The 288,358-nt window shown below is 40.3% G+C and overlaps 1 protein-coding gene and 1 long non-coding RNA gene across 10 annotated transcripts; one reads left to right on the forward strand and one right to left on the reverse strand.

The window, feature by feature from the left end:
• Positions 1–9,793: 9,793 nt before the first annotated feature.
• QKI (QKI, KH domain containing RNA binding) lies at positions 9,794–153,736 on the forward strand (the record flags this gene model as incomplete). 6 transcript variants are annotated; one of them, XR_013830744.1, is made up of 8 exons in its annotated part: positions 9,794–10,083; positions 45,873–46,015; positions 62,039–62,155; positions 112,449–112,592; positions 139,157–139,244; positions 140,685–140,984; positions 142,960–143,819; positions 147,772–150,852. XR_013830744.1 is itself a non-coding variant. In XM_079939178.1 (8 exons), the coding sequence occupies exons 1-8, from the start codon at positions 9,942–9,944 to the stop codon at positions 147,786–147,788; spliced, it is 1,026 nt and encodes a 341-aa protein (XP_079795304.1). In that variant the 5' UTR covers positions 9,794–9,941. The 6 variants fall into 6 exon arrangements, 5 of the variants coding, with proteins under 5 accessions (XP_079795304.1, XP_079795305.1, XP_079795306.1 ...); XM_079939178.1 differs by having other exon boundaries at positions 143,745–143,819; positions 147,772–153,736; XM_079939179.1 differs by having other exon boundaries at positions 140,688–140,984; positions 143,745–143,819; positions 147,772–153,736.
• Positions 151,466–186,019, reverse strand: LOC307195197. Of its 4 annotated transcripts, none has more exons than XR_013830745.1 (5): positions 185,833–186,019; positions 157,771–157,871; positions 154,702–154,829; positions 153,298–153,366; positions 151,466–151,591 (listed from the first exon to the last, which is right to left on the reverse strand). It is a non-coding gene; the product is annotated as an uncharacterized lncRNA (long non-coding RNA). The 4 variants fall into 4 exon arrangements; XR_013830746.1 differs by having other exon boundaries at positions 185,828–186,019; XR_013830747.1 differs by having other exon boundaries at positions 154,702–154,874; positions 185,828–186,019.
• Between the last annotated feature and the right edge of the window lie 102,339 nt (positions 186,020–288,358).

Consider the following 288,358-nt stretch of genomic DNA (forward strand, 5'->3'; position numbering starts at 1 on the left):
GGAAAGCCGCGGTGGGGTGGGGATGGTGGTGTGCTGAATTGGGCAATTGGTATTGACATGTGTACACTGATGTGTATAAAACTGATGACTAATAAGAACTGCTGTATAAAAAAATAAATAAAATAAAATTCAAAAATTTTTTAAAAAATTAATAAACTGGCAAAAAAAACCAAGCATGGTTTTGCTGAGCAGGCAGGTGGGGCAGACGCCCCCTGTCCCTTCACTCAGCTGTGCCTGCTGGTTGAGCCTCCCATGCTGGGGGCTGGAGAAAGCCCCTTACCTGGCATACCGCAGCCCAACAGCTGCCCAGACCTCACGTTTTAAACCCTGGGTCAGCCCTTAACTGTCAGTGTGAGAACGACGCAGGGAATCGTGGGCGCTCCTGCAGGTCTGGGAAGGCGGTGCCTGTCTGCCCCAGGCCTGGCCCCTCCAGAAGGCAGGATCTTCCCAGCTCCCTCCACTAACTGCTAGCTCAGGTGTTTATGAGGCAGGGATGGGAGGGAGGCCGCCTCTCCTTTTCCACATTTGCCCCACTACTACAGAGCTGTTTCTACCGTCCGGCCGCTGAAAACTGGGTCTTGAAGAGCATGGAGGCCCCGCGCCAGCTTTGGATCAGCCGTTGCAGCTGACACCCCAGCCAGCCTGGGATCAAGGCTCCTTTTCATCAAGTTATTTGTCCTTTTACTTCCTAGTGTCAGCAGTCCTGGGAACAGGAAATGGTTTTGTGCAATAGGAAGTGGCAGGAAACTGATGACTAACTACTTTTGAGCATTGTGGATACAATTTCAACGTAAAGAGAGATATTTACACACATTCCAAGACACACGTGCATTGAAATGAGAGCTATATCCAGGCCTTACTCTTTTCAGTTTTTAAAATGATACTGTTTACTGACAGCTTACTGTGCTCCAGGGATTTTGCTAGGCACTTCATATTCATTCAGTCACATAATTGTGACCACATCCTTAGGTTGCATTGTCCCATTTTATAGCGGAGAAGAGAGAGTCAGAGGTAGTTGAAGTAGTTTCTGGTAACTGCCAGGTCTAGACTCTTGTGCTCAGCTGCCTCCTCTAAGGACCAGCAAACTCTTCAGGGTGAATATTTTAGGGCTTGTTTCATTGCTTGGGGTTTAAAGATAATTCATCTATGTCACCCGTGAGAAAAGCATTCCTATGGCCTGGCAGGTCGTAACGTAGCTGGGCAAGGTATTATGATTTCATATCTTCACTGTGCAGAGGGAAATACTTCTCAGACCCCCGTTGTCTGAGCCTAGAGATGAAAGGCCTCCTTCCCCCACTAGGCTCAGCGCTAGCATCCCTGACAGCGACATGGCCAGCCCCTCCCATCCCACTTGGTATCCGCTCTGTGCTCTAGACTGGTTGATTAAGTGAAAGTGTGCCTTCATGAAATCAGGCACCGGACCAGCTGAAATGCTGAAACCTGAGGGAGAGGAGAAAGTCAGGTCTGGCTATTAGTCCCTAGCGGTAAAGGAACCTGGAGCAGAGAAGGGCCTGTTGCTTCTGCCCACCAGCAGCCAGGCCGCTGGAGAGGAAGCTGGTACTGGAGGGGGAGGTGGATTATTGCTGGCATGTCAGCTGATGGGACGGCTTACAAGACCACCTCTGAACTCCGTGAGCCCAAGTCTTTCTTCTCTTTCCTCATTTCACAATTTAACAGTTTAGTGTTCTTGATTCCCTCCTTATATTCTTTCTTCTCTTTTAATAGCTTTACCTGGACAGAGAGATGACACTAGCAGGAGAAAAGCCCCATCCCACTGTCTGCCACAGTGCCAGCATGCAACTTCCCACTACTACTTAATTCCAGGCTCACACTATAAATACAGGGCACCCGTTTTAGAACCACTGAACAAAAAGTGTTACTCATTTCACTATGCTACATTTTACTTCCACCTAAAAATGATGCTTACTGCCAACGGATATGGAGAAAATGTCAGTGTAATTAATGCTAGTTAATCAAGTTGGTGGCCCTTGAAGATCTATAAAAGGCAACTGTAACACATTTTTACAGATGGGCTTGGACAGAGTATTTAGGAAATAGTAAATGCTGGCATCATCAGTATGACCTGGACAGTTCAGCCAGGGAACGTGAATGGCTATATAGGACTGGGGAGAAAGCTGAGCAGGGGTACTTCTTCGATGTGAAATGTAAAGAGTTTACCATAGAGAGGATGATTAATTATTTTTCAGTTCTGGCAACAACCTGTTTATTAAAACATTATTTGGTGGAAAATAGAAAGTAAAACTGAAGACTTTAGTATTTCATTGTAATCTGGTAAACATGATTTTCATAAAGCTTCCTTCTAAATTTGGATATGTGCTCAAAGAACTTATACATATTTTAGACAAAAAATTATCCACTTTAGCTGCAGTTAGTAAAAACTAGTAAACTCAAGTTTAAAATATGAAATAAACAACCTCCTAATACATAACTAAGCTGACACAAATAGAGGTAATATTGAAAATGTTAACAACTGGTATGTCAGATGCACAAATGACCCGAGAGCGTGCTGGCCGGGTGGGAACAGGATGCCAGGTGCCATGCGTTTGGTTGCTGGGTCAGGGGATTCTTGGGGGCTCTGGAGAAAGGGCTGGGAGGTGTGGCTAAGAGCTAACAGCGGTAACTATGCCCTAAGGGGTGTTGAGTATCAGTGCTGTGAATAAATTGCTTCTTTTTTAGTGTACTTAGAAAATTTTTTTTACTAATAATTGCTTTTACTCTTATGTCTAAATAAATAATAAAGTTAAAGTGATTCTGATCAAATATCATTGCTATACAAGCCCCTTCAATAGTAAATTAAGAGGTACTCATTTTCTGACCTGTTATAGATGCAGGGGACTACGGACGCTCTGGACCCATTGCCCTAAATAGTATGTTTCCTGCAGAGTAAGACCTATCTCACACTCCAGGAACCACTGCGTCACACTGCAAAAGCTCTTCACACAGGGATAGACACTGAGGCCCCTCCCTCCACTCCTGTTTTCCTGGTCACTGAGGGCAAGGATTTTCAGATGCTACTATTTACTCAGGTTAGTATTCCAGGCTGTGAGGCGCTTACACAGCTGCCTGCCATGTCTAGAACCCAAATATGTCTGTGTTTCTTTTTTCTTTCATTCATTCAAACAAGTAATTATTGAAAGTAGATCACTTGTAAAGCATTTAAAGAGCAGAAAGAACAACAGGCCTGGATTCTACCCTCCAGGAATTTTTATGTTCTCCTAGTATAAGTTTTTCCACTGGGAACTCTAGATGCAATTTTTTAGTGCTCCACTTTTATTAAATTGTAATATGTTTTAAAAAAGGGACAAGATTTGGTTTTAACACTTTAGAAATTATGAAAATAAGATTTTCAGTCAAATGTATTATATTGTCTACGGGAAACAAAAATTCATATACAATTTTTTTTATTTTAATAAGGAGTGCAAAATTGGACACCTACGATTTTAGAATACATTTCTTATTGCCATTGCATGACCACCCATCTGTACACAGGGTTATCCTAAGCACAGAAATTAGATTCCAACAAAGTATTTGCAGATGTGGATGAAAACATTTTATTCAGAGTCACGGAATTTTAGAACTTCTAAAGACTTCCAAGATCACTCGGTTCAAATCTCAGAGACTGAGCTCCTTACTCAGTGTCACACAGCTCCTTAGGCTACAACTAATAAAGCTTTTCTATACCCAGCACAGCATTCTTTTCTCTACATGACACCAGCAGTGTTTCAATTAGATATGAGAGCTTAATGTTTGAAAAGATTCAACAACATCACTGGTTAGAAAAAGACAGACTTACAGATGACAGTATTTTAGCCATGAAAGGACACAGATCTCAGAGCACCCAAATTTAACTTACAGAGGGGCCAGCAGGGCTCCGTAAGTCACCCAGGACTTGGAAGGACTGGTCTGAACGTTGTCCCCAGCATTTACTAGCTGTGTGATGAGTCATGTCATTCTGTTAACTCTCTGAGCCTTCGGTTCTTCGCTGTGAAACGGGAATAAAAATGAACTCAGAGCTGCAGTGTACTCAGTGAGATAGTAACTGAAGTGCTTGACAGTTCCTAGGGGCTCGGTAAGTGTCAGTCCTCTGTCCCCCTGGTCCCACTGGGAACTTGGTTTAGAAAGCGTGAATAGAGAGAAAATGCTGGAAAAACAGAACATTTAGGCTATCAGTTGAATTTCAATAAAGGATAATGGCATTTGACTAAATGGCTGGGACATGGGTAGGCACTTCTCTTGCTCATAAATTGTTTACTCACATTAGTTATTTAAAAATAACGCATAGATTATGAATCAAACAGTATCTGTTTCATATGTCAAAAAAATCTAATCACAGACTCATCCTGAAGGAACCAGATCCTAAAGGAAAACAAACAAACAACAAATGAACCCAATCCAGGGAAACACTATAGGAACTGTTTTGCAATCCTAAAACCATGAATGTCTGCAAGGTGATCAAAACAAAATGCATATTTACTTGTCTCATATTCCTATAATTAACAGACAATTTTTTTAAGTTAAAGTTTCTGTTTAAATAAGGAATGAAGATTGGATTACATGGCACAGGGGCCTGCATCCTGGCTGAGAATGTTTTTGCCTCTAAAGGTTCATTTAGGGTCAAATGAGTAGAAACCTGATACCCTCGGTTAACATTTCACCCCAAGCAGTGGTTTAAACTCAATGTTAGTATTACATCTGCAACCATCATGTTAGTGGTTTAAAAAGGCAGCACAGTATTAGATGCGAGCAGTGCCTTTCATTTTACAAATGCTGTATTTACACTAAGAGACATAGATATAGCCTCACGGAGGGGAATCCATGGTACTATTTTATTGATGCATTTCTTTGTATTAAAAACAATTCCCAAGGCTCTTCTCTATGAACACGTTAGCTTGACATTCAAGGCCAACCACAATCTGGCACCTCCTACTCTTTATGGAAACTCCTACCCTAAAGCCTATACTTTCCCACTTTCCAAGCTTTCCTTGGTGTCCTCCCTCAGCTCTGTTGCTCTTCCTCAAGCAGGAGAGCCGACCCAGCTCTCCGTGCGGTCTTGCTTTGCTTTCCAGGCCTGGAAGCTAGTGCTCATTTCCATTCTTAAGGTCTTTTGTCTTAAGCATCTACTTTTATTAGTTAACTTTTCATATGTATGTGATATTAACTCCCAGCTTAGTCTGTATGTGCGTTAGGGTTAATGACAGGTATTTAGATATAACAGGGACTCAAGTATTTGTTGATTAAGATAGTCACACTTAAAATGTGTCATTTTCAACCTTTTAAACAGTACCTGATAAGCCATCTCACCAATTCAAAAGGGTATTCAAGAAATCTTTTCAGACAATAAACAAACATTTACTTCACAAGGATAACGGGAAAGGCCCATTCCCTTTCAGGAAAATCTAAGGATTAAGACTTTTAAAAAGAACATTTGGGACAAAAAGCCAACAAAGACTGATGCTTAAGTCCAAGAAATATTTTAGTTCCCGTAAGAACTCCATGGTGCTGAAGAAAAACATGTTTGGAATACTATAATTTTCTATTTTTAAATGTCAAGAATGGCAATAAACAAATGAAGCCAATCAAATTTAAGAGAACAGAAAGTGTATTTCCACTCGTGGTTAATTACTGATATTCGACAGTGTAATATATTAGATGACAATTTCTCACAGTGAAAAAAGTTCTAAGGATCTTCAAATGGGAGCTAACCCATACATATATTGTAAGTCACTATGTAACTTATGAATACATTGTAACTTATGAATATCATAAAAATGACTTTTTTGTAATAATGTAAAGTCTTTCCACATTAATTTTTAGGTCTTTAAGCTCCTGGAAGGCAAGTGATGTATCCCAAGAATTTCTGTGTTCCTCACTGCACTTGTCATTTGTTGGGTAATTAATGGTGTGATATATGCCTAAAATGACCGAGGTAGGAGTTTGAGAGAGAAAAGGGAGAGATATTGTGGATACCTGCAGACAGGTGAGAAGCCTCGCCCTGTGCGGATCCAGTTCTGCCCTGTATAGGACCAGCTACTTACTATTCTCAAGCATCAGCCATCTCTCTTCTGAAATCTGGCTATTCATGCCCACCTCAAATGTTTGCTGTACAGATTAGAAGAAATAATGTAGGTAAGGGTTTTGCACAGTTCAAGTACTTAATACTTTTTTTGGAACATTTTTTTTAACGTGCCTATATGTACCACACACTCTTCTAGGTGTTGGGAATTCTAGATAGAACAAATTAAAGTATTTCCTCTCATGGAGCTTACAGTGTAGGGGGAGGGGACAGACAAATTTACCCATAGGTAGAACATGTCAGGTGGAAATACAAGCTATGAAAAAAAATTAAAAGAGGGGGTGGGTAAGCAGATAGAATATGGAAGGTGTGTGTTTCTACATACATGCATATGCTATTTTATACAGAGGGTGGTTAGGGAAGCCTTCTCTGATTAAGACCTGAGAAAGAGTGGGAGGGGGCTTGCAGATGTGTGGGAAAAACTCAGCAAGGAGAGGCATCACCAAGGCAAAGTCCTGGAATAGAAGGCCTGCTTGGCCTGTCTAAGGGAAGGGAAGGGGGCGGGACGGGGGGGGGGCAGGGTGGGAAGAGCCCAGGCTAAGGTCATCCAGGCAGCACGGGCCAGAGCACCTGGGACCCACAGGCCTCTGTAGGGGTAAACCACTGAAGAACTGTGAGCAGAGAAGTTATCTATGTATATTTGAAAAGGCAAAAGATAGTAGCTATCATCAAATGCTATAACTGTAAGTGATTTAATACATGGGAAATGAATACTGTCTATCACTGTTCTTTATCTTTTACTTGGTTCACCTAGATTTTAAGAACCGGTGAGCCATATGAAACTGCAGTTTCTATGGGTCAAAAATGGTGGAACATCATCATAAGTTCCAACCTTACAGGATACGGTTAGTAAAGGGGCACAGAACATGGATTTTAGAATAAAATATAAGTGGATTTGAATCCCAGATCCAGGTCATGAGCTACAGTCTTGGGCAAGTTACTTAACCTCCTTCTCCTTGGGTTTCCCCTTATGTAAAATGGGAATAAAAGCATAAGGTTAAAGCCACAAGGTTGAACTAACAATTAAATGAGATATACATGTAAAGCACTTAGCACAGGGCTTAGGAGCTTAATAAACAAGTGAACAGATTAAGAAGGGAAACTGAATATTTTAAACTAGAGTCAAAAGAATCACTTAGTACCAAACCCCTTTACAACTACCTATCATTTAGCCAGGTAGGGAGGTAGCATACCTTACACTAGTTTTCGAAATGACAACAGCTTTTTGGTCAAATTACTATTCCCTGCATTTACAAAATTCACGCTTTAACAGATAATTAGGTGAATACTCTATACCTCTGCTAACAGTGATGGATTTTGGTGAACTTAAAATATTTGAGTTAAATGTTTTTAACTTTGTCTAACAAAGCAATTCCATTTCCTCTATCAAAGCAGCTTAATTTTAAAAGCAAACTCACTTTCTGCTTTTTAAACAGACAGGCCAGTAGTTACTTGCCAGAGTTTTTGTTTGAAATTCATTTCGTAGTTTCAATACAACTCAAACTTAGAAGTGTTCTTCAGAATTTGTTTGAAGCAAAATTTCCGCCCCCCGCAAAAAACCCACTAAGTTCTCACTTAAGTTAAAACACAGTTGACATGATTATAGACATGAAATAGATATTTCAGCCACGTGTCACGCTTACAAGGGTCAGTTTGATGTTAAATAATTTTGTCTACATTAATTGAACATGTCATAAAGGGCTTGCAATAAAATACAGATACAGACTTGGTGGTTGACATTACATAACCCAAATTTTCTGAACTGCAACTGCATTGTTGCAGTTCAGAAAATTTCCCCAAGCAAACCTAAATGTTTGAAATCGATTGTATTGCATGAAAAACCTCGTGCCCAACGTATGATTACTTCTGCAAGTTTGCAAATATGAGTGTTGACTTTCGCTTTTCCAACTAGGTGCATGCTCGGTGTTTCGTCTCTTTATCGCGGCTTCATTTTGTTACTGGATACTGATGCCGTCACGAAGCGCTACATCACAAACAGCGTGCACGTTCCTCTCCCGACTTGGTACCGCCGGTGCTCACTCCTCACCGCAGCCTGGAAGAGCTGGATGCCGCAACAGAGCGGACCCGGGCCCGGAGCGCGCCCCCCAGCCCGGACCCACGACGCACGGCCACCGCCACAGCCACGCAGTCGGGGCGGCAAGGGGCGCCCACGCGAACCCGCTGCTCCTCCAGTTCCTTCCCGCCGCGTGGCTCTCGAAGCAGGACGAGACCGCTGGGACAGCGGGGGTCGTCGTGCGGGCCCACCAACGACACAGCGGCAGTCGGAGCCCATCGTGAACACGTCCTGCGCAGGAGGACCCAGGGCCGCAGACACGTTACAGCGCAGGGCCGAGAGCCAAGACCCCGCTACTTCCCGCCCCCCGGGGTTCGATGGCCCGGCCACCTCGCGCGGGGGTCCCCGCACCAGGACCCCTGCGCTCGGAACGCCCCTCCCCGTCCCCCGCCCGGGGCCGCGCCCCCTCCCCGGCCCCGCCCCACGCAGGCGCGCGCAGGCCCCGCACCTCCCCCTCTGCTCCCGGGGCCCCGGCGGGGGCGGAGCGACCCTCGGAAGGGGCGTGGCCTCCGGCCCCCACGCACGCACGCGCTCTCAGGCCTTACGGCTACGTGTCGGGCCACGTGACGCCCAGCCCGAAAGTCCCCCGTGAAGCAACAGGACGATAAAAAAATTTGTTTGGGTGGGGGCGGCGGGGAGGGTGGTGGAGAGGCTTTTAAAGAACTATAGTAACGGGGGTGAGGATAGGGCTGTGCGGCGGCGAGCGCAGCCCTGGCGCGCAGTAGCTCGTCCCGCTGGGAATCCCTCTCCCGTAACACTACAGCCAGACCGCGCCCGCCACATGAGCCGGCCCGGCGGCGGGGAGCGAGAGGCGGCGCCCCCCGCGCCCCCGCCCCAGTGGAAAGCACAGCCACCCAGCCCCCTCCCTCGTCTTTCGGCCCAGCAGCGGCCCCTCCCTCCGCTCTCGCTCGCCCGGGGCGGCGACCCCGGCCCGGCGCCCAGGCCGGGCTCCTCGTGCGCCGCCTCCGTCACGCCGTGCGCCGCCGACCCTTCAGGCCGCCCACCCCGCCGGAGGGAGACGGCGCGGCGGCGACGGCGGCGGCGCCTGGGCCGGGGGGCTGCGGGGGGCGGCGGCGGCGGCGGCGGCGGGAGGGGGAGGAGCGCGCCGGCCGGGCCCAGCTAACGGCCGCCCTGCTTGGCCCCGCCTGCCGCCCGCCCCCCGCCCCCGGCCCTCCCCGCGTCGCCGCCCCTCCCCCCGCGCCGCCGCCGCCGCCGCCGCCGTTGGCAGCGCCGCCTGAACTGAGGCGAACTCCGCCGCCAAGTGAGTGAGGAGGAGGAGGAGGCGGCGAGGAGGAGGAGGAAGAGGAGGAGCGGAGTCAGAGCGCGGCGGCAGCGGCAGAGGCGGCCGCGGCGGAGACCAGCCCAGAGAGACCCCAAGCCCGCGGCAGAGGCGGCGGCTGAACGGGCGCGACCAGCCGAGCGAGAGGCGGCGGCCCGGCTCCTCTTCGTCCGGCGCCGAGCGGCCCGCGCCCGCACTCGGCCCGCGGAGACCCGCCTCCCGCCCGCCGGCCTCGTGAGCGACGCGCCGAGCCGGCGGCCGAGGAGCGGCGGCGGGTCGGGAGCGCGTCGGGCCGCGGGCGGAAAGTGCCTGCGGGGGCGGGGAGAGCGCGGGGAGAGCGCGGTGAGCGCGCGGTCCGGCCGCCCCGGCGCCCGGCGCGGGAGCGGAGCGGAGCGGGACGCCGAGTCCGGAGCGGCCGGCTGCCGGGGCTCCCCGCCCCTCCCTCCTCTCCGGCGGCGGCGGCGGCGGGCGGAGTGAGCTGAGGAGCCTGGAATATGGTCGGGGAAATGGAAACGAAGGAGAAGCCGAAGCCCACCCCAGATTACCTGATGCAGCTGATGAACGACAAGAAGCTCATGAGCAGCCTGCCCAACTTCTGCGGGATCTTCAACCACCTCGAGCGGCTGCTGGACGAAGGTGAGTCGCCTCGCCGGCCCCTCGCGGCCCGCGCCGGGGCGGCGGCCCCTCTTCCCGGGACCCGACGCCCGCCGGAGTATGGGGAGGGCGGGAAGGTGGCCGGTGGGGACCGTGCGCCTGGGGACGGCGAGGCCCGGGCGGGGCGCGAGGAGGCGGCGCCGAGCTGGGCTCGCGGGGTGCGGCGGGCGGGCCCCGCCGGCGGGACGCCCCCCCGGACGCGGGGCCCCGGCTCCGGGACCCCTCACCGCCGGCGCCCAAGCGGGTGCGCTGGGGGAGGCTGCAGGGCCCCCGGCTCCCGGCCCGGCCTCTAGCACCGCGACGGCCCCGAGCTGCGCGGGCCTCCCGGGGAGCAGCCCGGCCTCGCCCGCCCCGCGCCCCGGGGGCGCCTGAAGGACACCGGCCTCGGGGTCGCTCCCTGAGGGGGCCCTCCCAGAGGTCGCCGGCGGCTCCCGGAGTGGGAAGTCCAGTGTGGCTTGTGGTTTTTTTTGAAGTTTGTGTAGCTTGGAGTACTCGAGGGGAGTAGTGTGGGGCTGGTTAATTTAAAGGAATTTCAGAGCATACCGAAAGTACTGCTGATGCAGCCGAAGGCGAGGACAAAATGACAGCGGAAAGCACTTTTTTATCCTTTTGTTTGGGGAAGCGAGAAGTGTTCGGGAGTTGAACTTCACTTTTGGGGGTGGGGGTGTGAACGCGAAATACCGCGAGGACACATGTAAACGTAATCCCGCGTCCGAAAGAACTTCGGCGGAGAGCCTTCTCCCGAGGGCGCCGCCGCCTCGGCTGCTAGGACGGGAAGCCAAGACGTTTGAAAGGGCCAAGATAAAAACGAGTAGAAGTTCGCAGCAAAGCTTTGTTGGCGGAGAGCTGTGGCGAGCGAAGAATGACGAGAAGATTAATTTTGGCCAACTCTGGGATTACTTTAACAAGGTCTTAAGCAGTGACCGGGACGATTCGCGTCTGGTGGCTGTGCATTTCTGGGGACGCCTAGGAAAAAACATGACCAACAAAAATGTTTATTTTGAAAATCAAGTAGCGAGGAGTTTCTTCTGCTTAGAAGCATCACCGGAGGACTGCTTAAAGAAAACGGAAAACTGTCCTTTATAGCGATGAGCAGGGGATTTTAGATTTTTTCGTAAGAATTTTGAGAGAGTTTTTACAATAGAGCTGGGGGAAAGGAATCTGCAGGTTAGAGTTGGAATGTCAGGAAAGAACAAAAGACCGGAAATGTCTCCGTGTTAAAAGGTGGTTCAAGAAGAATCCCAGAAGCTTTTGTTGTCAAGAAAGTCATAGAAACAACTTTAAAAGTACAAAACTGTTAGCTATCACTGCGTACTTGTTTTTTTGCCTACATATGTTAGAACATACAGCAGTAGCCCATATTGAAATGGACTTTTTCCGTAGTTGAAACAGCAAATCTGCTAACACGAAATTGTTCCGGAGAAAATCTGAGCTGTCCCTTTAAGGGGTTCTGCTTTTCCTATTTGTGTTGGCATTTGAAAGATTGTGGAGGCAGAAAACTTTCTGGAATGTCAAAAAAAAAAAAAAAATTGCTGGAACTCTTAAATTGAGTATTTCCAAATGTGGGCGCTAAGGGGCGCCAGTTATTTTTTTAAACATGAGAAATGTTTGGAGCAAAATATGTAACATACTCAATTACCTGACCTATATTAAATTTAGTTGAAACTTAAATCATAGGTCATTTCATTTGTCGTTTTGTGTCCATATACGTATTTGAAAACTTTGAAAACACTTCCTTTCAAATTATTGGAACAATTTTATTACATTGCAGAAGTAATACGCTATATTTTCTTCTTGGCATATTTTGGTGCAGTTAAAGTTTTGGTAGTATGAGCAAAAATTTTTGTTTTTTCTTTAAGCACAGTTGTACAGAAGGAATCCTTTATAACCATTAAAATGAAAACAGGTTTTGACAATATTAGGGTTAAAGTTAAATTGCATTCTTTGAATTAAAATGTTGAATTCAAACAGCGTAGGAGATTATTAAAAAGTTTGGAAATATTTTCTCATTTGCACTATTTGAAGTAAATAATTTGAGTTTCTCTGATTAGTTCTGAAAGGGTTCTCATTTGTACTTTTATGTTGGTCTGAAATCTCTCAATGATAATTTGGAGTTGGTTCTGTTAAAAAGTTTCTAACCTTTGATTTGGTAATTTTTAATCTTCTGAATTTAGAATTCCAGTTATGTCATTATTTCTAACAAAGGTTTGTTCGTTTCTCTTCGCCTGGAAATAGCAACCATTTGAGTTTTAAATGTTGGAGACCACTGGTTGAGGATGATATATTCTAAATAACATCTATTTTTTTCCCTTTCATTATGGTTTACTCCATCTCTTGTCTCAGTTCTGTCTTGCGTTTTAGCCTTTTCAACTCCCCAGCGTAAAGATTGCTTCTGTATAATAGCTAGGATGTTTAAAAAGGGGCAGCATAATGACTAGGAAGTTTGATTGTTTTTTATCAGACCAGTACAAACACACAGGAAAAGGGATTATTCCTTAGTGTGGAATAAGCTGCTTCCTGTAATTGTTAGCCTTATTATAAACGTATTTTGACTTAAGAAAAATATTGGTTTCTGAAGTGCATCACGTTTTATCCATGCTGGGTGACTTAATTCTGAAATTTGGCAAGTTGTGCTTTACCTCTTTGTGGCCTGTCATTGTCCCAAATAAATTAATCATGACTTCTGTTTGTGGTTAGGAATTCTAATTTCCTTTGTCCATATGATTGGCTGAAAAATTGTTTTTAAATTTAGTTAAAACTGTAAATTTTACTTTAGTGATTAGTTTAATCGAGTTAAGATACTGTACTTGGATACAGTAGATGCGTCTTCTGATAATTAGAAGTTTTGAATGAGTAGCGATTTTGAAATATTTTTCAAAAGTAAGCTTTTGAAAAATTTCCTTGTCAGTTTGAGAGTTTTTATTTGGCTGGTTACCCATTTGGGATTTCTGTGCTCTGGATTTTTTTGGTTGATTAAAACTTGAATGCTTTAGACTGAACATTTTAATTTTATGCCAAGTTAACCTTTAGCCTATATTTTAACTATGGACTGTGAACAATCTTTCTTTGTTTTCTGTTTTTTTGCGGGGTGGGGGAGGGGTTGTCAGCTTTTCTCCCAAGTAGCGTCAACCTGGTTGATTTTTTAGGTTGTGAATGCATTCTAGGTTGGGCCAGTCATATGAATGACATAAATTCAGTTTATAATTCCGATACTTAATCCTTCGTTGACAATAGAGACGATTACAGATAAAACCAAGGTTTAAAAGTGTTAAACTGCTCTGCCTTTAAAGAGGAGTTTTCCACTGAACCCTGGGACCATCCATCCATGGGAAAGAATAGCTATTATTAGGGTTTTTTTTTTTTGGAAACCTTTCTTTGTCGTGAAAATGAAACTTAAGCAGGAACACAGGAACAGTATTTGAATGCAAATTGTTTAAATAAAGTATTGCAGTTTAGAATTGAGATGGTGTAAAAGTAAAAATAAAATCAGTTTGACTTAAAAATCCCAAATAGGGGGAAATGGAGATCTAGGGATATTAAAATTAGATTCTGATTTTTCAGTCTTAGATACGAAAATTAACGAATATATAGTGTGGTTTATGAGGAAGGCTAGCCTAAATCTTTTTATTGTGAATAACTGAAAAATCAGTGTGTGGCTCAGAAAAAGTGAGCAAACGTGTTAGATTAGAGTCTGCATTACTGATTTGAAAAATTCACCTTTTCATGGTCTTTTTTGGAGTGAGGGAGGATGTAAGTTTTCTTTTTGACCTCAATTTATTTTCTCTCCCTGTTCCCTCTCCCTTGAAAATGAGGGCAAAAAGTATTTTAAATTAAAATTTGCTTTGCTAGTGAACATTTTTCCATGTTAATTTCCATTTGTTATGCATTCATTATTGAATGTATCATTCTCAGTTTTCCTGCACTTCAATTTTCTTTCTTTTCTTTTTTTTCTTTAGAAATGTTGATCAGTCTAAAAATTATATGGTTATTTCTTGGTATTGAGAGGAATTTTGCTGTATAAGTTTACTATAGGTTTGGGTCCCCCCCCCCCCCCCCCCCCCCCAAGAAGCCTTGTTGACAGTAACCAATATCTGTGACAAACAGATTTTATTTAAGTTGAAGTAATTAATCTGTTGTTTAGGAGCAAAAGGTTGTGTTTTTGTATACACAGTCCTTTGACTTATTAGTGATAAGAAGGAAGCCAGTATTTGTAATCAGTTCTTTACATTTTCCTTTTTGCTCCTCACCCAGGAGGTGTCAGCAGCTATAGTAAGGTAATAATGGAAATGAGAATTTGTATCACGGGTCATTTATTCAACATTTATTCTGAATTTTCGAAACTCTACTCCTGTGGGCCGGCTGTGTATTCAAAACGCATGTACATACTATGATGTAGGTGACTTCTCTTTCTTAACATTATCTAGTTTACATGCTTTGTAGTAAATCTGTACTACCAAGGATATAACGTAATTGATTTAATGGAAATAGGTCTCTGCTAATCACATTTGCTACTGTGCTTGGTATGAGCACCTTTTCTTAAATGGCTTTGAGAAAATCAAGTGAAAACAAGTTAATTTTGCCTTTTCAGTGCTTTGTACGTATCTTATTTCTGTGATTATCCCCCTAGTAGTCACAGTCCTGAAGCTGATTGAAGTGCATCAGTTTTCCATAAGAACAAATGGCTTTTGGTTTACTTCTTAAGAGAAATAGATTCCTGCAACAAAATACATGAAGTGGATCCCTCCTTGCCTTTCCTGAGCATGATTCAGATGCTCGTTTTTTGAGGCCAGTGTAAGGTTTTTAATTTGTTTTTTGACTCTTTTGGTATTAAGAGAATTACACCAGTGTGATTATAAGGGCAGCTTTTTATAATCTGACTGGAACTACGTTTAAATTTACTTGAGAATTCAGTGCTGTTAATACACTGTTTGATTTATAGTGGTGCAGTTATAAGTAAGACTTGCTTTATTCAGTTGGAGATGTTGGAAGTGCTATGCCATTGTTAGGATTTATTTTTTGATTAAGGAGCCTACTGAGCGATTTTCTGTTACTTATATGTCAGCTGTTGTGAAGATATGCAAGGATCTATTTTAGGGTCAAGGGAAGGGGATAGTGCATGGGCCCATGCCAAGAAGTCATAATTAGAATTAGGTACCAATTTTTTATTTACATGATTGACAGGACTTAGTCATTTTCTCCAGCCCCTCCTTTTTTGACATTAAGACAGTTCAGTGTGAATTTTAAGTGCAATAATGTATTTTTTTCTTAATGAGAACTTTTAGGAAATGCTTATATCCCTTTTATTTGAATTAGCATTTCAGTTTTAGGACTCAAAATAGCTAGATTGTTTGATGTCCAAGTAAGATTTTTACAGCTTTATTTTCATTTAACAGAAAGCAAAAATAGCATTAAACTTTTCATAGTGAGTACAGTTTGTTTTGTTAGTGTGGTTGTGTTACGAAATTTGACTATAAATATAGCCCCGGCCTGTGTTAGGTACTACTCTTTATGTAGTTACCATCATACTTAACATTGTAATATTATTATCTCTTTTTGTGTCTGTCTTCCCTGTTAGAATTAGTTCATTGAAGGTGGCCACCTTATAGCCTGGCACATGTATGATCTCAGATGTTTGTTGAATTAATAAATAGGTTCACACTTTAAATCCTTTTCTCATTTCTAATTTCTCTAAAACGTGGGATTAAGCAGATAGTTTTGGCAATTAGAAAAAAGGTACGTGTATTTTTTTCTTAAAGGTGGTATTTTTTAGAAATCTTACAATATTTTTTGCAGTACTTGCCCTCAAGGAGCCTAATCTTAATTTTACTTGACTACCATCGATATGACTGAGAATTAGAAAGATAAAATTGCTTTACTTACGCAGTAGTTTCTAGCCAGTCCTTATACAAAGTATATCAGTCCATAAGTATATCAGTGCTCGTCTCAGCTCTTGAAAGTTTTGGCATTTATGGAATTATATAGGTGAACCTTCCCCTAGTCAATTACCTATAAAAGTCAACATTCAATGGATACGTAGTTCTTGTACTCTGCAAAAAGCACAATAAATATGAAAGATTCCTTGTCCCTTAAGTGCTGCTTTGATGTGCTCAGGATAAATAAGGACTGTTTGAATTGTTTTCATTTAGAGGAAAGCTGAGTATAAACATAGGTGGCTGTTACAGTAATTTAACACAAATAGCAATTTTTAAACACAGGTGTTTCTTAAAGCTAATTTGAAACTGTGCGGTTACTTAGAAGACTGAGAAATTGACATTTTCAGTTAACTGAAATTTAACCCTCTTAAAAGTTTACTTTTCTGTTTTAGCCTTAACAGCCTTAACAGTGTTTTAAAATAAATCTGTCAAGAGTTTTTAACAAATAATATAGCTTGTCGAAGTTAAGTGATTTATCCAGAATTCTTGTAATTAACGAGGCAGTGACTGTATTTAATGTATTCAACATTTCCTCAGTTTTCTAAAGCAGAAACTCTTAGTTTGAAAACCCAGCAATCCTATCAAGTCTAATAAAATAAACAAAATTGTGTTTATGTTCATAATGTTGCTTTATGTATTGATTCTAACCTACATATTTTATTAAACTAAATATTGAGACTGGTGAATCAGTTTACTGTAACATTTCTATCACATTACCTGTAAAACAGAATTTGTCAATTTGGATGCTTTTCAAGGGTGTTGAAGTCTCAGAAAAACATCAAAATGCCATTAAACCCATGAAGTGGTCCTATGCTGTATGGCCATGGTAATAAGGAAAGAGTGTGTGTGATCACATGTGTGCAAGCATGCATGTGTATAAAGGGAGCCATGCAGTGAATGTGAGCTGGCCTTGAAATCCTTGGGGGTTGGGTGCTAGGGATGGTGAAGTTCAGAGCAAGGAAGGTTTTCAAAGTAACATCTGCCTGGCCTCAGGATTGAAATGATTATATATCAACAGTGGAAAATGGAGTGGGTCTTAAATAAACCCCTGGCTTTTGGCTTTTGTGAAGGATGAGTTGTAAAGATTGGGCATGATCACCTGGTCAGTTGCAGATTATTGGAGGAACCCGTGGCTTTTAAGCTCATTTAATAGTTTAAAATATATAGGAGAAATTAAAAATGTATAACATACATATATTTATTACATTAAAGAGAAAGGAAAGCACTGGTAAAAAGCAAACTTTTAGGCAGATTTTATTTGGAACCTTGTTTTCGTTACTTCAGTGTCATACTATTTTACAGGGTCTCAAAATTCTTTTACAGAGAGTGTTTGAAGAGGTGTGTATGTGAAAAGAACTAGAAGAAATACAAAACATTTCTTCTTAGATGCAGTTGAGTATAAGGCATATTAAAGTAATACCAGAAGTTCATGGACTTTCAGAGCTACCCAGGGACCTGAGAGTTTGGGGGATGAGGTCTTCATTTCATAGGTGCAGAGACCGAGGTATGGAGAGGTTGTGACTTGTCCAGATCACAAAGCAAGGTGATCTGTTTGGTAAATGTGCCACTCCCTGAGCGGTACTAGAGAAGAAAAACGCAGCCAAGTACTAGAAAACTGCTGCTGTTGCCTCAGGTTGTGAACATGAAGGGGAAAAAAAAGCAAATGGGGGTTTTGCTAATTCTGTGATATGTTGGAGTTGAACAAAATGCTGGTCAAATTTTTGGAGCTAATATAAATATATATATACACACACATTTTTTACTGGTAAATCTTTATGATAGTTAAAGGGCTAAAAATAAGAAAGTAAAGGCGTTTTAAGAGACTTTCAACTCATTCACTTAAACTTCTTAGTAACCAAAAGATAGAGCTTTAGCTCTTAAAATAACATGGTACAAATAAATCTAGTGAATATTTAGTATTGTTGGTGTTCTTTTTATTACTATTTTTAATAACTACTCAAGAGGAAAAATCATTTCTGACTGGAAGGTTTTATTTAGAGGTTTAATATTGCTAGGTGATTGGAGTCAGGAATGTATACACTTGTATCAGTTTTAGATTAGCATAGGGTGGTTAAAAGCATAGGTAGGCAACTAAATAAAGCCAGCCAAGAGGTGGATGATGATGAATTGAATGGAAATAGTGCTGCACTGGGTAACTCCTACATCCCATTCCCGATGCCCACATCTGGAGCATCCACTGTTTCTTTCAAGTATGTGCAAAAGAATTAAGTATAAACCACAGTTAACTTGTTTGCTGGGTTACAGTAATTGTATCATTCTGATAGAATTGATTAGAAGAAATAAAAAATTTCAAACCAAGGCCAAATATAAATTACTCTGAAATTAACTGCCCCTAATTCTTTATTAGTGTTGCTGCTGTCACCACTGTTGCAGTGATGCTTCCATTGTTATGACGTATTCAAGTGTTGACTCTGTGTGTGTGCATGTGTACACAAGTGAGCCAGCATAAAGATGAAAATTAATTCCAGTTTCTGTCCATATGCTAATGAGACTGTGTTGCAAAGTAGTAACAGTTCATTGACAAATAGGCATGGGATTTAATCATGACTTGCAGTTAACTGATTAGTGGTCTTGGACATATAGGTAACCTTTCTGAACCTCAGCTTCTTCATCTGTAAATTGAGTTATCAACTGCCCTGCCAAACTTTAAATCAAAATACTCAGAGGCTGGAGAATATTATATGCAAAAGAGCTTCGTAGACTCTAAGGCTGCATCATCTAACTTCTGTCAACATTTTAAGGTTGTTTTTGATAGGATGGACAAGCAGATAAGCAAAGCAGTTTGTAGAGTATGAGAGAAGAAGAGAGAAACGGAGAAAGGTAATTTATCCACATGTGCATCACCTAATTTTTGTGTGCAGGAGAATCATTCACTAGTAACATTCTGAAAGTTCAGAAGAAGTCACGTTGAGCTGAAGTGTCTAGTAAGGTTGTTTTGAGAAGTGGAACCTGGGTTGGTATTCATAGGTGAATGGTATTATTAATCGGTATTTAATGAGGTGAATGAGGGGGTGAAGGATGTTCCAGCAGAAGAGAAAAGTGCAGTGGTGTCAGAACAGTAGTGATGGGAGATTGAAAGACTTTCACAAAGTGTGTTTAGATGAAGTTACTTGGAATGGCAAATGCATATAGAGAACTAGTGAGAATTAGAAGAGCAGAGCCAGAAGACTAATTCAGGGCTATATTGTGATGGACCTTGAATGCCAGGGTGAATAGTTCAGCTTGTTTGGTAAGGAATCATCGATGGCTTGGGTTATATCAGGTTGCCATAATGAAATCTTTGGGGGTAAACTAAAAAGAGTGTATAGAATATATGGATTTAAGGAAGTAGAATTTGGATATAATGTGGAGAGTTAAGAGATTAGGGAGTTTTAAGAAATTGTTATATTTTCTCGAAATATTTAACAAAAATATATTTTGATCTTTCTGCATTTTAGATTTAAACTCTAGAGTTTTAAAAAAAAATGGTGTTTATCTAAAAATAAACATGCATACAAATTATTTTTTCTTTACCCATAAGGCCCTAGGTATCTCTTTAAAAACTAGCAGTATTCTACATAGTGACTTCACACTGAACAAAATGGATTAATCCTACAACTAATATAATAACCAGTCCACATTCAGATCTCTGTAGTTGTCCCCCAGATATTCTTTGTGACCGAACTGGCTTGTGCAAATCAGAATCTGACTCAGGACCATTCATTGAATCTGGTTGTTAGGACTTGAAGTCTTTTAAATCTAGAACCATCCCTTTTTTTTTTTTTATGACATTAATGTAACTTTCTTGTCACTGGGCTTGTTCCTTTATGTCATCTGTATCTATTACTTTGGCAGTTAGATCTAAAGAATTGGACAGGTTCCAGTATAATGTCATAGGGGATACTGTGTATTTAATGTTGCATTGCTCTGGGGGCACAGTTCTGGTTCTACTGTTAGTGAACCTAAAATTGATAATCTGGGTTAGAGTGGAGATAGACTGATCCTTCCACTGTAAAGTTAGGTGTTCTTTAAAAGGTAAAGCTTTCTTTCATCAGCAGGGAATATGACTATTATAAAATAAGTTCCTAATGGAAAAGTCAGATCGGTGATTATTCTTATTAATTATTGGTTGGTTGTCAAAGTAAAGTGTTGGTTTCCTAGCTGGCTCAAATGGTGACTAATGAATTTTTTCTGTGTTTCATGGTAATCATTATGGGCTCATGGATCTTCATAGACTCACTGCAATTAATATTCTTTTTGATATTCAGGTTTTCACAATTTTGGCCTGTGATAATCTAACTGGCTCTTGTGTCTTTTGAAATCTTCCTTGCTTTTTGGGACAGTTTGATGCCCCAAGCTCACCTGCCCCACAGCTAGAATTAACCCTTTCTCCAAGGTCCTTTTTAATGGAAATGGTATTAGAGATGTGAATTTAGGCATTAAACATGTTGATTGCTGTCAGGGTGAGGTTACTTCCAGGCCATTGGCCATTTTCTGAGCTAGACAGTATCGTTTTTAAATTAATGAATTCATGTTTGTATTTTCAATTCTATTTTAACATTATATTTCCTTTTATAATGATATCTTTCTTTTTCTGCCAACACCAAAATATCATGGTTTCTGACAATGACAGAATTACTTATTCACTTTATCCTACAATGTAGAGAACATACTTTCAAAATAATATTACTAATAATAGTAAAACTACTGAACATGTTTAAATGTTTTTTATACATTTTAGACACGTTACAGATGATAGGTAGAACCAGTAACCTCTTGTTCTTCTGATTGTGATTTTCTTCCTTCTTTCTTTGGCTTTATTCTATCTATAGGGTTTTTCTTTCTCCTACCAAATCTTGTTTTTGACCTTTTGATGATGTCATTTATTAGCTAAGTTCTTTTGTTGTTATACTGACTGTTTCTATTAGCTTTTACCCCATGTCTAGCAGAAATTAGAGGAGAATATATTTTATAATCAGGGGTTAGTGAGTATGTATATTTATGGAGGTAAGATCCAGAGAGATAGTTAACTTAAAAGGAGAAGGTTGTGCTGTTCAGGCTAGTGATTTGTATCTTAAGCCTGAAGGGCAGGAAGAGAAGAGAACATAGCAGGCAAAGTGTTTTAATTTAGTAAATTCTTCTGAATAATATCAGTAAAAGAATAAGGATAGCTCTTTAGGCTTTAAAGTTCCTGTGAGTTAGAGAAAACCCCTAGGTAGAACTTAAGTATTAAAATTCTATTTCTAAGTAGTTGCAAAATCTCTACTGTAAAGTTTTTGTCCTTAAGAACTTTTGGTAGTAAGGAAGTTATGTTCCAGCAGATGGAGATACTAGTACACAAAAGACAGTGTTTAGTGATTAAAATGTGTTGAGAAATAACCCTCTTGCCAGAATAGGAAATTTTTCTCCTTTAAATTGTAAGAGAAGAGTTGCTGAGGAATGTAACAAATATTGGTTATTGACTTTAATATTTGGGGTGGTATGTAAATCAGTTGTGGTATTTCTTTAAAGAATTTGTCTTTTTAAGAGACCGTGTGTTAGCTATAGAAAATATATAAAATATGACTGGTGTAGGACATTGGATTGATTACAGCAATTTTCTGAAATACAGTTTTTACCTTTACAGCTTCGTTGTTTGAAGAGTTTTTGTTTGTTTTGGAAGGGGACTAAGTCTGTTTAAAGGTATTCTGTTTGTATACTATCTTTGCAATTCTAAAATCTTTAACCAGGTAATTGATTCCTGTTTATTAATCTAAGTAAGAAAAAAAAAGTGTGCCATAGTTTACCATTGCATGATAAAGTTCTTTTGGAGATTATAGTTTTACTATAGTAATAAAAAATTATCAGCAGTAAAAAGGTAATCTTATCTCAGTTTATTATAGTTTATAGCATTCCTTGTCAGGTTTTTTTTTTTTTTTTTTTTTTGGTTAGGTAAATATTATATAATTTTGCTTTAAAAATGCCTTGCAATTGTTAAATAAATATTGCTTATTCAAGTTCCTTCTTATGAACTTTCTGATTTGTGGAAGTATGTGTTTCATTAATAATTAATGCATTTAAATTATATTTTTCTAGTTGCTATACTGAGGTATTTTTAAATTGCCAAGTCAATCGTAAAATACCATTTTTCCTTCCATCACTTGAAGTTGAAGTCAGACATGAGAGAAGAATAGATAATTATCTTTGTTTATATGTAGAGGACCAGGGAAGAAGAGATCTACTGTGGTACCTTTGTAGAACTGTTAATAACTTGCATTTTCCCCAGTCTGTTCTTTCTCTCCATTTTGTTATTCTTGAAATGTAGAGAATTGAAGATGCAGACTTTTTTTTTTTTTGGCCACGCTACATGGCTTGCAGGATCTTAGTTCCCTGACCAGGGATCGAACCCGGCAGTGAAAGCGCCTGGTCCTAACCACTGGGCGGCCGGGGATTCCCTGAAGATGCAAACATTCTAAATTTACCTTTCACAACAGGGTGGTTTGTGGTCTCTGAATCCTGGGAAACGTGGTGGTGTGAGGGCAGAGAGTTATCATAGCATACTGTCTTTGAATCTTAATGTGAATTTTTATTTTTCAGGGGAAGATTTTGTGCATACATTTTTCAGACAGTTTCTTATAGTCATTTGAGAGTTTATGAGAATCTTAAATATCTTCCTCCTAGTAATCATTAAAAATGTATTGTTATAAGGAATTAGACACATGTATTCTTATCATAACAAATAATCTTCATCTCATGGGAAAAAACCTAAAATGTATCAATGAAAAAATGAAAATCACCCATAAATCAGTGATAGTGACTCTTAACATTTTTGGTGAATTTCCTTCCATTCTTTTATTCCCCCCCCCCCATTTATGGATGTGACAACATTGGGATCCTATTTTAGTAGTATCACTGAGTGTGTTTTTTTAAAAATAAATTACATCATGAGCATTTTCCCCTGCCATTTTATATCCTTTAACAATATAATTTTTATGGTAACATAGTCCGTCTTATAGAGGTCTGTTAAATTTATTAACTCTTCTCTATTGGACATATCATTTTGCTTTCAGGAAGTTGTGTGGTGATAATATCAGTGGTTTCAGAAGTTTATTACTTACTGTTTAAAAAGCCTTAAGTTACTGAGTGTTGTAACTGGGCCCTGTGAATACCTATTTCTGTAATGTGGTAATTGGAAATCAGCATTTGATGCTGCATTCCAGTAAAGTGATTGCTCTTATGTGACATGCAATTTTTGAGTAATGTCAGAGTTGCATATTTCACATATTAGCTTTTAATGACAACATATTTATTTGAAATTTTTTATTCTATTTGCAAATATTTGAATGCATACTATGTGTGGGATGTTAGGAGGAATACAACAGGGCTTCAGATTCATTCCATACCTTCAAGTTGTCTGAGTAGGGTAGATAGCATGAAATAAAAGTAATATAAACTAGAGGGGACTAAAGACTTGCTAAAGAGGTCACTTTAGGGTAGGGAGATTATGGAATGCTGCAGGAAAAGAGGTAAAAAACTTCACCTGGCTCTTGAAAGATAAGATTGAAGTGGTGAAAAGGTAAGGGAGTAGTGCTGTAGACAAAGGGAACGCTATCCTTGAATGTGAGAACATTTCGTAGGAGAAAGAAAGTAATTCTCTACTGTAGAAAAGCTTAAATGCCTGGATTTTAGATTCTGTCCTTTTGATAATGGGAGACCCATTTAAGGTTTTTCCTTTTATATCTTTCTCTTAGTTGATTTTTTCATTTATCTGCCTCCATATTTATGTTTAGTGTATATTAATGTGATGGATTGCTATGCTTGCTACAGATTTTCAGATTTTCGTGACTTATTTACCCCCCCCCCCCCAGTATTTTGCCACTTCAGTACTTCTTCTAATCTACACATACCTACTTTGGCTGGCTTTCTGTTCTGTTTTACTCGTACATTTGGATTTACTTAGCCCTTTATTACGATGCCTTTTGTTTTATTTTTTTTCTGTATTGTCTGTTGGTGATTGTGTTGGGTTTAGGTGCATGGGGGAAGAGGTACATCTGGATTAGTGAGTGTGATTTCTGGAATGGTGAGTCTAAGCTGTGTACTAAAGGTGAGTTGCTGGCATATCTTGGTCTGTATGTGTGGTATGGGTCTTTGTCTTATGCTTGCCTTTCATCATCCTCTCCATTTGCTTTTGCTCTAATGGCTTGAAAGACTGTGCTCTTAGGTTGGAGGGGAGAGATTGAAGATCTGCTAATTTAACTGTGGTTTGAGGGAGGCTTTAGGGAAGTGTTTTTGAAACTCATTCCATGTGATACTGGCTTCTTGAAGTGGTCTGAGAACAGAAGCGTTCTGTAGTCAAAGAAGTGCTGCGTATTCTTTTGTGTTGATACGTTAAATATCCAGGACCTGCAGTCAAGAATTTTCTGAAATTGCTTGGTAAAGGAATTCCTTTTTTTCTTTCCTTCTTGGAACTAGTGGTGTGAGGGTATATTATGGGACATATTAGAGAGATGATTATAAAGACCTGTGGATCTAGAGAGAGGAAGGTTTAAATAATAATTGGGAATCTTAATTTTGAATGAGAATGCTGGTTCAAGTCAGTTCAAAGTACCCTTTGAAAAGATAGTTAAATTTCTTTTAGTTTGGGACTATTTCAAATACCATCTTGAAGGAAGCAAGAAAAGTGTCCTTTCTGGCTTTATATTTAAGCAATTGACGCAAAGGGTTTCAATAGTGAACTTTATTTCAATTAGTGTATGTTATTTAAATAAAAATGTAGATGTGCTATTTTAAAAAGTATAATTCTCTAAGTAAAAACAGAATCTTCACAATTTAAACGTTAGAGTGAAACATGCTTTGAAATAGATAAGCACATAGAAATATGTTGATGTTCTAATATATGCCTGGTTTAAGTGTAAAATTTTTAAATTTGGGAACTGATGAATTGTAAGGCGAAGAGGAATTGTTAAATTTTGAAAAGAAAAATATTTGTCTTTGTTAGAGTGTTTAATAAACATTGAGATGCAGTGATGTAGTTTTGTGAGGTCTGTAAATCAGTAACCAGTTGAGTGTTTTCTGTGAACTTCTGTTTTAATCTATGCACATAAGATGTTAGCTCTCTTTGTTGTTACAGCAGTTATGCAGTCTTAATCATAAAATGAAATTTTGATGACGTTTATAATTTGCAGCAGCCTTTCAAAAGGGGGGGAGTACAAGGGTTGGATGGTAGAGTAGCATTTCACCTGGAAGGCCCAAAGGATTTTTATTAAAAATTTTGTCCTTGTTCAAAGAAAAACTCTGTAATTCAGATTTTAAAGCTGGAATGGATCTTAGAGATCACAGTTCCATCCTTTAATTGAATAGTATGTAAATGAAGTTCATTTACATGAAGTTTCATTTTCATGAAGTTTTACAGATTAGAAACTGCTGCTTTCAGAAATGGTAGCTCATTTGGCTCTTGTGACAGAAGTATATCTGTAAGTTATATTATTGGCCAGAGGGTACCTTTGGGCCTGATCCCCTCTTTGGAGAATTATGTCATGACTGATAATTTGCATAGTGTGACTACCTTCTGATATGAGTGGTCTTAATTATTTTAAATTTTATTTCATTGCTTGAAATATCTACCTAGGGTATTTTAACTTTTCCTCTAAATAAGAATAAAATTAAGCATTTAATTCACACAGTGATATTGTCATTAAACTGATGTTTCAGGTCAAAGACAGAGAAGGTTCTCCTAGGTTCTTGGTAGTCTCCATTAGCATTTTCCTGCAGGCTGAATCTAGGTCTAGGAACAATTTAGTGTATATTTGGATAAGAACTTTGACTGCCCATGTTCTATACAAATATTTTAAAGTCACTTGTTAGAGTAAACTATTCCTCTCCTCCTCCCCCCCACCAGCCTTTCCTTATATATCTAGGTCATGTGTCCTAGAACAATGTGATAAAAGTCCAAGATGAAGATAAGGGAAAGTGAGAAAGCCACTTGGTATCTTTTGAACACTCAGTTCAGATTCTCTGTTGTTGCTAGACTAATATTTAGACATGTTTATGTTTTGTACAGGTTTTAGTTTCATAGGCCAGATAGAGTAGACTTATCTAAAATTTGAAGGATGATTAATTTAGGAGAGGTGTCTTTAAAAAACACTATGTTCTTTTTTAAGTCTTGAATAAAAGAAAATATGAAAAGGGGAAGAGAGTAGAGGGATGGATAAATGGATCAGTTAGAGAAGGACGGTAATGAGGGAAGGTGAGAGTAAGATCTGAGTTAGAAAAATCCTAGGTTTGTTTTTAGGTTATAGGAAAATGTACAATTGACCCTTGAACAACACGGGTTTGAATTCCAGGGGTCCACTTATACGTGGACATTTTTCTTTTTTTTTAAAAATAAATTTAGGGCTTCCCTGGTGGCGCAGTGGTTGAGAGTCTGCCTGCCGATGCAGGGGACGTAGGTTCGTGCCCCGGCCCCGGTCCGGGAAGATCCCACATGCCGTGGAGCGGCTGGGCCCGTGAGCCATGGCCGCTGGGCCTGCGCGTCCGGATCCGCAACGGGAGAGGCCACAACAGTGAGAGGCCCACGTACCGCAAAAAAAAAAAATGTAAAAATAAATTTATTTTTTGGCTGCGTTGGGTCTTCGTTGCTGCGAGCGGGGGCTGCTCTTGGTTTCGGTGCGCGGGATTCTCATTGTGGTGGCTTCTTGTCTTGTTGCGGGGCATGGGCTCTAGGCACGAGGGCTTCTTCAGTAGTTGTGGCTCGCGGGCTTTAGAGCTCAGGCTCAGTAGTTGGTGGTGCATGGGCTTAGTTGTTCCTGCGGCATGTGGGATCTTCCCAGACCCAGTGCTTGAACCTGTGTCCCCTGCATTGGCAGGCGGATTCTTAACCACTGTGCCACCAGGGAAGTCCCATACGTGGACATTTTTCAACAGTAATAAAACATGGACTACAAGGTCCATGTTTGGCTGGATCCATGGTTGCAGAGGAACTGTGGATGCGGAGGGTCGACATAAGTTATACCCGGATTATCTACCTCTTTGTTCAAGGTCAATTTTGTTTATTTTACATGTGGTAAGGGATGTGAGAAGTGGAAGTCTTTCATTTTGTAAGTCAAGAGTCTCCTTGATTGTTAACATTATTTATTGAATAACAAATATTTATTGGGTTGGCCAAATGGCCAAAAAGTTTGAACTTTTTGGCCAACCCATATATGCTGACAGTATAAAAGTGAATGAGAAAAATGGTATAAACATGAACCAGAAAGGTATATATCTTAAATTTTTAAATGCTACCTAAAAAGAGAAATACTTTGTTATGTACACATACATATATACTTATATAACAGCTGAAATGAAAGTTTCATGAAATAATAATCTGTATTACCTCTGATGTAATATAGTATTTTTCTGTTCTATTCCATTTAAAAAATACTGGTTGTGACTAATACTATAGATTGAATGGATTGTGACCTGTGTGGTTTTAGGAAAACTGATGTTGACTCCTGCTATAATTTAGTTTTCAATAAAATTAAAAAAAAAAATCCAGCACTTTGCTGGGTGATGGAGTTACAAAGATGAATAAGGCATAGTCCAGTTTTTAAGGAGACATACAATGGAGTGGATAGAAATGAAATAAAAAACGCAGTACGGTGCTTATATTGCTGTGACAGAGGCATGCACAGGTTAAGATGGGAAGGGATCACATCATTTGCTAGCAGGAAAATGAAAATTTATTCCAGGTTCACATTGTATGATCTGATAATTCATCTTAATGTGAAATTTAAGTTCTCTTTTTTCCCCTGTAAATTCTAAAATGAATACAGTGAAGTTTACTTGAAAATAAGAGATATCTGAATTTTTGGTCTGCAGACCAAGTTTGTAAAAGTAAATGTTAACTTTATAGATAATCTTTAAAAAAATCTAAATCTCACAAGTGAGTAGTATTGTCCTAAATACGACATGGTGACTAGCTTTAATGCCATTATTTGGGAAATATTTTTATTTCTTTTCTGACTTTTTTTCCTTTGAAGTTTATATTGTGACTTACTAAGACAGTAAAGTTAGATAGAAGTGTTATATAAACACATATATCTTTTAAAATTATCTTTGACCATTGGCTGTTTGCCCAGATAGTAAAAGTTAAGGTACAGTACAAACTGTGAACTTTTGAATGATAGGACAAAGGTGGATACTTAATTATCCAACACTGAAACATTATGTCTCTGTATTGGAATTTGGAAATATTCTGTATATTGACTTTTGTGGTTAACTGATTTGCTTGCAGTAACACTGAATGTGAAAATTAGGAAATTGGTTGCATTTTATCCTAAAAAAACTTAAAGCATGGCATTTCTATAGAATCTAATTTCATTTCTGTGGGTTACACAATTGTTACAGGTTTTTCCTGTGAGTGATAGGCTACTGCATCAGGTTGAGGAAGCTAATATCTGAGTGGATGTGGTGGTTGCCTTAGAATGATTTTGCTGTTAGCAGTGAAGAATGTTTTCCTTATAGTTCTTGTTCAGCAGGCCATGGAGTAAAGCACATTTTTATAATAAAGGTGATGAATTTAATCGCAAACTGGCAGCCAAATGGAAATTGCAGACCTTGATACTGGGAGAAAATTGCCAGTAAAGCAACTCTTGAGAGAACAAGCTTTAAATTTACCCACCCATTTCGACATTGAGGAGAACTTGGGGATCACAGGGTATTTTGCTTGGTCTGTTTAGTTCAGATGAATAACACCTGAGTGTTCTATTTAAGAGTTAGAGATAGTTGGTTTAAAATTGCTTCTGCTTTGTACATAAAGCCTTTAACACATACATTTTTGTATTTTATTAAAATTCTAAAATACTGCTGCCTTTTTGTATTTCAGCACATTGGTATGCCTAATGAATTGAAATCCATTTACCACACTTAACGTTCATCTGCTGTGTAATTCATGTTTCTGCCACTTATATGATGGACTACAATCTTAAAGGATGCAGAATAATCTGGGTTTATAAGCAACATTGAATTGATAGAATATCTGTCATATAAACTATCAGTTTTTGCTGTTTTATATTTAAACAGTTTATATTATAAAATTTAAACAGAATAGTAGAATTTCTATTATGGGAAATCTGGACTTTGTCACTTTTTACTCTAAGTAACTAATGCTTGTTGTTGTTTATGAATAACTTAACCCTTGATCCAACATGCGGCATTTAGGGTGTTTAACCCTGAATCTTGGTTATATTGCTGCATGTATTTTGAGGTGTACTTTCCCCCCATGATATACGTATTTGTTAACAGATATGTGTCCAAGTTTAGAGAATTATTTGTGACTATTGGAAAGTGAGGCCTTTCGGAGGATGGTAAATGTTTAGAATGTAAAAAGACCAATGAAGGAGATAAAAATATTTCTTAGTATACTTACTGAAACTACTGGGTTCCAAAGGGAAATAAGGATTTCTTCTAGGAGGTTATCAGATTTTGTTTGGATATACAACCCTGATCTGATAGATTTTATTTTCTGGGCAGTATGGTACATTTTTAGAGTAGAGCTGTGACAAGTGTGTGTTCTCTTTAAGTATAGGATTATAGAAGTGTTTAGTTTTAAAATATGGGAATTTAAATTTGATGGTTGAGAAAGCAAGAATAGAAGGAAGAAAAAAGGCTTACAAATTAATTCTCTGTTTTTAGGAAACAGTTTATTGAGGTTGTGCACGTGAGAGTGAAGGTAAGAAATTAAGAAATAGGAGTATTAGTTTTTCTTATTAAAACAAGTACCAGCAATTGTATCTTTGCCATTGAAAGTGGTTTCATTTAAATTACTTTTAAGTGCCAGATTGTAATAACATCCATATGAGAAGTAAGCTTCTATGTAATGTTGGAGATAAATTAGAACGTTTAGCCATCTCTGAAATTTGCAGAGTTTAAAGTAAATCAACTTCTTTATTCTTTTGTCAGTGATACGTGCTTGGTCATTTGGTTTATTTGGCTTAAGTAAGCTGTGGCAAGTTTAGAATTCAGAGATAGACCCTAAAGATAATATTCTTTATGCTCGACCTTTGTGAGGGAAGTGAAGTATAATCATTTTAACTGAGGCTCCTGGTCCAGTAAATTAGTACGTTGAAAGCTTTATTTTCAGTTTCAGAAAAAACTAAAATTTCACGCACTTAACATACAAGATGAAGTTAGAATAAGGCATATGGAATCTATATAAATTGTATACATACATAATATGTATGTTAATAGATTTCAACAATATTTAATATATTTTATATGATATGCTTAGTATTTGTATATGCACACATACAATGTATATAACTTATATATAACTTTAATGATATGTAAGTATTGTGCGTGTATGTGTTTGCATGCATGTGTATATATGTGTACACATCTGTATACATATAGTACTTCATTAAAACTGTACTGCTTTTCTTTAGTAGGCTGAGTATAATTAGTTGTTTATAGGCTGATACTGAATTCAGTTTCCATAGATATTGGTGGTGGTTTACTTTTTAAAAAGGTTTTTTTTGTTTGTTTTAGTGATATGCTTCCATTCACATCCAAATTTATTATTGTGATAAAGGTGGCCACGATTTAGTTCAAGATTGTTTATGTCGGAGTCCGAAACACCTGATGCACCTAAGATTCTGAGTTCTGAAAGGGTTTTAGAATTACGTGTTTGAAAAGTCACATCACTGAATTAGCTCAAAATTACAGGATTGTCAGTGGAGTGAAGTAAGGGGAGTGTTCACAGTAATATTGCAGTTTCAAGGTGACAGTGTAAGATGTGATCCTTTTGTTTGTTTTTGTTTAGATAACTATTTTAAGGTATTAAGTTGTAGTTACGTAAAGATATATTACAAGCCAGAATGTCTTCTCAACTTTCCTTCCCCCAAATGACTCATTTGAGGTTAAAATAATCTTAAAACTCCTGAAAAGTGGTTAAACCAAAACAGGTCAGATCCTGGAGCAGACACTTTAAAGAAGGTGTTGTGGGAAAGGTGCCAGAGAACATTTGCTCCAAGTATTTAAGAGTCATTTTTAATAAGCTGAGTGTACTGAGGGGTTTCTATTTGAGTAGTTTGTAAGGTTTTCTGGATTATATGTTTGAATATTTGAGGAAGAGCTTAGTAAAAATGAGTTGGAAAAATTAAGCTGTATCTTTATTACTTTCTGCCTCCTTCTGTCATTTATAGTGGATTTGTAAGGAGTCAATTGCAAACAGTATTTGGTAGGTGCCTTTTCTGAGTATCTTTTATGTCTATAGATTCTGCAAAAAGACTGATTATAGATTTTATGTAAGAGATATTCATCCGATCAGCAAATATTATCTTTCAGACCCACCTGTCAGTATACATAATTTTACAGAGTATATAACTTTACATCACAGTCATCGTTAGTGATGATGATATGGACATAACTAATGTATCAGGCGCACACTCGCTCTCTCCATTATCTTGTTTAATCTTTCTATCAATCCCGTGAGCTGGAAATAACTCCATTTTATAGATGAAGAAATGGAGGCTGACTGAGACACTATAATGGGTTTTTTTCCAAAGGCTGCACTTTCAACAGTTTATTCTTTATCACAGATTATTATTTACAGGTTTTCAGTCACCTGTAAATTTCTTAAAAAGTAAAATTGTACCTAACTTGTGAACTGATAGTTTATGTTAGTTCTGGACAAAGACCTGGAGAGGCAAAGTTTTTCTTTAAAGTTGTCTTCCGTTATATGCACAGTACATTAAATTAGCTACTGTAACCACCACTCTAAGGAAGGTGGTGGTGTGTTGACTGTGTAAATAGCTTGCTTGACTTGGAAGGGTCATTCTTTTCATAAGAGAAAAGATAGCACAGCATGTTCAGAATGTAGGAAGTATATTAAGTTTAATTCAAAACTTGTTCCATTTAATATTGACCTTCTGAAAGTGGGTTCACTTTTTCTTAAGTCTTGATACTCTGATGTCTTTCTGAAGGTTCCTGCTAATGCCCCCAGCCACCTATGAATTGGCCTGGCGTTGAACACTTTTATGGCCTTTTCCACTTAGCTGCTTTAAAAAAAGTATACTGAGGGGTTCTAATGTACATCTTATCCTTTTCTTGCCTATGAAATTATCTGACTAAAGCTGGCAGATCTTGCTATACTTAGTCTTCCTAGGGGTTTGGTTTCAAACTACTATTAGGGAGGGCCTCTAATGACTGGATTTCACTCATTTTTCAGTGTGATAAGGTTAGTACAGTGTTGTTTGAAATAAGGTTGTTTTTTAGATTTTGGTGTTTAAATCAGTAATTTTCTACTTGTCTTTATCAAGGCAGGCTTTGGTGAAGACAGAACTTTGTTCTTAGAAATTCTGTTTGTTACGAACTTTCCACTGGGAAAAATACATAACCGTTTTCAAGGAACAAATACCCAGTTTGAATGGTAACCTGAATGTCTTCAAACCTTAGCATGGCTGCTCTAAAATATTTGAGAAGTTTTTGAGTAAATGAAGAAATACCTTGAGCAAGAAAAACAGAACCACTTGCCTGGATAATCACAGACATTACTAAAAATAGACAGGATTAGAAGTCAGAAAACTAAGGTCTGGAAAAAAAATCCTTGAGTGGGACAGAAGAATATATTTTAAGCTTTTTTTCCCCATGTATCGGATCTATCAACATAATTATGTATCATAAGAGTGATAAATATATGTCTATGTTTTTCCATTTTTATTCTCCTTTTCTTCATCATAATTAAAGTGAGGGTTTATGTATCTAGAATCCAATTTTTCCCTAGCTTGGTCTTTTCCCACTATAGAACCAAATGAAACCATAGAGCTCTGGTTTACTCTTTAAAAATTGCTTTGTCTAGGGCTTCCCTGGTGGTGCAGTGGTTAAGAGTCCGCCTGCCGATGCAGGGGACACGGGTTCGTGCCCCTGTCCGGGAAGATCCCACATGCCGCGCGGCTGGGCCCGTGAGCCATGGCCGCTGAGCCTGCGCGTCCGGAGCCTGTGCTCCGCAACGGGAGAGGCCACAACAGTGAGAGGCTCGCGTACTGCAAAAAATAAAATTGCTTTGTTTAGTGTTCAGGCCCAGGTATTTATATCCCAGGACGCTCAGTCTCATCTGTCAATCACTTCTAGCACTCTGATCTATTTACATAGAAACCACTTCTTACTGCTAGAAGAATTATGATGGCAAGAACCATGTAGCTTACCAGTGTGTCCCTAGCACAGTGCCCGATACTGTAGAAAGATGGGTTGTTTTCAGTCAATAATAAGAGCTTTTTGAGCATCTGTTATGTTCCAGACACTACAGATATTTGTTAAGTGAAGTAATTTTTTCTGTATAACTCAGAAGCTTATTAGGTCTTGAGTTATCTTAGATGTGCTTGTAAATGAGAGTAGTCATAGACCGGCAGTCCCCAACCTTTTTTGGCAACAGGGACCGGTTTCATGGAAGACAGTTTTTCCACGGATGGGGCAGTGGTTCAGGTGGTAATGTGAGTGATGGGGAGCGACGGGGAGTGACAGATGAAGCTTCGCTCGCTTCCTTGCCTGCTGCTCACCTCCTGCTGTGCAGCTCGGTTCCTAACAGGCTGCGGATTGGCACCGGGGGTTGGGGACCCCTGTCATACACCTTAAACGATTTGTTGAAGGATATGCAGCTAGTCCCTGGCAGAGCTTAAATGAGAATCTCTTCTTTGACTTTCATTCTACTTTTAATTTGGGTTGTACCATTCTTTCTTTCCTTCATTATTATTGTATATATATTATATATACAATAATATGTTTCCCTCTACGTTTCCCTCCTTTTTTCTTTATCCATATCTCCGATTTTTACCCTCTTCCCCGTCTTTATTTCCTTTTCTGTCTGACTCTTAACTGTCTGCCATCACTGCTTTTCCCATCATCAGGACCACTTGTTCTCGTAGCAACCAAATTTAATTTTGGGAGTCGGAACAATAAAGTATGGAGTCAGACCTAGATTGGGATTCTGACTTTTTCACTTTCAAGTTATGTGATCTTTGGTGAAAGTACTTAATCCCCAAATTCCAGTCTTCTAACTATAAAGTGGCGATGAGAGTAGTACTTATCTGTAAGGAAATCCATCTAAGCAGACTGTAATAATGAAGTGCTGTCCTCCAAGGCGGACTTTGAAGGGAGACTCATACCTTGGAAAGAAGTTTGACCTCGTTCGTCTAATCTGAGTTTAAGAGATACTTCTCCTCCTCACTGATTGTGTGGTACCCTCCCCACCATCAGTCAACTCTGTTTCATTCCCAGGACTTGCCATTTTGTGAGATCAGGAGGAAAAAGTTTGGGGTGGGGGCAGTTAAGGAGTGATTTTGAATGTGTCAGTGTTACATGTTTAAAAGGCAGTTGGATACAGGTGTTTGGAGTTCAAGGAGAGGGTTCATCTGGAATGTCCTTAACCAGGGTTCTTGTTGGATGGTATTGGTAAAATTTTTATGATAGCGCTTTAGTTTCCATTACAATGAGTTAAAGTTTTATGACCTCAAAAAGACTGCTGTATTCTGCGTTTTAAAAGCTCACATTAAAAATGCTTTCCAAGAATATTAAGTGATAATAGAATTGAGTCAGTAAAAATATAGTACGTGTAGTTCTGCCAGTAGCATATGTAACATTAGATTTTCTGAATCCAGTTCTTTGTAAAGTAAAACGGCTTTGGTTTAATTAAAGAGAATCGTATTGTTTACCATATTAAAATAATGTTTTCAATACCCATTATGTTGACATCTGAGGGTACTGTATATGCTGTTCTTGTTACAGAGATGGAAGTTTTATTCTTTCCTAATTTCAGTTTTGATACTTGCTATAAAAGGACCTTTTTGAACGTGTGTGTAGTAGATTTTTTTTTATTATGCCTTAAAAAACTCTCCTTAACTTTTTCATAGTGTGAAAGAGTTCTCTTGTATATGGGCTGCTGTAACACCTGTGAATGTCATTTGACGTTCATTTGCTTTAGTTCGTGGAATTAAGGTAATGTGCAGATGAACATGCTGCATGATTACAGATTTTAGGCTTTTCCTACGTTGAGCTTAGATGGAGTTTGGAATACAATTAAAAAGGATAATTAAAAATCAAAGAAATTAATTGTTACCTAGGAAAAGCAATTCACCTCTCCCCCTTACACAGACATAATTCCTTCAGAATTTGGGGGTGTTCTGTTTCATTTTCACTTTGGTTTACCAAGTTCCTTTTAAACCCCCCGGGGATTTGAAGTTTGAAGAGGATAAAATACATAGGGACAGACCCCTTCTCACCTCCCCAAATACAACTGTGTAGAGCCTGGTCACACAAGGATTTGGTGCTTTACAAGAGAGTCATTTAAACTGAGTCCTGGTGCCCAGCAGTTTAAGACATTTTGGAATGTGTAATTCTGACAAGAGTAGGGCGGTCTGTGCTTATCATTTGGTCATTGAGTTTATATTAGCCCTTTTTTTGTGGGGTATTGAAACAGAGTGGGCACAGACTGGGATTCTCTGAAGCAACAGGAGGGTGCACTCCTAATTGATAAAATTTTAGAGCTGCAAGAAACTATGCATATGATCTGGTCTAACCTCATTTCACAGAGGAGGAAACAGACCCATAGGGTTAAGTTCAGAGCCGCACAGCTAAATCTTGTAGAGAATCAAGTAAAATCCAGGTTGTATAAACTCAAGGCTGGTGCTTTTTTCCCTACTGCATGCAGTTCTTAGAAAGATTCCCTTTCTACACAGAAAGGTCATTGTTTATGGATTGTAGTGTTTTTCCTTGTTCTTAAGGAAGATATAAAAGTGCATGTGTTTTTTAAGCAGTACCTGTTAAAGAAAATTAAAGATTGTTGAAAATTTTTTTATTATTTTAAATTAAAGATTATTTTGAATGATTTTGACATCCTCAGTTTAATTGCTAAGCAGGCATTTTCTTTTTATTTTTTTTAAACACTAGAAAAGTAAGACATTTGCATGGCTTTCATTCTCTCCCACAACTATCCCCCTACTCCATTAGAATAAGTAACTCTGAAGGCTAAAGCAAACACTTCTGGTTTTTGTTTTTTTAAATGAATTTAGACTTATAGAGAAATTGAAAAAGTAGTGCCGAGGTTAATGTTAACAACTCATCTGATTAGGAAATTAACATTGATTCAGTATTATTTACTCACTTGCCTATATCTATTCAGATTTCACTAGTGTTTCTACAAACATAGTTTTCCTGGTTCAGGATCCAATCCAAAATCCCACATTGCGTTTAGTGGTGATGTCTCTTTAGTTTCCTCCAGTTTGTGGCAGTGTCGCATTCGTTCATCATACTTTTCTTGACACTTTTGAAGATAACTGGTAGTTGTTGCATAGTGTAGAACATTCTTCAGTTTGGGTTTGTCTGATGTTTTCTCAGTATTAGATTGAGGTTAGGCGTTTTGGCAAGAAAACCACAGAAGTGCTGTTGGACCCTTCTCAGTGCATCATACCAGAGTACATGTCTTATTATTCTTAATATTAACTATCACGTGGTTAAGGTGGTATCTGCCAGCTTTTCTACTGTACAGTATTTTTTTCCTTTGTAATTAATAAATATCTTATGGGAAGATACTCTGAAACTGTACAGATATTCTATTTCTCTTCATACTTTCGAATGGTTCTTAGCTTGCAGTAATTATTACTCTGGTGGTTTTCTAATGATGATTTTATTTATCCATTTTTCCTTCTATATTTATTTATTGGAATTCTACAAGGAAAGTCTGTCTTTTCTCTCATATGTATTTATTCAATTATATCATTATAGTCTCATGGATTATAATCCATTACTGTCATCGTATTGTAAGTAAAAGCTTCTTAAAAATGTATTTTTGAAAAGTTAATACATTGAGATGATTAAAAATTCAAAGGCCTGTTAGGAGCCTATATGGTGAAAAATCTCTTCCACTCCTATAACCTGGTTACCCATTTTTATTCTTCCAGAGATATTAAAAGGGTTGGGAAAAGAGTCGTTAGTAAAAGTTGCTAGATTCTCAAGTGTTACTTTTTAGCTGGATTCTGGTGATATCTACCGTTTTACCGTTACATATTCTTCAGATATACATTGACAGATATGTCTTAACCAGATTTCTTAACCTTCAGATTTAAATTTTAATACAGCAGGTATTATATAGAGATAAGGACTGGTTTCCCCTGAGTATTCTAAAAAATTAAATGACCAGAAGGCAACATTTTATTAAATAATACTTGATACATAATATGTAAAGCTAACCAGGTTTAAAAGTAACCTCCAAACAAAATCCAATTTGAATGAGAAAGGATGCCTATTTCAATTAAATAATTAATTTTTATTCACCTAAAAAAAATGCTTTCCTCCACTCTGTTCTGTTTTTTCTAATAGCCTATTTTGCCATCTTTAGGAACCAAGGCCTAGATTTCTTCCCCCAAACTGCTTTCTGTTAGCATGGAGTGAAAGAGGAGGGCTGCAAAGACTTTTTTGGTAGTCACTAGTAACAGTACTGGACTGTACTTGTTACAGCATGGCTAGCAATAAACCAAAAGTTGGATTGTTCCACTTTTTTTTAAATTTAATTTTTATTGGAGTATAGTTGCTTTACAATGTTGTGTTAGTTTCTGCTGTACAGCAAAATGAATTAGTTACATATATACATATATCTCCTCTTCTTTTGATTTCCTTCCCATTTAGGTCACCACAGTGTGTTAAGTAGAGTTCTCTGTGCTATACAGCATGTTCTCATTAGTTATCTATTTTATACATAGTATCAATAGTGTATATGTGTCAATCCTAATCCCCAATCCCCCCCACCCCCTGTTGGTATCCGTACATTTGTTCTCTGCCTCTGTGTCTCTGTTTCTGCTTTGCAAATGAGATCATCTATACCATTTTTCTAGATTCCACGTGTATGTGTTAACATACGATACTTGTTTTTCTCTTTCTGACTCTTCACTCTGTATGACACTCTCTAGGTCCATCCACATATCTACAAATGACCCAGTTTCGTTCCTCTCTATGGCTGAGTAATATTCCATTGTATATATGTACCACATCTTCTTTATCCATTCCTCTGTTGATGGACATTTAGGTTGCTTCCATGTCCTGGCTATTGTAAATAGTGCTGCGGTGAACATTGGGGTGCATGTGTCTTTTTGAATTATGGTTTTCTCTGGGTATATGCCCAGTAGTGGGGTTGCTGGGTCATATTGTTCCACTTTCTTATTTTCCATCTCTAATTACCATCTCTTAAAGTGAGTTTCAAGGACTTCTTATTCCAGAATTCCTTTATGAAACCCTAAATGAAAGCTGGTTGCACTAGCTATGACCTTGGACAAATTCTTTACTCTCTGAACATTTCCTTCCTTCCTGCCTTCCTTCTTTTTGTAAAATGGGTATTATATACTACCTCACATTCTGTGAGGATCACATGAAAATTCATATACAGTATTTTTAGCATGGTGGAGGTCCTCATTTAAAAAAAATAATTAGATAGGTCTTTGTAGTTTGTTTTTAGACCTGAGAGTGAGTGATTTAGCCTTCATTATAGTTTTATATGGGGAATCCAATATTATATTCTGCATTTTGACTTAGAATTCTTTCTACCATCCTAATGAGGATAACTTAATTAATTTTCTAAGTGTTATTATTGTAAAAAAAAAAATTTATTTCGTAATGTGAAAGCTAAACTGTCCTTGTAAATCCATCTCCCAGAGATGATTACTCTTAATAGTTGTTACATCCTTTTTTTTTTGACTTCTCTGTGTCTATCTAAAAATTCACATAGTATAAGTTAGATCACATAATAGACATTCTTTTCTGTAACCTTTGAAAGAGCCTTTCCAGGGAAGTGCAGCTACTATTAAATACCTTTCATGTTACAAAACTGCTGCTGAGAACAGTCTTGGAACTAGGATGGACTATATCATATTTTTTATGTGAAATTTACCAACAACTTTGAAAAAATGTTAATTTTGGCAGTTTAAAGGAGGGCTGTTGAATTTAATTTTGTAGTTTTTCTTTTTGTGCTTATAGTCCTAAAATACAAAACGCAGTTTAACTGGAAAAAAAAAAAAAAGATCCCGTGTAGAGAATTGGCAGTAGCTTGATTTTTTTTTTTTTTTTTCTTGCGAGTTTCAGTGTAGTTGCCTCAAAATTAAATCAGATTTCTTTGGTCAAGTAAGCAAAATATATTCCATTAAATAGTGCATATTCTCTAGTAACCTGCTTTTTAATTCATTGTTTTCTGTACCTTGTGGATGTGGCTTTTAAAAATGAGCACAATGAAGTTATATTATTCTGTGGGTTTTGCTCAGCTCAAAATATCTTTAAAACTTTCCCTGTATTTAGTAAACCCTGAGTTAGAGGTTCTTTTTTCAGAAGAGATCTTTGTTGCCCCTAAGTACATAAGGGCACATAACAGCCACCTCTTTGTATAGTAGCAGTTGTCCTTTGGTTATAAGTAGACTTAATAGTATTGCTATAAGATGTAATGAACTTCATGTAAATAGAGACTGGTGATTTGTTAATTAAGACCTAAAACAACTAAAATCTTACTTTGCTTTTTGTGTTAGTATACCAGGTTAGCGTTCAGTAAGAGATGGCCTGCAGATAGTGAGGAAATAATAGATCCCATTGAAATTCATTTAGAATGATGAAAGCTGTCATTTTAACTTTGTTTATAAAATGTATACTGTGTACATCAAAGCATATGTACATATTTATAAAGAGTTGGCTCTTTACTGAACAAATTAATGGAAAATGTTAAATTAAAAAAACGAGGCATTTATGGTCAAATGACACTGTAACCTTTTCACTTCTTCCTGTATTTTAGCTCCAGCTGTATTACAATGATAAGGTAATTTTTTTGATGAATTTAAATGTAAGGCTCGAAGAAAAGCCAGATAGATGCCCAAATAAAATGTATATGTCTATCATATCCGCATAGCTGGTTGAGCAGTTGGAATTAGCTACCACAACACTGAGTGTAAGGTGTGGTTTGCATGAAATTTTCTTCAGTGTTTTGAAAAGCCATCTTTTAATTTGCATTGTTACAAATTCTGAAAATAATTCTTTCATGCATTTTTTTTAATATTACTTGTGTATCATTAGGTTTTTTTTGTTTACTACTGAGCTGGTAAATATTTTTTATATTTTATTTCCTAATTTTTATTTTCTTGGTTTTAATTTGTTGAAAAATTCTAAACCAGAAAGTAAAATAGGGCTATATTTTATTCTTTATCTAGCCTTCCAACTTTGCAGCATTAAATTTATACACAGGCATTTATCTAGCTTCTGAAATGACTACTTAATTTTGTAAGTTAGATTTCTCAGCCTGTATTTTTCTGTTCTCCAGTATTTCCTCATGTTGTCCTAATTCTGACATTGTACTCTTCCACAGAGTGGTTGGTCTATTAGTTAATCTAATAGTTCAGATTTTAAACGAATGTGCAAAATTTTAAGGTGGCAGAGGATGGGATGCACATACAATATAGTTCAGATATAGTAAAAGTGGTGGTAATGAAAAAGCTCAAAACCAAAGTGAGTTAAAGCTTATGAAACATAAGAATGAATTTAAAACAAACTTTTAGTTACATCCATAGTTAGGTGAATTAAGGGAAAAGACTTAAGGCTGTTGATGTAATATTAATAGGTTTCATAAAACAGAACTGTGCAATGATTGTTTTCCCTCTTAGGAGCAGAATTTACTGACTGATAATTGAGCTTTAGTTTGGAAAAGGAAAAAAATCAAGATAATTAAAGCAGAGAAGTGTGAGGAGACAAAGTAGCATAACCAAAGCAAATTTTCAGACCTAGACAAAAATGGTTTTCAGGGTATTGAAATTTGAAAAAAATGTGATCACTGAATATCAATTCAAGAAAACGTGGAAAATGAGAGGAGCCTGAATGCTGGAAAGGTCAATACTCTCAGAAGCTGAAAAGCTTACATTCTCAACTTGATGGCACAACTTGTAGATTCCAGAAGTGATTATTTCTTGTTTAACTCTGGTGGATCCAGAGGAAGGTTCCAGTTCTAGTGTAGCTTGAGATGTCATCAAATAGTTGATACGGTATGCTTGAATTTTATTATCCAGGTTAGAGAAACGTGTGTGCTATGAAATTGCAGTTAGTTGGATCCTTGACTCACAGAATAGTCATCCCTAAAGAATGTCAACTGATAGATTCACATCAGTCTGAAGGTATTAGTCTAGTAGAAAACAACCATGAAAAGAATTTTAATTTTCCACTGGAAGTATGGAATGGTGGAAGGTTGGCCTACTACCTCTACCATGTCAGTAGTGCACTGTGCTCATAAGAGAAGTAAGGGGATATTCTTAAACGTGCAGTGGAAGTGGAGTGTTTGGGACCGGAGGTAGGCAGCCTCAGTCTGCATACTCATACGTGGTCAGGGAAGGATGTGTGTGCTACAGGGTTTTCCATTCTAAGAGAGACATAGACAAATGGATTATGTCTAAGTGAGTGGGAGGGTATAAAACTATGTCATATAGTTTAGAGAAGAGGACACTTAGATTACAGAACTTTTCAAGTATTTGTAGGACTGTCACATGAAGGAGGCATTTAACCTCTTTGATGAGCTTTGCAGTGTTGAGAGGGGGTGAGTGGGAGAAATTTCAGGGAAGGTAAAATTCAGTAAAATTTGTAACGTTTGAGAACAGTTCAGAGATGTCTAAAACAAATTGTGTTGATGTTGGGGATATTTTGGGGTTATTGTAATAGGAATTTGTCACTATGTGATTAAGCAAATGGTTCTGAACTTGTAGTTCTCTGAACCACTGCTGTAGTTTGATGAAGGTAGTGTGGAGATGGGGACATTAGAGCATTATCATGTAATGTTTGATGCAACAAAAGAATATGTAAAACATACTAGTTTTGAAGCGCTCCTATGTTTCATAAACACACACCTGTGAGCCCCCACTCATGAAGGAATTGAGAGCATTGCGCGTGCCCATGCCTGTGACAGGTTTCTGTAATATTTTGGCTAGGATAACGTTAACAAAAGCTCTGATTGCCAGGCCTTAAAGAATAAAAAGCTTTGGAGACAAAACTTTCAAAAAACATTGGAGTTATGGGGAAAACAATAAATGAGTCTTTGCCTCCTAAGGTTGGAAACCAGTGGATTCAGTGAAGTCATTCAGTAAGCAACCTTCAATCATATGAGGTTCAGGCACAGGGAGGGTAAATAGGAGACTTGTCTGAAATCACACAGTTACTGTTAGAACTGTAATCAGAACTTGTCCTGACTTTAGTGTCGTAAGTAACGTGCCAGGAAGTGCTAACGATTTGTTGGCTAGAAAGATGCTGTTGATAAAGGTAGTACTCAGCTGGTTAGAGTTTACAGTGAAAATTGTAAATTCCTTGAGAACTCAAACTGTCTTAGTCACCTTTTCATTCCCATCAGTACTGTCTTGTATGTAATTTGTTTTCTGTTATTAAATTGAGTGATATCTTAGAGACTGAAAGAAACACGGTAGAAGGATTTTTAAATTTTAAGTGGAATATATAATTACATTGTAATTTTACTTCACATACTCCTGTCATTAGAAAACAGGTCAGAGTTCCTGTCCTCTTGACTTTAATACCCTATCTGTTGCAGAGTTGATGATGCCTGCTTTCAATCTCTAATCCATACCTCTTACTGTTCTTCTGCCTTAGAGTAGCTAAGCTCATTCCTCTCTTCATTCACCCATCCATCTGTCCAATTTACTGAGTATTAGTTGAGGACCCACTGTATTCCCGGCACTATTGTAAGAGCTGGGGATACAGCAGGTAACAGAATTTCATGGAACTCTAAGCTACTAAGTAATCACAAAAATGTTTAGAGAAATACCACTTAAGTGGTAAATGTATCTTTTCTTCCATTATATCATCTAATTGGTTATTTGAAGTTGTTGGGTTTTGTATATTATTATTATTATTATTTTTTTGCGGTACACGGGCCTCTCACTGTTGTGGCCTCTCCTGCTGCGGAGCACAGGCTCCAGACGTGCAGGCCCAGCGGCCATGGCTCACGGGCCCAGTCGCTCCACGGCATGTGGGATCCTCCTGGACTGGGACACGAACCCGTGTCCCCTGCATCGGCAGGCGGACTCCCAACCACTGCGCCACCAGGGAAGCCCTGTATATTATTTTTAAATCTAGTCATCTTACCTGAATTTTCTTATTTATAATGGATTTTCTTGGTTTTTCTAAGTTTGATAACTTTGTTTACCTGAAAATCATTTTTTCCTCTTCAACCTACTGTATTACTATGTTTAAAGATTTTTTTAAAATATTGAATTATTCTTGCATTCATGCTGTAAATTCCACTTTGTCTTGGTGCATTATTCTTTTAATGTGCTTATGGTGGAGCTTGTTCACTTAGGATATTTGCATCTCTACAAGCAAATTTTATCTGTGGTTTTCTTTTATGCTATTGTCAGGTTTTTATATGAGTGTTATTAACTTCATAATAAGAATTGGGCAGTTTTTGAGGAGGAAATTTTAATGTAATAAACTAATGTTGAAAGTGCCTTTACATAGAGACCTTGACTAAAGGATATATGTGCAATTTTAATTAGATTAAATTTTTCTAATGCCCTCTGGTTAACTACTTGCTGTAATTACTTAATTATGTAAACAATCATTTATATTTAAATTGTAGGTCATTGGAAATTTGATTTGGGAATTGCTGTCATATGCTAATTTAAGATAAACACTAATTTGATACTGGACATCTTTGAGAAAGATTTTATTATGAGAGTAGAAGTATAAAAAAGAACTTAAAGAATCAACTCTTGTCCTTATAATGTAGTTAAATACAAGGTACCTTCTTTCGATTTTTTTAAAAAAGTTCACTTGCTATACAGAGATAAACATTTGGTAAACTTTGACAAGCAAATTGTTAGTTAGGAGATAAGATTCGTTATAACATGAGTATTGCCATCACTGAAGCAGAAAATGTAGTGCAGTATTTTCATTGACAGTCTTTATAACTGGGTGAGAACACCTTTGATCATGCCTTTTTACTGCAGTGGATTTTATTTAACTGAAAGTGATTTAGATAACTAGTTAAGAAAATTAAAGTGTGAAATTTGATAGTTCCTTAACAGCGATAAATTGAAATTCTGTGTTTGGAAGGCATACAAATACAACTTAAGTGGTAAATGTATCTTTTCTTCCATATGAAATTACTGGTTTTTGTATATTTATATATTCTTTAACCTAGTCATCTTACCTGAATTTTATTTATAATTAAATCTTTTGGAATTTTATTATTTATTTATTTTAAAATTTAATTAATTCATTCATTTTTGGGCTGCATTGGGTCTTCGTTGCTGCATGCAGGCTTTTCTGTAGTTGCGGCCAGCGGGGACTACTCTTCGTTGTGGTTCACAGACTTCTTGTTGCAGTGGCTTCTCTTGTTGCAGAGCACGGGCTCTAGGCGTACGGGCTTCAGTAGTTGTGGCACGCGGGCTCAGTACTTGTGGCTTGTGGACTCTAGAGCGCAGGCTCAGTAGTTGTGGCACATGGGCTTAGTTGCTCCACGGCATGTGGGATCTTCCTGGACCAGGGATCAAATCTGTGTCCCCTGCATTGGCAGGCGGATTCTTAGCCACTATGCCACCAGGGAAACCTGGAATTTTGTTTTTAAATACTAATGGACACAAGCTTTTTCCCCAAGGAGGACGTAATCCATAACATGGAGAGACGGTTACAGATACATTCAGCTAAATTAATAATGACAACCCTTATTAGACAGTGTATTCCTTTGGGCAAGGGCCTATCCTCTAGCACATCGTGGAAGCTTAATAAAGAACTCTTGAAGAATTAATTGATATCTTTGTATAGGACTTGATCAATTAAGATAGATTTCTCATAATTTTTTTTTTTAGAAGTGATATTCATACCTGGGAACTGTCAAAATTGTTTTAAAAGGTCATTGACTTTAGGTATCTCTGCTTTCATTAACTCATAGTTTGATCTCCATACCCTCTTTTCCTCAAAACTTCTGGATCACCAATGGCTTAGTGGTCACATCCTAGGTACCCTCTTTTGCTCTTTACCTTACGGTACTTTTGTGGTATTTGACACTGTTGATCACCCTGTCCTTGAATCTGTCGTTTTTAGCTTCTTTGATGCTTCTCTTCCCTGGTTCTCCTGTCTACCTCCATTTCTTCTTATTTTGAATCTTCTTTTCCTCATCCCTTAAATGGTGCTTTTCCTATAGGGTCATTCAGTTCTTCCTTCTCCGTATACCCCCTCTAAGACATCTCTTCTATTCCTATAGCTTTAACCTATACATTTGGGTATCAGACTCAGACTTCTGCTGAACTTAAATTTTGTGTATCTCTTGGACATCTCTGTTTGGATATTCCAAAGATACCTAAAATATCTAAGGAAGTGGTCTGGTTTAAATCTCATTCAGATAGGTTAGTTCTGAAGTATAAAGGAAGCCTTGGTATTAGTTTTGTCTTATAGGCATTCTTAGGATAGTTATTTGGCTGAAGCTATCATTTGGAATGACTGGGTTTTTTTAGGTATGGAGAAATTAGGTAAAATAACTGGTCTGTAACATAGTGAATAAAAGCTTGGGCTCTGAAGTTATTTTGGGGACTTCCCTGGCGGTCTAGTGGTTAAGACTCGGTGCTTCCAATGAAGTTATTTTTAATAAAATATATTATTTGGTATAAATTTGATTTCTGGTAGAAATTTATTAAGACTGTAGTTCTGTTAAATGTAGACTTAATCCAGAGAATGACAGACTAGGTCAACAGCTCTTCTTTGAGTTTTAACACTTTATCAATGAAATCCTCCCCTACCCTCTTATTTTTTTTTTTTTTCCCGGGCTAGTAAGAATATTTTTTTGTCTAACACATTTAAAATTTTTACTTTTAACAGAAATTAGCAGAGTACGGAAAGACATGTACAATGACACATTAAATGGCAGTACAGAGAAAAGGAGTGCAGAATTGCCTGATGCTGTGGGACCTATTGTTCAGTTACAAGAGAAACTTTATGTGCCTGTAAAAGAATACCCAGATGTAAGTATATTTTGTTTATATTCAATGTTTTTTTCCTGCTTCACATACTTTGGGAAGAGATATATCTGATGGTAAATACTTAAGCATTGTCAGCTGCTTTTAAAAAAAATTTCATGTGAGGGACTAGAGGCATGAATACTTGGTGTGGATAATTTAATAAAAATTTTTTTTAAAAAATATGTTTTTATTTGAATGCTGCTGTGTCACTTTGGAAGTCTAGAACCAAGTAAAGACTTGGTTCTAGATTTCAAATTGAGGCAGGAATTATGGAAAGAGCTTTGGCCTGAATGTCAGAGAGCATCAGGTACAACTTTGTGCTTGTCTTTGATCTGACCTCAGCGAAGCTGTGTCATCCTTTCAGTAAAATGAGAGGCTAGACTTTATGACAGCTAAGGTTCCTTGCAGTGCTAAAATTTTTATCATAACCACTATTTATAATATTTTTTTCATCTTAGTTCCTTGTTCAGCTATTCTCCGCGTATCTTGTTGCAGATAGCCTCCTTATACTATACAATTAATTTATAAAAGGCTCCAACTCTTTGCCTTTTGTTACAAAGCCCTACATGATATGGTCTTTTTTATTTCTGACCTCATCTTAAATGATTTTCCCTCTTCCTCTACATACTGCAGTTAAATTGGCTGTTAAGAATAAGTTAAGTCTGTTCCCAGCCCAGGTACCTTTATGTTTGCTGTGCATTGATCTTAACCGGATGGCTTCTTCTTGTCATTAAGTTTTTAGCTTAAGTGTCACTTCAGAGAGGACTCCTGACCATTTTATCTAAAAGCAATCTGGTTACTCATTATTTCACTTAAGTCTCTTTATTTCTCTGCAACAGCACTTATTATTTGGTATTTTTCTTTTTTCTTTTCTTATCTCTCCACAGCACAATATAAGGTACTTAAAACAAGAACCTGTTTTTGTTATTTACTGCTGTATTCCCAGTGCACATAATATTGGCACATAATAGGTATCCAGTACCTACTGAATGTATAAAGGCAAATTGATGGCTTTTTGCTGTGTTTCAGAGGACTTTTCTGAAAGGAAATACAAGAAGGGGTTGGTATTGTAAGGTCAAAAATGTGATGTGTACTCTAAGTTGCATTGATTGTATGGATAGTATTATAGTTTGGAGATGGGAAGTAAATGGGGAAAAAGATGGGAGTTAATGGGGAAAAAGTGTTGCTATTTCACAAGATGCGTTTCTAATATAGTTTTCTTACAAGCTAATACATTTACTCTTTTTTTTAGTAAGTATTTTTGATTGCAAATATGTAAACAGTTCTGGATAACATAGGCAGAGAAAGAGTTTGTTGGAAGATAATTGGGTGTGGTACAGAGTGTTAAAGGAATAGCTGGAGAGCAAAGCTTCATATAAGACAGGAACCAGGGCAGTTCTGAGAGTCTCAGCAGTGGGAGTTTAGACCTTCCCTGTTGAGAGCCTTGCTCTTAACATAATTTGGCATCAGTGCCTCTCAGATTTTATCTTCAAACTTCAGATTCTTAGGAGAGAGAATGTATTTTGGACCAGTGTGCCACGAGTAAGGCCTGGGGTTAACTGACATAACCTAGACGTGACCACCCTGGACCTATTCTGGGTATTGGATGATTCCTTGGTGTGGTAAATTGTGATTTGGGCAGCTGTCCCAATTGGAGTCTACTACTTTTTGGTGTTTCATATCTCCTAAAAGATACCAGCCTTCTCATCTGCTTGTTTGAACTCTAAAGGATAAGGATTCAGCACAAGCCATTAACATAGAATAGGTAAGAGCATGAGACTGTGTTAGAGAATATAACCTTAATCTGCCTGGTCCCCATTCTTTAAAAAAAAATGCTATTCAGGGAATGATGTTTATATTGCATTACTTAAAAGACACATGTTCTGTATAATCCTCTAAGTCAGAAGAGATGTCTTTTATATTGTGGGTCCAGGGGGAGGCACCTTTTTACTCTATTCCTGTCCTTTTTCCACCAGTTGAGATACTGTCATGGTCAACTACAGTTGTTGACACGTGTGTTGGAGCGAAACAGTGTCTACTTCAGTGGTTGTCAAAATGTGGTCCCAGGACTATAGTATCCACACCTCCTAGGAACTTGTAAAATGTTCAAGCCCCACCTCAGACTAGATGAGTCAGCAGCTCTGGGGCTAAAGCCCAGCAGTCTGCCTTCCAAGCCCTGTAGATGATATTGATGCATGCTAAAGTTTGAGAAGCACTGCTGTCGTTTGTTTACGTTGTCATCATAAGCTGGGCTAACAGGTAATCACGTAGGGTCCTTTTACCAGGCATTGTTTCAGAAGGCAGGTGGGGGTGGTGAACTGAATGTCTCTGCTCTTATGGAGCAGGCATTGCAATAGTAGAGACAGACAATAAACAAATGAATATTTTCTTTAGGATCAGTCAGTGCTGTGGGAAAAAAGGTGGAGTAAGCAGATAAACAGTAGCTATGTGTTTATAGTCAAGGAATCTCTTATAAGATGAAGGGAATGCAGAGACATGAATGGAGTGATGGGGAGGAAGAACATTCCAGGCAGAGTGGTCAGCAGTGCAGTGATTCTGAGGCATGAGCATGCTTGGGAAGTGTAGTAAGATGCGAGGTTAGAAAGTTAGCAGAGGGGCCCTATCCTCAAGGGGCTGTGGGTCCCGGTAGGGATTTCTGATATTGTTGAGTGAAATGGAAAGCCAGGGAGTGCTGTGGGCTCATTTGGGTTTTAATAGATTCATTCTGGCTTCTGTGTGGAGAAAGGCTGTGGGTGATGGTGACAGCAGAGAGACCAGCTAGGGGGCAGAGGAGAAACTTGAATAAGCGGACTTAGAAATGCTTGGATCCTTCATAATTGATGACTTGGAGCCAACAGAATTTGCTGGTAGTTTGGATAATGGGGTGTGAGGGAAAATTAGGAATAGCTCAGAGGTTTCGATTGATTGGAGTAACAGAATCACCAGTTCTTAAGCTATGAAAGACTGAGGGAAGAGCAGGTTTGGGGGTGGGGCTTAGGTTCTGATTTAGAGGTGTTGAGCTTGAAGTCAGACATCCAGACATCCAACCCACCTGTCAGATAGGCAGGTGGGTATATGAGTTGTGGATGATTCTTGGCACCCAAAAGTGTCTATTTTATCAAAGCTTTTTAAATGAGAAATTTAGTTATTCATAGGAGAGAAACAGGTATAAAGCCATTTTGGTCCTCCAGATCATTTTTTTAATACCTTGATTTTAAATTTCTGTTAAAAGAATTTGGCAAAATTGGGATCCGCATATAGTTTTTCTTTGAGGTTATCGATACATACCAAATGAATAGTAACTGTTTTGTAGTCTGTACTAGGAACTGTATCTCATCTTTAAAAAAAAAATTAAATAATGTTAAACAAAATAAAACAAGGGCGTGTGTTGTGTGTCTGATTTTGGCAGTATGGAAAAGATTTTATTTCAGAATTATGAATTAGATATTGGCCACGATGAAACAAATACGCATTTTTATTACTCCCGTTTTTCTCAGTATGTCTTAGAGATCATTACGCATGCTTCTCTCTCACCTCCCCCTTTTGTATGTAGGCTCGATTTTGTGAGTGAATTCATCCTATTTGACTCAAAAATGCTTTATTAAAGCTTCAAAGGGGCAGTGTAGCACAGTGGGCAAAAGTAGGGACTCAGACTCCTGGCTAGCTCTGCTGCTTGTATTGTGACTTTGGGCAAGTCTGATCCTTAGTTTCCTCATCTCTGTAATGGAGATAGTCTCTCACAGGCTTATGAGGGGTTATAAGTGAGTTAATACATGTAAAGCACTTGGAAAATGCCATTATGCTGTGTAAGTATTACCAGAATGTAAGCTCCATGACGGTGGGGATTCTTCCCTTTTTTATATTCTCACTGCCTAGGATAACGTCTAGTAAACAGTAGATGTATAATAAATATTTGTTGTGTGTATCTGTATGAAAGCCTCACTCTTTCAAATATTGCTGAAATTAAAAAAAAAATGTTGCCTTTTGAGTTTGCACGTAGCAACTTATTTATAAAAGTAAGTGTTAATTTGGAGGTATTGTTTTGGAGTTGGCTGTGTATAGCTCTGGGACTGATAAGAAAAGAAAGTCTTAGATCACGTGTTTGAGAAATTAGATAGTGCCGTATAGTGTCCTTCGCAATGTTTTTGAATCAGTGGCTTAATGGTATGGGAATGAGAAGGTAATATGAGTAGCTTGTTGAAGATGTATTAAAAATATTACACATTTATTAATATTTATACTTATTAATAAACCAGACTTTTATTGCATCTCTACTGTGTACTAAGCACGTCCTGGAGGTGGGGATATTAATTTAGTAGAGAAAACTCTTTGACATAGTTGAGGTAATAGTGGGTTTTTGAGCCATTCAGGCCTAGGTTTTGAATCCTGGCTTAGTGCCTTCCTGGCTGTATTTGTCAACAGTCGCCACAGCAGTGCTCCATGTAAGCTATCCTAAAACTCAGTGGCATAAAATAACAAGCATTGATTTCTGTGCTCTTTATTTAGTCTACACTGTATGTTGGCTGCAGTTCTGCTGATTGGGCTTAGCCGAGGTTGGTCTAGGCCGGCTCTGGGTGGGTTTAGATTACCTTTATGTTCCTGCTGGGCTCAGCCCAAAGGGGCAGCAGCTACTTGGAGCAAGCTCTTTTCATGGCAGGTCACTGGAGTGTCAGAGCCAAGCCAAGCCAAATTGCTTAAACACGTGTAAGACCTCTACCCTTCTTCCATCAGCTAACATTCCATTAGCTCAGTGGTTGTCAACTGGATGATTTTGCCCATCTGGGGCATTTGGCAATTTCTAGAGCTATTTTTGGTTGTCAAAACTTGGCGGGAGTACTAGTGGCCTCTAGTGGGTAGATGCCAGGGCTGCTTCTAAACATCCTACAATGCATAGGACAGCCCCGGCAACCAGGAATTATCCTGCTCCAAATGTCAGTAGTGCTGAGGTTGATAAACTGCATTATCAAGTCACTCCGTCCACATGAGAAGGGGACTAGAATAAATATTAGCAAAAAATAATTGAGACTATCACCTTGGCTTTGAGCACATGTAAACTTTAGAATCTGTTTCCTTGCCTATAAGATCATAAGGTCTACGTCATAGAATTATTTAGAGGAATGAAGATAACAAATATATGGTATCTGGATAGAGCACTCAGTACGGTTCTTATGATCATGACTAAGGAAAAAATTCCTATCCTTGAAGGAGCCCACAGTGTTATATGAAAGAGAAAAGCTATTGCATTATCATATAACACTATTTAAGTTTATCATACATTCATAAAATGACCGACATGGATGAAGACTAAAGTTAATGCATAGGCCATCGAAGTGTTGATTTGGCCAGTTATTAAGGACTTGTTTGAATCCATGAAGATCTTATAAACAGTATATGAATGGAGTTAACTCTGATTGATATAAGTAAAATATGTTATATTTTAATGAGTCAATAATAATTCTGTCATTAAATTTGCCTAGTTATTGTTTTTGGGTTCTGAGAAATTGTTTTATAGGATCTGCCAGAGTGGTAGAATAAGTTTCAAGTATTGGCAGGGTCTAGCTGTTAGGGATATTAGTTAGCCTGTATATACATGAACAGATTAGATTGCAAAGCTGTTAACTTGAGATATGTTAGGACTAAATTGTAGTGAGACTTTACCCAGAAATGTTATATGAAGATAACTTTGATTTTCTGATGTTTTTAAAATGGGTTTTAATTTTGAATGATTATAGCGTTAAAAGGTTTGTCTTGGGTCTAGGCTATTCGTGGTGACACATATTGTCAAAGGGTTGTACGATGGGTAAATGCCCTTTCAAATATTTTTTCCAGCTTGTAGAATTTCAACACGGCAACTATAAATAATAACGTAGATTTATAATGTTTTTCACAGTACACACTAGCTCATGATAATAGTCTATGTCAGTGGTGGAGCATGAGTTTTAAGTCACCTTTCAATTTATTTCTCTTGGGCTTGCAGATAAAATTTGGCTAGTCATAGCTTCAGAGTTAGTATGGAGTTATTCGTAAGTTTCACTTTCTCAAGATTGTTGTCTGCAGATTGCCTATTGAGCGGGCATTTGTTTTGGAGGAGTTATGAAAAGAGAAAAGGGGTCAATGCAGTTGGTTATCTTTACTTAAGCCTTTGTTCCTTTGACTCTTGTGGCTTTCTTATTGTGTTGAAAGACTGGATATAAACTACTTTCGTCTTTGATCTTCTGAGAAACAAATGGACGTTAAGTCAGAATTTAATGATCTACTAAGTCTCTCTTCTCAATACCAAGGTTAAGTCTTGATTTTTGGCAGGATATGATCTTAATTATAAGTGAAAATATTTTAAAACATCTGCACATCTCTCTTCTTTGGTAATTTATACAGGAAACTCTTAAGATAGACTGTTGATTTGAAGAAGGTTAGATACATATTTTTATTGAATGGAGTTGTGAAATGTTTCGGATTACATATTAACCTATTGGAGTTTTTAACTTAGCAGTACAATTTGATAATATGGAGCATGTCTAAGTTTTAGGTAGAGAAACTGTTATTGTTGACTTGTAACTTTAAACAGATCAATTTAGTGAAGGTCAATTTCATGACATTTGGTTTTGAAGTTTCATTTTTATTTCATTCTGCAAGGCCTACTGTGTACCAAATATTTAATAGGCTCTTTGTGGTCTGAGATATACTAAGTTTCTTAGGATGTTAATAGAAATTATTCCAAAAAGGATTTCAAGACAGTCTGAAAACGAATTTTGTTTAGTTCAGGTTTTTTCAAAATTTAATGGTTTTTAAAATAAGCCTTCTCAGAGTCTTAAAATGTGAATGCTTTCTTTTGTAAGTAATATATTTTGATATTAAAAAGGACTAGTGTCTAGAAGAACAAGTTAAAAGATGGAGTTTGTTTTTAGGGAAGAATTATTGCTTGTAAGCAAATGTTTTCCAGGCTCAGCTGAGATAGAAAGTTTTGTCTGTGATTTATCTTATCCAAAAAGAGTTTGTTAGGATCTGCTCTGTTAAAATTATTGTTACAAAGGACTTACGGAATTAGATGGAAACCTAATTACAGGCATCCACCTCCATATCTCTAAGATTCTCACTGAATCAAAGGAATAAAATACAAAGATTGGAGAGAAACCTGCCTCTCAGGGCTATTGGGTGTTTCTGTTAGATATTAAAGGAAAGCTCAAGGTGCTGATCTGCTCTTGGCCCATTTTGGGAAAGCAGTGTCTCCTGGAAGTGAGTGAAGCAGTCAGTAACAGAATCTTCCTAACCCTAACCCTCTCCCCTCCAAAGGTGGCAAATGAAAATGGAGTGTGGAGTAGTCCAAGGTTATACCACTTGAGCTTGGCCACCCGTTTTTGTGCCTGCTTATCATAGGTGACCTAAATTTATTTTGTGAGTAAATGAACTCATCATATGAGCAGAAAACTACTGTAGTTTTTGATAGAACCTGCCTTAACTTTACCCCATGGACATTGAAATAGAACTTTTCAACGACTAGCCTTGGAACTAAATTTAACTATTTCATTGGGAAAGCATATTATATGTCTTAATAAACCCAGCCCTTTAGAACAAAACAGTTCATAATAAATTAGGGACTTCCTGAAATCTAATTTTTGACTTCACTAGAACACTGCTTTTCCTAAATTCAAAAATAGTATCAGGGGCTTCCCTGGTGGCGCAGTGGTTGAGAGTCCGCCTGCCGATGCAGGGGACACGGGTTCGTGCCCTGGTCTGGGAAGATCCCACATGCTGTGGAGCGGCTGGGCCCGTGAGCCATGGCCGCTGAGCCGGCACGTCCGGAGCCTGTGCTCCACAACGGGAGAGGCCGCAACAGTGAGAGGCCCGTGTACCGCAAAAAAAAAAAAAAAAAAAAGTATCAGTAAGTAGCCTACCTAGCATGAACTTGGCCATCTCTGTTTCATATTGGTATGACAAGTTTTTCTTTATTGCTTGGTAAGGAATTGATTGAGTTTAAAAAATGTGTCTATGTTGTATTGTTTGGGGTTATAGAACAATGATTGATTACTTTCTTGCCTTTTTATTTGTAAGATTGTATAAAAGCAGTATAAATTTGCAGTTTTAAGGACAGACTAAAAAAAAAGAAAAACAAAATTTGAGAAGTAATTAGAAACATAAGGCCAAAGAGGAGATCTGAGTATAAACCAGTAAAATTTTGGTATCATTTCAGTAGCAAGAGCCTGAACGAAGGCAGTGGCAGTTGAAATGAACACAAGGGGACAGATTAAACAATGAAAATCTTAAGATTTCTTAGTCTGTTACATGTGGAGGATAATATTGTAGAGGAACCAAGAGTAAGAGATGATAAAAGTACTATATTAATAGAATATAATAATTAAAAGTCACTGTAAACTGAGTTGTGCTTAACAATTTAGAAACATTGAAGCAGGGTAATATAAAAGAAGTTACCAGTAAGTCAAATGGAACTAAAATCTGTGCCAAAAAAGAGCAGGTCTCTTTAAGAGCTAAATTAGTTCTTTTGGAACAGTGTATGAGGCTGCTATTTTTTTTTTAACATCTTTATTGGGGTATAATTGCTTTACAATGGTGTGTTAGTTTCTGCTTTATAACAAAGTGAATCAGTTATGCATATACATATGTTCCCATATCTCTTCCCTCTTGCATCTCCCTCCCTCCCACCCTCCCTATCCCACCCCTCCAGGTGGTCACAAAGCACCGAGCCGATATCCCTGTGCCATGCGGCTGCTTCCCACTAGCTATCTACCTTACGTTTGTTAGTGTATATATGTCCATGACTCTCTCTCGCCCCGTCACAGCTCACCCTTCCCCCTCCCCATATCCTCAAGTCCGTTCTCCAGTAGGTCTGTGTCTTTATTCCTGTCTTACCCCTAGGTTCTTCATGACATTTTTTTTCTTAAATTCCATATATATGTGTTAGCATACGGTATTTGTCTTTCTCTTTCTGACTGACTTCACTCTGTATGACAGACTCTAGGTCTATCCACCTCATTACAAATAGCTCAATTTCATTTCTTTTTATGGCTGAGTAATATTCCATTGTATATATGTGCCACATCTTCTTTATCCATTCATCCGATGATGGGCACTTAGGTTGTTTCCATCTCTGGGCTATTGTAAATAGAGCTGCAATGAACATTTTGGTACATGACTCTTTTTGAATTTTGGTTTTCTCAGGGTATATGCCCAGTAGTGGGATTCCTGGGTCATATGGTAGTTCTATTTGTAGTTCTTTAAGGAGGCTGCTATTTATGCAGCAAAACTTGAGAAAACAATTTCAAAGATCCTTAGACTGTATTCATAATCTGTGGTCAGAATTACTAAGTATTTGATCTCCTAGACTCATCTTCAGGGTATGAGGTAACACTTGTAAGCTCAGTCTTGACTCAAATAATCATACTCTTCTCTCTCGCTGTCTCTTTTTTGAAGTTATACGTATTTGTAGTTGAATTATGTGGATGAACTAATAATCACATAAGGGCTTTCATTCATGTAAAAGGTTTGATTAAGGTAAAAAGGATATGTATGTTGATTATTAAAGCAGTGATCCTAATCAGTAAAAGACAGATGACAATATTGAAAAGGCGAGGCCTGGTTATGTAAAAGTAGTATGGTAATTATATGCTTTGTGATGTAGGTGGAACTCATTCTGAAAGTAAATTTGAATCTGAAGAGGGTTTTTATAAACTTTGTACTAAACATTTTTTTGAATGATTAACAAGAATGAGAAAACTAAACATGAGTATCTGGTATGATCAGGGTGTATATGTTTAAGGTCTTTAGAAGAGAAGGCATTATGCCCTACTGTGTTCAAGCTCTGTAGTCAACCTAGGTGTTCTAGGATTTGGACTACTTTTGTAACCTCTCATGTATTAAATGTAGGTGATAGTGGTAACTGTCTTCTGGTGTTGTTGTGAGGATTAAGTGATTTATTGCATGTAAAGTGCCAAGCATCGAAGTTGGCTTTTACTGGAACACTCATAGTAGAACATATTTCAGCGTACTCAACACCTAAGAAATGTTGAGTGACATAATCCTAGCACTCATGATACTTCCGTATTGAAATGGAAAGTGGAAATAATAGTTGTTTTGTTTCTGTGACATCATTGACTCTGTCATTTGGAATTTATCCTTAGATCAGTCAGGCTTACCATTTAAAAAGTTTCTGAAATGTGTAAGAGTTCCTGTGCTGCCTATAACTTATTTAGTGATTTTACTGAGAGTGAAAAATCACTGTGTGATTTCTGTGAACCCTTTTAAATTGTATTATCCAACAATCTGAACAAATACTAGTTTCTTCTGAGTGCTGTATATTGTGTGAGGCACTGTGGATTAAAACACACAAACACACACACACACACACACACACACACACACACACACACACATACACACACACACACATACACACACACACACACACACACACGCCCACCCCATTGCTGGTTTCTGACTTCAAGGAATGCCCTGCGAAAGACATGCAGATCGTTGCATACTGTGTGACAGAAGGGCTGTAAGAGGTGGGTACTCAGTGTTCTGAGATCCTCACTTAGGAGGAGAAAACATCTGTCTCTGGGAGTCAAAGAACACATAAGGAAATCACAGAAGGAACACTTGAGCTCAATACTATGTGATGAGGATTTGACATGTTTGGTGGGAAGGAAGGAGGAAGAAAGGTGTTAACAGGGAACAAAAATTGAACGTACCTGCTGTTTTAGAGAACAACATGTGTCTGAACAGAGGATAATAGCAAAAATAAAGGTTCAAAAAGTAGTTAGGGATCTCTTAAAGGGCCTTGTTGTACGAGTTTTGACCTTACACCGTGAAAAATATTGTCATCTATTTGTGTCGTAAAACCCTTGCTGGCTTTCATTGCCTTTATATTTTTATTTTAATTGGTTAAATAATTTTTTGTTTTTCTAAGTACTTGTTGTTTAGCTTCCACAACGACAATCATCATCTTATTCACCTGAGTTTGTTTGTATGGTTTCAGCCTCTTTCCCAATTATATCTATACTCAAGGGATAAAGATTTGACATAATTAGGATATCCAAATTTATATGCTATAGATTTCATATTTTGGTTATTATTGGTTACCGGTTTTCACTTTTACATCTGTTGGTGTAAATGCTTCTTCTTAACATAGCCCTGTGCCACTAACAGAAGATGTGTAGAAAGGCCTAATATATGAAAGGTTTTGCAAAATGGTTCCTATAGTAATTATTATATAGCTTAAGAAGACATATTTGGCTGCTCATCTAGAATTACTATGAACATAGAGAAGGGATAAGACATCTGTCTCCCCAAAAAGTACGAGGCATTTAGATACATTCATTGTTTGTTTGTCTTTTTAAACAGAAGACTTTCCTTGATATTCTTCCCCCCTGCCCCGAACTCTTGTATCCATGACCAAACTGATTTCAGTTGATGAATGAATATAGTTCTGACATGAATATTGGTTGGTATTTTCATTTACATTAATGAGTAGCTGAAAGTGAAAATCATGAACACATATGCTGAAACTTTGTTCATAAATGACAAGAGCAGTTTATTTGCTGAAATGGATAATGGTTTCAGATATTGGAAGAACATTGTGCTATTCACAATGAGTGACTTTAGATGCAGCAAACTTTTAAATTTAATCTGCATTGTTAACAGTTTCTCCTTTGCTGTTATAAGTCGAGTTAATAAAACAGTAAATCAAGTCAAACAAAATATTCTGGTACTTTTAATTAAAAACAGTTGTATTGCTAAGTAGTCACGACTCTTGTCTCATCTTACACATTTGTATAAGATGGCTTACTAGTGTTGACTACCACTTGAGGTGGTCCATTTTTGGTCATCTGCTAAGCAGAAGACTTTATCAATACATATACATTTGTGTGTGTGTGTGTGTTTGATACCTACTAACTTGCTTATGTGATCTGATGTAAGGTTTGTAAGATATATAACTAAAATCACCTTACAGATACTAGACAAAATACTTAAAAACAGATTATCAATTTATTGTATGAAAAGCAATCCAAAGAAATACATCTTCTTTTTAAAATTGTTTTTCCAAAATTTTAAGCAGAAATTACTGTTTAACACTTCTTAGAAGTGTTTCACTGAAATGCTTTTAGAAATCCATTTTTTATTCTCTCTTTTGATAGTGTGCCACAGAAGGTTTTATCTTTAATTGTACATTTTTAAAAAGGTTAATGGAAAGATTTGCTATAATACTTTATATTTTGTCATTGGGAGAACTCTGTCATGTCTATTTAAAATTAAGTCAGCAGCAACAAATAGCATTAGACATGACTGTTGTTAACCTCTTCTTTAGAAATTAACATGGCACTGGCAGAGATATAATTGGTAAGCCACAGAGAAGGTCTGTACTTAAACAGTAGAGTTAATGAATGTCTCTTTTTTCTTCTTTCAGCCTTTAAAGTTGTAGTTAGCTTAGGCTGTTTGAAATGATTTTCTTTGAATGTGTTGTGACATTGGTTTAATTGAATGAAGCTGCAAAACTAGCATGATAAATCAACACAGAATGAAGTTTAATGCAAGGCAAATGATATTAACTTGGAAATTGGTTGCAGTAGACAAAGCAGCTGCTATGATTAATTTTTTTTCATTCTCTACTTACACCACTTTGAGAAGGATGACCTTGATGGTTTCAGTTGTATTAGAACCCCAGTGGTATGCACTTTAACACATTTGAGCTGTTTTTTGCTGGTTGTGGTGCAGTAGAGATTGGTTAATTTATAAGGTTAGGAAAATTTTGTTACAGATTTAATATGTTGGTTTTGACTGGCTTTAAAACATTTTTTATTTAGTAAATAATAATTGGGAGGATTACTTAGCTATGGTAGAAGTCTTTTTCTATGTAATCTTAATGCTGTGGTTTCAGCAAAAGAGATTTAATACGTGAAAATAATAGAATGTGCCAAAGAGGGTCTTCTTTTTTTTTCTTTTTTTAAAATAAATTTATTTATTTTTATTTTTGGCTGTGTTGGGTCTTCGTTGCTGTGCACAGGATTTCTCTAGTTGTGGTGAGCAGGGCCTACTCTTCGTTATGGTGCATGGGCTTCTCATTGCGGTGGCTTCTCTTATTGCGGAGCCTGGGCTCTAGGCGTGCGGGCTTCAGTAGTTGTGGCACATGGGCTCAGTAGTTGTGGCTCGTGGGCTCTAGAGCACAGGCTCAGTAGTTGTGTCACGTGGGCTTAGTTGTTCCACGGCATGTGGGATCTTCCCGGACCAGGGCTCGAAGCCATGTTGCCTGAATTGGCAGGTGGATTCTTAACCACTGTGCCACCAGGGAAGCCCCACAGAGGGTCTTCTAGGTGTTTGTATGTCATGAAGTGGAGGCTGACCACTTTGACAGAGGACACAAATATAAAACAATTACATATTAGTTATTTGAAGTGCTAAAGTACCTCCATTCGTAATGCATTTTTCCAGACATTCTTTGCCATGTTTGAGATATATAATGTATATCAACTATATGAGTTACTTTGGAAAAAGATCTGTATAGAGCACAACTATTATTGAGGAAGAGCTGGCAAAGACTACTTATTTTAAGAAGCAGTCAAGGTAGAAATAGAGTAAAGGCATTTTCACAGGTTTCTTGAGAGCAAGGAGAATTTCTCCTCTTCCTCTCCTCCCCTTCCTCCTCTTTAAAAAAAATTCCTAGCATCTATTTCACTCTTTGCCACATAGGAAGCCTTGAATACATGTTTCATTAAGTTGAATTTGAAAATGAAAGGTGGTTTCCTATTCTACTGAAAAATACTCAAACTAAACAAAATTACACATAATAAGCATAATGCTTATAAAGTCTGGGTCGATTAATTCTAATATCTAGAGGCCTGGTGGATTTGTTTCTTTTGTCTTGTCGTTTCTTCAGATTTTTGTTAATGTCATTTTACGTTCTTGTGTATTTGGTTGTTTTCTAGTGTGTGCCAGATAATGTATTTACTGAATAGCTTACAAAAATAATATAAGGCCTAAGATTATGTTGTCTTCCTCCAGAGAGAATATATGTCAGCTTCTGACAGGTACCTACTGTTAACTGGCAACCCAAGATCACCTCGGTACAATTTTGCTTATTGAGGTTGAGACAGTTTTGATGTTCATATGCAGAGTCTGTAAGGGCCTGGGAAATTAGGGTTCACTTTTACCCCCAGAATGCACACCCATCAGATCCCTCCCCAAAGCAAAGACCGGGGACGGGGAGGCGCTCACATTGGTAGTTACACACTCCAGACCACGTCCCTTGAAGTTCAGGCTCTCAGCTGTCCTCTCCGGATTCAGCAAACATACCTAGAGGACAAGGAGTTCCCCAAAGCCAGGCTAACATCCTCTTGATTCTGTGTCCTCCCTACGATCCTGAATTAGCAATTCTTCACAGTCTTGCTGGATCTCTCATGCATTCAAGCAGATGTTTTTTCCTTCTGTGTCCTATTTTACTGGAATTGCTCAGCTGGTCTGAATTACCCTTAGTACTTAACAGAAAATTCCATGAAATTTTTTAAGAGGTTGCCTTTAAATCCAAGTACATCTAGAATTGACCAACTTCACGCAGTACAGAGTAAAAATATATTAAAACGAGGGTCTGAGAAAGGGAAAAAACACACATATCACAGAAAATCTATCAACAGGCCTGGCTCTCTGTTCATTTAGAGCAGACTCTTCCTACTTTTCGGCAACTTGCCAACCCCACCTTTATATGTAGTCACAGATTCTATAAAACTTCATTCCCTCTCCTCAGCTTGGGATGGAAAAACTTATATCGTAATCCCCGGAGGGAAGAGGGCTTTCTTCCATCCTTATACGTGTACTACCCGTCTTTCATTTGGGAATCACTTTTGTAAGATGTGGCGGTGCTGGTGAGCAGCTAAGGCAAAGTAAGAAGCCATTGGAGTACAGAAGATTGAAGAACTTCCCTGGCTGCTTAAGCCTTGACAGCAGTAAATTCTGGCATATTAGTGTTACTAACGATACATTAACAGTAGGATTAAAATGCAAGAAAAAAATAGGAAGCATAAGAATCAGTAACTTAATTGATTGAATAAGTTAATAGAAACCATCCATCAGTCTTTGTGGAACTGATAGTAAACCACCCATCAGTCTTTGTGGAACGTTCATTTTTTTTGTGTCTTTTATGCAGATGACATGTGAATGAGGAAAATTTACTTTTCAATATTCAGAGTCAATCTGTTCTTCCCATTGGACTTTTTAAAAAAATTAACTTCTGTGAATGAATACTTGACATTTCTGTGGAGGGATGATAATTACTTATTTATATAATTATTTTTGTCACTGTCCTATTCGTGATAAGAGTTAAGGTTCTTTGTCAAAGTAGTAATATAAGCTAAAGGTAGAAATGGAAAATAGAAAGGAAAATAAGGATGCAGAGATAAAATTGTGCAAGGAGTGTGGTGAAAAATGTAAATAAGGATGCAGAGATAAAATTGTGCAAGGAGTGTGGTGAAAAATGTAGACTCTCATGACTTAAATATTTAGTATAGGGTGGAATCCAAATTTGGCCATCAGTGTTCTGGCAGCCAACCGCAGAATACAATTCTCTCTGAACAGTTGCTTTGGAGAAAGTATAACTTAGATAAATAAGACAGGAGTTCTCCCCCAAGGATTTCTGTAGAAAAGGCCACCACTATTTAACATAATGAACAGTTCCCTGAACCCTGTCATAAAGGATTTTGTAGAAGGGAATTGCATTCTTGGGTGGCACCTAAGATTTTGTCTAACTCTTTAATATACTCTGGTTTAGATTACATGTTGATGGGCAATTGAAGTATAGTACCTGTTTTAGTTAGATACTGTTGCTCCTAATCCATCATTTGTATTAATACATACGAAAATTTCAAGCTAAACATGAGCTGCTGTAATTTCACCCCCAGACTTGTCAAGAAATTCATAAGATTTTATTTCAACTTAATATTTTTTAAAAATCTAACTGAAGGAAGTAAATTTATACTTTAAAATAACTTTAAGTGAATAATGTATGGTGATTTTTTTTTCCCCCAGTTTAATTTCGTTGGGAGAATCCTTGGACCTAGAGGACTTACTGCTAAACAGCTTGAAGCAGAAACAGGATGTAAGATAATGGTCCGAGGCAAAGGCTCAATGAGGGATAAAAAGAAGGTAAGTCCTTGAAAATGGGGCAGGCCTTTATGTGAATAATTTACTTATACTTTCGAATTTTAGTAACAAAATATCTAGACCCTAAAACACTATACATTATTTGATGTCTGAAACTTTTGAACTTTTTAAAGGTGTTGTCATGATTTTCCCTTTTTGATTATCATTTTTCATTTAGCCAGCTAATATCAGTCTATGATATTACCTTTGGTTTTTACACTTGAGAAACGCCAGTTTGGCAATTAGTCAGACTATAATGTTGTATATATAAAAGATGTAACTAAAACTTTGAAAAATCTAAAATGTTTCTTTTGATGAGATTTAAATGAGGACCAAACGAATAACTTTGGATGTATGTCATCTCATCAGGAGAGTTAGTAAACATAGGGAAAAAAGGCTTATAACTAGCCATATGAGAGTCATTTTGGTTTTTACCAACATTTTATGTTGATTTTAAGTTTTCTAGACATTTTACTTTAAAGTGTATTGTTCCTGCTTTCTGCTTTTTTCTTTTGCCACTCTTGTTTTTCTAGTATAATAAACACCTAACTACCTACTTTAAACATTGTTTTTAGGAAGGTTTTTTTGCCTTGTTTCCTTTTATCCAGTAAGAGGCAGAATACTTTTGAAATTTCTGCCTGTGTGAAAAATGTTTGACTGATTTTAAAAAATAACCTAGATTTTGATTGCCAAAGATTAGATTTATTGTTAGGAAGGGTTTGTTGTTTGTTTGTTTTTTTAAAATACATTGCCTTGAAAGGGATATCAAATGATAGACCTGTTATGTTACGTTATGTTATTGTTATGTTAGAGCGTGTGCATTGAATCACTTTGTGGAGCTTACGGAATGACCACCAGACCGATAAGGTATACTGACTTCATTCTGATATGCATCTTTTTGAGCTTCTCACTTCATTTCATTTAAGCTCTCCCATAAGCTGACTGGATCTCAATCATTTTCTCTCCTTACAGACAAATAATGACTTAGTAGTTAAGTTGGAGGGAGAGGCCGTCAATGATATTGATTATCTTTAGATCTTATTATAAGCTGTTCTTGTCAGCTGAGTATAAAGATACTTTGAGGCAAGCATGTGAGTTCTCCCTAAGCATATTTAGCTGTTGTATTTAAAACAACTTTTTTTAATAAGAATATTAAAAAAATTTAAGCATATTGTGAATCAGCTGAGTGGCAATCTCATATCACCATGCAGTTTTGGTTCCCCTGTTTGCACTTATGGTTGCGTTGCATTAAATAATGCTAATTTAATAGCCTTGGGACAATGAGATGAACTCTCAACAACTGAAGGACAAATAAATCTTCACCAAAAGATTAGTGTATCCATCAGTTAAACAAGTTATTAATATCGGTCAGTTAACAAAACGTGTTTTGCCCTCTCCTCAGCCTCTCTTAGTTCTGTAGTAATGGCTCTCCACTTACTCCACTCACACACTCACAGGCACTGAGGATTAGAGCTTGGAACTGTATTGAGACATGGTGAGTTCTGTTTTCAGTCAAGTTGAACTTTGTAGCCTGAAGAACATTTTTCTGCTATCATTTTTGACAGAAGATTAGAGTGGTTAAGAGAGTACGCTCTATAATCATCTTGCTTTTGTTTGAATCTTGGTTCTATCACTTAGCAGCTTTGTGATTTTAGCAAATTACTCCATCTCTTTGTGCCATATAATGTAGTGAGGGAGTAGTGATGTCACTTCTCTCTTATGATGGTTGTGAGGATTAAATCAGTTGTAAAGCACTGAGAATAGTGTTTTGACACATAGTAATCAATCAATTAATGTTAATGATTGTTCTTAATAAATTTTATATTAACATTATTAGTACATTTTATGTTTAAACTCATATTGTATCATGGGGGAATACTACAGTATTTTACGCTTTGGAAATGACAGTACTTTTGTTGTTGCTTTGTGACCTTTGAATATCCCATATTCTGATGGCTTTTCTGTTTTGTTTCTCTGGTGGTTGGTGTGTCCATATTCTGTCTTGTCCACTTTGTTCTTAAGCACAAATAGAAGCAGTTCGCACATTTTATTTTTGTTTTAATATGTACTGTTGTCTAATGAAATAAAAAATGTTTACAGATTAATGCATGAAAACAGTAATAAATTAAGACACCAACAAAATTTTGACTGCAGATTATATTTTTAGTTTTATTAAAGTGCTACAGATGAACATACTTAGGGGATATCAAGTTAATTTGAATGGCTGTCATATGTTTGATATTATGGTGAAGAATTTATATGTAGATATATAATGCCAAGAGTGTTTTCTGTAATCTTAATTTAAATCTGCCCATAATTGTCAACCAACTCATTTTGGTTTATGCTGTAGTAACTCTGCCCGTTGAGTTCTTAAAAGTGCTAGTAAAAGTTAGATCAAAATGGAAGGTACTATCGTTCATTGCTTGGCTGTTATTTTTATGTATTTTTTTATTTTTTATTTTTTTGGCTGTTATTTTTAGAAAGAACATGACAAATAGATGGAGGCAAAAAGAAATATAGTAATAAGGCCGATTGAGGTATATTTCATGTGTTTAAAGGAAAACTTTAAACTTTTCTGCAGAGTTGTCAGTTTATGTAAAAGCTAGAAAATAAACCTTAATTTACTGACTGTCCAAGGTATTATGACGGAATACTGTTTGCTGATTTGTATCCTTCACTGCTAGTCTGATAAACCCAGTGAGGGCATACCATGTCTGTTTTATGGAGTACTTCCCTGTTGTTTGATCAGTACCTGGCACAGAGCAGGAACTGGAAAAAATTATCTGGGAAAGGAGTGAATGTTTAGGTAATAAATGAAAGGCATAGATGCTCCCCTATCTCCGCCCCATAAAAGATTTTATAAATAGAGATAATTATAAATCCTATGTGCTTTTAATTCTTTTGGGAAGATAGGCAGTGCCGTATCATTCTAAGCTGTTGGTTTTAAGTAAGGGAATGAATGTGCCACTTTAATTTTCATTCTCTTAGATTGGTATTACTTCAGCATTATTGAAGGGCACAACAGTATTGTCATTGTATAAAAATACCCCAGGGGAATGGTACTGGGTAAACTCATGGAGCCTAAGAGCAAGAACTGCACTCAGACTTCGTAGGAGACTAAGGAGCCATGCTTGTATTTCTGCTCCCCACTCCCACCCAGAAATGTTGACCGGTGAAATGTCTACAGTTGATCAAAGCAGGGTTAGTCAAATGTTGTGTCTTCTGGAAATTTCCAGTAAGACTCAGCAATTCTAGTTAGAGCTCTTTACTTGAAATGAAGGGATGTACACTCAGGGAATCAGATGACCTTCTAGGGCTGCAAATAGCAGTGGCCAGATGGTATTAACCACTTTCATGATCTGTGCAGTGTCTTATTCAGACCATTCAACAATCTCAAAAGATAGTTTTTACTCTTCTAACAGGAATGGAGGCTTAAAGAGGTCAGATAACTTATCCAGTCCCTCATTTCTAAGTAGTAACTACACTCAGTATAAACATATATCTTGCTGGACATTGAAATTCAGCTCTGCAATTCATTCTCTTCAGAACATGGGCTTTGAATTTAAAATTAGATCAATCTGTAATAAAGTTTTTTTTTTTTTTTTTTTAACATCTTTATTGGGGTATAATTACTTTACAATGGTGTGTTAGTTTCTGCTTTATAACAAAGTGAATCAGTTATACATATACATATGTTCCCATATCTCTTCCCTCTTGCGTCTCCCTCCCTCCCACCCTCCCTATCCCACCCCTCCAGGCTGTCACAGAGCACCGAGCCAATATCCCCGTGCCATGCGGCTGCTTCCCTCTAGCTATCTACCTTACTACGTTTGTTAGTGTGTATATGTCCATGACTCTCTCTCGCCCCGTCACAGCTCACCCTTCCCCCTCCCCATAACCTCAAGTCCGTTCTCTAGGAGGTCTGCGTCTTTATTCCTGCCTTACCCCTAGGTTCTTCATGATGTAATAAAGTTTTAATTCAGTTTTTAACTTTGTTTCCCAAATATATTTGACCACAGTCTCTCCTTTCCAAGAGCTATCCCTGTAACTTCTTGAGGAACTGCAGTGTTGTATGGACCATGATCTATGAAATGTTATTAGAGAGGCATATTGTGTAATTGCAAACATAGGTAGAATTTCATAACTGTTTTTACATGTCACTTTTCATATACGTTATAAATTTTTCTTAAATGTCTCTTATAGTCCTATTAATTTCTTATGGTGCATATATATTTTAACTAGTTAATATGTGATATTTTTAGAAAAGTTTAAAAGTGTATATGGTCTGGGAAAAAGTATAGGTACCTGATTCTATCACTCTAGAGACTTATTGACAATTTTGGTATGTTTTCTTGTAGATCGTTCTCTCTGCAGTTATGTACACTTTTACATGTGTTATAGAAAGTGAATCTTTTACTATTCATGATGCTTTATAATTGGCATTTTCTCCTGCAACCTTGTACCCTGTCCTATGTCAGTTTAATTGGCAAGTAACTGAGCTTTATAATGTCTAAGACTTTGTGCTGGCTGATACGAAAGCACACTTAAAAGATGTTTCAAGGCGATATTGATAGTATATGCAAAAATAAATTTGCTTGATATGTGGGGGCAGCTTAGACTTTTATTTTTATGAAAGATGTTGTTGCTCTCTCAACACTTGGAAAATAATCAGATTAATACAGTTTTTTGTTTGACATACTAAAGTGGCTGTGATAGCCAGTGATATAACATCACGTACAAACATGGTCCAAACAGCCTGCTTTATTGATCTTGTTGAGTACTAGGCTTTCTCACAACCTCGAGCGTGGGTATAGTTTATTTAAAAAAAGAAAAAAAAACACAACCAGAAAAACCACCTTTCATCGTGGCACATTTTGAACAACGTTTATTCATCACCCAGTGTCAGCATTGTCCGTCTTCTTCCATGTGTGCCCACATTCCCCCTTACCCTTCCTCCCCCTCCGCCTACCAGATGATTTGGGGAGCAAATTCCAGACATAATTTCAGCTGTAAACATTTTATTAGGTGTTTCTAAAATAGAAGGACTCTTTAATGCTATCATGTTTATGTTTTTTTTAAATCACCAAAACAATTTCTTTGTGTCGCTATGTATCTTGTCATTGTTCACAGTTCCCTTCTTGTCTCATAAATGTGCTTTGAAAAAACATTTTCATGGTATCCAAGTGAGGGCCGTATATCAATACCTTGCTTAAGAGATTGATAGATCTCTTAAGCCATTCTCACCCTCGCCCCCATTTCTCCTTGTAACTTATTTGTAAAAGGACTGAGTTATTTGTACCGAAGATTTCCCGTGGCTTGTGCTGATTGCACTTTCATGGTGGTGTTTAACACTTATCTCTGTCCCCTGTATTTTTGGTAAATTGGTGGTGAGAAAGGTTTAATCAGATTTAGATCTCCTGCCCTCCCTTCCTCATTTCCTTTCTTCCTTTTGAAAGAAACTTTCACAAGCAGTGTTGTGGTTGTGGTACCTAAAATCTAGTTTCCTCCTGATTTCAGCAGTTAACTGTTGATTGTTTTTTAGGCCCTTTATTTCAGTAGGAACTCCAAAATAGTTATTATCCTGTTTCTTTGCTGTTATTAGCTAGGTTTACTTTTTATAGGAGAGGCGGGATAAATGCTCAGTTCTTCACTTACTAGGTTTAAAATAGTGAGTTGTTTCCTAGCAATCCTCCAGAGGTGAAGAGTGAGTTTTTTTGTTTTAATTTGAGTATCATTATGAATGCATTTAAACAGTTTTAATGCATTTCAGTTCATGGCACTTAAGTGTTTTTAACTGATGATCACGTGGTTTGACCAGTGGGGGGCCTTTTCAAATTCACTTCCAAGTCCCTTTAACACAATCCTAGTAGTTTGGGGCTAGTAACTTTGTTTTCTGGTGTATATAATAGTCCATGCTCATTGTAAGATTTCCTCCCCAGACTTGAGATCAGCCACTTCTTTAAGGAACCCTGATTACTATTAGTGAAAAATAGTATTTGGAAACTGCATTATGGGCTCTAGTGTCACTCATTATTTGTAGACCTTTTCAGGACAGAGCTAGGAGATACATAGGTACACACACACACACACACACTCAGGAATATAAGTATCTTTACAAAGTTCATTCTCATTTAAAATGAAAACTACAGTGTTTATTTAATTGATCTTGTATCTATATTTTGTTTCCCACTGAAAATGCCGGTTCCTAATGACACAAAATGATTGATTTTCTTTATTCTAAAATATACAAAACCGTCTCAGAATAACAATACAAACACTACTACCAACAGTATAGTCAGTGAAAATTTTTCACCAGTTCTTACTGTTTTTAGGGTTTGTTTCACTAGAGAGAGAAGTTACTTTTAAAACACTCAATAGTTTTTCAGTATATATCAGTTATGCCATCATACGGATAAACAGTTAAGGTCATTTGTTACACTTGGTTTTCTAGTTTTACGAATTTCTTATTTTTCTGTTACTTGTAAAATATTTACATGGTTCCAAAATCAAATCTACAAAGTAGGAAATTTTCAGAGAAGTCCTGCTTTTATCCCTGTCTCTTTTATCTATCCCCCATCTTGCAGTTTGGGTAAATTTTTTATTTTGGTATTTGGCTTATCCTTCCATTTCTTTGTTTTACATGAAGAGTTACATGAGCGCGTGTGTGTGTGTGTGTGTGTGTGTGTGTGTGTGTGTGTATGTGTGTAATTTCTCACTCCCTTCATAGATAATTGTATACTCTACACTTTTCTATGCCTTGCCTTGTTTTTTTTGTTTGTTTGTTTTTTACTTAATAGTGTATCATTAAGTCACTTACTGGCAGTACATAGAGACAGTCTTTATTCCTTTTAATAACTTCATCATATTCCATTGTGTCTGTGTACCGTAAATTATTCCAGCATTCCCCTATTAATGGACATTTAGATTGCTTCTAGGCTTTTGCTGTAACACATAGGAAGAGTGCTGTATTGAATAGCTTTTATATACATCTTTACGTGTACTTGCTAGTTTATCTTTGGAATAGAATTCCAGAAGTGGTATCACAATATATAGTTTTGCTAGCTAGTGCTAAATTCTTCTCTTTAGGGATTATTGTTTTGCATTACTTCAGCAATGTATGTGAGAACCAGTTTCCCAACAGATTCACCAACAGAGTTAAACTTTCATGTAAGGCGCTGTTAAAGGAGCTGTTCCATAAGTATATATTTCTCTGTGTCTTTAAAAGGTCCTTGCTGTTATGAGCAATGCAGCCATCTCTGATTTCCCAGTTAGACAATTGTTTGAAATATATTTCTTATTTTGTCATTGAACCCATTTATGAATAATGGTTAGACATAGTTGAAATGGTATTACCATAACTGGTCTTAAGGTCCATTATATTGTAATAAACTTCTGGTTGGGCCCAAGAAACTAATTACTGTTTTAAATGTTTTCAAGAGGAAAAGTGCTGTAATTTTCTATTAGTTCACACAGCCCTTCTCAGCTAGGGCTCCTCATCTTAGAAGTTCTTCAGTTTCACTGAGAGTGGTTCATAACAAGCACCACTATAGATAGGAGAGGTTAATTATATGTAATTTATGCCTTGGGCCAGGCATTAAATACTTGATTCCCTGTGGAATCAGTTGAGAAAGGCTGTACCCTGTGAGGAATGGGTTTTTTCTCTGTACTTTATATCCCTGGCTTAATATCCCCCACCCTGACCCATGCCATTGGTACCTTTGACTCATTGCATCATAGAGTAGGAATTTTTATGGATTCTCTCTTAAAAATGTTAATTTTAGGGCTTCCCTGGCGCAGTGGTTGAGAGTCCACCTGCCGATGCAGGGGACACGGGTTCATGCCCCGGTCCGGGAGGATCCCACGTGCCACGGAGCGGCTAGGCCCGTGAGCCATGGCCGCTGAGCCTGCACGTCCGGAGCCTGTGCTCCGCAGCAGGAGAGGCCACAACAGTGAGAGGCCCGCGTACCACCAAAAAAAAAAAAAAAAATGTTAATTTTTAAATTACATGCTTAGAAAATTCCATGTATCTGATTTGAATAGTAGTATTTAGCTATAAAAACAGGTCAGTTGCTTTAGAAGAGTGATTACGAAAATTATAGTAAGGTATAATCTGGTTTGGAAGGAACCTTATTAAAGCCATGAAGTCTAACACTTGTTATATCTAATGCTATCATATTTTAGTTTCTGTACTGCACATGGTTGTTACTCTGTTTTCACCACCTCCTGTCATAGTTAATTTAATACCTTTTTAGGCAGCAAGTATTTTTTGAATGCCTATGAATTTTTGTCCTCAAGTGTCTTTTACCCCCAAGATACTGATAAATTTGACAGTGGGCTAATGCACAGTGTGGTAGATAACCACAACAGGTGTTATACATTGTGCTGTGGGACGCCAAGGAAGTGATGAGTTCTTTTACAGGTTGAGGGTTTCAGGGAAAGCTAGAGAAGATGGGACTGGAGTAGGAACTTACAGGGCAAATGAGTGGAATGGTATTCTAGAAATCAGAGGTAGGATCAACCAGTATGTGTCCTTATGCTAATGCTTGACATATTGCAGTGGAAGTTATAAGGTATAGTGGGAGAAGTGGTATTGGAGACAAGGTTGGGATCTGAGGATAATAGGACCTTGAATATGATTTTAAACTTTTTCTTTTTATTCTAAAAGCAGTGCATTGGCACTTATGTTTTTAAAGTAAGGAGTTATATGATATGGCAGTCGAAGGGTTGGATGGAAGGGAGAAGAGACCAAAGGCCACAAACAAATAACCAAGTCTTAGAACACTTTACTTAGAAAGTTCTTCCCTATGTTCAGAAAATCTGTCTTTGGAACTTAGATCCTCTGATCCTAATTCTACTTTGAATTTAAAACAAAATAATCTCTTAACCTTAGGGCCTTTGACATACTTAATGACAGTCCTGTGTCTCAGAGGTGTCGTTCTCTAGCTATAAACTAATTCCCTAGTAACTTAAGTCCTCCTCTGCTTTTTTTTCTCTTTTTTTTTTTTAATGTCATGGGACATAGCATTGAATTCAGCCTCAAAAGTGATCGATTGGGGCTTCCCTGGTGGCGCAGTGGTTGGGAGTCCGCCTGCCGATGCGGGGGACACGGGTTCGTGCCCCCGTCCGGGAGGATCCGCATGCTGCGGAGCGGCTGGGCCCGTGAGCCATGGCCGCTGAGCCTGCGCCCGGAGCCTGTGCTCCGCGACGGGAGGGGCCGCAGCGGTGAGCCTGCGCCCGGAGCCTGTGCTCCGCGACGGGAGGGGCCGCAGCGGTGAGGGGCCTGCGTAGCGCAAAAAAAAAAAAAAAAAAAAAAAGTGATCGATTGGTTTCTTTTTAAAGAGAAAGGAAGGCCTGCCTTTCTGGAAGAGTTTTAAATCTACTTTTCAAATTATCTGCCACAAAAGAACATTACAACAAAATTCTAATTCGTCGTAGACCAATTCTTTTGTAAAATATAATGAAATTATTAGAGAAACAGAATTTTTAAAAGGTAATTTTAATCCTATTTAAAACTTTTTGTATCAACAGACAAAACTCTCCAGTCAGAATGCTGTAAAAGTTCCTAAACGCTTGATTTCTGTACTGGCAGGCTACCTTTGGCAGCAGCTCTGGCTGAAACACCAGCTTGCTGTATGATCCGCTGGTTTTTTCAGGACTGGAAACTAGCCCTGTGGTGTCCTCTCCTCCCCACTTTTCTTCTTTCTTCTCATACCCTCATTTTTCCTCTTGAGTGTTTTCAAAATATTCAATTTTTTAGTTCTGTTTCTGGTTACACGTTCATTTTGGAGTCAAGTGACTTATCTTTGTTTTAAGATGGAAGAATATAAAGCAGTGCAATACAAATTAAATGTTTAATTCAGATTGGATAGTATTTCAGTACATTTTTATAGAAAAGAGTCATTGCTTTGCCTGTATTAAGTACTAAGAAAGACTGGGGAGATTTGAAGTAAAAATTCTGCTACTATTTATTTAAAGTATAGTTTTTTTTTAATTTGTAAGACACTGCAAGGGATAAAAAGATGGATCCAATGAGAATAACCTGTTTTCATTACTAAAGTAGCTCTTTGAGTAACCTGTAAAACTTAAGCTAATTACTCTGCCATAGATCTAATAATACCAAGATGAGTTAATTGTCCATGTCTAATGAAATGAGACACGAGTTTCAGTGAAAAGGGAGAGTCCATTTTATCACTAGATGCTGTTAATGAGCCTTTTAAAATTCAGTCTTGATTGGATAGCAGTCAGTTTAGTTAAGGAATCTTTGAGCACCTTATAATGTGTTGTATATATAACAGATTTTCTTTCAGAAGGTTCAGTTGTCTGTGGACAGGATTAGTAGCGGAATGTTGCTTATGTGTTTATCATTATGCTGCATCAGTTGATTTTCTTTTTCAAAATCCTTTAACAAGAACTTCGATGGAAATTTTTTTTCCGTTATATTAGTGACAAATTATTAGACAGTTTCATAAGCCTAGTGAGCCATCCTATTCTATCCTACTACTTTTATTTTTCTCCTTCAGTTATGAAAGATAACAATTTAAAGAAATTATATTGTTGCTCTTTGAATTTTAAAACATGCTATTCTTTTATTTTAAATCATGTATAATTGTTAACTCTTTGACTTTTAAAGACATGTATAGTTATTTTTTTAAATCAGGAATTGTCATAGGACCGGGATGATATCACAGTCTTTGGGTCCAAAAAAGTCAAAACTGTGATTCTTCATTTTGTAAATTATATGTTACTTAGAAAAGAGCAAATAGAAATTATAGCAGGTTAGGACTGCTCCTAACAACTTGGCCAGTTGATTAATTAAGACCTTAAAAGGTCTTAATAAGTTTTCAACTTAAGCTTTTGCTGAATTCAGATACCTATAAAGTATTCTAAATATAGATTACTAATCACTTCACATAGAAAATACTATTATTTTTCATATTCTGATGTGAAGGAAGTTCTGTATCATTTCACCTTTGTAACTAATAAGATTAATTTCTGACTAGTAACTTGTTTTCGTTCTTGCATTTTTGGCAAGGATTTTTTGTTTTGTTCGTTGGGGGGTTTTTTGTTTGTTTTTTTAAATGTTGTGTCCTCAGCACATAATATTAGTTTGCCCCATATTGATGATATTAAGTTTCATCCTTTGGTTAAAATGGCATCAATCATATTTTTTCATTGTAGAGATACTTTTCCCCCATTTAAATTAATAACTAATCTAAGGGGAATACTTTGCAACTTTGTAAATATCCTGTTGCCAACAAAATTTTGCCCCCCCCCCCCATACTCTTCCCCACTACTCCCCGTGTGGAGTTAGGCTAAACTCTCCACTGAATTCCCGACTGCCTACTTACCATTTGGACTGGGTTGAATGGGTCGGGGTGGCTGGTGACAGCAGTGCTGAGTTGGTGTTGGTGGTGAGGGTGCAGCACGCTGAGCACCTATGGTGACTTAGGTCTGCTCTTTCATCGCTCCTCGGGAATTCACTCATTAATTCCCAAACAGCCCTATGAGGTAGCTACTGTTGTTTTTCTAATTTTATCGGTGAGGAAGTGGAGACATAGAGGAGGTTCTCTTCACCTCCATAGTGAGTTGCTTACTCAGGATTTGAACCCAGGCTGAGTGCAAGAGTTTCATTATTACATTGTGATTTTCCTCAATAGTCTTTTGATCTCCTTATCTCCACTCTTCCTCTCTGGCTCCCTCTGGCAACCAGAGTGATTTTTAAAGAATAATCCTGCAATATATGTTTATGTGTTCAGTAAGAGTCAGCTCTTTACTGTGGTCTTGTGTCTAGCTGCCTTACAGGCTTCTTTTTGCCACCTCTGTGACTGAGGTCCCACCTTTCCATTCCTTCAGCATACTGATGCTCTCCTTGTAGGGCTTTGGTCTTGCTGGTCCCTCACCTGGAATCCTCTTCCCCTGGTATCTTTTTCTAACTCAGTCTCCACTTTTCAGATTTCTGTTCAATTTCACATTTTCAGAGAAACCTTCGGTAGTCACTCTGCCCCCAAACAGCAAACCCTGATGCCTTGCCACACTGCTCTCTTACCCTTTTGCTCCTTGTATCCATTATCACTCCGGACATGCTTTACCTGTTTATTATTATTTATCTTCCCCCATTAAGGGTGTGTGTGTTTGGTGATGAGAGCAGAGAGCTGTCTGTTTTGTTCACTGCCCTGTCCTCAGTTTGTTCACTGCCCTGTCCTCAGTGGTAGAGCTGTAAGTGTCTGCCACGTAGTTGGTACCAAGAAAATATGTGTTGAAGGAAGGAATGGTCTGCCTTTTAATTTTGCTTATAATTATTTTACATAAAGAAATTATGACCTGAACAGTCAAACTATATTTTATGGTTTTTTGGATTCTTCTTTAGTATCAGAGGCGTTTACATTCCTCAGTAGTTTGTATAGATATTTGCTATTTTCTGTTATCATTATGGTTTTATTTATTCAGTTAAATCTTACATTCTTTTATAAATTATTTCATTCTGCAGGGTAAGATTGCAAATTCCACATTTTCAGTTATTTTGCTTTTAAAATAATTTTAATGACTTACATTTTAATCGCTTTTGACAGTTGTCTGTTTTTTTTCAATATGTGAAAAACGTAAAATTAGAATTTTTGAAGTTCTTAATTGAGTAGCAAATATTCTTTTTAACTTTCTGAGGAATTTTTTTGTCCAGTGGTTTAGTTTTTGGAAGAATTTGCTCCGATTGTATAGGTAAGAATTTGCCTAGGCAATTAGTTCTGATTTGTCCAGGTGTGCTATATTTGTTACCAAATGATCTAGGAAAAGTAAGAGTAAATAATGTTTGTTTTGCTAAGAAAAGGTACAGTGTTTCTAAACCATAATTACCTTCATATTTTGAAGTTTTTCTTCTCAGTATAGCTCTTTGGAAGGGCGACACTAAGGTTTGGTTTGCCCAGTACAGTTTCAGCTGTACTTACTGTCTAGGCATAATTATTAGTATATCCTTTCACTTTCAAATTATCCTGATTTGGATGACAAATTACATAGTCCCCCTTAGTTTTGGGGCATTGTTTTGGTGTTTGTTCAGCTTTCTTCCACAAAGCATTAGCACTGTTCTTAAATCTCCTTGTATGCTGGCTGTCTGAGATTTGTTGTTATGGAATGATACTGTGGCCTTATGAAAATTTTGATAGAAAATTAAAATGTTGCTTTTAATATGTCTGTTTCAAAGTGCTGCCCTTAGAGTGAGAAGTGATTTATGTTTATTTGGAGAAAATAAATTGTGGAAGATGTGTACATCAGAGGATCATTCTGTCCTCTGGTACTTGATCCCTTGCTTGTTTATAGGATTTGATTCTTGTTCTTTATTAGTTTACTCTTACCAGCAGCTGTGGTTAAAAGAAACAAAACAAAACCACTTGGGAGATATCCTTGAGTCCTTTCTACCCTCAGTCAATCATTTAACAGATTTGCACAGTTGTGCAGCTCAGTATCTTCTGAGTTCCCACAGGGCCTCCCCACGACCATTGTCTAAATCTGTGCTCTCATTATTTTTTGCCTAGACCTCTGCAGTCATCTCTTAACTGTTCTTTTTCCCCTCAGGTAATATGCATAATATCTACTAAAGTCAATTTTTTTGTTGTTACTGATATCTTGTAAGTATGTTTATATATATGTGTGTCTTTCCGTCTAGGTATATGCAAGGTTGTAGTACTCTTTGTCACGAAATAAGATAAAGTTCTTCTCACCCATTGCCAAGCAGTTAAATGTCCTGTTTCCATTCCTGATTTACCTTTAGTTACTATAAACTTTATTTGATTATTTAAGCTGTGTAGATAATTTATACAAAAAAATAATTTTACCTATTAACTTTTAGAATTCCCATTGTGTACAGGGCACTTTTCTTTTTGCTTGTTGATATAAGAGAGCATAAGATTTTTGTGTCGAGGCTGTCTTAAGCATTTGTTCAGATTTTTCGTATATCTTAAAAACCTCAGGAGGTAATCGTAGTTGTTCAGAAGCATCTCACATCACAAATGTGATGGTTTAGGACTTAAGGTTTTTAAAAATGTAGTTTTTATAGCAAGTTATAATTATCACAAGAAAATAATGAAGTCACCATGGAAAACAGTACATGAATTTTTGTTTAGAACATTATACATGTGTAGAACTAACTGGTAGAAGAGTTCTAAATTAAAAAAAAAACAAAAGCATTTTATATGTTTGGCATGAGGGCAGAAATCATTTGGCAGGAAATAAATGTTATCCTGATCAGATCTCTCTGATAGAGGCTTTTTTCACAGTGGAGTGTTTTGTTGTAGTCAAGGTTGAGGTGCATGTAAATACCCCAAGATGATCTTTCACGTCCTCCGTCACCACCAGGTAGAGGATACCTTACGGGAGTTTCTGTGATTGAGTTTAGGATGCTTGCCATCCCTAATCTCCCTCGCTTGCCCCAGGCTTGTTTAATTAGAACTTGCTTTAAGGTATAACCAAAAGTATATCATCATTTCTCACTAAACTAGCCTTAGTCTGTACATTTCTTTTCAAGTGAAATGCCTAGACCTGTGCTCTGTCCAGTAGGGTAGCCATTGGCTGTATACGGAGATTGAAATGAAAACTGAACAAGAGAGCAGTTGAGCTGTTTAGTCACGCAGTCATGTTGAAGTGCTCAGGAGGGCCTGTGACAAGTGGCCCCCCTTTTGGACAGCGGATGCAAGCCACTGTTATTGTTACTCAGAGTTCTGTCGGGTAATGCTGCCTTAGGCAGAGCAAACTTATATAGAAAATGCGGAGAAATAAGCAGTTAGGAACAAATTATTCCTGTTTCTAGCTTTGTATTTTGCAGTAACTAAATTTACAGAAGAACTGCAAAAAGAATATAAAGAACCCTCCCCACACCCCATGTGCCTTTCACCTCATTTGCCAATTTTTGACATTTACCACTTTAGTGCTCTCGGTCTTCTTTGTTTCTGTCCAACACTTCCCTTCCCTCTTTTCCCCTTTTAATTTGGAATACTTCTTTTTTTGTTTTTTCCTGTCATTGATTATTTGGGGGAAATAAATTTCCATTATTAAAAGTACTTAAGAGATGATTGTGAATGTTTGGCAGGCTTTGTACATTTATCTCTTGGAACATAAACCAGATTCTAAGGGTGCTCATTTTGTTTTTTTAGGTCTTTCCTTCCATTGCCATTGATACAGCATGTATTTAGTTATACTCATTCACTCAGGAGTCACTGATTTCAGTGCTTTTCCCCTTTCTGAAAAACTCTTTAAACTCATTATAGGAAGAATTAAAAATAATCTAGAAATGTGCTAGTGACCAAGCTCTTAACTTTTTCCCATGGTACCTAGATACATGATTTATTTTGGACCAATTTGCAGTATATGAATAGGCCAATAATAAGTAAAACCTAATCTGGACATAGAAAGTGAGTTTTATTGGCAGTAAAGATATGAATACTGTCAGTGACCATTTTTGATGGAGTGATTATATGAAAAACAATTCAAGCTCTCAAGGAAGACCAGGACCCATTGTGACATAAGTGCCAGGCTTGATGAAAAGTCTGAGAAGCAGTGGTAGTGGCATCACCAAGCTCAAACATATGGTCTTGTTTCATTACCATCACCAACAGTGTACATTTAATTTAACCTTAAATGGCAGTGTAATACAACCAAGTCCATTAACTCCTTCACACAATGTTATTTTCCAGTCTCTTCTATGTTTTCAGTTCCATCCCTTAACCTTCTGAACAACCAGACCATTCCTAATTGCCCCTACATAACATTTATTCACATGTTTTTTTCTGTCTAGAATATTATTTCTTCTACCTTTCAAAATTTATAACATAATTTAATAAGTATTTTTTGATTCCCTACTCTGGGCCACACACAAAACTGGGAGGTTGTTCCCGTGGAGCACAACTAGAGAGGAAGACAGAAAATAAACAAGTAAGTAAATGAACACTACAGTATGAGATGGTGATAACTGCCATGAGGAGAATAGCATCAAATGGTGTAATAAGTATGATCAGTGTGGAATGCTTCTAACTTGGGCGTCCAAGTCAGGGCTGTGGGCAGAGGTGACATCTATCGTGTGACAAGAGGGTAAAATGAGAGGAAGTGTAAAGCACTCAGAGAGGAACGACGTTAGATTGTCTGAGGAATAGCAAGATCAGCATGGTGGAAAAGAGTGGGAGATATCCTTCCATGCAGGCAGGGGAAGGAGTCTGGATTTTATTGCAAGAGCAGCTGGAAGGCAATGGAGGGTTTTAAGCAGAGTGGCATGACCTGAAGCTGTTAGAGAGTGGGTTGTAAAGGGATGTGATAAGAGTTGAAGCAAGGGACTCGAAGGTGGGCTACTGCAGTTATATTTCTGATTTCCTCAGTGAAGTGTGGACATAATTAATGCCCATTAAAAAATTATGTTGTTCTGGGCTTCCCTGGTGGCGCAGTAGTTGAGAGTCCGCCTGCCGATGCAGGGGACGCTGGTTCGTGCCCCGGTCTGGGAAGATCCCACATGCCGCGGAGCGGCTGGGCCCGTAAGCCGTGGCTGCTGAGCCTGCGCGTCCGGAGCCTGTGCTCCGCAACGGGAGAGGCCACAGCACTGAGAGGCCCCCATACCGCAAAAAAAAAAAAAAAAGTTATTTTGTTCTTACCACAGAATTTTAGTCAGCCAGTTTCTTGAAATTTCCGAAGTACAGGAGCATCAAATAGAAAATGCAGAAGAAACACTTAAAAAATTTACTTAAATATAAACAACTGACACATGACTTAAATTACAAAATAGAGAAAAAAAGAGAAAGACAGCCAACAAGCACTTTATAAGTTAGTTAAATAGGACTTAAGGTTAAGAAGCAAAATAGTAGTTTAAAACCTGTAAGTAAAATTAATTGCCTGGGTAGAGAGAATATGTGAGTATATTTTGCAAGAACATCAGTGGCCATTTTACTTTGTCAAGTCACACCGAGACATAGGTAACAATTTCTGATCTTCTTGAGGTGTAAATGTTTCCCCTCTCCCCAATATACATGATTCTTCTCCATACTAACACTTGCGTATAGCTTATAATGTAAACCTACTAAGTAAGATGAAAATAGTTTCTCAATCAAGTGGTTGGAATATTTAGGAATAATAGGTGTCATTTAACAGAAAGTTTTAAATTGTATATTCGAAAATTTTTCTTGACAAGTCTTGAAGTAACTGTAAACAGACAATGTGAATTAGGGTATGTTCTTTCCTTTGGTCACTTACCGTGCTTTCCCACCCAGCTCTGGCATATATACACACGAATTACGTTGCCGAGAGAGATTTATTCCAAGGATATGTTTTGAATGATTTTAACATTAAAAAAAAAACAAACCCCAAGGCATTTGAGGCAGAGATGTTTTTTAGACAATAGTTGTTTAATGAGCTGCTTGTATATACAAGGGAAGAGAATAGGCCTGATTGCTCACAATCTGATGTTTGAAAAAGTATTTTCCTGGATCTTATGTATTTGCATATCTAATTGCTATGTAATCAAAACCAAGTGAACTGTAGCTACTTGAAACTCTAAAATGAAAGGCAATCATCTGTATGGGGAGTGGGGGGGGAACCCCTAACATGCAGGCTAGCCTGAATATTAGCATTATAGGCTTCTTGTGTTTAATTATAGGTGTCTCACTGAGCAGTAAATGTATGCTTGTGTAATAAAAAAGCGAATATGACCCCGAAACACCAGCTCTGCTTTTTGGTAACAGAGCATTGACTTTGAGAGAACTTAGCATCCTTTGTGTATTTTGGTGATAAGGGATTGTGCCAGAATGGCTGTTAATTACTTGCTTTGTTTGATATGGAAAGCACTGGTTCCACACTTTTCTTCCTACCAGTGACAGCACCCAATTAAAATGTGTATTAAAGCAGCTATAATGCCCTCGGTTATCTGTTGGGAAGACACGAGGTAAAGAAAATTAATTTGACTTTTTCTAGCTGCTTGTTGGCAGCTTTGTGTTTGGTAAATGGAAAATAAATAGAATAAAAAACTATTTACTCCAAGATGTACCGTATATCCTTTTATAGACTTTAACATCTTATTTTATGATTTCTTGCTGCCTCATAAATGGATTATTAAATTAAGAGAGATGTTCTTAATATTCTTAATTTGGAAGTTTAGTAGCCACTGATTATCAGTTAAAGCTCTCTGTATATTTTAACTTGTTTGAACTTCTAAATCTAACACAAGTTTAAAACTCTGTTTTTTTTTTAGTTTCCTTATCATCAGATCAGTAAATTACCTGTTAGTTTGGTATCAATTCACGTTCCTAACTTGAGTTAGGAACTCTTGAGTTAGGAACTCTTTGATCAGTGTAATTTGGATAATTAATAACTACTAAGGACCGCTGTAGGGAGATTACAGGTAATGCATGTAAAGGATGTGCAAGCCTGTGTACATCCTGTGTATGCTGTTTGATGCTGCTCTACTCTGTCATTTCTTTTAATGTTGTTTGTCTCTGAAATATTTTTCTTTTAAAAAATTATTTATAAATATATTACAGTAAACTTCCAGTTTGTTTTTCTGTGCTCTGCCTGCTGTCATGTACTCTCAGCCAATGAATGCTAGTATAGTGGAACACACGCTTACATATGCCTTTCTCAATTATCATAACACTGTATCGAAGTACTCTCAGCCAGTTGAGTGTTCTACATTATATGTGGTTCACTCTTCTGTGAGAAGGAATCCCAAATTCTAGCTGACCCCTGAAACACACATGTGCAAAACAGACTTAAAGGATCTCAGCTAAAGATCTGAACTGGGACCAGACTTGGCACCTAAGAAAGTTTGCAGTTCTGAATTATCAGCCACCTTGGCCTCATTGGTGTTTATAAAACACTACCCGTGACAACTGAAGAATTCACATTTTTTTTTCAAGTGCACATGTGCATTCACCAGCATAAAACATATGGTAAGCCATAAGGTGGAAAAGATTGAAATTATATAGGGGATGAGCTCTGACCAAAATGGAATTAAATCCCAAATATTTGGATATTGAAAGCATGTCTTTATATTCCATTGGTCAAGAGATGTCACAAGAGAAACTAGAAAAAATTTTTAACTAAATGATAATGAAAATACAACATAAAATTTGTGATATAAAACTAAAGCAGTGTTTACAGGGAATTTATATCTATAAAAGTTTGTATTTTAAAAACTTCAGTTATCTCATTTTCTACCTCATTAAAATTTAAAAAATACAGCAAACTAAACCCAAGGTAGGTAAAAGAAGACAATAAAAGTAAGAAGATAAATTACTGAAATAGAAAATTGGCAATAGAGAAAAACAAACTAAAACATGTGTTTTTTAAAAATAAAATGAAGATTGATAAAATAGAACTATAGCTAGACTGATCCAGAACAAAAGAGAAGACACTAACTACCAGTGTCTGTAATAAAACAGGGGATATCACTAAAGATCCTACAAATATTAGGAAACTCTTAAGGGAATATTATGAGCAACTTTCAGCCAATAAATTTGACAACTTAAACGAAAAGTCTTTGAAAAACACAAATTATTACCAAGAAGTGACAGAAATTTGGATAGCCCTATACTGATTAAAGAGGCTGAATTTATAATTTAAAATTTCCCCACAAAGAAAATGTAAAGCCTAGGTACTCACACAAATGAATTTTATCAAACTTTAAGAAAGAAATAGTATTAATCCTATATGAAGTCTTTTCATAAAAGATATGAGAAGGGAATACTTCATTTTAACTTTACCATAAATTGGTAATTACTAGCGTACTATGATACCACCACAAAAAGAAAATAAAGATCAATATTCCTCATAGACGCAGAAATTCTAAATAAAATTTTAGCATGTTGAATTCAGTGATATATGGGGTATATCTTGGCAATGCAAGATTAGTTTAACATCTGTGAATAACATCTGTGAATTGATCAGTGTAATTCATCGTATCAGTAAATATAGTAAAAAGCTATATGATTATTTCAAGAGATGCATTAAAAATATTGAACAAAAGTCAATACACTTTCATGATAAAACCACATAGCAAACTAAAAATAGAAGGGAACTTCCTCAATTTGATAAAGACCAAATGTGAAAATACTTATAGCAACATCATACTCAACATGAAGACTCAATGCATTTCTCCTAAGATCATAGACAAGGCAAAGATGTTTGCTCTCATTACTTCTATTCCAGGTTGTAAAGAAGGATGGTCTTAGCAAGTGCAGTAAGACAAGAAAAAGAAATTAAAAGGCGTACAGACTGGGAAGAGAGATGTGAAACTCTGTGTCCATTACTTTCTGATTGCTTATATAGAAAATTTTAAGTTATATGAAAGGTGAGTCTAACAAGAAGAGATCGTGATCTTAAATTTGCATATACCAAGTAGCATAGCTTGAAAATATATAAAGTAAAAATGACCAGAACTGAAAGAAAAACACAAACCCACAATTATAATTTTAGCATAACTCTAAATAACTGATAGAATAAGGAAACTCAATTAAGAATATAGAGGATCTGAACAACACAGCTAGCAGACTTGACCTAATTAACAAAAAAAGAACATTGCCCCCAACAGTGCCATAATTCATTCCTTTAAAGTGCATGTGGAACATTTTGCCGAATAACTGTGTGTTGGGCCAATAAAGAAAGCCTCAGCAAAGTTTGGAAGTCTGAAGTTATTCACAGTATGTTCTTTAATCACAGTGGAATTGTGCCCTGGGAATCAGCCAGAAATTAAAACTAAGGGTTGGCCGTAGATATGAGGTACATTTAGACTTAAGGATCTAGAAGTAACAGTGAAGTGGGTCAAAGCAAAATTTAATAAATAGAAAATGTACTGAATATTACTTTGATGATTAAAATAAAAGACGTTTCTTTGAAAATTCATGGGAGATTGGCTCAAGATGGCGGAGTAGAAGGACGTGTGCTCACTCCCTCTTGCAAGAGCACCAAATCACAACTAACTGCTGAATGATCATTGACAGGAAGACACTGGAACTCACCAGAAAACTCACTGGCACATCCAGAGACAAAGGAGAAGCCACAATGAGATGGTAGGAGGGGTGCAATCACAGTAAAAATCAAATCCCGTAACTGCTGGGTGGGTGACTCACAAACTGGAGAACACTTACACCACAGAAGTCCACCCACTAGAGTGAAGGTTCTGAGCCCGTCAGGCTTCCCAACCTGGGGGTCTGGCAATGGGAGGAGGAATTCCTAGAGAATCAGACTTTGAAGGCTAGTGGGATTTGATTGCAAGACTTCAACAGGACTTGGGGGAAACGGAGACTCCACTCTTGGAGGGCACACACAAAGTAGCGCGTGCATCGGAACCCAGGGGAAGGAGCAGTGACCCCATAGGAGACTGAAGCAGACCTACCTGCTAGTGTTGGAGGGTTTCCTGCAGAGGCAGGGGGTGGCTGTGGCTCACTGTGGGGACAGGGACACTGGCAGCAGAAGTTCTGGGAGGTACTCCTTGGTGTGAGCCCTCCCAGAGTCCACCATTAGCCCCACCAAAGAGCCCAGGTAGGCTTCAGTGTTGGGTCTTCTCAGGCCAAACAACCAACAGGGAGGGAACACAGCCCCACCCATCAGCAGACAAGAGGATTAAAGTTTTACTGAGCTCTGCCCACCAGGGAAACACCCAGCTCTGCCCACCTCCAGTCCCTCCCATCAGGAAGCTTGCACAAGCCTCTTAGATAGCCTCATCCACCAGAGGGCAGACAGCAGAAGCAAGAAAAACTACAGTCTTGTATCATGTGGAAGGAAAACCACATTCACAGAAAGATAGACAAAAAGAAAAGTCAGAGGACTATGTACCAGATGAAGGAACAAGATAAAACCCCAGAAAAACAACTAAATGAAGTGGAGCTAGGCAACCTTCCAGAAAAAGAACTCAGAATAATGATACTGAAGATGATCCAGGACCTCGGAAAAGGAATGGAGGCAAAGATCGAGAAGATGCAAGAAATGTTTAACAAAGACCTAGAAGAACTAAAGAACAAACACCTAGATGAATTAAAGAACAAAGAAACAGAGATGAACAATACAGTAACTGAAATGAAAAATATGTAGAAGGAATCAATAGCAGAATAACTGAGTCAGAAGAACAGATAAGTGACCTGGAAGAATGGTGGAATTCACTGCTGGGGAACAGAATAAAGAAAGAAGAATGAAAAGAAATGAAGACAGACTAAGAGACCTCTGGGACAACATTAAATGCAACAACTTTAGCATTACAGGGCTCCCAGAAGGAAAAGAGAGAGAAAGGACCCAAGAAAATATTTGAAGAGATTAGAGTCGAAACTTCCCTAACATGGGAAAGGAAATAGACACCCAAGTCCAGGAAGCGCAGAGAGTCGCAGGCAGGAGAAACCGAAGGAGAAACATGCTGGGACACATACCAATCAAAATGACAAAAATTAAAGACAAAGAAAAATTATTGAAAGGAATGAGGGAAAAATGACAAATAACATACAAGGGAACTCCCATAAGTTTCACAGCTGATTTCTCAGCAGAAACTCTATAAGCCAGAAGGGAGTGGCATGATATATTTAAAGCAATGAAAGGGAAGAATCTACAACCAAGATTATTCTACCTGGCAAGGATCTCATTTAGATTTGATGAAGAAATCAAAAGCTTTACAGACAAGCAAAAGCTAAGAGAATTCAGCACCACCAACCCAGCTCTACAGCAAATGCTAAAGGAACTTCTCTAAGTGGGAAACACAAGAGAAGAAAAGGACCTACCAAAAAAAAACCCCATAACAATTAAGAAAATGGTCATAGGAACATACATATTGATAATTACCTTAAACGTGAATGGATTAAATGCTCCAACCAAAAGACACAGGCTCACTGAATGGATACAAAAGCAAGACCCATATATATGCTGTCTGTAAGAGACCCATTTCAGACGTAGGAACACATACAGACTGAAAGTGAGGGGATGGAAAAAGATATTCCATGCAAATGGAAATCAAAAGAAAGCTGGAGTAGCAGTACTTATATCAGATAAAATAGACTTTAAATAAAGAATGTTACAAGAGACAAGGAAGGATACTACATAATGATCAAGGGATCAATCCAAGAAGAAGACATAACAATTATATATGCACCCAACATAGAAGCACTTCAATACATAAGGCAACTGCTAATAGCTCTAAGAGAGGAAATGGACAGTAACACAGTAATAGTGGGGGAGTTTAACACCTTACTTACAGCAATGGACAGATCATCCAAACAGAAAATTAATAAGGAAACACAAGCTTTAAATGACACAGTAGACCAGATAGATTTAATTGATATTTGTAGGACATTCCATCCGAAAACAGCAGATTACACTTTCTTCTCAAGTGCGCATGAAACATTCTCCAGGATAGATCACATCTTGGGTCACAAATCAAGCCTCAGTAAATTTAAGAAAATTGAAGTCATATCAAGCATCTTTTCTGACCACAACGCTATGAGATTAGAAATCAATTACAGGGAAAAAAACGTAAAAAACACAAACACATGGAGGCTAAACAACACATTACTAAATAACCAAGAGATCACTGAAGAAATCAAACAGGAAATCAAAAAATACCTAGAGACAAATGACAATGAAAACACGACAATCCAAAGCCTATGGGATGCAGCAAAAGCAGTTCTAAGAGGGAAGTTTATAGCTATACAAACCTACCTCAAGAAACAAGAAAAATCTCAAGTAAACAATCTAACTTACACCTAAAGGCACTAGAGAAAGAAGAACAAACAAAACCCAAAGTTAGCAGAAGGAAAGAAATCATAAAGGTCAGAGCAGAAATAAATGAAATAGAAACAAAGAAAACAATAGCAAAGATCAATAAAACTAAAAGCTGGTTCTCTGAAAAAATAAACAAAATTGATAAACCATTAGCCAGACTCATCAAGAAAAAGAGGGAGAGGACTCAAATCAATAAAATTAGAAATGAAACAGGAGAAGTTACAATGGACACTGCAGAAATACAAAGCATCCTAAGAGACTACTACAAGCAACTCTATGCCCATAAAATGGACAACCTGGAAGCAATGGACAGATTCTTAGAATGGTATAATCTTAGAATGGTATAACCTTCCAAGACTGAACCAGGAAAAACAGAAAATATGAACAGACCAATCACAAGTAATGAAATTGAAACTGTGATTATAAATCTTCCAACAAAAGTCCAGGACCAGATGGCTTCACAGGTGAATACTATGAAACATTTAGAGAAGAGCCAACACCAATCCTTCTCAAACTCTGTTCCAAAAAATTGCAGAGGAAGGAACACTCCCAAACTCATTGTATGAGGCCACCATCACCCTGGTACCAAAACCAGACAGATATACTACAAAAAATGAAAACTACAGACCAATGTCACTGATGAATATAGATGCAGAAATCCTCAACAGAATATTAGCAAACAGAATCCAGCAACACATTAAAAGGATGATACACCATGATCGAGTGGGATTTATCCCAGGGATGCAAGGATTCTTAAGTATACGCATATCAGTGTGATACAGCACATTAACAAAGTGAAGAATAAAAGCCATATGATCATCTCAATAGATGCAGAAAAAGCTTTCAACAAAATTCAACACCGATTTATGATAAAAACTCTCCAGAAAGTTGGCATAGAGGCAGCCTGCCTTAACATAACAAAGGCCATATACGACAAACCCACAGCAAACATTATTCTCCGTGTTGAAAAACTGAAGGCATTTCCGCTAAGGTCAGGAACAAGACAAGGATGTCCACTCTTGCCACCGTTATTTGACATAGTTTTGGAAGTCCTAGCCACGGCAATCAGAAGAAAAAGAAATAAAAGGAATACAAATTGGAAAAAGGAAAACTGTCACTGTTTGCCCATGACATGATACTATACATAGAGAATCCTAAAAATGCCACCAGAAAACTACTAGAGCTCATCAACGATTTGGGTAAAGTTGCAGGATACAAAATTAATGCACAGAAATCTCTTGTATTCCTATACACTAACAACGAAAGATCAGAAAGAGAAATTAAGGAAAAAATCCCATTCACTTGCAACAAAAAGAATAAAATACCTAGGAATAAACCTACCTAAGGAGGTAAAAGACTTGTACTCAGAAAACTATAAGACGCTGATGAAAGAAATCAAAGATGACACAAACAGATGGAGAGATATACCATGTTCTTGGATTGGAAGAATCAATATTGTGAAAATGACTGTACTACCCAATGCAGTGTACAGATTCAGTGCAATCCCTATCAAATTACCAGGGGCATTTTTTATAGAACTAGAATAAAAATTCTTAAAAAAATTTGTATGGAGACACAAAAGATCCCGAATAGCCAAAGCAATCTTGAGGGGAACAAACTGAGCTGGAGGAATCAGATTCCCTGACTTCAGACTGTACTGCAAAGCTACAGTATAATCGAGACAATATGGTACTGGCACAAAAACAGAAACATAGATCAATGGAACAAGATAGAAAGCCCAGAGATAAACCCACACACCTATGGTCAACTAATCTATGACAAAGGAGTGAAGGATATACAATGGAAAAAAGACAGTCTGCTGCTGGGAAAACTGGACAGCTACATTTAAAAGAATGAAACTAGAACACTCCCTAACACCATACACAAAAATAAACTCAAAATGGATTAGAGAGCTAGTAAGGCCAGCCACCATAAAACTCTTAGTGGAAAACATAGGCAGAACACTCTATGACTTAAATCACAGCAAGATCCTTTTTGACCCACCTCCTAGAGAAATGGAAATAAAATAAAAAATAAACAAGTGGGACCCAATGAAACTTAAAAGCTTTTGCACAGCAAAGGAAACCATAAATAAGACGAAGAGACAACCCTCAGAATGGGAGAAAATATTTGCAAACACAGCAACTGACAAAGAATTAATCTCCAAAATATACAGTTAGTTCATGCAGTTCAATATCAAAAAAAACCCAAACAACCCAATCCAGAAACGGGCAGAAGACCTAAATAGACGTTTCTCCAAAGAAGATACACAGATTGCCAACAAACACATGAAAGGATGCTCAACATCACTAATCATTAGAGAAATGCAAATCCAAACTACAATGAGGTTATCACCTCACACTGGTCAGAATGGCCATCATGAAAAAATCTACAAACAGTAAATGTTGGAGAGCGTGTGGAGAAAAGGGAACCCTCTTGCACTGTTGGTGGGAATGTAAATTGATACAGCTCTATGGAGAACAGCATGGAGGTTCCTGAAAAACCAAAAACAGAACTACCATATGACCCAGCAATCCCACTACTGGGCATATGCCCTGAGAAAACCATAATTCAAAGAGTCATATACCACAATGTTCACTGCAGCACTATTTACAATAGCCAGAACATGGTAGCAACCATGTTGATGTCTATCAACAGATGAATGGATAAAGAAGATGTGGCACATGTATACAATGGAGTATTACTCAACCATAAAAACTAATAAGAGCCTGCTGTATGAAAAATAAATAAAATTAAAAATTTAAAAAAATTCATGAAGTAGATAAACTTGTATAAAACTGATTAAGAAAAAAAAAAGCAGAACTACATTTGATGTCATTAACTGTAGCACTGTTATTTTCTGTACCAGCAAGGGAAAAAAGGCAACCAAATAACCTGAAAGAAAGCTTGTTGTTCATGTAGAAGTTGTTTTGTATAGACTTACTTAGTCCTGTCTTTTTAATTATATTCGTTGGTATATCTTAAAAGGAAAGTATAAGTGAAATTATTTAATACTTTTCTAAGACCATCTCAGAGAGTTCTATTTCACCTTTTTACTCAGTCATACTGTATAGCAGGCTAGTCCAGGAATGTTGATGATGCAGCCTTTTTAAAGGAGTGCTTCATTATTCTTCCTTATAGTTTTTCCCATACTATTGCAAGTTTTAATACACGTTCTTGTCAAGAGAAGTAAGGGGTCGGAGGTTTTTATCCTACTTGTAAGCTAATAAGTTAACTTGCTGCCATGTTTTTGAGGATTCTGGCAGAAGAACAAGACTCCTGAATCAGAGACCAGACTTTATTACTCACAGCAAAAGCAGTAACAGGCTATCGGCTTATCTGCACTGATTCCCTGAGCCTCAGTTCCCAGCCTGACATCTGTACACTTAGTGTGCTGCATTGCTGAAGAGGAACCAAGGCCAAGGTCCGAGCACTTGTGAACAAGCAGCAGACCATAGTCTCCTATGCCAGTATTCTCAAGATGGGGTTTCCTTGTCTTGCTTAGTTATCTATGTGACTGACTACAGAAACTGCTCAGTTTGAGGAGATAGTTAAGCTTGCACACCCTGTTAGAACATACAGGGATGCTCCAGGCTTGTGGGAAACTGCCTCTCCCACGAGTGATCAGGCAGGGACAGATGTGTCCTACTGCTTCCGGTATTAGTAAGACACTACAGGTTTCAAAGATGTTAAAATATTTTTAAAAGAAATTTCTTACTATGGGTGACTTGCTGTAAATAAATATTAATAATGGAAGTGAGGGTCAAATTGGAAATATTGGAGATATTTTTTAAATCATGGAAAATCCAGTGAACAACTTCAGAGTTATAAATTTGAAAACTCATTAACTGGAATTCTATATTTTATAGATCTGTTTCTGAATCAATTTTAATAGTAAAATCTAATAAATTCTTTTTGCTTATTAGAAAATATTGTAACATTTTGTATGTGTGTGGGACTGAATTGAGTGGTTTCAAAGTTCTGAAGATACAGTCAAACTGACTGTTGGTAATTGGGATAATTCTAAAAGTAAAACGAAATGGAGGAGTGCATTGAGTACGTTTCATTCTCACCATTTTATTAATTGTGTATATTACTGAGGGACAGTGGGTAGGCCAGTGGAATTAGAATAAAAACTATTTTAGTGTAATATATAATGTGTATATTGTGGAAAGGAGGAGTAGATGCAGAGGAATGGCAATTGAGAAGTGGAGACGTGGTTATTCAACAAATGATGTTAGGAGAGTTGGGTTTGCATAGGCAAAAAGAAGTTCCAGATGAATTAAACACAAAGTTTAAGAGCAAAATGGTTAACTCTTGCATGAAACTGTAGGAGAATGTATTTGTGACTTCAAAGTACGGAAGGGTTACTGAGAAGAAAACTCATAAAGGAAGATGGATAGATATGACTACATTGGCAAAAAAAAAAAAACCTTGTTATGCAAAAGACATAAGGAACCATTAAAGGACAGCTACAAAAGTATTTATATTCAGAGTATATGAAGAATTCATTCAAAAACAAAAATAAGACCACAAATCCAGTAGAAAACTGGGTACAGTATGTGAAAGGACAACACAAAGAACAGGAAACTAGAATAAACAATGAACACATGGAAATATGTTTTACTTTATTAATACTCAGAGGAATGCACATTTTAACGAGAGTGATAGACCATTTGATACCCACTGGGTTGTCAAAAATAAAAATACTACCTGGGTCTGGAAAGTGGAGAAACATAAACTCCCATGCAGTGAGGGAGTGTGGGGAGTGTATATTGATACTGCCACCTTGGATAGCAATTTGGCACTGTCTGTTAATAGTAGGTGTTTTTAAGACCTTGTCTGTGGAAATTCCACTATTTATCAGTTCCTTAAGAAAATCCTGCACATGTATTCTGGAAGGTGGATATGAGGGTGTTTACTGCAGCATTTTTTATAATAATAAAAAATTGGAAACAGCATAAATGGCCGTTAATGGGGAGATGGAAATACCGGTCTCTTCATGTAATAGAATATTACATGGTAATGAAAAGGATCAAATACACTTGATTTGACATACAATCAGTCTTGAAATTGTGATGTTTAAGAAAAGGGCAGAGTTTAAAATTTTTATTCTAGGTACTTTTCTGTTTAGTGTTAGAAGTATATATTGATGTGTTCTTTATGCATTGAACAATTCGGAAAGGGAACCATATCACATGGTGATATGATAACATGTTATTCCATATGTGAGATGGAATTGCGAGAGAGTTTATGTCTCATTTATTAAACTATTAAGAGATACTTTATTGAATACTTGACATGTTATTGTGGGTGGGGGCGGATAGGTAATTAGCTACTGTTTCTATTTAAGATATAAATAGCAATTGATGGTTAATAAGTGACCAAAGCTTGTCACTTTTCTTTTTAATCTCTCTCAAATCTGTTACCTCATTGCAACATAATCTGTGCATTTATGTAGGAAATTATTTTCAAAGACTATCTTCTCATGATTAAATACCAGCAAACTAAATTCAGCATATTCAGGGATGTTAAGGTAAAAATGAGATTAGTATCTCTCTGTGGGTTATTAATGTCTTGAGTACAGGCTCTTTGTAGAAAGTTAAAAATATGTATGCATATACACATACAGTCTACTCTTTCTGTTGCTTGAAGGTCTTTTTTGGGTAAAGGGGAGAATTTCTAAAAATTCATCTTAAATTGTTATATTTAGTTAAAAGGGGGAGGAGGTTGTGGCCTTTTCAATATGCCTTTAATGCCTTGATAACTTACTTCAAGAAGTCTTTTCATTTTCCCTGTCTTAACTCCTCTCTATCATGTTTATTGAGTAAAGATTAATCCAACATGTTTAGTAAAGAAATTACTTTTTCACACCAAAAATAATTCTTTTTTTCTTAGCAGTGTGGGTTACCAAACACAAGTTCGTGTGGCTGTTGCACACTGAGGCCAGATAAACTGAGACGTCAGAGTTTGGAGCAGAGAAAGGTTTATTGCAGGGCCAAGCAAGGAGAATGGGTGGGTCATGCTCAAAAACCCCGAACTCCCTGATGGTTTTGGGGGAGAAGTTTTATAGGCAAATTTTGGGGTTGTGTGATTTTCTTCTGGTTGGTTGGTGGTGAGGTAACAGGGCGGGGCTCCAGCAGTCTTCTGCTCAGCCTGGAGTTGGCATCCCCCACCTGGATGGGGGCCTTAGTTCCTGAAGAAGACCTCAAAGATATTGTTATGTATACTCCTTAAGGAGGAATCAGGATGCTGCCCCAAGGCTGCACTGTTGTTCCTTGACTGCTCCTGCCTTGTCTCTGCATCACCTCTGCTCCCTGATTAATTGTTTGAACCTGCCATTTGGAACGCTTGGAAAGTCAAGGAGGCTGATTGAAGCCTGTTTCCTACAGGCAAGAAACAGGGGACATGGAAAGGCTTTTGTGCCCAGGAGGGACCCCTCAGGGTCCTGCTAGGTTTCAGGTTTGGTCCAGATTCTAGGATAGACTTCAATTTTTTCAGCTTAAAAATACTTCTTAAACATATTTTGACTGCTGTGAAACACATGTTGACAAATGGTTAGCCTCTTTCCATTCATGCCATAATTATGGCCTTGGTCGCTTAATGGGGTACTTTAAATTTTATTGTATAATTTTTATGAAGGTGAAACTTTAATGATAAGAGTATAAGTTAAGGGTTAACCAGAGAAGCAGCAGGAGACACGCGCGCGCGCACACACACACACACACACACACACACACACACACACATTATGAGGAGTTGGCATATACACCTGTGTTGGTTCCTAGTCGAGGGTCCAGAGCAGGCACGATCCATGGGGAAGGGAGAACAATTGTAGACCCATTTGGTGTTTGGAGTAGCTTGAGCTTAGAAAAGGCCTAATCCCAAAACGTTTCCAACTGAAAAACGTAGGCCCACCCAGGATAATCTCCCTTTTGAATAAAGTCAACTGGCTAGTGACTTAAATTACATGTACAAAATTCTTTCACAGCAGCGCAGATTAATGCTTGGTTGAATAGCTGAGAGGAGGTGTATATATTCTACAAAATGGCCATTGCCTCACTTTTGTCCTCCATGCTCTTGGGAAGGAATACACTTTATTGCTCACCCTAACTGGAAACACACTAGAATGGAATTCTGGCAACTGTAGTTGACACATCCAGATAACTTAACTATTCTTAAATAGTAGCTTTCTTTATTTAGTTATTGATATTAAAGATTAGTTTCATAAATGAGCAAGGGATATAAATTTAGATGTTATTAGAAGATATGTAGAAGATACACAGCTATTTCTAGGTAGCTACTATCAATCAGGAGTCACCTGGTCCACTTTTGGCCTGTATTTAAGTTATACTTAATAGATGGGTTTACTGGCCCCTGCTAACTTTTTTCCTCCCTGGCATTGATTTTATATGTTCAATGTACAGGCTCCTTTTAATATTTAATGTGAAGGAAAGTGGTAATTCAGAAGGTTTTTATCTAAGCAAGATTTCAGTTTATTAGAATTCAAGTAATCTAGAAAGATGTCTGATTCTTACCTTAAATCGAAATAGAACTATAGAAGCTGACTAGGAAAATCCCATTTCCAGGAAAACAGGTCACATCAACTGAAAATTAATTAATTCATTTCTTGATTCCTTTATTTAACAGACTTAATAATTTTGTGTGTGTGTTTGTGGTAGGCTGTATGCTAAGTGCCGAAGATACACAAGATACAGTGCCTGTCCTTTTATAGGCAGGGTGGACAAGTATAGCTTTTAATTAGAAGGGGCTCAGAGAAGCATGGTTGGAAAATAATGTTTTACATAGAAATAATTTTCCATTGGTCGTAGTTTTTTAGTTTTAGTCCAGTAGTGGGCATAACTGAGGGGAGCTACAGACTTACGAAGTCTTGGGGTTTCCTGGGTATATTTTTCAAAATGGTTTCAAACTACTTGAATATGTTAAGGAAGAGAGTATTTTATACTTTATTGGGAGGAAGGCCTTTGTTATTGTTGTTGGCATTAAAGCATATGAGCAAGGGATATAAATTTAGGTTGTTAACTGTTAACATTAAGGTTAAATTTGTACATGTAGATAAATTGTTTGCAATTTATGAGCTGCAGACTCAGACTTTGAAGGTTAGGGTTCCATTTGTTGTGTAGTAGTTTCTGTTATCTGCTGAAAATAAAATCAGTTGTTCTTGTAACATGGAACAATTAGGAAAAAACACTCTGTTTTTCAAGGAAAATCGAGTTAAATCGATTTGTAAATCATTTTGTCTTCATAGAATGTTAATTTTGTACTTTGGCAAGAAGACCCAACGAGGTAAGCCTGGGGAGGCCACAACAATTCAGCCATTTCCAGCTCTCCAAAATACAATAGGTGTTTACAGAGGCTTGCATTTTTAATGGCTGTGTAAATTTATTTATTTATTTAGTATTTAGTATTTATTTTTAGAGTAGCATGAAAGTAGTCATCGGATTGTCTGTTCAGTGTGAAGATCTATTGATACGTGTTCTGCTCTGTAGATAAACTTAGCTGAACTAGCATTGTTATATAGAGTTGGCGTTTACTGAACTTCATATTTTCTGTCCCATTTCCCACCAGATTAATTTTTATTTCAGTAACTAAACATTTGAATGTGAAGAATATTCTTAAGACGTGTCAGGCAGGAATCCTAATCCTAAGTAGAATCCTCACCCATAGTAGAAATAAAAAGATGAGATACATAGAGATATGGAGTTGCCTTATCAAAATGTGTCAGTAATAAGAATCAGATGACTAGGACAGCTAGAGGACTGCTAGAGAAGTTCAGATGAAAGAGCTCTTGAGACAGCTTGACAAAAAGGGGGCCTTGGAGATAATGTCACATTTCATGTGGACCTAAGAAGAGAATGGGTTCAGTGATGATGCTTCCAGTATGGCACAGTGGAGAGGGGACATGAGAGAAAGAGTCAGATTTGTGTTCAGTTTTGGGTCTTTTACTTACTTCTGTGGTCATTTTCAAAAACATGTTTTCTCTGGTTGTAATGATTACTATTAGCATTATTTAAGTTGAACTTTGTTCTCAAACTTAACCATAGTAATTGTTAATGGTAAGCTTAATTCATAAGCTTTACAGTGATTCATATGGTTGTTACAAAGTTTGTCTTAGACCTGAGCAAGTGTTTTCCACTGCATTCATATTTCACTTAGATGGTGAATAACATTTGTTACATCTGTTCCTTAATTAAGAGGAACTGGAGCCAAGGATATTCTGAAAGAGAGTGGACTTGGGTGTCCTGTGCAAGCACATCTTACTGTCTTTAATCACTAGTGGACAAGTAATGTATTCTTCCTTGGTCACTGAAAAATATTTGCTTGGTCACTGATGAAACACACACACACACACACACATATATATTCTTTTTAATTGAAGTATAGTTGATTTACAATGTTGTGTTAGTTTCAGGTGTACAGCAAAGTGCTCAGTTATAATTATTCTTTTTCACATTCTTTTCCATTATAGGTTATTACAAGATATTGAATATAGTTCTCTGTGCTATACAGTCAGTCCTTGTTGTTTATTTTATATACAGTAACGTGTATCTGTTTGTCCCTCCCCCACCCCTTTCCCCTTTGGTAACCATAAGTTTGTTTTCTATGTCTGTGAGTCTGTTTCTGTTTTGTAAGTAAGTTCGTTTGTATCTTTTTTTAGATTTCACAAGTGATATCATACTATATTTATCTTTCTCCGACTTATTTCATTTAGTATGATAATCTCTACGTCCATCCATGTTGCTTCAAATGGCAATATATCATTCTTTTTTATGGCTGAGTAATATTCCATTGTGTGTGTGTGTCCCACATCATCTTTATCCATTCATCTGTCGATGGACACTTAGGTTGCTTCCACGTCTTGGGTATTGTAAATAGTGCTTCTGTGAACATTGGGGTGCATGTATCTTTTCAAATTAGAGTTTTCATCTTTTCCAGATATATGCCCAGGAGTGGGGTTGCTTGATAAATATTGATAGTAACTCTATTTTTAGTTTTTAAGGAACCTCCATACTGTCATCCATAGTGGCTGCTCCAATTTACATTCCCACTAGCAGTATAGGAGGGTTCCCTTTTCTCCACACCCTCTCTAGTATTTATTATACGTATTCTTTTTGATAATGGCCATTCTGACCGTTGTGAGGTGATACCTCCTTGTGGTTTTTGATTTGCGTTTCTCTAATAATTAGTAATGTTGAGCATCTTTTCATGTGCCTGTAGGCCATCTGGATGTCTTTTTTGGAGAAATGTCTATTTTGATCTTCTGCCCATCTTTTGATTGGGTTGTTCGGTTTTTTTGATTTTGAGCTATATGAGCTGTCTGTATATTTTGGAAATTAAGCTCTTGTTGGTTGCATCATTTGCAAATATTTTCTCCCATTCCGTAGGTTATCTTTTCATTTTGTTTATGGTTTCCTTTGTGGAGCAAAAGCTTATAGGTCTGGTTAGGTCCCATTTGTTTATTTTTGCTTTTATTCCACTGGAGCATTTTTAAGCTGTTATTAAGACTTTGAAGCAAATAGTTTCTGATTATACACTTATATGGATGTCAGTTGATAACAAGGAGAGGAATTTAAGAATTTCACTTTAGTTCCATATCTCTGAAACTTGAGCATGCTTGAAATGATTTCTAATAAAGAAAACAAAACTTGAGCATGCTTGAAATGATTTCTAATAAGAAAATAAAACATCTGAAGTTTTATTTTTTATTCTGCTGAGAGATTATTCCTTTCTTGGCTGATATAGTTGAATTTTCAGGTAATTAGCTCAAATTGTAAAAATAGCAATAAAATCGTTAACCTTTAACTTGAGCATTAACTGTTATAACATTGGATAATGTATAAAATATATAAAAAGTGACAGTTTGTAACAATAAAAAGTCTTAAGTGTAACAGGCCAGGTTTTAGTTGGCAAAAGTTCAGGATTTTTTTAAAAACAGGGTTTAGGGAAATTATAAATGTTGGATGCATAACTGTAATTCATGAAGGAAAGCATTCATTTAGTTATTTTTGCCTATTAAAATCCCTGTAGAGTGGGGAAAAAAGGTAAGAGACAATTCTAAAAGCTACCCTCTTTTAGCTTGACTACCAGCTATTAGATGCAAGTGTTTGAAATGGTACTCTTAGTTGTGTTCATACTTGCTTGTATTCAGACTCTGTTGAAACCCATTCAAGTCATGCTAACAACATCATTGAAGAGTAATCTTGATGTTTTCAATTTATTAACATCTTTGACATGTCAGAGTCTTACTCTGGATTGGTTATATTTCAGAAGTACCCACAGGAAGTGAAAGTATTTGGTATCTTTAAAAGGAAAATTGCATTACATAACATACTGTTCTGCATTAATTAACCATATGACTTTTATGCTTATGTCTTGCTAATAGAATTATACTGAAGGGTTATAAGAAAGTTATCATTTCTTATATCTTGGTAGCCAAATTTTAATAAAAGAAGAAAAGTCTTGGATTTTTATAGGTTTTGGATGATAGGCAGTATGATATAGGAAAAACATGAAACCCTGGATTCACCTAGTTCTTCCAGTTAAGTAAAGTTATCTTTGCTTTTTATCCACTGAGAAGTATGGATATGTGAAATATGTATTAACACTTCGGAATATTAGGAGAAGAAAGAACTTTGCTCATAATACATTAACCATTTGGATAATTCAGAATTGAATTTTTGCTCGCCGTCAGACATTGTATCATCCAAATTGCTATCCAAGAAGTGTAGAGGTATGCTATTCACAGTAATTATACCTACTACTATCTGGCGGTGTATTAGAACTCTTTGTAGAGCTTTTTAAAATGTGGATGTTTCCGACACATCCCTCCTATAATTTCTGGAGTGTGTGGTGGGTTCCCATCTACATCTATTTTAGTTGAAATAGGATAAACTTAAGATACTTAAATATGCCAGATAATTTTAAATGTTACAGATATTTTAGATAAACACACAAAGACTGTTAACCATGGGTTTTATTTACTTTTATCATTCTAATCTTAATTCTAAAACTTCTCAAGGTTGATGGTCACTACCAAGAAAAGAATTATGACATTCCAGGTATTTGGGGGTGGGTACCTGTATTTTTTAATCTAGAGGAATTGTTGATTAATTCCTAATTTATTTTATCTTATTATTATAATTTTTTCTGTTTTTTACTGTGGCTTTAATTTTGAGGCTTTGTATTTGAGGAACTGTGACTTTCCTGATGGTTATTTATGTTAACATAATATCAGGAAGGAAGTCCCGCAGTGGATTTAAGGGAAATCCCTGTTAGCTGGAAAGCCATCTTTTAAGAAGACTTAGGAAAGGAGTAGGGGTAGTAGGAGTTACACAGCTTACACAGCAGAAGTATTAGGTACTGTGAGATAGTCACTGTCTTAAACACCCTTTCATTCATTTAATCCTCGCAACCCTGTAACCTTTACAAATGAGGAAATAGAATTTCATGAGATATCATCAGTCAGGCTTAGTATGCTGTTTTATAGCACAGTGAACTTTGATGTCTGTCACTCATCTCAAGTGTAAGTAGTTACTCTGTTATTACTTATTTTATGTTTGTCTTCCTTCCTAGTCTCTAAGCTCTTCAAGAGCTTTCATGTTTGTCCGTTACCTGTCATAAACCTTGTTCACTAGGAAAGTATCTTCTGTATAGTAGAAAAAGTTGATAAATATTTATTGAAAAAATCAATATATGAATGAGTTAGTCAAGGTTATTACTGAGATAACTGAAATATGGTACTGAAATAAGGCTGGCATTCAAGTTTGTGTTCTTTCCTCACTATATTATGTACCTTGTTCACTTTTGGGGGGTAGGGAATATTTAATTCCAGATATTTCTGTGGTGCTTACTATATACAAAACATTTTGCCAGATAAGTTAGGGAAATGGTTTCTAACATATAAGGACAGTAGTTTACCATGTGTTGAGTAAAGAAAATGCATAATGATGTTAAAAAAGCCTACTGTGGGGACTTCCCTGCTAGCGCAGTGGTTAAGAATCCGCCTGCCAGTGCAGGGGACATGGGTTCGAGCGCTGGTCCGGGAAGATCCCACCGGAGCAACTAAGCCCATGAGCCACAACTACTGAGCTCGAGTGTCACAAATACTGGAGCCTGTGCTCTGCAACAGGAGAAGCCACTGCAGTGAGAAGCACGCACACTGCAACGAAGAGTAGCCCCCACTCGCTGCAACTAGAGAAAGCCTGCGCACAGCGATGGAGACCCAACACAGCCAAAATCAAATAACTTTATTAAAAATAAAAAGCCTACTGTGGGGGCTTCCCTGGTGGCGCAGTGGTTGAGAGTCCGCCTGCCGATGCAGGGGACGCGGGTTCGTGCCCCAGTCCAGGAAGATCCCACATGCCGCGGAGCGGCTGGGCCCGTGAGCCATGGCCGCTGAGCCTGCGCGACCGGAGCCTGTGTTCCACAACGCAACAGGAGAGGCCATGGCAATGAGGGCCTGCATACTGCAAAAAAAAAAAAAAAAAAAAAAAAAAAAAAAAAAAAAAAAAAAAGCCTACTGTGAATTTAATAATGCATTTTAAATGACTTTGTACTGTGTTTATTATGGTAGCATGCATATATGTTGAGAAACTAATAGTATGTTTGTATATGACACAGCATTTAGTTTATAGAATATATACATATAAAATAAGACAAATACACAGATAAATATTTGAAAGAAACTGATAAAAATATCATAAAAGAAGTGCAAGTCCGGATCTGTGTAGGGTGGAAGAACAGAAGAATATTAAGCTACTGGTTAGGTACCAAACTCTTACTTAGGCACTTTTAAATGCATTGTGAGTAATTCAGAAAAGAAAAAGAACTGTCTTGCTGTCTTGAGGCTTATTATTCTATATCGGATGCAGAAGACTATATTATAGTATTAAGTATATTATAAAGCCATAAAATTCTATGGAAGGAAGCAAAGTGGGGGAGAGATGAATTCTCATAGAGGGGGTGACTTGGGAAAATATTATGGAAGAAGTATTTGAACTTTTCAATTTCATTAAATTTTTATAAATTCTTTTTACTACCCTTAGTCTGTTTTCTGTAGAGCTCATGGAATAATCATGGCTTATTCCTCTTTCTGGGAAGCTGTGGTCATCCTTCTTTACATGTTGTTTCAATTCCAAACCCTATATAGAAGGCAGTCCAGTGCTTTGATCAGCTGAGTTCTTCAGTCTGAAACCTCAGAGATTACAGGTGGATCTTTATTAAGCTTCTGTATCCTAAAAATTATATTTTGAAATAATTTTGTTTTAATATGTTTAATATATTTTTATTGACTAAGTTAATTTAAAAAATAGATTTCTTAAGCTAGTACTCTTTATCCCCAAAGTACTTTTCCAATTTTTTTCTAAATTACAACTTCTAGTCATGTTACTTTATTTGCTATTGTTCAGTCTTCCTTTTCCCATATTCCTACTTATGTCATTTCCTGTAATCTTCTATTACTCTTTGATTTTAAATAGAAGCCTGTTCAAACCATGCTGACATCAATTATGAGATGGTAGCTGCTCTTCTGTGTGCTATACAAACCTAACACATTTAGAACTTCTGTTTTACAGATGAGGAGACCAAGGTTCAGATACTTTGCCTGAGATTAAACAGCTAGTAAGTGGCTAGTAAGTGTAATATCGTAAATTCCTTAGACTATCATCAAATGGATGTTAAAAATCATATTTAAAAATGGTATTCTAGGGCTTCCCGGGTGGCGCAGTTGTTAAGAATCCGCCTGCCAATGCAAGGGACACAGGTTTGAGCCCTGGTCCGGGAAGATCCCACATGCCGCGGAGCAACTAAGCCTGTGCGCCACAGCTACTGAGCCTGCGCTCTAGATCCCGCGAGCCACAACTACTGAGCCTGCGCTCTAGAGCCCGCGAGCCACAACTACTGAAGCCCGTGCACCTAGAGCCTGTGCTTTGCAACAAGAGAAGCCACCGTAATGAGAAGCCTGCGCATTGGAACCAAGAGCAGCCCCCACTTGCCGCAACTAGAGAAAGCCCGTGTGCAGCAACGAAGACCCAACACAGCCAAAAATAAATAGATAAGAAAATAGATTTTTAAAAAAAGGTATTCTAAAACAAATAATTGTTTTGTTTTGGATATCTATAGATTTTACTTTCTGAATAAATTCCCTCAGGAGAAAGTTTGTGACAGTGAACTACGCGCTGCCATTCACTTACACTCTCCTTAAAGTTACCATGCCTAGACCTGGTGATGATTTTTGCTCGAGGCAGCAAGTTACCCTGTAGGTAGATTTCTCAAAATGTTCATCTTGTTTCTTGTTACGGTTTTGAGTGAAATAATTGTAATCTTTTTGGGTTTTTTGTTTTTTAAATATTTAACCTTTCTTGTCTTCTTAACATACTGTTAGTTGTAAAGTCTTTAAGGCAGAAGTGTATAATCTGAAGTCAGTATAGCTGAGTGACATTGAGTAAGTCAGGTTTCTGCCCATTACTTTGTCATTTTTGAATGAGAAATAGGTATTATAATAATATCTACCTCTAAGGTTTAAAAAGGATTAACTTTATGGATATAAAATGCTGAGTACAAAGCCCTATATATGTTCTTTTTTGTTAATAATAATATTAGCTGTGGCTTCATTTTTGTATCTCATGCTGTGCTCTATCTAGTAAATATTGAATAGTTATGGGGAATTTATTGTGGTCAGTGCAAAGAGAGGGGAGGTGAGTGATTCCAGACTTCTTGGAGCTTTTTAGATAGTAATGTACGTAAGACTTAAGTCAAAAGAACAAATGATAGAATGGGAATCTAGGAAACATCCTGTCTGAGAGAACCTGGAGAAATTTTCATTGAGGTGATTTCTGAAATTGGATTTTTGATGACTTGGGAAAGAAAACGGGCACAAGTAGAAATGGTAGTCCTTTTTATTTTTAATCTTCTTTCCTAAGTGTGCTGTCAACAAGTAAATGTTTCAATTTAATACTTTAAAACATCACATTTTAAAACAAATGGTTGTTTTTCTATGCCTTTAATAATTTTTATGTCTGCTAGATGGGGGAATGAATAAGATCCAGTACAAGGTTTCATGTATGAATAGTGAAATGATTCTATTAATGCTATATGTGGAAGCATTTCATGCTTCCATGGACAGTAACTGCTTTTATATGAGTGATTGTTAGCGACAGAAACGCAGCCCAGAGTTGCCAGAGGATTTCATGCCAGTTCTTCTTACTCTCGCCCTTTTTCTTTTTTTTTTTTTAACATCTTTATTGGGGTATAATTGCTTTACAATGGTGTGTTAGTTTCTGCTTCATAACAAAGTGAATCAGTTGTACATATACATATGTTCCCATATCTCTTCCCTCTTGCATCTCCCTCCCTCCCACCCTCCCTATCCCACCCCTCCAGGTGGTCACAAAGCACCGAGCCGATATCCCTGTGCCATGCAGCTGCTTCCCACTAACTATCTACCTTACATTTGTTAGTGTATATATGTCCATGACTCTCTCTCGCCCCGTCACAGCTCACCCTTCCCCCTCCCCATATCCTCAAGTCCGTTCTCCAGTAGGTCTGTGTCTTTATTCCTGTCTTACCCCTAGGTTCTTCATGACATTTTTTTTCTTAAATTCCATATATATGTGTTAGCATACGGTATTTGTCTTTCTCTTTCTGACTGACTTCACTCTGTATGACAGACTCTAGGTCTATCCACCTCATTACAAATAGCTCAATTTCATTTCTTTTTATGGCTGAGTAATATTCCATTGTATATATGTGCCACATCTTCTTTATCCATTCATCCGATGATGGGCACTTAGGTTGTTTCCATCTCTGGGCTATTGTAAATAGAGCTGCAGTGAACATTTTGGTACATGACTCTTTTTGAATTTTGGTTTTCTCAGGGTATATGCCCAGTAGTGGGATTGCTGGGTCATATGGTAGTTCTATTTGTAGTTTTTTAAGGAACCTCCATACTGTTCTCCATAGTGGCTGAACCAATTCACATTCCCACCAGCAGTGCAAGAGTGTTCCCTTTTCTCCACACCCTCTCCAGCATTTACTGTTTCTAGATTTTTTGATGATGGCCATTCTGACTGGTGTGAGATGATATCTCATTGTAGTTTTGATTTGCATTTCTCTAATGATTAATGATGTTGAGCATTCTTTCATGTGTTTGTTGGCAGTCTGTATATCTTCTTTGGAGAAATGTCTATTCAGGTCTTCTGCCCATTTTTGGATTGGGTTGTTTGTTTTTTTGTTATTGAGCTGCATGAGCTGCTTGTAAATTTTGGAGATTAATCCTTTGTCAGTTGCTTCATTTGCAAATAGTTTCTCCCATTCTGAGGGTTGTCTTTTGGTCTTGTTTATGGTTTCCTTTGCTGTGCAAAAGCTTTGAAGTTTCATTAGGTCCCATTTGTTTATTTTTGTTTTTATTTCCATTTCTCTAGGAGGTGGGTCAGAAAGGATCTTGCTGTGATTTATGTCACAGAGTGTTCACTCTTTTTCTTTTTAAGCATTAGGCAGCCATTGGTATTTGAACTTGCTGGGAAATGCAATTAGAAATCACTTGATCATTTTTGTCCTTTTATGGGAAACTGTTTGCATATATTTAGTTCAGTCTTTTCAGCCTTAACTATGGCATTATTAAGATCATATTTAGCTTCCCAAATGGTCATGGGTACTGTAAGTGGCTCTGCTCTAGTGAAAGTTTATTAATTTTGGTCACGATTGGGACAGACCAATATTATTTGGCCATAGTTTGGCCATAACTTGTGATACATAAGTTGAGTTTCAAAATACAGTAATTACAATTAAATTAGTGGAATTAATATATGAAAATTGGAATGAGGACTTAACGTGACAGTTTTTCAATATTTGTAGGAGTTAGGTGTTTCTTATGAAGGAAGAATATTGAGAATAGTCCTTTTGTTATTAACTTGGAAAATATTTGACATAAAACTTTAAAAGTTCTTTGAATTTAGCAAATATTTCATTGTGCTAATAAACATTTGTTGAATGCTTGCTGCCTGTAAAGACATTCCTAGATGATGATTTCCACAAACTGAATGTAAAAGTGTTCTAATTTTTATATATTATTAGAAAATAACTTGCTCTGAAAACATGATGGTTGACGGACTCAAGTTCAAGTTGAAATTTTTTTTGAAGTCAACTTTATAACTAGAGTCAGTGAGCAATTTAATTATGTATAATCTCTTTTAAGAAATGTTCCTCAATGTACGTTTCTTAAACTAATTTAAGATTGTATGTACAACTGGGGATAGTTATATGTTAGGCTTTATCACTTGGCTTAAGATGTATATATTCATAAGTGTGTTATTGGAACCTTGGTTTGCTTAAATATGTAACACTTTAGAATTCCTTTCTAGGTGGTTTTGGATTATGAACTTTCACATTAAGAGCACAGTAGGGGAAGAAGTCTTGTGCTCATTTGCCTGACTACAAATGTATAATTAAAAGAGTCTGTCAGCAGGGGTTGGGGCAATCAGTGTGCTCTGATGCTTCATGTTATAATTACTTTGTTGTTCAAACAGATATTGTAATGAGAGCATAATTTTAAATTTCAGAGGTCAGTGACTCGAGGTTTTTGTTGTTGTTTTGGTTTTAATCAAAAACAAAGGTAGTTTCTCAAATTTTGAGAATTTTTTTTACTTAATATTTGTATATCTCTGTGTACAGCAAATGAAATGGATGTTTTTTTTTTAAGGTTTATTATTACTATTTTTTTGGCTGCATTGGGTTTTCGTTGCTGCACGCGGGCTTTCTCTAGTTGCGGCGAGCAGGGGCTACTCTTCGTTGCTGTGCACGGGCTTCTCATTGCGGTGGCTTCTCATTGCAGAGCACGGGCTCTAGGCACGTGGGCTTCAGTAGTTGTGGTGCATGAGCTTAGTTGCTCCGCGACATGTGGGATCTTCCCAGACCAAGGCTCGAACCTGTGTCCCCTGCACTGGCAGGCTGATTCTTAACCACTGTGCCACCAGCGAAGTCCCCTGAAATGGATGTATGTATTGTGTATCTTAAGACAAGATTTTCGTTTTCCCCTATCGAAAATTTTAGTGAGTGGAGGAATTGTGTATTAAGTGGCCACAGGTTTATCATTTTTGTGTCATTGACATTTGATAGGCATTTCTCTCATTTAGGGTAAAAAGTGTATTTGTAGGTGTGAGAAATCTGTTTTACCAGGTACTTCTCTGCCAGTTGTTGATACTGTTCTTCATGTGACTTTATCAGGAATTCATTGACAGAGAAAGAGAACATGACGTGGAATTAGGGGGAAAAAAACACTAAATAAATTTACCAGATAATTAATCTGTTTCTTTATCTGCATCCAAGTTCCCTACCAGCTCTAAAATTCTATGAGAACAAGATGTGCTTAAAATTCCACATAAAAAAATGTTTAAAGGTAAAATGGTGAAGTAGAAAAAATTCTAGAGAGTCAAGACTTCAGTGTTCTGTTTCTGGCCCTTTCACTAATTTATTATGCTATTTTAAGGCAATTTACTTAATTTTAGGGCTCTCATGTAGGTGATGTCATGTTTTAGGAATTGGTTGTTGAGAGTTGCAGGCTCTAATGTTCTGCCTGATGGAACACTTCCTGTCTGTATGACTTAGGCAAACCTTATGGGCCTTAACCTCCTCATTAACATGTTAGTGAGAATTATAGGACCTCAGTCTTATGGCTGTTAGGATGACTGAGTGAGGTGATGTGTTTATATTGCTTAGTGTGGTACTCGACAAACAGTAAGTGTTTAATGAAAGCTTGGGTAGTATCAGCATCATTTTCATTTCTGAATTTCTTTATCATCACGTGAGAGACTAAGAGCTACTTGACATTTATTTCTCTATAGTACATTTGTCAAGAATATAGACCATAATAAAGTATTATTGGTAAATGTGTCTATCTGTTTCATAATCAGTTATGAATGGTATTATAGAGCTGTTTTATATGCTACTAAACTTTAACTTATTATATAAATAAAGATACATTCCATTTCCTTGAATGCTGTCTTGTCATTTCAGACTCCCTTAAATAAAAAAAACACCAAGGTCATCAGTTTTGAGCTTTGAACTTTTTTTAAACACAGGAATTATTTATGAATAACTTGTCTTTGCTATCATTTTGCTATATTATATCATTTGTTATATTAAGATACAACTTTAGTCTTGCAGTTTTAAAAAGACTGACCCTTATTTACTCCGTTCTTCTGATATATTGAAACAAGGTAATATTGAGCTGATAGAATAAAGGAACAGCACTGTCTTGTGGGATATGAAAATCAGCGCTCATGAGCATTATGCTAGAGAGTCTGAGTGAGTTGACTAGAAGAGAAGTAAGAGAACAAGAATAAAAGATAAGGGGTAAGGATTTTCAAATGTAACTGGCAACTTAAATAGGAGGTCAAAAAGAAGCAGGCCCAGAAACAAGGATAAATGATCAAGGGAGACTGGAGGCTTATATAGGCAGACACAGTAATAATGAATACAGGAGAGCACTGTGGGGAAACAGTTTGGTGTTTGATTTCAGTGATGCTCCCCAATAATAAAAGCACAGTCGTTCAATTCAGTAAATCTGATAGCTAAAGACAATGCACAGATAGCTATCAGTTATAGTATGACACACTTAGAGCAAAGGATAAATAAAAGTAAATATTAAAGAAAGCATTCTGGACGTAAGTGATAAATTGCATGAAGTTGTGGGTATCAGGATCCATGTTTGTGAATAGGCCGATTTATTGACAGCGTGGAGTGAATGTAAGCGAGAAATGGCACCTGAAGTTAGTATGGATTGAAATGAATGGGTGAATGTACAGCAGCCTCTCTGTCAAGGCAAAAGAAAGCTGATAACTGCATTTCAGACTTTCTTCAAAACCAATTGGTCTTTGTCCTCAAGTATTAAAACTTCACACTGACTCAGAAAACTCATTCAGGGTCAATAATAGCTGAGACATAATTGGGGACTAGTTTGCAGAAGGGAGGTAATGAGCTGAGCATGGTGAGTTGAGAGTGCTTTGGAGACAGTGACACACACATGTCAAGTTGGCAGTTGAATTTGGAGGTCTAGAAATAAGGACTGTGCTGGAAATGTAAATTTGCGAATAAGTGGATACAAAAAAACCCGTATTATTATTTATTGCTGAAGATTTGGTGGCACATTATATAAAATGCTTTTGGTGACTGTAAAACAGAAATTAAAATAATTTGTAATGAGCTGTTTTTTCCACATCAGTTTCTCAGCTGTTTATTCCTGAAATACTATTTGAAATATGACAGTAAAAATAAATTAATGCCTCAACCACAGTTTCTAGGAGATAGACCATATTTGGTGTATCTCCATTTTGCCGTCAGTCCTCTCTGCTTCATTTCATCCTTTTCTTTGTCCCAAATTATTTATTAAAGTGAGAAATTTGGGGAGTAGATTCTTACTGCAGGTATTCTGGGATATAGAGGTAGACACCCTATAATCTTACTCTATCTCTTGTTTGTTTATAGCTGAAAGAGAACCTTTATGGATATGTTTTATTGACTTCTGTAGTGTTTGCCAATTCTAGGTTGCCTTTATTATCTGTTTAAGAAACAAAGAAAATACAGGGAGAACTTATGTTTGTAGTGAATAATTACTAGGCTCAAACTCACTGTTAAAGGCATTAACTCTTCCTGAGTTAGAATGGTCCACAGTTGTATAAAAGTGGCTTCTGAGTGGAATGATCTTAAAACCTTTTTTAAAATGAAGTTTAATATGCTCATAGATTAAAAATATGTAATTCTGTAGAGCCTGATGTAGAAAGCATCCTCTGCTAACAGCCAGCACCACCCACAGTCACTTCTTACTCTTGAAGAGATTCTTTAGGTATTTATTCTCTATTGCTGCATTTTGTGCTTACCTTGCTACTAGTTAACTTTTAGTTTTCATCTCACTCTTTCATTGTGTGAGAACTCATGGGGCCCTTTCCATTTGGAAGCTCTTATCATTCAGTTTTGTTTTAAAAGTATGTGATACGTTGATGATTTTTCTCCTATCTGCTTCCTTTTTCTTGGTGAGACATCAGTAATTCAGTTTTTGGACCTCTTGGACTAGTTCTTCAATTTTTATACTCTTTCTCCCTGTTTTCCATCTCTGTCTTTGCTGCTACGTGGAGGGAGAATTCAGTTTTTATCTTCAAACCCCTCATCAACGTTTTTTATTTTTACTATCATATTTAAGTTTCAAGAGTTCCTTTTTATGTTTTGAATTCTTTTCATAGCATTTTTTACTTGTTTCAGGGATGCGGTATCTTCTCTTAACTCTCTGAGTCTTTTTGAGTTTTTCTTCTCACTGCCCAGTGATTGTTTTCTTCAGGTGGTTTCCTGTTGTTGGGTTGGCCAGACTTTCCAGAGAAAGGTCTTCCAGTTTCTTGCCCCCAGTGTGTGGGCTGGCTGTCCTCATTCTGGGTGTGGAGTGGGAGAAAAGACTGGATACCTCAGCCTTCACTGTGTAAATGATCCTGTCAGCTGCCCATCAAAACCCAGTTCTAGAAAGTGGAACTCTTTAGGAATACATTTCTAGCCTTTTGCTAGAAATTAGGGAGTGCTAGATAGCCAGCTTTAGTTTAAGGATAGGGGATGCGGAGATTCAGCTGTTCCTTCAGTTTTCCAGTCTTAGCCCCACCCTCACCCCCCGACTTTTACTGCTGCCAATTTCCTAAGCCTTTATGGAGGCTCTAAGTATAAGTTGGTTTCTTCTTGCCTGGGTTAGCTAAGTCCCTGACTACTTAGCCATCTGCTTTCTAGTTTCCAAATTGTTTCCTTTCCCATTTTCTTCTTCCTTATGATTTTGTGCATTTTAAACTGTACAGTGTTTTAGAAGAATTTTAGGAAGGAGTGAAAATTACATTAGATACATTATTAGTTATACTAGATACTACATTAGTAGTATCTATACTAGATACTACATTAAATATTAGTGATACTAGATACTAGATACTATTAGATACTACATTAGTTTCACCTTTTTTGTCTATAAGTGTTTTCGAAACCATAAGCAAAACTGTTTGTTTTGAAGCAAACATTAGGGTAGGTATAATTTTCTTCTATTTTTGTATTTTTAACAGGCACCTAAGTTGATGAATTTATTAAGAGTATCATTTACTAAGGTGTTGTACAACTCAAAAATTTATTCCTCCGATAAAGCACAATTCAAATTATACTGCAGCTTTATTCTTTGTTCCTGTCATGCAAATAATATCCGTTCCTTTTTAAATCCTCTGACTTTTGTCTTCCCCATATATAAAAATTTCTGTGGCAAGTCACTTAAGATTTTAATTTTCATTCTTAGGCCTTTCTAAAATATTTTGGATTATAAATGTTCCTCAGTTGTCCTTGTATTAGTATCTGTATGCATTAATAATACCACAAACACATGCTTTTTAGTGTCTTTGTCTACTAATTATAACATCTGTGTCAGTTTTAGGTTGATTTCGATTGATTGATTTTTCTTATATGTGTTTCATTTTTCTCCTCCTTTGCCTGTTAATTTTTTTTTAAGTTTTTTTTTTTTTTTTTTGATGAGGACCATTTTTAAAGTCTTATTGAATTTGATACAATATTGCTTCTGTTTTATGTTTTGGTATTTTGGCCCCTAGGCATGTGGGATCTTAGCTACCCAACCAGGGATTGAACCTGCACCCTGGGCATTGGAAGGCAAAGTCTTAACCACTGGACCGCCAGGGAAGTCCCTGCCTGTTAATTTCTGATTAGATGCCAGATAGTGTGAATTTTACCTTGTTGGGGGGACATATTCCTGTAGTTATTCTTGGGCTTTGTTCTGGGACACAGTTAAATTGGAAACAGTTTGATCCTTTTAGATCTTGCTTTTAAGATTTATTTAGGCAGTATTTGGAACAGTGTTCGGACTACTGACTAATTATTTTCCACTACTGAGGCAAGACCTCTGTGCACTTTACCCAGTGTCTGTATATCATGAAGTCTTTCCCGTCTGGCTCTGTGTGAGAACCTGGCACTTTTACCTTGAATCCTTTGGCTAGTTGTTTCTCTGGCCTCTGGTATTTCTTCCCACATAGGCGCTGATCAGTGTTCAGTTGAATACTTGAGTCAACTTTGTGCAGATCTCCAGAGTTCTCTTTCTGTGCAGCTCTTTCCAGTATTCTTTTTGGTGAGCTCTAGCTGCTTTGGTCTCCCAAGACGCTAAGCTTAGTCGTCTCAACTCAGAGAGGCAGCCTGGCACTGTTCCCATGGCTGCAGCCTAGAGATTCCCAGGCCAGGGAGCTGGGACAGTAATGGGTCTTACTTCATTGATTTCCCATCTCTCAGCCTCACTGTCCTATTGCCTGAGGTCCAGAGACTTGAGGACTGATGTTTCTTTTGTTTTGCCTGGTTTATTTTTTTTGATTGTTTCAGGCAAGAGAGTCTTGTTCGTGTTACTTTATCTTGGCCTGAAGCAGACGTCCCTTATTTGTACAGATGTAGAGACACTTATAGGTTCATTAAAATATAAACATACACACACGCGCACACACACAAGGAACTTTATAAAATTTATCTATAAAAAATTGATAAAATACAAATTTTAGTGAGAAAATATCGTCAACAGTTTTCAACATAAAAATTAAACTCTGGATTTTAAAATTGGTTTTTATTGCCACAGTAGAGGTACATCTACACATTTTATATTTGGCACACAGATAACCCTGACTGACGTTCCCAGTTTCTTGACTCATTGACTCCTCAGGTCTGTCAGTTTTTTATGGTGTCCCCTAGGTGAAAAGAAATACTTCGTAGTTTTTCTTATTATTATTAAATAGTTACTTCCAAACAACTTAGTTTATCAAAACAACTTAAACTGAAAAAATTTATTTTATTTATAAATAGCCACATTATTTATTAATGGGATTTGTTTTCCCTTGGGCACTGTTCACATTCTCAAACCTGGGAATCAGATTGCACACTACCACCCTGTTTTCCTGTTCCACATTGAGTTTTGCATGGACTTGGCTTTTTATTACAGCAACCACTGAAAACCTAGCATCACAAAGATAAGACATCATCACAAGGAATATAGCGTGATCTAATATTGATAAAGTCCAGTATTTTGAGCTAGAAGTTTGCATGGTATCTGACAGACATCAACTATTGCTGTTTCCCTTGAAATTTCAAGTACCCCCGTGGTACCCCTGTGAGCATACTGTGGTATCTCTGAGTTTACTCCTTGGGAACACATAGATGGCCTACCATAGGTTGGTGTGCTTTGTTTTGTTTCTCGTTCCCCCTCACAACGTTTGGGTGCATTTTCATACTAATGATATTAACAGAAAATAGAGGCAGAAGCGTATACTTTAAGAACTTATTTCTATCCCTATTGGCTGAGTTCCATAGATTTTTTCCTAGTATGGCATCTGCAAATATATGAGTTGTAGTAGAAAGCTGTTTTTTTATACCAGTTTTATTTTCTTTGATTGGAATCTCACCGTTCAGTAAATAGTAATCTTTAAAGATGAAAGTTCAACAACAGGTATTGTTTATGTATGGTACCTGGCACTGAACCATATGCATTTATTTATACTATTCTTATATTTATTTATAAATTTATATTGTTTTTAATTTTTAAAGAATTCATATTTGTGAAATATTTATAAATATATTTGTATATTATCTCTAAAGCTTAAAGCAAGAAATGGTTCTGAAGTTATTATACCTTAGGTGAAAGGGAAGTATGGCCAACTCTACTTCTAAACCTCCCTATAGCTTGGCAGTGTTTTCAGCCTGGGGCTCACTAAGTCAGTTGAAGATACCAAGGAAATGAAACGTAGATATTCTCTACTAAAACTAGTATTTAAGATGGTATGGTTAAAGAGTAACTGTACAGTTCACTGTTTTCAAAGTAAGGTCTGTTAGAAATACAGTTAAGACTATTCTCGCATTTATTCCTTGTTGTGATTATTTTTACAATGAAATGGTTCTATGATTACTACTTGAAATGCTTAAAACAAATGGCATCTGTCTTATACAGTAGTGTCTGTTGGCAAAATACTTTTCCTAATCTTGAGTTCAGCCAGTGTTATTAAAAGTAGTTGTAACGATATGGAAAAATTGGTGAATTTTAGAATGAAAATATTGGTTCAGTTCCTGAATTGGCAAGGTGTTCGTCAGTTGACCTTGACAGGTGACTTGCTTAAATTAGCCTCGATGACCTTGTATTTACTCATAAGTAAAATATAGGAATGATAACACGCTTTTCATGATAACCTGAGGATGACACTATACATAAGTTTCTTGGTACATAAGAGCACTGCAGGGGTTGTGATTGCCTTGTTCACTCTTATACTCTTAGTATCTGGCTCCATGCTTTTGGTACATAGTAGGTGCTCAACAAATATTTGTTGAATTAGCTATCAATACCCAGTAGTCTCACACTCAGGCTTTTTGCCAAGAGAAGAATTTAAAAGGTTTATAATGTCATAGCAAAACAATGCGAGCATAGCTTAATAATTGCAACAGGTTATTATCATGAAAGATGTGCTCTCTCTTTGAAAAGAAAAATTTGTAATAGTATGCTTTGTAAATTTTTTAGGAGGAGCAAAATCGAGGCAAGCCTAATTGGGAGCATCTCAATGAAGATTTACATGTACTGATCACTGTGGAAGATGCTCAAAACAGAGCAGAGATCAAACTGAAGAGAGCCGTTGAGGAGGTGAAGAAATTACTGGTACCTGCAGTAAGTAATAATTTCCAAATCATTTACTATAGAATAATAGACAAACAGACATTGCTCCAGTCCTTAAATGGGAAAATCTGTTCCCTGTTTATTTTTTGTGAAGGGAATCTTGTGAGGGGAGCAAACTCCATTAGTGGCCTGTTTTTTCAAAAGTATTATTACCTTTGCATCACTCTATTATAGGGTAGGAATGTAGGTGCGTCATCAGTAAGTAGGGTGATGAAAGCTTTCTCTCTTTTTTTGGATCAGTTTCTCATTGCAAGCAAGTAATGGGTGTACAGAAGTCTGTACAAATTAATACTTACGTTGGGTGAGCTGTGTTAGTGGGAGCACATTATTTGAGTTGTCTGTGGGTTCCACGTACTCTCCTGGCATATATCATTGTTTACCACATAAAGGTTAATGTTTCATCGTGAAATTTTCCCATAATATGGTAAGATTTTCTTTTAGAAAAATAAGAGCTAACTTTTACTAATGTACCAAGCACCATTCTGAGCACTTTTCACACTTTTAACTCACTTAATATTTCTAAGATAATAAAAACTATTGAAGTTCATACTTAGGGATTGTAGATAAGACACCAAAAGGAATTTTGGAGGGTGACATAAGAAAAGACCCCAAGGAGAGGAGTCACTGAGGCTGGAGAAAAACCAGGAGTGTGGAGTCCTGGAAGCCAAGAGAAGTTTGTTGCTGAAGATTGTTCAATTAAGATAAGAATGGGGAGTTAACCATTGGATTTAGCAAGTAGTAGTCATTGGTGACCTTGCCAAACAGATTTTTGGATGGTGGATTTAAAAGCCTGATTAGCTCAAGTTCAAGAAAGAATGGGACGACAGAAAAAGGAGTTGAAATTTTTTCCCCTAAGATTTCATTATTTATGTAAATGATCCTTTCAGTACTCTTGGCCTCTCAGTTCTTTTATTGCTTCATCTTCAGTGATCTTATCCTCCACTCCATATAAAGTGCATTTTAAATTTTAGTACTTTACTCATATTAAAGTTTCTAAGTTGCCTTCCAGAAAATTTGTACCAATTTGTAGTCCTGCCAGTGTTATCTGAAAATACCTGTTTCTCAACACAGTCTCAAACCCTGGGTGTTACTAAATTTTTTAATCTTTAATCACAAAAATGTGAATATAATAATTCTCATGGTTCTTAAAAATATTTATATTAGATGAGTTTTTACATTAGCTTTTTATAACAAAAATTCTAAATCTTCATGATCACATTTTGAACAGGTACACAATCCCTGGTTTCATATTGTTTCTGTGGGGAATATTGATTCAGTTTACATATCATTTACAGAATGAATTTATAGCTGAAGTATGGGATTACCTTTGTATTATTTCAGTATAAATGTTTCTTACCTATCCATGTAGAATAAATTCTTTTCTGGAAAGAGGTAGAAAGAGAGTCGTGTGTAGTTTAATGTTTTTGTGCCTATTATGTTTAATGTTATATAGCAAAAGATCTAATCCTGGCTTAAGGGACCTGGGGGTGTGGAGGGGAGAGTTGGTAGACTTTGTGCTTGATTTAAAATTTTATAATTAAATGTAATAAATATTCCATTTTGTATTTTACATCTGGAGATAAGGCTAATAAATCTCGGTTAAGGTTGTAGCTGTGCTCCTTGTGACATAATTCTAATTTTTCTAATAATTTTGATGATTTGAATGTGTCTCCATCAGTTTACGTAACACCACACATAACTTAATGTTTAGAGTTCAAACTTTTAAAATTCAAATTAGGGTTTCAAAACAACCTTACAAAGTAAGTTCTTTTGCCCCCATTTTTCCAGCAAGCACAAGAACTCAGAGAAACCTTAGCATTTTCTAATTTCACTGCAAAAGTAATAGGGATTTTGAGATGATCACACTTCATTCATTTGTAGAGTCATAATGTTTTACCTAATGAACTTGTTTACTCTGGATAATACCATTTTTATTTCAGATGTTTCTTTGATTTCAGTAATCCGTTTATTTTAATCTCTTTTGTTTCTTAAATCACAGAATAAACCATGCATAGCTAGAGAAGAGTCATTTCTTTAGTTACATATAGTATAACTAGTCTGGCAAGTCTAAATCTGTTACCATCAAGTATCTACTAAAAATATCCTTTTCATTGTAGGTACAGTTAATCAGTTGTTTAATCTCATTTCCATAAATCTGAACCATACCTCCTTACATTCTTGAGATCTTCAATATACTCTCATAAGTACAGTGAAACATTTTGTGAAAATCAAATCATACTCACTGATAGAAAAGGACTATTGAGCAGTGCCCTGATTTTGCTCATCTTTGGGGACTTAGGTCATCCTTGGCAGAGACCAACTGCTGAGGTATTGATAAGTCTATCTCCAAAAGTATTTCTTGAAGACATATATTCTTGCCAACCCAGTTAAAATAACCTGTCTTTTCACTTTTAGTCTTAACCCATTCAGTTCATTCTCTCATAAGTTAGTACGAGTGATTTTTTTTTTCTTTAAATAAATCATATAAAGATTATCAGTGACTTGCCATTTCACTCCTCTGGAAGTGGGGTAACAAGTGAGTTATCTGCTCTGAAATTCCTTATTGTATATTGAAGAAATGGCTCTTAATTGTAAACAAAGTATGGGTAGTTGTAAAAATTTTAAAGTCAGAGAAGGAAAATGTTTATGAAATAATTAATTTTAGGACTTTTGATGGCTTCATATAAGTATAAAGTAAAATTTCACATGTTTTGTAAGTATTGGTTCTCTCCAAGTTAGCTTATAAATGGGAGAAAGACTTTTGAAGTACTAGGATGCAGTATAAGGAAATGAGTGAAAAAACATTATTCCTCCTAAAAAGATTATGGGGAAATCCTCAAACTGGTAGAATTTTACTGAGTATATAGGTAGAACATTAAGCAAAGGTTATATAGGAAGAAACAATCATGTCAAGATTTGATACGGTAATAGCCTTCTCATTTTAAGTGAACCCCATAAGGAAATTAGTGTTACTTGGAATTATTAGGGATTTGTGATTCTGCATTTGTGATTTCTGGTTTTATGTAACTGCTTTGTTCTAAAAGTTAATTGGGTGGAAAAACTAGCTTTTATGATATTTATGGAGTTTTACAATATCGACTATTTCCTAATTTTAGCTAAATATTTAAGACAGGATATGTTGATCATTTTTGTTTGTTATTAGGCCGAATTGCAATGTGCTGCTATATGCTTTCCTATAAATTTTTGTTTCTTTAATTAAACTTCTATGATGCAGTTACTAATTTTATATAACCCTATGATAAATTACTTCATAATTAGACAAATGGTATTTTTAGTAGATTAATTACTAATTTTATATATCTAAACCTTAGGCTTTTAGACATGTGTGTTGAACTGGTTTATTATAATTAGAAAACTTCCTTCAGATGACATTTTAATGCTTGTTCTTATTCACATCATAATTCTCACACTTTTCCTGTGAGCCTTTCAAAATAAACTGGGCTGTTAAATTTCTTGGCTGAACTTCTTACAGTCTTTGCTTAGCATTTACCTAATGTGCTTACAAATATACAGAATTTTGGGAAATTATGACTTCTTATCTTTGTATATTCAAATCACTTTAACATAGATTTGATCCGTACAGAGAGCTTGTATATTAAATTAATTTACTCATTTGCCAATTCTGTCATCAGATGTTTTTGTTTCCTTTATTCTTGCTATGTAATATGCTATAAATTCCCATTTCTTTTGCCTTTTGTAACAGAGTATCTAAATCTGCTTTTAATTAATTTGGTCTTAATATTCTCATGTACATATTAGGACAATTGATTAGTTATTGTGCAGGCCCTTGTTAACCATTTTAAGGACTTCAGCTTTTAGTCTAGAATGGGTGAAACCATTGGAGTGCTTAAGGAGAGGGGAATGAATGACATAATCTGATTAATATTCTATAAGGATTGCTGGCCTGCTCTGTTTAAAACAGAATAAAGAACACAAGGTGAAAGAAAGGAAGCTCTTGTAGGATCTGCAAATTATGGCCCATGGGCCAAATCCAGCCTCCCACCTGTGTTTGAATAGCCCATGAGCTAAGAATGGTTTTTACATTTTTTAATGGCTGGGGAAAAAAATCAGAAGAATAATATTTGGAGAAGAAGAATATATCATGAAATGTGAAAATTATATGAAATTCAAATTGCATTGTCTGACAAGTTTTATTGAAACACAGCCATGCTTATGCTTATTCATTTACGTGTTGTCTGTGGCTGCTTCTGCGCTCCAGTGGTGAGTTGAGTAACTGCCACAGAGACCATATGCCCAGAAAAGCCATTTACTGTCTGGCTTATTACAGAAGAAGTTTGCCAATTCCTGGACCATTGCATTAATTCAGACGAGAGGTGATGATGGGTTGGGCCAGTGTAGCCATAGCGGTGAGTCATGGTCTGGTTGTGAGCATATTTTTACAGTGAAACTGGCAGGTTTTGCTAATGGATTGTCTGTGGGATGTTAGAAAGCAAGGCATCAAGGATGACACCAAGATTTTTAGCCTGAACAACTGGAAGGATATAATTGCTGTTACCTTGATGAAGGATATGTTAGGAACAGATTTTGAAGAGATTACTTGGAACTCAGTTTTGGACCTAGTAAATTTGAGATGCCTGTTGGCTATCCAAGTGTAGCTATTCTAGTGTTCTGTTCAGATTAACAAATACTTATTCCAGGTTGGCTGTATTTTAGAACACTAGGGATACAGAAAATTATTTATGGCAAGATCTTTAATATTTAGGCAATGACATTTCCCTAACTGTATTTCATGAGATACTTTTCATAGGTATTTGGGGTAAAGGAAGCCTTTAATATGCTAGTAAGTATTGTGAACCTCTGGTAGAAACCATTTCCAAATTTAATTGACCATCAGAATTTTTGTTCTGAGAGTGTATTCACATCTAGCGTTATAGAGATACCTGTTTGAGAAATAATCTGGAAACTCATGATTTAAATACATAGGAGCTGTCTTTTTAATGCTGAAGAATAGTCATTTGAAGACAAGAAGGAAGAAGAGGTGCTTCTTGAGGAATTTTTTCCTTTTTTTTTACACATAAAATAAAAACTCATTCATTTGAAATGTACAGTTTGGCCCTTGACAACTGTATACACTAACAGCCACTTCCACAGTCAAGATTTCCATCATGCCAAAAAGTTTTCTCTTACCCCTTTGCTATCAATTAACTACCCCCCCCCCACGCCCCCAGGCAACAACTGGGGTTAGTTTTGCCTTTTTTTCTATTATGATCTAAAAACTTTGTTTTTTCCCCCCAGCCTTATTGGTATAAGATTGACAAATAAAAATTGTTTATATTTAGGATGTACAAGTGCTTTTTTTTTAAGGTGTGCAATGTGATGATTTGATATACATCTATACATTGTGAAATGATTATCACAATCAAGTTAATTAACACATTCATCATCCCACATAGTTAGTTTTTTTATTTGTATGATCTATTCTCTTAGTAAATTTCAAGTGTACAGTGTTATTAACTGTAACTACCACACTGTACCTTTGACCCCCAGAACTTACTCATCTCATAACTGAGAGTTTGTACCTTTTTATGGACATCACCCCATTTCCCCTACCGCCCCTCCCTTCCCCCAGCACCTGACAACCACCATTCTACTCTGGTTTTATGAATTTACCTATTTTAGATGAGTTTGCCTTTTCTAGATTTCATTTTTTGTGCCTGTCTTTCACGTGGCGTGGCTTTTTTGAGGTTCCTCCATGCTGTTATATGTGTCAGTGAGTTGTTCCTTTTTATTGATAATTAGTATTCCATTTGAATACATAAGCCACAGTTTGTTTATCCTTTCACCTGTTGAAGTTTTAATTTTTATTTCTCTGAATACAAGTGATGTCGAGCATCTTTTCATGTGCTGCTTGAGAAATCATATATCTTCTTTGATGAAGTATCTTTAAATCTTTCTATCATTCTTTATTGTCTTTTCTTTTTTTTTTTACTATTAAAACAGTTCTTTATATATATTGGGAATACATCCATTATTGGACAGATATTCTAATCTGTGGCTTGCCTTTGTCTTGTGGTTTTGTGGGAAGGCTTTTAATTACAAATCCCATTTCATTCATAAATATAGAACTTAAATTTTTTTTCTTTTTTTTGTATTTTTCAAGGAATTTGTCTTTGTCATCTAAGTTAAACTTTTTATCATGAAGTTGATCATAATATTCCCTTTTTATCTTTTTAAGGTATGTAGGATCTGTAGTAGTGTCCTTGCTTTCATTCATTATGTTAGTAATTTGTGACTTCCTTTTTTTTTTTGATCAGTCCAGCTCTAGAGCTTTATTAATTTTAATCATCTTTTACTGCTACATACCAGTTTTTGGTTTTGTTGATTTTTCTCTATTTATTCCTTTTCTGTTTCATTGATTTCTGCTTTTATATATTCTTTCTTTAGGGTTTAACCTTATTTTCGCAGCTTCTTAAAGGTGGAAGATTAGTGACTTAAGACCTTTTGTTTATACTAAAAATTTTCTCTCTGAATAATGCTTTACCTGCATCTCAAATATAATATTATGCTGTATTTTTATTACTATTCACTTCACAGTATTTTCTAATTTTTTTCATGATTTCTTCTTTGACCTATGGGTTATTTCCAGATGTTTCCAAATATTTGGGACTTTTAAATTTATCTTATTGTGACTGATTTCTAACTTAATTCTGTTCTTCTCAGAAAATGTTTTCTATAAGATTTCACTCTCTTTGCATCTAATTAGGACTTTTTATATTGCATCACATTGTCTGTTTTGGTGAATATCCCTTTTACACTTAAAAGCACATGTATTCTACAGTAGTTGGATATGTGTTTTATAAATGTCATTTAGATGAAGGTGGTTGAAAATGTTCAGTTCTTCTGTCCTTATCCATTTTCCCCCTATTTTTGTTAATTACTGAAAGAGATGTGTAAAGATCTCCATTCATTCGTTGTAATAATATTTATGCATACTAGCGTGTTCTCCTTGAAGGCACTGAAATGGCAGACTAATTTGATGTGTGCACATGTGTACATGTATGTATGTATAGCTTACATAACCTATATGAACAGTTTGGCATCATTAAAAGATTTCACTCTTCATTTTATGTAATGGCAACTTTCCCCTTGTTTTAATTTTGAAGTCTTTGTCTCCCCCTCCCCCCCAAATGCCAATTATTTAATGCAGCACATTTTCTAGAGCGATAGTAACAAGCAGTATATAGGTGGCAATCAGTGTTCAAGAAGATGTTATAGAGGTTTACAGGAAGATGTCACAGTGGACTGGGGTATTTAGGGGAGAAGATTTCACATAGGTGGGTGAGACTTGAGCTGGAACTTCAAGGTACAAAGTTCCTAGAGACAGAGGGGATTAGTGTATATGCATTTTAGAGGTGGAGAGTTGTGCATTTCAAGTCATTAGAGTGGTAACAAATGCAGTAGGATTGCGCAAATCATGCATGGTCAGGGACTGTCACTTAAACTTAGAACTTTTATTTCCTTATATATGTAAAATTGGGTTATTGTTGCTTACTTGCCTTAGAAGGACTTTGTAAAGGTAAAAATTATTATTTTAGTTATGTGAAAGTGCAAGACACATGTTCCCTCATTTCTTCTCTTTTTCTTTATGTTGTATGGATTGATTACCTTAGCTACATCATTGGCCATGCCAGTTACAAGCTCATTCCTGGTCACAGGAGGCACCATGCCAAAAGAAAGTGATTCTGTCCCTAACTGCAAAAGGCGCCCTAATTGCTAGTCCATGATCTCACCAATATACCTTTTTGCTTACAGCGGCATAATAAATAAGAAAATTGTAAACCACTTAATGTTACTTAAAAAAATAACGTGTATACAAGTATCTCCGTCCCCCCACCCCCCCTCACTCACTCACTGTGGGAGTACATCTACCGTCTCCGGTATCAGGTGCCATCCCTCTTTCAATTAATTCTCATTCTGTTTCGTTGGAAAAGAATACTGTTTCATCATTAACTAAGACATAGATGCATATCCTATGATCTTTTCTAATCTTCTCTGAAGGGACATAAAAAACACTAGAACAGGGGCTTCCCTGGTGGCTCAGTGGTTAAGAGTCCGCCTGCCGATGCAGGGGACCACGGGTTCGTGCCCCGGTCGGGGAAGATCCCACGTGCTGCGGAGTGGCTGCGCCCGTGAGCCATGGCCGCTGAGCCTGCGGGTCCGGAGCCTGTGCTGCGCAGCGGCAGAGGCCACAGCAGTGAGAGGCCCGCGTACCGCAAAAACAAAACAAAACACTAGAACAGTGGAAGTTGGGGAATATTACTGATATAAAGACTGGGAAAGTAGAAGTGAGAGATACCTGCTCAAATGTCTTCTTTCTCACTATAATTTTTCCTTTCTTTCAATAAGAATGGGGGTAAAAGATTTCTGTTGGGAAGATGGAATACTAAACTGAAAAGACGAAATGAGTCACCATAGCCTGTATTAGAGAAATTAAGTGATTTCAGGCAGTTGAAGTTTACACTGTCTGATAATTTAAGACCAGCTTTGGTACACAAGATGCCACTAGTCCCAGACAATTCATAAAGTGTTTGTTTCACTTTCTTACTTTATGGGGGGAATAAGCGTGTCTTTTTTTTTTTTTTTTTTTGCCTCTTTAAGTTTGTTTAATAGGTATTTGAGGAGTTGAACGTGAGTTGGTTTTGAGTATATAGCTGATCTCTTTATGAAAGCATTTATAAACATAGAGCTCAGTAATATTAACCTAAGTAATTGATCTAGTAGATTCTGAGGAATTTCCAGCTGAGGATTTTTAAAGTTGCCAGTTATTTCAAGAATATTATGAAATTTGAAAAAGATTATTAAAAAAAAGTAACTTAAATTCACTTCTTAAAAAAAACTATAGGTGTCAATGTCATCATTATTTGGGAGAGTAGTGAAAAGTGAAGGGTCCTTCACAAAATAATTTTTTATTAAGTTTGCTTTTCATGTTTCCCAGAGATTTGTTTCTTCTAGTACTATCACCATTTGACTCATAGGTAACTGTGTATTAATTATCACCAGAAAATAAATGAAAAGAATTAAAGAGTAAGATAGGAAGAGAGGTAATGACTCTGGAGATAGTGTAGTCTCATCTTGGAGTTCAAGTATTAAACTGGATTGTTAATGAACTGATGGCCCTGCATTTAGTTCTTGACCAAGGGATCAGTAATTGAAATCTGTGGTATGATTTCCCTCCTTTTCATGTTATTGGGAAAGAAGGTAAGGTATTAAAAGATACATTAAAAGACATCTAGCTGTAATGCACTTGCCCCTTGATAGAGCTGTAATGTGAGAGAGCATCTCTCTTATGTAAAGAGGGTGTTGCTACCATTTTCTGCCTTGCACAACTATTTTAATCTGGATGGGAGAACTGTCTAGGGACCCAGAGTACAGTAATTAGCAGTCTCTTCAGAGTGTCAGAGCAGAATTACCATTGTAATGGTTTAGCTGCAGGATAAAAGGATTGAATTTGGGTCTTCCTGTCTGCCAAACTAAATGAGTTGCCATGGGAATTTTTAAATGTGAGAGGCGTTTACGTAAAGCAATTTGGCGGGTTTGAATAAACTCATAAATTACAGGTTTGAAAGCAGCCAGTCCTTGCTTCCTCTCATACAGGCAGGACTGTATAGAAGGCTGATAGCTTCTTAAATTCTTCATGTGAATAAGCTGATCCATGCTTCCACGCAGATGATCCGATTACTATGGCTTGTCTTTTCACTAAATATAGTACAGTAAGCACATTTAAGAAAAGACATATTCTTCCAGATCTCTGGAGGAAAAAAAGTGACAACTCTAGACATAAATTTGCCTTCCTAAATTAAGTGTATCTTCAAATAATGCTATTAAAGTGATTGTTTTGTTTTAATAAACATTAACTTAAGATTAATTTTGCTTAGTGCACATAATATATATCTTACACTTGTCACATTTGTCTCACAGAGGTGAACATTTAAAGCTTTTTGGAAAACAAGTAAGGTACTTATACTCGTAAACTGGATTATTCAGGTTGCATGTAAATACTTGGCAGAGAGAGCTTCGGCTTTCCCTGTCTCTCAGAAGAACTGGGTTTTTAGTGGAATGACTTTTTAGTGAGAAAATGCTGCTGTAAATGCCTCCGGTGATGAACATCACTTATGCTTCCTCAAGTTATCAGTAATAATAATAGTTCTTGCATTGGCGGTTTATATCCACCCTCCAGAAAAAACTTAGTGAAATTTAGGTATTAAAATTTTTGAGACTGTAAAATATTCTCACGTAATGAATAAGTTCTTTGGGGGGAAGTCTGTTAACATTTTCAAGTCACTAGATTAAAGTTTTGTAAGGAAAGTGAAAAATTGGTTGTTGCTAACCTTAGTAGCCTGTAAATGTAGATGAATTTTTCAAAAATGTTTCACAAGGAGATGCAGGAATGCGGAATGATTGTTCAATTCCGATGAGAAAGTATAAAATAAATATTTTTAAAGTACAATAAATAAATTTTTATGTATTACTACTTAAGGTATAATTATCAAAGTAGTAGTCTGATTCAAATTCTGTATTTCTAAGATTATTGTTGAACCTTAATAAATCAATAAAACTAGACCCAGTGACAGGGAAGACTTTAGAAAAATCACATTTAAATTTAGAATACAAAGACCATCATAGAAGTCCAGAACTCCTGGAATCAAAATGGCGTTAGCATGTTACATGCTTAAGTGTAAGGTACTCTGATGGGAGTGGGTGTATACTGCTTGATAAACATGATGAGAAAGAAAAGTATTTGCAGAAATTGAAATGTGCTGATTAATTTTTTCTTCCAGAGTGGGACAATTTAATTCAATTTTATATCAGTTTCTTTGTATACCTCACCAGAATTGTAGCTGTGTCATTTATTCTGCATTAGGCCAGTCACAGGAACATTGTTCCAACTAGAATTTTCACAAATAACTAAAAGCGCTGTATCTTTGGATAGACAGCAATCCATACAGACAGGTTAAATTAAGAAAGTGTGACAAAGTGTAGATTTTAAGACTTCACTCACTATCAAACCAAAATTTTGTGAATCACTGAGCAGCTCTATGAGCTCTCTTTACTACCGTTCAGCCATAATGTTGTCTGGAGGTGGGTCAGGCTTTTTAAAACGATCAGAGAGGCTTTTCCCCAAACTTGAGGCTTCAGTTTAATGAAGTTTCTTGGTGATAATAATAAAATATGTCTTATCTACAAGTTCTCATAAATAAAGGCTTTGAGAAACATCTTCCTTTTTGTTCGTATAAGGATTCATTGAGGGGTAGCTTTTCTAAATACAGTATTTTGTGGGGATCGGCAGTGTAGATGGCTTACAACTCGGAATGTGAGGTGTTGCAAACATAAAACAGGGGATCTGGGCTTAGAATAATAGGGCAACGTATGTTTATTCCTGAAGAAATATTTTTGCAGTTTATATAGGAAGTTCTTCCATTTTAATCTTGTATTCCATGCATCCCTCAGAATTTGCATGTTGAATTTGTTATATAACATCTTATTCTTGCTTGTACCTGTTTGTTCTTAAATATTAATGTTTCTATTCCATGATTAAATATGCTGCTCACTGGCTGGGATAATGCAGTTTAGTTTTTTCTCTATTTCCCTATTAAGTGTATGGTATTCTACACAAATCTCTAAAATTAATTTAAAATATAAATATTTTTATTAAAGAATTCAAGTTGTTTAATAGAAAAAAATAGGTGGGTGATTGCTCAGTGTGTCTTCTTCAGTTCAATTATTTTCATGCATCCCTTTAATTTGTTTGCATGCCCTTCTGATGGTTGGTAAGTAGCATCATGTTCCTTCTATATAGGTGAAACATTTGTAATCCATTCACTTTGTATTAATGTACTTTGAAATTGGATTGACAAAAAAAGTTAAGAAAACCAAATGCCCCATATTTTATTTAACTTGCTCTTATTTTTTGACCCTTATACTCAATTTTTCTTGACATTTCAAATGTTTTAGTGTTACATTTATAAGTAGAATTCAGATTAACTACCACTATGAGATTTTAGTAGTATATTAATGATTCAGATGAGCATTTTAGTATTAAGACTGTCTCAGGTAAACTTATTTGGTAGCTCATCTCATGGCTTGAATTTTCTTCTGTATTTTCGATAGCTGAATTTTGAACATTTAATTTCAAAAGTGATACTTATTAATAATAAGACTTCTCCTTTATGGGAATTACTCTGAAGCCTATATTGCAGGATTATGTAAGTAGATGTCTTTTGTTTTTTATTCTCTTAACCTTTAATGCCTTTGTGGAGAAAAAATAATCTTTAATGTATAAATTAAATATAAATTGATTTGTTTTTAAAGTTATGCCATTAAACTGTCATAGCATCAGTATTTTTGCTAAACTTCTTTGTAGAATATAATATCTCCGAGCAAGTTATCAGATTCATGAATTCGCTTACTTTGTGGTATTATTTTATGAATTCTGTGAATGGTGGCAATATGCTCTGTTTAAATAAAATACCTTGATTACTGAGTGTAGCACCTGTGGAGTTATAACGTACGTGTAGAAATTAAAAGACGCACTTAGTGACTGTCAGAAGCAGTTCAGTTCACAAACTTCTACTGAGAAACTGCTGTTTACCAGGCTAGAAACCAAGACTTCAATACACAGAAAGATTTAGATTTAGTAACATAAATGAGAATAGGACAAAACTAATGAGTTTCCCAATTACTTATTTGATCACTTGATACTTGTTCTTCAGAAATGTCATGCTCTCACTAAAGGTGGATACTTCCCAGAGTGATCTCTCTAATTTGTTTTTCTTGGGCAGTCTCATCAGTAACCATACCTCCAAGGACCACTGCCATAGTGATCATTTTTTATTATGCTTTTAATCTTGAACTCCAGATCACCAGTCTTTTCAGCACCTCCCCATGGATGACATATAGGCATCTCAAACATAACATTTCCAAAAGTAAAATCACATCCTTCCCTGTCTTCCTCATACAGTGATTGCTACATTGTGTTCTCTGTGTGGATGACATTAGTTGCCTGGAAGTCATATGTCCTTCATTCCACCTCTGCTTTCCCCCAGGCCCCCACTCCTTTCCACATACTTCCTCATCAAGTTCGGCTTCTGCCTCTTAATAGCACGTGACTCTTAACCTTTTCTGTTTTCACTATTGGGCTAGATCCACTGGTACTCCCTCCTAGTTGCAGCTAGAGCTCACTCTCTTTTTTCCTGTCCTTTTCTTCTTCTTTCAGTTTTGTTGAGATATAATGGACATACAGCACTGTAAGGTGTACACATAATGATTTGACTTACATCATGAAATGATTATCACAATAAGTTTAGTGAACACCCATTGTCTCATACGGATACAGAATTAAATAAACAGGAAAATATATTTCCTTGTGATGAAGAACTCTTAGGATTTTCTCTTTTAACAATTTTCATATATAACATACAGCAGTATTTATATTTTTCATGTTGTACATTACATCCCTAGTACTTATTTATCTTATAGCAGGAGGTTTGTACCTTTTGACTGCCTTCATCCAGTTCCCCCTTCCCCTACACCCCGCCTCTGATCTCTTTTTCCATGAGTTTTTTTTTTTTTATGAGTTTGTTTTTTGAAGTATAAGTGACCTACCATCTTATATTAGTTCCTGTTACACAACATAATGATTTGATATTTCTATACATTTCGAAATGTTCACCACAATAAGTCTAGTTACCATCTGTCACCACACAAAGACATTACATAGTTATTGACTGTATTCCCCATACTGTACATTTCATACCTGGGACTCATTTATTTTGCAGCTCAAAGTTTGTACCTCTTAATCGCCCTCACCTATTTCTTTCTGCCACTGCATCGCCTGTTTGTTCTCAGTATCTGTAACTCTCTTTCTGTTTTGTTATGTTTGTTCATTTGTTTTGTTTTTTAGATTCCACAGAGCTCTCTTTTTAATACATAGAAGCACCGTCACACTCCCTGTTACACGTTTGCAGTGGCTTTCTGTCACGGCATGGTAAAAATGAAAACTGTTCAGCATGGCATCATAGCTCATCTCCAGCTGGCGTGTACCTAACTTTGTTTCATGTTGTTTCTCCTTTACCCACTTATAGTCCCCCCTATATTAAATAACTTAAAGGTCCCAGAACATTCTTTGTTTATTTGGTGTATTATAGTGATCTCTGGATTGGAAGTGGAGGAAGTGGATAGTAGGTTTCATAGTAGAAACTACGATGGGAAAAGGCTCAGGAAAAAACCACCAGAAAGTTTTCTCTTAAATACTCCACGATTTAAAACTTCCAGTGAAAGACCAGCAAATAGGAAACTTTTTCCCTGAAAACACTACACAGTACTTGTCAGGTTTTTTAAACAAGTACATATTAATATGCAATAGTAGTAGTGTTTCACTTTGTTATTCATAACCTCTTAAAGAAAAAGTTCTATTCTTCTTTAATCTCTAACACATTACTGTTTTGACAGGTGTGTTAAGCATCTGCTTATGTTCATTGAACAAATGTTTATTAGTATTATAGATACTAGGAACCTAATAATATAGTTGTTTTTTGAAATTAAGGTATGCAGTCTAGTCTGTTCTGCAACAAATGAAGAGGTGTGCTCCAAATAATAAACAATCAAAACTTTGGTTATAAAAAAAACCTTTGATTTATAAAAGGTTTTTCATGGGAAATTAGGAGAATTTCAAACTTGCAATAACAAAGTTATTTTTTCCTGTGAGAATTTCAGTAATCAAAAGATTTTTGAAAAAGCTATAAATCTGGTACTGTAGACCCAAATTATAACAGGACAGATCCAGAGTTGATTTACTTCTAACTCTGGAACCAGAGCCATTGCCTTTTTACAATTAGCAAATTATTCCTTAAGTATTTATACCAAATATCTAAAGCATCGAGCATCCCAACATAAAGTTCCTTTTGCCTATGGAACGTCGATCAAATTTTTACCAATAGCGGCTTTGTCTGTATGTATGTTATTCTCTAATTCATTGCTTTCTATTTTCATTTCTTATCATGAAAACTCATGTTAGAAAAAATACCATTTTCTGTCTGTATATTAATACCAGTGGTAAGAATTGTGCCATCCCTCAAAATAATCATACAAAACTGAAGCACTAGAGCTTGTTGAGGAGAAGAAATACTTCTGTAGTTTAAAAACCAAGTAAAGCAGTGATTCTTAGATTTGATCATGACTATAGTTACAAGCCAATTAAAGTGTATTTGAACCACTCAGTCCTTTGTGGGTATTCCTAAATTAAAGAAATGCATTACAGCAAATTCTTTATAAAGCATACATCTTTTACATGAACCCAATTTTAGGTACTGATTTTTGTAAATTAGAAGTATTTGAAATATAAAATCTGCTAATGGAATCTAACATATTTAAGAGTATACTAATTTTATATATGTCTGGTATTTTCCATACTAAAAGAAAGAAAACTTAAAGTACAAGTAACTTTTAAGAACTATATATTGTACATACATGTGATACATACATATATATTTTACATGCACATGCGCGCACACACACACACATATACACACACAAAAGCAATCAAAACAAGCAATATTCGTACTCCCTCATCTTTCTTTGTTGTTACTGGGCTAGCTTGTCAGGTGAATGCTGCCAGGCACAGAAAAAGTGATCATCAAGTTTACCTTATACATAACCTTTTTAGTGAACTGCAATATTTTTGTAACAATCTTAGCAGATGGTCAGTTTTCATGGGAAAAAAAGTGGGGAAATCACAGCTCTCTAATGCCTGAGAAAAAGCCCAATTTGAAGGAATTGTTCAAGGAACTCAGTGGCATTATTCCCATTTGGTTAGCAATTGTTTTGTTTAGATATTCTAAAAAATAAAACCAGGTTATTGAAGGTTCCATAAAATGAATACCCATACCTTTGTGTAACCATGTACATTAGAAAAGCCTTTTTAGGACATAGTTTAACGTTGTGTGCATCTTCTGGAATGAAGAGGGGATTAAATAAATGCAATTCATCTTCATGGTATTTATTCAAAAGAAGTAGTCCCCCATCAGGAGAGCAATTTATAACAGTTTTCTTTTTCTCTTCTTGAATTTTATTTTTTTATATACAGCAGGTTCTTATTAGTTATCTATTTTATTATAACAGAATTCTTTATAAAACAGAAGGTTAATGTTGAGCGCTAGGGAACCGTTAAACACCACCTGACCACACATACAGTTGGTTTTACCCTCTCACCATCTCTCACTTCTGTTCTTGTCTCTCCATCCCCACTGGAATTACCTCAGTTCAGATAGCGTTATGTGTTGCCTGGATTAGGAACCTGTAATTGCCTCTTAATCTTGATGATCTTGCTGTATTTTTCCAAATATTCTCCTTATTGAAGCTAGGGTGATGCTTCTAAAATAGAAATCTAATCATGATTCTCCTTAGGTTAAAACACTTGGATGACTTCTAATTACTCCCAAGAAGTACGTCCAGTTGCTTGAGCATGACTTATTACCTTACCAGCTTTACTATTTATTTCATACTCTTGATTCTAAATTTTTGAACATGTTCTTTTTTTCAGAACCAACTTCATTCTTTCTCCCCTCTAACTCTCACTCATCATTTAGGTCTCAAATTGTTATATTATTATGTAACGATACCCCAAAGCCTTCCCTCCCTGTTCATCACCAGCCCAAACTTCATTCAGCACCGTTGCAGTGTGTTTCTGGAAGGTCCTTATTGTCAGTCAGTTCTCACTGCTTAATATTCTGCTTCCAGTTCCTTTCCCCAGTCCCCCTGCCCCCGCGCCCACCACCAGTTTCCAAGAGGGCAAACTATTCGTTAGTTAATAAAACCTGTCCAAGAGATAGTGTTTCAGTAAACATTTATATAATGAATATAATGTTTTAGAATTTCAAGGACTATAATACAAAAAATGTTGGTAGAATATTTCATAAAAATAGTAAGATATAAAATTGAATAACAAATATTAAAGGAAAAATTCCATTCATAATAAGACATGTGGGAATAAAAATGCTGTTTTCCTAGAGCGGTAGATTATGGGTAATTTTAAAATACAATTTTAAAGCAACATAGAAGCACCTAGATTTGAAAAGACAATACCTAAGTCAATTTGTTTGTAAGTCCCAGTGACTTCAGTGTTTTCTGCTTTCAGTTCCTGGGTATATCCTACTAAACAGTTTAGACTAATGATTCTGTCCTTGGTAGCTTAAGATGGTACTGTTTTCTCCCTCCTTGGTGGTATATCATTGGTACCTTTTACAAAATAGATCAGTTTAGTGTGTTTGGAAAGAAATCTATTGAGGCAGGTGTCTCCCTTCCCTGTTTTTTTGTGTGTTTTTTTTTTTTTTTTTTTGGCTACACCGTGCCACATATAGGATCTTAGTTCCCTGACCAGGGATGGAACCCATGCCCCCTGCATTGGAAGCACAGAGTCTTAACCACTGAACCGACAGGGAAGTCAGTGCCTCCCTTCCTTGATGAACTCATCAGGTGTTACAGGGAATTCCTTGGCAGCCTGAACATACCTGTTCCATTCCCAGCACATCTGTTGACATTATGTACATTTAAACATTCAGCCAAGACTTGAGGTCGCAACACACAACTGTCATCTATGACTTACAGTAAGTTCCATCTGCTCTTTGAAGAAAGAACTCTTGGGTTTTTTACAATGCTTTCTGGCATTTATATTTTTTTCACCACTTTTCAGTTTTGTTTCTATTGATAATTTTATGTTACTAAACGTTTATGGGTTCATTATTGGATACGGTGTGATTTTTACTGTTCATAAAACGCCTCAAAATACAGGGTAAACATAGCAGCCACAAAGAATACAGGAAGAGCCCAAACCCAAAATGACCATGCATAATCAGCTTGCTTAAGGAGAGTGGTTTTATTGGTTTACTGTAAAAGTTAATAAGGTTCAAATCTCTTAAGTAGAGGAACTTCCTAGATTGCTTTCCTCTAAGGTATGGTGTACTCTAGCACAACAGCTGTTCCACTCACAATTGGTCTTGCTATAGAAGAAAAGTTTTCTAAGGCAAGTTCAGTCAACTGCTGTACTTAACTTTCCCTGATTTATTTTATGCCTGCTTTAAAATGAGGTTTTTAGATTGCTATGTAGATAGCTTCCCACTTAAGAAATAGGAGAGTATTTGCAACTTACTTCAGAGGTAAAATATTTTTCATCCCTAAAGGAATGTGTTGTTTACATTCCAAATTCTATTTATTGTTATTTGGTTCTTCAAGTGTGACTAAAGCGAACATGGCTTTCTCACTCTCACGGGATGGCTGAGCATAAGAAGTATTCAAGTGCTTTTTTCACATGGCAGCTGAATTCCTATCTTTTGTTTAATTTTACCCTAAAGTGCAGCCAGTGGAAGAGATAATACTTGTGTTATATACCTTACAGAGTTATCAAGAGGATTAAATGAGATAAGGAAGGTTAAATTCTTTATAAACAGATAAAATAGAAACTGTTACTCAAATCCCAGGGGGAAAAAAGTCTTTTAAAAAATGAAATACTTAATTAGCTTAATTATTTTTTTCCGACCAAGGAAAACTGATAAATGTCTCGACAATCTGCAACAAAAATTATAGTGCAAAAGACAGTCTGATCTGCCTTCACTGCCTTTGCTGCTCCTGTGCGTCAGAGAGGTCAGATGCTGCCAGCTGGCATTTGAAGAAATTACCAACCTTTCTGCCTTCCCTGCTTTGTTTTCCCTTGGCCTTAATTTAGTTCAAAGTTTTAGTCAACTATTTATAATGAAGGTATACCTTTAGATAGCTTATGAAGCAACAAAGAAAAAAAGTTAAGGTGGGAGTCGACCAAAATTAAAGGCCTCAGGTGTGTCACCATAATGATTATATCCAAAAATAGTTTGAATATAAGGAAAACTGGCAGCGGTGACTTCAGATTGCTCTAAGGACCAAGTAGCTTTCTGCCTCTGCTCTCCTTTGAGGTCATTAGACTGTGCTTGATGGCTCAGAAATATAATGAATATCTCCTAGTGAAAAATGGGTTACTTTAAAGAGTCCCTGTAGAAGATTGACATTATACTGGAAGTCTTTCAAGACCATTTGGGGTGAATTAGTAGTTCTAACACAGATACTCATAGGTGAGTTTAGTTCTCATGGTTAACCCCCTACAATTGTGCATCACATTTTGTCTGTATACCGTTGTATGTATTCTAGACAGTCCGTGGTTATCATCAGATCCTTAAAGTGATTTGTGATTCTTTCCCCATACTTTTTCATCTGGTCTTCCACTACACCCTGTGTCAGCTTCTGTCATAGTATATTTTTGCCTACTCCTCTTGTATACCTCTCACAGCAAATAGATTTTTAGACCCTGTCTTCAGGTTCTCACTCTTCATCTTCTGCTATAGGATAAGGCTCTCTTAAGCTCACAATTTGTAGTTATCCTTTCTTCTATTGCCCCAGCCATATAGTTTGATAAAGTCCACCTACAATACAGTCAACTTTAGAGGTCTTTTGTTTTTTCCTATAAAATAATGATGTGGCTCTATCATTATTTATGTTTATTTTTATATCTGCTATCATTATTTATATCTACTATCATTATTTATTTATTACTAATACTAGTATGTAGCCTGAGTTGTGGATCATAGAAATCTTTCAAAAGTTTGTCATTTCTATTAAGCTTACTATAGAAAATATTTCAAATTGTATCATACTATATTTCACATAGAAAGGAATAAATGCTTTCTAGTAGACGTGGCTTTTCTTTTCCGAGATCATCACTGCTTTGAGATGAATCTGTTTATAGCTTGTCAAAAAAAGACAGAATGTATTACCCTAAGGTAAAAGTGTTTGTTAGTTTTATAAAATGTAGTTTATGTAGTGTATGGAGCTTTGTATATGTGTTTGTCAGTGAGTGTGTGTGTTTGAGTGTTTTAAGCTTTTCTGATTAAATAAAATGCCTCATGCTTTTTCTCTGCGTTACCTTGCTTTATCTGTGTTAAGTTGTTGCTGCTGAACCAGGTATTGTGATTAAATCAGAGTATATTGCATAGTGTAATTAATGGGAAATAGAAAAATACATGACAAGATTTCTTTCCCCTTTACTGTGTCTCTAACATTTTGACCCACGGATTTTTCAGTGAAACGGCCTTTTTTGCATACTATTTGAACTAAGGGCTTGCTTTGTAAAAGATGAGCAGGCTCGATTGCCCAAGTGAAGTAATGACGTTAATTTGACTTTGCCTCTCCACCTAAGTATAGCAGTTCCGATACATCTTTTCGATATTGAATTTCTGTAACGATTCTGGGAATTTCTCTAATGTACTTCGATCTGTGAATATCATTTTTTTGGTGTGTTGGACTCATTAGCAGAGTATCTGCATCATAGTAGGTGCTCATTAGCCTCTGTTAACTGAACAGTGAAGACTGGGAATAGGAAGGAACATGAATCAAGGAACCTTTAAATAATCTAAAGAAATAACAGATCATCATAGAGTGTACTTAGATTTTTGACACAGAATGAAGTTGGTGATATAAAAGGAGAGGAAGCTGATGTGGCCATAAATGCCAGGCGGGGAAATTCAGATTCTGATGAAGCAGTGCTGGGGAGCCAATTCTTTATCAGGAAAACAGAAACCACACTAGGTATTTCAACAGAGAATTAATAAAGTTATTGGTTAAGTGGGTGTTGAGAACTAAAAACGGAGAAAGGAGATAAGAGTGTAATTCAGATTTAGAAACTCCGGGAAGCAGCTATTATACCAGGGCTGGGAGATAAGAGAGAAAATGGTACTGTTATTAGATCTTAAGACATTTTGAGAAAGTTCTGTGCAGAGGGAGAACCTCTGACAAAGTGGTGCCACTTGGCTGGTGATAGAATCTCAGTAGCTCAGAAGAGTGGCTACACTGGTTGTGGCTGAGGGCTGGGGATGCTCGGCGAAGCTGGTTCTAGAAGCACCGGGAGAGGAGTGTGGGGCCTGCAAACAGCTGCCCCTGGCAAGGTAGGTGCAGAGCTGAGAACAGCTGGTGCCGGAGGGAGCGGCGTTCCTTCTCCCCTCAGCCAGCTCTTCATTCTCACTTTAATGCCCCTCACTTGGATAGAGCCTAACAAACCAGCTGGCCTAGAAGATATAGAACTATATAGAGTTCTAGACCCAGCATTTGAAAGCATATAGCAGGTCAGCTTGAAATTTAATAATTGCTGTATCATCTTGGAGAAAAATGTTCTGAAAATGGTGTGGGAGATAATTTTTCTACTCGCTTTTTATAGGCTAAGTTGAAAAGTAGACCTCAGATTCTTATTCAGCTGTCTCCCTGACATCTCCACTGGGGTGTTTAAAATAAGCATTTCAAGCATAATATTTTCAACCAGAACTTTTGGAAGTTCACTCAGCCTTTGTCTTCTCATTAAATGGAGTCACTATCTCCTTTATTGCTTGATCCAAAAATCTCATCATTCTTTAATGTCTCCTTTTTCCTCGCCCCCTATATCTAGTCAGTCATCAGGTCCTGTAAAGTTAACTTACTTTTTCTGTCTGTGTTACTTCCACCCCAGTCCAGTTCTTCTTCTGTCACCTGGACTGGATTAAAGCTTGTGACTGGGTCTCTTTAATCATACTTGAGCCCCCAACAGTCCATTCACAAAATACCAGAATAAGCCTTTAAAGACATGCTGTTATGTCACTGTCCTGTATAAAACCCTGTATTTAAGTGTAAGTCCTTAAGTTCTTTGTCAGAGTTTTCTTTAGTTGACAGGGCAGATGCAGGCGATGATTGGTATTAAAACTGTTTATAAACTGTGGTCACTCTTTTGTTTTCTCTTTACTGTTTGCTCAGCCCTGTTCTCCAAGTGAATTAAGTCATGTACTTTAATGTTGGAAAACCTTTTCTACTCATTACTTCAAATTTATAGAAAAGTAAGAATCCATTTTTTTTAAATGTATTGAGTAAGTTCATGTTTGCAAGGTATTGGAGGCAAAAAGAAGACTGGTGTATTGGTTATTAGTTGATTCATGCCTACAGGTCACGTAAGAAATTTCCTAAAAACAACATGAAAAAATAGAAAAGAAGAGATAACACATGGCTCTATATGATTGATTTCCCCAAAAGGAGTAGCATAAATTTAGGAAAGTGATATCATTATCTGTGGGAATGATTAGCAAAGGCTACTCTGGAGAGGCCAGTGATCTATCTCTGGGCTCTCAAAAGAGGCATACGCAGCATGCTGCTAGAAAAGATCTTGTCTAACTTAGAGGCAGAAAAGCACAAAGTATATATTCTAGGGGACAGTGGACAGATGATTTTGACTAGTGCAAAACATTTGCAAATAGGGCTGCATAGAAGTTGTTCAGCACCTTGAATGCTAAGCTGGAAAGTTTGGGCTTTTATTACAGGCAGTGGTTCAGATTATTGTGTTAGTTGACATTTTAATTATTTGGAAATAAACATTTGTTTTAGCTCCGTTGTACTTAATTACACTGTTGTAGTGGGGGTTTTTTTAATGTGTACTTTATAGATTTTAAAATACCAAATAAACATAATTTTCTTCATTTCTTACGTGAATTCTTTGATGAATTCAAAAAGTGCTTCCACTTTAAGTCACCGTGCATGACATTGGAGAAGGTAATGAGGACTTTGGATCAGGTACTCTGGTTTGAAAGCTGGTTTTGCATTGTGACCTTGTATAACCTTGGGTGAGCTACCTAATCTTTTTGAGCCTCCGAGATAATAAAGTACCAATGCCATAGATCTGTTATGCAGTATAAATGCTTAAATGATGAAGATCTAATATCTAATTCTAATAAGGTAGTAGAACAGTATATAAATTGTTCTACTTTAAAACATTAAAACCATGTTACTCTGATCCAATATTAACCATGATCTATTTCTATCACTTTTAACATAGCTGTTAAATATAGCTGATAACATAGCTGTATATTAAGTAATACATGCATAAATTATATATATTTATACAGATCCATAATTTGTCATCCATAATTGCAAACCCCAAAAAGTCCAGAAAAGTGTGTTTATAGTCTTTTTAATCCCACTTAGTTTAAGTATTTTTATGTTTGTTATAGTTTGGATTACTGAAGTATTCCACCAGACCCATTGGGAATGTTATATAATCATTGGTATATTATTTTTCTACAAATCTGAAAAGTTCTCAAAACACTTCTGATGTCACAGGTTTTAGATGCAGGGCAGTGGACCTGTAGAGAAGTTATCAATGTTTGTTATATTTTTAAACTTATATTTCAAAGATAAATGTGTTACAGTGTTTTGATAATCTTCACGTAATGTTTTCCATGCAAAATACATTTACCTCATGACCCAGCAGTTCCACCGCTAGGTAATTATCCAAGAAAAATAAAAACTTATGTTCACAAAAAAAGCCTTGTAGGAGAATTTTCATAGCAGCATTATTCACAATATCCCAAAACTAGAGCCACCCAAATGTCCATAGTTGTCTCTTGAGACACATAACGTCATGCCCTGTGAGTGCAGAGTGGGTAGGAGTGGTGAGGATGGAAGAGAGAAGCTTGTTCTGGAGTGAGACCACCAGGTTCAAATTCCAGCTTTGCCGACTAAATTCTGTGTTCTGCTAGGAGATACTAGTATAGCCTGCCATAATGTGATATAATTCAGTGTACATACTGTAATTCGTAACTTGTAAGTCTTGGTGGCCTCCAGCAACTGTGTCATTATGACACACTTCACTGACACCACCTAGTGAAAGCTGTGCTGCTCTGGTTTTTATCCTCCTCTGTTGATGTCACTAGATCAGTTTTTCATTTCCTGTACCCTGCAAAAGGCACACACATGTATGCACAGGCCCTGCACATGCACACATGTATTTCTTCCATCATCTTCTTTGCCTTCCTCCCAAGTTTTACTGCATCACCAGCTAATGAGTGTGGTTATTTTGTTATCCGAAAGAAGCTGTTCAGTGAAAACGTGTTCTAGCTCCTCTTCTTTGTACAGCACTGTGTATGAGGCATTGTGTCACCTCACTTCTTCTTTCATCTTTATTTCTTCTTACATTTCTGACGTTTTCAAATGTGTACCACTTTCTTGTGGAAGGTGACTGAAGGTATACCTGTTGCTTTTCTTTCTGTTTATATAGAGTATAGTTTATATACTTACTTTGGTATTCTGTTACACATAGATTTGGGTTTGAAACGATGTGGCAAATTTTAATTTTTAGTATCACTAGTTTTCAGTGGACAAGTTTATGCAGTTTTATCCTAATAGATTTCTTTTTGTAAATTTATTTTATTTATTTTTGGCTGCATTGGGTCTTTGTTGCTGCACACAGGCTTTCTCTAGTTGCAGCGAGCGGGGGCTACTCTTCGTTGAGGTGCGCGGGCTTCTCATTGCGGTGGCTTCTCTTGTTGCAGAGCACGGGCTCTAGGCACATGGACTTCAGTAGTTGCAGCATGCAGGCTCAGTAGTTGTGGCTCACGGGCTTAGTTGTTCCGCAGCATGTGGGATCTTCCCGGACCAGGGCTCGAACCCGTGTCCCCTGCATTGGCAGGCGGATTCTTAACCACTGCACCACCAGGGAAGCCCCATAATAGATTTCTAATTCTTCTCTTCCAGTGACATTGCTTACTTATTTTTATCATTAGCAAGTAATGTGTCTTTCAAATAAATAATATTACTTCTTTTTTTTTCATTCATCTGTACATGTTCATAGGGATCAAGGAATAGCAATTCCACAGAGTGCGAGTATCTTGTCCATTTTCTGCTACTGCAGAGTAGGTTACCGAAAAGTCGGCAGTGGAACATGCCGACAGTGGCACATCAGTCTTCATGATGTTTTCACTTACCTTAAAAAAAATTCTTTGTAGTTTGTTAGAAGTCCACTTCGCAGTTCTCTTTGTTACAAACTGTAGTGCCCCATGTGCTGTTACAGTGCCAGGGATAGAGTTTTGTGTAATAGGAAAGGACTGAGAAGTTTGTCACCTGCTCCTTTCTTGAATCAAGAAGGACCAATGTTATATCAGAAAAATGTATTATTGGGTTACTTTCCTTTGAAATATTAAGTCCCGAGGCTTAGATAATGCATAAAATATGTGAACAGCACATAGTTCCATTTCTGCCACCGTCTTCAGGGATGAACCTCATCTTTCTGTTCCTGAAGTTTATCCTGCAGGATTTAGACATTTGAGATTTGTAAATACAGTTAAAGATTTCTCATACCAGTCATTTAAAAACTAAATCCTAGCAAATGACTTGGGGAGATGGGATGAGTGGGAAGATAGGCAGTGATAAATAGGAAATAGGCTCTGTTCTCTAGGAGCTTGTTCTTTGCTTGGTAGTTGTGATATACAACAAACTAATTCAGGGCAGAAAAATACGATCTAGGGATAGCCCTTTGAGAAGGTAGCACTTAGGTTGAAGTCTGCAGGGATGAAGTAGGATTTGCAAAGAAGGATGAAGGGTAGAATGGAGTGCAGAGAAGCATTCAAGATGGAGGAAATAGGAATATGCACAGAGATGAATAACGGAGTGATTTGGCTTGATTTATAATATAAGATATGTGTAAAGAACATAGATTGATTTAACTTGAGAAGATAGTTTGGGGCCAGGCCATAGGTAATTTAAATGTATTATTATTTTTTTAGATGGCAAGAGACCATGAAGGGTTTTAAGACATGAGAATGTTAAGAAACATTAAGATGAAAGTTTTGTTTTGGGCAGTTAATCTGGCCATTGTGCATAGATTGATTGGAGAACAGATACTATTAACACATTATTGTAGTAGTTTTGGTAATATACCAATAATGACAAGAGCAAGGGTGACAACAGTAAATGGAGAGGGTGTGGGGCAAATCCAAGGTAAATGAAATGGCCATTTTGATGATCAGAGGCATCCCTGGGTTTTGCCTGTTGCATAATTACTAATAGTGCCCCATTTCACTACTAAGTTTTTCTTGGCTTGGACAGTGTATCAGATGCCCCTAAAGATGGATTTGCTTTAGAATTGATAGCATTTGCTAATTGAGGGGAGAGCGGGATGTTGGCATAAGAAACGAGAATATATACACAAATTTTAGAAATTCTTATGATTATGATTTTATTAAATTTTCCTTTTTGGGAGAATTAAACAAATTTCCTTACCTGCATACCACAGTCAAATCTTACATGTTTAAAATCCCAGTTTGTTTTTTGTCTTTTAATGAATACATTTGAGTTTTAGACTCTTCAACAGAGTGATAGGTACTGTAGAGACTATACTGTATTTAATTTACCTAATATTTCCATTGATCCCATTTAAAAGTAAAGCTTTTTAGAAGAACATTAATAAATCAGTGTAGCTTACCTTAGGAATGTAGCTGGTAGCAGTTGAGAGTATCCTGTGTATCAACATCCCATTACTGAGAATGGGCTTCAGCATGTAGCACCTTTTGGTTCCCTGATCTTTCTTCCCTGATTGAAACAGATGGCTATAGTCACATGATACCTATTTTAAGGTTTGTGCATAGATATGGCTGTGATGTGTATGGACTATTTCAAGTGCTTAGTGCTCTTGTATTTTCCATGTATAGGCGGAGGGAGAAGACAGCCTGAAGAAGATGCAGCTGATGGAGCTTGCGATTCTCAATGGCACCTACAGAGATGCCAACATTAAATCACGTAAGAATGAGACTGAGGCTCAGAGCTACAGCTGTTACAGCTGTTTTGTCCCCAGACCTCTCCCCTTTTGGCAGCACAATACGTGAACAGTTAAACAAAGTGAAGAGTTGAAATAACTGTCACTTGATATGGGACTAACTGTCCCATTTTTACTGCTTTCAAGAATTGAGGGCACTCTCTTGATTTTATTTTATGCCAGCATGCCTAAGTTTTGAGTTTACAAACTTTTCTTTTATTCTTTTGATGAAATTTCAACTTCTAAATTCAAGAGTTTCGGGAAATTTTCTGTTAACTTACAGATTTAAGACTTCTAGTTTGTTACATTTATGCAAAGGACGAAATTTTTAAAAAAATAAAAGCTAATTTGGAATATATCTGAATGCAGTGTTGTTACATTTATGCAAAGGACAAAATTTAAAAAAAAATAAAAGCTAATTTGGAATATATCTGAATGCAGTGATTCTTCTGTTGATTTCTATTCTTTCCCCTTGCTTGCACATTTTTCCTCCAGTATTTTTTTCTCTGTTGATTTTATGTGTGAGTTCACAGAGAGCAGTAGATGATACTATTTTTTAATCCTATTTTCCCCTTTATATGTATTGTGCATGCTTTCATAAACTGTAAGAGGATTGCTTTTTTATATTTAAAAATGAAATAATGTGAAATTTATATTTTGAGACAATCTGAGTTTTACACATCATTCATATGAACATGATGTCATTTAAATTACTAATTTTTTTTAAAGAAATAGAATTTTAAAGACATAGCCAACTTTCCCAAATATAGGCACCCTAGTGTGTTTAGAGTGGTTACTTTTACAAATGGTTGGCTTTAATTTACTCATGAAACGGAGTATATCATTAATAGTCATGTGTTTAGGAATGTAACATTTTTTTGTATTGTTTTTTCTATAAAGAAGTTAATTCCTACAGATGCAGGAAATTAATAACTGTTGGTTATTTGACTAAGTTAATACAATGAAAATTATGCTTTCCTTCATTTGTAACTGAAGCTACTCTTTAGAAATATACCAAAACTGTATTTCTGTGGACTCCAATTACCAAGTATTTTTTAACATCTTTTAATGCAAGTGTTTTTCTTGTGCTTCTGCATGCACCATTAGTCTCATGAAATCTTAAAAACATAGATATATCCGATATATGAAGTAAATATAACCTGTTTTAATGGTCTCATTCTTTTTTCCCCCAGTGGCTTTTTAATGTTTGCACATTTATTCTCAATCACGTTGGGGAAGGGGAAGCTGTTTTGCATTTGGTTGGTGTGCTTTGGCATTTCTGTGTGACCAGCGCATGTACTAACGATTTCCTTTTATTTTTCTTCTTCTCTGCTCTCTCCTTCCCTTCCCTGCCCTCTCGTTTCCCACGTCTCGCCTTCGGCTGTCCCTGTGCCTCCTTCTCAATCTCTTCGCTTTCACTGTAGCAGCCCTTGCCTTTTCTCTTGCAGCCACAGCCCAGGCCGCTCCAAGGGTTATCACGGGGCCTGCGCCCGTTCTCCCGCCAGCTGCCCTGCGCACCCCTACGCCAGCTGGCCCTACCATAATGCCTTTGATCAGACAGATACAGACCGCTGTCATGCCAAACGGAACTCCTCACCCAGCTGCTGCGATAGTCCCTCCAGGGCCCGAAGCTGGTTTAATCTACACGCCCTATGAATACCCCTACACGTTGGCGCCAGCTACATCGATCCTTGAGTACCCTATTGAACCTAGCGGTGTATTAGGTAAGTTGTTCTCCCTGTATGGTTAATGACATTTTTCTTCATAACTTCTGCTGCCCCAGACTTTGAAATGATATATCCATTTTAGAGAGACAAGTTTACGTTAGAAAGACTGAAAACTAAATTTTGTTCTATTTCAGCCTCTTATAAGGGTTTCCTCCTGTAAATAATTGTACCTTAAATTTATTCAGATTCACTTTGGTGACTGAAATTCACTTTGGTTGGGTAAATTTGAGATGAACATTTTAAACAGAAAATACTTTTCACATTTTTGACATCATTGCGGTCAATTCTGAGTTTTAGATCCCACCTATTGGCGTATCCTCTTCATCAGCTCCACCACCCAGTTTTTAGATTCCTTTTGTGTCGGAGATTTATTTGTCAGCTAAATTTTAAACTTCTATGTGAAAGTTTTTTGAGATATTTTTAAAACTGATGTGTGTTTTCTAATATTTGTGATCACTTAAAATATGAAAGGGACCAATAGTTGCATTCTTCAGTTTTCTTCAGCTTTTCTCTTTTGAAGTCCTAGTTAATATTAAACATAAGAGACACTCTTAATTTCAGTAGTACAGTATGGAATGAAGTAAATACCAAGTCACTGAATTAGAATCACATTTGAGACGAAAATTAAGATCATGCTATAAATGCTCGGTTTTACATGAACAAAAAGTGGTGTGCTTGAAAAAGACATTACTGATGCCTTTTTTTTATAGAGTGGATTGAAATGCCAGTCATGCCTGATATTTCAGCCCATTGACTTGCTGGATGAAGGACTAGAGTACAGCAGCTGTTCTAACACGACCAGTCAATGTGGAACAAACTGTTTCCGGGCTGCCCCTTTGTTTTACCAGACAGAATTTGAATTCTTTTTTCTTGAATTGTATATGACCTTGGTGCTGCATGCATGTTGTTGACTTTTAGGACTTTGATCTTTTAAGTTCTTTTTTTCCCAGCATTAATATTGATTTCTAAAAATATGAAAGTCTTTAATGAACCCGGACACTAAGATTTAAACTTGAAAATTCATTGTTCAATTAAAAAAAGCCACGATGCTCTGTATGTTATCTGTGTGTGTGCATGCACTCAGGTGCCTTTTGTTTCATGAGCAGATACATTTTATTGTACATGTTTTCTGTTTATCTCTAAATCATTGTAAAAAGTATTATAGGTCAGAATTATACAATAGAACTGTTTATGAGAGGCCTGTTTCTGTTGCATATTTCTCAAAGCATTTTTAAAATAACATGTAACCTATAACCCCTTTACGTTTTCCTTTCTGTTAACGCTCTGTCCTGTGGCCCCATGCCTGCTCCTTTCCCCCAGAGCTCCTCTCTGCTGCACGCACAGCGTCTGTTCGAGGAGTTTGACTGTTGCTTCCTGCAGGGCTGGCACTCTTAGCCACCAGCTGCTGTTCCAGCACTCTGAATGCAAGATCTCGCTGATTTTGCCTCGTGGAATTATACTTACATAAGATTAGTTTTTCTAAAATGAAAAAAGGGGTGATGGACCAGTTTACTGCTTAGAAACAGCAAGAGGCACTGCAGTAAAATTTCTCATTTTAAAGCAATGTGCTTTTGTTGTGTTGGAAAATTTTTATTTATAATACTTAATTATTAGACTGACAAAATTGAAAGCAAAATATACAGATACCTATTGACATTCATAAGATGAATAATAATGAGTACTAAATGACAAGATTCCATTATCAATTTTATTTCTCGCTTTGCCACCTAAGCAGTAAAACATGATATTGACCACTTGGAGAACTGAGAAAATATTTCAAATTGCTGTGTTATAATAAATTTGCACACAGATAACATGCATGCTATATATCAAGTCTCATCATATTATTTTAAAATGAGCAGTGCCCTTCAAAACGGATGCAGACATGTGTGTTGGTGGTAGTGAGGAGATTGGTATTAGCATCAGATCTTCATTGATGACTAATTTTTAATTCCCTTCCTTTTATCTTTAGGTATGGCTTTCCCAACGAAAGGCTAAGAATTCAAGAACGGTCTTAACTGAACCCTCATCAGATCTGAATTTAACAAATGCTTAGTCTCAGCAGCCTCCAGGGGGTGGGAGGGACGCTTAGCCTAGCAGTCAGTGACTGACTTGCACTTTTGCACACTGATAGAAAGGAAAAGTATGTTATTAATTGGTTTAGGCTGTAATCTTACAAAGTAACGGTAATTTATAAAGGAGTGTATAGTAGTATACTGACTGCTAAGTGTACTATACTGTTTGCTTTACTAATCACCTAATTCATTGCAGTTCATACTTATTGACTCAAAGTTTAGAACCACAATCTGTAGGCTTTAAGAATTGCTTTTAAACCTTCTTAAGTGATAGACTCTGGAAGTGGTCTTAAGGTTAGCAAATAATTGTCAGTATTAAACATGGCATTATTTAAGTAGTCCTGCTGCAAGAAAGGCACTTCAGTGAATATGTGACTAGTAAAGCTTAACTATGTTTGGATCTAATAGAGTTCATGAAATCTGTAACTTGGGATTGTAAATGAATGGATAAAATAGGTTAAGGCCAAGATTATTGAAATGAATGCAATATTAATAGATGCATATATACGCAACATATTATGGTTAATTTTAAGACTACTGTGCCTTAACATGTTTCCTAAAAGAAAACTTTTGTAGTAAACAAACATTTGAAATCCATTTTGATAAACCTGCTGTTAATGTTTGTTATCTTTTCCCTTGTGAATGTTCTCTAACTTTGTCTTGGTAATTGCAATTTAACTAGGTGCGGTGGCTACTAAAGTTCGAAGGCACGATATGCGTGTCCATCCTTACCAAAGGATTGTGACCGCAGACCGAGGTTAGTTTAGTTCTGCAGTTCTTGTCTATGAGAAATGCGTTGGGTGTCCATAAGATTTGTTACACCACACCTGATGGAAGAGATATCACTGCTTGCCTGCACATCGTTTCTTTTCTTTTTCTAAATTAATTTGTAATAATTGACAGGTTTAAGGGTTGGGTTTTTTGGGGTGTTTTTTTTCCTCCCTTCATATTTTAACTTATTAAATTCTATATTAGTATGTACAATGATTTATTTCTACTAAAACGTAAATTAGTCCCTTTGGGGAGCTATTAAATTTTCATGTTGCCTTAGTTATTTTTCAGGAATAATTTTTGCTAAAATTTACCTTTTAATTGTTCTGAAATTTTGGGTTGGTTTTGCAAAATGAACTAAGCAGATGAGATGGTGCTTTAACGAGAGAAGTAAAGGAATATATGCCTCCTGTGTCCTTTTGGAGAAAACTGAAGATTTAGTTTCCATTTTCCTTTTTAATAAGATACTTGAACCACTGTATACACAAGGGTATACATGTCAAGTACTTAGCTGAAATCAACAAAGTAAGGACTGTGAAGATAACTTTGATGAAGTTGGATTTTTTTTTATAAATCAGAAAATCAGTTCCCTTTTATTCTTATATTCTCTTACCAAAATGGATCCTTTGATTTTTGTTATTTGCTGCTAAAATATATTATCTGAAGGTAAACTATCTCTTGAAGCTCTGTGGTGACATGAATCCAGCTGTTTGAAAATCCTTTTTGACTAACCTGTGACTGGGAAATAAGTCTTCATTTTTCTCCTTTTCAACATTTGTAATTTGTGTCCTATATATGCCCTTGGACCCTTTTATAAAATTATTTATGTTTATTGAGGAGTGACGGTTTCGGTTTATTGACATTGTTTTCTAAGTTTGTCATTACAAGGTAGGAATCCAAAGCAAGATAAAAAAGGATTTTTCACAAGCTTCTATTATGGCACATCTATTACCTACTAATTAATTTGATCAGAGTCTCTAATATTAGTGGTGGAAGGTGATGTATTTATACCCCAATCCTACATTTTCTATGAACTTAAGAAAGACCTACCTGTTCTACATGGTTATCTTGAATACTGATGATAAATATTGGATACAGGTGTTGTCCACATGAGAATAAAATCTTCCCAGAGACACTGATGATAGCATCTTACATAATTAGTTTGAAGACTTTTAACTAATACATATATTACTTGTAGAGATTATTCAATAAATAGACCCCCAAGCTCAATGATTATTTATGAAGATAATGTTAAGTGTCAGTGTGTCATGCACAAGTAAACCACCCTTTGTGTATCAGAAAAAGTCTCCTAGTGAAGGAGGAAATTTTTTAAAAAATGTTTTTTTTAAGTAACTTGCCATTTAAGGAAACCAAATAATTCCTTGAATAATCAGAGCTTTTTTCCCCCCACATTGTTCATGTCTAAAACAGTTCTAAAGAGTATTTAAAAGTAGTTTTTCTTCTGTTAACCTTTCCCTACATGCCCCTTTTAGGAGATTTCTCATAATTTTGTTTTAACACAATAATTACTGGTCTACTTAATACTCCAGTGCCTTGAGATAGTTGAAAATATTAGGAAGATTTTACTGTATTTGGAAATGACAGCACATTCCATGTGAGGCTCTTTTGTAGTTATATGTGTTTGGATTAGTCCTGTCACTGTTTTTATTAAAAATGCAATGTCAGCAAACCGAAATGCTACCTTTTTTTTTTTTTTAAATAACAAATACTCATATACTGCTGTTACTATCACTGTATGCACTCACTGGGTCTAAGGGAGAGGTCTGAAATCCTTAACTTAAATTATTTTATGATACTACTGTTTTCTCTATTTTTGAGGTTTTTTTTTTAATTATTATTTTTTAATCTTTTGAAGGGAAGATTAGTGTAAGTATTCATTTAATGCAAGGAAACTCAGCCCTTAGACATATAACCATGTAATTCTATATGCGCATTTAGAGTACTACATGGTTGAGAAATATCTAGTTCTTTACTAAAAGTAAACCCACCTCTACACATAATTTGAAAACTGAATTTGAAGCCTATAAAAGACCAACTGACTTTGTAGTTGTGATGAACCATAAGTGCTTTTGCACGGTTGATACACCTGTGTGTACTGTAGGAGGCCAGGACTTGGCAGAGGATATAGTCTAGGTTTACTGGTATATATGTAAATGGTAGTTTGTTTATGTATTCCACACGCAAAAAAACATAATCAGAATTTTTCTAAATAATTTTACAAAAACCATCATTTATATAATTTGTTATAAGAAACTTAATACAATTTTAATCAAAATTTTAAGTGATTTCAAAAATGCTTTAAGATTCTATATTTCTGGAGTACCTATGAAGTGGTATGACTACATCATGTTAAATATTTATTTTCTTCTTTGATTTTGGAATAGCAGTTTTTAAATAAAATTCCACTTATTTTTAAGAAATTCAGGGAAGATTTGGTCACACTGAAGATACAGTATTTTTGTAGTATTTATAAGGTATCCTAAATGATAGACTATAGAAAGCATTTTTGTTATATGAAGATAAACCAGTCCATTATATAGATCATTTACACTCTGTGAAATTACACCTACTGGGTTTTGATTTATGAAGTGGCACAGAATCTGCCTTTGCACTGAATATCTTTTCATTTACATCTCCTCTGCCTTAGTCACAGTGGCAACAGTACAGAAAATTCTCTCAAACCTCAGAATATAGTAGAAATAATTAAGCTATTGAATGAGTCTTAAAAATCATACTACTGTTAAGTGGACCAAGTTTGGTGAAGCAGAATGTGACAGAGGTTGATTAAGGAAGGAGCAACTCAAGGACATTGGGAATGATAACTTTTCCACTTGAGAACTACTTTATGTTTTACTGTAATTTTTTTAATTTTTTTTGTTCTGTTTGTTACTTTGCAAAAGAAAATAGTATTTACAGGTGGCTTCTTTTAAAATATAAAATATAAAGCAGGAATGTATATGAAATGTCAGATTTTATTGTTATTTGCAGAGTATTAGCTTTGAAATTGAATAAAGAAAGCTGTTTGTAGTTTTAAAATGCCTTATTGGTATCAATTAGAAATTTCTTCTATTTTTTGATGTACTTAGAGCTTTTTGAGTATAGAATTTTAAATGGCAGGATTTTACAGTGTTTACATGCAAGTGCATTTTATAAGTGTTCTATATGTGTAAAATAGTATTTTCAACTGGAAAGTGTTGGCTAGTGCAGAAGGCCTGGCCTTTTTCTGGTTCCCATGTTTCCTACACTGCTAGACTACAGTTTAGTATTGCATTGTGTCATGAGGCCAAGAAATTCCATGTTGTTTGTAAATAGAATAATTGAAAAAGCAATAAACATTTATTGAACAAAAGAAACCTTGTTTGGCCCAGAGTTTATGTTGAACCAAATTATTCATAAAAATTTAAATTTCTTTAGATTCATTTCTGTTGATCATCAGTTATTAATAATCACATCCATCATTAATAGTTGCTTTAATGCTTGCATCTGAGAGAATACTAATGCTTAATAGCAGTCAGATACTGATAACTGCACTGACTGTTTCAGAATTCTGTATACCAAACCTATTCATTGTTGTTGTTTTCCAGTTTTCTTCATTGACTGCTACTAACTATTAGTTGTTAGTTGTATTTTATTTCTATTTTTTCCTGTTAACAGTTTTTGGTTTTTTTTTTTTTGTTTTTTTGTGGGAGTGGGCTCTCCTTCATTTGTTCAAATCATGATATGAAATTGTCATGATTTTTATTGTATTCTGTAGATGGTGTCAATCAGTTTGTCAGAATTAAACATGCTTTTTTTTATTAGTTGTGATTAGTTTTTCATGTTGTCATTAAGCCGTCACTAGCTGAAACTAATCTCTTCTCTATCTTTTCTTTTCTTTTTTTTTTTTTGTTTTTTGTTTTTTGTTTCTAACCACCCAGCCGCCACCGGCAACTAACCTATGACCTTCTGACCTCTGAACTCTTCACCCAATGATGACCTGACCATGCCTGCCTGCTGATCAGTTAACTGGTAATCGCCTTTGCTTGCCTGTCGTCAGTGCAGCGAGCTGAGGCACTTGTCCGTTCGTCTTACCATCTAACCAAACAAAAGACAAAGAAATTGTCCTCCAACTCAGCTTTTGTTTTTTTTCGGTTTTTTTTTTTTTTTTTCTTTTTTCTGTTTGGGTGAAAGTGGTTCTAGAACCTGCACTGAATAGTAGTAAAGCAATAAGGCCCAATTCATCCCACAGCACTGATCATCTTTTAATGTCCCACCCTAAGCGAACGGTAAGAAGGCCTCACTTCAGAAGGGGAGACAGATGGCCCTTAACTACTCAGTGACAGAGGCAGTTACTGTGAGAGACTTCTAGGAATCTTTTCTTCTCATAGCGAGTCAAAGCTCTCTGAATGTACTGTGTGATGATGCATCATGCATGAACCTTTGGTCAGGGATGTCATTGGTGAAGTGATTTCAAAAAGTATTCAAAATTTGATATGCTCTTTAGTCACTACAGTGCCCTCAAAGGGCAGAAGTTGCAGCCTTTTTTATATTGCCTGCCAAAATTTGAAGTATTAGAAGTGTGCCATGAGAGAAAAACTTAAGGAATTTTGAAAAGTAATGCAAAGAACAAAACTGCAACACTATTTTTAAAAAGATAAATATCTGAGTTAAAATGACTGAACCTTTATTTTACACCTCCTTTAAAAAATACACAAGAACAAGGTACATGCATTATGTGTCACATTACTGGGCAAACTGTTCAAATATTTTTTTTAAACCTCCCTGTATAGAAAAAAATCATTAAGGATGTAAAAGCCATGCTTGCCTATTTGCTGTATACATGTAATGAAATTGTAGATAAAGTGTAGTGCATTGAAACAAATGAACAAAAAGTAGATACTTTTACTATACAAGGGTGCTGGTGCAGAAAAAAATATATATTTTTGGAAATGTAGCATTTTATACTTTCAAGTGTTATAAAAAAAAAGAACAAAGAAACCCTTTATTTCATGAAATGATTTTTTCTGGTGGTTGTCAAGAAACAAAAGACCAAAAGAGCCTTTTTGTCTTTTTTTTATTTTTTAAGTATTGGAATAAGTCTAAAGAAAAGAAAGTGCCTTATTTTCCTTCATGGTCATTTAGTCAACTGTCCTGTAAGATCAGCTCCTCCCTCAGAATACAAGTTAATGCATGTTACTCAGTCGCCCAGTATGTGAAAGAAGATGTGAGGGGAGACAAATGAGTTGATGGTTTGAATTATATGATTTTTGCCACGTTACCTTGATATAAATTTGCCAAATCTGATACTGTGAAAAAATTTGATAACTTTTCTGATGCCTAGCAAGTAAGGTTTAAAGCATTCTTTTAAAATCATAATTGCGTGCTTTTGGTTATTGCGATATTTAATGTTAGTCCAAAGGATTCTGAAATAAAAATTATGTGTGATCTGAACACCACTTTACAGACAAAATTAGAGCTCTATTTTGTTGGGGGGGAGGGGTATTGGATTTTGTATTATTAATTGGAGGCAATAATATTATATTAGCAACCTTTTTCACAAAAACGAATCTTTCTGCTTTTCACTCTGGAAAACAAGGTTTTTAAATGAACCAAATTTAATCGGACTTGTTTCTACCAAAGCAGATCACTGGGTAGTCCATCTCTGCTGGTTTTAGTAACCTAAGCCAACAACGCCCCCTTTTTAACTTTAAAAGAATGTGAAAAACTAGCATCATTGTGCATATAATACTCAACTACATGTGAGTTTAAACTTCCAGTTTCTTACGAAGTTCAGTTTTGTAGTTGAAGCGATTTGTGCACAAAGCCGACATCTAAACTCTTAAGTAATCATTAACTGCTCAGTACCAGACGTGGCAGATATCAGGTGGCGGTGGCTCCCCAGCTCGTCAGCTCCTTCCCTCTTACACACCTTCACAGCTTCACAGTCAAAGGTCAGCAGTAAGCTCAGTAAGCACCTTTGTGGTGACCTCCTCCATCATCTTGTCTCACTTGGAAACCGTTTTCAGTTTATTTACTATGCAATAGACATTCATTGTTCTGTATTCAGCTAGCTTTAGTTTAACATGCCACTGCTTTGTCTTTCTGTTACACATACAGTTGTTTTGATTTATTTACAATATATGCTGTGCCATTTTGATTTTTATTTTGTTTGGTTGGTTGAATAAATTTGCGACACTCAAACACTTGAGGTGATAGTTTAAAAATGATACCAGTATTTGATCTAGTTTCATCTCAACTATGTTATACCTGGACATTTTAGATGTTTATCAAAGGTCTTTTATGGGGAAGAAAGTAAATGTTTGAAATAAACGTGTGACATTTATGAGTAATGTTGGCTCTGAACAAACGTTTGAAAACTTAGTTGACAAAATTTTGGATCAACTGAAAAAAAGCATGACTTTTGAAATCTCTGAATGCCTTGGTTCTCAGTATTATCATTCTTTATTGAATTTATTTCTTATTAAAATATGTAGTTTTTAAGACTTTTTTTTTTTTCTGACAGTATTATGTAATTTTTTAGTGCGGGTAGATGGGAGTGTCGCTTGTATGTTACCGTACAGCTGACATGTATTTTTGTCTATTCTTTATTATCTCAGTAGTTTCATGCTATCTATGTATCATAACCAACCTATTGCCTATGAGAAACATGTAAGATAATGTATTTACAGCCATTGTTACAAGTTTATAATGTATTTTTCTATCTTGTTTTATATGTATGTTATATAACATTCAAAAAGAATTTTTTTCTTGATTGAGAAAAGGATACAAAAATGCAAAATCCACAATTTTGATAACTGAAAATTGCCAATTGTTTTGCAGTACTTTATTATATTGGGTGTCTTGTCTTTCTTGGGCTTTTAGTTAGCTAATGAATGAATACATTAGACACTTTCGGGTTTTAGTTGGGATTTTACATAGCTTGCATTTTAATTCTTTGGTTCTTTGCTGTTTCTATTAACCCATAGCATTATTTTAATAAATGTTATAATACCAACCTACTAACTCTGGACTATGTCTGTTTATTAACCTTTACGTGTTTAATTAAAATAAACAAATAAAGACAAAGGAATGTAAAGTCTTGAATTCCTGGACTAACCCTGAAGAACGTGACCACAGATAACATAGTCATAACGTGACTTGTTTTTATGTTGTTTGTCAGCTGACAATTCCGCACACTACTGTTAAAATGGCTTTGGTTATTCTGGGCTTTTACTTCGGGGTGGGGGGGTAGGTAGGTGCCAATAGAGATGGGAACAAAGTAGTGTTGGTTTGAGGCGTTCTTCTAGTCTTGCCACTTGCCTTTCAACCTCTGCATTACTAATTCCACAATTTCTTATTTTTCCTTCTCCAAAATAATCACTGTCTGCTCACAGCATAAAGAGTAAAGAGATTCGTCATAATGATATACCCAAGAAACCAGTTTGATTCTTTGTTGAACCATTTTTTGAAATTTCTATAAGTAGATAATTTTATGGTCACATAAAGCAAGGAATCTGATGTCTTACCTTTATTCAGATTTGTGTTTTAATTGGACATTTTTCCTTTATAAAGACGTTTTGAACTGTTTTAGCCAGCTGCTCCTGTTAGAGGGGCTAAACACAGGTAAAGCCAAAGGTAGAGTGGCTCTGTGTCTCAGGACAGTCCAGAGTAAGCCGTTCACAACAACCACAAACCCGCCTCTCCTCGTGGAACCCTCAGCAGGAGGTCAAACAGCGTCACTCAGCTTTATGTCTCACCCTGTTAAAAATACAGTCAGAATACATTAATATAAGAAGTTTAAGGGAGAAGAAATAGCATTTGAAAAGTTATATATATCATGGTTTTGCATGCAGGTCAATTTAAGAAGATTAAATATCTTCATGCTTTCCTTGGCTGCAACCTAGGTAAATTGACCTCTACTTATCAATTCTTTAGTGTAACTCTTGAGGTGCATTTTTATTTCACAGATATTGGTATTTCCTGTTCTGTGAAATAGTTCTCCTGGATAATAAAATTTCTCAGGATGAATTTTTGCATTTGTAAATAATGCTTATTTTTGTAAATTACATTTTATTTATTTTAAAGTTCTAAAATTTGGGGCTAAAATGAGTCACATGTTACAGAAGACATAACACCAATATGCTATTAACCAATCAAAGTACTACCATAGTATATATACATACATGAAATACATAGAATAGCGAGAGCATCTGATTTAATCATAGTTGAGATGGTTCTTTGGATCAAACAAATATATTGTTTCTCCAGTGGGGGGGGGGGATGCATTATTATTAGGTAGAGCTTTACTATGCTACTCTGTAAAAGTTCACATTGCCATACAGCTAATATATATTCTGTAAAAATCTGAAGATGTCATTCAAGCTGCTAATATGCAAGTCATCATGGCACCATGTCACTGAAATTGAAGAAGAATTTCTATACAGTTTATTCCACATTTTCTGAAGCCTGTGAATGCAGTCTCATCTCATTTTCAGTTAAGAGTACTACTTTTATGTATAATTATGTCACATTGCCACCTTTTATGTTGTAAAAGTCCATTTTTAAAAGACAGAAATAACATTACAAAACCCACTTTTATACAGGCTGTAATAGTATAAAAAATGGAATCATCGAGTTGTTAGAATGATAAAATGCCAGAGGCAGTTTATTGTTTTATGCTACTAGTACTTGACAAAGCAATTGAAAGTTAAGCTTTCAGTCGAGAAGTTGGTGAAATTAAGTACTTAGTAGTCAAGCATTTTTTTCTTAGGCAAAATGTCAGGAAAAATGTAGTATGAAAGTCGATATTCACATACACCTACTCTGTAGGGCAGAGTCCACCTAAAAGGGCAGTTGAAGCACCCTGTCCATAAAGCCAAGATGTGCATATGTTTACACAAGATAGGAGGTGGTTAAGTTTCTAAAATACTGGATAAATATGAAGGATCTAAATTTTCTAGTACACCAAAAGCGGACAACAGGTTTAAATTGCTCATTACCAAATCAATCTTTTTTTTTTTTACCAGCTAAGTCTAACACTTTTATAAATGGCAGTCTAAGGCTTCTCCAGTTTGGGGGGAGGGGGAGGGGTTTGTTTGTGTGTTTGGAATAAGATGTCTGTCATTCCTTGATAACAATTAGCAATTGTAGCATTTCCAGCAAGTCATTTTTAGTAGAAAGAAATGTATTGCTAAATTACAATCCATTATTTAATAGCAGAAATCACCCAGAAAACTTTTTGGACTCAAACTTTCTAAGTACATAAGGTAATTGTTAAACATTGTCACAAGTTTCTTAATACCTTTATTTAAAATGGAAAAATAATTCATATTATAGACAATTTTACTTTTAGAAATATTCATTTGGTACACACATGTAATTTTATCTGTGGTTTTTTTTAACATAACATTATCTAAGTTGAACTGCCTTTGCTATGAAGAGATGTAACAAAATTATATGCCTACCTGGTACTCAATGCTGAATCAAACTGGTTCACCTAAGCGTAGTACTCTCCTTTCTGTGTTTCTGCTGCACTAATTGCAGGGGGTGGGAGAGGAGGAGGAAGAATTAATTCTCAGGAGAAGTAGTTGGTAGGTGCAGCAGATAGCAACACAACGTGGATTTCTCATTGCTTACAGTTTTGCTGTCCCTTCGTGGCAAAAGACACCACATTGTGGGGAAAAGCACAGCTCCCATGGTAAAAAATTTATACCTTTTTTAAAAATGCTATTATCGAGAAATTTTGATTACCAAATATATCTTTTGTGGTTTATATTGTAGTGGTGTGTATAAAACACTTAGAATTTTATTTGTGGAAATTGTACATAGAAAAGTTGAAATAGGTCTTCCCAAATCCTATGTGAATGGAGAACCACGTTAAGACTGTACATGACGTGCAATAAACCAACTGGAAAAAGTGCATGTGCTTCATCCTCTCAAGCCAGCTGCAGCTGAAAATGCTGCTTATGCCTACCCCCCCCCCAAAAAAAACCCCACACACACCACACTTATAAACATCAGAATAAAGAATGTACATTTCACTTTCAGTTTCTATTGGTGCTTTTAACACTGTTTAAAAGAAAGCAGAAGAATGTGACATCCTGGAGCTCTAATTCACTTCACTACAAGCTGATCATAACATTTTCCCTGATTTCCAGTGATTAGAAAAGGAAATCAGTAAACAGACTCACTACAATGTTTCTCAGTTGGATGTGCATCCCAAATACTTGTTTCTAATTAGGAAACTTCAGGTACAATTCTCATATAGTTTTTAGATGAAAGAAAAAAGAAAGGAGTGCTGACCAAATTTTGATCCAGTAGGCTATGTGAAAAGGAGTAGTGTCATCAATTTTTTGAACAAAGAAGAATTGGTAAAAATACCAGTGGTTTGAAACCTTTTCTCAAAGATTTTATCTTGACATCTAAGTTTTAGGGCTCCTTTGCACCTGAAATTCCCCAGTCCTTACTTAGTCATAAATCCATTCTCCAGGTTTCTTTTCCTCCTTTCTGATCACGCACTAGAACCTTTGTTTTCCTTAGCAGTATTCTCCCCACATGCTTCTAAAAGCCGACAGAAGCTGGGTCCAGAGCATGGGTACAAGCTAGCTGCCCACAGATGGCGTTTGGTTTGGCCTCTACAGTGTTGCTGTTGCTTTAATTACCTGCCAGCATTTAAAGTCTCAGTAGACTTTTTATAAATCTATTCATAAAGTCTACACTTCTTCAAAGAGCAAGTTATCTAGAAAACTGCAGCCTGCATGTGCCTGAGGTAGCCGTCAGCTGAAACCGATGAATTCCACTATCCCTTTTAAACCAAGAGCTCCCAGTTACACACTGCCCCACTACTCCTTACTGCCCCAGTATCACACCTGGATTGTTGATTTCCATTCTTCTAACTTGGTTTCGTTTTTTCGTCCCCTCCCTGGTTCCTGTAGACATCTGTGCTTGCCTCTTCAGATTCAGAATGGTGATTTTGACTCTTCAGACACCAAACTAGCTTCTCAAAGGGTATAATGTAAAACAGGTTTTAATGTTTCTCCTTCTGAAAAATCAGATGAGTATCATTTCTATATAAAAATTAGTCTGATAATTCATACATTTCTTAATATTTAGGGAGGAATTTCTGTTGTATGGAAGGATTGGATGACATTTGGGTTTCCTTCCAAATGTCATTTTTTTATAATTATCTGCTCCTTCTTTGTAGGAGCTCTTTGTGGTCTTGTTAGAAAGCAGTTAAGCTAATTGAACATTTAAAAAATATCCCACATCTAAAAATATATATATATTAGTGATAGTAAGTTGGGGATCATGTTTTTCCAGAAAATGTACATTAAAATTAGATTCTCCAGTTAAGTACTATTTTGTGAAGTACAGAGGGAGTGCTTATTTTTATGTGCTATACAGCAGTTCCAGTTTGAGAGCGCATCTCAAAATTAGGATGAAAATTTAACTCCTGTGGTTCTGCTTTCTTAATGTATGCACTGGTTACTTAACCGAATACTAAGAAAAACTAGGGGGAAGTGGTTAAAAGTAAAATATTAGGAAAACATTTGCGAATTAATCCACAAGTATTTTCTTATGGAACTATTTGAGTTGATACTAAAAATTCCATAAGCACTCATTTAACTTCAAACTTTATCAAGGTCAAGAATGAATAAGGTACCTTGCCTAAGCTTGAAACCTGAATTTTAAAACCCCTTGTCACAGTGTTTTAAGTGATTTGGCCTATAAAATTAGAATAGACTAATAGTGCAGGTGAGAAGCCATCTTGAACACATTTTAATTATTTATGTTAATGATGCTTTTGCCCATTGTTTTCTCACTGAGGTAAAAGAGCACTGAAAAATTGTTCAGAGGTTAAACTTATTCTAGATTTCTAGATGGTGGGAAAATGGAAAACTTAAAGTTAGTGGATGGAGCATATGAAAACACCAAAGCTAAGAATCTGAGAAGCTAAGATCTACACTGGTATGCCAGGGAAGAAAACTAGATCAACAAATCAAACGTACAAATGCCCCACCTTAAACTATTATTCAAGCATCAGTCTGTGGGGCTATTAGCAGGAAAATCGGTTTTGAAGTCAAAGGAAAAAATTAAGAAAACTGGGAAAGTTTGATATCACATCTGAGAGCAGTCAGTCTGTCATCACTAAGTATCCGTGTTGGTTTTAAAATGAATTAAGTCTCTCTCATTGTTCTTGGAGCTTATAATAAAAGCAACCTGGCATGGCGGGACACAAAAGAAAAAAATGCCATATAAGTTTTACTTCCATGTCTTCCAAAGGGCATTGCATTTTCACTGAATTCTACATGAGTCTATTTGACAAAGAGATTTTGTTCTCTTCAAGGAAGACATCACAGATGTGAACTCGGTCAATTACCTGTACTAATAAATACCAAGAAAGCCTTGTCAATACCTTGACTCCTTCAAAGAGGTGTTAACCCAAACTTTTCTTTTTTTTATAAGTTTAATTAATTTATTTTTGGCTGTGTTGGGTCTTTGTTGCTGCGCGCCGGCTTTCTCTAGTTGCGGCCAGCAGGGGCTACTCTTCGTTGCGGTGCGCAGGCTTCTCATTGCGGTGGCTTCTCTTGTTGCGGAGCACGGGCTCTAGAGCGCATGGGCTTCAGTAGTTGTGGCTCGTGGACTCTAGAGCGCAGGCTCAGTAGTTGTGGCTCACGGGCTTAGTTGCTCCGCGGCATGTGGGATCTTCCCAGACCAGGGCTTGAACCCGTGTCCCCTGCATTGGCAGGTGGATTCTTAACCACTGTGCCACCAGGGAAGCCCCCAAATTTTTCTAAATTGCTTGTTATCCTCTACTAAAGATTCTCCACCTCCAGCCTTAAACTCCATCCTAGAGAATTTATAGCAAAAAAAAGTTATTGAATCAAAGTATAGATTGTATCTGAACTAAAACTAATGAGAAGTCATAGCCAGGAGGTATAACTTGTTTTAATTATTGAAATACACATGTAATATTTTTATGTACGGAACTCCACATGTGAGTAAATGTGCAACGAGTTGTGGCCAGAAAGAGTATTATTAAGGGCAATATTGGGAAGTTCATTCTTTCCTTACCACTGTATCCTCTAAATTCAAAGAGAAGTACTACTTTCTTCAAGACCCCATTGGACAGAGCTAATGGAAAGGAAAAATAGGACAGAAAAATGTAAACTTAACTAAATAATACAAACTTGAAAAATGGAGTTGGTTACCGCACCAACTCCCATTTCTTAAGTATTTTTTCATATGTGATCCTACTAGACCCAAAGGTGATGATGAGAACAACGCACACTGTGAGATCTATATCCTAGCAGGTTCCTAGCTGAGAATTTGGTAGTAGTGTCAAAAATGAGCCACCTGGCAGACAGTCTTCAGCAGGTGGTGGGGAACTCCTCACGTTTTGATGCACAATAGGCTCTTCTGCCTCTCCTTTTCCATCTGAATTACCACCTACCCTCCCTATGAACATTTCTTAAGGGTAGGATCTCTTTGTAGAATTGCTGTAATGAAATTAAAATACAGAAATAGCGGGGTGGGGTAAGCTGTCGGGCTACGTGTTAGAAAGGGGTTGTTGCAGTACCAAATCGTCTACCGATGGCTTTAAAAAGTAACTGTCAGATAAAAGACACTAGGAAGTATCCCATCAGGAATCAGTCATGTCTGTCTTGTACTTGGTGTTACTCATTGATGAATTATGAGCACCACAGTCAACTTTTGAGCCCTTAACTGGATTGGACGCATGGTGTTAAATCAGAGGCAACAATCAGTACATGATTCAATAAACTCAGTAACATACAATGAATAAAAATAACCATTTCTCTGTATATCGAAATGCATTAAAACCAAATGGCTGTGTATCCAACTTATGTTGCCCAAATATGGTAAAGCCATGTAATAAGACAGACTAATGGTTTAAAGTCAAACCAAGAGGAACTCACCCACTTCGGGATCCATGTCCTTTCAAAAATGCTCCTTGGTGACCAGTATGGGAGATTTTGCTATTGGTATTCTTGTTACTCACAGGCCTCGAATATGTGGTCTGCGTAGACAACAAAAATAGGAAGTTTCAATAGAAGACATCATTTATTGCACAAGTAATTTTCAGCCTCTTTTTGAAACAAAAGTTATCGATTTTTTCTACCACCCTTAAGTTACACTCTTCAAACAAAGCAGCTCTAAGAAATTTTTAAAATATATATGAAGCCACAAATTAAAAACCATAGAGTATACACTGATGTGTATAAAATGGATGACTAATAAGAAAATAAATATTTTTTAAAAAGAGACAAATGTATAATGTGTATATTGTGCATTTACTTTTTGTTTCTCAGAGCTATATAAGCTTGCTTTCCACAGTTGCACTGTGGACTTATTTTGCCGAAAGCATCCAAATATCTAAAAACCTGGTGTACTGCAAAGCCAATTAGAAACGTGTAACCGGCTCCTCAGGAGTTTGTGTGCTTTGTCAAAAGGAATATAAAAACTGCATGTCCATTATCCAAATAAAGATTTCAATTCTACATGTACATTATAATACGCCAAGTTAATTTGGAATATGTGTGTTTACAGAGATAATTAACTATCTTTATTGAGGCTGCTTGATCATAGTTATTTTTTCATGGTTTCTTCCATCACAGAAAATGTCACAAATAGACGTATTTTATTTTGTTAATTTAATGCCCCGGTGATTCTGGCAAAGGTTTTGTTTTTTAGAGCAGGCTTTAGCTTCACAGCAAAATTGTGCAGACGGTTCAGAGGTTTCCCAAATCCCCCCTGCCCCTCACGTGCACAGCCTACCCCACTACCAACATCTTGCACCACAGGAAGCATTCGTTACAACCGGTGAACCTACGACGACACATCTTAATCACCCAAAGTCCATGGCTTACACTACAGTTTACTCTTGTTTGGACAAATGTTTCAGGGCATGTATAAATCATTAAGGTATCGCGCAGAGTAGTTTCACTGCCTTAAAAGTCTTCTGTGCTCCATCTATTCACCCCTCCCCCAACCCCTGGCAACCCCTGATGTTTTACTGTCTCTATAGTTTTCCCTTATTCATATAGTTGGAATCATACAGTGCGTAGCCTTTTCAGACTGGCTTCCTTCACTCAGTGACGTGCATTTAGTTCTTCCAGGTCTTTTCATGACTTGATAGCTCATTTCTTTTCAGCGCTGAATAACATTCCATTGTCTGAATGGACCACAGTTTATTCATTAAGTTACTGAAGGACATCTCGGTTGCTTCCATGTTTTGGCAATTATGAATAAAACTGCTATCAACATGTGTGTGCAGGGTTCTGTGTGGACATATTTTTCAATTCCGTTGGGTAAATACCAAACAGCATAATTACTGGGTCATAAGGTAAGAGTATGTTTAGCTTTGTAATAAATTGCCAAACTGTCTTCCAAAGTAGCTGTATCATTTTGCATTCAGAATTTAACAGGAGGATGATGATTAAGGAGGTAAATATATATATATATATATTTATATATATATATACACACACACATATATATGTATATATATGAATTTCAAGACTGAACTGGTCAAGTTACATTGTTTCAATAGACAAATCCAATTTGGAATTCATGCAGATTTATTAAAACTATAAATATAAGTGAAAGAAAAACTCCCAAAATTACTAAGCCATTTTATGCACACAAGAAAACATTTGTGTGCTGAGAAACTTGTGCTGAATACTCTTCCTGTCCTCTGTGAGACAAGAGTGAAAAAACAGCTCTTGCTTTAAAACAGCTCACAGCCTAGGGCTGGGGAAGACAAATTCACGTAATATAAAAATAGTATGTTAATTATCCAGTCTACAGAACTACGGCATTCTAAGCCCCGATTCTTTGCAGAACATCTAGTAAATTTAAGATTCTCTTGTGAAGAGGGAAGGAAAGCATATGTTTATGGTAAAGATGGTTAGATTTTAAGAGAAAGTCTTGCTTCTTGATGTAGTCATATCTGAAGTAACCCCATTTCCTAAAAGCCCATCTTGTTGAATTATTATTCAACAAAAATACCTGTATAAAAATACCTGTATAAAAATACCTGTATAAAGACTTTGGTTTGGCCGTTCAGTCTTCAGGGAAATAACCCGTTTGTCCTCCTCCTTCTCTGGTTCCCTGTTGGGAAAGGCGTTTCTCAGGCCCAGGCCCCCGGCAGCTCAGCTCCTAACTCTCCATGTCCTAGGGAACTAGGGGTCTCCTTTGCATTCAAAGCCAAGCCCTAGTGTGATGTAGCCCCCCCCGCCCCCGCCCCAGGGTAGGAAGGCTTATGGCCCTCTTCCTACTAGCCGTGTTACTGAGCTCAGAAATCTTTCTTACTCCTGTGGGATACATTAATAATAGCATCAAAATTAAATAGGTCTCCCTGAATCCTTTTACTATGGTCCTTGTCTGAGAAGAGCAATTTTATCTAATGGCAGCATGGCATTTAATCTTAGTAGTCTATATGCTACTAGAATAAGATTCTTCCTTTTTAAGATTGGGAGTCCTTTTGCTAGCTCTGTTCTGTGAAAGCAGCCTCAGATCTGAGTGAAAATACATCTAGTGTGGCCTTAGGGATGGGGCCCCAAGTAGGGTGTACCTTCAGTTTCATCTCTCTTTGCATTTAACTGTGATTGGAACCTAAGTGCTAATAAATATCTGCTGAGTGAATAAATGCCACCATATGCCCCCCCACCTTTCCAAAGCTGTGCCCAGAGAACTGTAAATTCAAGGGATAGGCTTAGGCCTTGAAATTGGTGTGGAAACCAGTGGACCAGCTGGCTGGACCCACAGTGAAGGCCTTGAAGCAGGAAGAAGGAGGTGGGCGATCACTGAGTTCTAGAACAACCTGAGCTTGTGCGTGCGTTTGATGGTGCCGGTGCCGGGACCATCCTGCCCTGTCTCTTCCATCTACAAAACAGACTGTGCCACTCATGCATATTCCAATGTTCAGGACTATCTTTGATCATCACTTTAAGCACACACTTAAGTCACTGAGGGATGGGCAGCATCCAGAAAGCAGTTTATCCAAGCATCCATATCTCAGAGATGGCCTAGCCTCTTTTTATAAGCATCATAAATAAGAAGAATTAGAGAACAAAAAAATCGTCGAAGCCCCTTAGAAGTAACAGTAACTTTGTGATCGTGCAGACTCACACCCTACTGCTTACAGATGAGGAAGCAGATGCCCAGAGAGAGACCCAGAAACGGTATTCCTAAATTCATACACATGGGCGACAGACCTGGGAGTGGTTGGTTCAAACCTCTGCAATACGCTGAGAAGTGGCACTTTCAGAGCAGAGCGACTCAAATTTATAAGGCACGATTCTCTCACGGGGCTTCACTGACACAAAGATCTGTACTGTAAGTGAACCCCACTCTGCAGCCTATTTACCGCTTCAGGTGGCATTTGCTAAAAACAAAACTGAGAGCCAAGAGAGTCACGTTTTCCAGATGTGTGTCTGATGGAATTGCATTGTGACAGGCGACCTACAGCGTGTGTCTCAGTGCTGAGGCGTGAAGGGGGAAGGAGTCACGTATCTGGGCAATTCCAGCCACTCGCTCTCTCCCGTTTCCCCAGCGTGCTTGGCGTGCGAGGACCTTTGCTAGTGGCATCTGAATGAGTGGTCCCGTGCCTCAGAACCCCCATCCCCTCGGCTTTGGAATCCTGAACTAGCGTCTTCCCCCCCCATCCCTACCTCTCGCTTATCCCAGAGTGCACCCAACTTTATGCTTTCTACCAAACTATTCCAAACTTTTCCGTCACTTTATGGCCCAACCTAGATCCCATACCCACCTCTCTCCACAAAGGTGAGGGAGAAGGAGAAAGTGGTATGTCAGGAGGCCTGGCTTTTGCCCCAGAACCCTGGGGGTCAGGTTGGCTCCCCAGAACAGGGCTTCCCAAAGTTTTTCCAGTTGTGGTACATTTAGAAAATAATGGAATAGGTGACAGGGAGCAACGGATGAAGCTACTAATAGCCTGAACCAGAGACCCCGGTTCAGGAGTTACTAGCTGAGCGGATAATATTTTGGATGGACTTAAAATCCATTCCCTTTATACCAGGGGTGGGGTAAAGCAGAACCTGTCACTCTGGGGAAAGTCACAACGTGATATTAAATGTGATAGCTCCAAGGTGAAACAAGTTCAGAGTTAAATACAACAAACAGAAAACTAGGGTTGTTCACTTACCTATTATCTCCTATTTAGAACATGGCAGGTGTCACGTTTCACGATTTGAAATTTATCTTGACTTTCTATTACCAAAAATTGTTACAATCTGTTTACTCTTCCTACCAAAACATAAGGTATTATCTACAAGACATGACTTTTGGTCCTCCTGGGATCCAGTACGTAAGTTCTATTCATAAATGATTGGTCTCTTACTTCTAATGTTCAGTAGGCTGTAGCAGTTTATTTCTTAAGGAGATATTCACACTAATGTTTTCATCAGAAAGCTGTCTGCTGGTAGGGCCTGTGTACTTATAAAGCTCTTACATCTGATGTGGGTTTTTCCAAACTGTACAGTTGGCCATTTAAGCAGAACTGAAATATCTACTATTAAAATAGTATACCTCATCTAAATTGAGCCCTAGTCTATAAACTCTTGTTTATTTAACCTAAAAGTCATTTTTACCAATAATTACCAGTGAGTACAAAGGCCTCATTCTCTATAACAAAAGCTTAAAAAAATCACCTACTGCTAATATTTGAAATGATACACAGAAGACTAAAAAGCACTCGCCAAACACGTGTCTGACAACTGTTGCCTTAAAGTGTGAGTGTTTGGGCTTCTAAAGGGAGTTCCGCAACGTGTTCACAACAGAAATCAATTGGTCTTGACTTACTTTCATTAATAAATTCTTGGAAAGTACAGACTTAGATTAGGACTCAGGGAATGGAAATTACCGAATTTTAACCACTTTTCAGTAATCAAGGAGCACACAGCCTAGCTTGAAATGCACCGGCCAGCACGGGGCGTCCAATGAGAAGCAGCAGGGAGGATGCTCAGGGCGGCTCTGCTGTCCGGCCCGCGTGGCCGCACCATCGGGCACTCAGCAAACCCTGGGCAAGAGCAACTAGGATTTTGGAGAAGAGCTCATTCTCATGCTTCCTTTTGGGAGGTGTGTAACAATTTGCAAACCTATTTCTCCACATGACGTTTGATTTCTCCTTTGGACCGAGGAGAGCGAAAAGTGCCCGAGTCTCTTCGAGTTCTCGATTCACAGGTTTCTTCGCCTGGGATTCTGTCCTATATGGTGGTGTGCTTTTTAGCAATTTGTATTTTCCCAAATATTAGCAGTAACGTGACTTTCCGCCCCCCCCCCCCCCACATTTCAAGGAATGAGGCATTTGTTGCCCTCGTCATTATTGCCACAAACAGATTTTAGGTTGAGTAATAGTTTGCCATCTATGATGACGGCACCAATATCCTGTGTGTGTCACAGACCTTCCCCAAGAGCATCTGGGAACAGACCTTGGAAACCACTGCCTTGCAGACCTGAGGTATCACCCCAGTGTTCTCCCCAGTTTTGTACATAGACACAGTAACGCCAGATAGTGATACGAACCACAGCCAGGTAGAGATATGAAGCAGGGTTTTCTTCTGTGGCCCAGTAGCAGCCCCTTCTGCCATCCAGCAGAACAGGGTTGAGCTCTTACTCTCCCCAAAAAAATCACATCTGTTTTTTTTTAAAGAGTTAAAAGTACTTGTCCATCACTCAGAATTTCCAGTTAGAATCCTTCATCTCTAAGGTTTTATATTAATATCTTTCCCACAACACAGTATCTCCATTTGTCAGCGTAACATAGGTTATCTGGGTTTATGGCGACTTTTTACATCTGGTGATTTTGAACAGGTTATTTAAACCTCAAATCTCAGATTTCTCATCTACAAAATGGGCAGACAGTGCCCACCTCCTAGGGCCCTTCAGAGGATTAAATGAGCTAATAATGAATGTAAGCTTCTTAGCACATTAGACTGGGACTGGTATATTTTCAGCGAGTGTTTGCCATTATTGTCTTGTGTTTTTCCTGGTGCTGCATTTATTTAAATATAAATAAACATACCTTTAAACTATTTGGAGTCAATGGTCAGGGGGCATTTCCTACCTTATTAAAGTCCTGAAAGGACGTAACACGCCTTCCTAAGAAATGCATGCACTTAAAGTCGGGCACCCAGGCGCTCTTGGAAGTGTTAAGCAACATCTTTTGCACATTTTCTACATGATTAAAATAATTGACGCATTTTATAACAAACCAAAGTTTTCAAATAAAATCAAGCTAGACTCCTCCCCCAACTATAACAGGCACATACGATTGTGATTGCTGGATGTGTCACTCTTAAGCAATGCTATTTAAACCCTATATATCCTTAGAATAAATTCTACTTTGTACATTAAACTTCAGTTTATGTGACTTGAAAATTTCAAAGATCAACAATACCTGCACATACCCCCAACAATTAGATTAGGACGTATATTCCCCGCTGTTTTTCTATCGTATGAACATTCAGATGAGACACATGCGTGTAAACGATTCGGTTGGTGACCAAGACGAGGCACACAGATGCCAGCCTAGTGCCGACAGCCTCCAACCCTTCGCTGAGAAACCTGCCCAGAAACCCCTGTCCTCTGCTCACTGATGTCAAGGCACCAGGGGCATGGCCTACGGTGACCAGACACCCTAATGCCCTTTTTCATGGACCACAGAACTTGCAGAAAGGTTATTCTTTTAAACCCTAATGTTGAAGAAATACAACCAAAGAACTAACAAGCAAATGAAGACGAAGGAGGCTCTGCTGGTCATCATTTTGTCCGTGTTCCTGCAAAGGAAGCCCCACTGTCACTTTACCAGTTCCTCCAAGACACATCTGTGACTTTCCCAGGAAGTGATTGGCTTTGCTGTCATTGTCAGACGAGTGAGCAGTGCAGAGAGAACCCTCTCCTGCGAACAACGTGGGTGACTGGAGCGAGGTCTGCCAGGCCCACTGCCCTTTGTTGTCAAGGGAAGGTGTAGAATAAGCAACCCCATCTGTGCACTACCTACGTGCCTGCTGTTTCCTGACATGCTTCCTGTAGTACAGATTTTGCTTCACTATTTCCACGGGGACCAGGCCAGCATGCAGACAGGACAAGCCGGCTGCAGCCTTTGAAAGAGCCATCGACTTGGTTCCGAGGGGTGATCAGACACCGAGCACGATTACACTCTTGAATATCTTAGGCTCTTACGCTGCCTGTGTGAGGACAGCTTTGCTTTGCCAGAAACCTAGCCCCTCTGAAAGGCATGATAGAAAATGCAGTAATAACAAAATCACTCAGTGGAATGTGACATAGATCTGCTCTTAAAGAACTCAGAGAGAAAAAGCCAGAGTGAGGGGGAGGTGAGACTAGAACTGGGACTGGGCCCCTCAGGTGGTCATAGGAGAATCCCGTGAGAACTGATGATGAGAATGGTCAAAGCACTCTCCTAATCGGGCAGCTGGCGAAAAATGGCGGGGAAAGGAGGTGGCGAGACCGCCAGTGTCAGTGTTGCTGTTGTTTTCTAAACTTGTAAACTCTTACATTCTTGGGTTTTATCTACCACACTTCCACAGTAAAGCACATGCTAGAAATTTTGTTTTCTTGGAGCAGATCAGAATGCTTGTCAGAAAGCAAGAGCCTTGTAATTGGCATTAGAGCAGCTTTCCAAGCTCCAGACTGCAAAAGAAAGTCAGGATGGGAGCTGAGTTGTGGAGTAGAGGAGAAAGCTTTGTATAAACATGGAACCACAGTAGCAGTTGTCCAAGTAAATGGATTTTTGAGGTTGGAAGCCCCGTTTTTAAAATAACAGAGGTATGAAAATGATGCCATTGGTCAACTGACTAGAATAATGAAATTGAGTTGGTAATAAAGCTGGGAAAAATATAGACGGTCAGCAATGTAATCATGCTGGGAACCTCATTTTTCACTCAGAATCTTAAGGAAGTTTCATCTACATGCCATGTAGATTTAAAAGCACTGCATGTTACATGACAGCTTCCTCCATCTGGTCACGTAAGAAACCTCTGGGATGGGAATGAACTGAACTTAGTGGGCATGAACTTAAATTGTGGACACTGTTTACAGTCATACGGCATTTTACCAAAGGCTATTTCCATTTTAAGTTCTTCCCCACTATTTAGAATCAAATTCAATATATTCTCCCCCCTTGTGGTGGAGGTACCTGCAAAGCTATGGAAAAGGATGCTTGAGACCCAACAAATCCAACATGGAACCCACCATCTTCCCTTTCAGAGATTTCTATCTCACCATCCACTTGTTGCCCATGAACCTGGAAGTCAGCCTTGACTCCTTTCTCTCAGGACCTCCCGCTTCCGGTGACCACCCTGTTAGTTTCATTCTCCATCATCTTCCTGTCCAGGCGCGGCCGCCATGTTGATGCTGGACCACTGCAGTCACCCCATCACCCTTGGACAGCACCTCTGCTTCTGACTTACTGTCTCTAGCTAATCCTCCACCCGGCTCAGACGCCCTTCCAAACTAGAGAACATGCCTGGGCTTTCCCACTCCCATCCCTCATTTTTTTCGGAGTCTAGAGCCCAGACAGATTCTGTGTTTTGTATTATCCTCCTTTCTGCAAGCCCCTGACATGCCAATTACAATTTAACCTTGTGGACAAGCTATTGTTACTGAGGTTGTGTTATGCTCAAAGCAGTGATTCCTGCAGACATCTCCTTTGAGATATTTGTCACTTTCACACAACATTCATATCCCTTTAGCATCTGCTTTAATCCCCTTCACCCCCACTCTATGCCTCTGTCTATTCCAGCCTCTCCAGTCACCAGAATCCAGCACCCCTTCCCCAAAAACCCACCTTTGTAAAACAGTCGCCTCCAAACCACCTCACACGCCTGCCTTCCTCTGCAAAGCAAAAGCCCGCTAGTGGGACGAACCATGCCTATTGTTGTTCCCGAAACACGTTCTTGAGGGGCTTCAAGTCAACCTGTTCCCGAACCACGCTCTTGGGGGGCTTCAAGTCAACCTGTTCTTTAAACACGCTCTTTGGGGGCTCAAGTCAACCTGTTCCTGAAACACGCTCTTGGGGGGCTTCAAGTCAACGTGTTTCCGAAACACGCTCCTGGGGGACTTCAAGTCAACGTGTTCCCGAAACACGCTCTTGGGGGGCTTCAAGTCAACGTGTTTCTGAAACACGCTCTTGGGAGGCTTCAAGTCAACCTGTTCCCAAAACATGCTCTTGGGGGGGCTTCAAGTCAACCTGTTCTTTAAACATGCTCTTGGGGGGCTCAAGTCAACCTGTTCCCGAAACACGCTCTTGGGGGGCTTCAAGTCAACCAAACACACAGCTGATGATCTTACTCAAGAATCCTGGCAACACGTGCACACCCTTCATGCTCAGCTCCCCAGCAGCATCTCTCCCCGCCCTCTCTGCCCCTTGCGCTCTGAATGCCAGTCCTATTTGAATGATTGTTATTCCAACAGATGTGCTCTTTCACCTCTCCAAGCTTTAACCATGCCACTTGCTATTTCCTCTGAACACCATTATTTGCTTCCTAATTTTGCTGGCTAACTGATCCTTGTTTTTCAACAATGAAGTCAGAAAGTCTCTGCTGAACTGCCAAATGGTTAGTCAACCCTTCCAAGTATCTGAGAACTCCCGTAAAGCACTCTGGAAATGTCTGTAGTACCTTCTCACACTCCTCTGTGTCTATCACCAGCTCACGATGACCTTGAGATGGGAACCTTGTGTTACGCATCTAGCACCTAGAATCGGTTCTAACACTTGAAGGATAACCAGTGAATGACTGTTCTAAACTGAATGATAGATTTCTGTGTCTGGTAATACATCAGACTGAGTATTCAAATATGTGCTCCCACTGAAAACAGCAAAACATTGTATAAAATATATTATCAAAACCTTTTAAGCCAACAAAGTAGCAAGAAAGTCAGGAATCCTCTAGTCAAAGTTTAGATGATGGCATGAACCTAGAGAAGTAACTGGAGCATGGAGACTGGCTCTTGCTAAGGGTATATTTGCTAGGCCAGGAAACCTGTGTCTCAATTTCATTATTTTGTGAGGTATGCAGTACAGTATGCAAGACTTGGTGCCAGCCCAAGGTGGGGAGTCCAGTAGGAGCCCGCACCCCAAACAGCTGGGACTCCTTAGTACAAGGGTATATTAGAAAGGACTTGCCCACACAGACATACAAAGGACCATACGGAGAAGTGCCCACTTACAGCTCTGAGTCTGCCTGGTGGAGGAAGAGAAAAGCAGGCTGTCCCTGAGAAGTTTAACCACAAGGTGTCTTCACACCAACTTGCAGCCTGAATTCAAGCCTCCTTGATGGACTAAAAACCATCTCAAGCCAAAGATCTGGTTTAAACCTTCCAGAAACAAAGCATAAATCTTCTCTGGAAAAATATTCCTTCACCGCAGGCCTCAGACTTTTCCAACAAATACAATTCCAAGAAAAATGAATGAATAAGCAAACAAGGAAATAAGGCACCAGCAGTGAAAACTCATATATGTGTGTAAGGATATAAATACAGATACAGATGCAGCAGAAATAGAGTCACAAAGACTTAAAGGTATGAGAGGTACCAGGAACAGACTACAAAATTTCTATGTCTAATACATTGAAGAAAATAAAAGACAAAGTTGGAAATATGTGTGAAAAATAAGAAACTTATTAGAACAACCAAGGACATATAAGAGACAAATAGAATGCCTATAAGTGAAAAATATAATAATTGAAAGTGAAATCCTAATGCTTAGGTTTGAAAGGAGATTAGATACATTTGAAAAGAAAATTAAGAAAATAACCAGATGTAGCACAGACAATGTGAATGAGATACTGAAAAATATGAAAGACAGAGTGATTTCCAATATACATGTACTCAGGGTTCTAGAAGGAAAGGGAGATCACTAGGCAAGGCCAATAAGTGAAGAAACTATGAGAAGTTTCCAGATCTAATGAAAAACACCAAATCATAAATTCAATAAGATTAATGAATAAAAAGAAATCCACATCTAGACTTTCTAAATTTCATACTTAGTGAAAATATTTCAAGAATAAGTGCAAAATATATTTTCAGACTAACCGAAAGTAAGAGTTTGCCAGCAGACCTATGCTAAAGGGAATTCTAAAAGATGTATTTTAGGCAGAAGAAAAGTGATCCTTGATGAAATATCTGACATGCAAATAGAAGTAAAGATCACAAGTCATAAATATGTGCATAAGTCTAAACTTTGTATAAAATAATATTTTGAGGTTTATCAAAAACAATATAAAATTAAATGTCCATCAATAGTATATACATTAGAAAGGGGTAAATGGAGTTAAAATATTGGATCATTCAGGGCAGGTGCAAGATGCTAAGGTAGAAAGCCCCTGAGCTCACCTCCTCTCACTAGCGCACCAAAATCACAAATGTCTGCAGAATCACCATTGATGAAAAAGACTGGAACCTACCAGAAAAAACTCTTCTACAACTAAAGATATAAAGAGGGAACCATGGTGAGATGAGTAGGAGGGGTGGGGTCACAATACAGTCAAATCCCATATCCCCCAGGCCAGTGGGGCTTACTTTTGGGAGTCTCAGAGGGCTAGTGGAAATAAGAGACTCCTCACTTAAAGGGCTCACACAAAATCTCACATGCTCTGAAACCCAGGGCAGATGCAGTAATCTGATAGGAGCTTGGGTTAGACATACCTGCTGATCCTGAAGAGTTTCTTGGAGAGGCAGGAGGCAACTTCAGCTCACCCTGGGGACTTAGACAATGGAAGCAACCATTTCTTGGAGCTCCTTCCACCACGTGGACAGTGGTGGTGGCAAGTGCCATTTTGGAATCTTCCCTCTAGCTTATTAGTCCCAGGACCCAAGGCTACCCTTGCCCAAAAGCCTGCAGGCACCAGTGCTGGGACTCCTCATGCCAAGCAACTAACTGGGCATGGACACAGCCCCACCCACCAGCGGACAGGTTGCCTTAAGACCCCCTGAGCCCACAGCTACCTCTGGGCATAGCCCTACCCGCCAGAGGACCCAGGACTTCGCCACACACACCATGCAGGCACTAGACCCAAGATACCCATGGCCCTCCAGCCAGAGAACCCAGGACCCAGTTTCACCCACCAGTGGGCAGGTACCAGGCTCAGAATCCCTGGGTGCTCTGACACCTGCTCTGGGATCCCTGGGTCCTAAACCCAGATCTAAGGACCTCTCTTTACCCACCAGTGGGCAGGAAACAGCTCAGGGGTCTCTTGGACCCTGACTCTACCCACCAGTAACCCAGCACTAGCTCCAGGGCCCCCCAGGGTTCTGCAGTCAGCTGCCTCATGATCTAGTCCCCCCAACCAGCAGCCAACAGCCTCCACACTAGGCAGGACTTGGCAACCAAACGGACCAGAGGCCAATCAAGCCAACAAGACTGCCCACGTAGGCAGTCTGCAGCAACAGAAAGACTCACACAGCCGTCACAGGGGGAACCCCTAGAGCATAATAGCTCTGGTGATGAGAGGGGAGCACACCGCTGGTATACATAGGATGTCTCCTATGAAAGGCCACTTCTTCAAGTTTGGGAAACATAACCAACCTACCAGATACATAAAACAGCAAGTTAGGCAAAATGAGATGACAGTGGAACATATTCTAAATAAAGGAACAAGATAAAACCCCAGAAGAAGAACTAAGTGAAGTGGAGAGAGGCAATCTACCCAAGAAAAAGTCCAGGGTAGTGACCATAAAGATGATCAAAGAACTCAGGAAAAGAATGGATGCACAGAGTGAGAAGTTAGAATTTTCTAAATAAAGAGTTAAAAAATATAAAGGACAACCAAACAGAGATGAAGAATACAATAACTGAAATGAAAAATACACTAGAAGGGATCAACAGTAGACTAAATGATACAGAGGAATGGATCAGCAAGCTGGAAGACAGAGTAGAAGAAACCACTGATGCTGAACAGAAAAAAAGAAAGAAAAAGAAATCAGGAAAGTTTAAGAGACCCCCTGGGACAAAATCAAGAGCACTAATATTCACAGTATAGGGATCCCAGAAAGAGAAGAGAGAGAAATGCGCTGAGAACATAATTAAAGACATAACGGCGGAAAACTTCCCTAATCTCGAAAAAGAAACAGACATTCAAGGATAGGAAATGATCCACAAACAAAGCTAATAGGAAGGTTAAGACAAAAGTAGTAAAATATCCAAAATAAGCAGTTAAGGATACATGATATCAAAAACAGTAATTGTGAGGGGAGAAGAGTACCAATGCAGGTTGTTAAAATGCATTTGAAATTAAGAAATCAACAACTTAAAGCTATCAAGCATATATATAGTTTGTTGTACATAAACCTCATAGTAATGACAAACCAAAAATCTATAGAAGATACACATACACAAAATAAAAAGGAATCCAAACAACACTAAAGATAGTCATCAAATCCCAAAAGAAGAGAACAACAGAAGGGAATAAAAAGACCTACAAAATAACCCCCAAACAATTCACAAAATGGCAATAAGAACATACATATCAATAATTACTTTAAAGCAAATGGACTAAATGCTCCACCTAAAAGACAGAGTAGCTGAATGGATACAAAAACAAGACCTATATATATGCTGACTACAAGAGACTCATTTAAGACACACACAGAATGAAAGTGAGAGCATGGAAAAAGGTATGCCATGCAAATGGAAATCAAAAGAAAGCCAGGGCAAAAATACTTATATCAGACAAAACAGACTAAAATAAAGACTGTAACAAGAGACAAAAAATGGCATTACATAGTGAAAAAGGGATCAATCCAAGAAGATATAACAATTGTAAATATATATGCACCCAACATAGGAGTACCTAAATACATAAAGCAAATATTAACAGACATAAAGGGAAAAAATTAACAGTAACACAATAACAGTAGGGGATTTTAATGTCCTACTTACATCAATGGACAGATCATCCAGACAGAAAAAAAAGAAAAAATCAATAAGGAAACACTGGCCTTAAATGACAGATCAGATGGACTCAGTAGATATAATATATAGATATATAATATAAATATATTACATACACATGTTATATGTAATACATAAATATATTACATGTAGGTATAACATATATACACATATATATATATAAATATATATATTATATATATATAATATATTCTGGTACCAGGTGGCGATCCCTGAGCACCTGGTGCCCTTCAGTGGCCTCATCTGGGTTGTGCTGGCCTCCAATGGGCAGGATGGGCATGAGGTGGCCAAGGATGCTGTGTCTGCACGGCTGCTGGAGGCACTGCGTGAGTCTGGGGTCAGCCTCCCCCGGTTTGCTGGGGTTTGAGGCAGGAGGTACCATGGTTCAGCAGTGACCTAATCCTCTCCACATGCAGCTTGAATGAGAAGGTGGAGCCTGTGTCAGTCCCTGGCCCAGCAGGTCTGGGCAGCTGCTATCTGATCCCAAGAAGGGGAGGAGCAATAATAATATTATATAATATAAATATATATTTATATTATGTTTATATTTATTATATTTATCATTTTTATGTTATATTTATATAAATATAATATATAAATACATATAATATAAATACATATATAAAACACTCCACCCAAGAGCAGCAGAATACACATTCAAGTTCACATAGAACATTCTCCAGGATCACATGCTAGGCCACAAAACAAGCCTCAGTAAATTTAGGAAAACTGAAATCATATCAAACATCTTTCCTGATCACAACACTACAAGACTAGGTATCAACTACCAAAAAAACCTGCAAAAAACACAAACATGTGGAGGCTAAACAATGTGCTACTAAACAATCAATAGATCACTGAAGAACTCGAAGAGGATATCAAATAATACCTGGACACAAATGAAAACAGAAACACAATGATCCAAAATCTACCGTGGAAACAGCAAAAGCAGTTCTAAGAGGGCAGTATATAGTGATACAAGCTTACCATAGGAAACAAGAAAAATCTCAAATAAACAACCTAACCTTATACCTAACAGGAGTTAGAAAAAGAATAAACAAAACCCAAACTTAGAACAGATATCAAAGATCAGAGCAGAAATAAATGATTAAAATAATAGAAAAGATCAATGAAACTAAGAGCTGGCTCTTTGAAGAGATCAACAAAATTGATAAACATTTAGCCAGACTCATCAGGAAAAAAGAGAGGGCCCAAATCAATAAAATCAGAAATGAAAAAAGGGAAGTTACAGCTGACACCACAGAAATGCAAAGAATCATAAGAGACTACTATAAACACCTATATGCCAGCCAATAAAATAGATGACCTAGAAGAAGGGACAAATTCCTAGAAATGTATGCTCTCCCAATTCTGAACAAGGAATAAATAGAAAATATGAACAGACCAATTACCAGTAATGAAATTGAATCAGTAATAAACTCAAAACAAAAGTCCAGGAAGAGATGGCTTCACACTGAATTCTACCAAACATTTAGAGAAGACATTACACCTGTCTTTCTCAAGCAATTTCATAAAAAAAATTGCAGGGGAAGGAACACTTCCAAACTCATTCTATAACACCAGCACCACCCTGATATTAAAACTAGACAAAGAAGTCACAGAAAAGAAAACTACAGGCCAATATCACTGATGAACATAGATGCAAAAATCCTCAATAAAATATGCAAACTGAATCCAACAATACATCAAAAGGATCATACACCATGATCAAGTGGGTTTGTCCTAGGGATGCAAGGATTTTTCAATATCTGCAAAAATCAATGTGATACACCACACTCACAAACTGAAGAATAAAAACCATATGATCATCTCAATAGATGCAGAAAAAATTTTTTCACAAAATTCAACATCTATTTAAGATCAAATCTTTCCAGAATGTGAACATAGAGGGAACATACATCAACATAATAAAGGTCATACATGACAAGCCCACAGCTATCATCATACTCAATGGTGAAAAGCTGAAAGCTTTTCCACTAAGATCAGAAACAAGAAAAGGATGTCCACTCTCACCACTTTTATTCAATGTGGTATTGAGGTCCAGCCACAGCAATCAGACAAGGAAAAGAAAAAGAATCCAAATTGGTAAGGAAGAGGTAAAACTGTTATGCAGATTACATGATACTATTCATAGAAAATTCTGAAGATGTCACCAAAATATTACAAGAACTCAATGAATTTGGTAAAGTTGCAGTATACAAAATTAATATACAGAAATCTGTTGCATTTCTCTACACTAACAAGCTATCAGAAAGATAAATTAAGGAAGCAATCAGAAAGATTAAAATACCTAGGAATAAACCTTCCTCAGGAGGTAAAATACCTATACTTAGAAAATTATAAGACACTGATGAAAGAAATTAAAGATGACACAGAGAGATGGAAATATATATTGTGTTCATGGATTGGAAGAATTAATCTTGTTTAAATGACCATACTATCCAAGGCAATCTACAGATTCAAAGCAGTCCCTATCAAAATACCAAAGGTGTTTTTCATAGAACTAGAACAGATAATACTAAAACTTATATGGAACCACAAAAGATCCTGGATTGCCAAAACAATCCAGAGAAAAAAGAACAAATCTGGAGGTATAACCCTCCCAGACTTCAGACTATACTACAAAGCTATCATAATTAAAACAGCATGGTATTGGCACAAAACCAGATACATAGATCAATGGAACAGAATGAGAGCCCAGAAATAAACTCATGCACTTACGGTCAATTAATCTATGACAAAGGAGGCAAGAATATACAATGGAGAAATTACAGTGTCTTCAATAAGCAGTGCTAGGAAAACTGGACAGCTACATGCAACAGAATGAAATTAGAACATTCTCTAATACCATATACAAAAGTAAACTCAAAAATGGATTAAAGACCTAAATGTAAGGCTGGACACCATAAAACTAGAAGAAAACAGGCAGAACACTTTTTGACATAAATCATAGCAATTTTTCTTTCTCCTAAAGCAAAGGAAATAAAAGCAAAAGTAAACAAATGGGACCTATTTAAACTTAAAAGCTTTTGCCCAGCAAGGGAAACCACTGACAAAACAAAAAGACAACCTACTGAATGGGAGGAAATACTTGCAAATCATATGATTGATAAGGGGTTAATATCCAAAATATATATACAGCTCATTAAACTCAACAGTAAAAAAAGCAAACAACCCAATTACAAAATGGATAGAAGACCTGAGTAGACATTTTTCCAAAGCAGACATACAGGTGGCCAACAGGAATATGAAAAGATGCTCATCATTGTTAATTAGAGAAATACAAATTAAAACCACAATAAGACGTCACCTCACACCTGTTGGAATGGCTATCATCAAAAAGACCACAAAAAATGAATGTTGGCAAGGGTGTGGAGAAAAGGAAACCCTCATACACTGTTGGTAGGAATGTAAATTGGTACAGCCACTATGGAAAACAGTACGGAGGTTTCTCAAAAACTTCTACCATATGACCCAGCAACTCCACTCCTGTGTATGTATACGAAAAAAACAAAAACACTAATTCAAAAAGATACATGCACCCTAACATCACAGCATTATTTACAATGGCTGAGATATGGAAGCAGCCTAAGTGTTCATCAGCAGATGAATACATAGAGAAGATATGGTATGTGTATGTATACACACACACACACACACACACACACACACACACACACAGAGGAATACTATTCAGCCATAAAAAAGAATTAATTTTTGCCATTTGTAACAACATAGATGGACTTGGAGGGTATTATGCTAAGTAAATTAAGTCAGATAAAAAAAGACAAATACTGTATGATATCCCTTATATGTGGAATCTAAAAAAATAAGACTAGTGAATATAACAAGAAAAGGGAAGGAGGAGGGGCAAGATAGAGATAGGGGATTAATAGGTACAGACTACCATGTTTAAAATAGATAAGCAACAAGGATATATAGTACAACACAGGGAATATAGCAAATATTTTATAATAACTATAAATGGAATATAACCTTTAAAAATTGTGAATCACTATGTTATACACCTGTAACCTATGCAATATTATACATCAACTGGACTTTAGTAAAAATGTTCAAAAAATATTGAATCATTCAGGTTAGGCTGGGTTTTCCTACAGTAACAAGCAGTCCTCAAATGTCAGTGACAGAATACAATAAAGCTTTATTTTCCCTTACACCACTTAGCCACATGCAGGTCAGTACGTGCTCAATCACAAGCCCTCAAGGACCCAGGGGAAATGAGTTTCCATGTTGACACATCTTTCCATATTCATAACAGCAGGTGGAAAAGAATAAAGAGAATCACTCATTGCTTCTTAACCACATATGACCTCCTGCACCTCTTCTTAGCCAAAGCAAGTCACGTGGCCACATATACATTCAAGGCATGGGGTGTGGGAGGGCAATCCTAGCATGAGATTAAAAGGAAGAGTGCTGGGCACAGTCCTGTCTCTGTTAGAGCAGGAGAACAGGGTTTCTTCAGAAAAGATTGGTGTTTGTTTCTGCAGACATTACAGCACATGATGGGGCAACCACTAAGAAGAGTTACAAAGTATTTAACTTCCATTCTGTGGAGGAAAAACATGGGCAGAAAAATAATCCATACAAATAAGACCAAAAAAAAAAAAGAGTAAAATAAAAAGTCAGGAAAAGTAAAAGCTACAAAATAAGAAAGAAGATATAAATGTAAACTTAACAGTTGTAACAAATTATAAATGAACTAAAAGCTCCAGTGGAAACACAGAAGATTATTATACTGGATTTTTAAAAAAATCTAGCTACATGTTGTTTACAACAGACATATCCAAAGTATAGGAGACAAAGAGACTGAAAGTTAGAGGATGGAAAAAAATATATACGAGCAAAATTCCAGGCAAAAGAAAGCAGGCGTTTCTATATAAGACAAAATCAACCTAAGAAAAAAGATACATTAGAGATAATTATAAGACATTTGTCGGGGGGTTGAGGGGAAGATGGCGGAAGAATAAGATGTGGACATCACCTTCCTCCCCACAGACACACCAGAAATACATCTACACGTGGAACAACTCCTACAGAACACCTACTGAAAGCTGGCAGAAGACCTCAGACCTCCCAAAAGGCAAGAAACTCCCCACGTACCTGGGTAGGGCAAAAGAAAAAAAGAAAAAGCAGAGACAAAAGGATAGGGACGGGACCTGCACCAGTGGGAGGGAGCTGTGAAAGAGGAAAGGTTTCCACACACTAGGAAGCCCCTTCGTGGGCAGAGACTGCAGGTGGCGGAGGGGGAAGCTTCGGAGCCGCGGAGAGACCGCAGCCACAGGGGTGCGGAGGACAAAGCGGAGAGATTCCCGTACAGAGGATCGGTGCCGACCAGCACTCACCAGCCCGAGAGGCTCGTCTACTCACCCGCCGGGGTGGGCGGGGCTGCGAGCTGAGGCTCGGGATTTGGTCGGAGCGCAGGGAGAGGACTGGGGTTGGCGGCATGAACACAGTCTGCAGGGGGTTAGTGCACCACGGCTGGCTGGGAGGGAGTCCGGGAAAAGGTCTAGAGCTGCCGAAGAGGCAAGAGACTTTGTCTTCCCTCTTTGTTTCCTGGTGCGCGAGGAGAGGGGATTAAGAGCGCTGCTTAAAGGAGCTCCAGAGATGGGTGCAAGCCGCGGCTAAAACCGTGGACCCCAGAGACGGGCAGAAGATGCTAAGGCTGCTGCCGCCACCACCAAGAAGCCTGTGTGCAAGCACAGGTCACTATCCACAACCCCCTTCCGGGGAGCCTGTGCAGGCCACCACTGCCAGGGTCCTGGGATCCAGGCACAACTTCCCAGGGAGAACGCACGGCGAGCCTCAGGCTGGGCTGGTGCAACGTCACGCTGGCCTCTGCCGCCGCAGGCTCGCCCCGCATCCACACCCCTCCCTCCCCCCGGCCTCAGTGAGCCAGAGCCCCCGAATCAGCAGCTCCTTTAACCCCGTCCTGTCTGAGCGAGGAACAGAGGCCCTCAGGCGACCTACATGCAGAGGCGGGGCCAAATCCAAAGCTGAACCCCGGGAGCTGTGAGAACAAAGAAGAGAAAGGGAGATCTCTCCCAGCAGCCTCAGGAGCAGCGGATTAAAGCTCCACAAACAACGTGATGTACCTGCATCTGTGGAATACATGAATAGACAACGAATCATCCCAAATTGAGGAGGTGGACTTGGAGAGCAAGATTTATGATTTTTTCCCCTTTTCCTCTTTTTGTGTGTATGTGTATGCTTCTATGTGAGATTTTGTCTGTATAGCTTTGCTTCCACCATTTGTCCTAAGGTTCTGTCCGTTGTTTTTAAATTTTTTTCCTTAATAATATTTTTAATTTAATAACTTTATTATATTTTACTTTATCTTCTTTCTTTCTTTCCTTTTTCCTTCCTTCCCTCCTTCCTTCCTTCCTTCCTCCCATCATCCCTCCCTCCCTTTCTTTCTTTCTTTCCTTCTTTCCTTCTTTCTTTCTTGCTTCCTTCCTTCCTTCCTTTCTTTCTTTCTTCCTACTTCTACTAATTCTTTCTCTCTACTTTTTCCTCCCTTTTATTCTGAGCTGGGTGGATGAAAGGCTCTTGGTGCTGCAGCCAGGAGTCAGTGCTGTGCCTCTGAGGTGGGAGAGCCAAGTTCAGGACACTGGTCAACAAGAGACCTCCCAGCTCCACATAATATCAAACAGCAAAAATCTCCCAGAGATCTCCATCTCAGCACCAGCACCCAGCTTCACTCAACGACCAACAAGCTACAGTGCTGGACACCCTATGCCAAACAAGTAGCAAAACAGGAACACAACCCCACCCATTAGCAGAGAGGCTGCCTAAAATCATAATAAGGCCACAGACACCCCAAAACACACCACCAGACGTGGACCTGCCCACCAGAAAGACAAGATCCAGCCTCATACACCAGAACACAGGCACTAGTCCCCTCCACCAGGAAGCCTACAAAACCCACTGAACCAACCTTAGCCACTGGGGACAGACACCAAAAACAACGTGAACTATGAACCTGCAGCCTGCAAAAAGGAGACCCCGAACACAGTAAGATAAGCAAAATGAGAAGACAGAAAACCACACAGCAGACGAAGGAGCAAGATAAAAACCCACCAGACCTAACAAATGAAGAGGAAATAGGCAGTCTACCTGAAAAGAATTCAGAATAATTGATAGTAAAGATGAACCAAAATCTTGCAAATACAATAGACAAAATGCAAGAAACATTTACCAAGGACCTAGAAGAACTAAAAATGAAACAAACAATGATGAACAACACAATAAATGAAATGAAAAATACTCTACATGGGATCAATAGCAGAATAACTGAGGCAAAAGAACGGATAAGTGACCTGGAAGATAAACTAGTGGAAATAACTACTGCAGAGCAGAATAAAGAAAAAAGAATGAAAAGAACTGAGGACAGTCTCAGAGACCTCTGGGACAACATTAAACACACCAACATTCAAATTATAGGGGTTCCAGAAGAAGAAGAGAAAAAGAAAGGGACTGAGAAAATATTTGAAGAGATTACAGTTGAAAACTTCCCTAATATGGTAAAGGAAATAGTTAATCAAGTCCAGGAAGCACAGAGAGTCCCATACAGGATAAATCCAAGGAGAAATACGCCAAGACACATATTAATCAAACTATCAAGGATTAAATACAAAGAAAACATATTAAAAGCAGCAAGGGAAAAACAACACATAACACACAAGGGAATCCCCATAAGGTTAACAGCTGATCTTTCAGCAGAAACTCTGCAAGCCAGAAGGGAGTGGCAGGACATATTTAAAGTGATGAAGGAGAAAAACCTGCAACCAAGATTACTCTACCCAGCAAGGATCTCATTCAGATTTGATGGAGAAATTAAAACCTTTACAGACAAGCAAAAGCTGAGAGAGTTCAGCACCACCAAACCAGCTTTACAACAAATGCTAAAGGAACTTCTCTAGGCAAGAAACACAAAAGAAGGAAATGACCTACAGTAACGAACCCAAAACAATTAAGAAAGTGGGAATAGGAATATACATATCGATAATTACCTTAAATGTAAACGGACTAAATGCTCCCACCAAAAGACACAGATTGGCTGAATGGATACAAAAACAAGACTCATATATATGCTGTCTGCAAGAGACCCACTTCAGACCTAGAGACACATACAGACTGAAAGTAAGGGGATGGAAAAAGATATTCCATGCAAATGGAAACCAAAAGAAAGCTGGAGTAGCAATTCTCATATCAGACAAAATAGACTTTAAAATAAAGACTATTAGAAGAGACAAAGAAGGACACTACATAATGATCAAGGGATCGATCCAAGAAGAAGATATAACAATTGTACCCAACATAGGAGCACCTCAATACATAAGGCAAATACTAACAGCCATAAAAGGGGAAATTGACAGTAACACATTCATAGTAGGGGACTTTAACAGCCCACTCTCACCAATGGACAGATCATCCAAAACGAAAATAAATAAGGAAGCACAAGCTTTAAATGATATATTAAACAAGATGGACTTAATTGATATTTATAGGACATTCCATCCAAAAACAACAGAATACACATTTTTCTCAAGTGCTCATGGAACATTCTCCAGGATAGAGTATATCTTGGGTCACAAATCAAGCCTTGGTAAATTTAAGAAAATTGAAACTGTATCAAGTATCTTTTCCGACCACAACACTATGAGACTAGATATCAATTACAGGAAAAGATCTGTAAAAAATACAAACAAATGGAGGCTAAACAAAACACTACTTAATAACGAAGTGATCACTGAAGAAATCAAAGAGGAAATCAAAAAATACCTAGAAACAAATGACAATGGAGACACGACGACCCAAAACCTATGAGATTCAGCAAAAGCAGTCCTAAGAGGGAAGTTTATAGCAATACAAGCCCACCTTAAGAAACAGGAAAAAACTCGAATAAACAACCTAACCTTGCACCTAAAGCAATTAGAGAAAGAAGAACAAAAAAGCCCCAAAGTTAGCAAAAGGAAAGAAATCATAAAAATCAGATCAGAAATAAATGAAAAAGAAATGAAGGAAATGATAGCAAAGATCAATAAAACTAAAAGCTGGTTCTTTAAGAAGATAAACAAAATAGATAAACCATTAGCCAGACTCATCAAGAAAAACAGGGAGAATACTCAAATCAATAGAATTAGAAATGAAAAAGGAGAAGTAACAACTGACACTGTAGAAATACAAAGATCATGAGATATTACTACAAGCAACTCTATGCCAATAAAATGGACAACCTGGAAGAAATGGACAAATTCTAAGACATGCACAACCTGCCAAGACTGAATCAGGAAGAAATAGAAAATATCAACAGACCAATCACAAGCACTGAAATTGAAACTGTGATTAAAAGTCTCCCAACAAACAAAAGCCCAGGACCAGATGGCTTCACAGGCGAATTCTTTCAAACATTTAGAGAAGAGCTAACACCTATTCTTCTCAAACTCTTCCAAAATATAGCAGAGGAAGGAACACTAGCAAATACATTCTACGAGGCCACCATCACCTTGATACCAAAACCAGACAAGGATGTCACAAAGAAAGAAAACTACAGGCCAATATCACTGATGAACATAGATGCAAAAATCCTCAACAAAATACTAGCAAACAGAATCCTACAGCACATTAAAAGGATCATACACCATGATCAAGTGGGGTTTATTCCAGGAATGCGAGGATTCTTCAATATATGCAAATCAATCAATGTGATAAACCATATTAACAAACTGAAGGAGAAAAACCATATGATCATCTCAATAGATGCAGAGAAAGCTTTTGACAAAATTCAACACCCATTTATGGTAAAAACCCTGCAGAAAGTAGGCATAGAGGGAACTTTCCTCAACATAATAAAGGCTATATATGACAAACCCACAGCCAACATCATTCTCAATGGTGAAAAACTGAAACCATTTCCACTAAGATCAGGAAAAAGACAAGATTGCCCGCTCTCACCACTATTATACAAAATAGTTTTCGAAGTTTTAGCCACAGCAATCAGAGAAGAAAAAGAAATAAAAGGAATCCAAATCGGAAAAGAAGAAGTAAAGCTGTCACTGTTTACAGATGACATGATACTATACATAGAGAATCCTAAAGATGCTACCAGAAAACTACTAGAGCTGATCAATGAATTTGGTAAAGTTGCAGGATACAAAATTAATTCACAGAAATCTCTGGCATTCTTATACACTAATGATGAAAAATCTGAAAGTGAAATCAAGAAAACACTCCCATTTACCATTGCGACAAAAAGAATAAAATATCTAGGAATAAACCTACCTAAGGAGACAAAAGACCTATGCAGAAAATTATAAGACACTGATGAAAGAAATTAAAGATGATACAAATAGATGGAGAGATATACCATGTTCTTGAATTGGAAGAATCAACATTGTGAAAATGACTATACTACCCAAAGCAACCTACAGATTCAATGCAATCCCTATCAAACTACCACTGGCATTTTTCACAGAACTAGAACAAAAAATTTCACAATTTGTGGAAACACAAAAGACCCCGAATAGCCAAAGCAATCTTGAGAACGAAAAACGGAGCTGGAGGAATTAGGCTCCTTGACTTCAGACTATACTACAAAGCTACAATAATCAAGACAGTATGGTACGGGCCCAAAAACAGAGAGATAGATCAATGGAACAGGATAGAAAGTCCAGAGATAAACCCACACACATATGGTCACCTTATCTTTGATAAAGGAGGCAGGAATGTACAGTGGAGAAAGGACAGCCTCTTCAATAAGTGGTGCTGGGAAAACTGAACAGGTACATGTAAAAGTATGAGATTAGATCACTCCCTAACACCATACACAAAAATAAGCTCAAAATGGATTAAAGACCTAAATGTAAGGCCAGAAACTATCAAACTCTTAGAGGAAAACATAGGCAGAACACTCTATGACATAAATCACAGCAAGATCCTTTTTGACCCACCTCCTAGAGAAATGGAAATAAAAACAAAAATAAACAAATGGGACCTAATGAAACTTCAAAGCTTTTGCACAGCAAAGGAAACCATAAGCAAGACCAAAAGACAACCCTCAGAATGGGAGAAACTATTTGCAAATGAAGTAACTGACAAAGGATTAATCTTCAAAATTTACAAGCAGCTCATGCAGCTCAATATCAAAAAAACAAACAACCCAATCCAAAAATGGGCAGAAGACCTAAATAGACATTTCTCCAAAGAAGATATACAGACTGCCAACAAACACATGAAAGAATGCTCAACATCATTAATCATTAGAGAAATGCAAATCAAAACTACAATGAGATATCAGCTCACACCAGTCAGAATGGCCATCATCAAAAAATCTAGAAACAATAAATGCTGGAGAGGGTGTGGAGAAAAGGGAACACTCTTGCACTGCTGGTGGGAATGTGAATTGGTACAGCCACTATGGAGAACAGTATGGAGGTTCCTTAAAAAACTACAAATAGAACTACCATATGACCCAGCAATCCCACTACTGGGCATATACCCTGAGAAAACCATAATTCAAAAAGAGTCATGTACCAAAATGTTCATTGCAGCTCTATTTACAATAGCCCGGAGATGGAAACAACCTAAGTGCCCATCATCGGATGAATGGATAAAGAAGATGTGGCACATATATACAATGGAATATTACTCAGCCATAAAAAGAAACGAAATTGAGCTATTTGTAATGAGGTGGATAGACCTAGAGTCTGTCATACAGAGTGAAGTAAGTCAGAAAGAGAAAGACAAATACCGTATGCTAACACATATATATGGAATTTAAGAAAAAAAAGTCATGAAGAACCTAGGGGTAAGACAGAAATAAAGACACAGACCTACTAGAGAATGGACTTGAGGATATGGGGAGGGGGAAGGGTGAGCTGCGACAAAGCGAGAGAGAGGCATGGACATATATACACTAACAAACGTAAGGTAGATAGCTAGTGGGAAGCAGCCGCATAGCACAGGGAGATCGGCTTGGTGCTTTGTGACTGCCTGGAGGGGTGGGATAGGGAGGGGGGGAGGGAGGGAGACGTAAGAGGGAAGAGATATATGGACATATGTATATGTATAACTGATTCACTTTGTTATAAAGCAGAAACTAACACACCATTGTAAAGCAATTATACCCCAATAAAGATGTTAAAAAAAAAAAAACCAAAGTAGTGTCAGCAATGGGAGTCTGAAATCAGCAAGTACCGAGAATATTCCAAATGTGCAGCTAGAAAACCAAAGCCCAGGGTCAGAGAACAAAACAAACAACAAAACAAACAAACAAACAAAAAAAACAAAAAATATTTCATAATTAAATAATTTGAAGCAGATAAATTTAAAAATGATCAGAACTATAAAGAGAATTAAGCCAAGCCACATTCAGACTGGATTTTAGTGTAGTCTCATTAATCAGTAAAGCAGGTACACAAAAGTGGGGATATAGAAAGAAGGTAGACTATTTAAATAATTATGACTAAAAATATTGACCTATTGTCTTTACTTAGAACATTGTATCCAATAACTCCTAAATACACATCACTAACTGTATATTGTACCAAAGCAAGTCTTCAAAAGATTAACTAGACTCTGCTCTCTGTCTACAGTACAATTAACCTAGAAATCAAGATCAAAAATATAACCAGAAATTCCTCATATGCTTGAAAACTCAGAAATACATGACCAACAGCATGGGTCAAATAAGGTATCATAATGAAAGTTAGAACATATTCTGAAGTGAATGATAGTATAAGTACCATATATCAAAGTATGTATGATGTAGCTAAAGCAGGAATGGAGTGACAAGGATAACCTTGGAAGTTTATACTACAAAGTATCAGTAAGAAAGGCCAAATGACTGAGTGGGTTCTAGTAGGAGTATGGAGGCAACCATATCTTCATATTCCTCCTCCTAAAACCACACAGAGCAACAAGGAAAATGTGTGAAAACACTAATAATATACACCTTTCAGTAAAACTGTAAGACGGAGGAAACCTGTAAACTCCAAAACATCAGTAAGTTTTTTGGGGAAAAAAACCCCCACAGAAATCAGTATAATCAATATAATCAATACAGTATAATCAATAGCCACTATGGGTGCCAAGAAAGAAGTGGGTGTTCCCAGAGGGTTAGTGGAAACACAAGAATGAACAGGGCAGGACTGAGTACCAGGGGAGAAAAATGGAAAAGTTCTGGAAAAATCCATGGAGAACAGAGGTCTCTGGCTTAAAGAAACTGCCTGTCATTCTAGCAACAGACAAAATAGCCCTTTAACTGAGCAACCAAGAGAAGTAGTCCTTTAGCTGATTTGACTTCTTCTGTTAAGAGCTTGTTCAATAAAATTCAACTCACATGAAAATGAATTATAAAGGTAAAACTTCTACATTCATAGAAAGATACTGTAAGAAAAAAAGAAAATGAAAGCTTCTCAGCAGGACAAAATTAACAGCAAAAGAAAGAATCCACAAAGCAGAGGATAATTGGCATACAATCTTTGAAAATGAATTTTAAGAGAAAAACATCCCTATAAAGCAATTGCAACTCTGAAAGAACGTCACAAACTAAATTTTTTTTAAATTCAGAGATGAATGGAAGTCAGAAAATTTTGGAAAAACATGCAAAATCGTTTCATATTGCAGCGTACACAAGGGAGAATGAATATCATGGAAATAAGAATAAGGGACAGGGCTTCCCTGGTGGTGCAGTGGTTGAGAGTCCGCCTGCCGACGCAGGGGACGCGGGCTCGTGTCCCGGTCCGGGAAGATCCCACATGCCGCGGAGCGGCTGGGCCCGTGAGCCATGGCCGCTGAGCCTGGGCGTCCGGAGCCTGTGCTCCGCAACGGGAGAGGCCACGACAGTGAGAGGCCCGCGTACCGCAAGGAAAAAAAAAAAGAATAAGGGACAGAGTTCATAGAAATGAGCAAAGAAAAAGAAAACTGATGAAAGGAACTAGAAAAAAAATGATAAACTAAATATAAGCAAAAGATGTTACCGAACCAGGTTCCTTTGCCGGACGCTCAAGTCAAACGCCGAGCCGCCAAGGTTTGAAGCGGAGACGGTGTTTACCCACGAGGCAGCCCCGCGAGGAGCTGGGAGCACAAATCTCAAAGCTGCCTCACCAAAGGCAGGGGCTGGGGCTGGAGCTACTTATCAGATAAAGCCGAGGCGGCGGCGCGTGGGGAGAGGCGGCTGGGAATACGAGAAAGGCGAGCTAACTGTTCTGCGCAGGCGCAGCTAAGCTACACGCTTCCTCACCAGCCTCAGGTGTCAGTATTTTCTGAGCGTGGAGTTTCGGCCCTCTGACGTCAAGAGGTCACTGAGAGGACACTCACGCATGTCCAGTTACAGGGTCGGTGGTCCCAATCCTTCTTAACAGGCTCCAGCTCGGAACTGGACACAGCTGACTCCGAGTTCCTGAAAAACAGCCCTGCCGAATATCTTACTATTTAGGCTACTTGAGGCCTGAAGGACATGCAAGATTTTTGTATCAACAATCAAAGCCAGCTTGATCATGAGGCAGGTTACAGATGTAATGGATCTGATGATTTACCCTCAGTTCGAGGAGACCCAACGTTTGTATAACTGATATGCACAAAGATATAAAAAAATAAAATAGGAAAGCTATTTTTAAACTATCATTCAAGAAAACTTCTCTAATTTTTTTTAATGGTGTAAAGTGACCCTAATGTTTATATAGGAGAGATCTATACCTGAAAATAATCAAGAAAAAGGAGAATAGTGAGGAAGGACGTGAACCACCAGCTGGCAAGTCAGTGTACTCGGGTCAGCTTGGGAGCTTCTTAGAACAGACATGCGTATCAGTGGAAGGGATAGGAAATCCAGAAATAGATCTCAAATATATGAGAATTTAATATGTGACAAAGTGGTATTTCAATTCAGTGGGCAAAGACGGATTTTTTTAATACACATTGTTCTGGCACAGCCAGCCATCTATTTCTAAGAAAATAAAAATAAATAAAATATACAATTCTTATCTTACATTATATAAAAATAAATTCTGCATGAATTAAGCATTCAATTAAAAAATTAAAAAGAAAAAAACACTTCAAGCAAAATAAACAATTATATTTACAGTCTGGGGGTGAGAGAGATTCTTATCTGGCAACCTTGAAACAATAAAATAGTAGAATTATGTGACTATATAGAAATCAGAAAGTTTTGTATGGGAAAAGAAAAAATAAGCATGCCTAAAAATGAACAAAAATATAGGCATTGTTGAGGAAAGGGTTTAATCTGTATAATACACAGAGAATTTTTACTAATTGCCAAGATGGGTGTAAATAACCCAGTAAAAAAAAAAATGGGTGAGAGATTTGGAGAAGTAATTCACAAAAAAGCAAATCCAAAATGACAGTAGTATTGAAAGATGATCAAATGCAGAATTGTCAGTGTAAGATGGCAGCCCAGTCTCGTGATATTTCTGAGCTACCAAACAGTTGGGCAAAAACAACAAAAAGACTTTCTAGTGAGCATGTGAAGTTAAGGGCACCATCAAGCATGGTAGGGAATGTAAAACTTCACAATTGTTTTGGAAAACAAATTGGGAATATTTGTTGGAACAAAAATATACTAACCCTCTAACCCAGCCGTCTCACTCCTGAGAAGTTATCCCATGGAAACAAAGCATCAATCTGTAAAATATTTGTAAAAGATATTTATCGCAGCATTGTTCACAGTGGCAAAACCAAATGAAGATGCAGAGTCAGGGAAATGATTAAGTAAGTTACAGAACAATCACTGGGGGTAGTATGCAGCTGTCACAAAAATAAGGAATTAGAATTATACAGAATTGCAGGGATTTACAGCATGTTGTTGCATGTGAAAAGAGAAACTATAATACGATCTCCCTTTCATAAAAAAACTAACTGATCCCTTCATTATCTAAGTATATGCATGTATGTGCATGTCATAAATATGTGTGAGTATAATTATCTGAACATTGAGAAAAATATTTAATAATCTATAATGTTAACGTCACGTGGCAGAGACCTCTTCCTGGTCGCCAGAACCCAGCTTGCTACATCGATATCCTTGCCATCCGTGACCTGACCATTACCACCTCAAGGTCACAATTTCTGTTAGTTGGGGTAGCACAAGCTGCTATAAAAAAGAAACCAAGGAATCTAATGGCTCAAATTAGGTAAAAGTTTGCTTCCTGTTCAGATAAGCGTCCGAGGTAAGTGTTCAAGGTTGACTAATTGCTCTCCCTCAAGTAGCAGTCTGGGAAAACAGATCACTGAAGACTGGTGGCTTGTTATGCTACGGCATAACATTTGGTAAAACTACCCCTGCAGGACCTTGGAAGGCAGAGCACGTGCCTGTCTCACCTGCGGCTCCAGGAAAAGAACTCGTGTCCTTGATTCTTCCAGCGCGTGCAGGTGGCCTCGTGTCTTGGCTCATGGCCTCGTCCTCCAAGGCAGCAGTACAGCAACTACTGTCCTCTCTGACTTCTCCTTTCACAGTCCCGTTTCCTCTCTGACTCTGACCCTCTTGCCTCTTTCTTACAAAAGAAATCGCTGCTGATTACATTAGCCCCACTTAGATAATCCAAGAGTGTCTCCCCATTCATCTCAAGGTCGTTAATTAATCACATTCACGAAGTCCCTTTTATCATGTAAGGTAACATACTTGTGAGTTTCGGGGCTTAAGATGTGGACATCTTTGGGGGGAAACATTATTCTGTCTACCAAGGAGGGAAAAGAGAGAAAGCCAAGGAAAAGCAAAAAAAAAGACCAACGTCATTGGTATATTATGCAAAATTACGTTTCTTTGTGTAAACGAGCAACTTTTATTTAGTTTTTAAATTTTTAAAAATAATTTTTATTGGAGTATAGTCGATTTAACAGGCAACTTTTCAAGAGAAAACAATATTTGAAATAAAATCATAAAGGAGGAAGTAAAGGAAGGGGAGGCAAAGAACGGGGAAGAGACAGAAGAAGCGGAAACAGCAATTTTCGAGGAACAATTTCAGCTAGTGTATCCATTCATGCCACTGGGCAGGCAAAGGTATCTCATAAGAAACCATTTCAAAATTTGATTTTATTTCTCGCAGTCTGAGTTTCAGTTCCCTTGTCTGGAACAGAAAAGCAAGTGAGGGCACGGATAGGGATTTTCATTTTTAAAACGCTCCCAAGGTGCTGCCTTTCTAGAAGAGAAAGCTGCTACTCTCTCTTCATTATAGAATCAAAATCTTTTTTCTTTTTTCTTTTTTTTTCTGAACTGGCATTCATTGAACGGTCTATCCACCTGAAAGCCAAGCTGGACTTCATACAATGCCTGCCCATTGATAGGTGCTGGCAAGACCCTTAAGAAGGCCAGATAACTTTTAAAGATGGTATTGAGAAAAAAGTAACACCTAAAATAAAATTCTTAGAGAGAGAATCCCTTGGCGAGAAATGAGATGAAATTAGGCATAATACCTATTTTTATCCTCTTGAAATTCAAATTTTCTGGAACCAAGAGTAAGGTTACGGTGTTTTCTCCTTTAATTCCTAAAGAGTTTTAAGAATAACCATTTCCTTTTCTTCCTTGTCTTTCTCTCACCCTTGAGACTGAATGCAGTCTCATGGAGGCTACCAATGAACAAATTCTCGTTCGTGGGTATCACAGGACAGCTTGGGGGGCCACGGGTACAGGCAGGGCCACATGGGTACAGCTAGGGAAGTGTAACCAGTCAGAAGCAGCGCACAAGATCTAAACCTCGATTACAGCTCTTCAAGTCTGCGATGCCCAAGCAATCTAGATCCCCTCTCCACGAGGCTCTTCCCTAACCCTGAAAGGCAGATCCTCCGAGGCTGTCCTCTGAGAGCAAATGAACAACACAACTCAGAACCTGCCTTTCCTTCTCTACCAGAGCTGCTCTTGGCCACCCACCTGCTGTCAGCCCTTAAAGACAATGCAGGTTTCCAGGCGAACACAGGCTGGAGCTGGCAGATGTGTTCTCTTTGACGATCTGTTTAGTCCATTGCTGTTTCAGCTGTAACTGTAAAAAGTAAAGAGACAGATAAATCCAACACTTACACAGCCCCCTCAGTAAGTTACTATTATCCATGCGCCTTTAAAAACATGGCTTGCGCAAGAAGACATTGGAGCTAAATTATCGTTTATGTTTGTCAGAGGAGTTGCAAATGTGTAATAAGATTCCAGAGTTAATGTTTTGTGCAAAGCGCTTAGGAGAGCCAGGATGAAACTGGCTCAGGCTCCTGGTGTTTCAATTAAAGATAGTTTCTAATCAAGGGTGGAGCAAAGGCTGTTTAGAAAATGTCAGTTCATTGTCCAATCCACTGGTGCAGCCAGGGGTTCCGTCTGAAGGCGCTGGGACACCTTGGACCCCACGCACGTGGCTGCACATTGCCTTGGTGTCAGTGGCTCTGCCCCGAGTTCTCGTGAAGGCTGGCCGGTCAGCACTGAACAGCAGCCCCGAGTGCATCACCCCAGGACAGAACAGCGACAGAAGAAAGTCTGCGTCCCCACCAGGGCACCAGGCACGCCCCTCCTCAACGGTCCCTTGCTGGAAATGCAAAGCGCAAGAGCAGGGGCCTGCCCAGCCCCCCTCTCTTCCTCCCCTTGGCTGTCATCTCTCAGGCCCTCCGTGTCCTTTCCCCGGAAAGGTCGCCCTAGTTGGGGGCTCTTGAGAGACAGCAGCATTGAGTAGAAATACTGGGGTGCGAGCAGCCCCTAGGGATCTGATGGGAAACCCTTTCGGACTTCTGAGAAGAACCATTTGTTTGCTCGTATGCTGAACTTTTTCCTATTTCTTTTTTTGTTAGTCACGCAGAGAGCAGGAAGCCCCTGAGTTCTCGTCTTCTTTATCTACGTTTTCCAATTCGGGGTTCGACCTGCGAGTGATGAGGCTCTGAGTCTCGGTGGGAGAGGTTTCTTAGGAACTTAGGGCCACTCCTTCCCTCCAGCTCTGCTGCCTGCCTTCCACCTGCTGTCTGATGCGGGGCCTGTGGGCATCAGATTAAATTGTCTGTGAAACAAGTAGGTCTCATGCGTGTTGGTTGGAATTGGGTGTGAACAGCCGTTCTCCTGTCTGTACCTGGAGGCAGGGTGGCGTGGAAGGTACAGAGGGCAGCTGGGTTGTGGGCGCTGGGTCCAGCCTGGATTCTAGTCTCCGTTTTCCTCACCTCTAACCGAGCTCCCTCCCTGTACTCTTACTTGACACCGTCCAGCCTCAAACCGCAGCTAGAAGCATCTTTCTAAAAACAAACGGGACCAGGTGAATCTCTACTGGCTTCCTGTAACACTTGGAATAACAAGGACAAGGGCAAGGGCAGGCCTTGGCTGCAGTCCCACCTGGAACCCTACCAGGGACTTCACTTGAGATGCCATCTGGAATGCACATGGGACCCCATCTGGACCCCACCTGGACCCCACCTGGAATCCTACCTGGGACTCCACCTGGGACCCCACCTGAAACCCTGAGATCCCACCTGAGACTCTACCTGGACCCCACCTAGGACCCCCCCAGGACTCCACCTGGGACCCCACATGGAACCCACCTGGAACCCTACCAGGGACTCCACCTGGGACCCCACCTGAGACTCCACCTGGAACCCTACCAGGGACTTCACTAGAGATGCCATGTGGAATGCACATGGGACCCCAACTGGACCCCACCTGGACCCCACCTGGAATCCTACCTGGGACTCGACCTGGGACCCCACCTGAGACTCCACCTGGGACTCTACCTGGAAGCCCACCTGGGCCCACTCTCCCTCTTGCTCACCAGGCTCTACAGCACTTGGCTCCCACTGTAACTCCGCCACGCCACACTCACTCCCACCTGGGGACTTCTGCAACCAAGGGCCTTGGTCCCAGTGCTCATGTGGCTCCCTCCTTGTCAATTAGGCTCAGACCTACTGTCTCCTCTGTCCTGGTGTATAAAGTGAGCCCCCCCCTCACCACCCAGCTTATCTGTCAGGGCACTTACCTCTAGTTGAAACGATCTCATTACTGACTTGCTAGTTCACCCCTGCTTCCCACTCGAACATCAGCACCATGAGAGCAGGGACCTTGCTTGGCCGCCTCCCAGTGCCCTGGCATCTAGGAGCTGCAGGTGAGCAGCCTGGGCTCAATGTGTCCTCCGTACGCAGCTGCAGTGGCCAATGGGCCGCTTCACTGCTGTGGACCTCAGCCATCTCACTTATAGAAGATCCCTACTGCTTACGGCAGGTGTTAGAACACACGTACAGGTGAGAGAGGCAGCTCATCTTTAGATACCTCCTGAATTACCCCAAAGTGTATTTGCTCTTCTCAGTGGGCATCTTATTAACACTGCTGTTAAAAAGACCACAGCCACTGGCTGTCTCCACCCTACATGAGAGCCATGTGTCAGCGGAGTTCCCTTGTACAGAGGGGGTTACACTCTTTGCTTATAGATTGGGAGGTGAGAGCTGGGGAGGTGGGCAGACAGGTGTGACCTACCGAAAATCGACTTACCTCCAGAGGCAGATGAGCTTGGACATACTTTGTGGATGGTGAGTCCAGCGCTAACCACACGGATAGCTTTGTTCCCTGTTCCAGCAGGAAAACTGTCTGGCACTATTTTCACTGTATACTGGCTGGCGGTCCACTTACCCCTGCAGGGACTTGGTGAGCTGGGAGGGCGACCGGGGCCCCAGACTCCCTGCGGCGTTGTGTAAAGCAATCATGTTAATGGGGATTTTGTGCTAGCGTTTGAAGAGTGACAGCCTCCAGAAGGGGCTGATGCAAAACCACAAGGTCTGTGCAGGAAGCAGCCAATTGATATCTGGGCACAAGCTCTCATTTCATTATTGCTGCTGCTGTGAAGCCAGATGAAAGCTTATGAAGTTAATTGAGTAAAACACTCAGAAACAGGCATCTTATCTTAAGGTTGCAGCGACTAGTGGGTCCTGCAGGAATCACTAACACATTGTTTTGATGAAAGTGATTTATAAGGATGTCCTTGAATGTTGAGAAACATAAATTAAAGTTCTAGGTGGCCTGTCCGGTCATTCTGGGACTGTTCCAGACCAAAATATATCCGGATATGCTTTAAAAGGCATTTTCTTTGGTATATCACAGAATAATAAAATCTCAACTAGTTCTTTTTTCAAAAAAATCCAGGTCTCAGCCCTCCTGTTTATGTCATAATCAGTTTACTATTAATTTACATTGATTAACATCAGTGCGGGCACAATTTTGTGTGTGTGAGTTGAACCTGCAGATGAAAATGTGGTTGAAATAAAAATTAATCTGCCTGTCCCCTTCTTTTTTCCCTTCCCCAATCCAGGGAAGGCAGAGAATGATGGGGCGGCCTTCAGCGAAGCAGAAGTTCGGATGGCTCCTGGGGTCCAAGGCTCTGCCTGGTCCCCTCCTCTCAACCTCTATATCCACTCCACTAACGTCTTAGTTTTCTGGCTCCTAAAATTCTCTTGTTGTAGGATCCATTGCCGTGGAGTAAAGTTTAGTCTTTCATTAAAATGCAGATGCCGGGCTTCCATGGTGGCGCAGTGGTTGAGAGTCCGCCTGCCAATGCAGGGGACACGGGTTCGTGCCCCGGTCCGGGAAGATCCCACATGTCGCGGAGCGGCTGGGCCTGTGAGCCATGGCCGCTGAGCCTGCGCGTTCGGAGCCTGTGCTCCGCAACGGGAGAGGCCACAGCAGTGAGAGGCCCGCGTACCAAAAAAAAAAAAAAAGCAGATTCCCCCAGGAGAGGACAAATTTTTGAGCCTTAATCACCGCCGTTATATCCTTGGGTCCTATGAGCAGGATTTAGAAGAGGAGGGGGAAGGAGGCTGAGACCGGGAACTGCTGCACAGAGGCGAGTGGAGTCCAGCCCGGCTCCGCTGTCTGGCTGCAAAGCTGCCTACAGCCACGCCCATCTGGCTGCCTCTCCATGTCCAGATTTTGAACTTTCCACTTTGAAGCTTCAATCATAGGATAACATCACTCTGAAGCTGCATCTTCTATTTTAACGTGTTGATTTGAATCACCTTTTTGTCATTTTTGTCTCATTTGTGTTGTTTTCATATAAAAGCCGAATAATTTTTCCATTTTCATGCATGATAGTCGCTAAGATTATTTAGCTGCCTAAGTTAATAACAGTCTGTCATCCAGAAAACTAGTTTGCATTTCATTTGAGGAAAAGATTTTAATAATTAAATACAATCAGTAGTGGAATTATCATTCTAGCAAATATCAGAATCGGAAAGAGACGCTGTGAATTTGCACTTAGCGCTAGCGCCATGGATTCCATTAATGGCTCTTATTTTAACAAGCTTCATCATCTTTATAGGTTTCTCTGATTTCATCTCCTTTCCCTCTTTTATTGCTTGGCTCATATAAATGCTTCTGTTATTTAGTTAATAGGAGGCAGGAGGGAGAGATTATATTTCCCACTCGATATTAACATTAGGTAAGTCCCTTTGGAGACCTTTTGATCATTCATATAATGTGTGCACTATACTTATATATATATATATATATATATATATATATATATATTTTTTTTTTTTTTTTTTTTTTTTTTTTTTTGCGGTATGCGGGCCTCTCACTGCTGTGGCCTCTCCTGTTGCGGAGCACAAGCTCCGGACGCGCAGGCTCAGTGGCCATGGCTCACGGGCGTAGCCGCTCCGCGGCATGTGGGATCTTCCCGGACCGGGGCACGAACCCGTGTCCCCTGCATCGGCAGGTGGACTCTCAACCACTGTGCCACCGGGGAAGCCCTATACTTATTTTTTTTTTTTTTGCGGTACGCGGGGCTCTCACTCTTGTGGCCTCTCCCATTGGGGAGCACAGGCTCCGGACGCACAGGCTCAGCGGCCATGGCTCACGGGCCCAGCCGCTCCGCGGCATGTGGGATCTTCCCGGACCGGGGCACGAACCCGTGTCCCCTGCATCGGCAGGCGGACTCTCAACCACTGCGCCACCAGGGAAGCCCTATACTTATATTTTTAAAGGCACATTTGATTAAAGAAAAACAGGGTAAATTCCATGGTCTTAATTTCCAGACTCAGTCAAAGGAGCTGTGCTTCGTTTGTTCCTAGCTAAGCATTCATTTCCTCCCATCCCTTTGGTTTTTTTTTTTCCAGCTGTGTTGGGTCTTTGTTGCCGCACATGGGTTTTCTCTAGTTGCAGCTACTCTTTGTTGCAGTGCGCGGGCTTCTCATTGCGGTGGCTTCTCTTGTGGCAGAATTTGGGCTCTAGGTGCATGGGCTTCAGTAGTTGTGGCACACAAGCTCAGTTGCTCTGCGGCTTGTGTGATCTTCCCGGACCAGGGATCGAACCTGTGTCACCTGCATTGGCAGGCGGATTCTTAACCACTGTGCCACCAGGGAAGCCCCGCTTTGGTCCTTTGATAAAGGCCAAGGGAGGCTGCTGGCATGGACTGGTCAGCAAGCTTCTGAGGCCAGATCCTCCCTGCACTGTGGTCCTACAGAGCTGATGTCCGGGGCCTCTGGGCTTGTGTTCAGCGCTGTGAAATGTTGTGGATTTCCCACAGGCCTGTTTTCACACCAACACGCTGGTCTAATTCTTATAACCTCTGTTTGATCCGTAATTCTTGTGACGGCCTCTGCTCCTCTTCCTGGGGGTGTAGTCTGTCGTCGCTCTGGGTGGGGCCACTGTTAACGCTGATGGGAGTTACAGGTGGGAGAACAAGAGCCTGGTCCCCAAGGTGGCCCGTCACCGCATGCCTCCCAGATGCAGACAGAGGGAGGGGGACGGTCCCTCCTTCCTCACTCCCCCCATCTCCCTCCTTCTCTCCCTGCCTCCCTCCCTCTCCTCATTCTAAGGCCCGTCACAGAGGACTCGTTTGCAGGGCACAGCTGGAGGTTGAGGGCAGTGCGCCGAGGGCTGCTGGAAGCTCCTGCGCCAGCCCTGCCTGGGCTGTTCATCCTGGGGAGTCTTCTGAGGACTGTGTCGTGGAATGTTCCCCGGCCCCTGAGGGACGGTGACCTCTTAGCAGGAGCAGCCAGCCTGGCGCTGAATTTCTGGGCCGACGACTAGGAAGGATGAGTCTGGGACCCTGCCTGGAACCCAGCCTTCTGGGGACCGATCTGCACTTTAAATAGTCACAAGGAGGGAATGTAGCTGGTTTGCACTTTTATAAATAGTTTCTTGTTGTTTCTACTTATAACAAAAGCAAAAAACTACTTTTGCTTATAGCTTCTGACTTCAAGTTTGCCTCTTGCATGTATATTTCATAGAGATGAAATGTACTGAGGTTGAATCAGTTTCTAGGAAGTACATGTAGTCCTTACCTCTGGAATCCACACCCCCCAGCATTCTGCAAAGAGCCAGTAGCACAGGTGTGGTGGGCCACAGGTGTGGGTAGCTTCGTGGTGGAGCTGTGCAGCTCCCACCTCTGTCCTCCCCTGGGGAGAGCCAACTAAGCAGGACGTCAGCCTATCTCCATGCATTTCACGCACTGTGCTCTGCAAATATTTAATGATCAGGATGTCACGCAAGAATGAAAACACAGAAACAATCCTCTCTGCGAACCTGTTTTCGCCGTCCTAATGCCGCTGCTTGCTGTCTGTTCTGCTCAGCACTGGTGATTTGCGGGCCTCGCTCCGGGCAGCCTGTGGCCTTGGGCTTTGTGAGGTGCCCGCCTGGCCGCAGGCTCGTCTGCTTGGGGCGCCCAGGCAGGCCCCAGCGGCCTTTCCACGGAAGCTGTGGGCTGTGGTGATGGAAGGGTGGAGGAGAGAGGCACTTCTGTGAAAAAAATTGAAAAAGAAAACAGAAAAGAAAAGCTGTTTTCCTTCAGTTTATAGATTCATGGGGTGGAGGGTGCAGACCCACTTCTTGTGAATCCTGATGCCCGTCTGAGGGTGCAGGGAAGATGTCTTGGGCAGGGCCGTGCTCACTTTGGGGATGAGGACTTTATAGAATTTATGTTCCCCCAAACCTTCTGCCTAAAAGGAGGGGGAGCGGGGAGAGCAAGAGAAAAGGAATATCACACATGTATCCAGACGAGTTAATAGAAAACCGTTCGTTTTGTCTTCACTTGGAAAACATGTGTCTGAGTTGGAAGGAGACTAATTCCAACTCTGGCGCTGGCAGATGAACACGAGTCATGCTTTCCAGAGGCGAAGCCGGCCAGGGTCTCTGCGGTTGGTAAGCTCCTCAGCTCTCGAATCCACAGAGCGGTGTGAGCACCCGAGCAGGTTCGTGCTTCATGCAGCCCAGGCTCAGGCTGCTGCTGCTGTGAGCAATCATGAGAATGAGAAGGATAAAAATACATGTAATACTATTTAGTCATAACAAGTACAACAAACCCTCAAGACAGATGAAATGTTCTCCCCTGTTCCGATGAATGGAGGGCTCCCCACGGCTCAAGCACAGAGCTTTATCCACATCCGTGTCTCCAAGTTTACCTGCATCAGCATCACCTGGAGCCGTTAAAGCCCCGAGTTTGGGGTGCAGCAGGTCTGGGGGGCAGCCTGAGGATGTGCGTTTTTGCCCAGGCCCCAGGTCACATTGGTATTGCTGACTCAGGGACAACACTTTGAGAAAAGCTGGTCCACGTGAACTCATTTAGTCCTAATGAGCCTACAAGCCAGCCGTCCTTCTTCTCTCCACTGCCCAGTCAGAAAGCTCAGGTATAGAGGCTTTCAGGACTTGCCTACATTCCAGTCCGAGCGGGTCAGCCTCTGAAGCTTTGGACCCAAACCACTGTTGTCCACACCACACAACCTCCTCGGGCGTAAAGAGTCCAGTGGAAGCTAGCGGATGGCCTTGGCCTTTGAAAACTGTCTTAGTGTTTCCTACAATCACCCTTATTTCTTCACGTGGAGCTTGCCTAGGCACTGAGTAATAATAATAGACTTGCAGCTCTAATTTATGACCCAATAATAAATATGAATCCTTCTGACAAAAGTTGTTTCAGTGGTAAAGGCTGTTGTTTTTAGCGTTGGGCCTGAGATAGTGAGACCCTTTGCTGAGAGAGAAGAAAGGCACCTGATTTTTCTCTCTGTTTTTTTCCCTAAAAAGCAAATATCTTTACCTCCCAGCTCCCACAAAGCAATTTTTAAAGGCACAATAATTGACCATTGCTAATGAATTTAAACATTGATCTTTTTCATATGTATAGTTTTCATTCTAAGCATTAAAAAAATTCTTGAATGATAAATTTCTAAGCATTAAAAAAAATCTTGAATGTTAGATTTAATCTCAACATCAGCTCTCAACATCAAACACCTGGAAGGGCATGCAAACTTTAAAAGCCAGTGAACTGAATGGGTCATTTATAACCTGAACGTTCTAGAAGTTGTTGGAGTCCCAGGAGTATCCCCCATCAATTATAAATCGGTACTGGGCGTTTACACAGGTTTCTCGTTTATCATGATTCTGAATCTGGCCTTCTGACAGATGACAGTCTCTCCTGTCTTCTTTGAGGGGATACAAGCCTAAAATAACGCACGTGTCAGAGCCCAGCTTTTCTATATGGCCTATCTTGCAAGCAAAGGTGTTCTTTTAGCTGGGGCGACTTTTCTGATCTGTAAAAGAGGCATGAGCAGGAATTTCTTCACCAGTTGCAGCCATAATAAAGAGGTCTGAGAAGACTCCCTCAACTCCACCGTTTCCAGCAGCTAACGTTTATTTCATGCTTGGGTCTGCAGGTGGGCTGGGCCGGGTTGGGCAGCAGAAGGGCTTTCTCCTGACAGATCAGCAGAGCACAAGCAAGCCAATGGCCTCTGGTTGTATCACGCCCACTAAGGCAGGGGGCAAAGCTGGTTGCAGGGCCGAGCCCAGCTAAAGACTCAGAATTCTCTCCCGCCACGGAAGCGGGCAGGACGTTTGCTGAACAGCAATCTACACCATCCAACTCACAGTGTCTTGTAGTTTCATTAAAAGAATCAATCAATTCAAGGGGAAATAAATCAAATTGGTCATTGCACAGTTTTAACTTTCTTAATAGTCGCTTTCTTGCTGCAGAAATTTAGCTCTAGGTTGATGAGGTTGCTGAGTGTCGGTGGATATGACATATTTCCACCTGGTTCACAGTGACTGGTTAGCAAATTTGCTGAAGGAGACTGCTTGTATCTTGCCAGCACGTCCCAGCCTCTCTTCGTTGATTTTAGTTTTACCGTAATTAGGATACACGGGTTCTGGCTATAGGATACTAAAGCTGTGAATTATTTCCTGCAAAAACATCTATGATATTAGTTAAAGAGAAAAATCTCACCACCTGTTGCAAAGGAGCTAGATGAAATTATTTGCGTTGGACTAATTTTTTCATTTTTAGCTCCTTTTAGGGTTCGGGTTTTGGTCACACGAACTGACATAGTCCATGATTTGTCCTTGTCACAGTTGCAGGCGGTTAGGTAGAGGCCACAGAGGGGACCAACTGCTCAGCCCATCCTCCAGCCCTCCAAGCTGGATGACCCCCAGCAGACACGGGGAGGAAGGGGGCGGGGGGACTGGAGTATCTTCTGGGTCTAGGGCGGCTCTGAGAAGTCTGGACCTCTTCTCTGTTGTGCCTGCTCTGAGGGCCACCAGGACAACGGCTCTTCACTTTCTTTTGGGGTCATGACTCGCTTTGAGAGTCTGATGGAAACTATGCATTCCCCTCCAGAAAACATACACATAAACATACGTACTAAACTTTTAGCATTTAATCTTTAATATTCCTTTGAAATGCAGTCCTTGAATCCCATCTTCTTTTCTGGAATTTTAGATACAAGTTGATGCAGATACTAAGATTTTTTAATGCATACAGTTCTAAGTCGCTACTTAATTAGATTTGCCAACATGCTTTACTGATTTCTTTCACTCACTCTTTGGGTTCACTTTCTTCTTCCTGAAGTATATCCTTTGGTATTTCTTTCAGCAAAGGTTTCTAAGAGTGGTAATTCTTGTCTGCATATGTCCGAAAACATCTTAATTTCACCCTCATCCTTGAATAATAAATTAGCTGGACATAGCATCCTAAGGTCACAGCTCTTCTTCTGTTATCTTCTGCCAGTTTACACCCTCATTTGTTTGATCTGTTTCATGTTGGGTTTCCTCATCAGCTGGATTTCCCTGTGCTGTTTGTAACTTTTGTTTGAGAGCTCACGTTTTATGGGATTCCCTCCTGCGTGCACCTCTTTCAGGTTCTTTTTCGGGCTGTGTTGTGTTTTTCGGGTTCTGTATTAGTCAAGGGTCTCCAGAGAATCAGAGCCGACAGATTTATTATAAGAAGTTGAATCACACAATTAGGGAGGCTGAGTCCCTTGATGAAGCTGGAGGCCCAGGAGAACAGGTTGTATGTTTGAAGCCCTGAGAGCGGAGCACCAACGGTACAGAAGGACTCAGAACCAGGAGTGCTGATGGTGTAGACCCAGTCCAAGGGCAGGAGAAATCCATGTCCCAGCTCAAAGTCAGGCAGCAAGAGAGAAAGAGAGAGGGAATTCTCTCTTCCTGTGCCTTTTTGTTCTGTTCAGGCCCTTGAGGGACTGGATGGTGCCCACCCACACTGAGGAAGGAGATCCATCTTACCCAGTCTGCTCAGCCAGAAAGCCCCTCACAGACGCCCAGTATCTGACAGAACACGTGGGCACCCTGGGGCCTGGTCAAGCTGACACACAGAATTCACCATCACAGGTTGGAGGGGCTGTTTTGGGTGTCCTCAAAGGGGGGCTGGGGTGTGTTGACCTCAACTCCCCTCTGTTTGGGGTGTGAGAGTGGCTTTTAAATACACGTGTAAAAGATTTGATCCCTTGTTTCAACGTGTTCGGAGAGCTCCGTGTGTGCTTCCATCGTGATCCTGACCCAGCAGCCCCGTGTCAAGGGACAGTGATGGGTGGCAGGCAAGCTGTAGGGCTCCCAGGAGCGTCGGGGAGCGACTCCACGGTGCAGGGCTGTAGCCGCGAGGAGGGTTTCTAATTCAGAAACGCAGGCGGGATCGAGGTCTGCGCCTCCTGCAGGTCCGCCTCGGCCGCCGCGCGTGCCCCGAGCAGCGCTGCCCGCAAAATCCAGTTCCCACGGCCTCTCGCGCGTGGCTCCAGCCCTGTTACTTCTCAGGTGCATCCACAAAACTATTACCTGTTATCTGAGCTACTTCAGCCTCTTTACCTTGAAACCAGAGCTGAGTTGCAAGAAGAAATTGTTGTGTTTAAGTTTCTAATCGCTTTGATTTTTCTGGAAGTACAGCTTCCGTGTGGGAAATGAACAGTAGCCCGAGAGCCGTCTGGGCTCACTGCTAGGAAGCTCAGCACACCCCCCGGGCTTTCTAGCTCTGTTTACACTGAGCTGCTTCTTTACAGCGCTGTTTTGCAAGTCCAGAAGAGTGAAAATATGAAGCCAGCTGGGCAACGGCCACCAGCAGTGCTTGGCGGTGGTGCCCTGAGTCGCATCTGTAAGACTTGGCTGATTTATAGCCTCTCTTTTGTGAGGCTGGGGCTCAGCGCATCGCCCAGGGTCCTGGTGGGCGGATTGCGCGTTTACTTCACAAGACTTGGTCTATCAGGTTAGATGTTAGTGGAAGCCATGGTAAGCAGTTACTGAGAAAGTCGCAGTAGTATCATCTATTTGTACTCACCCAAAACTTCCAAATAAATTTAGTTTCCACACAAAAATAGGGATTTTCAAAATTCCATAATTTTGCTGCTCAGAATACAATTACAAAACTAATTAGAACAAGTTAACGATAAATATGCAATATATAAATACAACTAAAATACTGAAGGCCATAAACATTATTGGAATAAAAAAATGTATATATGTATGTGTATTTACTGCATGGCAACAGAAAATTGCCGAAACTGCCGATGTGCCTCAAATTCGTTTGTAAATTTAGTACAATTTTTACTTTGATTACAACGGATTCTTTGGCAACTTGGTAAAATGATTCCAAGGAAAATATCCAAAGAAATTTTGAAAAGGAGAGTAATGATGAGATCTTTCTTACAAAAATAGTATTTTCTAAATTTTCCATGAAATTTCACTTTAAAAAGAATGGGGAAAAAACCTTTTTTTTTTTTTTTTCTGATTTGGTGATCTTTGCTCTTTGACTTACCCTCTCCTTGTGAGTTTGAACCTAGTCTCACGGATGGGAAATGAGAGCCATACACTAGATTCATAGCGGGATTTTGAGAGATGCTTTGCGACTCAAAGATACCATGACCCTCAATGTTTAAACTAGTAAGATGCTCACAAAATGGTTAAGATTGGTGTCCTGCAGAAGTCTCAAGTGTCTCCAAAGCAAACCTTAATTGTGGTGTGTGATCTTCTTGTTGGAGACCAGGATATTGTTTCCAGAAGCTATCAGTGATGGATGTCAGTTACAGAGGGCAAAAGCCTTGTGTTTGTTTTACACAACTGAAGAAATGAGACAGCAACAGAGGGCAGCTGGTTTTTTTTTCTCTTACTCCTCTTCTCATGGAGGCAGATCAATGACAAGATTAACTCAAAATATTATCAGAAATGGTTCTAGATTTTCTAGCTCATCATGGGACCAATTCAAATGCTAGTACCTCATAAGAGAAAAGGGGAGGATCCACTTGGTCCCTGAGGTATCAGTGGTCTCAAATTAGGTCATCATCCTTCTAAAATGATAATTACTATGAAGCATCCTAGTGTAGCTATCACTTTCCTATTCAGTGCCTACTTTCCCCTTGCTGTGTCATAACTTTTTTCAGATTTTCCTCCCTCTTTATCATAGCCATACAGTTCAGAAGACATTTAGCATATCCCCAAATCCAGGAACTTATGTTAGCCAATGGGACGTGGGATTCTTCTGGGAACCATTATGGTTCCATGGGGGCCCTGATCTAATCTGTCTGAATCAGATGTTTATCTGTGGTTTGGAGGGGGAGGTTTTCTTTTGCTCTCTTCTGCTGGCCATGAACGAGAACACATGTTGCCCTGATGGTTACAGTGACCATCCCACAACAAGCCTTGAGAAGAAATTGATACTAGAACAGGAGAGTGGAGAGAAGAAAAACATCTGGATCTATGATTCCTTCTCCACTGGCCTGTATCACACCTGGGTTCTCTGTACCTCCAATTATGTGAGCTAATAAACTTCCTTATTGTCTAAGCTAGTTTCAGCTGTGATTTCTGTTCCTTGCAACCAAAAGTATCGTATCTGAGATAAATACCATTCAGTTATACCTGGGTGGGAGGTTGAATGGTGGTCTTCGAAAATCTATGTTCATGTTCTAACCCTCAGAACCTGTGGACGTGATTGTATTTGGAAAAAGATTATTTGCAGATGCAATTAAGTTAAAGGTCTTGAGATTATTCTATACAACTCAATAGTAATAATAATAATAATAAATCCAATTAAAAAAGGGCAGAGGAACTGAATAGATATTTTTCCAAAGAAGACATACAAATGGCCAACAGATACATGAAAAGATGCTCAACATCACTAATAATCAGGAAAATGCAAATCAAAACCACAATAAGGTATCTCAAACCTATTACAAGGGCTATCATCCAAAAGACAAGATAACAAGTGTTGGATAGGATATGGAGAAAAGTGAACACTTCTGCACTATTGGAATGTAAATTGGTGCAGCTGCTATGAAAAACAGTATGGAGTTTCCTCAAAAAATTAAAAATGGAACTACCATATGATCTAGTAATCCTACTCCTGGGCATATATCTGAAGGAAATGAAAACACGATCTCCTTGAGATATCTGTACTCCCATGTTCATTGCAACATTATTCACAATAGCCAGGATATGGAAATAACCTAAGTGTCGCTCAACAGATGAATAGACAAAGAAGATGTGAGGAATATACATATAATAATGGAACGTTATTCAGCCATGAGAAAGGAGGAAATCTTACCACTTGTGACAACATGGATGGGCTTTGAGGGCATTTAGCTAAGTGAAATAAGTCAGACAGAGGAGGACAAATAGTGTATGATATCGCTTATATGTGGAATCTAAAAAGTCCGAAATCATAGAAACAGAGAGTACCGTGTTGGTTACCAGGGGGTGGGGAAAACAGAAGATGTTGATCAAAGAGTACAAACTTCCAGTTAAAAGATGAATAAGTTCTGGGGATCTAATGTACAGCATGGTGATTACAGTTAACAATACAATATTTTAATACAATATAATACAGTACAATAATTTAATACAGTAGTATTAAATACTTGAAAGTTGCTAAGACAACAGATCTTAAATGTTCTCACCACAGAAAAGAAACAGTAATTACTGAGTACTATTCCATTGTATATATATACCGCATCTTCTTTATCCATTCATCTGTTGTTGGACATTTAGGTTGTTTCCATGTCCTGGCTATATATGATGGAATATTACTTAGCTATAAAGAGGAACAAAATTGGGTCATTTGTAGAGATGTGGATGGACCTAGAGTCTATCATGCAGAGTGAAGTAAGCCAGAAAGAGAAAAACTAATATCATATATTAACATGTATATGTGGAATCTAGAAAAATGTGACAGATGAACGTATTTGCCAGGCAGGAATAGAGGTGTAGACGTAGAGAATGAACATGTGGACACAGCGTGGGAAGGAGAGTGTGGGACGAACTGGGAGATTAGGATTGACATATATATACCATATGTGTAAAATAGATAGCTAGTTGGAACCTGCTATTAAGCACAGGAAGTTCAGCTCGGTGCTCTGTGACGAGCTCGATGGGTGGGATGGCAGAGGTGGGAGGGAGGTCCAAGAGGGAGGGGTTATATGTATACATATAGGTGATTGACGTCACCGTACAGAAGAAACTAACACAACATTGTAAAGCAACTATACCCCAATTAAAAAAATTAAAAAAAAAGGAAACAGTAATTACATGATGTGATGGAGGTATTAGCTACTCTATCGTGGCCATTTTGAAACATAAAAGTATATACATCGACACATTGTTATATGTCGCAATGTTAAATGTCCATTATATCTCAAAAAAGCTGTAGAAAAAAAAAGATGAGCTCACCCTGGATTATCCAGGTGGGCCCTAAATTCAATGATGTTGGAGACAGAGGTTAGAGTGACGTGGCCACCAGCTAAGGAACACCAAGAGCCATCAGAAGCTACAAGAGGCAAAGAAGGATTCTCTCCTAGAGGCTTTGGAGGAAGCGTGGCCCTGCTTCCATTTTAATTTCAGATTCCTGGCCTCCAGAACCATGAGAGGATAAATTTCTGTTTTCCAAGCCACCGTGTTTGGTAATTTGTCACAGAAGCCCCGGGAAATAAATCCAACCTGGTGGGAGATCAGCTTCAATGAACATTGAAATGAACAGAGCTGAGACCTGTGATTGTTTTTTGGTCCTTCCTGGAAAACTCACACCAGCATCAACCCACAGAGGGACATATCCTGCCTTTTCTTTCTGGCAATGCTTCCAATTAACATCTTGTGTATTGCATGTCTTCCTGCTGCCCTGCCTTTCTCTAAACACCCCTGTGGATTGTTGAGGTTTTGGAGACACATATTCTAAAACCTGATGGGTTGAGGTTTTTGGTCACATCTTTGGCAACTCATCTGTAGGAAGAAGGTAAGAGCTGGTCCAAAAGGGGAAAAAAAGCTGCAAAATCTATGGCATCATTATTCAGAGGAGATTTTCTGGTAGAGTTATATCTAAAATTTTTCAATAAATTAATTTTACAGACTTTTAAGGGGTAGCTTTTAGATGAATGGATATATTACTTGAATTTAAATTCAGCCCATTAAGTTGTCACTTATATTGTTGTTGCAACATCATGTGTTTAATGTTAATGACACACACAAATAAAAAAGAAACGACACAAGAAAGCTATTTGCTTTACTGTTTTGGGTGAGCTGAGCCAAATGCTTAATAAGATACTCTTTGTAGTCAGAGCTGAGTCTTCCAGAAAGGAGAATACACAGCAAAAGCAAACTCTTCTTATCAGGAGGCATTCTACAGTGTGACAAGACGGAAGACGCAGCCATGATCACCAAGTGAGGAAGAATACAGCTTCCTTGCCTGTGTCTCCATTCTATCTTCCTCCATTCTGCTTTTCTTCCATTTCCCCAATATATGAATCAGTCCTCTGGTTCCTATTCCAATTCCTTTGCTCTTAATTTTATTTTCTTCCCTGCTTCTTTCTTCAAATATCCTCCAATTCCATTGAGTTTGTTCTACCCCCCAAAACTTGAAATCTGACATTCTCTCTGATCACAATCCCCTACTTTCTTTCTCAGGTAAACCTGGATCTTCACTGTGACCTTCAGCTCAAACTATAGAGCGCTTTTGTGCTAATTAGAAAAAGGTGTCCCCTTTTGGACAGGCAATTTGGAAAATGATTCCCTTCTGCATGGTCACAGACCCACAGGCTCAGTGCTTCACCAGGATGACAGCGTGGATGTATACCCCACACATCCCTTAGGGTGAACTTCTGTGTAGTCCGAAAATGGCACAGTCATCTTGGTACCCAGTGCTAGCCATCTCACCGTCCCTTTTCTCAGCCCATCAGGTTGTGTTGGCCATCATTAGCCTGTCTACCACTGGACCCCTTGGTAAATCTTTCAAATACGCTCTCCATGATGTCTCTGATTCCTCTTCCTCCTTGTCCTTTCTTGGACCACATCCTTGAGTGCAGAAAATATGTGTGTTTGATGTGCCACTGGGTCCTCATCCTGGCATATGGAGCTGGTAGAATGGTGTTGCCATCCAGAGTCCTTTGCCAAGAGCTTGGTAAGTACTGAACTAATAAATGCACTGTTTCCTTTCAATCAACCCATTAATCAATCTCACATCATTTTCTCTCTGCTGCTGCATTTTACAGAGAAAGTTTTACATCTAGGAAGACTGACATCAATTCAAATTCACATAGTAGAACTCGGACAGCTCTCAGTGCTTCTGGGAAATACTTATACTCATCTTGAATGACTTCTTCTCATAGGTCCCACAGAATGTATTACAAAACCACCATCCTTCTCAAACTCCCACTTGAGTGTCCATTTTTAAAAAATTAATTAATTTATTTATTTTTGCTGTGTTGGGTCTTCGCTTCTGTGCGAGGGCCTTCTCTAGTTGTGGCAAATGGGGGCTACTCTTCATCGTGGTGCGCGGGTCTCTTACTATCACGGCCTCTCTTGTTGGGGAGCACAGGCTCCAGACGCACAGGCTCAGTACTTGTTGCTCACGGGCCTAGTTGCTCCACGGCATGTGGGATCCTCCCAGACGAGGGCTCGATCCTGTGTCCCCTGCATTAGCAGGCAGATTCTCAACCACTGCGCCACCAGGGAAGCCCTTGAGTGTCCATTTTGGGAACAGAATGTATTACCTTCTACATTACTAAATCACCTTACATAAACTTGAGGCCATCTGAGTTTTTCCAACTTCTGCATTCTCCATTTTCTTTCCATCTTCATGCAAACTTACCTTGTCCTCAGTAAAGATGTGTCCTTTCTTCTCTACCAGACTACCCCCTCCACTCTCACCATGAATCAAAACTTTGGCCATGTCTTCTGCAAACTCACTTTACCAGTTTTCCCTTTGCCGTGTCCTGTAGATATCATCGCTCCCGCCTGCTCCGTTGCCTCATTTTCCATGCTGGCACCCCAGTTATGGTCCTCACCACCTCTTACCTTGCCATTTCAACAACTTCCCAACGTGTCCCTTGTCTAGGTGCTCCACTCTCAACCTTTACAGGCTGCTACACTAGTCCTTTGACAGTTCAACTTTTGGTTGTAGCACTTTCCATCCAAATAAAGCCATCAGAGGTTCATTGGTTGTCGATACAGAATGGATTCCAAATCCCATAGCCTGGCCTTCAAGGGTCTATATATTCTGGGTTCAGTGGAAAACTACAGCCTTAATTTCCATAATTCTCCATTTTTACTACAGTGAACGGAAATACTTTCTGTAATCATGCCCCATGGTTTGAGCCTCTGGTTTTATTCACGTGTACATGCTATATTAAGTGTTTTTCAAATTTATTGCAAACTTTCTGCAGGCTGCTTTGTCAATATGTTAAAAAAAGTCTAAATGTTGCATATATAATTTTACTTCTAAGAACTTATTCTGAGGAAATAGTGGTGGATGAACACAAGATTTAGAACACTTTAAATTTAAGTATATCTTTCTTTACTCTGAAAACCTTTTTCCTAATGTTGTTAACAATTATTATTTGTCTTATCTCTAGTATGTGAGTGTGTTTCAAAATAATAATAATATTATAACTAACAAAAGATAGAGAGAGCAATTTAGGATTACTTTCAGATGTCTTCTGGCCTTAGGATATATCCCATTAAAGACATACCATCAAAATATTGTGTTTTAGGGTTATTATAAGAATTCTTTCATGTGGTTAAGATACAAGCTGGATATTCTTTTGGCTTATTTTCAGTTTTCTGAAAGATTTTTTTCTTTTAAAATTAATTTTGCTTTTAAAATTTGTAAAACATTATGTAGATTCAAAGCCAAAACCATTGGGTCAGGTGTGTTCAGTAAGATCGAGCTTCTGACCTTGGACCCTCCCTCCCCTTTCAGTCATACAAGGTAGCACACTAGTAATGCTGCTCTGCAGCTTGGCTTTTTCACTTGACCATTTATCCTGTAGATAACCTCATAACCAGAGAGGGAGATTCCTAACTCCTTTTACAGCTACATAGTATTCTGTTGTCCTCAAGTTCAATCAGCTCCATTCCCTATTGATGGACATTTAGGTTGTTAACAGTCTTTGCTGTTATGAACAGTAATAAGTAAATAGCCATGTGAATATGTCATTTTGAGTTTTTGCCAGTGTATCTTTGGTACAGGCTTCTAAATATGGAATTGATGGTTCAAAAGGGTAATGCATATGTAATTTTGTCAACTCCTGCCAAATCTCTCTTTACAGGGACTGAATCATGGTCATTCCCACCAGTAAGTCCAGCAGGAGGCAGGTTAAGTCCTGCCTCTTTTCCCATGTGTGGTCAAGCTTTTGGATTTTCACTGATCTGATGAAAAATGGCATCTCAGTTTCAATGAGCAATTCTCCTATTATGTGCAAGGTTGAGCTTCTTTTCCTGAGTGTGTCATTTGTGTTTCTTTCCAAAGAACTGATTTTCATATCTCTTGCCTATTTTTCTATCAGGACACACTGTTATTTTTAAGGATGAAAACTGTTTCCATTCCCTTTTATCCCTTCTACATCTTGAATGTGAGGAAATGGCGGAATCCAGAGGTTAACATAGCTTTCAAAACAGAATCATCACCTTTACATAGTTACCATTTTTCTTTAAAGAATGTCTGCCAAGCTAGGAGTCCACAACTGTCAATTAGACCTAATGACTAATAGTTCATGGTGTCAATGCCCACCCCCAGCCCAGCCAAAGACCCTCAAGAAAACACACCTGTGTTTGAAAAAGTTGGGTTGATTACTTGTTGTCCTGAGGGGTAACGTACACCACTGGGAACTGTGAGGGTTGCAGTTAGAGTGTGTTAAAGAGGACTTATAGGATCTGGGCTTTAGTTGGGTGATTTGGGGGAGGATTTAAGCTTTGCTCTGGATTGGATGCTGTCAGGAAGTGGTGGTAATTCTATGACTGGGCTTTGTAATAAATCTTATCTAAAGGAGGGAAGACTAGATCAAGTCTAGGCTATCACTAGTAAAGACACAGTCACTCATGTCAGCCAGGATGGGGGGTTGTCAGGTATTTTGTGGCCTGGACAGTGTGCATGGTTTGTCTCTGTTTAGACATGATTACTAGTGGTCTTATTCTTGTCTCAGTCCATCATGGTCACAAAATAGCCTTGTCTGATGTGACATCTTGTGAGGTTTTCTGTGTTCACCAGAAGAACACCAAAACCTGCCAGGCCAGCTCCTGGACAACAGGACCGTTTTTCTGTTTCTCAGTGGGCACCAGAGCAGAGTCTCAGGCCCTGTTACTGTAGTGACAGGTGACCTATCTTGTAATGTTTAGTGATTGAAATTCTGAGGAAGTGAAAATACCCATATTTAGGTATTTATTTCACATGGAATTGTATAATATCTCATCACATGAGCCTTTGATTATGTTCCACCTGAGAGAGGGCCAGGGTCCAGAACCGTGGTCTTCTTTCTGGCTTAGCCTTTCAATACCCAGAAAGTCTTGTCAAAATTGATGTAGCCTAGCGTAGGGGGATCTGGCCCTGAGAGAAGGAATTTTGACTCAGAAAAGAGGGAAAGGGAGGTTGAGGGGAAGAGGGGTGAGCAGCTCAGGGATGGGGGTGGTCGGCTCCAGGGTTGGGAATTGGAAGGACTCAGAGTTGCCCCACCTTCCTCTGTTTTTTCTTAAAATTCCCATTTCTCCTCAATCCTCTCACCACAAACAGGACTTCTAGCAGTGGATGGCTCTGGGGTAAATGTAAATGGATAATAAACAAGAGAAGAGAGGGTTGGCCACATTTGGGATATTGGAACTAAAAATCATTAAACTGTCTTGGAAGCATCTAACAAGGAGGGTGTGGTTATAATACTTCAGAAAGTACACCTTGGTTTGATTAGAAATTCTAAGGCAACATATAAGTCTCTTGAAAATCTCAAGATGTAAATGATTCATTCACACTTTACATTTTAAAAATAATGGATTAGACCAACAAGAACATAGATATTTAGGTGATTGGAAATAGCACTACATATCTGAATATTGAAAACAGGTATTGCAACCACCTGGAAAGCTATATCACTTTTCTGAACTTCACTATTTTCCTTTGCAAGAGATCTTTCTCTTAAGTTGTGGTACTGATTAGATGTGGTAATGTGTTTTTACAGCATCTGGTATACTTCCTGGCACATAGGGAATATCCAATAAATCATAGTCAATTATAATAATAATGAATCTGAGTCTTCTGCCTTAAAAATATTTTGTGCACCTCTAACACGTTGATATTGATATTTTCTCTTCATAAAGCAATTTTAAGTTATAATGCAAAGGTCATAAGTGGGATTGTCTACATTGCCGGATGCTAAAAGTTAAAAATAATTAGGTTGTAGGGGTCTTTGGAACCACAGGGAGGCTGCAAGCCCTCTCTTCCTTGAAAAAGAAGTTGCAACCTGCTCAGCTGCCCACAGACCTCTGCATGTGCTGTGGGCAGCCACTCTCAGATCCTCTAGGAAGATATAGAACCAAATCTTCACAGCACAGGAGACTAACCTGAGCGTGGCCTCACCTTGGCTTAGGGCATGGTTAAAGGAAAAGCCTCACCCTGCGTGTTTAACCTCACTCCTCAGAGGTGCTTCTTCTGCCCTAAAGATGTCCGAGAGGCAACGTAGCCTCAGAGACCCCAAGGAGAGGGCAGAACTAGGCTCACCCTCCTGCACGGTGCTGAAATGGACAGCGCTGCTCTGAGCATCCCTGGCCCGAGGCTCTGGGGAGGCGGAATTGCCATCAGCCCTGTCAGGCTCTCAAGAGCAAGAGCAGAGTGCCTGGCGGGGAGAAATGCCACTTGGCAAGGGAAAGGCAGGAAGCTGTGGATGCGTGTAAGGTACCTGATCAGATCCTGCCTTTTCCATTGGAGAAACAACTTTAAAATATCAATCTTCTCTCCAGGACCGCCAGCAGCTATGAGTCTGCTGCCCCATCTCAGCCTTCTTCCCAGCACATGGTGTTTGTCAATTAGAGGGAGTTTCCAGAGCTTACTGAGCAAACCCAACAAAATCAGAATTAAAAAAAAACAACTCTGGGCTTCCCTAGTGGCACAGTGGTTAAGAATCTGCCTGCCAATGCGGGGGACACGGGTTTGAGCCCTGGTTCGGGAAGATCCCACATGCTGCGGAGCAGCTAAGCCCGTGCACCACAGCTACTGAAGCCTGAAAGCCTAGACCCTGTGCTCCACAACAAAAGAAGCCACTGCAATGAGAAGCCCGCACATGGCAATGAAGAGTAGCCCCTGCTCGCCACAACTAGAGAACGCCCGCGTGCAGCAACAAAGACCCAACGCAACCAAAAATAAATAAATTTATTTAAAAAAAAATTTAAAAACAACTTTTATGGCTTCCATTAAGTGGCATCCAAGGACAACTTAACCAATAACATTTCCTGCCACTTTTCTCTGGACTAGACAATGCTATGCCCTTAGTCTGAAGCACTGACCACTTGGTCATTGATGATACAGTTAATCAACGATCACTTTCTTAGTATGGCTGAAAGTTGCCAATATTTACCTTTGGGAGTGATGTAGAAATGGACAATAATTTGGATGGCTTTTTTCCTTTTAAAATATGAAATGCTTTGAGGTTGGGATATTATCTATTGGCCTAAATAGCCAGTGTTATTCATTGACTCAACACTAAACATGTATCTGTTGAGCACTGTGGTATGCAAAACAAGGGCTGCCCAAAGTGGTCCACCTCTGTATCCACAGAATCCGTAAATATGTTAGGCTACATGACAAAGGGGATTGAAGATTACAGGTAGAATTAAGGTTGGTAGTCAGCCAACCTTAACATAGGGAGATTGTCCTGGATTTTGTGGTGGGCTCAATGTAATCACAAAGTCCCTTTAAAGTAGAAGAGGGAGGTGGAAAAGTCAAGGTCTGAGTGATAAGATGTGAGAAAGACTCCTTTGCTGGCTTTGGGGGAGAGGGGCTGTGAGCCCAGGAATGTGGGTGGCCTCTAGAGGCTGGAAAAACCAAAGCAACCCTTTCTCCCCTAGAGTTTCAGAAGCAACCAGTCCTGTCAGTGTCTTAATTTCAGCCCAGTGAGATGTGTGTCAGACTTCTGATCTCCAGAACTATAACAAATTTGTGCTTTTTAAAGCCAGTATGTTTGTGGTGATTTGTTACAGCAGCAATAAGAAACTAATACATCACCTTCCATGGTCCAGGCCCTGTGCTGGGCCCTGAGGATAAAGGGGTGCCTGAGATGCGGCCCTGCCGCAGCGGACTCATGCTCTCTTGGGCCAATTGCGCTGCGGTGTGGTTACTGTTTAGGGTCCACGTCTTCTTGCTCACCTGTTCCTGTCCACATGGTGCTGTGACAACCTGTCCGCCTGTGGGGACGGAGCGGCTAGAAAACTACTGAACTCAGTGAGAAGAAGTGGTTGTTTGGAATTACCTAACTCTCCCTTTAACGCTAGTAAATTATATTACACATTAAAATTTTTTCCCCAACTGGTTGTTTTGATTATATAGCACAATTTAACTCCTTTCCAATCAATTATTTTTTCCTTTGAATAACTTAATTGCCTTTTATCCAATGTACTCAGTTGTGAGGTTATGCTAAGCCTCTGTCCAGAGGGCCCAGTCTCGGGACAGGCAGGTCTCTGGGCACCTGGGAGGGCAGGAGTGTCCTGGGCCTCCGTGGGCTTGTCGTCTGTCAGGGGATGGAGGGCACTTCCTTGTTGGTTATCGGTGCCCTTGTTCTAAATTGTTTGGACTTGGTTTTGTCATCACAGCATCAGTGGAGAAGGAGAAAGGGACAGCTCGGCATTGGGACAAGAAGCCAAGCAGGAAATGCTGACATTAGGGAAAGTGGACAAGCAGAGGTCTGGGCAAAGCCCTGCTTAAGAACCCAAAGCAGAAACCACAGGAAACCACTGGCTTCCTTCTCTAGGACCCAGCTCGAGCCTCTCTGGGCGGAGCTGAGGGCAGCGGGATGGGGCTGTGCGCACTCTCACCGAGAAGGCGAGGACTTTGTCCTGAACAGAGAAGAGGACGTCGTTTTTCTTTGTTCCACGGCAGCCAAATTCCAGGCCAAGCCCAAGGTCAAGCCATCCGTCTGTTCTCTCCGTGTATGTGGATCCGGCAGCTTCTGCAGTAACAGGAAGCAGCGAAAGACATCATCGTTAGTGGGTCCGTGCCGTGGGTCGGTGTGGGAGCCTGGGCGGAGCGCGCCGTCCTGTAATGAGGCGCGGTTCCCAGTCATTTCACCACAATTGTCATTTAGGTTCAATTACGGCCGCGGATCTCATTACCCCTCAGTTATCGGGTTATCACCACCTTGCAGTACAAGGAATGCCGTGAAGGGTGCGTTTGTCTTGGCTCCTGGTGGCCGTGCCCTTAAGTGTTGAGCCAGGAGGGGTTGACACAGAGCCGGGCTGGTGGACGTGTCATCCCAGCTGATGGCTTCATTCTTAACAGATGTGTGACCGGCTGTCCCGCAGGTGGCTGAGCTACAGACCCTCCCCCCTTTCCCCCATCACTGCTCCTGAAATAACCCACGAACGTTTCCTCTCATGCCTTGTGTTGTAGAATGAGCTAATATTTTTCTTTCCCCGTTTCCACTTTTTCGAAAGCTTCCTTCTTTTATATCCTCATGATCCAGTTACTGGAGCTGCTGTTACTGGAGCTGCTGGAGCATCATATATGTGCTCTTTTTTTTTCAGATGTTCATCTTATTTTCTTTCTTCTTCTGCAACCTGGTTAAATTCACCCATTCATGTATTCAATCATTGCAACTTGATGACTTTATGCCTGATGTTTCCACATTCCAGGGGGAGAAATCACGTGCAAATGAGTCAGTAAATATGTAATTTCAGGAAGGGATGGGGGCCCAGGGGGAAAACATATCAGGACAAAGAATAGAGAAACTAGGCAGCAGGAAGGGCAGCCATTTACATAAGGGGTCAGGAGGCCTCTCTGCGCCAGGATGAAGTGACCGGGAGGCCGGCAGAAGAGCTGGGTGGAGAGCATCGTGGTCAGAGGTGCACGCAGGCCTCCTTCAGGGACTCAGCACAAGGTGAGGAGGGTGATGCCAACTAAGTACACCCAGTAGGGTCCCATCCATCACTCCCACAGAGAAGAGGGTCTGGACTGGCCAGCAAGGGGATTCAGGACCACAGGATGCTTAACTAATGAAAACTCCCCCCCTGCATATTTTAATATAAATTATCAAGCTATTTCCAGCAAAAGTAGATTTTGATGGAGAAGATGCTTGAACTATCCAGATAGTTGCTTCCGTTTTCCACGTTGTTTTGTAGATGGAGACAAAGCCTGATTCAAGTCTTCTTTTATGAACACTGCTTATGACTTATCTTCTGCTGGTAGAAGCACCCACTACAGATGGCGAATGTTAAGGATGCTGCTTGGAGCAAAGTCTTGACTGGGCTGGAATGAGTTGAGATGTTTGGTGATGCTCAACGTCACCGCCCCAGGGGGCAGGATGAGAGGAATGTCATGATCCCATAATACACCCACAGTAAACAAAGCCTTAATTTACCAGATAACGGGCTCTTTGTAGTTTGCACAGAAATTGCACTGTCAGAGCAGCTAGTGCATAAGATAAGAAAAGGAACAATCTTTCCAGGTAATGTAGGGAAAAATGTAATTTTGCAACACTTGATAGAGCAGGAGGCTAGAAATTGAGATTGAGGGAGAATGCTGTTCTCTGTTTAAAGAGCACAAATACTGTTTGCAGAGAAAATATCTGGCTTTTCTTTTTTTCTCTCATTTTTAAGAAGTAAAAATATAACATCTTAAAATGTAAGGAGCATGTTTTCAGGTCCTGTGATAAGCAGGGTAGAGAATGAAAGAGGTGGTTTAAATGGCAGAGGCTAAATTTCGCTTTGTTTTTTATGAGTGGCTCATAAAATTTCTTACTGAGGAAAAACTGAATGAATAAAGAGAGGGTAATTCTTCCTCATCTTAAGGAAAATTTGAAATTCTTTTCAAAGAAAATAGCATATAGGCAATGTCTTAGTTATCTGTCGCTGTGTAACAAATTACCCCAAACGTAATGGATTTAAATAACGAACATTTATTATCTCAGAGTTTCTGTAGGTTAGGAATTGGGTACAGCTTGGCTGCTTGTCCCCGAGTCCCCACACGGTTGTCACCCAGTTGTCAACAGGGCTGCTGTCTCATCTGGAGACTCAGCTCGGGGCAGGGTCCCCTTTCAGGCTCACGACATGGGTGCCGGGAGGATTCAGTTCCTCGCTGGCTGATGGCCAGAGCCTGTCCTCAGTTCCTTGCCTCACGTGCCTCTCCCTAGGGCAGTCCACAGCAAGGCAGCCGGCATCTGTCAGAGTGGGTGTGAGAGGGCGAGACACAGCCTGGAAGACGGAAGCCGGGGTCTCTGCAGAGCCTAACCTCAGAGGTGACATCCCGTACCTTCTGCTGTTTTCTATTCACAAGAACCTTCCACAAATCCCAACCCATTAACGTTGCTGAAGCAGGGATATGTGAAGTGAGCCCATGTCATTTCATGGGATGACCGAAAGCCTGTCTGGGGCAAAAGGATGGTTTTGATAGTTAAGAAAACAGGAAGAAGGCAGGAGGGGGGTCTTCGAGGGATTCTGGTTTCGGGGTTTGAGCGTTAGATTGAGTGATGCCCTGAATACGTTCTCTATAACGGGGCGTCTCGCATGGCAAATCACTTTCCCCTCTGCTGGCTTTTCCCAGGGCCTGGGTGAGGCCACCCTTCTCCCGCATCCCACATCCTTGTCTGTTTCCAGAGCCTTGTACATTTACCACATTGTCGCCTCCTTAACTTCTGCTCTTGCTGTTTTCATAAGAGCCAGTGGCCAAGGCATGGCTGTAGGAGTTTTGAATTTTAGATTACAGACTCAGGTGATGGAGAAAAGTAAGCTATTTACTTTTCCGAATTCATTTCTGTTTTTCTAAATCTCAGTCTGTTTCTAAATCTCTTGCTGCCTGGTCTTTCCATCCTGCTTTAAACTGGGCAGCTTTTCGGCTGTTGTCATTATTTTGTTCGCCTGTAGACTTGACTGAGGCAGGCACTTGAGTGCGGTGTCTCAGTGCACCGCAGTGTGGTCAGCCCCGCATGGAAGGTGTTCTGATTAACACTGTGCAGACAAGGAAACTGAAGCCGAGGCAGAGGAAGAGACCTGCCTGGGTTCTCCCTGCAGAGAAGGTGGAGAGCCGGGATTTGAAGCCTTGACTTTTTCCTTCTAGAGCTGCAGCCTCTCTTGTCACGCTAACCCTCCTCTGCTTTAAATAACAACCAGTTGCACACTCTATATTCCCTTTCAGAATGTAAACTTCTGAAGGGAGGGACTTGAACACAGCAGACAATCAATAGATAATTTTTGAATTGAATAATTAAATAAAAAGAAATTGAGTAATGTGCGCGATGAAGTCTAAAAGCAAGTGGTTTTATGTCAAGGAAGAAAGTCTTTTTTTTTTTAAATGCAGGTTCTATAAGAACCTGATATTTGTAAAAAAATAATAAATAGCTTTGTTGCTAGGAGTGCAAATTCATGACCTACCATAGGCAGCACTGTAATTCTGATAAGCAGTGTTTGTTCAAACAAGAGTGGTTTGGTGTTATGAATTATTTAGTTTCTCCTTCAACATGGAAAATAATTCAGATCTGATCGCATCTTTTGAAAATGTCAGGTGTGATATTAGACCGTTTTCTTAGTGTCTCTGCTGGTGGGAACCGGGCATCATTTCCTGATCAGTCCAGGGGCCAATGAACCTTCAAAGCCAACCCAGGAATGTTTCTGGGAAGAAACTAAGAGATGAAATGGAGGCGGAACGAGAAGTTTACCGTGCTCAATATCTGGATATTGGAAACACCAGCCACTTGTCTGAGTAGGAACAGGGTCCCTGGTGTCTCAGGGGCAGTGAGAGCACCAAGAGATGCAGACAGGCAGGGGTCCAACTTCACGGAGGCTGGAAACATGAGACGAGGCAGCAATTTGTGTGGGGCTGCAATTGTGTCAAGGATGCCGGTGATTTAATCCTTATTCCCACCCCAGGAGGTACTATTATAAGCCCATTTTATAGATTAGTGAGCTAAGTCTCAGAGACGTTACACAACTTCCTCAAGGCTCAGAAGTAAGCCAGAATTTGCACCCAGATATTCCGATTTTAGGAGGTTCGCACACTCATTTTAAATAGTACAGATGTGTTATTTGCCTGTCTTCAAAATCTGGACATAATCTGGTGCTCCGGAGGGAAGTTCCACGTTTATTCTGTGGAGCACAGAGTCGCTGTCACTCAGCCTCTTTCATGCGGGAACTCGGGTCAAAAAGTCAGGCCCGCGGGATGAGCTCATCCTCCAGGCTCTATTCTGGGGGCACAAACACAAAGCAATGCCCTCCATTAACTTGATTCTGCATAGAAAGGCATGCCCCTCTGCTAAAGATCTGTCCACATACAACCATGTCGTTTATGTCAGGACGTGTCTGAGTAACCCTCCGAAATACGGGGCTGCGAGGAATTTTGCATCTCCGCCTGGTCCACCAGGAGGCTCAGGGTCCATCCCAGGGCTTAATTCATCCCGAGTTTGAAATTTATTCCCATACAGCCCCTGCATGTGGGAAAACCACCAGATTAGTTGCATATTTTCCCATTTTCCTTGAGTAGCTTCAGATCATTTCAAGTATCTTTTGTGCATTTCCAAATGGGGATTTACTCTAAGCCTTTCTAAATCTTTCTTTGGAAGTGTGTGCGTGTTGAAATATAAAGTGAGCCCGTAAAAATTTCACTCAGGACATAGCCCTCCTCATACCCTCCGTTTTGTAACGAGGCTGACCTCGGTGGCAACGCCAACACTCTGTGGCCTTAGGCGTCAACTAGAGCGGGGGTTGGCAACTACAGCACACGAGCCAAACCTGTCCCCCCTCGTATTTTTCGTAAATAAAATTTTATTTGAAAGACAGCCACACAAATTTGTTTCTGTATTGTCTATGGATGCGTTTGTGTTAAAATGGCAGATTTGATGAGTTGTGACAGAGACCTTATGGACAGCCTGCAATCCCCAAATATTTACCATGTGACCTCTTACAGAAAAAGTTTGCCGACCCCTGAAATAAGATGCAACAGTAATATACTAGTATAGAAGTTCATGTATGAAGACAATTTCAGCTGACCTATCTAGATAACAGGGGTGCATTTTTTTGTAGGTGCTGGCATCACGTAGGGCTTAGTGAATACTTCTACTGTAAACCACTTCATACATGTTGGGTCCTGAGTTCAGGGAACAGGGTGGGTCCCAGTAGAAGTCTTTTCACCAGATGTGTGCCTTTGGGAAGCTGCTTTTCCGCTCCAAAATACCTGAGCAGTTGAGAGCGTCAGAAGGAATAACAGAACTGAATTTCTCTGTGTCACTTTGCGGGAGGTATGGTTTCAGAGCTCTGTTTAGCCCTTGAACTATGATATTTTTCAACAACACTGTGTCTAGGGATCCTTTTAATCTAACCACTCGTTACCACCTTCCCCCCCATTACCCTCATGTAGATTTGGGGAGTAGTTTGCTAAATTTTGTATTTATTATAACGTTCAACCCGCATTATAAGTATGGGAGAAAATTATACTCCATTCATTCTGAAACTTGAGTGAGGGGAATTGACAATACAGATACTGAAGCCATTGAAGGAAAAATAATGAAGAATTGAAGCGGTACGATATGTAATTAGGATAAATCTATTTTTAAAACACTTGAGTTCACCAAATAATTTCCTTCTTTCCATGTTGCCTATGTGGACATATCCTTAGCTAACTAAACTCATAAAGAGTCACTGAGATGAGAAAACTTTGTATTAAAATAAAATTTAGATGGATTTTTAGTATGGATTGAATACAAGAACCCATAAAGATTTATTGCTATTATTTCAAACATCATTGAAATTAGACTTAATTATCTGTGCAATTTGCTGGAAATAGCATTTTAGCAATTTTTGATCAAGTATATGTCATTACTTTAAAAATAGAAATGTACCAAACTGCTTTTAAAAAAATTCCCCCCAAACATAATTGCTAAATTGCCCGTTTGAAAAAGCCTGTCTTCTTCCTTTCCTCATCCCTAAGAATTTTGCCTCCCCTCGCTCTTAAATTGGCAAATAAGTCCTTTTTGTTTGCTTCTTTTCTTGACCATGATGTTTTTGAGCAGCCAGATGTGTCTACCCGGAATATTCCCCTGGAGGGACAAGGAAAGATATCCCCTCTTTGGGAAGTTGTAGACTTTGAAAGGACATAAATTAAAGCCTTTTTATTGCTGGGCTTTTCCTTGGGGAAAGGTAATCTTGTATTTTCTCTGAGTGTGCCTCTGTCTACACTGCATGGAGAAAAGCTGAAATTTATCAAGTTAATTAACTTGGATACTTCAACCGAGGAATCGGGCTCTGCGGTCTACTTTTTTAAGGGCTCATTTCCTTCAAGGTGACAAGGTTAAGTTTGTGGAGTTTCCCTGGAGGCTGTGATTTGGTTTTCATACTTGACTTCTTCACGGGACTGTACATCACACAGGTGAGATGCAGCAGCTTCCGTGGGCTGTGTGCACAGAAAGACGTCTCTCCGTGAACCACGCCATCCGGATTTGTTCCTGGCCCGGTGGCGCCCTCAGGCTCAGTGTCTCACTGTTTGCTCCAGGATCCACTCCAACGCTCCCCCGACACCTCCTGATCACAGCCGATACCTTGGCGTCCCACCTGCCCGTTGCCCTCACTTGTGCTCTGTTGCTCCAGGTCCTGTTTTCTGCTTGGTTCTCTTCACTGTCCATCCAGTCAAGTCTCAGGACCATGATGTCCGGCCCCTGCTGTCCTCGGAGCCTGACTCTCGCTGGCCTCTGGTGTTCAGGATGTCCCTGCGTAGGAAGAAAAGGCCAGTGTGTCCAGTGCCTGGAGGCCTTCGGTTCTGAGAGGAGGGGTATCGCAGAGCCTCCGTTTGCACTGACCTTTTCTCAGGGCTGCTCGAGGAGCAGCTCCATGTGGGAGAGCAAGGGTGACCCAAGTTTGGGACAAAACAGAGGCTACTTCTTGGATTTAGACGTACCAGGCAAGTGTAGCCACACTGGGAGCTGAGAGCCCTTGGAATCAATATGTTTAAGACAAGTGCAGGCCGAGGACCAAGGGCAAAGGGCCTTGAGGAGCCATGCTCTCATTCCTCAGACCTGTCTCCCGGTCCAGGACCCTGTGTCTCACATCTGCGTTTTAAGAGTGTGTGTGTGTGTGTGTGTGTGTGTGTCTGTGTGTAATGGGAGTTGGGGAGAGGGAGAGAGAACAAGAGAGAAAGAACCAGCTGGTGAGGGAGAGGGGGAGGGGGGTTGGAGGAGGGGATTGCAAAATATGGTCTATGGTTACTCCCATCCGGGTAGAGCTGCCTCTTTGCAATATGAGTTTGTTTTTCTTCCCATCAGGACTTAAAGCCCATTGTCCCCCGTGTGCTCCTCTAACCTGGGCTGGCCTTGTGATGACATGCTCTGACCCACAGAACACAGTAGGAATGACATTTTGTGACTTCTGAGACTAGGATTTAAGAGGCTTGTGACGTCTGCTCCCTCTTAAAACACGGCCCCGAACGGCTCTGGGAAGACACCATCTAATGTGATGGGGTGGGGGGTGGCCACGTGGAGGAGAACTTGGTGCCCAGCCACAGATCACCGGGCGTGTTGGTGAGGCCATCGCGGCTCTTCCAGGCCAACAGTCCAGCTCGATGCAGCTGCGTGAGTGAGCCCAGGGGAAGGCAGCTGAGAAGCAGCCCCATCAGATTTCACAGAGACATGAAAAATAATAAATCCATGTTGTTTGAAGTCCGTGAGCTCTGGGGTCATTTCTTAGGCAGCGGATGCTAAGACAAGCGGCTTTACACAAATGCTATAAGGTATTTTGGGGTCTACCTCCACTTCTTTGGGGAACATTACATGTTTCCAACATCCTGAGAGAGTTTATTATCCTAGCAGCTGGCAAGGGAATTCCCCTTGAAGAGAGAATATTCTTTTTGGGAGTAGGGTGATGGTGGGGATTGATGAGGCTTTGAGAGTGCTTTGGGGCAGAAAGAGAGAATGGAGGCACCAAAGTAACAAAACTTCCCTACATGAGAAACAAACAGGGGCCTGGGTGTTGGGGGGAGAGGTGGGGAAGGCTGGAACTGAGCATTACTTTGGTGGGGGGCATTTGTAGAAATGTCTGAGGGGCTTTGATGGGGAGGTGTCAGATGATTTGCTGCTGATTACACACCTCCATCCTTTACACACAAGAGCCTTATGGGAGCTTTTATTTGAATGCCCAGGGACATCTGAGTTATCCATAGTTTCAGTACGTTGAGGACCTGAGAGGTTCTAACATGGCGTAAGGTGTCAGTAAAGTAGATGGTGGGGAAGCTGATTCTTTGGGCACCCAAGGGAGGCTAAGTGGGTAGTAAAGGTCTCATTAAGAGGCAGCATGTGGAGGCCAGAGCAGAGAGCCAGAAAAATGGTGGACCCCAAGCACTTTTCCCTGGGAGTCTTGGTTCAAACCTGTGTGATGGCTCTGGAGAGAACCAGAACTAACCCGAGGTGGGAACCACACAGGGGGACTGGGACCCACTATCAAGAAAAGATAAGAGTACCTGACCAAGGAGGTGAAGAACTTAAATGCTGAGAACTATAAAACATTGATAGAGAAAATTGAAGATGACTCAAAGAAATGGAAAGATATCCCATGCTCTTGGACTGGAAGACTTAATACTGTTAAAATGGTCATACTATCTAAAGCAATCTACAGATTTAATGCAATCCCTATCAAACTACCTATGACATTTTTCACAGAATTAGAATAATCATAAAATTTATATGGAACCACAAAAGGCCCAGAATTGCCAAAGCAATCCTGAGGAAAAAGAACAAAGCTGGAGGCATAACTCTCCCAGATTTCAGAAAATACTACAAAGCTACAGTAATCAAAACAGCATGGTATTGGCACAAAAACAGACATATGGATCAATGGAACAGAATAGAGAGCCCAGAAATAAACCCACACACCTACAGTAAATTAATCTTCTACAAAAGAGGCAAGAATATACAATGGAGAAAAGACAGTCTCTTCAGCAAGTGGTGCTGGGAAAGTTGGACAGCTACATGTAAATCAGTGAAGTTAGAACACTCCCTCACACCATACACAAAAATATGCTCAAAATGCCTTAGAGATTTAAATATAAGACATGACACCATAAAACTCCTAGACAAGAACATAGGCAGAGCATTCTCTGACATAAATTGTAGCAATATTTTCTTAGGTCAGTCTCCCAAGCCAATAGAAATAAAAGCAAAAATAAACAAGTCAGACTTAATCAAACTTATAAGCTTTTGCTCAGCAAAGAAAACCATAAACAAAATGAAAAGACAACCTATGGAATAGTAGAAAATATTTGCAAATGATGTGAACAAGGGCTTAATTTTCAAAATATACAAATAGCTCATACAACTCATTACCAAAAAAACAGACAACCCAATCAAAAAATGGGCAGAAGACCTAAACAGACGTTTGTTCAAAGAAAACATCCAGATGGCCAACAGGCACATGAAAAGATGCTTAACATTGCTAATTATTAGAGAAACACAAGTCAAAACTACAATGAGTTTACCACCTCGCACCGGTCAGGATGGCCATCATCAGAAAGTCTGCAAACAATAACTGCTGGAGAGGGGGTGGAGAAAAGGGAACCCTCCTGCACTGTTGGAGAAAAGGGAACCCTCCTACACTGAATGTAAATTGGTGCAACCACTGTGGAAAACAATATGGAGGTTCCTTAAAAACTAAAAATAGAGCTACTATATGATCCAGCCATCCCACTCCTGGTATATACCTGGAGAAGATGAAAACTCTAATTTAAAAAGGTACATGAACCCCTATGTTCATAGCAGCACTATTTACAATAGCCAAGACATGGAGGCCGCGTAAATGCCCATCGACAGGTGAATGGATAAAGATGGGTATATATACATAGTGGTGTATAGTCAGCCATGAAAAGAATGAAATAATGCCATCTGCAGCAACATGGATGGACCTAGAGATTGTCATACTAAGTGAAGTAAGTTGAACAGAGAAAGACAAATATCATATGATATCACTTATACATGGAATCTAAAAAAATGATACAAATGAACTTATTTACAAAACAGAAACAGTCTCACAGACGTAGAAAACAAACTTATGGTTACCAAAGGGGAAAGGTGTGGGGGAGGGATAAAACAGGAGTTTGAGATTAACAGATACACACTACTATATATAAAATAGGAAAACAACAAGGACCTACTGTATAGCACATGGAACTATATTCAATACCTTATAATAACCTATGATGGAAAATAATCTGAAAAAATAGATATATAACTGAATCACTTTGTTGTACACCAGAAACTAACATAACATTGTAAATCATCTATCCTTCAATTTAAAGAAAGATAAGAGGCAGAAAAAATAGTCACCTTGCCAGTGTGACTGCAGTTCTAAACTTCGCTTTAGTGAGAACCGGGGGATCATATGCTCGCCTGTGCGGGACAGCCAGGAATGCAGAAGGTGCTCAGTGAATGTCACTCGATTCAGATGAATGGCATGGCGAGCAGACGGGAGAAGGGGGCTCCTAGGGCTGTTCATTTCCAGGGAGAGAATTTACAATGTTTTTTCCTGGCTGACTCAGCTGATCAATGTAGTTTCAAGTTAACTTTTTCTTTTTGTAAAAAAAAAAAATGTGCTTCAATTAAGTAAATAACCACTTACTAACATTCTCCTGAACAATTTTATGCATCTGTATTAGTGTCCTGTTGCTCTCTAACAAATTACCGCACCTCGAGCAGCTAAAACAAATCATTACCTGATAGTTCCTGTGCCCAGGCGGCCACTGTGTGGTTGTCTGCATCCTCAGCTCAGGGTCTCCAGAGGCTGCAGTCAAGGTGTCGGCTGGGGCTGGGGTCTCGTCCGAGGCTCAGGATCCTCTGCTAAGCTCACGTGCCCTGCGGAGAATTCATGGTTTGTGGCTGCCGCTGGAGGCTGCTCTCAGCTCCTCAAGACCCCCGTGGGCCGTTCACAGCATGGACGTTTGCTTTTTTGCAGGCCAGCAGGAGCGAGTCCCTACGATGTCACCTTCTTTCAAGGGTCCCCCTGATTAAGTCAGGCCCACACGGGATAATCTTTTGATTACCAAAGACAGGGGATCGGAAACCCCACCGCGGAGTGATACCTCGTGACATCCACAGGTCCCACACCAGAGGGATGTGCACGCCAGGGGTGGAATCTTGGGGACCGTCTCAGAGTCCTGCCCCCCACAGTATCTGTGTTTCAGCAACTTGCTCCCCGCTTTGGAAGGGGCTGGCACAGGCTGTGCCCTGTCTTCCAGCTTTCTTCCGCTCGCATGGTGCCCTCCCCTCGTGCACTTTGATTTGCACATGCAGCAAAGCCCACTCCTCTGCTTCTCTGACTGCAGGGTTGAGGGTCTGGCGCTTACCTTCTCCCACTGAAATGGTGATAAACAGGAAAGATTTCCTCTCTTCTTTGGCTTTGCAGCATTTACTTTTAATTCAATTGAGTTGAAAGGAAAAACCGGTGTAAATCAGGAGAACGAGGAAAACTAACGTACTGGTGCCCCATATTCAGAAACCATATTTTAAGTGACAGGAAAGTTGGTCCACCGTGGAGCATTTTCACAGAGACCATATTCACCAGACACATGCCCACCTTTCATGGCAGCCTAGCTTCATGGAGAAACTAGCTTGATGCCCAACGGGAAGCCAAGTAGCAGTGGGTTTGCATCTTGTTAGATTCTCTCGAGGTCTCCAGATGACGGTTTTACTCTTTCTTCTTTGTTCTTAGGTGTGCTGTGCTCATTTAGAGTGCAACAAACTAAAAATCAATGTCTGCCGTGTTTCTGCAGCCGGTTCTCCGTGCACGGAGGTGATTCAATGAGGTAATTAACGCCGACATGAAACCATCAGCATGTGTGGGTGATCAAGACTAAATAATTCAGAAACAAATGCTCGATGTGTTTGGCATGTTTAGATAGACTTTCACCTTGTTTGCCTTTATAACAGCTCCTAGGTTCCCGGTCTGTTGGTAGATTATGAATAATGAGAATGTTACTCCTGCCCTGAAAGCATGGCATTTGCAAATCACATCATCATTTCGCTCTTAAGAAAATACTGCGTTATTCTATTCTGACATTTTATTTTCAGGATGGAGAGCAGTTATCTGCATAGGCTCACCTCAGAGCGCCTACAACTGATAGAGCCTCATCACTTACATGAATAATTTAGGCATGAGTGTCATTACAGGTATAAATCCAAAGGACAACTTATGCTTCCAGATCGCCTGTGTTTGTAAGTGTATATTGCATCTCGTAAGGTGGCATGCCACCTGCAGAAGTATTCAAATGGCTTAAACCTCACTAGCTGTTGGAGTCCGGCAACCAACCAAGCAGCTGTGACCTCATAGGCTGGTGTGACACAGACCTGATGTTTACTCAGCAGACGGGAGAGGGAATCTGTTTAAAAGCTGGCTGTGCTCTAGAACAGCCAGCCTTGAGGTTCCCTTGACCTCAAGGTGCACGAGAATCACCTGGTGGACTTGTTAAAACACAGGTGGGGGCCAGCCCCAGAGTTTCTGATTCACTGCCTTTCTCACAGTGTCCCTGGCGGTGCTGACCACACTTTAAGAACCCCTGCAGTAGAAGAACGAAGGATTTCTCGTGGAAGCAAAGCTGGACTTTCACGGAAGAAAACACTTTGATGGAAGCTTTCAGGTGACAAGTTCAAGGCACACTCTCCAGCTGGTTCTGATTCAGAAGGAGTCAGCAAAGAGGAGTGAAGGAAAGGGAAAAGGAAATTGCTGTGTGTAAAGTAGGGGGTTTGTGGTTGAGCGGCAGCCAGAGAGCAGACCTGGGGCCATGATGATGGGAAAGGATGAAAGGATGGGGATTCGGCCTAGAACATGGTGGCAGATGGAGCATAGACAAGGCTCATAAGAAATTTCCCGAGATAGGGAAGGGCCAGTGAATCCCCAGAAACACTGGAGTCTGAAGTCCGATGTTCAGTTGGAAGTGGTCTGTGACCCCAGCGCATGCTGGTGTCCCTGAGGCCTGCTTAGAAATGCAGAATCCCAGGCTCCACCCCAGACCAACGGAATCAAAATCTGGAATTTAACCAGACCCGAGTCGTGTGATTGCACTTTGAAGTCTGAGAAGCGCCAAGGCAGAGCTGCCCAGATTTTACGATGTCAGCACCACCTGGGACACATTTAACATACAGATTCCAGGGCCTCACCACAGCCCTGAGTCAGAATGTCCAGAGGGAGGCCTGAGAAGCTGCTTTAACAAGAAGATCAGCTGATTCTTGTGATAAAGAAAGTTGGGGAACAACTTAAGGGAATGAGGGAGAGAGCTATGTCCTTGCTTGGAGTAAACAGAGGTGGGGACGGGACAGCAGCCCCGGGGGCAGAGGGCAGGCAGGGGTGAAAAGCGAGCAGACCAGGAGAATTTATGTAGAAGATGATGGAAAAATATCACCTCACTGCCAATAACCTTCAAACCGACTTGCCAATATTAGGAAGGCCTCTGGCCTCCTCTAGACCAATTATCCTCAAATAGGTGTTGGGAGGGGAGAACTTTCGGCCCGTTGGGGACGTTCAGCAATGTCTGGAGACATGTTTGGCTGTCACAAGTCAGGGTGATACTGAACTAGGCTCACCTTGCCCCGACACGTAGCTGCCCAAAGCGCTGAGAGACCAGGCTTACAGCAAAGAGAGGGTTCATTCACACGGCAGCCGAGCGAGGAGGCCGGAGAACTAGCCTCGGACCTGCCTCCCCAAAGGCAAGGGGCCCGGGGTACTTATGCGATGAAGAATGAAGAAGCAGGTTGTTTGATGCGTGGGGAGCGTGGAGAGCGTGGGGAAAGGTGATTGGAGAAAGGTGAGGTCATCGCCCTCCTGCGCAGGTGTACCGAAGCTCCAGGCCTCTGCATGTTCCAAAGGGAGGGGCTAAGCCTGACCTGAGAGTGGAGTTTTCTGCCCTCTGACCTCAAAAGGTCACAGAGCGGACACACGCGCATGCTCAGTTGGAGGGTCGGTGGTCCTATCCGGTCTCAACCAGCTCAGCTGGAACTAGACACAGCTGACTCCAAGTTCCTGGAGAACAACTGGGGCGGGCAGATTTCTGTGTAGGCCAAGTGCTGCTTGGAGGACGTGCGAGTCTCAAAAGACCTTGATTCGTGAAGGCAGGTGAAATGGATTTAACCCACAGTTTCAAGGGCTGCTGCTGGCGTCTAGTAGGTAGAAGCCAGGATATTGCTAACCGTCCTGCAGGGCACAGGCCCCGGGACAAAGAATTACCCAGCCCCAGCTCTTTGTGGTGCTGAGGTCGAGAAGCCTGGTCTGGAGCTGCAGTTCTTAAGGGTGATCCCAGGCCAGCGGCAGCAGCATCACCTGGGAACTTGCGATCCTGTCGGACGTGCAAATCTGGGGGCCTGCATATCAGACGTACTGAGTCAGACGCTCCGGTTGGGGCCTGGGGATCTGTGCTTTAGCAGACACTGCAGGTGATTCTGATGCAAGCTACGGGCTGAGAGCCGCCGTAGTGGGTGGAGTACGGTTTACAGCCCTGCGCACATGACCGCACATCACATGAAAGGCCCTAGAAGGCGCCAATACCTGAGGTCACCTGTGTCAGTGAAGGACTTCCTGGGGAGCTCCATCAGAATGCAGGGTCCTGGTCCCACCTTGTTTTCTTTTGTTGTTTTTTTTTGTGGTACGCGGGCCTCTCACTGTTGTGGCCTCTCCCGTTGCGGAGCACAGGCTCCGGATGCGCAGGCTCAGCGGCCATGGCTCACGGGCCCAGCTACTCCGCAGCACGTGGGATCTGCCCGGACCGGGGCACGAACCCATGTCCCCTGCATCGGCAGGTGGACTCTCAACCACTGCGCCACCAGGGAAGCCCCCTGGTCCCACCTTGGACCTGAGATGCGCAGCTTCCCCCCACCCCCCTCAGGGCCCCCGTTTTACCACTTTTCCGCACACAGCCCACAGCGTCCTGGGCAGGTGGCTGCAGGCCTTGGTGGCCGCAGCCGGGAGTGTTCTTGCTCTTCCTTGCAACCGGAGAAGCCCCATTTTTAACTGTTGTGTGACCTAGGCTTCTTAAAAACAAAAGCTTTGTTCTGCTGAAAAAGGAGAGAGCACCCCAACTTTCCTCACGCCCTGGTACACACAGAGAATGAGCTACTGATACAACATGGGGATAAACGGAGGGGCCTCGGACCCCTGACCGAGCTGCTTGGAGGCTGGAAGGCAAACGTGGGGGCCACCCAGCCACTCCCGAGGCCGGCTGGTCGGTATGTCCTGGAGAAACCCTGGACTCAGCACACTGGTTAGGAAGTCCCTCTCCTGGGGCAGCTGTCAGCCCCAGGATTCCTACGACAAACCCCGCTGTGTGAAGAGTGTGGGGGTTTTGCTTGTGAGGACCTAGCACTCACCTACGCGCTGGGTCCCTTGGGATTTCCCCAATAATGTTGCCAGGGTGCTCCAGCCACAGCGCCTTATCTAGCATCTCATTGATTTAGCAACTGTTTATTGAACATCTTCTGTATGTTAAGCACTGTGACAGATCAGTTGACTTCATGTGACTCCATAGCAATGCTGTAATATGTCATGGGGAGAGTATCTCCATTCTGCTAATGAGAAACAGAAGATGGAGAGACGAAGCGACCTACTTACCCAAGGTTACTTGCTCACAGCACAGAGGGGTGTTATGTCTACACTCACCCCCTGCTCCCCCTGCACCCATCGTCTCCCCAGGTGGGAAGCACAGGCAGACTGGGAGGCCAGTTGCTTGGAGAGAGGATGGAGCCACTGGCCCCAGCTCCTTCAGGACGGTGTCAACCCCAGGGCCCCTTCAATCCATTTCAGTAAACATGACTGCATGCCTTCTATGTGCAAAGCACTGTATTAGAAATAATGAACACTGGGGAGCAGCTGGGTGTTTTATCAGGTCAGTCCATGTTCTAGTTTTAATCTTAATACTATTTCAAAAATTCGAGGCCTCCATGCAAAGGAGATTTCAAGTGCAAAAAGGACGACATAGGAGAACATGAATCATTTTCATGTACGTTTGCGGGAGAAGCAGCAGCAGTTCACCGAATCCGTCTACCCCTCTCTCTACTGAGCACGCTGCTGGACTACAGTTACCAGCTTCCCTTGCGACTGGGTTCTGCTGCGATGTTACCAAGCTCTTGCCGCTTCAAGGCCAGCCCATAAAGGGTCCCCACAAGTGATGCTGGCTCATCTTCCCTCCTCTGCTGGCCGGACCAGGTGACTTTGCAGGTGTGGGTTGAAGATGGCAGAGCCACAGGATGGGATGGGGGGAGGCCTGCCTTCCTGAACACCTGCTGTGGGCTTCCCCCAGCGAGCCAGCAGCCAGGGACAGCCAGCAGAATGTCCCGACGAAAACAGAACCTCCCCAGTCTGGGTCCCGGCTCTGCCCAGTTCGCTGGGAGGCCCTTACAAGTCATGAGCGGTTGTGAACTCTGTTTACGCTTCCGTCAAGGGGGATGCACCCTCTGCCTATCCGAACGGTGACACTGTTCAAAGGGTCAAATAAGAAGAGAGACCGTGGACTCAGGTGCTGGCTTCATTGTTAGATTTGTGTTGTTCAGCTGCTCAAAGCTTTAAACATTTTGGGATTAGTTGCCAATGCTTAAAAGCCAGGGGATTTCACATAAAAATTTCATTTTCCCACTTTTCTTGAAAAGTCAGAGGACTCTCAAGCCTACATCCCCACAGGGCCACGACTGGCTGAGGGTCGCCGCTTCCCTTAGGCAGCCCCCACCAGTCCTGCCGTCTGACAGTTGGGCCTCTTCACTTAGGTTACTTGCTGGCCCTTAGAGCGTCTGAGTTTTCAACTCTTGTATTACTCACATGGATGCTTTTATTATTAATGCAGTAGCTTAGAATTTATAAAATAAAACCTACATTAAAAAACAAAAGAAATAGCACTACGTGTAGCATCTGTCTCGGTGAACTGAGCTCAATCAGACTACATTATGAACTGATAGCTGGACATCTCCCAGTAAGAGCCAAAAATGACAGGAGAAGATTCTGATTGACAGTGGAGACTGAGGGAGAGACCTCCAATTATTTGGCGTTCTCTGGCTCTGGGTCCTTGGATTCAGGGTACTTGGTTGACCTAAGTCCATCCTATGAGCCTTAAACTCCTTGGAAAGAGTATCATCTTACCCAATCCTTGGGAAGCTGAGAAACCCACGTAGATGTGCTGTTCTCATCTATTTCCTCTGGGCCGTAGCTTTCTCCAGGTTCTGCTAGGCCAAAGAGCAAGGAGTCATCACTGACATTCTAAATGCCCTCTATGTTTAGGGGAAGACACGCAAAACCTACATTTTCAGGTCTTGTAACGAGGTCAGCGCACAGGAGGTGTCCGTCATCTCCGTGAGAACCACCGCCCTACAAACAGCACAACACCCTCCAGCCTCAGTGTGTTAGCGGTAAGGGTCCCCCTTGAAAGTGTTAACAGGCCTTCCAAAGCACAGAACTCACCATCCAGGCCTGACTTCCGCCACCCCAGAGGGGAAAACAGTTTGCAAAGCAGTGAAAAGCCTGAGAGGCAGAAGAACAAAATTTGAGGAATGGTTCCCTGAGAACCAGTTACGCTTCATTCAGAGCAGAGCCGGAACTGCCCTGCTACTGCATTACTGAAGCTGGGAGAATCGTACTTGCCACTTGGAATATAGTTAGAGGCTTGATTTTGTGAAAATGAAGACTCTTCCTACGAAGGCACAGAAAATAAGATGAAAACGTTGGTGTACGGAGAGCCAACTAATGCATTCCAAGCAATTTATTTCAATTCAATTTAATTCAAGAGATCAGTAGTCATTTATTATTCTACCTGGTTTGGAAATAGTATGTGTTTCATATTTTTCATCATGGTTAAATAAGTCCCTTAGTAGGAGAATATGAGGAGATTCTTCTCATGTCAGAAAACCATTTAGGAGCTGCCTGTGCGTGGCCTCCTCAGCTCTCGCGTGCGAGATGGAGAAGGATGTTACATCATGTGACCGAGGGTCGCGGCGGACGAGGGCTGCCCATGCCTCACCGACATTGTGTGGAAGCAAAGCGGGCGCGGCACCGAGGGATATTCAAAGCAGGCTGACGCAGCAAAACTGCAAAGTAATCCTTCTTTTATGCCCTGTGCCGGGCAGTCTGTGGAAAACATGCTTTGCAAATAGGGCTTTTCATTGAAGAGTCCATGGGAGAGGTCAGAAGAAGGTCACAAAGGTGGTCTAAATTTGGAAAATAAGAACCATGAGGGGGCTTCCCTGGTGGCGCAGTGGTTGGGAGTCCGCCTGCCGATGCAGGGGACGCGGGTTCGTGCCCCGGTCTGGGAGGATCCCACATGCCGCAGAGCGGCTGGGCCCGTGAGCCACAACTACTGAGCCTGCGCGTCCGGACCCTGTGCTCCGCAAAGGGAGAGGCCACAGCAGTGAGAGGCCCGCGTACCGCAAAAGAAAAAAAAAAGAACCATGAGGAAAATGTGGTCCACATCCCCCTGGGGCCTTAGAAATGCAGATTCACCCCAAGTCTCCGGAATCAGACACGATGAGGGGGGCGCCAGTGCTCGTGTTGGAACGAGCTCTCCGGGTCATCCTGACGCAGGCTGAGGTGTGAGCACGCTGGGTGAAGGGGACCAGTGCTCACTGGCGTGGAGAAGAGAGGGAGGAGGGGATGAAGACATCCTTAACTCACCAGTCAGCAGCTGGCTTCCTCCCATCCACCCCACCCGTTTCTCCCGAGGGCAGAACCCCGGGCAGTGGGGCAGTGAGAGGGGCGCCATAGGGCTCCCAACCCTGGCTGTTGGTGAGCATCACACGGGGAACTCTCCTAAGAGCGCACACCCTTGGGTTACTCTGATTTCACTGGTTTGTTTAATAATTTATTTACCTCTTTATTTAAGCTTCCCAATGTGAACCCAATGTGCAGCCAGGCTTGAGAACCACCGGTGCCCAGCAGAAGCCCTGACCGTGGCGGAGGGGGAATGGATGGGAGTACACGTGCTGCTGCCCCACCGGGGGTTCACGTGGGAGGGGCAGACGGCACGTCTGTGGAGGGTCCTTTCAGGGTCACTCGCCCAGGAGGGGCTCTGCTATCCCGGGACTCTTGAAAAGCATCAGATACACCGGACACCCGCCCCTGCACCTTGTTACTTATCTCTCCTAAAGGGATGCTGTCCTGGGAGCAGCCTCTGCCTTCCCTCCTGCCTGTGTCTCTCCATCCCACACGCCACACACTCAGCCGACCTCACTCCAACCCAACAATACTGAGCTGAAAGGTGGTATCAGCGTTTCCCCACTTGCATCTGAAGAGCAGCGCTTTCTCTGGGATGTTTATCCATTTGGCTTTAGAATCAAGGGATTTATTTATTTATTTTAAACATCGTCCTAGATTTTGGCTAATGGGAAAAAAACGCTCTTTTAAAGTTATTCTTATCTTCATTTTCTAAACAGCTGTCAGGCAATACATAATAAGGGAAATTTCTGTTTCAGAGGTAAAATGAACCCTGCACATGTTTTAGGAGGTGAAACCCTGATGTGCTCTGCTCTCTGTCAGACATACGTGCCCTGTTACTGGTACACCGGCCTCTGAAGGGTTGAGGGGATGGAATGACTGAGGCAGATCATTGCTCTTCATCCTGTTCTCACTAGTGTCGGCACTAGTGTTCCTTTCACATACGGGGTTATGACTGCTCAATCTGTCCCCAGATTGTCCCTCTGCCCACGCAGAATTTCCCGTGAGGCACTCTTTCAGTGGTGGTGGCATTACTTCTCTTTCTATCCCTTGGTTCCTAGACTCACGTATTCCTATTCCTAACACGATGCCAGAGAAAGATTCTGATTCGGTGCATGAATTACGTGCTGGAGGACGGAAGTTTATCCTTGGGCAGTTTTACTCCAGAGCTGGCCCTTCTCCTGTGCCTTTAGCAGACTGTCCCAGTGCTCGACGTGGTTGGCAACTTCTGGCTGGTGGAGTACACGTTATACGTAGATCTGATGGTAAGGACACACTCCCCATGCTACTTTTGTTGTAAAGTGGGGCTGGTGTTCAGTCGTACCGGGTCCTGGGCCAGCAGAGCAAAGACTTTGGCTAGCTCTTAATTAGTGCTTCTGCCTGAGATGTTGCAAGCAGGAAAAGCCATACTGTGAATACATGTGTATTTCTGTGAGACATAACCATTGACCCTTGTGGGGTGGAAGGGATTCGATGTGGTCAACCTGCCTCCAGGTAGACAGTTGGTTTCCTCAGAGGATGGGGCCATATTGAAGGCTCAGCACTGGGCTTCCGCTCAAAGGTTGGAAATGCAGAGGCAACCGACAGTAGCTGGATCAGTCCCAGGGAGTACAGGTGCTCTGTAGGTTGTCTCCAGCTCTGCTACTGACCCACTGCTCATCGTGCCATAGATGCAGACGGTGACGGAGGTTGGCTGACGTCAACAGGCCTAATCATTTCACCTACTTCTTTACTCATTGCCCCTCCAGTGTGGGTAATTTCTGGTGGGTGTCAACATCCGATACATGTGTCTTTACGCTCTGTGCCCACTCCCACATGCCGATACGCCTCTACCTCAGACCTTTTTCCCCCATCTTCCAATCTTTTTCCCTTTCAGGTCCTTGACCAACCAGCCAGGCCATTCACAACTGCCCACGAGCTCATTTATTGTCTGATCTCAGGGAACTTTTCTTGCCACCCAAAAAGAATGATCAGGTGCATTGCCCAAAGTACTGACCATCAGGAGGGTTTTCCCTGAACAATATGTTTTAAAGACACCCCTGATTATTGTCACACACCCACATACCCAGCTGACTCAACCATAACCTAAGCTCCCCCTTCCAGTCACATAGAATCACCCCCTCCAGCCATAGGCATGAACCGAGGAACAGGTGCTGTTGTGACTATGGTGGGCGACATTGGAGTTTGGACGACCTTTTCGTGCATTTCTCTTGTGCCCTCTGGGTCTACTCGCGTTGGAACCCACACGTACTGCTTTCATCTTACGATAGATAGTACAGAAAAGCGTTCTTTCTTTCTCCAAGTAGTGTTGTTGCTTCTCCTCAGTGGTGACTGACAGCCCGGGCATCTAATCAGTGGCCATCCTTCCCTGTCCCTGGTGGCTCTCACTGCTGCCCCTGCTGATACAATATGCCCACCCTGACTTGCTGCTTTAGATACAGTGAGTTACAACCCTTTATTACATGCCAGTGCTGGAGAGCTGAGTGTGTTAAAAAGGAAACACAGAATTATTGGCTGTCATCTGTACCAATGCATAATGATTTAAAAAAATCTTGTTGAATCCTTTGTCTTATTTATTTATACCTTCTCAAAGCTCACTTTCTTATGTCAGAATGTGGTTCTTCCACAGCAGAGGAATATAATAAAATCTTAGCTTCCGCACTTAAAAAAACACGTGAAGTTTATTAAATAAAAATTAACTGTTACAAAACAGATCCTCTCTAAAGAATAGAATTTTTGGTAATTTACCTTTTAATATAAATAAGGAATTCCCTCCTCAGTTCCATTTTTTAACATTTAATATGTAATTAATTAAAATCATAGTACCTTCACCAGTAACATACTTTCCTTTCATTTTTCAGAAAAAAAATGTCTTTCTTATTCCCCAAAGGAACTTTGAAATGAATAGAAATGGGGCCAAGATGGAATCTCCCTAATTCACTCACTCTGCATTTGAAATTTCAGTAACTCTCACTAATATATGTTTAAATGTTTCCACGTTCATTCCATTTTTTAAAAAGTGAACTGATTACCTTTGAGGATGGAGCAACAATCTATGAAAATGAAGTCTTCATGTGCAGGTGGTATATTTAGAACCAGATGTAAACATTGAAGTTATTCTTTGATATTTGACTACCCCGAGTTTTGATTTAATGACATCCTTGTTTACAACTTGAGCTGGTGCTTAGATTGGCCCTGTTCTCACCTACCTGGTTGCCACTTTCTCACTTCATGGCATCCAACCGTCCCCAGCCCTCATTTCTCACGCTTGCTCACCTCCGAAGCATCCTTGCACCTGTGGATGGAAGTGGAGGGAGGGTTTATGCTGGTCTCCTGGTCTGCCCCCTCCAACCCTGACCCTCCTCAGACTCCACTCTCTTCCTGGTGCTGACATCACCTCTCTTCTTCTCTTTCCTTTCCTCTTCTTGTTCTTCTCTTTTTTTCCTTTCCTTCCCCTCTTTCATCTTTTCTTTTCCATTAAAAAAATCAGAATCATATATATGCACTGAGTCAGATAGCACAAATTCCTCCCCATGTTCCTTTCCCCAGAAACAACCACTTTCAACTCTTTCAGCTGATTCTTTTGGTATTTACTTTTCTTTCTCAAAAAAGTGCTGATATTCATATTTCTCCTTTTATTTTAGCTTTAGGCATAATTTATTGATTTTCTACTTTAGAAGATGAGAATTGATTTATTTTTTCACACTCCTCCAGGCCGAGCCCACCACACATGTGATACCTTCAAGCTCTTGTTTTTACATTTGCTTAGTATTCACGTACATGTTTCCAGTTAAGCCCAAACTCTCCTCTAATTGTATAAATCTCTCGTTATCCTCAGACACTTTAGGTAATGCATTAATTTCATCTTCAGTGAATCTCTGGAGACTTCTAAACCACCCAGTCCAGACTGGTGTCCTTCAGTTCAACCACAAAGCTCTGGTTTTTGAAATGCCCTTCATCACCATTTGGGCATCACCCTGCTTCTTCCTTGTTTTGGATCCCTAGCTACGTCTTTGGCTTTTGTACTCTAATCCTGACTTTATGGAGAACATCCTCCTGTTCCTGAGAAAAGGTAGTAGATGGTACACTTTCAGAGAACTGTCTTATTTGAAAATATCTTTGTTCTACCCTCGTACTTGATTACTACTTTAGTTGGCTGCCAAATTATAGATATATTATATTATATTATAGATAATATATTATAAATATATTAGAAATATCAGTAGGTTAAAATTGTGAAGGATTTGCTTCAGCATACAACACTGTTGGTGAGAAGTTCGATGACATTTTGATTTTTTGATCCTTTGTATGATACCTGCTTTTTCTTTTCTTCTTGAAAAGTTATGAGAAATTTCCTTTGCCCTAGGGACATCATTTTACAGTGATGTGCCTTGGGGTGAATGTACCTTCATCATGGTGCTGGGCATTCATTGGGTCCTTTCCATTTGTAAACACAGGTCTATTTTTGGAGAAAAATTTTCTTGAATTATCTTGCTGATGATTTCCTCTCCTCCATTTTCTCTGTGTGTCTTTCTGGATCTTTTATTATTTGGATGTTGAATCTTGTAGCCTGTCCTCCAATTTACTTTTCTCTCTCTATTTCCTTTTTCGCTCCCTCCCTCCCCTTCTTCCTTCCTCCCTTCCTTCCTTCCTTCCTTTTCCACCTTTTGGGAGGTTTACTAAATTTTTTTACTCTATTAGAACAAGTTTGGCTGCTGAAGTAAGACACAGTAGCAGACACACGTTGTTTCTCTCCCATATAACAGCCCAGCATAACTGGTCCATGGCTGTTGTCATGCCCTGAGGTGTCAGGTACCCAGGTTCCTTCTACCCATAGCTCTACTGTCTCTAAGCATTGCTCTCTTTCACAGGATCCAAAATGTTCCAGCACTGTGTCCACATTCTAGCCCTTGTAGAGGATGAAATGGGGAATGGTGGAGACACGACTAGGATGCTTTGTACATCGCTTCTGTTTACATACTCTTGGTCAGAACTTAGTTACCCAGCAACGTTGACTATAAGGGGCTGGAAAGTGTGGTTTTTAATCTTGGATCATGCTCCCACCTAAGAACCGTGGCTTCTAGTTCTGCAGAAGAAGGGAGAATGGATATTAAGTGGCAATTAAGAGTCTCTGTCCCGATTCTCACTTTTGGTAACCCACATATCCACATACTTTCTTTTTGCCTCCACACAGAAAACATTTACACCTTCCTAAGAAAGAGAACCCTCAACTCCAATCCACTTACTGCCCTCCCACTCAATGGCCTTTATAACCAGGATATATAAGCAGAATAACCTTAGAGATGACTCCCATTGGACAAAGGAAGAATGAAGAAACCCACAAAAATGACTGATCCATTGTGATGCTCAAATCCTGCGGGAGACTAAGTTTAGCCCCTGGCCACAGCTGGTTCTGCTCTCTGGGAGAAACCAGCTCCCTCGTCCACTGGGCTCTCTGGGCAGTTTAGCCTTGCCTGTTATCCTCCATGGCCACGTGTAAAGTGGACACTGCAGAGTGTGTCCTTTTACAGGACCAATGGCTTTGTGGCCCAGTTTCCATAGGTTTGGAGAATCAAGGATTTTGAACTGGCTGAATGGTCACAGTTGGGTGTCTTCTGCAATGTGATTCACTCAGAAACTTACAGGTCCTTCAGTCTATTTCCTCTGTCTGGTTCCATGGGTAAGACAATAGCCAGGGATCGCATGTGGACAGTTCTCAGCTCAAGATCTCTGTTTATCCCCTCCCCACTCCTTCTTCCTTGAGAGCATCTGGAAAAAAAAAAGGTTTTGGTTGGAAGGCAGCACCCTCGTTCCAATTTTGCCTGCTGGGCTGGCTCCCCTGCTCTGCGTGGGAACCCTTAAGGAAAGGTCACTGAATCAGAATTGGGGTCACAGTCTTCTTTCCCACCAAGACAAGACTGTTACCTATTACCACTGCTTCATCTGGGTCACAGAAGCATTTGGCATTTTCAACTCTGCAAAGCTGCCAATGACCTGACTCTTAGCAAGTTGAGATTGCAGGCTGCAGAGAGGGCTGTGTGCCCTTCAGTCCCTGGTTCTTTTTCTCTGTCATGTAAAGCTTTGCTGAAAGTGGCAATGAGCGACAACATGTCTCGGTGGATCTCAGCATAGTGAGGCCAGGTTCATGCTCCGGTGACAGGGAGGCGCTGGGGACGTGGTCAGTGGGTGCCGGGAGGGAAGTGTCATCCTGCTGCAGCTCCGGAAGTTCTACTGCGGGGGTGGGGGCAGGAAGAAGCCAGGAGGCTTATTTCGAAACTGTCTCATATAGTATTTTTATTTACATACAGTATTTTTATTTAGATGCAGTGCTGATTGGAGTGGATTTGGGAGAGTTGCTGGAGATTCAGGGGGGTTTCAGCTCTCCTGATGGTACCATTGATGCTTCTTCCCTGGGCTCCAATGAGGAAACTCCACAAACAGGCAGCTGGATCTGAAGCCTCTTACTTTTGCCCAGCGTCAGTTTGCTTCTCTCAGGCTCAGGCCAGGAGAGACTGGGGGCAGATCTGCTTTTGTCCTTGACGGTGAGCAAAGCTTAGCAGAAAAATCAGCTTCTTTCCGTGTCTATGAATCTCCTCCCATTGCTATGTCTCTCGTAACTGCAGCAAGGCAGCACGGGTCCGGCTGATTCACGATTTTATGGTGAATGAACTAGAACAGACACGGCCCTGCTGGCAGGAATCCAAACTCATATACTTTCCTCAGACCTCTGACTTGAGTAATGAAAATTCAGCTGCTCAATTCAATTGGGATCCAGGTAAACAAGAGAGAGAAAGGTGAATAGCAAAAGGTAAATTAAATCATGAAGCAAGTGTCAAGTAGAGGGCAAGGTGGAAGGCAGGCCTGGGATGGGGATGATCTTTGATTTGCAATCGGTATTTCTTGCTACCTTTCTGAAGGGATCGAATTAACCGTGGTGAATGGAGGTGGCTGCACGGCAGGGATCTGCAGAATCAACGGCAGGACAAACTCCCATAACCCCCCTGCTAACAAAGGGGCTGTGTCTCCTGGCCGTGGACTTGCCCGTGCGTGTCCTGTCGTCCCCATGACCTGCGAGTCCCGGCCGTCGCGCTGAGGACCACCGTAGCTCAGTTCTGCCAGGGATCGGGTCTCGGCACGGATGACCACAGCCTCTGCAGCTGTGAGGACACAGCGATTTTGTTTGCTTACTTCCGGCTTCAACCCCGGCCGATGGGCTTTAGACTGGATCTGGCCGAGTCTTTATTCTTGTGCAGACTGACTTTCCTCTCAAAGCAGTAAGGTCTCCCAACCCCAGAAGCTCTCTCCTCTGCTCAGGTGGAAAGCCTGTCTGCCAGGAAGGCGCACATGTTTGGGTGCAAAGGTCGAAATCCACTGCCAGTAGCCGCTCGCGGCAGACGTACAGATTCCGTGACCCTGAGCCGGATTCTCGCGCCATTTCCCTGTTTACTCCTGGCCTCAGGAGTGACATATTTTAGGGACCCTAAAGAGAAACATTGGTTATGCTGTGGATTTAAAACAAAACAGAGAGCCGGCTTAGCCAGGGTCCTCCAAATGCTCCAAGGTGGAGGGCAGGGACCCCCGCTGCCTGCCAGCTTCATTCTACAATGTCTGCATCCTGGTCCCCCGGAACTGGCAGTCTGGTTGGAGTGAAGAGATGGCGCATAAAATCACAAAACCGAAAGCTGATGCGAGGCTTTGCCAGGCTGTGTGTCCAGTGGAAAAGATAAACAGAAGCATGGCCTCAGGAGGCGATCGGGGTGCAGAAGGCAAGCCCCAGGGCCCGGGTGCTGGGGTCGGATCCCACTCGGCGACTTATTAGTGGTGACCTGGGCAGGTTAACTGTCCTCTTTGTGCCTCAGTTTCCTCTACTGTGGATGGAGGTGATTAGCAATATCCACAACGAGGGTTAAATTAGTTCTATGTACAAAGCACTTGGAGAAGCGTCCAGCTCACAGTAGGTGCCCTGGCTTCTTTGGGCAAGCTGATCGTTCCCTCTTCCTCATCAACGGGGCTTGTAGCAATACATGGGAACGAGCAGCCCCATCTGGTTGGGCTTAACCGGGAAGCCTTCCCAGACGAGGAAGGATGTGAGTGGAGCCTAGGGAGATGGTACACTTTTGGTGGGGAAAACAAGGGAAGGTATTCCTGGTGGGGAAAACTGCAAGAACAAAGGCCAGGAGGCCTGTCTGGAGGTGGGGTGGCGGGACCCGGTACTACCGGCTGATCCACTCCGATGGTCCATTCTTTTCGGGTGAGAACCTGGTCTGGATGGATCCTGAGGATGAGTCACAAAAGCCGGGGGCAGCTTATCATCAAATCCCACTGACTCCTGGGAATGTGAGCTGGGTTCATCTGTCAGAGAGAAGCAGCCAGCGCTGGCTGGAGCCCATGGTTTATTCTGGAGAGAAGTGAGAAACTTTGAGAGCGAGACTGAAGCAACAGATGGTTGGTGGAAGGGAAGGAGGATATTATCCAAGTGCCATTGTGGGGATAGAAGGAGCGCTCAATACCAACGGGACTCAAATCAACTTCGGGGTATTCTGAGGGCATCATGGAAAGACTTGAAGGCTCAATGGTCTTTCTCACCGAGATGTTTCCTCCTGTCGCCCCTTCCTCCTTGAAGCTGGTTCCCCTCGCTGAGCCATCATAGGGCCCCATATCAATCCCAATGTATCTTGAGACCCTCACACTGGATTGAGACGCCTCCTCTTTCTCCCTTTGTAGCAGCCTTCCCTCTGCAGAGAGACGAATGTTTCCGCTTATATGTATGGCCTCCACACAACACGTACAGCCCTCGTGGTTTCTGGGCTCCTCCACTAGACGGAGACCTTTTCAATGACAAGAAGGAAGCTGGAACCCCCAGAACGTAGTCCGTGTAGAGTTCGCCCAGCTTCCTGGGGGACCGTGGCCAGGAGTGTTGGGGCCTTGGATTGAACCCTGGAGAATAACAGATCTTGAAAATTAGATCCCAGGATCTAATTTTCAGCTGAAATTACTTAGAGAACCAAATCCAACATGGAATTACCCTGTGGTGGTTGCTTGAGCCCTTGGTTGGTCACAGATATCTGGGAGCCCCAGAAGGTTCCTGTGAATTCCAGAGAGAAGACAGATGCCTTATTGAGCATCCTTGGAGACATTTGGATCGTTGGAAGGTGAGAATCAGGCCTGATGAAAATTCTCCCTGTGACAGCAAACACAGACATTCTGGAGCAGACCATGCAGCGTTTAGGTCCAGACACGAGCATCATTCACGCGCCCTCATCACCTCTGTAGGTGACAGTTTTCTGCTGATGTGGTGCCCCTCAGGAAGATGAATGTATTCTGGATGAAACATGGTTCTTCACAAACTTTAATGCAGGAAGTTAAAGGTTGACCAGGTCTGTTCAAACCAGGTTTGAGTTGGCTTAAACAAGCAGACTGGACTCCTTGCTCGAGGGCTCAGAACCCCGAGAGCCCTTGTACACACAGTGGAGTGATGACGTGAGGCATTTCTGTCCCTGAATCTCAGGAGTCAGTTGTTTAAGGCATATCCAAGCTTTCGTCAGTCTTGGTTTTTCTTGGGATTAAAAATAAATTAGATAGTGGATTTTGAGTATATGGTCTCCAACGCCCTGACTAATTTATCTTGAAGGGAGAGAAACTATCCAATAGGAATGGAAATTGACAAAAGGCCTGCATTGAATTCATCAGTTAATCAACAGGGATATATTGGCAAAGTGATTAACTCTACTAGAAGATCATGGCTCTGGCCAATTCTATTTGCAATCCAAGTGAGGGTGGTAGGAAAAGTGTGTCCTTCTGTTTGGCCTAAAAGTTATACTCATTTCATAGACTGGTGCACAAGGAAGGTGTCTGGGGAGGGGGGAATTTGCATGACTTATTTATTCCTTGAAAAATTGAGCATGTCTTATGCCCAAGACACAGGTTTTGGCATTTTGGAATACACACACTCCAGACGGACACACACACATACACACACACAAACACACACACACACATAGACACATAACTCATACAGACCCGCACTTATATTCTGCCCTTAAGAAGTTTTACATAGAGGCTTCCTTGATCTTTTGAAGGAATATATAACATCAATTTAAAACAATCTAGTTTTGGGCAAGAAAACGATCTGTCTTTGGCAAAGGCAAGAAGAAAAAGGGTACTAAGCCCATCTATTAACGTCTCTCCAGGCTTGTGTTTGGTACTCATTCAAGTTAATAACCATCACTCCTCTCCAAACCCCACCCCGTGATCCTATTGGACTATATAATAGACCTCAATAACTCTAAATGAGCTATTATATTCGGCCATATAATTATATATTTAGGACACATGTATAGTTAAAAAAAGAAATCCACAGAAAAACACTGAAACAAATTGCAGAGCAATTTCAGTGACTGATTATATTTAAGCTGTAGTGTGTCAGCTGTTCTCATTTTTTTTTCAGAGTTCCCAAATCTGCTAGACAATATTCCAGAGCTATCAAGTGTCAGTCTTTATTTTGGAATCAAAGTCATTTTGGGAATGTGAAAAGCCTGCTTCCCTGATCTTTTCTTTTTGAGACTCATAAGATATAAAAAATAGCACCTCACTTATTTTTCTTGTTCAAGTCTTTTATCTGCATGTCCTAGTCAAACAATAAGAAGAATAAAAATAAAAGCAGTTGTCATTTACTGAGCACTTACTTTTTGCCAGGTACTGTGGTGTGTATTTCATCTCATCTCATCTTAGTCTTCACAACAAACTTACGAGCCACGAGTTGTGTGAAGTCCCCGAAGTATTAACTATCTTGTTTAAGGACGTGTGGCTCATAAATAGTGAGGTCATGATGAAAGCAGCGCTGGTTAGTCCATTCTTATTATTTTGAGCCATAATGACAGCTAATGTATTTTCATTTTGTAAAGTATTTTTGCATATTCACAACAATGCGGAGAGTACAGATTTTGGTGTTATTCCCATTTTACAGATGGGGAACTTGTGGATCAGAGTGACTGTGATTTGCCCAAACACAGCTCAAGGCCCGGAAGGGCTGCTGGGGGCCACACAGCGGGTAAAGCAGAGCCAGCATGAGAACTGGGTCATCTGACTCCAAACCTGGTGCCGCTCACAATTCTACACCGAAGAAACAAAATAACTGAACAAAACAAGACAAACACACACACACAATTCCATTTAGGCATCAGGAGAGTCTTTTGCCCTCAAGTATCAGCCAGGCTAGAGAGGGAATCTCTGCGAACATCGGCGCCGTGGAGCCCGCCCACCTGTACACCTGTGAGGGGAGGCAGGGGGACCCTAATGCAGCGGTCTAGCCGCAGCACCACAGGGCATCTGAGGAGCCGGGCAAAGTGCAGGAGCTGGAGCTCACCCTGATTCTTCTCACAGGCCAGGGCATGATGGGGGGAGGAACCGGGCAAGCCCAGGAATGCGGAAGAGTGGGGGGGATGGGCTGGAGGTCCGGCGGGGTGCGGTCATGGTGAGAGCGCACGTCGTGCGCCGGGAGAACACTGAAGAGGTCCTTTTAATCTTCAGAATGAGCTCAGGGGTACACAGGGTGCATATACAGCCTCTATTCATTCACTTAATACATGATTAGATGTCAGAGCTGCTGGAGCTACATTTTAGGAAATGACTATTCATAATGGAAGTCCTGGCAAGGTTTCCTTATAATCAGCACAAAGGGGTGGAGGGCTCAGCTGCGGCATCCACGCAAAAGGCTCTTAATTTACGAGTGATGTTACATTATGCCGGCTGCCAGATAGTCAGATACGGGAAGTGATACAGTAAGTCACCGGGGATGTGTTAGTTCTTCACTTTTCATTTGACAACCACAGGAAGTGGCCATTAGCCAAGCCATCTGAGGAGAAAGCATCTGATTGCTGTGCTACGTGCACGGTTTCTTGAATAACTCCAAAGGCCCAACAGGAAAGACGGCTGGGCATACGGGTGGGAAGGGTGTGTGAGCACAGAGGACCCGTGTGAGTATCCGTGTGTATTGAGGCCCAGCACTGACAGGCATCCGAAGGGCTCCTGGGACTTTTCCAGGTTGGGCTGACCTTACTCAGATTTGTCATAAGCTTTATAAAAATAGTTTGGGGTATTTAGGGGTGGGTGGCAAATGGTGCGTGAGGAACTTATACATATCTAATTCCTTTCTTTGTTCATTTCTAGAGAGAGCAATTCAATACCATGAGATTTCCAATGTGTCATCTTGCATGGAGGCAGATTGGGGCAGGACTTTGTACCCAGGACTGACTGTTGGGTGCAGAGGGTCGGCTGCTTCTCTCCTTTCTGAAGCCCAGACTGAGACCTGAACTGTGGGCAAACTATCAGAGCTCTCGGGTGATGACCCAAGCCAAAGAGCCTGGGGAGAACAGTGGGGTATGCATGTCTTTCCTAAAAGCAGTTCCAAAGATGCTGTCGTATTTTGCTGATAAGACTCCTGAAGATGGTATCAGGTAACTAAAGCCACAGACAGTGGGTCCCTTAAATATGTACTGAGCAGGCGTTTACAGGAATGTTTGCTGGAAGAGTTCCTTCCCTTTCTACCCAAGTGATGTGGATTTGCCCTCCCAGTTAGATCTTTGGCTTGATTCCTTTCTTTTCCAGCATGGCCACCATTGCTCTTTGACTTCCTTGAAATAAATATTTTTATGCTCATCAAAAAAGTTTTTTTTTTAAATTAAGATAAAAGTGCTTTGATAGAATGGTTCCCAAACTTTCTTGCACATGGAAATTATTGGGGGATCTTTATAACATTCTGATGCCTGGCTCCCACCCCCAGACATTCTGATTTAATTTGTGTGGGTGTTGACCTGAGAATCAGGATTATTAGAAGCTCCCCAAGGGACTGTGATGGACACCAAAGTCTGGGAGCCGCTGCTCTTGTCCTTTTACTCTTCATGACATTCCTCGGCATATCTGCTTAAAAATTCCTTAGCAAATTTTCAGTATTTTCATACATCCTTTTCTCCAACTTGATATTCCTGCATTATCTAGAGCTTGTTTATTAGCATAGTGCAGTAGTCCCACGGGACAGATTATGTTGCTGTAACAAACAATAACATCTAACATCTACAATACAGGTTTATTCCTCACTCAGGCTGCATGTCCAGTGTGGGTCAGCAGGGGGCACTGCTTGTGGTAGACCTTTGGGGATCCAATTGACAAGAGGCTTCCTTTTGGCCTGTGCTTCGCCATCACCTCAATTAGAGGAAGAGAACTTGGCGAAATGCACACTGGCTTTTTTTTTTTTGCGGTACGCGGGCCTCTCACTGCTGTGGCCTCGCCCGTTGTGGAGCAAAGGCTCCGGACGCGCAGGCTCAGCGGCCATGGCTCACGGGCCCAGCCGCTCCGCGGCATGTGGGATCCTCCTGGACCCTGGCACGAACCTGCGTTCCCTGCATCGGCAGGCGGACTCTCAACCACTGCGCCACCAGGGAAGCCCAATCTGCAGTTTAAACCACCAGGGGTGAGCTAAATTTGTGCTGGAAACTCCAAGTCTAGCCCTTGGGCTGTCACCTTTGAGAAGTCCATAGAAAGCCCGAGTTAATTTCTGATAACTTTGTGACCTCAGAAATGGAGTCCAGATTCTAAACTATAGAAACAATTAAAATACCTTCTGTCACCATGTGAGCCTCTATAGGGTATCCTGGGTGGCTCTTGACACCTGACCCCCACCTAGATTCTGGGTCAGGTCATGGTGAGCTACTCAGAGTTAATATTGAATATCAAAAATGGAAAATGTCTCTACCAAAACAATACATCTGGCGCTATTATAGTTCAGAGACTTTGAATGCCAGAGCTTTAGAATACTGAGGCTGGGTGGAAACTGGGAAGCAGGGCAGTTAAAGCTGAGCGTCCCCCGTTGAAAGGAAGTGGAGGATTAAGACAATTACCTTATACTTCAGGCAAGAAGAGGAAGTGCTCGTCTTTCTGAGAGCGACCTTCCAGAATCCTATACCATAGCTTTCCCCAGGCCAAAGATCCACAGGGCTATTGCCATCTATTCCCTGACTATAGAGTTTCTTCACCTTGGAGGAAAGTGGTTCTCAGGACTTAATGGCATTAAGATGTGGCCTGGGCTTTTGGCTTGTAGATCTGCAGTGAAAGCCGATGGCCACAACGGTATTAAAAACTAAAGACTGCAGTAAAGCATTTAATTGAAAACAATTGGACCCTGCTGGATGGTAATTACCTTGGCTGCTTGCAAATAATATCCTGCCCCCGATACCATGAAAGGAAAGCTGAAACCCAGTGAACAGGCTCTGCTTGATCTGCCTCTAATAAGGATGGAGCTCCCCAAACTACTTTCTCCAGGGGTCCTCCGGTAAAAAGAGTTAGACAGGAAGAGGAGACTTTGCCACAGCCCAGAATTGTAAACACAAAGCATTCGTTTCTGAAACAACCTAATGGATCCACGTTTACTCGGAGAAGATTGAAATTCCAGACACATTCAGGAGAAAAAAAGAGAGATGTTTTACATGCTTCTTTCTTTTCTCAGTTAACGATAGACCCTAATGAGGAAGCTGTCTCATTTGAATGATTACCTTTAAGATGTTTGCACATGAGCTGCTACCTCGCCTGAGCAGCTGCAGGCGTTGGGAAGCCTAGGCTGCATGGGAATATGCCAGCTTTGCTCTTACAGCTTTACCCTCTCAGAGCTAACATTGGCTCAGATAACATGTAAATCTGGAATATAAATATTCAGGAGGTAGTGATGTCACAATGCTCTGATGGACTCAGCCATGGGGGTTAGAGGCACGAGCAAATTTTGGCCACAGGCTCCTTTCTAAATCTAGATAACAGGTGATCTTAAAAGTGTGACTTGGGGGAAGTGGGGTGGGAAAGGGTCTTAGGAGGCCATGGGTTCAGTGGTTCCCCCAGAAACCACAACCTAAGATTCTGCTCAGTCGCCCTTGCTGGGAGCTGTGCGATTAACATTCTTTAATGGACTCCAGGTTGTTCTGTTGAAAAGCCCTGATCTAGCCCCATCTGCAGCGTGGTCAGCATCAGGGTCTCCATTCCTGGTGGTCGTTCCTGCACACCTGCATCTCCCCTTAGTGTGGAGTACTTAGCTTCACACAGACTTCAGGCCAGTTGGGTTAGAATCACTCCGTCATGGTGGTGACCCTTAGGGCTTCTCACAAACACTGGTCCCTCTAACTTAGGGCCCCAGTAGGATCGGATCTCTGCTCCCTTTGAAATCAGGCATGGCCACATGACTTGCTCCAACCAATGACACGCAAGGGGAAGTGAGGTTTGTCACTTCAGTGACTCTCCTGTCCTCTTTCCTCTTGCTTCTGCAACTGGCCAGGCTCCAGCCCCATCAGCCTGGTTCCCTGAGTGGCCGGGGACCCCAGCTGACCTGTGTGGGCTGAGCATAACCTTGAGGGCCTGTCCTGCCAAAATAAATGCTTAGCAGAGCTGGGTGGGCTCCTGAAGGGGACCCTGACTTCACGGTGAGGCTCTACGGGGCTGAGGATGGAGCAAAATGAAAGAGGTGAGTGCAGATCATTAAACCGTTAAAGACACTGGGGCGAGGTCTGAGCACCTGCTGCCACCTCCGTAAAGCTCCCCTCAGGTGTTTAGTTTGGGACCCTGAGCCTGGAGGGACTTCTCATTTCCACCTGTAGACTCTCCTCACCCCCAGTCACTGGAGTCACTTTTCTGGGCAGCAGGACAGTGTGAACGCTTTAGGCAGGTGTGAAAACAAAGCCCGCACAAAACCAGTGAGATGCTATGGCTGTATTCACAGGAAAAAGTTATTTAATCATGGTAAAACACAAAACATCTATTTTCGCTTCAAATATATTGTAATAGTTTATAGAGCAAAAATGAGACATAAAAAACCAAACAAAAGAGGGAGATTGCGTGTGAAAGATTTCTTAAAAAACAAAAAAATCTCTCCACTTTACTATGGCAGCTCTGGCTTGCCTATTTCCTTCTTAGAATATTCTCAGCTGTCTTCAGCAGTTGGGTTGTGTGCTACTCCACTGGATGGACCTTCATTTTGCTACTCATTATGCTTAATCGGGGCACAATTCCTTAGATTCCCCTGTGTGATTTTTTTTTTTTTGGTTTTCAGAGCAGTTAGCTGCTGTTCAGTTCTGGAATGTTCTCTGTTCTAGGGCAACCAGGATATTTTCTCTCTCGGATGCTCTATTGCCTGCAGTGGTCCTGGTGCATGATGCCATTCCCTCCCAAGAGGCTGGAGTGTAGAGGGGCCATAAGAGTCATCAAGCCCCCTCTTCTCCGAAGGGAAAGCTTCTCTTCTGTCAATTTGGTAGATGTCTGGTCTTGGCTCTCTTCAGTGACAGGAGTTTTCTGGGACCTGAGATAACCTATTCCTGTATGGGGACCCAATTTTTAGGAAATCCTTCCTTACACTGAAAACTGTTTCTCCCAGTAGCTCCCACTTCTCTGGCTATGAGTTCTTGGGGAATGAATCTCATCCCTCTTTACGTGACACCTGTTTAAGTGTCTGAGATACTGACCTTTTTCCTCTGTGAGTTATTTTATTCAGGCTACACTTAACCATTTTTTTCATCCATTCTTCATGCAATAGAGCATCTAGCCTTACAAATAATTCATTCACTTTTAGACTTGGCCATGGCCCTTTTAAAGCTATAGCCTTCAGAACTTGAGCCCACATCATTTAGCGTCTCATCAATGTCAAGTAGTGACCTTGAAATGGGTGTTCAGAGCTCCTAATACAGATTAAAATGATTTTCAAACATTTGGGTCATACTTCCTTTCCTTTCCTTTTTTTCATTTCATTTCTTCTCATATCTTTATTTTCTCCACGTTTCCTTCCCTTCATGTCTTCTCTTCCCTTCCTCTTCTTCTGTTCCCATGTTTTGGCCACACGAGCTGGTTTTGGGGTCTGGGGTATGTCCCTGTAGCTGCTGAAGGGATGTCCTGACCAGATGCCGGAGGTGGAGATCAGGCTCCATTGGGAATCTCCAGCTGCAGAAATTCTGGAGGCAAAGAAAGCACAGGGTCACCAGCAGATGTATCTGCAGGGAAACAATGCTTTCCTCACATGTGCTAAAGCAGGGACAAGGAAGGGTAATAGGGTCCCCGCAACTATGTGAGCCTAGGAGCACAGACCACTTACCGAGACTGAAGACATGGTCTTTCTGCAGCCTTAAGCAGTGTCCTCTTTGGGACCAAAAGGAACTCGTGCTTTGAATACAATTTTTGAATCATTGCCTTAGTCTTATTCAGCACTAAAAATTTCAATTTTGGTGACAGTGCCAGAATATGTGAATAAAGGACTATAAATATTCTCCTGATACTGGATTTTGTTTGAGAAAGATGTAATGGGAAAGCAAGTGAGCTTCAAACATCCCATAATTTTTCATGGGCAGTTAAGATAACTACTTGCTGTTGGTTTTATGCTATATAATTGTACAGTGTAATTGCTTCTTGCGGTCCCTTAGTATCTGTTCTGTAGCATTCTATTTTATAGGTATTTTTAAGGTGTATGTTTTATCGATTTGGCCAATACACAGCAATAAGCTGCTGTTGGCTTGATTAGATACTAGAGTGAAGCTGAAACGTTTAGTGCATTGATTCTTCATCTATAAAGCTGTTTACTTGCAGTTCTGCATCTATTCATTACGATGGTGTAAGTAATGTGAACATTCAAAAGAATATTGGGTTTGTGTGTACTCCCAGTGACAAATGAAAAATTCCATGGTTGACTCTTTCAGGATACTGCCCAGATAATCTAGGTCAGTGGTAGAAAACATAAAGCTGTGTCCAGTGGATCACCTTCTAGGCAGGGGCTGTGTGTTTATACCCTTATCAGGCCTAGAAAAGTGCTTGATTAATGTTGATTGATTGAGTGATTCCAAGGGGGATTATTGTTGAAAATTCCAGAAACGAACACAGCCAAATGATGCATTTCCTCCCAGTTTATTTTCCTTGAGCAAGGATGGGGTGATTCTGGTTGGCTCTCTGAGAAAAAGCATGGCGCAGTGTAAGACGTGATTATGGGCCTTCTCACTCGTTCCTTGAAAGGTAGTTCCTATAGTTCTTTTTTTGGTCTTCTTTAGTGTTTTATTGATGATATTCTCATGGCTGCTACCATTTATATATGTAAATATTGTCTGTCTTTGAATATTATTTTATTTTAACGAATCACTATTCCTTTTTTTCCCTCCATTTTGCTTCCATTGGTGACCAATGGTAGTCTGTAGGTTAGCAGACGGAAGCTAATTTTGGTGATGAATGGCAAGGGGCGACCTTTAGGATGGAGTGGAGGCTTGTTCTTGGAAATGGCATTAACATTTCAGAGTAACTGGGGATTACATTAGTGCGTTGATTCTTAAATTTTTGAAATGTTCTCGTTTTCTTTTTCCACATTTTGACTGGGTGAGTAAAAATCAGAGTGAAGAGGGAAAGGTGGTTTGTGATTAAAGACAGGAAAGAGGGATCGAGGCATGGTGTGGGAGAGTAGATCTAGCCTCTCTGGGTCTCTGCAAGCTTACAGATGGATGTATGCCTGTAAATGGCTGGAGGACCCTGATTTAGTTTATCACTGTTAGAGGTAGTTGACTGAAGAAGCCAGGAAACATTATTCACAGCTCTCTATAAAGTGAATAATTTACTCCCTTCCCTCTGATAGAATGAAATCTGTAAAGCCTTTGGGACTCTTTGGATAAAGTGCTCTACAAACATGTCAGATGAGCTTTGGTTTTATTACAGAGGAGCCTGGTTAGGATGGAAAATGGGAGTTAAGTTAAACGTAAGGATTTATTGCCTGAGGGAGCCTCTTTGAACGTAATTGCTTTAAGAAACAAATATGTGATAAAGGAGTTAAAATCATCTGCATATTATACATTTTATTTGATACAGTTACATTTGAATGCAGGTGCAAGTCATTTTTTTGGTAAATAATTAATATTGTATCTGTAGCCTTGCAAAAATCTCATGTTGTCCCTTGAATGCAGTGATATTCACTCATGATCTCCAGTTAAGCCTCTATTACTGGGCCTTACAGGTGAACACTGCAAGCACCTGGCAGCCGTCACTAAGTTCTACTGGAAACTGGGAAGGTGGTGGAGTGCGTGTGTGCCTGTGTGCATGCATGCACGTGTGTGTGTGTGTGTGTGTGTGTGATTGACTGCTACAAGGGGAGGGAGAAGGAAGGACTGTGGTAGAGAGGAAGTGGTTAGAGGAGAGAGAGAGCTGGGATTCTACAGAGGAATTTGGTCTCCAAGTTCTCCATTTCCTCCTTAAAAAAGAGTATGCCTATTTTTATAGGCCACAGTGAGACATATTGAAATGTAGATTGTATCATTGAATGGGATGGGAATGGGATGTTGAACTAACAGAACATTTTGTACTCCTTGGAGAATGGCTCATTATGTTAATGTCATTTAAAATGGAAGTGGTCTTCAACTGCAGGAAATGAGAAAAGTAATAACAGGAGATGTCTTTGAAAGAGTTTAGCACTGTGGCCTGGCAGCGTAATTCCCCTCCCTCCCTCCTCCCTCTCTCCCTCCCTCCCCCTTTTCTTTCTTTTTCTTTCTTTCTCTCTCTCTTTCTTTCTTTTCTTTCTTTCTTTTCTTTCCTTCTTTCTTTCCTTTCTTTCTTTCTTCCTTCTTTCTTTTCTTTCCTTCTTTCCTTCCTTCCTTTCTTTCTTTCTTTCTTTCTTTCTTTCCTTCTTTCTTCCTTCCTTCCTTCCTTTCCCTCTCTTTCTTTCTTTCTTTCCTTCTTTTCCCTAACAATGGATTAGTTAATGTAATCAATCAGATTATATTCTTAGAGGACACCAGATCAGAGTCCATAACTAAGTGTCACTCTGGGCAAGTGAAGGAAACATTCTGACCCATAGACCAGGGCACTTAGGTACTTAAATAGGCTAGAGAACTTTATCTTCTAGCTTTCTTCTTCTCTCAGCTTATTTGTTATTAAAGCAGCTTTGGCTCTACTACTATACATTATATATCACATAATACATATAATTATATATTTATTATGTATATTATTTATGATTTTTATATATAACTTTATGTACGACATATATTATAATCTATTATTTATGTATTATCTATTACAACCATAAGACTGGGTATAAAATGTAACAGCAGCTTCGAGCCACTCATCCTCCTGGCAGCTGGCCGCTCTGACCCCTTGCCGCCTCCCTAGGGTAATGGAACACTCAGACAAAATATAAACCTGCCACTTTCATTTGAAGCAATAACTGTTATCAAGCAATTTACTTTATTTACTAATAATGCATGTAAAGTGGAACAGCACTGAAGTGATTAGTTATTTTTGGAAAATACCTTGAAGGTGTCTTCCTGCCATAACCTCTCCATGTTGCTGTCTCACGGGACAGCCAGGCTCCGGGACCGTTGATCTGGTTCTGATGGCAAGGGTCACTCATACTGCTACCCAAGATGATATGTGTAACTGCCCATTCTTTAAGCCCAAGAACAGATTCCACCCTTAAGATTCAAATTCAGTTAAATTGATTGAGGATTACTGGGTAAATGGCCATCTGCCTGAGCTTCTGAATCCCAGGCAGCTAACTTCAGAAATCCTTCAGGTGCTCAGTGGATGCTGGGGTGTGGGTGACTACTCCAGGGTGCGGGTTTAGCAGCTTTGCACCGGAGCTTTGCTTGAATACTGGGAAGAAACCTTGTGGTTTGTCCTGACATGCTCACGACCAGTTTGCTGTTGAAACAGGTTTCCCCTTATCCTTGATGATTTTTAGAAGAGAAAGGCTGTGAGTCTTTGCTTGGGTAGTTGATTTGAAACAGATCATTATTCTTTTCACTAAACACAGAGCAGGTCAGAATGGTTTCCTGAAACATCTGGTTTGGGCATTGGCCTCAGGCTCCAACATTCATGCTCATAATAAAATGAGGCTTAATAACCACCTCTGCAGTTGCGCTGGAGGAAGGTTTTAGCAGAAAACCATCGAGTAATGTAGCAAAATGGTTGACGAATAAGTTGACGAACAAAAGACCGGCTTGACTCTGCTCTTGTGCAGCTGATGGGAAAAGGGGGTCATGGTTGTGGTATCCTTGTGAACAAGGACTATTCATTTTTGCACACCAGCACTCTGCACAGTAGTAGTATACTGTGGGCAGGAGGAAAATGTTTTGTGAATGAATCACTAAAAAGGTCAGAAGATGAAACAACAATAAGTAATATTCTGTGAGAGACTGACTGCTCATTTCCACGCTGAAATACATTAGCCATAGACCCAGTGTGGGAAATGCACAAAGGCTTCTTTGCTCTTTTGCCACACTAAGGGTGTGGTGGGCAGAATTCGAAGATGAACGCAATGACACACACCCTTGTATAATTCCCTACTCTCGATGGAATTTAACTTGTTTTTTTTTTTTAAATAAATATACTTATTTACTCATGGCTGCAATGGGTCTTCGTTGCTGTGCATGGTCTTTCTCTAGTTGCAGTGGGCAGGGGCTACTCTTCATTGCGGTGCGTGGGCTTCTTATTGCCGTGGCTTCTCTTATTGCAGAGCATGGGCTCTAGGCACACGGGCTTCAGTAGTTGTAGCATGTGGGCTCAGTAGTTGTGGCTTGCAGGCTCTAGAGTGCAGGCTCAGTAGTTGTGGTGCACAGGCTTAGTTGCTCTGTGGCATGTGGGATCTTCCTGGACCAGGGCTCAAACCCGTGTCCCCTGCATTGGCAGGCGGATTCTTAACCATTGCGCCATGAGGGAAGTCCCTAACTTGTTTTTAACCAAAAAAATTGGCAAAGGTGAAGGGATTTTGCAGATGTAGTTAAGGTCCCTAATCAGTCTACTTTAAATTGATCAGAAGAAAGATTATTCTGTGTGGGCCTGACCTCATCAGGTGAGCCTTTTAAAAGAAATTCTAGAGGTCAGAGACAATGTCTCCTGCTGGCCCCAAAGAAGCAAGCTACCATGAGTTCTGTGGCTGCAATGAAATGGATTCTGCCAACAACCATGTGAACTTGGCAAAGAACCCAAGGTTCAGATGAGTCTCCAGCCCTGGCCAACACTTTGATTCCTGCCTTGTAAGATCCTGAGCAGAGAATGCAGCTAAGCTGTGCCTGGACTCCTGCACAGGAACTGTGAGATATTAACGTATGTTGTCTTAAGCCACTAAATTTGTTGTAATCTGTAAGACAGCAATAGAAAACTAACACAAAGGGTGAGTGCACATATATGTGTTTTGTGCTATGTTGTATTTCGGTGCTGTATATCTGGGGTGTGATATGTTTATTATTACCTGCAATCAGTATTTCCCTTCATGTTAATTAGAATCCTGTATGTAGGATCTGGGACCAAATGAAGACTTTGGGAAGAGATTTGCTTTCCTTTTCATACATTATACAAACTCCCTGGCAACTTCATTGACGTCTTCAGACTTCAGTGGGTAAATGAGCACATACAGCAGACTTGAAAGAGTTTAACAAAACTTCTATCACCTTTCTAAAACAATGTCACCTGCCCATCGAATGTTTATAATCCTTCATACATGTTATCTGTATTTTCAGTATTATTCCAGCTGATGATAGGATCATTCTTGTGCCAAAGGGCACCTAGTTTTACTTGACGGCAAAATGGAATTTAAACAAATTGTTCTCTCTTGATTCTTGTGAAGTTTGGGTAAATTTCTAATTTTAGGCATTTTCAGGGTCTGTGTGCGAGAAGTGATCACAGCTCGATGGAAACAAGTGGTGACGGAGGTGTTAGGCGGGGGACTTGTGTGTCGATTGGCCCTTTCAACCCTCCCCCACTCCTTTAGAGAGACAAACCAGTTTTCACTAATTAGATGCACGGGTGCGAAATTTGGAAGGCGTTAGTGAAGCAGAGGCAATTTTCCTGCCCCCTTTTGGGTGTTTGGGTGTTTTTGTGTATAGTGCTCCAGTGTCCATGCCCAAGTCCTGGACTACAGGAGGCCACTGTGTTTGTGGCCGTGACATCAGCTATGGGAGAGTGTTCTTAAACTTGCTGCTCCAGTGGTGGCTTCAGAGGAAGTAGCTCCCCTTGGGGTAGTTCTAAGTTGTTATTGGAGTCATACTCACAAGTTCAACCTGGAAAGGCTCTATCAGACCCTCTGGCAATATTTAGGCCCTAATTCCATGTACTAAAACCTTAACAGGTTAAAACACCTTGAGTGAATTCCACTGAACCTTGATGCGTATGCCTGGGTTTGCCTCAGTACTGAATACATTTTTTAGTGTATGCATTTTTTTTTTGAACAATCTTGCAAGAGAATTATCTGTGCTTTAAGCTCTTGTGAAAGACCAGCTTTGGTTTTTTTAAATCCCTTTGTTTTGAGTATCTTCATTTTGTTCATTAATTTCAACTCCTACTTTCACTGTTTCTTCCCACCTACATTTTAAAAAGCTTTATTCTGTTGTTCTTTATATAATTACTTAAGTTGTATATTTAGTTTATTAGCTTTCAGCCTTTTAAAGAATTTTCCTCCTAAAATAAGCATTTAAGCCTATAAATTTCTCTTGAAGTAGTAAATAGCTACAACACATGAGGTTTTTTTGTTTGTTTGTTTGTTTTTTGGTACGTGGGCCTCTCACTGTTGTGGCCTCTCCCGTTGCGGAGCACAGGCTCCAGATGGGCAGGCCCAGCGGCCATGGCTCACGGGCCCAGCCGCTCCACGGCATGTGGGATCTTCCCAGACCGGGGCACGAACCCGTGTCCCCTGCATCGGCAGGCGGACTCTCAACCACTGCGTCACCAGGGAAGTCCCAACACATGAGTTTTGATAGGTAATATATTTATGATTGTTTAGTTCAGAGTATTTGTATTTTCAGTTATGGTTTCTTCTTTAAATTAAGGCTATTTAAAAGGTGTTTTTAACTTTACACATGTATAGAGGATTAAAAAAATCTTTTTATTATTGATTTCTAAATTATTTGCACTGGGGCTAAAGAATGTGGTTTGTATATTAACAGTTTTTTTTTTGTTTTGTTTTGTTTTTTTTTTTTTGCGGTACGTGGGCCTCTCATTGTTGTAGCCTCTCCCGTTGCGGAGCACAGGCTCCGGGCGCGCAGGCTCAGCGGCTCCGCGCCATGTGGGACGCTCGCGGACCGGGGCACGAACCCGTGTCCCATGCATGGGCAGACGGACTCTCAACCACTGCACCACCAGGGAAGCCCTGTATATTAACAGTTTTTAGAGATGTGTTGAAGCTTAGTTTATGGCCCAGAATATGGTCAGTTTTTATAAATGTTCCATGTGTGCTTGAAACAAATTCTGCAATTTTAGGGAAAAAGTCAGGATAGTTAATTGTGTTGTTCAAATGTTCTATATTCTTTTCTGATTAAGAAAAAATTGCTTGGTCTATCAATTATTTAGCAAAGAATGTTAAAAATACTCCTCTATATCAGTTTCTTTTGAAGTCTTGCCATTTAAAAATATATGTTATATTAATAGGTGCATATAGGTTTAAGATTATTCTATCCTCCTGATGGAATTGATAATAAAATTGATAATTTTATTATGGTCTAGTGATCCCATTTGTCTCTATGAATGTTTATTGCTTTACTATTTTTCCTATTATTAATGTCAACTCTCTTGTGGTTAGTATTTTTTATGTATATCCTTTAATTTTCAGCTCTTCTGAGTCTTTATGTCCTCAGTGTGTCTCCAGTGTAATATATGTGTGTGTATATATATATATATATATGTAATTTTTAAAAAAGATCCTGTCTGACAATTTGTGCCTTTTAACTGATGAGTTTAATCCACTTCCATTTATTGTGCTTATTGATATATTTTATTTATTTCTAATACCTTATTTTTGTGCTTTCTCTTTGTTCTACTTTTTCTTATACTTTTCTTTTTTCTTGCCTGCTTTTGGATTGACTGGGATTTTCCTCCTGTTTCTTCCTTATTATAATTTTTCCATCTGCTTCCTGGAAGTAGTGTATTATCTTACAATGGTTTCCCTAAAAAGTTAAAATATAAAGTTAACAAAATCCAAGGTCAATTAATATATTTACTTTCTAAAGAATACAAAAACCTTAGGATGACTTAGTTTTAATTATGCCCCTCCTAATTAATATACTATTGTTCTTAGTATTTTAGAATTTATATTCCTACTCAAAATTTGTGTTTTATGTTTATCATTAATTTGGAAAAATTCTCAGCCATTATCTCTTCAAATATTTCTTCTTCACCCTTGCATTATCTCCTTCAGAAACTTCAATTAGATGTATGGTAGACTCTATGATCATATCTCTCAATTCCTCATTAATATTTCCTTTTCTCTCTTTATATCTCTGTGATTCATTCTGTGATATTTCTTCAAATATATATTCCAGTTAACTAATTCTCTCCTCAGAGATGTCTAATCTTCTGTTTTAACCTATCCTTTGCATTTCTAACTTCATTATGTTATTTTATTTTTAAGGTTTTCCAATTTTAGAAGATTTATTTGGTTCTTTTCCAAATTTTAATTTTTTTAAGAGTTACATCATGAGTTTGATATCTTCTCTAATTTCTTCAAACATAGTAGACATGTGTATTTTATATATTCTATTTGGTAATTCTAAATTTTATTTCTTTGTGGGTTTGCTGTTTTGTGGGTTTGCTTTTGATATCTATTGCGTCTGTCGATTCTTTTTCATGGTGGCTTGTATCCTTGAACATATTACCTGATTTTGCATTGTGAAATATATTAATTGGAAATTTATTCCTAAACATAATTCTTTGAGGTCTAGGCTTAAGGTTCTTGCCCTGTTCCTGTGGACACAAACACCTGGGATTATGGGAGCTACATAGGTAGTGTGATTCTGGATCCAAATGCAGTGAGAGCCAGAATGTGGTTAAGAATCCTCAGGGTGGAATTTTCCCTCCTCCATTTAGCAACAGTGTTGAAGCAGTCTTTTCATACTGTCTCCTTGTAGGTGTTTTTTTCTGAGGGGCCTGGTGTTCATTATGTGGTAGTCTCACTCTGATTTAATGCCTTACTAGATCCTAGACTTCCCCTTATTTTCCCTGCACAGCCCCCAGAGATAAACAGAGTGCTGTATCTTCCAGTCTTAGCCTTTGCTTACCAATGTCTATTTAGGATTTGTCATTACTTTTGACATGTGGTAGTTTAGTTTAAATTCCTACCAAGCTAGCTGTAAAAAAGATTTCAAAATGAATATTACATATACATATCAGTTTTAATAGTTCTGTATTTGGATGCTTTTGATTATATGCCGTTATTTATCTTAATGAAAATGGAAGGTACTAGAGAGTTACTGGCTCACCTGATCCAGATACTTAGACTGTAAATTCCTGAGAGCTTTTCTGTTGTAGGTCCTCATGACGGAAATAAAAAGAAACTTGTGCGAGAGCATCTTGACAGGAGGACTCTATCCTCTGTCCTTATTAATTTGGTTTCCTCAGTTTCAAGTCTGCTTAGAGAAAATAAAAGTCAACATAACATAAAAATAGTCGCTAATCAATGGAAGAATGGCCAGTCCATATGGAAAGTACCTTCCTTATTTTATCAAGGTTTTTATTACATCAGAGTTTGTTCTGCATATGAAATGTTTGCAAAATGAAATTGGGGGGTCTTGTAATAGAGGAAGGATTATATAAAGTTGATGAAGGTGATGTTGGGTAGCTGTTCCAATCTTGTGATAGCCCTTGAAAAGTGAGCATCTGATAGAGCCATTTCAGCTAACAAGTGAAGAGTAGATAATTGACAAGGACAGCGACATGTACCTGTTTTTATTTTATTTTTTTTTTTTTTTGCGGTACGCGGGCCTCTCACTGTTGTGGCCTCTCCCGTTGCAGAGCACAGGCTCTGGACGCTCAGGCTCAGCGGCCATGGCTCACGGGCCCAGCCACTCCGCGGCATGTGGGATCTTCCCAGACCGGGGCACGAACCCGTGTCCCCTGCATTGGCAGGTGGACTCTCAACCACTGCGCCACCAGGGAAGCCCCCTATGTACCTGTTTTGAAAGATTGTGAGGGACACTTAGAAGCAGAGGTGAAGGGCTCTGACTTTTGCAAAATTGAGCCTCTTTTGATTGCACCAAGGAAGTTGAATATAACATGTAAGATGTCATGTTGTGACACCTCCCCCCATCAATACTTGATGTGTTGGTTGTTTAATAATAACCTGAAATGATTTGTTTTTATGGTTTTCAGTTTAAGATAAACCCCAGTCTACTGGTTTTTATCACTATGAAATACTGGTTTCTGTTTTATGTGAATTAACTGTGCCAGCTTTTCTTCCTGTACCAACTTAATGATAACAAGGCCTCCTGGGTAACAAATCACACATAGCACAAGTCTGGTGTAAACTCCAAAATCCTTTATTCCAAGGAACTGGTGAAAGCCCATAGCCAGGCTGGGCAACAGTACATGCCCCGCTGGTCCGGATTCCTCTTCCTTTCCTTGTGTGGTCCAGATTAAGGTGACCCTTTTCTCTGTGTTCCATGCAGATCTGCACTTGGAGGGCCACTTTTTTGTCCAAGGACCTTCATGACCTTTTAGGGAAAAATCAGAGTCTGCATTGATAAGTATTCAAAATTTATTCAGAGTATTAAACATGTCTTGGTGGCATTCTTAAGGTTGTTCCTCTAAATATGGGCTGTAAATTGTCCCGCTACTTCCTTTTAGCCCTGGGAATGTCTTTTACTCTGCATGGGGCTGTAGTTCTAATGCAACACATAGTCAGTGTCTGCTTGTTTTTCGTATCTTGTTGCCATGCTGGGGTAATGGAGAACATCTTCTCTGATTCACAGGCTGATGGGAAGAATAACTGCTAGCTGGGATTCAAGCTGAGAACAGACTTTCCAAATTGGGCCGAGATCCACCCAATGTCTTGACCCTTCCCGAGCATGTAGTGGAAAAGCTATAGAACCCCTTGGATGCCTCTATTACTCTCCTAATGACCAATATGACAGGCGATGTAATGGTTAATAGCATAGATTCAGGGGCTGGAGAGGCTGCATCTGAACCCCAGTTCCACCCCTCCTGGGGGCATGGCTTGGAGAAGTGAGTCATCCTCCCAGTGCTTTTGTTCCCTCATTTGCAAAAAGAGCATCATTGCTTCATTATGGTTCCTACCTAAGGTTTGTTATGAGGACAAAAATGAGTTATTATTTGGGATGTGCTAAGTAAATGTCAACTAAGTTTTTGTTACAATAAATTGGACAGACGCCATCATACTGAAAATGAATGAATTCTGAGATTTTAGGCCTAAAGTGACACAGAACAGCTAAGAGGAGCATGTGCATGTGTGTGTGGTTAAAGATGATCCTGAGTTAAGGTGCACTCAGCACCGTTAAACCTTCTTCAAATGTCAGTACCCAATATGGGTGCATAGAAGGTGAGCGAATATTTGCTGGGATTGAGGATTCTACATTATTCATGAAGGCTTTGTGAACTTGAATCCTTTAACTCCATCACATCTCTAGTACAAAAGGCAAAACCAATGTTTTCTGGTTATAGATTCTGTAAAATAAAATCCTTCAGCTGTGCCAGACTGGTGAGGCTATTTTTTTTTTTTTTTTTTTTAAATAAAAGGTGTCAGCTTCTGCTTATTGCTTCAGTGAAAGCCTAGCACTGGAGAAACACCAGGAGAAACCTAACTCCATGAAAGAAAAAAGTCGTGAACAAAGGTGTTTTAATCTCTGGATGTGGTATTAAGCTCATGAGACTGTGCCTTGGGGTTTCTATACAAAGACAAAGATGCCCATGCAGCCCCTGCTACTGTCCCCTCCCCTTTGTTCTGTTCTCCACCTCTCCAGTCCTGCCTATTCTTTAAGCCCAAGAACAGATTCCACCCCTTACCAGGGCATCTCCCCAGACTGACCCAAGGGGAAGTGATCGCTCTCCACTTGAACTTTCCAAGTACCATTTTCTAGTCCCTTCTTTTGACATGCAGATGCACTGTTGGCTACCGTCTGACTGTCTCAGATTTTCAGCTAGAATGTAATTTCAACAAGGATGGAATTTCATTTACACTTCTTTAAATCCACACACTGCCAAGCACGACAGATGCTAAATAAATAGCCACCAAAGGACTGGATCCTTGGACCTTCAATTCTAATCCTGGCTCTGCAGCCAGCTTGCAGCCAACTTGCTAAAGTAGCTTTTGGCATCTTAGCCACATGGACTGTCACACAGATATGCCTTAAATAATAGTAGTAAATATCATAACAATAGATAGCACTTACTGAGTTCTTATTAATTTCAATATTGTTCTAAGCACTTTACATGTGTTAAATAATTTAATCTTTATAATACCTCTGTAAGGCATGTCATCATCATTTTATAGGTGGGGAAACTGAGGCACTGAGCAGCTGAATAGCTTGCTTGAGGACATGGCACTAGCAGTAAGAGACAGATCCAGGGTTTAGTCCCAGGCGGTCTGTGCCTCAATCTCAAAATGACACGAGCAGTAATAACCCCACGTGGTGCTGTGTTGACTTGGTGAGGCTGTAGTCCCAGTTATTCAATCAAACACTAGTCTGGGTGTGGCTGTGAAGGGATTTGGAAGGAGTTATTAAAGTCCTTGCTCAGTTGACTTTAAGTGGGGAAGATGATCTTGGGGAATCTGTGTGAGCCCGACTCAATCAGCTAATTTCAAAACAGGGCTGGGCTTCCCAGGTGGCGCAGTGGTTGGGAGTCCGCCTGCCTATGCAGGGGACACGGGTTCATACCCCGGTCCGGGAAGATCCCACATGCCGCGGAGCGGCTGGGCCCGTGAGCCATGGCCGCTGAGCCTGCGCGTCCGGAGCCTGTGCTCCGCAACGGGAGAGGCCACAGCAGAGAGGCCCGCGTACCGCAAAAAAAACCCCAAACAAACAGAGCTGAGGCTTCCCGGGAGAGAGAAGAGATTCCGCCTACCTGTGCCGTGGAGCTCCATCCCGCTGTGATTTCTCTTCCTTGCCATCAGCCCCTTCATGCATGTGTCTTGTACTGTTTCTGCTCCCCTGACTGGACTCTGACCGAGACACACCAGGACGCCTACTTTGTGCTCCAGTTCACTGTCCTGGGCTCCCCTGCCTGGACTGTCTGCTCCCTTAGATGCTGTTCGCCATGGCTGCTGGTGAAAAATCCTCCCTCCCTCCAAGGTCTGGCTCCGATGCCACACCAGACAGAATGAGCGCCTCCTCTCCTGGGCTCCAGCCCACGATCTCCAGCACTTAGAACACTCTTTTTTGTGTTCTAGGCAATTCCATCGTCTCCCCGCAGTGGACACAGAGCTGTTTGAGGATAGCGGCCAGGGTCACATCCATCATCAGTGGAGAACAATGCTAGCCTAAGCGTGTCCATCTGTGGATACAAAGGACTAACATTTTCTCGGGCCAGGTTGAAAGGGATTGCCTCCCTGCTTTGGTGGTCAGGACATTTGCTTTCCTTACTGGGGTGTTGATTAGTGCTTTTAAACCTAGGAGACAACACAGCTAGAAACATTAGGATATCAGTAACTAACTGGTGATACTCATACTAATGACTAACTTAAAAAATATTTCCCCTTTAAATGCAATGCTTAAATCTTTTCCTCCTAAATTAAAATATGCTGCATATCCACAAAATTCAGAAAGAATGAGTGAGTGTGTGTGTGTGTGTGTGTGCGTGTGTGTGTGTGAGCTGGGCACAATCACTCATTAGTAACTCACACTTGCATGTGTACATGTCCACAATAACCAGGGATTAATGTGAGTTTGTAGGAATAACTGGATCAGAGGAACATTTCTTCATATCATCCAGGCCTCAAATTAACTGAAATATCATCAGGGCAATGTTCTGACTCCCTCTCTCTGTTCTGTCCTTTTCCCCTTTTGTCAAACAAACAGGCAAAAACGACCTCCAGGAAATGACTGGGGTCAAATTCAGAGCATGTTTACGTGCAGCCAAGTTTGGTCATTCTGTTCTGGGAAGTAGCAGGGGCAGCATGAGGGTGTTCAGAAAAGAGGAGCCCAGTTGGGTGGGCAGGAGAGGCAGAGTGTTGAGAGCAGCTCTGCTTTGATCACGTTCCAAGGCAGGGCTGCCTGGCGCTGTGTGCTGGGCTCAGGGTGCCGGAAGGAGGTTGGGTCTCCGAGTCTGTACACATGGCTGCTTTGTTGGGGTCTTTGCTGTGAATGTGAGTGAGTTTAGCCTCCAGCGTGGAAGCAGAGGAGGACAGATCTGGACACGGCACAATGTCTGATGTTTACTGCAACATGTGCGTTCAACGTGGGGATGCCTTGTGTGGTCCTTCCGGAGATCATGGTCTTTGCAGGAAGTGCTCCCATGGGAGGACTTCCAAACAAACTAGTTGGAGTTTGATGGAGAAGATGGTATTGGTGAAATTCGATTTTAGGTTGAATTTGGTGGTTTTCTTAAAGTACAAGAAATCAAATACCATCTCTTTTTTTTTTTTTTGTTTACCCTGCACATAGGTATTTCATGTAGGGTTGTGTGTGCATGTGTGTAAGTTGAACAGCCAAAGATGGGATTTTTGAGTTCAATTCTTGTCATTTCTAAGGCCTAATTCATTTCCATCTCTCCTAAGGATAACCTGTGCCTATTAAAAATCATTGGAGAAAGAAGTGATCTTCCTTAATAACATCCTCATAATGTTCTAAAAGCAGAGGAGATCTCAAAGAAAGGAACTGATAAATAGGCTCTCTCCACACTTCTGGGCTCACTCTTAAAATTTTCTATTCAAACAATTTTAATTTTAATTTTTTTGGCCACAATGCACGGCATGTGGGATCTTAATTCCCTGACCAGGGATCAAACCTATGCCCCCTACAGTGGAAGAGTGGAGTCCTAACCAGTGGACCACCAGGGAAATCCCTATTCAAACCCTTTCATACAAAAATGCTTCCGTTTGTTTTGAGGGCCGACAGTATTTTAGAGATGGATGAAGCGTGTGTTCTTAAGGGCAGCACTTTGAGAAAGAAAGTTACTTATTTTCCTTTTTGAAATTGGTGGTGCAGGGTTGGGGGGTGGAGAAAGCTGGAGGAGCCCCGTGGGCTTCTCTCTTTGCGGTAGAACATTCCCCAGGTTGTAGGTGGGGAAACTGAGACCTCAGGAGCTTAAGAGGCCCATCCCACGTGCCCATCCCCTCCTGGGTGAGGCAGACCAGCCCTGATGAATGAATCAAAGACCTGGTTTTCTTCCCGTGGTAACAGGTTTGTTTTGTTTTTTTGAGTTCTCACATCCAAGCCTTAAAAAAGTCTGTTGTGGTTTCTGGATGGGAACGCGGTGCAGGACCTGGGAAATGTGTTCCTGGCGGCAGTTGTGAAGAGGAAACAGATTGTACACCTTTTTTCTTCCATTGTTTTAGGGTAGGACACGACTGCCCCCAGACAGGTTGTTAGGAAAGAAAGTTCACAGCAACTCATGAAGCACTGAGGAAGCTCTAGATGAACGGCCCTCGGGAAGTGCAACGCATCAGAATGGAGCAAACCGAAATAATCGAGATAGTTCTAAGTTCATAAAGAGGGTTAATCGGGTGTCCCCTCAGACAGTGGAATTTCAAACAGGAAGACCTTCAGTGCATCCAGAGACGGTTTCTCAAGGATGTCTGAGGTGTCGTCTAAAGGGAGCAGTGAGAAAAGAGTGTTTCCTTAGCAAGTCGTGGAAGAGCTCAGGTGGGGCCACTCCCTGCTCTGTGCTGCTGGGGGCACACGTGCGCAGCCTCTCGCTCCCTCATTGTGTCTTGCAGGTGTTTGGCTGTCCTTCGTAGCCTGACACGCAGCAGGCATTTAATAAATATTATCATCGTCTCTCATGAGAACTAGAGGCCCATCCACATGAGAGTCACACACCTGATCACTGGGGTGAGCGTTCTGTTCTGGACAGCGGCTGTTTTCATATTTAGGTGATTCTGCGGAGAAAACATTAAATTGCTCAGAAAGCTTGAAGGATTTCACTGGAAGTAAAATAACAGTTGAACCTGGTGTTATCTGTCCTTTAAAATGAAGAGCTATATTCAATTCCATAAAATGTCAATCAAGTAATTTATTCTACCTATTGAGTGCATCATAAAATGCTCACAGTTTAGTGGGAGAAACAGACTCACCAGCAAATAAGTACAATGTTAAAATGATTAGTTGAACCAAGTGACCTCAGAATTTGGTGGCGGAGGAGGGAGCTGGGAGGGGCTTCCATAGTCAGTGGAATTCCATGTGTGCAGTGGAATCATGGTGCCCCTAGGCGGGTGCAGGGAGTGGTTATGTAAGCTGGTTGGGTTGACATCTGCCCTCTGCTGGCCAAGCCAGGTGCCCGGGCCCAAAGCTGCATCCAACTGGAGGAAGGGATGTCTTCTCCTAACTTTCACAAAGACGCCAAATGGGCTGGTAGTAGCTCTGCAGGGAATGTGCAGGGCGCTCTTATCTCCGGAGCAGCACAGAGGGTGGGCACCAGGCCCAGGCGGGTCTTGGTGAGAAGAGCCCATATGGGGTCCTCTCCCAGCAGTTCTCCGGTAGAGGTTCTATTTTGTGGTGACCACAGCCAGACTCCAGACTGGCTTGGAATCAGTCATCCCACCTCACGTGTAGGCAGCAGTGGAGTGCACACCAGGCTGTTGTGTTCTGGGGCTTTGCAAAGTGACTTATGCCAAACAGAAAACTGGGAGACAATTTACCACCAAGAGGGAGACAAGTATCTAATTTTCCTTTCATGGTCCAACTTCAGTTTTCAAATCACAGGTTATGTGTTCTTTTTTTTTTTCTCCTATCTGTTGAAAAATCTTTAGAAAATAAAATCTACTAAAAAACCAAACATATAATATTAACACAGGCTCTTGAAGCAACATTTGGTGTGAACTCAGCTTCAAAGTTCAGGAGTAGGGGTGATATTTCTAAGCAGAATAGAGACAAATTTAACTTGTTTGATTTGATACTTAGGAAAGTTTTTTTTTTTAATTTGATACTTTCAGTGAAAAGCTTAAGTATTGGTATTTGTGTTACATTCAAAAATATCCATGTGCTCTCAAATAACATTTCATACCATTGTAAACATTTGTGTAAATAGTCCCTTCTAAATAAATATATCCTTTTAACAGTGAACTGTGATACTTATTTCTTAATGAAAAAACTAGGTCTACAAATCCCCACTATTGCATTGCTTTATTTGCTGACCCCTAATAAATTGAACAGGTTATGATATTTGCTACAATCATACAATGTTGCAACTTCAGGGATGGAGCTATGGTCAACTCTTGGGCCCCACTGGTCTTTAAATGCAGTTTGTTTCTTAGGTCATGGGTCCTTTGTGGCATTGGTAAGGTCACTGCCAGGAGTGGCACATAGGAATTATTCAGTGCATGTTGGCCAACCAATTTCCGCTTAGGTGGATTATTTTTTTGGCTTAATTATGTCAAATACATATCAAAAGTTACATAGAAAATACATTAAAAATAGATACGCCCCTCAATATTATTGCCCATAGTTGTCATGAAGCTTTCCCTTATGTTTTCTTTTAGTAGTTTTATAGTTTCAGATGTTACATTTAAGTCTCTAGTCCATTTTGAGTTGATTTTTGTATATGGTATGAGATAAAGGTCCAGTTTCATCCTTCTGCATGCGACTATTCACCATTGTGAACATTCGATAAAGAATCCACTGTTGAGGAGCCTATCCTTTTCTTCTTGTGTGTTCTTGGCATTGTTGCCAAAGATCAGCTGACTAAATGTGTGGATGTATTTCTGGACGATCCCAAAAGTAAAAACAGACGAGAGGGATAGTGTAAAACTCAAAAGCTCTGCACAGCAGAGGAAACATTCAGCAGAGTAAAGAGACAACCTGTGGGGTGAGAGAAAGGACCACACATCTGATAAGGGTTAATATCCAGAATATGGAAGGAACTCAAACAACTCATTAGCAAAGAACCCACCCAGTTAAAAAATGGGCAAAGACCCAAATAAACACTTCTCGAAAGAAGAGGTACGAATGGCCAGGTGTATGAAGAGATGCTCAACATCACTAACCATCAGGGAAACGTAACTCAAAACCACAATGAGATATTACTTCACACTTTTAGGATGGCTATAATCAAAAAGACAAAAGATAATAAGTGTTATCGAGGATGTGGAGAAAAGGAAGCTCCTGTGCACTGTTGGTGGGAATGTCAAGTGGTACGGCCGTTACGGAAAGCAGTATAAAGCTTCCTGAAAACATTAAAAATGGAACTACCACACGATCCAGCAATCCCACTTCTGGGTGTAGAGCGGAGGGAAATGAAATCAGGATCTTGAGGAGATACCTGTACTCCCGTGTTCATTGCAGAGTTATACGTTATTCACCACAGCTGAGATATGGAAGCAATCTAAGTGACTGGTGTGAATGAATGGCAAAAAAATGTGGTGTGTGTGTGTGTGTGTGTAGACAAGGGAACATTATTCAGTCATAAAAAAGGAAATCCTGCCACTTGTGACAACATGGATGAACCTGAAGGACATTATGTGAAGTGAACTCTCCAGACACAGAAAGACAATTACTGCATGGGATCACTTAGGTGTGGAATCTAAAAACGTCAAACTCGTTGAAGCAGATAGTAGAACGGCGGTTCCCAGGGGGCAGGGGGAGGGGAAAATGGGGAGATATTGTCCAAGGGTACAAAGTAGTTGCATAGGATGAGTAAGCTCTGGAGATCTAATGTACTGCATGGTGTCTATAGTTAATAATATCGTATTGTATACTTGAAATTTGCTATGATAGTGGATCTTCACTATTTACCACACACACATGTAACTATGTGAGGTTGATGCCTATGCTGAGTAGCTTGATTTTGGTAATCACTTCACAATGTGTATCAAGACTTCATGTTGTACAACTAAAATATATGCCATTTTCACTTGTCAGTTTTATCTTAGTAAAGCTGGAAAAAGGGGAAAACTTGGCTTAACTCATAAAAATATACGTGCTGCTAAAATAATAACTTCGAATTTTGCCAAAAATTGTTAATCTGCATGATTGGGTTTTAAAATTGAGGTTTAGATTGAAGCACCACGAGATGCCAAAGTGAGACAGATATTCTGTGCAGAATTTACAGGAGAAAGTCTTCCACGTGGATTCCATCAGTCTTGAACTTCTCAACCAAACAGAGGATTGAAGAGAGGAACAAGGGAGAATTTGTGAAAGTCTGTGAAGAGATGCGTTTGGAAAACTTCGTTTCCTTGTTGTGAATCCCAGACCCCTCACAAGGAGGAGGTGCCCGGGGAGCCACGTCCTTTATCTCCATTGGCCACCTTGGTCAGGAAACTGCAGGGGGACAGTCCCCAGTAATGAAGAACTCTGTAAGCTCCTCAGGAAATCATAAAATCACCCAGTCTTGGTAAAAACTACCTGCCGCACTTCTAAGTTCCCCAGGTCTGAAATAGCAAGTAATCATTGGGCTTGGAAGTTGGGGCGGGGGAGGGAGAGCTTTAGTAAGGAGGTGGCGATGGACATTCAAATTTCTGATATGAAATTGTGTTTGTGACTTGGTGATCATAAGATTGTTTATTCCCTAATAGTGAGCTGCCGGTTTCCATCCAGGAGCAGGTAAAGCTGGTCCCACTGAACACATTTTAAAAAGGCAATGGAAGGGGCTTCCCTGGGGCTTCCCTGGTGGCACAGTGGTTGGGAGTCCGCCTGCCGATGCAGGGGACACGGGTTCGTGCCCCGGTCCGGGAAGATCCCACATGCCGCGGAGCGGCTGGGCCCGTGAGCCATGGCCGCTGAGCCTGCGCGTCCGGAGCCTGTGCTCCGCAACGGGAGAGGCCACAACAGTAAGAGGCTCGCGTACCGCAAAAAAAAAAAAAGGCAATGGAAGACCAAAATTAAAATGCCTTTGGATAATACCCCACAAGTCTGCATTCAAAATACTGGGTAAAAAGGTAAAATTCTTTAATCAGCATTCTTTAAAGTACTGTGCTTTACTTATCCTATCTCTGAAAAGTGTGTACTGAATTTTGATTTTAAAAGAAATATGACACATATTTATGTAATTGTAGCTGGCATAACATGCTTTCCCCACTTGGAGGAAAACCATGGTCATATTTATTTCACTTTTCGGGTAGTTGCTGCCGAGAAAAAGGGAATTCCACCACCTCCCTTTTGAGGCCTTTCTTCCCTTCCCCTCCATGAGAATCCCCAAGAACCTGGGAGTCACCCTTCGTTCGGAAACTGGCCGCGTTTTTGGCTTTGGTGCCTGCATTCCCGCAGTGGCTGAAGCCACTACTGTTGGTCCACAGTGGGCTCCCTGGGCGCCTGCCTCTGATGTCATGCATTTCAGTTCACACACACTTGCAGCCACTGTTCCCAAACCACCATCCCAGGGTGGCTGGGCCTCAAGGGGCTTCTAGATTTAGCCCCAAACCCTGAAATCTTAGATTCTTGGTTTGAGTTAGGGTACCAGGCCGGTCTTCTTCCCTTAATGGATTTCCCGTCTTTCTTTGGTATCATTTGCTTTCAGTGGAGACTTGGTTAGGAGCATCTCAGATTGTCACAGAGCTTAACCAAGCACAGAATTGCAAAGAGACATTCTCTCCCCTTCCTCCAGGAGGGTCCGAGTCCTCAGACAATGTGGATCGTCTCCCCGTGGCCGCCAGCTCTGCACAGGATGGAGGATTATAAAAATAAAAGGTCCTCAGGGCAATGGCCTTACCTTTATAGAACTAGATTGATCTTCCAAATACGTAAAAACCAGCTTCTAGTACAAGGCATGCCTTCTATATTTAAACTGATATGTGGAAATTTGAATTTGGGAAGAAACATATTAGTAAGTTGATCTAAAATTATAAAATGTGTATTCCAGTTGGAAAAAAAATTTCCCCAATATCCATGATACTTTCTAGGTCCATTCCTACAGCTCCATCCACCTAGTGAACCACATCCCAGCCCCTGACACACACGCAAACAACCTACACCCACATCTGACGGAGAAGGCGCGAACACCCAACACTTGGGCTACCCAGTCCATACGCACAGGCTGGCCACAGATCTGCCACCGTGTGAGTGACGGGCCGCTCTGATCAAATGCCTTCTTTCTTAAGAACTTGAACTAGAAGCGAGGAAAAGGTGGTTAGTCGTAAGAGAAAAAAGAGGTGCAGGTGTTTCTGTGACCATCAAGGTGGAGGGCTAGGGTGAAGGCCCCCACGCTCCTGCCAGAGGGTGCTTCTGGGTCTGCTGTGGACCTTGACTCTCCCCTCTCCTCCAGCCGGAGTGCAGATGTCCAATTACGACATCAATTCTGGGGCCTCCACGAGGGGCCTCTCGTCACTCCTCACGCAAACACCTCGCTCCAGTCTCTGTCTCCATCGCCACATGGCATTATCCCTGTCGCATAAGGAACAGCTATTATCCTGGGTTAAGACCCACCCTAATGACCTCATCTCAACCTGATGACATCTGCGAAGACCCTGTTTCCAAATTTGGCACATTCACAGCTTCCAGGTGGACCAGGGTTTTCAGCGGACACTATTCAAGTCAGTACTGGTCATCTTCAGAGACGGTTGGAGAGAGAATCATTTCAGCGAGGGATGTGGGCGACTGCGGGGTGCATTGCATGGACAGGAAGCAGGAACCAGGGTGTGTGGGTAGTGCTCTGAGGCAGCTGGCCGGGGAGAGCAGAGCAGAGGCATGTTGAAGGGGAGGCAGGTAGAGACATTTCCTTGTCCTTGTCCCTCGATGGGAACAACGGGGACAAGTTCATGGGCTGTGGAAAGGACCCAGCTAACAGGGCAGGAACGGGGAGGGACACTGCATGGACCCAGGCCTGGGGGAGGGAGGGAGTGACGGGCCCCGGCTCAGGGCTGAGGACCTAACTTGGAGGAAACAGGACCAGCAGCCCTGAGTAGAGCCATCAGCCCGAGGCCAGCTCAGCCGTGATGATGTAGGCAGATGGTGCTGGACAGTCTGCGTCACTCAGGGGCTGCTCTTTGCCCTTCCCCATGGGTCTAGATTTGTTTCATTGTTCTCTTGTTTTTAAGGGTAACCGTGAAAACATATGACCACCATCTGCCTCCTCCAAGGCCCTGCAGCTCTGTGGCTTGTTTCTGAAGCCCTGATTAAGCAGTCAAGGCCTGTCTGGGGCTGGTGTCAGCTCCAACAACAATAGGTGCACCGTCAGGGGTCCCTGGGGGAGGCCACTTCCCCTGTACACAGAGAAGAACTGAAGAAAAAGAAGGAGGAGGACACATCTGAGGCCCCGGAACCCAGTGAAACCCAGTGAAATCAACCCCAGAGCTCCATTTATTTTGGGGTGGGGATCTCCACTCCGAGACCTGCTCACAGGTAGTTAAGGGATTTCACGTGAGTAACCGATGGCATGTCCTGTAGGTTCTGTCCTCAGAGCTAAATGGGTTGATGTTTCACATGAAGCACATTTTTGTTGATCTTTCTTTCAGGATGATGGTGTTGGAGAGTCTTGATGCAGTCAGTTTTCTTAGCCCCTCTGAATTCTGAACTAATAGAGAAAGACATACAGGATTCAGATAGGGGTCAAATTTGTGTTTTACTGGAAAAACTGGATAGACTGGGACTTATATGTGAGGTCAAAATGAGCTTCCTACTCCTTTTTCCCTAAATTGAGCTTACTGGCTGAGTTTAAAGGTCCAGCAGGTGGACAGGGCCTGCTATGGTGACCTTATAGTCTGCAGGACACCAGGTCTGGAAGAAAGCCCAGGAGAGCAGCAGGCCCCTCATGAGCAGCTTTCTTTGGCTCTGAGCCTCGACTGTCAGGGGACCAGTGGTGGTCAGACTCTCATGATCCCACTTGTTACGTGCATCTTCTTTTCCTTCCTCAGGAGACAGCCAACAGGTGGTGGACAGAAAGCAGCTACTTGTGCCCCAACACTCCGAGAGGGTGGATGTGTTGGCGGAAGTTCTTGTTTAATGGGTTGGCAGGGAGGTAGGGAGCGGGATCGTTCCACTTACAGATATCCTATTATTGAATATGCATTCTGAGATCCATTTCCATGTTGTGGCTTCTTTTTCTAGGTAATATCCATGACTTGTAGAAGATTTGATTTTTTTCCTGGGAGAAAAGACAACATAAGTGAAAACCTCTGGGGATTCAGTTAGATAGATAGTTTTGTATCCTGAATTTTCCCTATACTAGATAATGGTGTCTTGGGAAACTTATTCAAAACTCTCTGAGTCCCAGATCCATCATCTCTAAAATGAGGATAACACACACTTTGTTTAGGAAACATACATAACCACTTATGAATTAGTCAGGATAGGCCAGGTTATGCTGCAGCAACAGCCTCCAAATCTCAGTGGCTTAACATATGCATTGATTTCTCTCTCACAGGCTGCAGATATAGGTGATTCTGCAGGACAGCTGTCTTCCCCATAGGGGCTCAGGGATATAGGCTGCTTCCGTCTTGAGGCACTTCCATCTTTCCACCGGCATCTGTGATCGCCATGGCAGAGATAACAGGGGATGTGCACGAGCAGTGCTTGAAGAGCTGGCCCAAATTCCTGCCTCAGCACAGGAGTGGCTGGGAGCATAATCCTCCGGGGTGCCCCGGGAAAGCAGACGGACTAGCGTGGGGGTCTCTACCTCAAGTACTTACCCTTTTCTTCCAGGCACCCTTCTGTTCATTGAACAAATGACACTGATTCTTCAAACTAGCAAGAGGTTGGGGTGCTGAGGGCCCCTGGCTCATGTTCTTTGCAGTGGATATACCTGTGGGAGTGGTCAAGTCTCCTATCACACCATTCCTACACGTTGGAGAAATACTTGTCTAAAACTTCAGCAGGCAGGGTAATAAGATTCCCTTGGTTTTCTCAAACAGTACTGGATTCAAATATTTTATGCTTACATGTCCCAGTTTTTAGTCTGGGGGAATATCTTTATAGTTTTATAGCCAAAGATAAAGTCATCCTAAGACTCCGATTAGGATAAGAATCATGATTTCTTATCTTAGGAGAATAGCTTGGCTGTGGAGAATTAACTGAGTTCCCCGGGAAGTTAACTGAAGCCCAGCTCTTCACTCTTCTGTGAGTATTTCCTGTTTATTCTCACCTCTCTTTCTACTCACGTTGATTTCTTGTCTAAAGTGGCTTCCTTCTTCTCCTCTTCTTTCCCCCAACCTTAAGTTGCAAGTGCACATTTGGCCTCACCCATCAAGTTTCGCTTGATTCCGACTCTCAACGATTGCTCCCCCATGTCTCCAAAGTCCTAAAGCACTTATTTATATACTGTCTATTTTGTTCTCTAATTGTTCATTGTGTTAGTCTTGTCTTTTTTTGAATATAACATTTTTTTTGAGTGTAAGGTTTATCTTCCCCAGTGTATTCAGCTACCATGTTTGTGTATCCCATTGGTGGGAATAGTTCCCAACCTGGAAAAGCATGTAATCTAGTAGAGGACAAATCTATGAATTAGTCACTTGGCTCCTGGGCAGAAGTGAGCAACGCATCGTGGAAGTTTGAGAGACTGACTCTCTCTTCCTCAGAAAGGAAAATAACAGTACAGTGGCAGCTGAGGAATTAGATTAGATTGGCACTGACTTTCAAAGGCTGGGATGGATGTTGGGTGAGAAAAAGATGTCTTCTACAAGAAGGAATGGAGTGTGTAAAGACCCAGGGAGCATCTGTTTGGAGAATGGTGAGTAGTATATTTTGACGGGTGAATAGTTTATATTTAGTGGAAGGTAAGGCTGGATATGATTAGGGCTGCACTTTGGGGAGATTCATCTGGCATGAGGTTTAGAACATTCTGGAGGTAGAGATACTAGTTAGAAAGCAACTACAGCAGCCCAGGTAAGAGATAGGATGGCTCAAGCTAGGGTGTAGAAGCAAAAACAGAAAGGGACAAAAGATAGTTATTTACAGAAGTGGAGTTGAGAGAATTGTAAATCCCATGTGCAGCGGAAGTCGACAGAGGAGTTTCATGAAGGAGTCATGACGTCATGAGCCAGCGGTCTCTATCACTACAGAACGTGTAAGAAACTCTTGGATCTGGTTCTTAGGTGGTTAATAGCAGGTCATAGCTTGGTGGAACCTGCTACAGTTATGAGCACACAGACGGTGATGATAAAAATTAGGGTTTGATTTTGGGAGTGCTTATCTCATTTACCGTGAAAATTCATGTCATAGTAATTGTTATCATTGGATGCATAACAAGTGACCTCCCAGATTAGTGGCTTGAAATATCAACCATTTTATTATATTTCACAATCCTGTGGATCAGGAATTTGGGTAGACCTTGGCTCAGCAATTTTTCAGCTTCATGCAGGGTTGACTGGACTCCCTTGCTGGTCATAAGTGGCAAGTGGGCTGGTCTGGATGGTGTGAAATGGCTTAACTCCCATGCATGAGACCTGCAAGGGTCAGCTGGAAGGCTGGGCCTTCTCAACATTCACAGATGTCCTGGAGTCCCTTCTTTATCTTTAGCTCTGGAAACACGCCCTTGAGATTCTTGGAAGCCATCTTTTTTAATAGAGAAGGTCTTCGCTGCCTGCCTCGGACACCCTTAGCATGATGTATGTCTGAAACCATCTATGAGACACCACCTTAGATCTCCTGAGGTCTTAACAGAGGATCTGCACTAACACCCTGGATTTGATCTTTGCCCTGAAGCCACTTTTTCCTTTCAGAATCTTTTGCTGGGAGAGGCTAAGGATAAGAAAGAGTTTTATTTTCAAGCCTAGCAAGCCCTGGCTCCTTTATATTTCTTCTACATTCTGCTAAAAAAAAAAATTGAACAGTTTCCTCTTTGGTTCATCTTTGTCTTCTTGAATTACATCGTTGGCAGCCAGATGAAGAGTTCTGTATGCTCCTGGGAAAGCTCCAATGTCAAATTCATGAATTTATAGATAATATCTTTCATTTTCCATGTTACTGCAAGGGATGGTTTTGTTAAACAATTTGCCCCTACATAACATACATCATCTTCTCTCCAGCCTCCAGTAACAATTCCTCACTGTCCTTCCTTTCCACTGACAGACTCTCTGAAGACTTTCAGACCTTTTCTCTACCACCAGGTCCCAAATCCAGCGCTGTATGTTGCAATTTTTGTCACAGCAGCAGACTGCTTCTAGGTAACACGTTCTTTTGTTTTTTTTTTTCCTAACAGCCTATGGGTGCATAACAAGTGAACCCAAAACTTAGTGACTTAAAACATGAATAATTTTATTACGTTTCATATTTGGGCAGTGAGGAATTTGAGCAGGGCTCAGCTGTATCGATCTTCCGTTCCATGTTGCATTGAATAGGATTACCTGTTATTATTTGGCCTGGGGGGTTCAAGACAGCTTCTCCCAGGGCTCTGGCAACCTAGCAGGGATAGAAGGATAGAGGGCCCATGTATCTCAGGGCTTCCCCATAAACCCTCTTAGGCAGGAGTGTCAGACTTCTTACATGGCAGCTCAGGACTCCAGGAGACTAAGATGATGACTGCCAATCCTTTTGAAGCCTAGGCACAGAACTGGCCTAGTGTCCTTTTCTTCCTACCCTAGTAGTCAAAGCAGTCAGAGACTAGCCTTGAACCTATGGGAGGAGAAATATTTCCCATCTCTCAGTGGCAGGAGTGTCAAAAAAATATGTGGTCATCTTCACTCTCTCACAGTAGCTCATCAGTCAAGTTGACCAATCATAAAAATTATCTACAGATATGTTCTATTAGCATTGAGCACATAGTAGGCATTTAGTAAATACTTCTTAACTTACTGAGTGGAGCATATTAATCTATCGCCCAAAAGAAATAATAGAGGATAGAGGGGCCTTTGTAGTAGAGTTAGAATCTCGGTTTCTGGAAACTTGGTCTGTGAACTTGTGCAAATCTCTCAGCCTCACTGAGTCACGGTTCTTTTATTTGCAAAATGTTAACAATATTCTATTATGTACCATATAAAATTGTTCTGCTATGCCCCACATAAAAATCTTTAACAAAATATGTTAAAGATTTTCTAAACTCTAAATTGTTCAGTGTTCAATAGAGCTTTAGTGACTAAGCAGAAGAGCCTTGGCGTCAGGCTACCGGGTTTTACCTTTGTCTCCCGCGTGGTCTTGATCAATTCCCTCGTCCATCCGAGCCCTGATTCTATTCATTGGAAAAAGGCTGTTACAATCCCAGTCTCATGTAGAACATGAAGCACAGGAGACTCAGTAGAATAGACTGAATGCTGCTGTAGGTGTTACTCTTTAGTGCTCTGAGGCTAGAAATCAAGGTTAGGTTTGCGTGCACCTCACATTAGGATCTGTGTGCACAAGTCAGTACAAGGAAGGGAGAGAGTCAGCCCACTGTGGTGTGAACAACTTAATAAATGGGGCAGGAATAGGACACTAGTTTGAAAAATGGATCCCAAATCAAGTCTGTTTGTTGCTATGCCTCAGCAAGTCCAACAGTGAAAAATACTCCCCCATAAAAATGGTTTCTTCCATAGCCATTTGATTTCTCTCTAATGAGACAGCTTTTTATTACTCAGTGAGTCCTAGATTTAGCAGTTATGTCATAAGTCCACATATGTGACATAGGTAATCCACAGTGGGTATGCCTTTAGTAATCAGTTGGTGTTTAATTAACATGTGAAACTTTCCCGTGAAACCTAAATTAAATTTGTGGCAGATCTACTTGAGATCGTTTAGACAGTTGTCAGAACAACATTTTCCTTGGCTGAAATGCCATTTTGTTAACAAACTCTAGAGCTTTGAACACTGACATGAAGAAGAAACCGAGTAAGGACTTTCCAAGTAAAGCCTGTAGAATGGGTTTAGTGTGATCGTTAAAGTGGGGAATCTCATCTCCCAGGTGCCCTTCTCCTTGTGAGAGAAGCAGCCGTTCTCAAAGTGTGGTCCCCAGCCAGCTGCATCTGCAGCCCCTGTTAGAAATGCAGGTTCTTGGGCCCCACCCCAGACCCACTGAACTGGAAACTCTCAGGGGAGTCCAGATATCTGGGTTCTCAAGGACTCCAGGTAATTCTGAAGCCCCATTAGTTTAAGGACAACTAAACTAAGGTCTGGCGTTGGGGCAGGTGACAGCGAATATAAACCATCCCTGGAAAGCTTAAACTCATTAAATCACCACCTAGAAAATTACCTACACCCAGAGGACATCTGTGTCTTGGCAATTTTTTCTTTCTTTTGTGTCTTTATTACATCAAACGTGTCAATCAAAAATCCCCGGTTCCCATGGTGATGAGCAATTGGATATAAATGCATGGATATGGATATAAGTTCTGAAATGCTTGCAGGAGTTTCATATTTACTTGACATTCAGTGGGAAACGAATGCTTTTCTTCTGCCTGGGTTGCATTTTTCCTCCTCTCCCTGTAAATTGGTTTAGTCATATCCTTTACTTTATGTGCTCCTTTCTCCCATAACTCCAGAATTCGGGACATTAGACGGCATCTGTAAACCCCATTGCCACAGAGTGAGAGTTATACATCCCGAGCCCACAGGGAGACTGTGTGATAAATTCAAGCTGGAGCACTTAAGACGTGCTGCAGGCGAGGAGAGAGGGAAGGAAAAGCAGCCTTTTGTGATGTGCGTGGCAAATTTTAGAAGGTGTCTGCAGAAGGCTGGAAATAAGGAGTGAGAGAAGAAAGAGAGGGCATTTCTGGGTGATGTCCACAGAGCAGACCCCACCTGTGACGAGTATGGTCTCCAGGCAAAGTGGGTTTTCGTATTTGAGCTGAAGGCAGCTCTCCTATTGTTGCTGTAAGGCATGGACAGCATCGCATGAAGGAGAGAAGGCAGACGGCAGAGGCTCAGGGATTTACAGAACCATTTAGCTGCAAATAGGACAGGAAAGGCAGAACAATGAGCTGGATCTCACTCCAAGTCTTTCCAGACACAAAGGCAAAGAAGGGGAGGAAGAAATCAGATCCTAATGTCAGTGGGAGACAAGGACATAGCTCGTGACCAAGCGTAGCGTAGGTGGAGCTGGGCATGCTTAGATCTGGCAAATGACCTGCACTATTTGTCAAACACGGGAGTTTTCGAACCATCAGGCTGTGATGTCCACAAGTGATGAAGCAAAACTCTTCTGCTCTATTTTTATTTGTAAGAATTTTCCCGGTTCGATGCTTGCCCTTAGCTTTTCCTCTTTCATTTCTAAGACGGTCTCACTTTTCCAAACAAGAGGGCCTCAGATAGAAATTGAAACAGCGACTCCGGACTCGTATATGAACAAGGCACTGAAGTGTCATCTGAAATACTTCCTTTTTCCAGCAGCATCACTGCCGGTGGCCACCTAAAGGATGGAGAGGTTCCAGGGTCAGGAACATATGTGAGTGAACACGGATTGGCATAAGGTGCAGAAATAATGAAAACCCATCCTCTAGGAATTGACAGGGGCCGTCCCCTCCCCCAAAGGCGGAGTGCCCCGTGTCACAGACAAGTTCAGCCGAGGTGGTCGACGGCTACAGGCTCTGTAACTGGTCATGGCACGTTTCCCTTTACCCCAGAGCAACTGGCCAGAGGCCGAGAATTTGAGAAGCAAGGAGAGGAGGTCGGGTGGGGAGGTAGGGAGACGAATCACTTGGGTTTCCCGGAGCTGACGTCTGTTTTATTTTCATCTGGGGGGGGGCTTAGTCTAGTGGTGTGAGGGCTCTTCAGAAAGCTGAACTTAACTTTCTTCATGTGAAGAAGGCTGGGGAACTTGCAACACTGGAAGAATTCTCCAGGGCTTCTTTAAAAAAATTATTTTTCTCTTTAAAAAAAAATTTTTATTGGAGAGTGGGTTACAGGGGAGGGGGAAGGGGGAGGAGGCATAAATCGGGAGCTTGGGATTGACATATACACACTACTGTATATAAAATAGATAACCAACAAGGACCTACTGTATACCACAGGGGACTCTACTCAATACTCTGTAGGGACCTATATGGGAAAAAAAATCTGAAAAAGAACGGATGTACATATATGTGTAACAGATCCACTTCACTGTGCAGCAGAAGCTAACACAACCGTGTAAATCAATGAGACTCCGGGGCTTTTTAATCCCTTGCCTTCTCCCTCGAAACTGGCCTGGGGAGGTGAGGGTGTCGAGTGCCGGAGTCTTAGACAGGCAGGTGGCTCTGCTGGGCGTGTCGGATCTGATTCTGTGCCAAGAGTTCATTGGACTGGAAGGTGTGAAGCCAGATTTCTCATCTCATTCACTCAAATGCTGGATTTCCGTCACCCCCAAATCTATAAAACGGGAATGTTGGGCTTTCGGTATAACAAGGAGTGAAAGAAAAATGATTATAAAATACAAAAAAAAAAGTCTATGTTACTTAAATGCAATGTTGACTACATAATATTTTGAGATTCATTTTTTTGTGCCTTACCAGTTTACAACTATCATATAAGATTTTAATGTGGCATCTTATCTTTATAATCAGATCTTAACAGAGAGGGCTTCTATACCTAATCTGTCGCAAAATAGCTTAATTTATGGGTGGCTAACTATACTCAAGCCTCTCTGTAGAACCTTCATGATGTTTGACTTGCATGGTGTTTAGGCATTTGAGCTCTCTGACTGAGAAGCTCCCAAGAGAGCGGCGTGAGCAGAGGTACCATCAATGCTCCGGGACGTCTCACCTGTGGTAACCTCCACACCCCAGAGTCAGAGGGAGCGAGACCCCAGCCGAGTGGTGCAAGCATGATTCCCTTCAGCTCAGCAGTGAGCTCGCCACGAAGAAAGGACAGGGATCTGCTGCCTCTCCCTGTCATGGGAGCACCGCTTGCCCATCATAGCGGCCTGTGGGCCCTGCTCTCAGCTCCAGCAAGATGTCTCTAGGGATGTCAGTTGACGGAGGGCCGCTGGGAGAAAATGTTCTCTACAGCTGCCCAAGAGGTGACCCTATGTTGGGGACAGCAAGAAGAGAGGCTGAGGTGGCTGATGGGGGGGAGAGACTCTGTGACAGTCTGACTGCACCCTCCCCCCAGACCCTCAGGGCACCTGGGGAGCCAGGGGGTTCAGCTCTCCTCTCCTTCAAAGATTTTAACTAAACATGAACCTTCAAAGGAAACTTTTGGTTGTTAGTAACATCCCGACTTACTGTCCCCAGTGTTACAGACTCCCCTTCATGCCCCACCCTCACACCTCAGTCCACATCCTTTGTGACAAGGTGTATCACCTGCCTTCCTGTAGGACAGGGCATCGGCTGCAGCCTCCAGCAGGCGATTTCTCCTCTTCTCGGTGACATTCACTCCAGTCTGGCTCTGACAGCGACCGGGCAGGTCGAAGGGCAGGAGGGAATACGTGATCCGCTTGACAAGAGATCCCCCAAATCTCCTCATCCTCTGCCAGCTGTGGGCTCTTCCTTGGCTGGGTCTGAGCAGCTGGGGGCAGAACTCAAAGTCCAGGGCCACCAGGTCCCCAGTGCCCGGTCCCGCTGAAATAACAGAGCTGAGCGGGAATTCTTTTCATCGTGCACGAAGCATAGGCGTAAAGGGCTGCCCGCTGTCTATCACCCAGAATGCCCCCCCAGACCCCGGATGTGTTACAGCTCTTCAACACACCATACAAACAAACACGTATTGGAGGTTAGGGGAAGACTGATACTTTCAACAGGTCGTTGAAATTTAGCAGCAGTGCCTCCTAAGCATCATTTTCCACTAATAAATAAAACTGATTTTGAGACAAATTAGCTACAGGGGCCCCTCCTTTCAAGATTTGATTATGAATATAAAACGCCTAATTTATATAAAGACCTTACAGCCTGTTCATAAACTGGTATGGCACATAAAACGAATGTCAAAGTAATACTCAAAGTAAACCTTGTATTTAAATAGCTCAGAAAATTTTTCCTTGTATTTTATAATTGTTTTTCAATCCTTATTATTTTTTTTTTTGTAACAAAAGCCCAACATTCGCATTTCATAGATATGGACAGAAAATCAGCGAGATGAGTCTCAACCTGGCTGTGCAACCAGGTCACCTGGAAATTAACAAACAAGCACACACGAAAGAGACAAACAGAATCCCGGGCCGTGCTCAGACCCACGGCAGCCTACTCTCAACCCGGAGCCTGTGTGTCTGAAGATACCTCATGTGAGTCACAGGCGTGCTGCCCAGGCTCAGGGTGGGGACGGATGGGATGGGAGGGTCCTGGGTCCTGGCTGTAGCCAACGAGGTGCTTCTGGTGTTTACTTACTTCATCTCTCAACCCCTAATTACTTCGGTTACTTCTCAGACTTCCTGTTCTGTTTCCTGCTTCCATAAAAACCTAACTTTTAATTTTTTTTTTAAATTAAAACTTCCATCAGCTCAAGAAAAACAATCCCTCTTTCTTAATCCTTGAAGGAGAAATAGCCCAGAGTGTGAATCTAATCAGTCTGGGTAGCAAGTCAGGGGCAGCTCACTTGTCCTCCCCAATGCCCCAGCTCTCGGTTGCTTGCCGACATTGACTAACCTTATGGGGAACTTTCTGCCTGTGTTGAGCACGCAGCCCCCTGTGACACCAGCCCCCAGCACCCTTGGGATGTAAGATATTGGGGGCTGCAGTCGGAGCATCTGGGAACACGTCCAAAATAAGTAATGGTCAGATGAACAAAAATGAGATGAACTGTCAACTGAAAGGGGGCAGCATGTGGTGGAGACAGGAGTCCTTCCGGCTTCAAAGTCTTAATTGACCATAAGGCACATAAAGCCTGAGACCCCCTGGCTCTTTTTCTCTTGGCGTTACTTGAGCCGCGCTCAAGTGCCCTTGTGCGTTCTCTGAAAAAACTGTCGACCTGCTGCACACAAAACACGTGCACCTGGGCAGCGTTTGCTACCGTGTTCACACGGAGGGTAAGAGCAATCAGTGGTCACAGCAGTCTGCGGGGGAGAGGCGAGGAGCAGGGTCTGGGCCTGCTGGCCAGTTGTCGGAGCCCTTCACACCCCTCACCCCCGGACGAACCAGCTGTCCACACCCCCCGCCCGCGCAGGCGTTTCCAGCCAGTTAGGACGCTCTGTCCTCCTCCCCGGAGTCTTTCAGGGAACGCTGAAATCTGAATGCCAGATGAGGAAAGCAGATGTTTTCCGCCTCTCCACCCACTGCAAGCGAGCAGGATGGGGACACAGTTCACTGCCCGGGGGGGGTGGAGGGGCAGCTTTGCCGCATGCGCAGTGGGCACACCGCCCAGCACCTGCCGGGCCAGGACAGGCGTGGGAGGCCGCGGTCCAGCTAAACTCTGACTTCCGGGCCAAGGCAGGCTTGGAAAGGGTGGGAGGAGAAGTATGGCACGTGGGCTGGGTAAACAGTATTTGCTAAATTTAGAGCCATTTACACTGGCCAGTTCTGAGTTTTGTCGTCTTTTTGAAGCAAACATCCTTTTTTTTTTTTTTTTTTTCTGGCAGGGAAATGATGCTTGGAAGTAGCAACAACAACAAAAATATCTGGTAGAACTGGCGTAAGAGCCCATTGATGAGGGACGGATTTCAAAGCTCATCAGCCAGGCTTTAATGTACATCACGAGTTTGTAAATGAAAGGGGTTCTGCGGCAGGACCGCTGGGAAAACTGCACTTTGCTGCAAAGCTTCTGCAACACAGCCGCTTAGTGCTTGCTTGGCCTCCCGCGGACCTGCAGCTGAGGGCCGGTGCCCACGCCTCCTTCGCTCTTTTCAGCTGCTTGGAGCGTGTTGTCACACCTGATGGCTCCCACCTCTGAGCGGTCCTGCCTCGTTGGACAGGGAGACCCCCGGCCCAGTGTCCAGGCCTCGGGCGTTGTGGGAAGTCCAGCTGGCCGCTCCTGGGGGTGGGTTTCGGTGAAGGACGGAGGGAGACTCTCCTTGAGGGAAAATGAGGCCGACAGGGGCCGAACAACTCGGCCTTCCAGCCAGCTAGAGGGGGTTGGACAAGAACCCCTTTTAATTCAGTTCGGTGTGCTTCAGTACAGTTCAGCAGCTCTCTGAGCACGTACTGTATGCAGGTGCTCAAAGGTTGTGGAGCAAACAAAAATGAACCGGACCCTTCGTTTGCAGGAACTTGCTCGCTGGCGGAGGAAAACCACCAAGACAAAGACACCCGTGGCTCAGGACGGCTGTGAGACATTCACACAAACAGGGCGGGGCCGGGGCAGGAGAGAGAAGGTCCTTCTGGCCTTTATTAAAGGAGGACGGACGCAGAGACTTGAATGGGTAGTTTTCTACCGCTGACCCCCTCCATGATCTTTCCTTCATGGCATACAGCTGTTTGGTCTTAAAAATCCGATTTTTGGACTGATAAAAATTCAGTATTTGCTGAGTCTCTGGCTGCGAGCCGCTCTGTCTTGGCCGCATGCGGCCGCTCTGGGTTTGAGGAGGGACTGGCGTCATCAGATGTCCCTGAGGACGGAGACTGCTCATGGGACAAGGGTCAGTGGACTTTCATGTTTCCCGGCTCGCCCTCTGCAGGCCTGGGTGTCAGCGTCTCCGCAGGCCTCCGCGGGGACTGAGTCCTAACTCCGGAGCCCAGCCGCGGGGCTGGGAGCTGAGGGGAACGCGGGTCCCATGGAAGCTTCCTCAGTGGGGTTAGTCCATCTGTCCTCCTCTGGGCCCCTTGGACTCCTGTCCCCCAGGGATCCTCAGAAGAAGAAGACACCTGGCTTTCTGGACTCCCTCAGGGCCAGGTGCCCTCCTGCCGCCTTGTTTTATAGCTGAGTCGGGGGGCGGGGAGGACCCCGTCCTCCATCCTCAGGCCCCTGCTGGTGGCTCCGACGTGGACACATCTGTTTTCAGTCCCCTCACAACCAAGTCCCTCAGCGCACACTCCTCCCGCACTCCCCACCCCGCCCCCGTATCCTCCTGACTCCACCCACTTCCCCTTCTCCCCTCCCTCATCATGTTGGTGAGACTCTCACCTGACTCCCCCGTCCCTTCCCTTCTGCTTGCGTCTCTCAGCCCCACCGTCTGCCGTGTTCCTAGAGACCATCCTTCAGAGGAGGGCCTGGGGCCAGAAGAGCAAGGGGGCAGGGGGCGGGCGGGGTCCCAGGCTCCTGAGGTCTCCAGGAGGAGCCGCCTCTGGAGGTGCAGCAGAGACACAGGGATTGACGTGAGACCCTGGATGTGGAGCTTAGAAGGTCAGCGGTGACCGTTGAGACCAGCTCTGGGGGCAGGAGGTGAGAGCCTGATGACAAGGGGCTGAGAACAGTGTGGAGGGAGGTAAGGGGGGACAGAGTCCGTGGTCCACTGAGGGGATCAATGGCAGGACCCCCTGCAGAGACCAGGGAGGCGGGGGGCCACAGGGTGGGAGGAGGGTGCAGGGAAGGGGGGAGGGGCACCGATGGAGGGACCTTCCCTCGAGGGCTCCATATCTCCCAGGAGAGGAGGTGACACAGGACAAGAGAGGCTGAGATCAGGCTGAGCAGGAAGCAGAGCTCTGGCTCCTGGGATGAGAGCAAAGTGGCAAGGGAGGCCCCCCCACAGGAGAAGGCAGACAGCACCTGGGAAGAGACTGATTCAAGAAATCCCAGGTGTGGGGAACCGGATCAGGGTGCCCCTACCCCTGTCCTCAGGACCCTCTCTGGCTGCTGCAAGGGGCTCTGGGGCCCAGGAGACTCAGGGGCCATGGTGGGTGTCCAGCAGATCCTGCACCCTCCTCGCCAATCCTGTCACCTGCCAACTGACAGCATTTACTTTTAGGGCCCAGAACACTGCCTATGGGGATGTCTCCTGTAGGAGAGGCCCCTAAAGCCAGGAGAGTCAGCATTTGCTGAAGGTCAGCAGGTGTCTGTTGCACTTTGAAGGTGGCAGTTTGCAAAGGCAGGGCATGTCCTTCCTTAGGTAGCAGCTTAGCATCCAGGTAAGCCCAGGGTGCCTGGGACCGAGGCAGGGTGATTTCTAACAATGCTGAAAAATTAAAACACACTTAAAAGGTCGCATCACTGGGCCCCTTCTCGGCAGGTCTGAGCCTTTCTGGGAATTAAAGTCCCTCTGGGATGGATTGACCCAGCGGTAATTGAACCTTTGGTACTTCAGGAGAGCTTGATGTCCAAAGCCCCCTTGGGCAGCATTTCTTCGCTTTTGATCTCTTTAGTGGCAGTTTAATGAACTCCCTAATTATATTTTGTCCACTGTAGGTTTGCATTCGTCAAAACTGATGAATGAAAGAGGGTATGGGCTCTTGCCGCCCAGGGCCTGTTTAACTAATTTACTGACGCGGTTTTCCGTCCTCCCTGCCTGTCCCATCATCACCTCTCTGGGCTCAGAACGGAGCCCCTGCTCAGCAGCTCTGGCAGCTTCCAAGTCTCTCTTAAATTTACTGCTGTTTTTTCAAAAGGCTTATTCCCCACTTGTGCTCCTGCACTTGGAGGCCCATCTGAGCCGAGCTCAGACGTAGGGAACAGATGTAGGGAACAGACGTTGACGATGCGTGCCTTGCGGTCAGCTCTGGGACTGGCTGGGGATTGGACGGCTAATCTCCAATGATAAGAGTGATGGTGGCCACTCACCGCTTCTGAGCACTTACTATGTGCTTGAAACTTGGCCAAGCACCTTCCATGAATTAACTCCTTTGATCCTCGCAAGTCCCTTGGGATATGGGCATTTTATTATCCTTGCCATAAAGGTGAATCAAGCCTGGCATGGAATTGCCCTTCCAGGTCACAGAGCTGGTGACTAGTGCACCCTGGAGGTCATGGCCCGGGGTCCTCCTCTCAGGCCATCACGTTTGGCTTCTCTCCTCTGTCTGCTGTTCTCTCTCTCCCGGTTCACTCCCTTGCTGAAAACTTGCCTGCGGCTTCACAGGGCACAATAAGAAAGCCCGCCCCGCACGCCGGCTGGTCCACGCGGGCTCCTCTGACCTGGCTGCCGCCCCCTCCCCCTCCCCTCCTTGGTGCTGAGCTCCGGGCACTCTGGGCCACCTTCCCCCCTGCCAGCCTGCTGCCTGGGCAAGGGTGGGTCAGACTGGTCTGTGCTAATGAACCATCCCAAGCCTTAGCGCTTTCAGACAGCAAACCTGTGCTTTGCTCTGGGACGAGAACCCAGGTGTCCCAACTCCTGGCAGAGCCAGAGGGCTCTGCTCACACCAGACACCAGGGACCTGGCGTCTGGCTCCTGCGGGTCCCGCGACCTGGGCAGAAGTGGGAAGGGGAAGTGACGAATCACGCACCGGTGCCCAAAGAAGTGACCTGGCCGTGTTTAACATCAAAGGGGGGCGTTCCTGGACCTGCAAGGGCTGCGGACGGTGCAGGGCCCGGCACCCAGCACGTGCTCTTGATGGCGGGTCTTTGAACTAGTTTTGCCCCCCACCTGGGATGCTGCCCCACCCTTCCTGTGGCTACAGCTGATGTTTTCATCCAGACCTCAGCTCGAGTCACCCCCTCAGCGACTTTTCTGACCACATAAAATAAAATAACCACCTGGCAGGCCAGATCACATCACTTTGTATGATTTTATTTTTAATTTTTAAAGTTGATGTATAGTTGATTTACAATGTGTTCGTTTCTGGCGTACAGCAAAGTGATTCAGTTATACACATACATAATTTCAGATTCTTTTCCGTTATAGCTTATTACAAGGTATTCAATATATCCCTGTGCTATACAGTAGGCCTTTGTTGTAGACTTTGTTTTATTTTTGCCTGACACTTATCACTACCTGTCACTTTTCTCATTTGCATAGCTCTATCCCTCCCTCCCTCCCTCCCTATCTATCTATCTCTCTATCTATCCATCTCATCTCTCTGTCTGTTACCTATTTCTCTGTCTGTCTCGTCTCTGAGTCAAGCTCCCCAGGAGAGGCCTGCTCTGTTGTTCACTGCAGTGTCCCCACGTTCTAGCCACACCGGCCACATGGCAGGTGCTCAGGAATCGTCTGCTGAATGAGTGCCCTGTGTGTGGCAGAGCGTAGCCAGGCAGTAGAATCAGGCCATGGTCAGCAGTCACTGCCACCTGCCTCTCCCCGTCCCTTAGGGGGCAGAGAGCTGGGAGAGATTTAGCTTTGCGGGGGAGGAGCAGGGATGGGGTCCGGAGAGGGTGCAGCTAGTGATTAGAAGGAACGTAGGTGTCTGAGGGAAATGAGAATGTCTGCGCAGCTCTTCTCTATTATTTCATGTTTGCAGGATACTTTCAGACACCAGAAGTGTTTGGCGCTGCCCTTGAAGAGTTCAAAAGTCTAAAATCACCACTACACAAGCGAGCCCTGTGTCGTTGAAGAAAACTGTTTACCACCTCTATTAGCTTACCAGGCTGCCGTAAGAAAGTACCACAGTTGCATAGCTGAAATTTATTCTCTCAGAGTTCTGGAGGCCAAAGCCAAGATCGAGGTGTCAGCAGGGCCGTGCTGCCTCTGAAATCTGCAGGGAGGATCCTTCCTGCCGCTTGCAGCTTCTGGTGGCTGTCAGCCATCCCTGGTGTTCCTGGGCTTGTAGACACGTCACCCCGGTCTCTCCTCTGCTCTCACATGGCTTCTCCCTCTGTGTCTCCACATCATCTTCCCTCTGTGTGTCTGTCTCGGTGTCTCTTTTCCTCTTCTTGTGCAGACACCAGTCATACGGGATTAGGACCCACGTTGATGACCTCATCTTAACTTGATTACATCTGCAAAGACTCCACTTCGGAATAAGGTCACATTCACAGTTACTGGGAGTTCAGACTTCAGATCTTTTGGGGACACAATTCAACCCTCAGCGGCATCCTAGCCCCATTCTTGCGTGTGTGTGGGGTGTGTTTCAATGAGTCACTATTTTTCTTAGTTCAGGGCTTGACCCTGTGCCCTGAGTTCATCCGACCGATGCTGCCACGTAGTGGGTTTGCTTGGCGCATCCAATGACCCAGATCTGGGGCCACACGTGACGGTCTGTCCGTCGCGTGTGGCTGCCATAGTCGGGAACCATTGGCTAGAGTAAATTTTCTGCGAGTCAGGGGAGAGCCCTGTGCTGGATTCTGAGCCCTTCCCCCTCCCCTTAGCTCTGCGGCCTTGGAAAGGTGACTCCCCACTCCAGGTCTCGTCTCTTCTGTAACAGTAGGGGGTAGAACCCGAATACTCGCAGGTCAGTTCGAGCTCTGTAGCTACCAAATCTGCACATCTGGGAGAAGATTCCTTTCCTAAATTCTCTTTGCTTCAGAGTTATTGTTTTTAACCCATATGTTGGTTCAGAGAGTCAGATAATCAAGCTTGAATGTTTTCTCAGTTCTTTACCTTGAAAAATCTATTTTCCCAAGAAGCCGAGATGACGCCCTTTCTAATCAGGTTTTCCGAATCATTAATTAATTCGTTAAAGGGATCAGCTGAGGTCCTAATGCCCATCAAGAGGCAAAAAGAACATGCGTTTGTTTCCTTTTGCTCTTGGTCATGAAACCAGCCAAGCAGGGCGTGCAGCGTGGCTGGGTTGAGGGAAATGCCGGGGCCAGTGGTAAGAAGGGCAGCACAGATGCCGTGGATGCTCCGCTGGTTG

This window comes from Stenella coeruleoalba (genome assembly GCF_951394435.1).
Source record: "Stenella coeruleoalba genome assembly, chromosome: 12".
NCBI classification, from domain to species: Eukaryota; Metazoa; Chordata; class Mammalia; order Artiodactyla; family Delphinidae; genus Stenella; species Stenella coeruleoalba.